Consider the following 286,571-nt stretch of genomic DNA (forward strand, 5'->3'; position numbering starts at 1 on the left):
GAGGTTGAGGTTGTATGTTGATATTCACTAAGTAGAAAAGCAAGTGGCAGGACATTGCTTGGATGGTGCTACTCAATGAAGGGTGTGCCCTCTGCCACCATGGGCATAGAGCCTGTTAGAAGTCCAGACTTTTCAGCCAGTTGCAGTGACTCATGCCTGTAATCCCAGCACTTTGGGAGGCCAAGGCAGAAGGATTGCTTGAGCCCAGGAGTTCAAGACCAGCCTGGGCAGCATGGTGAAACCTCTCTACAAAAAATTAGCCTGTAGTCCCAGCTACTAGGGATGCTGAGGCAGCAAGATCTCTTGAGCCTGGGAGGTGCAGGTTTCAGGGAGCCAAGATCACGCCACTGCACTCCAGCCCAGGTGACAGAGAGCGACACTGTCTCAAAAACACAAACAAAAAAGAAACTCGGAATCTTGGGCTAAAACTATGGGGTCAGAAACTCTAGGGCTGGGGCCCAGCAGTCTGTGGTTTTAACATGTTCTCTGTATGATTCTGATGCATACTCATGTTTGAGAAGTACTGATGAGGAGTATATCACAATATGTGTAAAAAATTGATAAAAACCAGTTAGCCCTTCTGCCTTAAAATTTCAGAGTCACCAGAAAGGGCTTTCCATGACCAGAGTGAGAAGGGATGGAAAAGTCCACTTTTCACTTTATATGTTTCTGAACTGTTCAGACTTTTTGCCACAAGAATATATTACTTTGGTTTTTATAAAAAGTAGTTAACTCTGGAGGCTGAGGCAGGAGAATCACTTGAACCTGGGTGGTGGAGGTTGCAGTGAGCCGGAATCAAGCCACTGCACTCCAGCCTGAGTGACAGAGTGAGACTCCGTCCGTCTCAAAAAAAAAAAAAAAAAAGCAGTTAACAATTTTAAAAAGCTACCCAAATGGAGAAAGAAAATGTGGTACATACATACAATGGAATATTATTAAGCCTTAAAAAGGAAGAAGATTGTGACATATGCTATAACAGGGATGAACTTTAAGGACATTGTGCTAAGTGAAATCACCAAATCACAAAAGGACAAATATTATATAATTCCACTTTAATGAGGTAATTAAGGTGGTTAGATTCATAGAGACAGAAAGTAGAATGGTGGTTGCCGGGGGCTGGAGAGATGGGGAGTTAGTGTTCAATGAGCAGACTTTCTGTTTTGCAAGATGAAAAGAATTCTGGAGATGGATGGTGGTGATGGTTGCACAACAGTATGAATGTACGTAATGTGAACATATGTAACATGAATGTATGAAATGTGAACGTATGTAATGTGAATGTATTTAAATGCCACTGAAATGGACACTTAAATATGGTTAAAATGGTAAATGTTATGTTCTGTGTATTTTATCACAATTTTTTTTTAAAGTTTAAAAAAGCTGCCTTTAGATGTGTAAAGCAGGGTTAGTGATTGCAGCTGGCAGGTTCTGTGAGCGCCTCCATCTAGATTATAGAGTATGTATTTGAGGGTTGGGCTTCTTGCGAACTCTCTGTTGCTGAGCCCAATTGCAGCAAGTCTTGGCGTCAGTCCGATAAGAGTGAGGCCACGTGTTCGCCCACACAATGGGAAGCCAACCTAAGAACTTGCTGCCTTGAGGGATGGGATAGGCTGACAATAGGGACAGACAGGAGAGTGGTTTCGTGACTTACTGGAAGACAGAGGCATGCTAGGTTACTGGGGAAGCTGGATCCTTGCCCCTTCCCTGCTGCCTCTGCTGAGACCCTTCCCTGGCCTGGGGAGGGGCTTGCTCTCCTAGAGGGTCAAAGCTCTGCAGGAAGTGTGGTGAGCCAGTGGCCCTGGGGAGATGGCTCCTGTGGGGACAGGAGGGAGAGAGGGCAGGATGAGTAGAGATTGTGGGGCAGGGCATGGGTTTCTTGGGAACCAGCCTGTGCTCAAGACATCTGACTGGAGCAAGGACTGTACTTGAAAAAGGGATCAGGCCAGGGTGGGGTGAGGATGAGGGGGCACTGGATGTGAGAGAACCTGCCCAAGCTGGGCCTGGCTCAGCCAACTCGCTGGGACCCAGAGGCAGGGGACAGCAGGTTGGCTTCCACTTGCCCTTCTGCCAGCTGGGGGAGAGGGCTCCTGCACCAGGCTCTGGGGATTTCTCCAGGCCCATTCTGGTCTGGATACACAGCTGCCCATGCCACCCTAGACCCTCCCTCCCCGGGCACCAAGAGTCTGGGTTCCAGGAACCAACTAGGGAGACCTGCGGCCAAGGAGGGGTCCAGAGGTGAGGAGGCCCTGCAGCTAAACTGGCTAGGCTGATGAGGCCACAGAACCCCACCCCAGGGCCAGCACAGGTCAGTACTTAGCATGCCCCCATTCAATCCTACCAAGCAAACCCCTTTCAGGAAGCTGGAGACCAGTCCCTGAGCTCAGGGAGCTCACAGTCTGGCCGAGAGAGGAGCTACCCTGACTCAGGCAGAGTGGGTATTGACCACAAGCCTGGCTGCATCACCCCTAAGGCATGATCTGTCCTGATTCTGTGACAGCCGCAGACTTCAGTCTGCCCATCTGTGTAATGGGGTTGATATCTTAGGGTGCCCTCAGCCATGGCAATGCCCAATTCTCATTGTTAGGTGAGAGGCACCGACTCTGATCCTGCCAGCCTGGAGAGGGGGTTGTCAATGGAAAAAGGAGAGCACAGAAGTCCAGCCCAAATCTCTGCCTGGTACTGTGTTTTATTTCCCTGAAGAAGGTACAGGAGGTCAAGAGGAGGCAGGGAGGAGTAGGGGATAGAGGGCTGGGAAAGCCCAGCTCCTCGTATTGAAAGGTGATTAGAGAGTGGAGAGGGATTCCCAGGCCTGTCCAGCTGTTTCCTGCTTCCTTCACTACCAAAATGTATACACTGTAATGTAGGGCTGTCCCCTCACAGGGACCCACTGGGGTAGGAGGCCTCTCTCTCTTCTAATCCAGGTGGCTAGAGCATAGGATAAGGGAAAACTAATGGTGTTGGGACCCACTTCCTGGGCTGATTTGGACTCATGGAAGCAGGAACCTGCCAAGCTTGGCTTCCTCAGGCCATGGGCATAGCTGCCCAGGCTTGTCTGCCCACTCCCCATGCTCAAATGGTCCTGAAGAGCCCCTAGCTGAGGGCAGCGGGCATGAGGTAATGCTACAAAATGCCTGCGCTCTCAGCTAGACACCCCCCACCAGGCCCAGGCAGGCCCTGCACACACATCCTGTGGGTCTTGCCTGCCCAGCTACCTATGGTGATTTAACGTGAGAGACTGGGGCTAGACTGGGAGAGACCACCCAGAGGGGTGAGTGGGTGAACTGGGAACAGGCTGCTCTCTGAGGAAGCCCCTGCCAGTGAGCATGATTGTTCTTCCTCAGGAGGGTGGCCTGTTGGGAAGTACATGCCCCACCCCACCCAGTCTGAAAACCCCCAAATGATGTTGGGGATGGTGGAAAAGTCACCTGTTTTAGATGCTAAAGGAGATCTAGTTCTGACCTAGTTTGATGGGTTGACACAGTGCCTGTCTTCATGGAATTCACAGTCTGAGGGAGACATAGCTGTGTCCTTAGGGAGCCCCAGTCTGAGGGAGACACAGCCCCGTCCTCAGGGAGCCCCAGTCTGAGGGGAGAAGCAGTCTGAGGGGAGGCACAGCTTCATCCTCAGGGAGCCCCAGTCTGAGGGGAGACGCAGCCCCATCATCAGGGAGCCCCAGTCTGAGGGAGACACAGCCCCGTTCTTAGGCAGCCCCAGTCTGAGGGGAGACACAGCCTCATCCTCAGGGAGCCCCAGTCTGAGGGAGACACAGCCCTGTTCTTAGGCAGCCCCAGTCTGAGGGGAGACACAGCCCCGTTCTTAGGCAGCCCCAGTCTGAGGGAGACACAGCCCCGTCCTCAGGGAGCCCCAGTCTGAGGGAGACGCAGCCCCGTCCTCAGGGAGCCCCAGTCTGAGGGAGACGCAGCCCCGTCCTCAGGGAGCCCCAGTCTGAGGGGAGACGCAGCCCCGTCCTCAGGGAGCCCCAGTCTGAGGGAGACGCAGCCCCGTCCTCAGGGAGCCCCAGTCTGAGGGAGACGCAGCCCCGTCCTCAGGGAGCCCCAGTCTGAGGGAGACGCAGCCCCGTCCTCAGGGAGCCCCAGTCTGAGGGGAGACAGCCCCATCCTTGGGGAGACCCAGTCTGGGGGAGACGCAGTCTGAGGGGAGACACAGCCCTGCCCTCGGGGAACTCCCACTTGAGGGGAAATGCCCTGTGCTCCCTGCTTCCTCCTGTGCGTGTTATTTTCCCTCCCAGCCCCATCCTCTGCTCTCCTGAAGTTTTCCTGCCCTAGGAAGGAATTGAGTGGGTGAATTGGAGTTCCCAGTTTGTTGTGGGCCTCCTCCCCGCTGACTCCCTGTCTGCTCACTGTCCCTGCATGGAGTCTGTGAACCGAGTATGAGGGTTCCAGGTGGGGAGACCGAGTCATAGTGACTCAGGGGTGGACTGGTCGCTCCGCTCCCATCACTCAGAGTGGCTGCGTGAAAGGGCAACATGAGGGCTGGGGGGAGGAAAAGAAGAGTCTCTTCTAGCTCCAAGCCCCAGCCATCCTCTTCCATGTGCTGGAGCCACGCATGCACGTGGGAGACACCGTGTACTGCATCTCAGTGGACATGTGAGGCTGGGGTGAATCAGGGATCAGGAGTTGGAGGTGAGGAAGGCAGATGCAGCTCAGCTGTTCAGAACAGTGAGCCCAGCCACCCTAGATGTGGTTGCACTTCTGTCTCCCCCACCCTCTGTCTTCTAGGCTCCCAGAAGCCCCTCTGTGGAAGCCCCCTGAGCCTGGGCTCGAACAAGGATTCTCCTTCCTTATTGTGAGGAGTTCTCAGGTGGGCATGGTGGGGAGTGGTGCCTGAGAGGGCCTGCACACATTCCCATGTGCACATGCATGCGTGCTTAACCTGAGTGCCCATGGGTGCAGACAGGGCTCCGTGAGGACAGAGGGCAGGAGCTAAGTCTCTCCCTTGATTTTAGTGGCTGCCTGATGTGGGGACTATGTTTCCCCCATCTTACAGGAGCTCCTTCAGAGCAGAGCTGTGACTCCCCCATCAGATTGGAAGGTCTGAAGGAAGCCAGGTAGGGTGTCAACACACAAATACGCAGCACTCACTCAGGCACCTGCTCCCTCAGACATAGACACCTCAAGCTGGGGTTCCCAGAGAACAGAGGCTGAGTCTCCAGTCACAGTTGTAATCCCCTTAAGGCAGAAGGTGATAAAACTTCCCTGTCAGATTGGGAGTTCCCTGAAGGCAGAGCTCCTTTCTCTCCTGAGAGAAAAGAATGTCTCCCCCGTCAGACTGGGAGCTCACTGAAGGCAGCAGCTATGTCTGCTACCCCATCAGCTCGGGGTCCCTCTGAAGCAGATGCTGAGCCTTGCCTCTCAGGCTGCTTCCTCTAGAGTCCCTGCAGCTCCCTTTCTTGTCCTGTTTGGCCACCTCCCTCCTGTGATCCGCCTGTGGTCACTTCATTGTCAGTGACTGGGAAGCAGCAGATTAGACACAGCCAGTGACTCAGCCCCCACGGCCTTTCTTCCCCTGCCTGGGCAGCCTCATCATGGTGGGGAAATCCCTCTGCTTCCTGCCTTCTCTGATGTCTATGTCCATTTCTCCTGTTCTCCCAGCCAGACCCCTTCCCTGCCCACACACACTGTAGTCCTAATCTGCTAGCAGAACTTACGAGGAAGTCTTCTGGGAGGGGTGTGTCCCAGATGTGGCTTCACTGTGTCTTTACCAGCCGGGGATGTAGATGTCCTTTTGACAAATGAGGAAACAGGCCCAGTGAGGCCTAGTGAGGTGTGTACCTAGCCTCACAGCTCTGGTAGCCAACTGAGACTGGGCCCAGGGTCCAAGCTCCTTGAATAAGGCCTGACTGTGCATGTGTGCGCATACCGGGGAGGCAGGGGCTCATCCGGCCCCATCCTCCCCTGGCCCCCCAGCGGGCACTCACAGTCTTCCTGGGGGGAAGACAGGGAGAACCCAATGCCTGTGGAAGGTTAAACAGCAATGCGTGGGCTGAGCAAGCGTGCCGGGGCTACCTGACTGGGCATGCTAGGGGCTTGCAGCAGAGCTCAAGTGCCAGGGAATGGAGCTACTCTGTAGGTTTGGACAGAGGAAGTGGAGGCTGGGATGGTGGGCTTCAGGCAGCCAGTCAGAAGACATTTTGACTATTCAGTCAAAGGAAGCTTTGAGCTCTGCTGGGTGAAGGGGAGGAGCATTTGTGCAGCAGCTTCCACCAGTGAGGCACATGTGGCTGTGCCTTCCTCACTATATCACTGCGCCCATTTCACAGGTAAGGAAACGTTGGCCTGGAGAGGGCTTTCACTGGCCCTAGAGCATGCAGTTCCAGACCTGAGCCCATGTCTGTCTGCTCCCAAAGCCATCATTTCTGTGGGGTAGAGGGCTGAGCACCAGCCAGTCCTGTCCCTGCTTTGTTGAGGAGTGGTTTAACTCTGGAGTCAGTCTGCTTGGGTTTGAGTGCTGACTCCTTCCCTACCAGCTGTACGGTTGTGGGTAAGTTACTCAACCTCTCTGTGCCTGTTTCCCCAGATAGTAGTAAGCATAGTATAACACTACTTCTTGTATAAGCTTGTTAAGAGGAACAGTTGGTATTTGTGAACTAGTGACCTAGAGCATTCAAATGAAGCTGTTGGCCTCTTTCTTTCTTCTCTTCCACCCAACCCCTCAGTCCAAGGGGAGAACAGTTGTTGAGAGTTGGGACTCGGCGAGATGAGGCTAAGAGCTCTCTGAGAACTAGAGACTCATCAAGGGGTACTCAGGGCCTGCTCAACCCTTCCTTGGGAGTGGGATGCAGGGAAACTGGAAGCCTAACTTCCCACTGGTCCCATTCCTCCTGGGCCCCTAGTCCCCTCCCCACTGTGGAGTGTGGGCATGTGGAACTCTGGCACGTACCCGGTGATAAGGGCCACCCAGCAGGCAGGACGTGGGCTACGTGAGGGACCAATGGAGGCGGCTGCTTTGGCCAGCAGCTGCCTGCCCAGCTCAAGGGGCCAAGGCCAGGAGGCTGGGCCGTGGGGTCCATTGTCTGCCTGCCGCCCCCCTCCTCTGGCGAGCACAAGCTCAGCAACAGCCGGCAGCGGGCCCTTGGCAGAAGCTAGGTCCTGTTCCCCCCACACAGGCACGCCCTGGCCTGCACGTCTTCTCCTGGGCCTCCAGCCATGATGGCGCTGCCCGCTGTACTGACCACTGCTACCACTAGCCTCTAGGGGGCACTGCTTGGGCACTTAGGAAGTCCTTGCATTGTGAGCCAGGGCCTGGGGCCCTCATCATGGGGTTGTCAGAAGCTCAGCCCATTGGGGTAGGGCAGACTGGGGAGAGGGCAGAGGCAAGGTGGGTCACCCGGGCAGAGGGTGGAGCAAGGTGACCCCCAGGATGTGGTCTTGGAGAGTTATAGAAATGTCCTTGTCAAGCTCCAGGTCTACAACAGGTGGGCAAGGGGGTAGGAAGCTAGTGTTGACCAGCAGTGTGACTTTGGGCCTCCTCCCGTCAGATCTCAGTTTCCTTCTCTGTATAACGCAGGGACTGGAGCGGACCCATCTCTAGGTTTAATGTTCTGTGATTTGTGGCACCCTTGCTCTTCCTGGCTGGGTTCAGCCCCAGTTGAAACCAGTGGGCAAGATGGGGCATGTCTTGATCTGTGTCTCCCTTTCCCACTTCTCCATCAGAGTGGTAGAAGGGCTGGGGTTTCTGCAGCCCAATACCCTTGGGAGTCATTGAGATGAGGCCTGACAGCTCACATCCCCCTCAGAGCCCCTAGTCCCAGGACTCCCAGGGGCAGAGCTGTGGCCTCTAATCAGCAGGTTAAAAATAACACCCATGGGCTCTTCTCTCTCCACAGGAATGGTGTTTGTGTTGGCATCTGTGGCCCCTCTTGGCCCTGCCAACTTGCACAGCATGTGACATTGTCAGGGGACCATAGGTGTGAAGAAGGAGTTAGCTGGAGGGGCTTGCACTGCTCTGCTCCAGGTGAAGGTGCAGAGCAGAGGTCAGGGACAGCTGGCAGGGCCACCTGTGGCCACAAGACTGCCCATGAGGCTGAGGGCACATGATGAGCAAGGTGAAATCCACTGGTAGAAATAAAATTTGTGCAGACTATAGGCTGGGCTATGTCTAGGTGCTAGGCCAGGGCCCTGCAGGGCAGAGCTGTGCAACCAAGTCATCCCCAGTCCTCAGACCCCAGAAGCAGAATCAGTGAGTCACAGGACTGTAGAATCAAGGCATTCTAGACTTGAAAAGAACTCAAGTGATACTGTCCAATCCCTGCCCAGACAGGAGAAAAATAGCAGCCCCACTAGAGAATATTTATGGAGCTCGTCCTGGGTGCCAGGCTCTAAGCTAGCATCCACTGAATTAATCTTCCCAGCAACCCTCTGCGCCCAGTTCTGTTTTTTTTTCCTCCAAGTAGAGGAAGAAACAAAGGACAGAGAAGTTAGGTAACTTGTCCAAAGTGCCTTCAAACTGATCTCTGTATGTTTCCCAAATCCCTCTCCATAATCATTACCTTGTCCGACTTAACACAGGTGGGAACAGAAGCCCAGAACTTGGAGGCTGTGCTAGGGTTTCAGGACAGGCCACTGAAGCTGTGTGCCCTGTTCAGTTCTGGACTCAATCCACAGCTCCTTGCACACAGATAACTCATGTCATGGGCAGTCAGAATTCTACCTTAGGTCATCCGGAATCATGTTGACTTTAATGTAAGATCATTTCTTCTCCTTCACTCCTCCAGAGAGAAATGACAGCTCATTGTTAACAGTAGTCACACTCATAATTTTTTGAGGGTATGAATCTGCCAACACACTCATCATTTAACCCCCAACTTTCTCTGGGGAACTTTAGGAAGAGCATCCCTGGGCATTAACTCATCTAACTGCGTATCATGGCATTGATGTCACCCCTGAGCCTTCTCTTGCCCAGGTAGAACAAGCCCAATTTTTTCCCCCTTACCCTTGGGCCTGTGTTTGCCCTCTCCATGGCCTCTGTGGCCCTGCCTGGCCTCTTGCCAGCTTCTTGTGACCAAATGTGGACCTGGCCTGGCCAAGGAGGAGAGCTTGGGGGTCAGGGCCTGACCTGACAGCTGTCCCTCCAGGGGTCCCAGGCAGTGGGACCAATATTTAAGCCTTGGCTGCCCCCACCCCGCCAGGTCTCCCTACTACCCCCATTCCATCTTATACCGTCAGGATCCTGATGTGCGTTTATGGTGTGGTGCTCCCAAGGCATTACCTGGTCCTTTAGGTCCCCAAAGCGCTGGAGATGTTGTTCTGGAGTGAGGAGTCCAGGTTTCTTTCCCTAACTCATGCCACAGACCAATCAAGTGGCAGCTCCTTGTTCCTCACACCCCAGGGCAGGATTTCAACAGCAGCAATAATAAGCACTGACTGCTTACTGAGCACTTGCCTTGTGCCGGACACTATGATGAGCACATTACAGTAGCCCTTTCGCCGAATACTCACAATAGCCAGGTGAGGTGGGGTCCACGGTTATCCTTACTTTATAGGAATCCCAGGCACAGAGGAGGGTTTTGTCTGGGCCGACAATGGATTTAATGCTACACTGATTTTCTGTTTAGTTTTGGTTTGGTTTTTGAATCACTTCACGCTTGCCCTGAGTGAGGCAATAAGGCCCATTCCCAAAGCACAGATGGGAAAACTGAGAATCAGACTTGGGCACTGAGTCAGGTAGGCTGTCCTGTTCTGCTATCCCCACACCCCTAGCCTGGTTCTCTGTCACCTGGAGTGTTTTTCCAGGGTATTTCCTCCTTCTAGGTATTTCTCCTCATCTCATGCATTTACCTGGGCTCTTCCTCCATTCCATCCATCCATCCATCCATCCATCCATCCATCCATCCATCCCTCCCTCCATCCATCCATCCATCCTTGAGCCAAGTCCTCTCAACAGCGTTCCTCCTGGCCTCACAGGGCAAGTAGGAGGAAGTTCTCCTGGATGGGGACATCATATCCCTGGTAACTGTTCTCTTCTAGACACCTCATCCATCCTACTCTGCCCAGCCACACATGAGTCGAGATTATTTCACCAGAGGAGAAGCTTGTATCAGTTAAATTTTGGTTTACACAAGAAAAATAGTGAATTTTTTGTTTGTGTAAAATATTTCCGGGATGTGGTCATGTGGTTAGAGACCCAAGCTCCTTCTATCTTTCTGATCTGCTAGGTGTGGTTTCCATTTCCAGGGTCACCTCTTTGCCCAAGATGGCTGCTGGAGCCCCAGCCAGCAGGAAGGAAGAAGAAAGCCTGAAGAAGGACATGCCCTTTCTCTTCAAGGAAACTTCGGAGAAGTCACACACTTATATTCCATTGGCCAGAATTCAGTCATCTAGCCACACCTAGCTGCAAGGGAAGCTGGGTAGTATAGTCTTTATTCCATGGGGGTCCGGCTAAAAGTTGGGGAATAAACAAAGAATGGATATTAGGAGACAGGATCTGCCACAAAGCTTCTTTGTTCCCTTTAGATTGTAATTGCCAGAGGGTAGGTAGGGCCTTCCCAACTCCCTGCCTCAAGCAATCCTGGTTCTCTCCCTTCTCCGAGGTCTCAGTTCTTCCCTGATACTTAGTAGTTACTGCCTGGAGCTGCTAAAGGCAGCAGCACAATGCCACATCCGGCTGCTGTTGGCTGTTGTCCAATATCCGCAGATCCAGGCCAGTGCACTCACTTATCTCATGACAGCTCAACAGGCAGCTAGTCTTAGTCCCATTTTATAGTTGAGAAACTGAGGCCTAAAGAGGTTAAGTAACCTGCCCAAGAGCATGCAGCTGGGCTCTGAGCCCGGTTCCTGTGTGTTTCTTTCTTTCTTGTTGAGCCTTTCCTGTAGGGGTGGATGTCCTGGGCCTTCTCAGGGTCTGACAAGAGAAACTGGAATGGTCTGAGCCCTAGGAGGGGCCTGTCTGGGAGGAGAGGGCAGGCAGGGGTGTGACCTCGGTCCTCAGGTGTCTCCTCAGCACTTACTCAGTGCCATGGTCAGCAAACGCGTCTGAACAGAGTCTACTGACGGGCTTGGGGATTTCTGCTGGCGCCAGCAACTGGCCACTGCAGCCACATCCTCAGACGCCACTTTCCCCAGAATAAGTGTCCTAGACCCAGCAGTGAGGAAGGACAGGGATAGGGCAGCTTTTGTCACTTCCCTTTCTTTCTTCCAGCCCACCCCAGGGAGGCGGGGGGGAAAGGGGACTTCTTACTCTGCTTTCAGCTGGGGGAGGCAGCAGCAGGGGACTCAGCACCTACCCGAGGTGGGCTGCTTGGTGGGGAAGGTGGGGAGAATGTGACCAGTGCTGAGGGGAAGAGGCCAGACACTGGGCTTCTCTGGAACATCAGGGCCATGTGGGCCATGCCCCTGCCTCCGGGCAGGACTGTCCGTGCTTGCTGCTGAACACGCATGTGAGGTCATTGCTCTGGTCTCAGGGGTTGGGGGAGGTGCTCTGAGCGTAAGCACGGTCACCGCCTCTACTTGTGGTTAGTAATGTTTCTGTAATATCTACTCCACGATCTCGGGCCAAGAGGAAAGGCTCAGGAGTTGTGAGTCACAGCTGGCTGTCGACAGTGGGGCAGGTCATGCGCAGCTTGAATGGGGGTGTGCTGGGGATGGCCCTGAGACCCAGACGTAACCTCTGTCCTCAGGAGTTCCTGCCAGAAACAGATGATGAACTGGAAGAACAGATGTGAGGCTGAAAGTCCCCAGTCCCTGTCCTCCTCCACCAGGAAGTCTTCCTTGATGAACTGCCTTGGGATTGCTCTGGGCTTGACCTTGAATTCCTAGCTGTGGCAAGATGGGCTTCTTTTTACTGTGCTATCCTGCCAAGTCTGAGCACTGAGCACCTACAGGTTGTGTGCTAGGGGCAAGGGCATGAATCGGAATGTGGTGCTTTCATTCAAAGCATTCCTTCATTCATCAGATATGCCAGGTGCTCAAGATACACGGGTGAAGCCATGGACTCAGCTGCTCTTGTAGAGCCTGGAAAAGGAGAGTCTGAAAGCAAATAGTCACACCAAAAAGAATTATAAACTGTAATGTGTGCTGAGAGGGAAAATTACATGGGGCTTTGGGAGAATATCCTAGGGACTTAGTTTAGATGGGGGTGTGGCCTGATATTTAAGCTGGGTTCCTGCCTTCCTCTCACAAAGTCCCAGCCTAGCTGGGGACACATACACACACACACACACACACACACACACACACACACACACACGGAAATGTCTGGGAAAAGATGATGTTTCACTGACAGTTTACTATATCTTCTTGGTCCGTCCTAATTCTCCTGAACTGGAAGCTCCCTGCATGCCTGGATCATATGACATGTTTGCATGACCAAGGTCCTGCCACCAGGCCTCTGGTACAGGTGGTGCCTAGGAAATGTGAGTTCTTTGCATGCCGTTAGGAATTATCTGTCCACCACCAAATTAGCTGCTCTAGGAGTGCCAGGGTGGGGGATTGGGGCTGTGTGGTCGTCCAGGAAGGCTCTGAGGATGAGGAGGGCAGTGACTTGAGTCTGAAAGGACTGAGATCAGGATGAAAGGGATGACAGGAGAGTGTTAGTCCTGTTTCGAGACAATGAGGAGAATGGGAGGTTGATGTTCTGGAAGGAAGTGGCTACGTCTCTGCCCTCAGACTGGCAGATCCCAGACAGCAGGAAGTGTCTTCTCCTTCAGACTGTGAGCTCCCTCAACTCTATGGGACCTGGCTTCTTGTAGACTGGGGTATTATTTGGGCGTGGGTGGACGTGGGAGTTGATAGTGGGTCTTTTATCCCACCCCCAGCAGCCCTTGGGCCTCTGGGGAGAAGTCTGTGGACTGGCCCAGAGCCAAGGAACTCCTCCCTCCCCCTCCTCCCTAACATCTCCAGGGAGCAGGGTCCAGAGCCTCAGAGCTTCCAGTCACCTGAATATGATTAGTGGGAGGCCTCTCCCTCTGGGATCGAGCCCTTGGTTGTGGCCTGAGGTCCCCAGCATGGCCCAGCCTGGAATTCATCTCCCAGCCCCAGTGCACTTCTCCCTTTTCTGCAGCTCTGGTTGGGCCCAGGCAAGGCAGGAACTAGGGATGGTCTGGGGGCTTCCTGGGGCTGTGCCACTCCTGTTAGGCAGTGATTCCCCTGAAAGCCCCTCCCGTGCCGCCTGTGAAGGCTCTGCAGGGAGACGGCTCACCAACACGGTGGCAGGCTGCCCACCAATGGGGGCTGTGCCAAGTGTGATGTGATGTGTGCCGATCCCTTTCCACTCCTCACTGAGGACCAAGCGTCTGCTGCCCCCGCAGCACAGAGCGCCTGGGGCGGCTGTCCAATCACATCCATGGGGGTTTGGGGGAGATGTAGGAGTGGACAGAGGGTCCTCCTTGTGCTGCAAGCAGCAAGGCCAGTCTGAAAGAACCTCCCCCACCCCCAGAACTGGTCTTCCGCCCCCAGTTGATGGAGCCCCTGGGTACTGTCCAGGGTATCAGTCCCTCTGCATTTCACTTGCACCCCTCAATGGATGGAGGAGGTAGGCCCCATTGACCCTCTTGCTCCTCTCACCCCCTGTGCTTTGGAAAACATACTGGAGATGTTTCCTTGCCCTCCTTTGTCCCACTCTGCCTGTTGGGGCCCAAGCACCAGGAGGATGCAGGGGGCACAGAAGTGGTGTTGCATCCATCCCCTCGGAGGTAAGCATGCAGATTGACTGGGTTCCATCTCCTTTATCCTTCTTCAGGGTCCAGTTGTCTGCAATAGGGGCTGTGTTAGGTCGAAGGAGGTCCAAGGCCAGAAGCAGCTATTTTATTCAGGGGTAGCCCCTTGGATCCCACCCAGAGACTCCACTTCTCTAGCTCTAGGGAGGGTCTTAGGACCCTGCATTGAAAAAAAGCCCCCCAGTGTTTGTGACATTAATGGCCTAGGAGCACACCCTGCTACTGAGGAAAGATCACAGATTCTGAGGGTTGGGAGTCTTGAGTTCCAACCCGAGCTTCTCTGTTTGCTCTCTGGGTGGCTTTGGACACTCATCTCAAGGCTTCAGCTTTCTTATCTATGTAATGGGAGAGTGATACCTACCTTGAAGACTAAATGGGGGAAGTGCAGATAAAACATCAGTATCAGGCCTGGCACACAGCAGGTGCCCAATAATTACTGTCCTCAGAATGCAGCTGGCTCGGCCGGGCGTCATGATCACACCTGTAATCCCAGCACTTTGGGAGGCCGAGGCAGGCAGATCACGAGGTCAGGAGATTGAGACCATCGTGGCTAACATGGTGAAACCCCATCTCTACTAAAAAATACAAAAAATTATCCAGGCATGGTGGTGGCGCCTGTAGTCCCAGCTACTCGGGAGGCTGAGGCAGGAGAATGGTGTGAACCCAGGAGGCAGAGCTTGCAGTGAGCCGAGATCCACTGCACTCCAGCCTGGGCAACAGAGTGAGACTCCATCTCAAAAAAAAAAAAAAAAAATGCATCTGGCTCATTCACTTTCTGGGCAGGGTTGGGTTGGACCCCTTGTCTCTCCCATCACTTGGGGATCCTGGTGGGGTGAAGGAGGTGTTTCAGAGGTTGGGAATGATGGTTACGCAAGGAGAAGCTTCCAAGAGACTCTGCTGTTGCTGGTGGTAGGGAGGGGTGAGCATCTCCCACATTTCACCAACACAGGGACTCTTGCCTTAAGAATAATAACCTAAATGGAACACAAAGAACTATGTGCCAGGTGCTGCTCTGAGTTCATTAACGACTGCAATTCTCTAGGGGAATTGTTATCCCATTTCACAGGTAGGGAAACTGAGGCACAGAGGGATTGAGGCAGTAGCCTAGCATCACATAGCTAGTGATTGGCAAAACCAGGGCTTGAACCCAGATAGCCTGGCTCTTAACCACTGCCTCTCTTTAGCATGGGGCCCCCTGGAGAGAGGGATGGCTGTGCCTTCCCTTCATGTCCCTCTGTGGGGTTCTGGGGCTGGGCTGTCTGAGTCAGGCTCTGGTACTCTGGCGGGAAGAGGCAGGCCCCAGATTTGCCTCTAGGGCATTCTTTGACTCCAGCAGCTCCTGCCCACTCTTCCCTGGGCTTCTCTGCCTTCTCCGCAGTTGCTGCCTTCACCCGGCCCCACACTCCCACCCCAGTCAATGTTCACTTTCTCCAGCTGTGAGCATCTGGACCCCCCAGGAGTTGTCACTGGGCTCTGCTTTGGGCTCAGAGCCCAGTGATCAGGGAGAGGTTGGACTCCAGCCTGATCCCCCTCCCAAGACCAGTGGCCTTGTTCACTACTCCCTCAGTCCTTGGGGCATGTGGGCACCAGGGCACCTGCCCCCTCAAGCTGCTGTTTATGACCTGATGTATCACTCATTGTCCCCACCCTCAGCCTTAATGAGGACCAGAGCCCGCTAAGACATCCCAATTAACCACACCATCTGTTTTCCTTTAGCAGAAACAGTGTGGCCAGTGAGCAAGAACCCAGAGTAGGGATGTTGTGGGGTGGGTTCAGGGCTTGTTTTCTTCCCTGAAAAATGACTTACCACCCACCCTGACCTCTGCAGTGCCCAGGAGATGGCTGCCTTCCCTCAAGGGGGAGCCTGGGAGCCCCTCAAAGGGTGCAATTTTCTGTCCCACCCAGCAGCTAGCTTCTGCAGCAGGCCAGATTTGGGTTCAGTGGTGACTCAGATGGGCTGCAGGGTGCCCCATTGCGTGCAGGCTTCCTGGAGATTTGGGAGGCCAAATGTCAGTGTCAACAAAGGTATCTGAGTACGGGAATAGGCAGGAGGCAAGGATGGGAAAAGGGAAGCCAGTGGTTAGTGAGGTCACTCCCAAACTTCTGAGTGTCCTCTCACTGATCCACAGGCTTATCAAGTGCTTACTGAGTGCCCAGCACTGATTGGGCACCAGAGACGAGTGAGCAAGACCACAGAGGGAGGGCCTGTGGGGAGCCTGAGAGGTCAGGAATGTTCCTGGAGGGGGTTGCACTTACTTTAGTTCAAGGAATCAGTCCCTATCAGCTCCAGCTCTTTCCTGAGGTCAGCTCCCAAGGTCAGAACCCCGGTGGGAGTGAGAGTTAATGTGAACCTGGAGCACAGGATAGGGGACTGTAAGAGCTGGAGAGGGCTTACACTGGGGAAAAGGAATCAGGAAGCTTTGGAAATAGTTGATAAAATGTGCCAGTGAACAAATGCTGAGTTGGGGAAATTGGTGGGTGGTGTCAGGAACCCTTGGGGTGGCATGAGGGCTCGGAGCTGTCTGGGGCGTGCATGGCTAGATGAACCCCCATCCGCAAGCAGGAAGCACCTTTGTTCATTTCTCCCTCAAATATGTAAGCGATCACACAGCATGCACATTGTCAATATCCGCTTCTGCACCCATGGCAGGGATCACTAGCCAATCCTAGCACTTTCTCCTTCCGAGTCCAGAAGTAGCCTCACACTTTTTCTCATGTACTGGTCCAGGTCGTCACTACTAACTGATCAGAGTTGAGAGATGAAATGAGAATCTATTTACCTTCCTTGGCTGGATTTCAGACATACATAAGATCTAAAGAAACTCCCAGAAGAGAACTCATTCAAAGGGAAGACAGAGTCAGGTGGACAGTCTTATGACAAGGGCCGTTTTAAGCCAGGCTGATGATTTGCTCTAGTCCAGCTCCCTGGTAGACTCATGTCTGGGTCTGAAAGAGAGTAGGTCACAGGAAGCCCACCATCCCAGGCTCCACTTCCTCTGTCCAAACCTACAGATCAGCTCCATTCCCTGGCACTTGAACTCTGCTGCAAGCCCCTAGCATGCCTGGCCAGGTAGCCCCGGCACGCTTGCTCAGCCCACACACTGCTGTTTAACCTTCCACAGGCATTGGGTTCTCCCTGTCTTCCCCCCAGGAAGACCGTGAGTGCCCGCTGTGGGGCCAGGGGAGGATGGGGCCGGATGAGCCCCTGCCTCCCCGGTATGCGCACACATGCACAGTCAGGTCTTATTCAAGGAGCTTGGACCCTGGGCCCAGTCTCAGTCTGCTACCAAGAGCTGTGTGGCAGTATATAGGACTAGGATATAAAGCATTGTGTGTCCATCAGGATTCTGTTGCAGAGAACAGAATCTGCTCTGACTGGTTTCAGTGAAAGGGATTTATCACAGAGTATGAAATGGCTACACAACTACTGGCAGGGCCGAAGACAGGCTTGAGGTGGAGCTTTCAGGAACAGCTCTCAAAGTCACACTGCAGAACTGGGCCACCAAGGGAGCTGCTGCCTCTTTGGCAACCATGAGGTCACCAGCCCCAGAACCACACTGCAGTGTGATCAGGAGGCTGCCACTGCTGCCAGCTCCACACTGCACCTGCTGGGGTCCAGGCTAGGAGACAGACACACTGTGTCTCTCCTCTTGACCCCCTCTGCCAGTACTGCAGTAAAACAACAACAACAACAACACCACCACCACACACCCCTTCTTATTCCCAGAAAGCAGCTGGCACTGCAGAAGCACAGCCTTCCAAATCTCATGCATGTGCATCTGATTGGCTAAACCCAAATTATATCCCGATCCTAACGGCAGGGAAGGAGACTGGGAAACGTAGTTTTTTGGCTTTTCCTGTCTCTGCAGGCCAGGAAGGCACACAGCAGCGGGTGGAATGATGTTGAAAGTCGGTCCCCCATACTGACAACACACTGCCTTTTAACCTTCTGAAAGATGCCGGGCACAGCAGCTGTGTTTTGGATGTTCTCAGAGAGGAACAGAAAGGGAGTAAGAGGCCTTCTCCGCTTTTTACCACACACCACTATACAGCTTTGAGGCACCTCGAAGGCTCAGGCACATCAGTGGTGCCATTTGTGTGTGGTCCTTGGGGAGTGTGATACCAGGTCATTGGAGCAGGTCACTGTACTAGGCAGAGAACCTCCTAGGCCTGTCCAGGAATAGTTGGTGGGACTTTGTCAGCAGCTGGGACCAGCAAATATTGGTTACTAGGGTCTGAGTGGTTTTATCTAACTCCTGGCTGGATCCATCTTTGGAAACGCTATCATGAGTGCGTCCTATGGGCCAGGCACTGCTCTGGGTGTTGGGGCACAGAAAAGGATGAAATAGAGGCCTGGCTGCTCTTTGTAGCTCCCTGTCTAACAAGGAAGAGGTGTGGGCCTCTGCAGCCAAGGGTGCGAAAAGGTGAACAGGGAACTTTCCAGGATGGAAGACATTTGAGCTGGGTCCCGAAAGGTCCGAGGCTGCTTAGAGGAGGTCTGTGTGAGAGACAAGGTGAAGATGAGAAATGCACCACAATCTCAGTGAGCCGGGCAAGGAGGGATCTAGGGGGTGGGGGTGGGGAAGGGACAGTGTTTGGGAAACCAAAGCTGGGATTTCTGAAGATCCAAGATTCAGTCTCCCCATCCAGACCGGGCTGGATGCTCCTGTTCTGGGCACCTACATCTGGCCGGTCATGCAGTTTGTCCCAGGCTCTCTGCAGGCCGTGGGATGGGGTTTGCTGCCTTGGCTCACACAGACTGCTGGGAATGACTCATGGCTGAGGAGGGGCTTGGGAGAGCCACGAACTGCTGCCCAGGCTGGAGGCTATGGGGAGGCCTCTCCCTAGGGCTGGTAGCAGCAAAAGAAACTAGCCCATGTGGGAAGGGCAGCCCATGTCACCCCGCCCTGGGCCTCCAGGCTACAGGGCCAGGTGGCCAGAGGGAGTCTCTGGCACCCCAGCCCCCACTGTCCCCTCCCATCCCAGGTCCCAACATCCCCTCCCACTCCAGGCCCCACTGTCTCCTCCTATCCCAGTCCCAGAATCCCCCTCCTACCCCAGTCCCAGCATCCCCCTCCTACCCCAGGCCCCACCATCTCCTCCTACCCCAGGTCCCAGGGTCCCCTCCTACCTCAGGCCCCTCCCTTGTACTCTGCTTCCTCCCTATGGCAGGGCTGCCCATTCCCTCCCTGCATCCCACTCCATCCTAATGCCAGCCCTCCTTGGCTCAGGCAACTGGGAATACCCGTGGTGGGTCATTACAGAACACCACTGCCTGAGGGTCAGAATGGAGGAGGCCTAGCTGTCAGCTGGAACCCATCAGAGGCCAATCTAAGCCCTGGCAGCAGTCAGGACAGGAAGGGCTGGCTGATGAGAAAGGTGTTCCTGAGAACTGCAGTTTCCAAGCCCTCTTTTAACCCTTCCCACTCTGACATGAGGGTGTGTCCTAACATTTTCCAGTGGTGACAGGTGGCTGCAGGTCTCTGGTTCATCAACCCAGGTTGGTGAGGTGAGGTTGATTTCATGGAGAAACCACGCCCCGACTCAGGGAGCCCCTAATCAGAGAGAGGAAAAACAGCTTCCTGTTTGCAGGAAGACCCTAGTCATAGGGAAGATGCAGCTCAGACCTAGGCTGAGGGGAGACACAGCCCTGACTCAGGGAGCCCCAGTCTGAGGGGAGACACAGCCCTGACTCAGGGAGCCCCAGTCTGAGGGGAGACACAGCCCTGACTCAGGGAGCCCCAGTCTGAGGGGAGACACAGCCCTGACTCAGGGAGCCCAGTCTGAGGGGAGACAGAGCCCTGACTCAGGGAACCCCAGTCTGAGGGGAGACAGAGCCCTGACTCAGGGAACCCCAGTCTGAGGGGAGACAGAGCCCTGACTTAGGGAACTGCAGTCTGAGGGGAGACACAGCCCTGACTCAGGGAGCCCAGTCTGAGGGGAGACAGAGCCCCATCCTCAGGGAACCCCAGTCTGAGGGGAGACAGAGCCCTGACTCAGGGAACCGCAGTCTGAGGGGAGACACAGCCCCATCCTCAGGGAGCCCCAGTTTGAGAGGAGACAGAGCCCTGACTCAGGGAACCCCAATCTGAGGGGAGACAGAGCCCTGACTCAGGGAACCCCAATCTGAGGGGAGACAGAGCCCTGACTCAGGGAACCCCAGTCTGAGGGAGACACAGCCCTGACTCAGGGAGCCCCAGTCTGAGAGGAGATACTGCCCCATCCTCAGGGAGCCCCAGTCTGAGGGAGACACAGCCCTGTCCTCAGGGAGCCCCAGTCTGAGGGAGACACAACCCCATCCTCAGGGAGCCCCAGTCTGAGGGAGATGCAGCCCCGTCCTCAGGGAGCCCCAGTCTGAGGGAGACACAGCCCTGTCCCCAGGGATCCCCCTCAGAGAGGGAGATACAGCCCTGCTTACAAGTAGCACAGGGTCAGAGATGTGGGAGGTTTTGTCTGATTATTAAACTGATAAATCAATATCATGGCATTACTTTTGAATTTCCATGTGCACTTGTGGGGAACCAGCAGCTCGAACACACATTCCTTGCTCTTAAGCTCCAGGAATCATGTGGCTGCAGATGGAGAGAGCTCTTCTTAGGGGATGGTTTTGTCCTGGTTGCCCTCTTGGGGTCAGCTGCCTGCTTTTCTGAGACCCCTCCCCACCTCACAAACCACTCAGCAAGTGGGTAATTTTCAACAGCTTGTTCTAACTCCTTCTTTGGTATCCCCATAACTTATATAACTCCCAGCTTTCAATTAACAATTAAACTTGGTGAGCAAGAACACAAAAGGAAACATGTCCATGTGCAACTGGCCCTTCTTCAACTGTGTGGTTTAGATGTCTCTGATTTATTTTCCACAATTAGTGGCTGGCCTTCTCCCAACCTCTCTCCCTGTTCTCTTTGAAGGAGCTGCTGCTGGCTGGGCACAGCAGCCTAGCAAAGCTGTCTGAGGGCACCCTTTTCTCTGGGACTAAGATTACCGAAGAGCTCAGGCCTCTTGGTTCCTGGGCTACACAGGGCTGATTATCAAGCTCTCCATGGGGGAGGAGGGGGCCCATGCCCACCTACAGGGTGAGGAGGAAAGGCCCAGAAATACTGGCACCTTTGCAAGCCTTTTCTGTGCTCTTCATCTTCAAGCAAGTCATTCTAACTCCAGTACCTCAACTTCCTCATCTGTTAAATGGGAGTGAACAATTCTCCCCTCAGAAAGGTGGTTCCTAGAGCCCCTTGCACTCAGACTTTGAGAGTTATTCCTGCTTCCCTCCCCACCCTGCTCAGCGCTTTCCTGACACCCTGTCATGACCACAGAGGGTGAGTTAATCACTGACCTTGTCCAGTAGCCAACTTGGTCACCAAGTGTGCTACCAGATAGCCTCATGCTGCTAGCCAAAGGGTTGCTGCCCCATCTCTTCCAGCCTTAGCCTGGCACTCTGATGCATGACGACATTTATGGATATGCAGGTGAGCAGAGCCATTTGGTCACATTTCCTGGGACCCCTCTGAGCCAACCACTGGGCCTTGCCCTTAAGAGACTCCCAGGACAGTGAGATGACTGCACAGGGGGCTTGAGAAATGAGTGCTGAAGCCAACGAATATTTACTGAGCACCTGCTCCAAGCCAGGCCCTGGGCTGGGCAGGGGACAGCAAAACGGAATAAACAGACATGGTGCAGTTTCTCATGATAGAGGCACATACGGGTTCCAAAGTCAGCTGATCAGGTTCAAGCCCTGGTCTGATGCTCCTTTGGGCAAGGTAGTTAGCCTTTCTACACCTTGATTTTTCTCTCTGGAAAATGGGGATGCTAATAGTACACAACCATGGGGTTGTAGTAAGGATTAAATGAGTCAGTGTTCCGAGTGCAGGGCGTGGTCACTGCAACTTTCATTTTGTGATCACCAACTCTGTGCCAGAAAGTGTCATGGCATTTGATGTAAACCACATCCCTTACGGAGCAGGAGAGAGCACTTCTGGCTGAGCTGAGAGAGAGGCTTCATGGAAGAGCTGGTACCACAGTTTGGTCTTGAAAGATGGAGTTCAATTCCACAGGTGGTAATGGGGGAGGGCGTTCCAGGAGGGGGAACAGCATGGACAAAGGCATCGAGGCAGGAATACAAAAAATGTGCTGGGGGAACTCCAAAAGGACCAGTGAGACTAAAAGGCAAGGGAGATAAAACGGGAAAGTAGGCTTAGGCCAGATGAACATCTAGACCACAGAATGTGGCCTTTATCCTGTAGGCAAAGGGGAGCCATGATGGTTGCTGAGCGAGGGGATCTTGAAGGGATATGAAACTGCTGTATTTAAATGAGGCAGCAGAGTTAGTTTCCTTAGATGATAATAACAACAAGAATGATAATCAGAAACATTTCATTTTGTAGATTCTAAAGTTCGCTGAGTGTTTTCATGGCCACAACCTCATCTGATCATTATGGCAACCCTGTGGGGTGGGTTGAGCAGGGATTATTGCACCCACTTTACAGAGAGGAGGATGGGGCATATTCGAGGCTACCCAGCAGGTTGATGGCAAAGTCAGAAGCTAACATGGGTCTCCTGGCCAGCATCAGCATGGATGGCCCACTGTGAGTGAGGGGCATGGGTCCCCATCTCACGGCTGCCCAGGGGAAATGGACCACCTTCTCAAGCCCCATCCTTAAGCTTGAAAATGTGTCTGTGTGTGGAGGGATGTCTGTGCAGGGAGCCTTCCAGTCATGCCAGCGCCAAATCTTCTGTACTTCTGGCCCATTGACAGGGGCCAGCATGCACTAGGCCAGCACACATCTAACCTCTGCTGATGGGTACCGAGAACATTGGTGATTTGAGCAGGGGGTTGGCTGAGCCACTGCCAAGAGGCTGGTGAACTGCTGCAGGGGTTTGGGGAAGACGTACACATAGCCCTATCCTTTTAGTGAGTCCTTCACCTCTGTAGAAGCCTCTCCCAGCTGAGCAGCAGCCAAGGCAGATGGAGGGAAGCCTCCCGTTCACCTTCTCTTCTGCTGGGACTGTTCCCTGACCCCCCTGGGTTCCTGCCCCAAGACTGGGAGTCTGGCTTCTGATGGCCCAATCTTAGCTCTTTCCTCTCCTTGGATTCTGCCTGCTGGCTGATACGCTTCCACACTGGGGCCTTCCTCCTCTGATGTTCATTTCCAGGTCCTGGTCCCCAGCAGGGCCTGGGGTGAGAAAGGAAACAGTAGAACCCCTGCTCCCCAAGCCTGCTCCACCCCCAGTTCTCAGCAGAGCCAGGCTGGCCTATCTTTCTAGAGGACCCAGCACAGGGCCTGCCTCAAAGTGCAGCCCAGGTAGCACCTGCTGGTTCTGTCTGCCAGGGCCCCGGCCTTCATGGGAGGCCAAGAGCCTTAGGGGAGCTGACAGTGAACCCAAAAAAGTACATTGCGTTATAAGCCAAAGAGTGGCCCCAGTGAAAGGCTTTGCAGGAGTTTGGAGCAGGTGAGGTTGTGGAAGCAGTCAGGGACTTCCTGGGGTGGTATCCTGGATTAGAGCTGAGCCTTCCTTGAAGGTGGTAGGGCTTGGTTAGGGGAGGGGGTCTATACAGGAGATTCTTTCCAGAGGGTGGGGAGCCAGCCTTACTGTGCCATGTGAAGCAGTAGGTTGAGGGGCATGAGCAGAGGGGTGCGGGCATGCTTGCCTCAGGCCAGCCCTGGAAGGTGTGCAAAATGGCCCTAGGTAGTGATGGGCTGTTGACTGATTGATCGATTCATTCATTCAAGTGTATCCAGCACCTCCTCTGTGCCAGGTGCTGTGCTTGGGGCTAGGAGCTTAATGATGAGTAAGACAGATGTATCCCTTCCCTCCTGAGCTCCTGGTTGAGATGGGAAGGGTGAAGAGCAAACAAACAGTTTCAACACACTGTGATCAGTGCCAGGACAGAAGAGATGCAATGTCCCCGAGAGCAGAGAGGAGGCTTCAGCTTGAGACCCGGGGGTGGATGTAGGAAGACTTTCCAGGAGAGGTGGAGCTGAGACCTTCAGGATGATGAGTGAGCTGGGAGTGGGGATGAGCATCCCAGAACTGGGAGGGGGGTGGCATTCCTTTCAATGGGTGAGGATCATGACATGGAGCAGCGGGGAAGAGGAGGCGAGGTGCAATGGCAGATCTTGCGTGTTGTGCTGCATTAAGGAATTATCCGGAGGGCACTGGGAAACCTTTGAAAGGTTTTAAGCAAGGGCTGGATGGGATCCGATTTGTGTTTTGGAAAAAATCTCTTTGGCTCAGGTAGAGAACAGGTTGGAGGGCACCTGAGCTGTCCAGGCTCAGTTCCAAGACAGGGAAGAGCCCCTCCCAGATGCAAGCCCTGTGAGGACAGCCTGGTGATCCTCTTGCTGTTACCCTACCAAGTCCTGTAAAGGGTGTTGCCCAAGTCCCCTTAAGGGAGGCCACCCGGGTCCGGATGATGGCTGGTCTTCTTGCCCATAGGGTCCCTTCCTTTGGCTGGGACATAGCCACTGTGAGGGTGGCTCAGCTCTCTGGCACCAACAGGGAGTAGTGGGGCTCCCCCTGCCAGGACTGCATGTTGAGGGGCGGGTGGAGAACATTTTGGAGAGGGCAGGAGGAGAAAGCCAGTTCTCAAAGAGGGAGATGGTTCAGATCAATCTACTAATGCCTGCCCCTCCTGCCCCCACCACATGCACACAGGCAATTCATTTGGCCTTTAAGACTAAAATGCCAGTAGTTCCCATTGCTTTGGGTGGGGGATGTGGGGAGGGAGACAGTCTGCCCTGCACTAAACTCAGCCCGTGGAGGAGGGCAGATGGGATACCTGGGATGTGGTAGAAATGAATGTCATGGGCTGGGCGTGGTGGCTCATACCTGTAATCCCAGCACTTTGGGAGGCCGAGGCAGGTGGATCACCTGAGGTCGGGAGTTCAAGACCAGCCTGGCCAACATGGCAAAACCATGTCTCTACAAAAATACAAAAATTAGCCGAGCATGATGGCAGGTCCCTGTAATCCCAGTTACTCAGGAGGCTGAGGTGGGAGAATCGCTTGAACCTGGGAGGCGGAGGTTGCAGTGAGCCGAGATCTCACCATTGCACTCCAGCCTAGGTGACAGAGCAAGACTCGATCTTAAAAAAAAAAGAAAAGAAAAAAATGAATGTCATAGTTGAAGGGACAGGTTGTGGGGGCTGGACTTCCAGGGCTTCCTGGCCTGGGAAGGAAGCAGGGGACATTGTGGAACCTGGAGTTTTGGGGTCAAATTCTGGCACCTGAGCTTCTCCAAAAGCCACCTGTGTGGGCTGGGGGTGAAATGCCAGGGTTATGGGGAAGGTTCCCCACTCCCTCCCTGCAAGAGGAGAGGAATGGGAGGGCAGGGGAGGGCTGTTTGGCCAGGACCCCAGTTCAGCCAGCTCTGGGAACCCTGCCCAAGGTGCCTGAGACCATGCTGGGCTGGAGGCTGGCCTGGCCAGAGGCGGGCCTGCGAGGGGGCAGGAGCAGTACCCACTTCATTCACAGTCCTGGCCCCTGCACAGTGGCCTGCAGCACCACCCCCTACTCTTGGGCTCCCTGCCCAGTCCTAGGCTTCTGCCTACCCCTTGGCAGCTACCAGCCATGCCATTCTCCCAGAAGGACTCTTTCCTAGGCTGGTCCTACCCCCTCTGAGGGATAAGTGTGTTTCTGAGAGTATGTGTGTCTGAGTGTGCCTCAGGATGTGAGTGTATATACATGTGTGGGTGTGTGAGGGGGTGAATGTATGTGTGTAGGAGTGTTGGAGTGTGTCTGCGTGTATGTGTGTGTGTCCATAAGTATCTAAGTGTCTCCATGTATGAGTGTGTAGATAAGTGCATGTGTGTGTGTCGAGGTGTGAGACTGTGTATATAAATGTATGAGTGGATATGGGTGTGTATGAGTGTGTGTGTGTGTGACAATATGTATATGAATGTGTGTGCATGAGACTGTATTTGAATGTGTGTGTGTAAGTGTGTGGGGGGTGTGAGATGTATGTGACCGTGTCTATGAATATGTATATGAATGTTTTTGTGTTTTGTGTGTGTGGGTGTATGAGAATGTGTATATGAACGTGTGAGTGTGTGGGTGTGTAAAATTGTATATGAATGTGTATGAATGTGTCTGTGAATGTAAGTGTGTATATATGAATGTAGGTTGGTGTATATGACTGTGGGTGTGTGAAGATGTATGTGAATGTGTGTGTGTATGAGTGGGTGTGTGGGAATGTGTATATGAATGTGTGTGAGTGTGTGTGTGAAGATGTATATGAATGTGAGTGTGTATGAGTGTATGTGTGAAGATGTATATGAATGTGAGTGTGTATGAGTGTGTGTGTGAAGATGTATATGAATGTGAGTGTGTGGGTGTGTGTGAAGATGTATATGGATGTGTGTGAGAGTGTGTCTGTGAAGATGTATATGAATGTGTGTTTGTATGTGCGTGGGTGTGTATGAAGATGTATATGGATGTGTGTGAATGTATATAAGTGTGGGTGTGTGTAAATGTGTATATGGATATGTTTGTGTGTGTGTATGTGTGTGGGTATGTGTGAAGGTATATATGGATGTGTGTGAATGTGTATATGAATATATGTGTGTGTGTATGTGAGCATGGGTGTGTGTGAAGATGAATATGACTGTTTGTGTGTAAGTGTGTATGAGGCGTGCCCACTCTGCTCCTCCCCTTTCCTCCCGCTCCCCAGCCATTCTGACTGCGCAGTGGGTGCTCTGACCTTTCATTTGGACCGAGGACCACATGACCGGCATTTCTCAGGACAGTCCTCATTCAAACAGTTCCCTCCCCCTTCCCCGACCAATGCCGTTTATTTTTCCAACCCACACAGCCTCATATTCAGGGTGGAAAATGCAGTCGCCCATCTCTGGGATCCTCCTCTTCCCTTTGAGCTCGGGAAGGGTTTTCTCCACCTGACCAGCCAGAGGGGGACTGGAGGCCTGGAGGGGCTGTTGCAGGTTCCAGGAGAAATGGAGCCTACTTCTGGGGCTCTAGTAGGGAGCTGGGAGCTTGGGGGGCGGGGTTGTGGGGACAGGCTTCTCTGTTCCCAGACCCAGGCCTGGCCTGGATTTTTCTGGAGGGGACAGTGGGAGGGAGCCCTGGCTCAGAGGGAGAACTGGGATTTGGTTATTAAACCAAGTTGCAAGTTCAGTCTGCTTTCCAGCCAACTTTTCTTCCTCCCTCACTTTCTCCTCCAGATAATAGAAATACCCTGGAGGGGTTCCTTTTCTCCCTGGCAAGCTGAGGGAGGCAGGGGGCGGGGGGCCCTGCCATTGGCCACGCCCTGGGCCTGGGCCAACTCCCCACCCTCACAACAAGGGGTGCAATTACATCAGCTGCTCTCTCAGGCTCTGGCCGTTGCTGGGGGAGGTCCTTGCCTTACTCCCTGAAAGAGTAAGCTCATACTGAAGGAGGGCTGTCACCCCGATGCTGGCCTCCTGACATTCGACTTTCTCTGAACCCTTCCAGGCTTTGAAATCATGGCAGCAGCAAGACTCAACTGGGGCAGCATGATGTCTGGGTTTGAATCCCGGTTTGGCCATTTTCCAGCTGTGTGATGTGGGGCAAGTCAGGTAGCCTCCCTGGGCCTCAGTTTCCCTATCTGCAACTGGGGATGACAATAGTGCTATCTTCCTAGGTTTGTTCTGGGGAATCACTGAATTAATATTTGTTAGGTATTTGTGCTTTACCTTGCACTATGTAAGTGTTGGTTAAATAAACACATCATTTCCCTAATGATGGCCAGCTAAGGAATAGGTGGATGGGGTGGGTCACTAACCCACTAACCCCTGGCTTCATGCCTCAGCACTTACTCATTCCCTGGCACTGAACTCTTATCATAGACTCAGGAAGTCTCTGACGTTTTGCTCACTTTCTCAGGGTTTAAATTCCACCCCTACTGTTTACCCTCTGCGGCACTTTGTCTCCTGAGGCAGGGATGTCACAGCAGAACACAGAGGTCAGCTCAGGAGAAAGTCTCCCATCCGGACTTGTCTCTCCTCCACTTCTGCCACAGCAGCCACCCCCAGGGTGGCCTGAAGGGGGAAGAGGTGCCCCAGGTGGCAGGTGTCTTCCCAGTGCCTTAGGTCTTCGCTGTTCTGGAGAGAGGAAGTGGCAGCTTTGCCTGCTGGGCTAGGGACTGAGGTTTTGGTTTGAGCACGGAAAAGATTCATTCACAGAAACTCACCTGCCTTCCTGAGGCAACAATCCTGATCCACTAACCAGCTGCTCTTGCTGGGCCTGGGGGAGTACAGGGGGCTTTGCTCACCTTGAAGGGCTGGTGGAAGGATTCCTTCCCAGCGTCTCCCTTTTCCCCAGGCTCGGATCCCACCAGGACTGCAACCCTTAGCCCTGTCTGGTCTCCCCTGCCGCCCTTGAGGCCACCCTGGAGACTCAGGCATCCATTCACCCCAGGTGGGTCCCACACCGCCTTAGCTGCTTCTTCCTGGCCCCATGGCCTTGTGGTTGCTCTCACTGTGGGTCTGGAAACTGAGGTAGCCTTGTCGCTGGGGCCTAGGGCCTGGATTCTCGACGCCCAGAATCCTCCAGCTCTATTCTGCTCTCAAATATGGAGCAAGCACCCACTCTGTGCTCTCCTGTGCCTGGCTCTGATGGAAAGGGCCAGTTGGCCCTGGTCACCAGGGAGCCTCTTGACCAGAGTGCAGTACTCAAAGAAAAGCCAAAGGGCCATGAGATGCCTTCCTCCCCTTCCCTCCCTTCCCCTGCCCTCCCCTCCTCTCTGCTCCCCTCTCCTCCCCTCCCTCCCAGAAATATTTATTGGGCCCTGCCTTTGTAGCAGGTGTGGACTGGGCCCTGACCATAGAAGAAGACTTCCTTGCCATGAAGTTCAGAGGGAACCTGGTTGCAGGCCCCAGGCAAGGCTTTCCTTTCTTTGAGTTCTACAGCTCTGCTCACTGAGAGGTTCCAAGCTAGAGGCTGAGTCTCCACCATCAGATGGTGGGCTCCCTGAGGGTAGGGCATGTGCTTTCTGCCGCTCACAGAATCTTCTGCATTCATTGATTCACTGGTTCATTCATTTACAGCACTCAGGGACGCCTCTGTGGGCCAGGCATTGTGCTGGGCCTGTGTGAGCTGATCTGTTTCAACAGGTGCCATCTAAACTGGTTTCTGATGGATGAGAAGAAGCTAGTTCCGGGAAGAGGGTTCCAGGCAGACAGAACAACTCATGCAAAGCCAGGAGCCTGAGAGCTATCGGGGTAGGCTGAGGCAGGAAGGGGCTTTGAAGATACAGTGACTCACAGGAAAGCAGGGGCCTGTCTGGGGAGCTGAGGAGAAAGAAGTCCTTGCGAATGGTTGAAGATTTTACTTCTGTGGCAGGAGAGAAAACCCAGGAGAGTGTCAAGTATCATTGCCCAAAGGAAGACAGGAATTCAGCATTCTGCGGAATCCCTGACTCATCGCTGGGGGTGGAGGGAGGTGGGAGAAGATTAGGCTGCCTGTGCTTCATTTCCAGCCTTCCAGGAGGATGTCAGCTCCCTCCTCGCAGATTCCTTCCTCCTCTGCCCTCTCAACCTCCCTGCCCTTGCAGGGAATGAATCCCAGGGCTCTAGCTGTCATCAAGTTCTCCCTGTTGTCTAATCCTAGTCTCTCCTGCTGCATTCTTGCGTGTCCTTGGAGATTAACCACAATTTGGGGCCTGCAGCCTCTTTTCCCAGAGGTCCTGGCAAAGGCACTCCCTAGCCTTTACCTGTACCCACTTCTGTCCTGGGCCATGGAGGCTGGGTCCAGGGCATGGGGGTGGTTCCCAGGAGACAGTTTGATCCTCAAGCCCGAGGCCAAGCCTCCATCTTGATATCCAGTATTGCTTGAGGTCTTAAATCCCACTGGAGAGGTGTAGAGAAGCCAGGAGAAGCCTAGGCTCTCTGTTCCTGTCTCTTTCTTACCATGACTCTTATTTATCTTTTCCCTGTCCCTCTCTCCATCTCTTTCTCTCTTCTACTCTCTCTCCACAGATCCCACCCCACCCCAACCCCCACCCCTGACATCTTTTTCTGGTTCGGTCTTCCCCTCCCCTCTTCTTGCTCTCCTTTTCTTTCTGTCCCTTGTCCTCCCTCCCTCTAGGACTCAGTCTCCATTCCCAGCCCTAGCCCTCTTTCTTTCCGATGGCCCCTGGCAGTGCTCGGGAATGAGAATGAGGAGGTGGACTTGTGGAGCTGCAGGTGGCCTGGCAAGTGGCATTGTGCAAGACAGCTCTCTTCCTTGTTAGGGTCGGAGGGGATTTGGAGGGCCGGCCCTAGTCAGCAGCCTGGCTTTCATTCCAGGCTTGTTGGAGGAATTCATAATAAGGGGCCTGGCACTGAAGCCCTGGGTGGCTTTAATTTTCTAGAAGAGAGGCAATACAGTTGCTTCCCTAAGGGGGAAACCCCATGTACCCAGCTGAGGGAAAGGTGAAGAGCATGGAGTAGTTAGGCTTTAAGCCTCCCCTGCAGAGCATCCACCTCCAGACTGTTGGTGGGACTGAAGGCGATATTTTGTCATGGAGAGGGGACTTGTTGAGAGGCAAGAAACAAAGGAGGAAGGAGACCAGACCCTTCTCTGGCCAGTTAGTATCTTTGGGTACCTGAGCTAGACTGGGTATGCCTGGCCGCTTTATGGGCATCTGAAGGAGTCAGGAGATGAAAACCTCCGAGTATGCCGAGGAAATGAGCTCCTAGAGAAGAGACTAGGACAATGGAAACAGTCAGTGGTCCTGGGGTGGCATGATAGGCCTGGAAAGCCGGGAGGAGTGTTTCCTCCAAAAAGCAGGCAATGCCTTTTGGGGAGACAATGAAGCTATGTTGGCTGTATTCTGGGGGCTCCTGGGAGTGAGTGGCAGAGATGCTGTCCCTGGAGGTCAATAGGCCTGGGGCTCAAGTAAAGTTTGCTTACACCAGGGATGGACAGATGTCAGAGGGCCCTGCAGTCTACACAGCTGTGTGGAGCACCATGCAGAAGCCAAGGGTCTGCTCCCCAGTCCTTGAAGCCTGGACCTGGGAACTCAGGACTTCCTCCCTCTTGAAGTGGTGGGTGAGCCCTGAATATCTTACCTGAATGTGACACAGGGCAGGGGGAGGGAACTGTGAGAAGAGGAGAGAGTTTAGGAACTTTCTTGGTGGCAGGCCCAAAGTGGGTGACCAAGGGTGCTGGGGGCTTGTAGGGCTGAGGGCAGAGCACCCCACTGCCCACCACCAGAGCCCCAGGAACCCCCGGGACAGTGTCCTGCTCTTCCTCTGAGGTCCTTTCCCTCACTGCCTCTGTCTCTCTGTGTCTGTTGTCCACTTCCCCTTTCTTTGTCCCTTTCTTCTTTCTTGTCCTGTTCTCTGGCCCTAACTCTCCCGTCAGGCCCTCCTGTCTTTCTTTGTGTCTGTTGCTCTCTGCCCCCGACATCATGGCTTCTTCATACTGTCTCGTACAAGGAGAACCCCCTCTCTCCATAAACCCACTGGACACTGCATGACCCCTGCCTGCCTCTGTGTGTGTGGCAGGGGGGTGCATGCACTGAGCACAGGGTGTGGCGGGGTGCGTGTGCCCCAGGCGGGAGTGAAGGGTGTGGATGAGTGTGGAGGAGCTACTGGTTGAGCCTAGGTGGGGTAGGCTGTGAAGGGTCTGGTTGAAGATGGAGGGAGGGCTGAGGTGAGGGCTTCTGTTGCCCTGGGTGGATCATAGGGTCAGGCTTTCTCAGCAGAGGCAGCCCTAGCTTTGCCCCTGGGATCCAGCTTATTCAAGGAAAATTTCAAGGGCCAGCCCCACCATGGCCAGCACACACAAAACACATTGTTCCACTCCCCAAGCCCTTGCCCCTGTCCCTGCCAGTTCCTGGAGGCAAACTGGCAGCCTCAATCCTGAGGCCAGGGCTGCTCACCTGGCTCGGTGGGAGTTCCTCGCCTGATGACTCGTCACCGTCTTGAGCAGGGCCAGGAGCATGCCAGGCTTGCTGACCCTCAGAAATGGCACCCAGTGGCCCTTTCTGCCAGCTGTCCCCTCTGCACACCTTTCCCCATTCCAGGAGCTGGCCCAGCTGTTCTGCCCTGCGTTCCCATCCCAGCTTTTTCTTTCTCATGAGTCTTTGCAGAGATCAGGTCTCCCATGTGGGAAGATTGCTCTCCCTTTACTCCATAGGTCAGTCATCAGTTCCTGTCTGCAACTCACCTCCTCTTGGAGGCCTTCTTTAGTTACCTGCTCTCCATCTCAGATAGCCCATTCCTCCTTACTCTGCCAGACTGCTGGACCCACAGCAGACACTCTACATGATATCCAAGTTTCCTGGCTGAGTGCCATCCCAGGGAGCCGCCTGGGGCAAGAGGGAGTACTGACCAACACCCCCTGGTGCTATTATCCCCATTGAACAGATGAGGAAACTGAGGCTTTGAGAGGTCAACTGATTTGCCTGAGGTCACACAGCAAAATCTCGAAGCTGACACTGTCGAAATGATGTGGGGATGGCAGGGGCTTCCAGGGCAGTGGGAAACAAACCACCCAAGGGGGTCAGTATGTCCCAGCTCCAGGGCATGTTAGGATGGGAAGTCCAGATGTTGCTACCAGAGTTTGGAATGGGGGCAGGAGGACAGATGAAATGACCTCTCGAGGGCTTGCCTGGGTTTAGCATACTCTCTGCCCTTTCTGTGAAGACCCCCTAGCACCACTTTCAGAGGGCTCCCCACTTTGCCTCCCCTGAGGGCAAACACTTAATAGCTCCCAGGCCCTGCCCAGTTCTCCCCAGACTTACCTCTTGTTCCCCTCCTCAGGATAGGCTCCATGATGCCTGGGGAAACCTGGTTCAGGGCAACTCCCTTCTTCCTGCTCCAGTGGACCCCTTACCCTGCTCCCCTCCTTGGATCACTTAGACTAGGATACACCCAGAATTTCTACCACGGCCCTCCTCTGACTTTGCAGTGTCAGAAGAACCTGGACTCAGACTTCCCACCCCTGGTGACCATCCATAGAGCCCATTCCTCCATCTCCCTCCTTTTCCCACCCTGTCTCTGCTCCTCTTTCTCTCTTGCCTTTGATGTACCTACTACGTGCAGAACTGTGCTTGTGTCAGACCCATGTCCTGAATCTATGCTAAGCAGGTCCATTGATGGCCACCCAAACAAGAACATGAAATAGGGTAAAGGGGTCCAGGCAGTGCATTGTGAGAGCTCCAGGGCAACAGCGAGTGCAGGCAAGTGCCATCTCAGAAGTTTTCCTGGAGAGATAGCATTGAACTGAGCCTTGGAGGATTCTGATAGGCAGGGAAGGGGGCATTTGTGGAAGGCAGGCCTGCAGGCTGCTCCCCAGTGTGGACAGGCCGGAGGAGTTTTCCCTCTTGGACTGTGAACTGCTGGGCAGGGCCTATATCCTCCAACACAGTGCTTTTCAAGCTACCTGAAAGAAAGACTAGTTTTTTTTTTTTTAAATCCCAATCTGTCAGCCAGGTGCAGTGGCTCACGCCTGTAATCCCAGCATTTTGGGAGGCTGAGTCAGGCAGATCACTTCAGGCCAGGAGTTCAAGACCAGCCTGGCCAATGTCGTGAAACCCCACCTTTACTGAAAAATACAAAAATTATCTGGATGTTATGGCACACACCTGTAATCCCAGCTATTCCGGACACTGAGACACGGGAATTGCTTGAACACAGGAGGCGGAGGTTGCAGTGAGCTGAGATTGTGCCACTGCACTCCAGACTGGGCGACAGAGTGAGACTCTGTCTCAAAGAAAATTCCAATTTGTCATAAACTGATAATATTGTATAATGCAAAGGAATGATTAGAAAAATAAAATAAGACAAAGTACAATTTTTTTTTCTTTTTTTTTTTTTAGGCAGAGTTTCGCTTTGTTGCCCAGGCTGTAGTGCAGTGGCACAATCTGCACTCACTGCAACCTCTGCCTCCTGAGTTCAAGCAATTCTTGTGCCTGAGCCTCCTAAGTAGCTGAGATTACAGGCACCTGAGACCATGCGTGGCTGATGTTTTGTATTTTAGTAGAGACAAGGTTTCACCATGTTGGCCAGACTGGTCTCTAACTCCTGAGCTCAGGCAATCTGCCCGCCTCAGCCTCCCAAAGTGCTAGGATTTCAGGCTTGAGCCACTGCGACCGGCCCAAACTCCAATTTTGTATTGTGGGATTCAAGAGAAAAAAATGCTATAAAGAGTCTGAATGCCTGTGCTTGGTCTCTGCACGGACCTTGTCCCTGGCTGGTCACAACCCTAACAGTAGGTTGTGACCAGCATTTGAAAAACATGAAGTAGAATAGAATAGAAAACAGAGTGCTTTGCGTGTTGTAGGGGGGAGTGTAGTTTTGCAAAACGTTCATTTCAAGTTTCTGCACACCCATGTGTGTTGGCACTGCGTTCGGGGTGAAATGCATTACCGTGGGTGATAGATGGGTGCCCTCCCATGGTGCTGTAGGGGCTGAATTTCCTCTCTGGCTCTGCTGTCCCCATCCCAGCTCCATTGCCCTCTATCTAGAGTCTGTTTCTTCATCTCCTCCTCTGCCCATCTCTGTCCCTCTCCTGGTTCCATAGCAATGGTCCTGCTCAGTAAACCTTGGCCCTTCCACTTTCCTGATTCTTTTTTCTAGGCAGTCTTCCTCCTCCCTTGCCTTTGACAGAAGCTCTCTTCCTCCTGGGTCCTATGTAATCAGGCCCCAACCACTATGCTTAGCCCAGGGCAGCTTGAGACACAGAAGAGGGGGTCCCTGCCCTTGAGAAGGGAGTGGCAGTGCTGGGGAGTCAGAGCTGTACTGGGGAGTCAGGGAATGGAATGTATAATGCAAGGAAATATGTGATAGGAACTGAACCAGGAGCCTGGCCAAAGGCCCCTCCTTCCAAGCAGGTGAGGAGAAGACCTGGTGCTCAATGGAGGTCCACAGTTGGCAGACCACATGACCCCATCCAGGGCTACCACTTGGCTGGTGCCTCCTCTTTTGGGGTTCTGCTGATACCCAGCTCACACTCTATGGACATACTAACATGTTTAATCAATTCCCTATAAATAAACCTCTGGGTTGCTTCCACTGTTTTTGGAATCATGAATAAACAATGCTGTAATGAACATCTCTGTATCTCTCCCTCACCACACCTGAGCTACTGATTCCCAGAGGTACCCTCACTCCAGCTCTTGTTTCTTACATCTTTATACACACACACAATCCAAATTCCTCCGGCTTGTCTCAGCACCCAGCTGGCCTGGTCTCGTGTCATGAGAATAAACACGAGCCGGAGGTTTGGAAATGTCATCTTCTTCCTCAGGCCATGCACCCTCCTTGCTCACAACTACTCATTTGGTTTCTTCATCCATACTTGCCAAATATCTAGCTGTATCATCAGGGCCCTTTGACTGCAAGTAATGGAAACCCTGATTCAAAATGGTTTTGACAATACAGGAAGTTTTCATTTCCTAAAAAAACGTCCCGATCCAGGAAGGGTGCCTGAGTGGACCGATCACATAACCAAGGATCCAGGTTCCGTCTGTTTTTCTGCCCTGCTATCCTCAGCGTGTTGATTTGCTCCTCAGGTGCTATAGCGCCCTTCATGGTTATAAGGTGGCTGCTGAAGGTCCAGACATCGCATCCGGACATAATATGCCTGGAGGCTGAAGAGGGGCCATATCTTTCTGAAGGTCTATTTTTGAAATAAGGAGAACTTTTCCCTGGAGTGCCCCTAGCAGTCTTACTCTTGAGTTCTCATCAGTCGACATTAGGCCACATACCCATTCCTTTAGAGAGAATGAGGCTTCGCTGACTGGTTGGTGAGGCACGGGGCCTTACTGTGAAGGAGGCGGAGAGGGTTGGGTTTTAAAGGAGGAAAGGGGTGTGGGGACAGAGGCTGAGTAGACAACCAACCGTGAGGACCAAAGTGTCCCCGGGGGAGAGGACTCTGCTTCTGTGTCGTTCAACCAGCTGGGCCTGTGATCCTACTCTGGAGATTTAGTTTGACTCCAATTCAGTTAGAAAATATTTGTTGAGAAGATGGAACTCCTGAGGGAGTTTATTGTAATGCGAGAGAGTGAGAGTGGGGCTAGGGTACAGGACTGGGAGAGAAGGCGGAAGCTGCGAAGCTGCAGACAGGAGGTCTGAGCGCTCCAGCCCTTCTCTCTGAGGGAAGGAGTTAGGAGGGACTCAGTGAGTCCCTTTTTGGGCTGGGTTGGACACAGGGGACTGATTGACTGAGGTAACCTTTAAGGTAAGAGGTCTGGGTGGGAGGGCACCTATCGCAAGCCAAGGTCCCCTAACTTTTCTCCTGACCCTCAGGTAGGTCTTGTCCTTGCCCCTGAGCCACAGAGGACAGGAAGAAGAGAAGGAGGGCTGTGAGTCAAGAGCCTACCTGGGGGGAAAGAAAAACACAGGAAGTGACTCAAGGCCTGTAGGGTGGCCAGGTGGCCAGCAATGCCCCAGGATGGACCCTGAGGGAGTTGCCTGAGGGAAAGGGTCCCCTCCCCAGAGGCTGCCGGTGCATGCCATCCTGGCTATTTCTGCCAACCATGTTTCCCACAAATCCTTCCCCTCCTCACCACAGCAGGCTGGCTGCCCACTCACCCACAAACCCCACGGCCAGCTGTTGCAATTCCCCTGGCTCTGGTCCACCCCCTGCATCCGGGAGGCTCAGCACCTCTGACCCCAGAGGGTGGGTCAACCCCTTCCCCTGCCTCTCTCCCTGGCCTTCACACCCTGAAGGAAGAGATTCCAGAGCCACTAGAGGGTGGGGGTCTTCTGAGCCAAGCAGTGGCCCCTGTGTGCATGCACAGCAAGGTGGAGGATCTGGGTCCAGGCAGAGTGACAGGATGTGAAGGTAGAGGGAGACCCACAAACCGCTGGATCCCTTCTGTGTGCACTGTCAGAGAGGCCTTTGTCCTGCCCACTGGAAGCCAGGACCCCAGTGAGTATTAAAGTGATATTTTGCCTTCTTTTACCACTGTTTTTATGTATTAAGCTTCCTTAGGGACCTCCAAAGAGAAGTGGATGGGCCAAGGCATGATTAAAACATACTGTTTAAAAAATATGTTACATGTAAGGTTAACAACTTGTTTTTTTCACTTATGTTAGACTTCCTTCCATAATAGTATATACATAAAGCTTCATTATTCTTTTTTATTTTTATTTATTTATTAAATAGAGACAGGGTCTTGTTATGTTGCCCAGGCTGATCTGAAACTCCTGGTCTCAAGTGATTGATCCAGCACCTTGGCCTCCCAAAGTGCTGGGATTTAAGACATGAGCCACCGTGCCCAGCCCCTTATTCTTTTCAATAGCAGCAGAGTAGTTCACTCTTTGGATGTGCTATTATTTACTTAACCACCTCCTTATAAATGAAGCTGTGATTTGTTTCCCTTTTTAAAAATTATAAACAATGCTGCCATGAACACCTTTGTGCATATATCTTTGGGTAGTTGCATAAATGCTTTTGGAGGATAATATCCTAAGTTAAACTGCTGGGTCAAAGAATATGAACATTTATTTATTTATTTATTTATTTATTTATTTATATTTTTTCTGAGATGTAGTCTTGCTCTGTCATCCAGGCTGGAGTGCAGTGGCGTGATCTCAGCTCACTGCAACCTCCGCCTCCTGAGTTCAAGCGATTCTCCTGCCTCAACATTCCGAGTAGCTGTGGTTACAGATGCCCGCCACCACGTCCAGTTAATTTTTGTATTTTTAGTAGAGATGGGTCTCACCATGTTAGCCAGGTTGGTCTCAAACTCCTGACCTCATGATCCGCCTGCCTCGGCCTCTCAAAGTGCTAGTATTACAGATGTGAGCCACTGTGCCTGGCCAGAACATTTAAAATTTAATAGATAATGCCAGGCCGGGCACGGTGGCTCACACCTATAATCCCAGCACTTTGGGAGGCCGAGGCGGGCAGATCACCTGAGGTCAGGAGTTCGAGACCAGCCTGGTCAACATGGTAAACCCCGTCTTTCCTAAAAATAAAAAATTAGCTGGGTGTGGTGGTGGGCGCCTGTAATCCCAGTTACTCTGGAGGCTGAGGCAGGAGAATTGCTTGAACCTGGGACACGGAGGTTGCAGTGAGCCGAGATTGTGCCACTGCACTCCAGCCTGGGTGACAAGAGCGAGACTCTGTCTCAAAAACTAAACTAAACTAAAATAAAATTTAATAGATAATGCCTAATTGCTGTAGATAACGTATTAATTTTCATTCCATCAGCATTGTATGAGATTGCCTGTGTTGCCACATCTTCCACAACACTGTGTAGTATTACCTTCTTCATCTTTGTCAATCTGATAAATGAAAAATTAGATCTTGTTTGAATTTGCATTTAAAATGATTAGTGAGATTGAACATTGTATATATTTTCATTAGCCAGTTGTGTTTTTTGTGAATGATCTGTTTCTTCTTTGCCTATATTTTGCCACTGGATTGTTTAATCTTTTTCTTATTGTTTTTAAAAATGTCTTCTTTTAAATTAGGAAAATTAGCACTTTGTCGTACATCTTGCAGGTACATTTCTCTTATTTTGTCCTTTGATTTTGTTTATGGAGCTTTTTCCTTTAATGTCTGTGTAGGTACATTTGTTAATCTTCTTTGTTATGACTTCTGTTTTGTTCTATGACTAGGAAAATCGCTATCCCAGGTTCACGAAAACATTTACACATATTTTCTTCTGGCACTTTTATGACTATTTTTAAAATGTTTTTCTTTCTTTAAATCTTTGATGCTGTTGGAGTTTATGTCCGTGTTAGGAGTGATGTAGCGAATCCAGATTTATTTATTTTTGATCCAAATATCTGACTAGTATCTCAATTTACTGAATTGAATTCTCATGTTTATTTGGGCCTATTTAACATTTTTTTATTCTTTACAATTGATCTGTATGCAGGCACCAGTCCCATGCTATTTTAATTATTGTAGCTGTATAATATTTTTGAAAAATGTTTTATAGTGCTACTCTTTCCTTGTTAGTTTACTTATTTTTCCCTCCAGGGATGTTCTATTCATTTATATTTATTTTTCCAGGGGAATTTGTATGTAATCATTTTGTCACATTATCCCCCCAAAACAGCTGATATTTTGTACAGAAGTATGCTGAATTTATAGTTTAATTATGGTGACATTGACATGCTTACAATACTACCGACTTTTTACCCAAGAAGAAGGTCTTTCTCCATAGATTCAAGTCTATGTGTAAGTCCCTCATTTGGCTTTTACAGCTATTTCCATGTATCTGCACATTTTTTTCCATATGTTTTATGTTAGGTTTTTGTTAACCTTATTAATAGGATGTTTTTCCATATTCTTTTATTAGTTATTTCTTGTATTTAGGAAATCTTGTTTTTAAACTAGCCACTTTGATAAATTCCTGACAATTACTAAAAGTTCTTTAGCTGATTCTCTTGGAATATCCAAGCATAGAATAATATCATCCAACGGTAATAACTACTTTCTTTTTTATAATACTTATATCTCTTATTTTATTTTTCATCTAACTGCATTGTTGAGTAATTGCAGAACAATGTTGAATACTAATGGTGATCGTTTATGGGGAGAGCTGATGTCAACTTTAATAGGACTACTTTTAGAGTCTCCCCATTAAACATGTTGGGAAAATTAATCTATTTTACATGTTAATATAGTAGGTTGTGTTGAGTTTCCCAGAATTTGGCTTTCTTGTACTTCTGGAAAGAATCATACTTAGTCTTGACACATTCTTTTGTCAACACAGTTTTCATCAATACTCCCTTCCTTAGCTCAGAACTTCCTCCGTCGCTCATCTTCCTCCCTGGAAGCAGAGGCACAAAGTCAGGGCTGGAGGTGTGCGGCGGGGGCATGGCCAAGCAAGAGCTGAGGCTCAGGACGTAACTGTCTGCCTCCTGTCTCAAAGGAACGAGGATCCACAAGAGCCTCCCCAAGGCTGACAGAGGATGTGGAGATGAGCAGGGGGATGAGAAGGCCTGGGGAAGGGAGGAAGGCTGGAGAGGACGGAAGAGCAGGGGGCAGGGGTCCTTGGAAGAAAACCAGGACTCTTCTGCTTGCCACCTGAGGAAACCCTGCACCTCTGTCACCCTCAGGACTATCTTGAGCCCTAGTCTTTTGAGAGAGGCATGATCCAGAACCTTGGGCCTCTCCCAGGCTAGTGGACTCAATGCAGGCACAGGTGGCTACTCCTACACTAGGGCAGGGGAGGCTAAAGGAGAGCCCTGAAGGTGGCAGGAGGTCAGGAAGACATCAGCCTGGCGTGGCTACTTCTTAACATTTGCAGCATGCAGCCTTCATGCAGCAGCTTCTGAAAGCAGTGACCACGCCCTCCACCCCAACCCCTCCAGCATCCCTAGGACTATTCTTTGGTCCTGAATATATGATGTCACCACACCCTCCCTCCATTTCCTGAAGCAGTTTTGAAGTCCTCTGGCCATGACCCTTTCTTAGGAACCTGGCTGACTTCATCATCACTCTTGGGTGAACACTGCTGTGCCCAGGGCTTGCTGGAGAGAGGAGAGGGTTAGAGGGAAGGAGGGGACTTTCCAGTGTGGACAGGGACTGAAGTGGCAGAGGGCACCCCTGTGGGTGATGTGCTGAGGTCAGGTAACCAGGAGACAAGAGGACCCTTTAGATGTCCTCCCTGAGCTGCCCTTCCTTTCCTTACAACTGTCAGCTCTAGGAGCACAGGAGAGGAAATTCCTTGACCTAGAACCTTAGCATCTTCCAGGCCTACAAACCTTTAATTAATGCAGTCATTTAAGAGGAAGGAAGGTGGTTTTTGTGGCTGTGTTTGTATTACTTGAGTGAGTATAGACACATTCTCCACTCTTTCATCAGGAGAGAAAATAGAGCATATAGACAGGTGTGGGGGTAAACTGAGTTTCAGGCAAAGTGAGAAGAGCATGGCCAGCCATTGACAGGAGGCCAGCATGAGTGAGTGGTGGACACTCTGCTCTGGAGGCAGGGGACTGAATGACCTCTGGATGCTGATGAAGCTGTGAGCATTAAAGGGTTCTTGAATCTTTTCCTGCTACTTTTGGTGAATTCCAGTGGGAAAACTGAAGCCAACCCTATTTCCCAGCCATGGGAGACTGGGAATATAGTGGGAAGGCTGGTCAGCAGGAAGGGTCTCCTGCCATCAGTCTGGGGCTAAGGACAGAAATCCAGCTTCTGGCAAAAGGCAAGAGCAAGGCGGGTCCCAGCTTTTGGGGAGCCAGGACCCTGGGCAGGCACTAAAGGCAGGGACTTGGATAGAAAGGGGCAAGATGGGCCCTGGAGGTTGGATGTGCACACACAATGAGGGCTAGGCCTTCAGAATGAGGTGGGGTGCGCGGCAGAATGAGGAACCCTTTGGGCATTTGAGGTACAACCCAGGAGGGCTTTCCCTGGAGTCATCTTGCAAAATCATGGTGGATTCTTGACTTGTGTGGCTTCCTGTGGAAAAGTAGGTGCCACTGGTGGATCCTGTTAAGTGCACTGGCATGAGTCTTACTCATTTCCAGTCTTCTCAATTTCTGCACCAGGCCCAGGCCTCCAGGGGAAGTTTCTAGTAAACGCGTCCCAGATGTGCTGTATGAGGCTAAGCCAAGAGGGCAAGATGACTACTTTTTGGAAAAACAATGCAATTTCCCTAAAAAATCCTCTTCTTTGGACAGATACCACCTGGTGTTAGCAGCTTTGGGACACCAACAGCCCCTCCCCTCCCTAGAATGAGGGATCCTCAGACTTGGAGGGATCCTCTCCAAACTGTGCTAGAAGCAAAGGAGAGATGTGGCAAAAGGGGAAGATGGGAGATACAGCAGAAGGCAAAGTTAGAGAGAATGTTCTCTGCTTTTAAGGGCTTATGCAGTTAGATGGGGTCCACCTGGATGACCCAGGAAAATATCCCGATTTTAAGGTCTTTAACCTTAATCACATCTGCAAAGTCCCTTTTGACAAGTAACATAATGTATTCACAAGTTCCAGGCATTAGGGTGTGGACGTCTTTGGGAGACATTATTTGGCCTACCACAGCATTTATGCATTTAGTCTTTTCTCCAGGCACATTATCTTTGTAAGGAAATATTTGTAAAGTGTGCAGTATTGTCTGTTGGCAACTTGATATAATTTCCCTCCCCTAACCTATGCTTCCCTGGCCAGGAGGGGCTGGAAGCCAGGGAGCTACAATCCTCAGAATCCTCGCCAGCCAATGAGAGGCAATTTCACAAGATTTGGCAGATGGAAAAGAAGCATAAATCATAATATTTTCCTGGTGGCAGCTGTGGGCAGCTGTGTGGGCTTCAGCAGATAGGAGATTTTTGAGAAGCCTCCAGGCATTTTCTTTGCTTTGGTGCTAGAGGCTCAGGTATCGTGTGGTTTCAGCAACTTCCTAACACTCTAAAAGCTAGCAAACAACCCAAGCCAGCCTTTCCACACCTTTGTATACACTCATTTCCAGGACTAAATCCCTTTCTGCTTGAAATGCCTAGAGTGGCTCCCATAGTCTTAACTGACTGACACAGGGACCTTGTTGACTATAATGATTTGTAACCAGCTTGCTTTCACTTAATAATAGATCATGAAGACAAACCTGCATGCAGGTCTTTCAGGAGTCTTAAAATTTTCCACAAAATGTGAGTTTTCAGGCCAGGCACGGTGGTTCATGCCTGTAATCCCAGCACTTTGGGAGGCTGAGGTGGGCGGATCACTAGGTCAAGAGATCGAGACCATCCTGGCCAACATGGTGAAACTCCGTCTCTACTAAAAATACAAAAATTAGCTGGGTGTGGTGGCACATGCTTGTAGTCCCAGCTACTTGGGAGGCTGAGGCAGGAGAATCGCTTGTACCCGGGAGGTGGAGGTTGCAGTGGGCTAAGATTGTGCCACTGCACTCCAGCCTGGTGACAGAGTGAGACTCAGTCTCAAAAAAAAAAAAAAAAAAAAAAAAAAGTAAGTTTTCATGGCTGTCAGCTATCCCATCACATGGATGTATCATAATTTATTTAGCCAAGACCCTATCGTTAGACATTCAGGTGGTTTTCTGTTTTTCACTTTTATAACCTACACTATCAAGAACATCCTTGGCCATGAATCTGTGCGCACAGTCAGGAGCATTTAATTACAAGATATTCTTGAAGCACATTTTTTAGTTAAAGGACATTAACTTTTTGAAACCTTTTATGGCTGTTTCTAGATAAGTCATCTGTGTTTTCTTCCCTTGGCCTCCAGGACACTGCCCTCTCCCGGTTCTCCTCCCACCTCTCTGGCTGTGCCTTCTTGGTCTCCTCAACCTCCGAACACTGGAAAGCCCTAGGGCTCAGTACTGGCACATCTTCTGTCTCTCCTCTGTGTTTACTCCCTTGGTAAACTAATTCACTGTCATTGCTTTAATACTATTTATATGCTCATGACCCTTTCATTTATATCTTAGGCCTGAGCCTTTCCCCTGAACTCCAGACTTGTGTATTCAAATTGTCTGCTTAACATCTCTCCCTGGAGGTCTAATGAGAAGATCAAAATCAGTATGTCCAAAACTGAGCATCTGATCTGCTCTTCCAAATCTTCATTCCCTATAGTCTTCCCTCTCACAGTTAACTCCCTCCTCCAGCTTGCTCAGACCCAAAAACCTTGGAGTCATCTTTGACTTCTCTCTCTCTTTTCCTTACTCCCTGTCCAATCAATGAGTAAATCCTATCAGCTCTATCTATCTTCAAAATACATCCATAATCTGGCTGAGTGTGGTGGCTCATGCCTGTAATCCCAGCACTTTGGGAGGCCAAGGTGGGTGGATCACTTGAGTTCAGGAGTTCAAGACCAGCCTGACCAACATAGAGAAACTTGTCTCTACTAAAAATACAAAAAATTAGCTGGGCCTGGTAGCACACACCTGTAATCTGAGCTACTTGGGAGGGAGACTGACACACGACCATCTTGAACCCAGGAGGCGGAGGTTGCAGTGAGCCAAGATTGCCCCACTGCACTCCAGCCTGGGTGACAGAGTGACACTCCATCTCAAAAACAAAAACAAAAACCATCCATAATCTGACCACCTCTCACCCACTCACCATGGCCACCTGGGCCAAACCACCTACCTCTCACAGCTGGATTATTGCATGGCCCCCAACTGGTCTTCCTGCCTGCCCCTTTGCTTCGCCAATTCTCAGCAGTGGCCAGACTGATCCTGTTAAAAGCAGATCAGATCATGTCACCCTTCTGCTCAGAACCCTCTGGTGGCTCCCATTTCCTCAAGCAAAAGCCAACATCCTTATAGTGGCCACAAAACCTTAACCAGCCCCTACCCTATTGCCCCCTGACTTCCTCTCCCCACTCTCGGCTCACTCAATCCACCAATCCACTCTAGTCCCTTGAGCCTTCTTGCTGTTTCTCAAACATCCCAAGCAAGTGCCCACATTGAACCATTGCATCAGCTGTTCCCGCTGCGTGGGACACCTTCCCCAGATGTCCATGTAATGGGTTCCCTTGCTTCCTACAAATGTCCTCTTTGTACAGAAGGGGCCTTTTCTGACCCCTTCATCTAAAATGGCAGCCCCTAGTCATCCTAACACTCTCCTTTTCTACTTTAGTTTTCTCCATAGCATATATCACCATCTATCAAGTATGTATTAACATAAACTCACTAATTTTCTAATTTTGTTTCCTCTCTATGTCTCTTTTCATTTAAAAGTAAGAGTAAGCTCTTTGAGGGACAAATGCTTTTTCTGTTTGGTTACTGATGTCTGCCCTAAGAGAGCACTGGAGCATAGCAGTTGAATGAGAAATATTTCTTAAACGAATACATGAATTTGTTATTTTTCTTCTAGTCTACAGTCCTAAGGCAACACAGAAGGCTCCAATGTAGACTATTTGTGAAGCATGTCACAGTTCACATATGTGTTACACTTAACTCTGCAAGATTCTGGCAGAGAGGAGGGTGCAGTGGCGATAAATGTTGCCTCCTATGTGAGGGATGTGGATGTGTTAACTAACCTGATGGCGGGAATCATGCCACAATATATACATATATCAAATCATCACACTGGACACTTTAAAAATATACAATTTTATCTGTCAATTATACCTCAGTAATGCTTGAAGGGGGTGGGGAAGAGCATTGTTTCACTGTTAACCCTTTTTGTGCCATAGTTTTTTGTTTGTAAAATGGGGGAAATAATAACAGTCATCTCATAGAGTTGTTAGAATTAAGTAAGATAATTCATGTAAATAATTCACATAGTGTCCAGCACATATCAATCACAAATAATTATAAGGTACTTTATTCCCATTTTATAGCAGAGGAATCTGAGGCTCAGAAAATTTAAGAATTTGCTACAGGTTGCACAGTGAGAGGTAGAGTGAGGTTAGAACCTCTGACTTCCAATTCATCATACTTTCTCCATTAAACTCAAGTTATAGAATAACCTAATTAAGGGTGTGGGACTCTTCCCCTAAAGCCCTAAGTCCAAAAAGAGCTGTGGAGCCTCTTGATTTCCTTCTTTTGTTTGAATCCTCCCCTAGACATTTCTGGCAAAGTCATCAGCTAACCTCTATTGGAATAATCTGTGCCTGGAGGACCCACTGCTTGCCGGGCTGCGTATCCACAATAAGGCATTTTGTCATGCTATAGGATCAAGGTGGCAGACGGTGTTAGGCGCCTGCTTTTCCTCCCCACCCTCCTTCCTAATACAATTCCAGTTCTCTTTAGGGCGGCAGCAGCAGTGTGCCCAGCAAAGGCTAGACTTTCCGGGCTCCTTTGCAACTAGGGTGGGCCTAGACATGGACCTGGCCATGTGTCTCTCCAGGCCTGAGGTCTGGTGGAGAGGGCCTGTGGGCAGCTCTAGGGAGGGTCTGCCCCCTGAGACATGGAGGTGGCAGGCCCAGGCTGTACTCCTGGGCTTCCCATCCCTGGTTGTGCCAAGGAGGGGTGTGGTGGTGCTGGGGGAGGGAAGGGAGTCCTGGTGAGTGGGGAGCATGTCCTTGCAGGATCAACTGTATTGTTCTCTTGCTTAAAGGGGGGGATTCTCAGCAGGCATCATGCTCTGCTCTTCTCTCTCCCCATTTTTCTTGCGTAGAATGTGGATGTGATGGCTGGAAGTCCAACAGCCATTCTCTGAGCATGAAGGAGGGAGCCACAAGTTCAGGCAGGAGGGGCAGAAAGCTAAAGGGAGCCCGGGCTGTGGATGGCAGCACACACGGCTGTAACATCAGCGGTAGCCTGCTGCCACCTTTGTGCATCTCACTGTGCAAGGAAAATAAGCCCTCCTCAGTGATGCCTCTGAAAAAACTAAATATCCAGCAGCAGAGGGAGGGCTAGATAAATTACAGCACCCCATGTGGTGTGATATGTGGCCTTGAAAAATCGTATTGTGCATGACTGTTTATGAAGGTGGGAAGTTATCACTGAAAAATACGAATTCTAAGGGTATCTTCAGCATAGTGTCAATGTCAAAAATATGTATATGTGCCCCGTGCTCCCCAACTCTAGCTTTCTCGGGGTATACTGTGCCCCAGCAGCTACTGCTCTTATTCCGGACTGCCACTGCTTCCCCCACTATACCTTGTGGCCTGAAGGGCAGAACTGCGTCTCGCCTTTCTGGAGCCTGGGGGCCTTGCCCAGGCCCCAGCACAGACCAGGCAGATAGTAAACATCTGTGGAATAATTGAATGAGGAATTGGCAACCAGAAACTCCATGCCACCCTTTGCTGCCTGCTCAAGGTTGGTGGCCTTGAGGGTCTGGGGTCCTCAGGTGCCTGTGTTTCCTGGTCCTGCTGACCTCTCTTGGCTGGTTCTCTGCCAGGCGCTATAACCGCACTCACATTGGTCTCCCAGGCCAGAGGTGGTGGTCTCCACCCCTGGCTGCTTGTGAGCTTGTCTGGGGGAGTTTGCAATAGTTACCAATGCCTGGGTCTCATCTCACACCAGTGGAATGAGAAGCTCTAGGAGTGGGCTGGCTGTGAAGCCCAGGGACCAGCTGCCTGCTGTCCCTACACAGCCCCTGTGACAGACAGTGAGGAATAGGGCTCAGTTATGATCCTGGAAGAGGAGCTCAGCTCTTGCAGGCCACTGCGTGGCTGTGAAGAGATCATCCCTGCACCATTTCACTGTACATAAGCAGGGTTCTGGCCGCCCCTCCAGGGAGCCCTCTAGGAGCTGCCATCCCACCTGAATGGATGACCATGTGGGAGTCCCATAGACCAGGCCCTCTCTAAGGCTTTACCTAGATTAACTCGTTTAGTTCCCACAGCAGGCTGTGACGTGGGTATCACTATCACTATTGCTCTCACCATCTGCATTTTACAGAGGGGCCAACTCAGACACAGAGAGGTTAACTAGCCTGCCCCAGGTCATACACCTGGCCAGGGACAGGGTGGGGTAACGTCCCAGGCAGCCTGGTGCCAGGGTCTGGGTTGATACGTCTCAGCACCTTCTGTGTGCTAGGGACCTTCCCACAAAGCAGCAGTTTCAGAAACTTGAAAGGGAGAAGATATGGGTGAGAATTCAAAAGAAACAGGAATATTGAGAACAGCATACTCTTCTGCACTCTTTTCCAGATCAATCTTGGCTGTGGGTGTCGCTTCTGCATTTGTTTCCTTCTGACCCTGTCCTTGTTCTCTCCTGCTTGTCCTTCTGAAACCCTTCCCCTTGTCCCCAAAGAACCCAAGCTCCCTTTAATGGAATGGTGCTGTAATTGCATTACCGCCAGGCCCGCTTGCTTGGCTGCCGGACGCAGGTGAGCATCCAGTGGGTGAGGCAATGGAGACAGATGGCGCCTGAAGGGAGATTCGATTACCTGCTTCTTTCCCAAAGCCAATCCTCCTGGTAACTGCGTTATGGCCTGTTATTGATAGACTTCCTCTCTGCTGCTGCTGGAGATTTGGTTTGTCTGTGACTTTTTACATCCGTAGGAACTCAAAGACAAATGAGGCACGGCCCAACTCGGAAGTCTAGGGAGGACAGAGGAAGGAGGCGGCAGGGATGAGTGCTGCAGGGACCAGGGGGAGGCAAGGGGTCAGCCAGGGCCACGTTAGAGCTTGGGGTGAGGAGCATTTGGTGAGACAGGCAGAGAGGATGGGGCTGGAGGCAGGCATGCTGGGGCCTTCAATGCCAGGCTGAGAAGGCTGGTTTGTGAGAATTGGGAGCTTAAGCTAGGCTCCTGAGCAAGGACAGTGACAGGCGAAAATGGCTTTGGGGAAGAGGAGCAAGCGGTTATGGCAAACACAGGGCAAGATAAGGACTGCTGGGGCCCCTGTCTGCCCCTGAGTACAGAGGATGAACCAGTGGCTTGGACTCACTGGGTTCAGACCAAGGAAAAAGGGAAGTGAGGCAGACACCCAGAGACACTGGGTTAGACCCTTGCCTATGCTAACTCTCACTCAGTCCTGGAAGCAGGCCTATAAGGCATCTTGGTGTAGCAACCTGGAAATGGCAGCCTGGTGAGGATGAGTCATCGCCGGCTCACACAGTGGAGCGGAGGTCCCACCCGGCCATCCTGATGCCAACGCACGTTCTCCCCAGTGAGCAGCTCGGCCTTCCAGGGCTCGAGAGGCCAGGGGTGATGTCCGGTGGGGCAAGAAATAGCCACACACTTTCCTAACCCCTCTTCCCTGCACTTAGAGCTCACAACAATGGCCATTGCAACTAGCCACTGCCTCCCGAACACATCAGCTAACACGTGTGCTCTATCTAAATGATCCTCACTTGACAAACAAGGGCATGGAGCTCAGAGAGGTCAATGGCCTGTCTGGACCACACAGCAGCTGCATGTGACGGGCTGAGCAGCGCTTCCACTGCAAGCCTGTCTGGTTCCCTTCGCCACACTGTGCCCATCCCCAGACTCTGGCTCCTGTATTCCCGGACTCCACTTTCTCTAATCCTGGGATTAGTGAGGAGGGGGAATTGGCAGCGTGGCTCAGAACAAGCTGCTCAGCATGGAAACTTTCTCTGAGCATCCCCAGGCCTGCCTCATCCCCACTTTGTCTCCCTCTTATATCCCAGACCTCTCTCTCTTCAGGCCTGAAGGGTCTGCCCCCTGAGACATGGAGGTGGCAGGCCCAGGCTGTACTCCTGGGCTTCCCATCCCTGGTTGTGCCAAGGAGGGGTGTGGTGGTGCTGGGGGCCCTCGTGAGTGGGGAGCATGTCCCTGCAGGAAGCCAGGAGTCTCGGAGGAGGACCAAGAATGGCTGGGTCTCAGCCCAGCCCCTAATCCCTCTGCACACACTCCCTTCCCTAAGGATTTTCCCTTGGAAAAATCTGTTTAATTTTCTCAGCTCAGAGACAATGAATGGAGGATTTGGGGTGGGGTGAGGATGGGTGATGGAGGAGGCCCATGGAGTTTGCCATGGGAAAAGATAAGCAAATGGCAAAACCGGTCTCTGACATGACCCCTCCTCAGAAAGAAGCTGGAAGCTCAAGCCTGACTATAGGACCAGCACAGCCCCTGGCCAGCCGCATGCTGCAGAGGCTCTGGCTGACTGTCTCTGCTCGCCTATTTTGTTGTTTGCATGTTCTCAGAATAGGAGACCCCTAAAGACAGAAACTGCATGTGTCCTGCACAGGAAATCTTGTGTTGGTGAGTGTAATTACTGTGGTGGGGTGGACAGTGACGGAGGTGGTCATAGTGGTGGAGGCCACAGTGGGCGTGATGACGGTGACAGTGTAGTGGTGACGGGGGTGGTCATGGTCACGGAAAATCCTGAAACCATGATGAGCACGGGGAGAGGGGGCAGAGGCTAAGAGATGGGCTTTGTAACTCGACAAACTTGGGTGTCCATCCCAGGCCTACCTCTAGCAGTCACCTGGGCAAGTCAGCCTCTCTGAGTCTCACTTTCCTCATCAGAAAAATGGGATTAACAGGAGCTATTGGTGGAGTGCAGGGCTCTGAACGTTGCTACCCAGGGTGGGCACTGAATCCCTCAGTTTTTTTCATTTCCTGGGGTTCTTTAGCCCCTCTGTCTGCCCAAGAGTCTTCCCTTCTGCCCACAAACTTCCTCCAGTTATTCCCACTAGCTCTTCCCTGAATCACCACCTCAATTCCTTCCTTCAGAGCCCCACACATTCTAAAAAAGAAGTCTACACACACTGCCTCTATTTCCTGACCTCCCACTTGTTCCTAGCCCCTCTCAGCAGCCTTCTGGTTCCAAACCCTATGGAAACTGCTCTCACCAAGTCAGCAGAGGCCTCCTCTTCTCAGCCTCAACTTCTTGGGGGAAATTGGTTCTAGGGCCAGCAAGACTTCGAAAGAGCCTCTTCCCAGCAGGTTCAACCTCCCATCATCTGGAAGTCTTTCTGCTCCCCTCAGGGAACTCCCACCAAGCCCTCTACCCTTGAAGGTTGGTGCTCTGAGGGCATCCTTCTCTCTCTGTGAACTCACCATCAGAGTGATTTAGCTCCCCTTGTTCCAATTCCAGTTGGCCACAAGCAGCTCCCAAGTCAATTTCTCTGGTTCACTGTCCATTAGCTGACCCAGCTAGAACCCCACCCCTGGCCCCTGACGCCTCTCCTGCTGGACTCTTCAGCAGGCTGGATGAAGGCCATCAGTGCTGAACTCACCGTACTCTTCCAAGATCTGCCTGCTCCTCCCCATCACCCCAGAGCAAGCCCTTGGCTCCTCTCCCCTTCCTAGAAACTCCCACCAGTGTTGTCAGTTCTCTTGGGTCATGGTTCTTTAAAAATGAGCACAGAATCTAATTTTATTTTCAAAACATGAAACCACTTCACATTTAACTTTGCTCTTATTAAGTCTATTATCCTGACTCATCCTCTTTGGTATTAAAGCCAATAAATCATATAAATCTTGAAACTTTTTAACTCCGAAAAATAAACTCTGTTATGACAATCCTTGACGTGTTAATCTGTGTTGTGTAAACTGTTAGCTTTAAAACACAAAACGTCTTTTTAGCATGGTTGTGTCTCAGAAATTTCCTGCACATCATTGTGCTTGCTTTTAGTAACAGCAGACTAGGTAATGGTGATCAATCTTCTTGCTGAGGGAAACTAGAAGAGCTATATATTAAAAAAAACCAAACTACCACTACCACCACAACACCAGACCGTTTGAAGTATCTGAGCACTAATAAGACAAACAAGATAGTAGATAATTATTGAGCTAGGATATGGAGAGGACTGAGACTAGGGAGGTGAGCTTGGCATTTTTTTTGTTTGTTTGTTTTTGTTTTTTTTTTGAGACAGGGTCTTATTCTGTTGCTCAGGCTGGAGTGCACTGATGTGATCACAGCTCATTGCAGTCTTAACCTCCTCGGCTCAAGCAATCCTTTTGCCTCAGCCTCCTGAGTAGGTGGGGTAACAGATGTGCACCACTACACCCAGTTAATTAAAAAAAATTTGTTTGTTTTTAGAGATAGGGTCTTGCTATGTTGTCCAGGCTGGTCTGGAACACCTGGATCAAGTGATCCTCCTGCCTCAGCCTCCCAAATTGCTGGGATTATAGACTTAAGTCACTGCACCTGGCTGAGCTTGGCTTTTAAATGCTTTTCCTCTGGGAATGGAGGGAGTGAGTGACTGAGAGCTTGAAAGGTTGATCAGAGCTTTTCAGGATCTGGGGCTATGAGACTGGGCCTACCAAGAGGAGCATTTAGTAAACCTCCTTGCTTTGGGTTGAGACCCCAAAGGGCTGTGCCTAAGGACTAAGGATAAACTGGAAGTAGACAGGTTCTTACAGCGACTGTAGCTCTGCTTTGACTCATCTCGATTCCTGAAATTGGATTAAGGTGACCCAGTGTTGCTAGTGCCCTCAGGGTCTTGCAAATCTTCTCTGGAAGAAGATGTCATCCTGGTGTCAGCTAATTTCTACAAACAACTTTGCACCTGCAAGGTCCAGGACACAAAAAAACAAAACAAAAACAACTCTCACATACACACACACAAAAACAAATAAAACACACACACACACACACCCCAAAACCAATACCAAAACCAAAAACCAAACACATGAGACTAGACAACATGAACAAACATAAAAGCATATACAACAGGGGCTCTAGATGTTGGAATTATCAGATGCAGATTTTATAATTAAAAAAACAGCAATGCTTATTATGTTCAAGGAGATGAAAAATACATGATGGAAATAGACATGATTTGAGAATTTTGGCAGGCAATTGAAACTTTGTTAAAAAAATAAAAATTCTAAAACTGAAAATTATAATACCTAAGACTAAGAATTCAATGGATAGGTTTAAAAGTATATGAGACATAGCTGAAGAAAGGATTACTGAATTAGAAGCTAGATTAGAAAAAATATCCAGGCCAGACATGGTAGCTCACGCCTGTAATCCCATCACTTTGGGAGGCCGAGGTGGGTGGATCACTTGAGATCAGGAGTTCAAGACCAACCTGGCCAACATGGTGAAACCCTGTCTCCGCTAAAAAAAAATACAAAAATTAGCTGGGCGTGGTGGTGCATTCCTGTGGTCCCAACTACTCAGGAGGCTGAGGCAGGAGAATTGCTTGAACCCAGGAGGCAGAGGTTGTAGTAAGCTGAGATCATGCCACTGCACTCCCGCCTGGGTGACTCCAGAGCCAGTCTCCTGAGCGAGACTCCATCTCAAAAAAAGAGAAAAAAAAAATATCCAGAATGAAGCATGGAAAGGTAAAAGAATGAAAAATATAGAAGACAGTCTAAAAGACATAGAGAAAGCAATTAGGATGTTGAAGAGAATAGGGCAAAAACAATCTATGAAGGGATAATGGCTGAGACCTTTCCAAAACTGATGAAAGATATCAGTCCATATACTCAGTTAAGCCCAAAGAACCTAAAGCAAGATAAATAAAAAGGAACCTGCACCTAAGCCTATCAGAGTTAAACTGAAGAGTGCAGCTTTACTATCAGAGTAAAACTAAAACCTGATCATTAACGATAAGGAGATCTTAATTTTTTTTAATTTTTATTTATTTATTTATTTTGAGACAGAGTCTCTGTCATCCAGAATGGAGTGCAGTGACACGATCTTGGCTCACTGCAACCTCCACCTCCTGGGTTCAAGCGATTCTACTGCTTCAGGCTCCCAAGTAGCTGGGACTACAGGCATGCACCACCACGCCCAGCTAATTTTTGTATTTTTAGTAGAGACGGGGTTTCACCATGTTGGCCAGGATGGTCTCAATCTCTTGACCTTGTGATCCACCTACCTCCCGGGTTCAAGCGATTCTCCTGCCTCAGCCTCCCAATCAGCCAGGATTACAGGTGCGTGCCACCATGCTCAGCTAATTTTTGTATTTTTAGTAGAGATGGGGTTTCATCATGTTGGCCAGGCTGGTCTCAAACTCCTGACCTCAAGTGATTCACCTGCCTCAGCCTTCCAAAGTGCTGGGATTACAGGTGTGAGCCACAGCACTCGCACTCAGCTAAGGAGATCTTTTAATAAACAGATTACCTTCAAAGGGGCAACAATTAGTCATGCAGCTAATTTCTTAATGGAAACAATGGAAGCCAGAATATGATGGAATTCTTTAGGGTCCCATATGAGATGGAAAAGAACAAAGTAAGTGTTTTTCTCAACATGGAACACTTCTGGCATATATGTGGCGATTTCTCCCTGCCAACAATCAGCTCTCTAGAGGACACCAATTGAGTGTCAACACTGACACTAACTGAATTCAATACTGACACTAACTGAAGTTAATGTAGATCACACAGGTCTAAGGACAGTCCCACAAGACTGCCTCCCACTTCAGATGACAATTACAAGTCCCCGGTTGCAATGTATATTTCTGACTAGCAGGCTATAAACTGGGGGTTTCCCTTCTCCTCAGGTTCAATTAAATTTCTTGAGAGGCTCACAGAACTCAAGGTAACACTTTACTTACTATTGCCAATTTATCACAAATAAAATTTTGAAAGATACAGATGAACAACCAGATGGGAGAGCTACGCAAAGCGAGGTATGAGGGAAGGGGTGTAGACTTCCATGTCCTCTCCAGGAACACCACCTTCTAGGAACCACCACGTGTTCAGCAATCTGGAGGCTCTCTGAATCCAGTTCCTTTGGGTTTTTATGATTGATCACAACATTGGCCATTGGTGATCAACTCAACCTGCAGCCTTTCTCTCCTCTCCAGAGGTTGGGGCGGGGGGTCTGAAAGTTACAACACTCTAATCACATGGTTGGTTCCCCTGGCAACCAGCCCCATCCTGAGGCTATCCAGGAGCCCCCAGTCACCAGACATCTCATTAGCTACAAAAGATACTTATCACTTAAGAGATTTCAAAGCTTTTAGGAGCTGTGTGCCAGGAAACTGGGATGAAGACCAAATATAGTCATGTGTCTGAGAAATGCATCATTAGGCAATTTCATTGTTGTGTGAACATCATAGAGTATACTTACACAAATATAGAGGGTATTGCCTACTCTTCTGGGCTATATGGTTCTAGGATACAAACCTTTATATCATGTTACTGTGCTGAATATTATAGGCAATCGTAACACAATGGTAATTATTTGCATATCTAAATATGGAAAAAGTACAGTAAAAATACAACATAAGAGATAAAAAAGGGTGCACCTGTAGAGGGCACTTACCATGAACGGAGCTTAAAGGACTGAAAGTTGCTCTGGGTAAGTCAGTGGGTGAATGGTGAGTAGGTGTGAAGGCCTAGGACATTACCGTATACTACTGTAGACTTCATGAACACTGTACGCTTGGGCTACACTAAAACTATTTTTAAAATTTTCTTTCTTCTGTAATAAATCAACCTTAGTTGACAGTAACTTTTTAACTTTATAAGCTATTTAATTTAAAAAGTTTTTGATTCTTTTGTATTAACATTTAGCTTAAAACAAAAACACATTTATAGCTGTGCAAAAATATTCTTTTAAAATACTTTCATTCTGTAACTTTTTTTCTATGAAAATTGTTTTTAACCTTTAAAAGTTTTTTGTTAAAAATGAAGACACAAGCACACACATTAGCTTAGGCCTATACAGGGTCGAGATCATTAACATCACTGTCTTCCACCTCCACACCTTGTCCCACTGGAAGTTTTTCAGGGTTAATAACACACGGAGCTGTCATCTCTTCTGATAACAATGCCTTCTTCTGGAATACCTCTGAAGGACCTGCCTGAGGTTGTTTTACAGTTAACCTTTTTTTTTTTTTTGTAAGAAAGAAGATTATACTCTAATGATTAAAAGTATAATATAGTAAATACATAAATCAGTATCATAGTCATTTATGAACGTTATCAAATATGTACTGTACATAATTTTAAGTGCTATACTTGTATGTGACTGGCAGCACAGTAGGTTTGTTTAAACCAGCATCACTACAAAGACATAAATAACATGCTGCACCATGACGTATGATGGCTGCACTGTCACTAGGCAATGGGAACTTTCAGCTCCATTATAATTTGATTAAACTTCTGTTAAGTATGTTGTATGTTATTGACCATAATGTTTTGTGGTGCATGACTGTATACATTTCTTATCGTAAATAAAAATGTTACAAGGGCTAAAACAAAATGGGCAGCCTACAATTTAATGCCCAGAAAAAAGTATTCAAGAAGGAAGGTGAAAGAAATATATTTTTAGAAAAATAAAACTGACAAGTAATTACCAGCAGATCTGCATTAATAGGACATTTTTTTGGGAGAAGAAAATAATTCTAAATAGAAGAATAGAGATGCGGGAAAGAATAAAGAGCAATGAAAATGGTATACATGTGGATAAATAGCAAATATATGCTACATATAAATAAAAATAATGATGATGTTTGGGAAGAGTTAAGGTTTTTAAGGTTCTTGCATTTATTTTGGGGAGAGCAAAAGAATCAATTAACATTAGGATTTGTTAAGAAGGCATGCTGTAATCTCTGGGTGGCTACTAAAAAATTATAAAAATGTGAATAATTTCCATATTTTAAAAGAGGGATAATTAGATAAAATAATTCCAACAGAAGGCAAAGAAAGGAGAGAAAAAGGAGCATAGGTAAGTAGGACACATAGAAAGCACTTAGTATCGGTTGAAGTCCAAATAAACAGTAATTTCATTATATATAAAATGACTATTTTTTTCCCATTAAAAGGCAAAGATTTTCAGACTTATTTTGGATAAGAACCCAAATCTGGCCAGGCACAGTGGCTCATGCCTATAATCTCAGCACTTTGGGAGGCCAAGGTGAGAGGATCACTTGAGCCCAGGAGCTAGAGACCAGCCTGGGCAACACAGAGAAAACTCATCTCTACAAAAAGTACAGAAATGATCTGGGCATGGTGACGCATACCTGTTGTGAGCAGTGAGCATGTAGTGAGCCGTGATCATGCCACTGCACTTCAGCCTGGGCAACAGAGTAAGACCCTGTCTCATAAAAAGAAAAAAGAATCCAAATCCAGCTACACGCTATACATAGATGTACCTGAAATATAGAGATAAAGAAAGATAAAAGTTAAAGATAAAACATGTAACACTAACAAAAACAAAAAGCTAGTGCAGCTATGTTAAAATCAGACTAAATCGATTTTAAAGCAAAGAGCATTGCTAGATATACAGACATTTCACAATGATATAAAGTTCAATTTTTCATGAAGATGTAATAATTCTACATTTGTATGCACCTGATAACTTGGCCTCAAAATATAGCTGGGCCTCTGTATCTGTGGGTTTCATATCTGTAGATTCAACCAACTGCAAATCAAAAATATTTGAGGAAAAAGCAATAAAAAATAACAATGCAAAATAAGAATAATACAAATAAACAATACAGCATAATAACTATTTATATGGCATTTACATTGTATTAGGTATTATAAGTATTCTAGAGACGATTTAAAGTATATAGGAGGATGTGCACAGGTTATATGCAAATACTACATTATTATATATAAGGAACTTTAGCATTCCGGGATTTTGGTATCTGCAGGGGTCCTGGAACCAACCCCAATACTCAATTTGACATGCAAAGTCCTCTATGATCTAGCCTCAGGTCACCTTTCTTTCATTCTCCATCTTCCACGGCTCTCCTTTCCAAAGCCTGTGCTCATTTCCCAGCCACCTTCACTCCTGGGCTCTAGTCCTTTCCCCACTATTGACCATTTTGTCTGTTGTGCCCTTTCCTACTTTCGGGAGTCACAGGTCCACAAGTCATCCTTCAAAGCTTAGCTCAAATGACACCTCTACAAAATCTTCCCAGTGACTCACATTAGTCTTCATCTGTCCCATCATGCCCCAAACTTAGTGACTGCTAGTGGATTTTGAGGCTAAATACCACTGAAATCGCCAAGAAACAGAACTCTTGGATCCTCCTTATTAGAATACTTATGATACAAATTTGCTGGGTAACCTTGGGCCAGTCCCTTATCCTCGCTGGTTCTTAGTTTCTACAACTGTACAATAAGTACTTTGGACTAGAACTGGTGTTTCTCCAAGGAGAATAGGGGTGCAATTCTTCACTATGCAAACTGCCTTGTCCATTGTGGGATCTAGCATGCCCGGCCTGGGGCACCCAATGCCAGAACATCTCTAATCACTGTTACAATGAAAAATATTCCAAAACATTTTCAAACACTCTAGACACCATCTCCACTAGACTGGGTGATTCCTTAGGATCTTCCAGGTGAGACACTCTTGGAATCCTCTGGTTGGTGTGTAGGGACCACTGGTGGCCCAGAAACATGCAGAGGCCTGGGCAGTGGACCAATGGTGGGGAATAAGCTGGAACGAAGCTGGAGATGATGCCCAGGCCATATCCTGGCTCCTGAGGGCAGAACTAGTGCTCAGATTCCCAGCCTTCAAAGGGGCATGAAATCCCAAATGGCTCAGGCCTTCTTTTTTTGAAATGGAGTCTCACTGTGTCACCCAGGCTGGAGTGCAGTGGCGTGATCTTGGCTCACTGCAACCTCCACCTCCTGGGTTCAAGCAATTCTCTTGCCTCAGCCACCTGAGTAGCTGGGACTACAGGTGCCACCACTACATCTGGCTAATTTTGTATTTTTTTAGTAGAGATGGGGTTTCACCATGTTGGCCAGGCTGGTCTTGAACTCCTGACCTCAGGTGATCCACCCGCCTTGGCGTCCAAAATGCTGGGATTACAGGAGTGAGCCACCACTTCCAGCCTGTCAGGCCTTCTTGTCTGGGGAGCTCCAGTCTGTCCTGAAGAACAGAATCCAGCCAGTAGGTGATGCCCCTGGTGAGGAATGGCTCACCCGTAGCAGGACTCTACAGGTGGGGCTGGCTGGGGCTAGGTGGGAGTCATGGACTCCCAGTGATATTAATGATCCAGTGGAGCTGGAATAGCAAGCAAGAAGAGTCAGTTGTCCTATGCAGGCTATCATAGGAGGTTGAGTGGGGTGGGTTGGGGGACAGTTGTGACTTGGGCAGATGGAGAGGGCTCAAGACTGACCACTAGGCATGCCAGCAGTGGTTACAGACAGCAGAATGGTTGTGTTGCCTTCCTGCTGGGGAGAATGCAAACACACCTGATTGTCCAGACTGGGTGGTGGAGCAGTAGGGGCAGAGAAAGTTCTCGTGTAAATGAGCGTGATGAAAGGCAGCAAAGAGCGATGAGGCAACTGCAGAGCCGCCTCTCCTCAGAGGTGGTTTGTGGTGGGGCTCTGGGGGAAACCAGAGTGTTGCCCAATGTTAAGAGCTCAGAGTGAGTTTTCAGGAAGTTCTGGGAATCGTTGCAGTTGTTGATTCACTGAGTCATCCATTCAACAAGGATCTCCGGGGTCGGAATGAGAACACCCCCAATCTTTTACATGTTCTGGGACCATAACTCATCTGGTGTGAGGTATCAGAGAGTTGGTGACTGGGAAAAGAGGAACTTGGAAGGGGAAGAATTCGTCAGTGTTTATCCAACTGGGCCCAGGGTAGGCAGCTCTAAATCAAGACAACTGGCCTGAAGCAGATGATGGGGGTCATGACAAAGAAAGACGGAGGAGGAAAGCTAGAAAGGATTATTTCAGGTACTGTCCCACCTGATCTAATGCCTGCAACCACCCAGTGAGCCCGAGGCTATGATTTCCCTTATTTTGCAGATTAACAAACAGAAGCCCAGTTCTTGAGTCCAGAAGGGCACTTCTTCAGGCTCACCGAGCTTGAATGGCCCTGAGAATCTCCAAACTGCCTTTGCCTAGATGTCTGCAAATCTGTGGGTCTCAGATGGTGACTGCCAAAGTGGAAGGCAGTTTTTGTGCCTACTGTGGGTCTTTCTGACAGCAACACCTGTCCCCACAGTAGCACTACATCAGTTTTCCAGAAGTCTGGTTATATGGCTGGTCTCCCAGAATCTGCTCGCCCACTGGCAAACACATAAAACTGAATTTTAAACTTTCCACATCAGGGACCAAGTCTTGGTGACTACACAAAGCACCCAAGAATGTCAGCTAATATGTTTTGAGTGTGCACTATGTGCTTAGCACTGCTTTTAGCGGTTCAGATATATGAACTCATTCATTCCTCACACCAACCTGGGAGGGACATGCCACTGTTAGCCTCATTTTACAGGTGGAGAAACAGAAGCCTGGAGATGCTGAGTAACTTGCCCACAGTCTCACAGCTGACAAGTGGCCAAGAAGGATTCAAACACATGTATGCTGGCTCCAGTGGCTCCAGAAGTCTGGTGAGGGGCTACCTGAAGCACATTGCCCCCTGGAGTTAAGGACAGCTGGATCTGGGCCCCCGAAGCCTGCAGTCCATTTCTGGCTGCACCACCAATTAGCTGTATGACCTGAAACACAACTCTTACTCCCTCTCTGAATCCCCATTTTCTCCCTGGTTGAATGAAAGGATTGAACTGGATGATCCCTAGCTCGGTTGGTTGCAGCTCTGACATTTCAAGAGGCTTCATCAGGCTAAAATAAGCACAAGAGCCACGCTGCGGTTGGGAAGGGCAGCCTGGGACGTGCGTGCGTGGAATCTGGGAGGCTCTCCGTGGTGAGGAGGTGTAGAGGGCTAATTGCGAGTGCATGAGCTCAGCTGGGGGCCACTTTCTCCACTCTGTGCCCACAGCTGGCTGTGAGTCACTGATGGGTCACCAGCCACAGTGGGGCTGCTGGAGACAGGGCAGACCCTGAACACGGACAGAAGACAAGTCTGACCCGGTGCTGGGCTTAGGGGGCTCAGGGGACTTGCATGCTTTTCCTAGTCCCTGTCTAGTGCTACTGCACCCTACTAGGAAGGCACTCCATCTCCATCTCCCTGAGCACAGCACCCCTTTTCATGGCAGCTCTGCCAGCCCTGGCACTCTGCCACTCACCTCACATACACTGAGTACCCATGCTGTGCCAGCACTGAGAGACCAAGGCAGGTAAGAGATGATCCCTGCTCTCAGGGAGCTTGCAGGCAAGGGGTCAGGGCCTGGCTATATGTCTCAGGCTTCTGAACCTGCCAGTGGGGGCTTGGAACTAGGGCACCTGCACACGTCCCAGAGCTGGAGCTGTTGAGGCACCTAACCCAGGCCTCTGCAGGATGGCCAGGTGCCAACCCCACTCCTAACCCTGAGGAGGAGGCTGCCAGACAGGCCATGACCTCAGGACAGACGTGTGCCAAAGGGTCACCCCTGGGAAAGTGGCCCAAAGAGGATTCTAGAAAGCGACCTCCTTGGGAAAGTTGGGAAGGTATGGGGAGGGGAGTCAGGGCTGAGCTTCTCTCAAGACACTTCTCCTTGCCCTGTTATGAGTGTCTTCCAGCATGACCTGTCTGGGATTGCTAGAGAGATTCAAAGTGTGCTTTCCTGCCTATGTGCGTGTGCTGCGTGCGTCTCACTGAGCTCTTTGAGGATAGGGCCCATGGCTCGTTGCCTACCTGGGGTCTGGCATAGCGCCAGTCTCACAGACTCACTTCTGAGACAAACGTCAGAGGTCTCCAGTCTTCTGTCCAGCATGTGAAATTCTCTGTAGCAGTCACTGGTAAATTTTCATTCATTAATTCATTCACTCACCATTCATTGGTTCCTTCATTGAAGCAATAGCACCTCTGCAAAGCGCTACTTTTGCTCCTGCTTAAACTCATTCCTGAGGAACTCGTAGTCTTCTGGGACCATCCAATCGACATTGTGACCATCTGACTTTCAAGACTTCTTACTGTTGATGATTTAAAAACTGACTCCCTAAGTTCACTTTCTGCTGGCATTTCTTCTGCTCCTGGAGAACCAGTTTAACCCTCCTTTGCGTGGCAGCCTTCAGAGCATTCAAGGCATGCTCAACTCTCTTCCTTTCTTCCCCGCTTCCCTTTTCCTTCTGCTCCCCTCCCTCCTCCCTCCCTTTCTTCCTCTCTCCTTCTCTCCCTCCTTCCCTCCTTTCCTCCCTCCTCCCTCCTTTCCTCCCTCCCTCCCTCTCTCTTTCTTTCCCTCTTTCCCTCCTTTCCTCCCTCCTCCCTCCTTTCCTCCCTCCCTTCCCCTCTCTCTCCTTCTCTCCCTCCTTCCCTCCTTTCCTCCCTCCTCCTACCTTTCCTCCCTCTCTTGTTCTCTCCCTCCTTCCTTCCTTTCTCCTTCCCTCCTCCCTTCCTCCCTCTTCCCTTCCTCCCTTCCTTTCCTCTCTCCCTTCCTCCCTCTCTCCTCTCCCTCTTTCCCTCCTTTCCTCCCTCCTCCCTCCCTTCCTCCCTCTCTCCTTCTCTCCCTCCTTCCCTCCTCCCTTCCTCCCTCTTCCCTTCGTCCCTTCCTTTCTTCCTCCCTTCCTCCCCTCCTCCCTCCCTTCCTTCCTTTTTTCTTCCTTCCCTCCTTCCTTTTTCTTTCCATGTATAGACAGTTATTGAGCTTCCAGAATGTGCCAGGCACCAGGAAAACAATGGTAAAAAGCACATACAGCCCTTGACCTCACGAAACTTACAGCCTAGTTAGGGAGGCTCCACAGATCAACCAAATGGGCAACTGCAAAGCTGCCTCTAGTAAGTGCAACCTCAAGACCAGGGAAAGGCATCATGTAGAGCATGTAAAAGTGGGATACCATCCACAGAAACTGGGATACCATCCACAGAAAGGACTTTCTTTCTTGGGGTTAAAACCCCCTGTGACATTTCCTCATATGATGGGGTTTCTGGACTCCTCCCTACCCTATCACCCTTTTTGTCACTGTCCCCTTGAGGGGGTTCCCGGATCTGGAACCACTGCTCCAGGAGGGCCTGGACAGCTTGGTACCCAGGGGGCACCCCCTCTCTGGTTGGACTCTGCCCTTCCATTAGTACAGCCCAAGTCTGCACGCTCATTGCTCCCTGAGGGGCAAGGCTCCTCCCAGAAATGCTCACACAAATTGTTCTTACGTGTGGCCTCCCCCAGACTGTGCTTGAGCTGTTGAGTGTCTGACATTGAGTTCGAGTCCTTGCGCTGGCCCTGTGAATGCTCATCTCTCTGATACGGCCTATTCCCCCCACCCAGCAGGTTCAGTTCCGAGTCTGGATTCTGCTGCTGGCTGTGAAGCCCAGGGATGCATTCCCTGCTAATGTGACCAGGAGAGTGTCTGCTTATCCTAGATTAGGTACCTACAGGCAGGTTCTCAGGGCATATGAGTGGTTGGGGGACTTATGGGCCTGAGCTATGGAGTGGCATCTGCCCTGGGGCTCCAGAAAGAGATGCACAGGGCCTGAGGCCTGAGCTAAGCAAGGTGCTGCTGTTCTGTGATCTCTGCCCCGGCTCCCATGCCCTTTCCCAGCCCATTATCAATACAGATGGGGGAGTGGGGCCAGATGCACGTGCATTTGTGTGTCTGTGTGGTGTGCATAGGCCTGTGTGTGCATGTGGGTGCAGTGTGTGAGCCTGTAGAAATTGCCTGATAGGCCTTGCTGTTGGCTGGCATCCACATTTTGCCACTGGTAACCCTGTCACTTGGAGGTAGGCAGGTCATCAGAGCTCTGGCTAGGGCTCCACTCACCTGCCCTGCCTAACAGCTACCCCAGGTGGCCCATCCGCCCTGCCTGCAGGGTCCAACTCACCACCCCAGCCTCCTCAGGAACCTGGCCAGGAGCCCCTCCTCAGTCCTTTACTTCTGCCCACCAGTCTGTCATTGCTGCTGGTGCCACACCCCCTCTCCCAGCCCCCAGCCCACTCCTTGCCTCAGCCCCCACAGGAAGCCTTTTAAAGAGACACCTGGCCCTGCTACTTCTCTGTTTATAACCCTTTCGTAGCTTGGTCTCCTATGAAGGAAGTCCAGACCTACCCTGCCCCTCGTGCCCAGCCCCAGCCAGCACCCCCAGCCTTAGCTTGCCCCACTCCTACTCCAGGCTGGGCCATCCTGCACGACTCTCACTTCCCTGCTGGAACTGCAGGGAACCGTGCTCCAGGCTCCAGGCCTTTGTGCAGGCTGCTCCTTCTGCCTAAAATCCTGGCCCCGCCAACTCACTTCAACTGTCACCCGCTCTTCATCCTTTCGGGCTCAGTTTAGACATTGGCTCCTCCAGGAAGCCCTCCCTGATGCTTCTCGCTCTCAGACTGTAGGCTCTAGGAGGGCAGGGTCCATATGGGATTTTTTACAGCGTTTTCAGAGGTGAATACTCAATAAATCTTATTAAACGCATGAAATAATCTCTATGGATTTCCCATTTGATATCTGTAGAATGAAAATAATGCGATTTGACACAGAGGGTTCTGAAGAGGGCGATGGGAAATGATGTCTATGAATTTTCCAATACGGTGCTAGACATATAATAGGTGCTCCAGAAGCATAGTTCTAATTTTCCTGCCCTTTAATGTTTACGGGTAAACACATCTTTTCTGTTTAAAAAACTAAAATTTCGGAGTCCTTTTGACCTCAAAGCACAACTGGCTTCTTGCTGTCCAGGTTTCCACTCAAATGTCACCGCCTCACACAGATATTTTTGGACCACCCCATATAAAACAGCGCCCCCACCCCACCCCATCACTCTCAACTCTAATACTTGCCACACCATGACCTGAGCTTTATGATTTTTTCACTTGTTGATCATCTGTCTTTCCTGCCTAGAATGTGAGCGCCATGAAGGCAGGGGACTTGGCTGACTTTTTCATTGCTGCAGCCTCAGTGCCCAGAGACGTGCCTGGCAACACAGTGGCTGCCTAGGGGTTTCCAGGGCCAAGGCTGTGGAGTCTCTAGGCACTCCCTGGGGACAAATGCCAGAGAGAGAGAGAGAGAGAGAGAGAGAGAGAGAGAGAGTTTGTGTGTGTGTCTCTGTTTGCGATGGAGGGCTAGAAGTCGGTGAGACATCTCTTCCCTTCCCTCATGGTGCATCTCAGGGAGGTGGGGACTTGGAGAAGACTCTCACAGCAGCTCCCCGCCATGTTCCCTAAGGGAAATCAGGAGCAATGGCCTCTCCAGGGCCATGCAGATGCAGGTTGCTTGGGGTGCAGGGGAAGGGGCAGCACCTCCTTTGTGGTGACCCTGGGCATTTGAAGCTGAACATGAGCCCCTTTAAGCACCCCTGGCTCACAGCATCAAGGAGAGGCTGGGGCACATCTGTGGTTTCTCCCTTGAAGGGATCTGCCCTGCTGCCCCAAGCTCGGAGCCCAGGCCTAGGCCTGCCTCTTATTGATGACTTGTTTTTTTCCCTGGGCTGTATCTGCTCCTCTCTTCACTCTTGCCTTCCTGTCACCAGTGTCTGATGGGTCCTGTCCTACCTGCGTTCCCTGTTGGTACCAAATTCTCACACTTGTGGATGGAGTGGTGCAGCTCCCTGAGTCTCCTCTACCTATGCTGCCCGCCTTGGGCTTCCTGGGATCAGCCCCCAGCGCTCAGCCACTGCAGGGTGCTGCTGGCCCTCCTGCCCTACCACTCTGACCCTCCTCCGAGGCATGTGAGAGGGATTCCAGAGATGAGATCCCAGAGCCTGCCACCCAACCTGCTGCCTCCTCCCCACCGAGGAAGGACACTCTGTCTCCATTTGGCCCCTGCCACCCCTCTAAGGCGGCTCAGCATCAGACAAGCCTATCTCACCTCTGGCTTGGATGGGTGGGGAGGACAAAAGGTAGTGAGGGTTTGCCCAGGCTGTGACTTTGGACCCAAGTGTGGAAGGGAACCCCTGCTGGCTCAAGCCCCAGCCCCGGGCCCAGGGGTCCGAAATCACGGCCTCCTCCTTACAGCTGTTTGCACCCCTGGTTCTAGAGCTCCCAGTCCGGTCAGGGTCCCAGAATGTTTGAGCAGGAAAGGATTTCAGAGTTCAGACGTTTGTGAAGTGGACTGTGCAGTGCCCGGGAGCTGATCTGTATGCACACGTATGTGTGCATTCGTGTGTCATGGACTAACCGCTGGGACATGAAGCCCACCCCTATTTTGACCAAAGAAACCCCAACTTTTTTCCTATGTTACCACAGAGAACAGAGGTGCCACATGAGTTACAATTTAAACAAGAGGATTCATTGTTTGAAAAAAAGATTTGAAAATCAGGAAAGCTAAACAAAAGTCATTTTTACATATGGAGAAACTGAGGCCCATATGTGTAAATGGCTTCTCAAGGTCACAGTGGTGTCAGTGGCAGAGTTGGTACTGCACCAGGCTGCCTGGATCATAGACTGATGTTTTTGCCAAGACCGGCCGAAATGTTCCTCTCAGGAGGTGGCAGGTGGGGGCGGAGTGCCAGGAAGGCACCGTCCAAAGAAGTGGGTTAAGGTCACAGCCTCCCGACTCCCAAGGGCCCCCTGAGAACAGTTGCACTGGAAAGGTCACTTGAATATGAACTAGAGGCTTGAGGTTTTGGAGTGGAAAGGGGCAGGGTAAGGAAGAATAGAGTAGGGGGAGGGCGGGGGACAGGGATTCATCCTATGGGTTCCTCACACCTCCACTGGGAGCAGCGCCCCCACCCCAAGCACCTGATTTCAAAGTCTCCCCTCCACTGAAGGGAGGGGCAGAGGGAGCTCATGACTGGCATGGAGGGGGCTGGCTGGCCCTGAGGGAGTGACTGCTGGGATGGGGAGGCTGTGAAGCAGGGGCCTGAACTTTCTGTCTCAGGGGTACCTGTGGACACTCCTGGCTGTCAGTGGCAGAAATGGCACAGTAGGGGGCTCTGTGGCACTCACTGTGTTTCCCCCAGTGCTCAGCTGGGTACCCGGGAAATGCTATTGAATACATGGATTGTGTCCCTCCTCCCCCAGCACCCCCACAATCACCAGCCTCCTCCCTCTCCCTCGCCCTGTCCTTCAGAGCCTACAAGGACTGAGTTATTCTTAGTAGGTTTCATTCATCAAAGCGTGACAAATGGTGTCCTGGGAGGAATGCCTGGGCGCCATGGGGAGCCGGAGGGTGGGGTGGGGTGCAAATATCCCATTTGAGGGGAGAGGCCATTGCCTTCAGGGAGCTCCAGATGGAGGGGGAGACACAGCTGTGTCCTCATGAGAATCTCAGTAGATGCAGAAGACACAAAGAACCTAGTCCCAGGGGAGACACAGTCCCTGTCCTTTGGAGGAGGCCCCAGTCTGAAGCGGGGAGACAGCCCTGCCCTCAGGGAGCCCCAGTCTGAGGGGAGATACAACCCTGACTCAGGGAGCCCTAGTCTGAGGGGGGAATGCAACCCTGTCCTCAGGGAGCCCCAGACTGCGAGGAGACACAGCCCCGTCCTCAGGGATCCCCAGTCTGAGGGAGACACAGACCCATCCTCAGGGAGCCCCAGTCTGAGGGAGACACAGCCATGACTCAGGGAGCCCCAGTCTGAGGGAGACACAGCCCTGTCTTCAGGGAGCCCCAGACTGAGGGAGACACAGCCTTGCCCTCGGAGTGCTCCCTGTGATGGAAGATAATCCTCCCACATTCCCCCCTTCTCAGCTCTTAGTGAAACCCCAGTCTGAAGGGAGAGATCCAGTTTCCTGTTCTCAACCAACCTCTAGTCTCATGGCAGAAAAATAGCTGCCATCCCTGCTGGAGAAGATAGGGTGCCACCCAAGTCACGTACTGAAACTCAAGATGACAAAAGGGAGTGCCGGAGGGGTATCCGGGAGCATGTGCAGCCACCTCGGCCACTGCATGTGGGAAACCTGACCATGACAGAGAATAGGGGGCTCCCAGACACACTTGACTGGGCACGCTTACCAAGAAACATGCAGACCACAAAGGGGCAGCAATCAGGGGGAATAAGATCCTGGCCCTGAGGAAAAGGATGAAGGCACAGGCCAGCGGGCTGGTCTAAATCAGAGGTCCACCTTCATTGGGAGGGCAGCCGGAGAACCCACATTGTCTGCAGCCTCTCACATTCAACCTAAAACCTATGTACTCATTGCAAGCCAAACAAAACCTCACTGAAGATAAAACGTGGCCCAAGGCCATGACTTCGCAACCCCCTGGACCTCAGGAAAGAATTCCTGATAGAGAAGAGCTCTGAGCCTGGTTTGGGGAAGGAGCTGATGGCCAAGCTACCCCTTTAATTCTGGCCTTCAGGCCTGGCTTCTATCTTCAGGGCCTCTCTCACCCTACCGGACATGGGAGGCCAGAGTCACCTCACTCCTCACCAGCTTCCCTACGACCAGCAGGCTACAGCTGGCCAGCGGGCGGGGCCTCCGTGTCTGTGGTGGGGATGTCACCTTTCTTGGCAGGAAGGTAATTTCCCTGACAGGGGAGGGAGCCCGTTGTGCTGCTCATAAAGCCACTGTTAAACGAGCGGGTCTGGGAGTTCTGGCTGGGCGGGCTTCCCTTCCCTTCTCCGTGCCCAAACGTGGGTACTGCTGCCCTGCGTGCCTTTGCCACTCCTCCCACTGAAGACTAATTTTCCAGTAGACCTCAGTGTTTCTGTCAACGAAATAGGTCCTTGGCCCCTCCCCACTCTCCCAGTCTCTTCCAGCAGAGATCTTCTAGGACTGTAGGTTTAGCGGAGGGGCCGGCTTCGGTCTCCCCAAGTTCTAACCCCCAGTGAGGCCTCACAGCTCTCTTGGGACTGAGGGGCAGTCCCGGAGGGCGGCAGGAGGCGGCAGCCAGTGGTCCTGGGGACCGCGAGGTGGGTCGGGGGTGGCGAAGGGAGGGTTCTGGGACCGGGGAGCGGCGGCCTAATTACGGCGCGTTGGCCCAGCGCCGCGGAGCGCCGCGGATGACAGCGGCGGTGGGTAATTAGAGCGCATTAGCCGTGCCCCTGCAATCCTGTAATTTTTCCTCGCGCTCGGGGTGTGTTGTAGGAGGCGAAGCGATGCCGGCTTGGCTGAGTCAGACTCTCGGAAGCCCAGGAGGGGACGCAGGGGGCGGCAGAGGCCGCGAAGAAGGGACTCCCGCCGGGGGAGGTGCAGACGCAGTCCTCTAGGAGTCACCTGTCCCGGGCTCTTCGGCGCGCGCGCCCCGTCGGCGGCGGGAAGGGGGCGTGACCTGCGTCTCCTCCCGCCGCCGCCGCGCGCTCTGCCAGCCCGCGAGTCCTCCGTATCCAGGCCAGCGTCTTCACCCAGCCACGTGCCCTGCCCCTGGTGCGCAGGTGGACTGGAAAAGTGGAAGGCAAACGCAGTGGCCAGGCGGAGACCTCCCAAATCCCACGTCTCCCCGAGAATCAGAGACGGGCTCAGACTAGGGCAGCCATAAGAAAAAACGTCAACTACATCTCGAGGGAGTGAGGTGGAGTGGGGCCGCTTGCTCTAGTCGAGCCCTGACATCGATTCTGCGGGGGCGGGGGGGAGTCGGCGCGGGGCTGGGGCTGGGAGGGGAGTTTATTTATTAGCCAGATTAGCCAGCATTAATGGGGGAGCGGTGGCGGCCGGCGGCAGCAGGGACATAGCTGGCATAGCTGGCATAGCGGCGGGGCCTCCCGCGGAGCGGGGCTCCGCGGCTTCAAAGGGGCTTAAAGAGGCCCTTGGTGGCACTGCCACGGCCCCGCGGGGGAGGGCGTGGGCGCGGGCGGCGGGGGAGAAGGCGGCCATTGTGCACCGAGGGATTAGGGCTCTGGCCTGGAAGGAATTTTAAACTGCCGCGAGCCGGAGCCCCAGGACTCTCCTCCTGCTCCACCCCTGCCCTCCGGAGCACGCCGAGGTGTTTACCTGCTTTCCCACGTCTGGGGTGGAGGGGGTGTCCTCTCTCCTCCCTCAAACTGGAGGCACCTAGGGTTACCAGGTTTGGCAAATAAAAACGCAGGAGGTCCAGTTAAACTGAATACTTTAAATAGCGTAAGTCTGTCCCAAATATTGTATGGGACAGACTTATGCTAAACTATTATTCGTTGTTTATCTGATATTCAATTTAATTGGATGTCTTGTATTTTGTTTTTCCTGGCAGCCCTTGAGGCACTGAAATGTCTAATCCATGTCTGGAAACAGATTGATGGTTCCCGAAAATCCAGTGGATCTCCCCCATTTGAGAGATCCCTAAAGGCAGGGGTCATGTCTCTCCCCTTACACTGGGAGTTTCCTGAAGCCAGATGCTGAATTTCACCCTGAAGAAGGCAGCTGAGAGCACTATATGTGGCCCCACCAGACTGGGAGCTTCCTGAGGACAGGGGCTAAATTTCACCCATGAGAGTAACACTTCAAGGTCAGTGTCTGTGACCTGTGACACTGGGGTTTCCTGAGGCATGGTCTGTGTGCTTCCTAGAGGGCAAGTCTGTGTCTCCTGCCTCACCCCTCACTCTCCCACCCCCACCCCCACCCCCACCCCAGGCTGCTGGAGGCTCCTCCTCCATTAGTGTTGCTTACTGCCCATAGGGGGTGCTAGGGGCCCAGCTGACTGGCCTACAGATGGATGGGACCTGTTTAGTGGGACTCAGGGCTTCAGTCCTTTGGGGTTGATGCACTTGGAAATAATGGAGGTGGGGTCCCCATCCTGTGAGGCTTGCTCAGACAGTTGAGGGCCAGGTCTGCCAGGGCCAGAGGCAGTGGCCAGCATGTGGGAGAAGCTCTGGGTGCTGGGTACCCTTGGTTTCTTCCGGGAAGGACAGTGTGGCCCTTGGTGCAGAACATCCGCCCACCTCCTCTCATAACCATTGAAACCAAGTCCCAGTCCTCCATCAGCCTCTCCAGACCCCACTGCCTAACCTTTGCTTGTGCTGTTCTTTCTGCCAGAAACACTCTCTCTTCCTGCTTTGAGGACAGCTGAAGTCTCGCCACTTCTTCTGGATGCTCTGACCATCAGTGAGGTGGGCTGCTTGTGCCTGGGGATCTTCTGGTGAAAAGAACCCTCGTCCACTCCCTCTTTCCTTAACAGCTTTGGCCACAGGGGCCAAAGAGGGGGCTAAGGTGGGGGAGGGGAGAGACAGGAACACTAGGGGAGCATAGACAGAAGGGGAGCAAGAATAGGAACCTCCTTCCCCCCAACCCATCCCCCTGAAGCCCCTTCCCAAGTCCCTTCATCCCCTCAGGGCCTCTGAACTCTTTCCCCTTGAAGCTGAGGGAAGCCCTGGAGAAGCGCTTTCCCACGGTCACAGCCTCAACAAACCCCTGCCCCCTTCTCCTTTGACTGCAGCCACCTCAGTCTCACCCTCCGCAGAATGCAGGCCCACTCCATCACTGAAGGGCCTCCTCCTTGGGCCAGGGCGCCTGCTTCTGCCAGTGGCATCATCACCCCACTCCTCAGCCGCCAGTCATCAGGTTGGCAATTAGCTACTTCCTCTCAGCTGCATGAGGCCACCAAACGTCACAGCCCCTCCCCTGGCCTGCCGCGGCGGGAGTGCTGGGTGCTGCCCCCTACCCTTTGTAGTCAGTGCCAAGTCCTGGCTCAGTCCCCTTTCCCTACAACCTACTGAGTGCTAGGGCAATGAGCCTCCCATCTGGAGAGCTGAAAGCCTCGCTGCTTTCTCCCCGCTTCAAACCTCCTCCCCCATGTCACCCTATCCCATTGGGTGAGGACACTCCTGCTGCCTGGGTGGGGTGATGCCTGCTCAAGGGCACTAGCAGCCTGGGTGGGGCTTGAGACTCAGGTGTCTCTGTTCCCAGTCAGAGGCGGTTTTCACCAGCCCCTTCCCTGGGGCCCAGGAGTCTGAACTGAAGTTGGTGGCAGTTATTTGGGAAGGGGAGAGAAATGGGGACTCATTCTACAGACCCCCAAACATGCAGGGGGCAGGCCCTTCATGAACACCCACATGGGCTCATTCGCCTGTGCCTAGGCACACACAGTCACAACCTAGGCAATGTATATTCCACCGCAGCGTGCCCATATGTGCCCCAGGTGGGCAAGTAAGCCCACTTGTCCAGACACCCCTCATGCCCACACAGCCCTCCTCCAGCTGCGTGCATGCAAGCCCACTGGCATACAGTACTCAAAAAGGCAGTGAGCGTGCTGCCACTCAAAAAACAAAATTGGGACCCCACAGAGGAATCTAGAAGCATGGGAGGGGAGGAGAGACCACCCCAACACTTGCTACCCCACAGACCAGGGAATCTTCCTGGGGAAGGATGGGAGGAAGACTGCACTTCAAGGATATGTGTGGGGTGCGCAGGTGGGCCGTGGTGGGAGCAGTTGTGTTTGAGTCTGGGTGGGGGCAGAGGATCTGGATTTCCAGAGAGAACTGAAAAATTCCAACATGTATAAACAAAGGCATGGAATCTTAGGCAGATCGCTTAACTCCCTGGGGCCTCAGTGACTGCATCTGTAAAATGGGAGTAATGAGAACACCATTTGAACTTGGTTGTCAAGTTTATTTTATTTTTATTTATTTATTTATTTTTAGAGACACGGTCTAATGTTGTCACCCTGGCTGGAGTGCAGTGGTGCAATCATGGCTCACTGCAGCCTCAACCTCCTGGGCTTAAGTGATCCTCTCACGTTAGCCTCATAAGTAGCTAGGACTACAGATGTGCCCCATCATGCCCAGCTAATTTTACAACTTTTGTAGAGATGGAGTCTTGCTGTGTTGCCCAGGCTGGTCTTGAATTCCTGGGCTCAAGCGATCTTCCTGTCTCAGCCTCCCAAAATACTGGGCTTATAGGCATGAGCCACCATACCTGGCCTGATTGTGAAATTTAAATGAGATAACCTGGCTCAGAGCAGGCCCTGAGCTGACATTACTATGGGGAGACCTTCCCAATATCCTCTCACTTGATGGTGGGCTTGCCTAAGAGAGCTGCCCTAGGGAGATAAGAAGCCCTTATTCTGGACCTTACCTGACTGACCATGTGCTCCCCCTGTTTTTCTTTGATTTCTGGGGTCCAGCCCCAGCCAAGGTGGAGGATACAGGTTGAGAGGCATGGCAGGGTATAGGGATGGGTGATTGGGTGCTCCTTTGGACTAGACTGGGGGTGGGGCTAGGGAAGGGCTGGCTACCTTCCCTGCCCCTACCTGGCTGGCACAATAGGTAAGTGAGTGCTGACTTTTATCCCTGGGAAAGGAGGAGTCAGGCAGTGTCTCTCTGTCCAGGCAAATGGGATGCAAGGGTCAGGAGCATGGGTGGAGGGGGCTTCTAGGAATAGTCCTGGAAGAAGACCTGGGAACAGGCACTACTGACAGGAGCTACTGCCTGGGCCTACCAGCCTCTACCCCAACTCAACAAATATCCTTGTCCTTCTTTCTCAGAGTCTGTAACCACCAGCTGCTCTTCCAGATTCATGAGGCAAGGCCTGCCTGCTCACCTGGCTGGCCCCAAGCACCTCTTCAACCTGCTGCCACCGTCCTGCCTCGCTGCCCTTCTCAGCTCATCCAGCAGGGTCTCCAAGTCATGGAAAAAGAAGCATGTATACACACGTGCTCATATACACATGCCCACAGCCGCATAAGCACACCCAGAAACACCATCGCAGACATGTTCTCACAAGCACATGCACACAACACACTCACTACCCCTCACTTGTATACACATGAATACACACACACTCATGTGCACTCACAGTCTTACACACACACACACACACACACACACACACAGAGTTATAATCACTGCTGTTGGATGAATTGTGCCCCCCACCCCCGTGCTAAAAAGATATGTTAGAGTCCTAACCCCCAGTACCTGGGGATGTGACCGTAGTTGGAAATAGAGTGTTTGTAGATGTAATCAAATTAAGATGAGCTCTTACTGGATTAGAGTGGGTCCTAAATCCAGTGACTGGTGTCCTTATAAGGAGAAAAAGATTTGAAAACAGAGACATGGAGACACAGAGCGGAAGGCCATGTGATGATGGAGTCAGAGATTGGAGTGATGCAGCTGCAAGCCAAGAAATACCAAGGTGCTGGAAGCCCCCAGAAATAAGGAGAGAGGCATGGAACAATCTCCATCAGAGCCTCCAGAAGAAACAGACTCTGCCAACACCTTGATTGCAGACTTTTGGCCCCCTTCACTGTGCGAGAATACATTTCTATTGTTTTAAACTACTGAGTCACCAAGTCTGTGGTACTGTGTTATGGCAGCCCCGGCAACAAATCCAATCACACACACACACACACACACAGACACACACAGACACACACACACACACACATGGCTGGCTCCAGGCTCAGTGATGAGCTCAGAGGAGTTCCCCTCGGGAGCTGCTCTTTCTCTGTCATCCTTCCTTTGTGGTTGGTCCAGTGGATCCACAAAAGCTCATGGCCCAGAGCAGAAGTTCAGTCATTTTTAATTCCTCTTCCCTGGAGTTCTTAACCACGTGTTGCCCTCAAAATCTGCTCTCAAGATTTGGGTTGTCATATTTAGGAGCACCAGAAAACGTACAGGAATACTGTGTCTGCTTGCATCATATTAGTTAAAAACTGGAGATAACCTAAATGTCCCAGAATAGGTACATAAACCATGGCATATCTGCTTAATGGAATACTACACAGCAATACAAAAGGAAAACCTGGTGTTACTTGAGCAACATGGATGAACTTCACAGACATAATACTGCACAGCACGAGGCAGACACAAAAGAGTGCATACACTGTGATTCCATTTACATGAGATTCACCAACAGGCAAAGCAGATCTGTGGGGACAGAAGTCAGAATAGTGGTGACCTCTGGAAGGTGGAATTGACTGGGAGGGGCTACAGGGAGCCTCCTGGGGTGCTGAAAACATTCTGCGCTTGTACTGGGTGGTGGTTATGTGGGCATTATATAAAATTCACCAAGCTGCACCCTTACGACTTGTACAATTTGATGCACAAATCTGACATCTCAGTAAGAAGTAAATTTTACAAAGTACCAAAGAAGTGAATGACCAGAAGCCACCAGACTGTTTTCTGGGGGCATTTATAGCTACAGTCTGGACCCTCTAGGCCACAGAAAGGCTTGGTCCCTGGGACAGCCATGTGTGGTGTCATCGTTCAGTGCATGTGGGAGGGAATTCCACTCTTCAGTTGTGACAGGGCTGGAGACACACACACACACACACATGCACACGTATACCTCTTGGCAGCTTCCCATCCTCATTCGCAGTTGCAGGTTTGAGCAGGTATGTCCCCCAGGTCCCCTGAAGCCAGTCTCTGAAGCTGTCGAGGGTCCCCCAGGTCGACAGACCAGTGGCCTGGGGCGGGTAGCTAGTGAGAGGGACCTTCCTCCCTCTTCGTCCATAGCTCTACAGTGAACTGGCCTGGGGGGGGGGTGGCTGCAGGGCTTGCCTTAACCCCTGCTGCACTGGTGTCCTCGGGCCTGGGGCCTCTTGTATGACTGACTTTCCATAATATTTGTTGACTCTAAATGTCCAGCCTGGGGCTGCCTGGGAAGGCCAGGATGTCAAGACAGCCAGACCATTAAGACATTAGTCTTTGGGAGAGGAATGGGAGGTGCACGAGATCCCACTGCATTTGGCTTCTCCAAAGAAAGCCTAAATGCGGTGATTTCTTCCACAAGAAAACTCCAAATGAAAAAGAACAGCTACATTTACTCAGGTTTTGTGATCTGACTGGCATGAACCAAACATCTTTGAGGTGTGTGGCAGTGTTGCCATTACACAGACAAGAAAACAGAGGCTCTGAGATATTGAGTAAAACCCCCAGGGTCACACAAGAAACTCAAGAGAGGACAAGTGGCATGATCATTCCTTCCAACTGGGGCTCCCTGAGGACGGGGCTGCGTCTCCCCTCAGACTGGGGCTCCCTGAGTCAGGGCTGTGTCTCCCCTCAGTCTGAGCCCTATCTAGGAGGGGCTTAGAGGAGGAGCTGGCCTTGAACCTGCCAGCATCCACACTGGTCTCCTGGAGGGTCTGGAAGGGGCTGCTGACTTGGCCACCCCTGCTCTTTCTCACCCTGGCTGTCGCCCCTGGTTCTAGCCCAGGGCTCTGCCTACAGGAATGCCATAGTGTGGGGCCATGATTCTGAGGGTCAAGAGGGAAGTGGGGGAGGGTATGCAACAAAGGAAGCTGTCCCTTGGTGGCTGTGCTGAGGTCAGTGGGAGGTCCCCACATCTTCCCTCCCTTCCTGACCGGGTCCACTGGGGGTCAGGACCACCCAGCCGATCCATGCCAGAGCCACACTGAGCAGAGGCCTGGCTGGACCCTGCCCTTCCCAGGAGGAGCAGCTGGGAGAAGGGCTCCATTTGTGGAGGGGGCAGGGTGGAGGGCGGCCTCCTGCAATGTCCAGGAGTAGGTGCTCCTTACTCTGCCCATGCCTCGCCAGCAAGAGTTGATCATGTGATGGGGGCCAGGTGACAGGTGTAATAGGATACGACATCCTCCTCGGCCTGCCCGGTGCCTATATTAAGTTCCGTGCCCTGGCATTCCCCTGCCCCTGCCCCCAGGACTTTCCCTCCTCCCTCAACGGATACCACACTGCAGATAAAGGAGCCATCCCTCCTTCCCAGCCCCACTGTCTGAGGAAAGGGGCAGGGGCCTAATGAGGTCAGAGCCCATGGGTGGGGGAGCAGATGCAGTAAATTTAGGCTTTGGGTGATAATGAGCTGCAGAGGTGAGTGCCTGGGAGGGCCTTGGCAACCCTCAGACTCAGTCCTCCTCCCACAACCACCCACACATCACCTAGGTGCTCACAAGGGCACACGAAGAATGTACTCACCAGCAGCAGAGACACAGGTTTACACTCTTTTAATTTTTATTTTTTAGAGACAGGGTCTCACTCTGTCACCCAGGCTGGAGTGCAGTGGCACAGTCTTAGCTCACTGTAGGCTTGACCTTCCCGACTCAAGCGATCCTCTGGCCTCAGACTCCTGAGTGGCTGAGAACACAGTCATGTGTCATCATGCCTGGCTAATTTAACAATTTTTTTTTTTTTTGGTAGAGAAAGGGGTCTTACTATGTTGCCCAGGCTGGTCTTGAACTCCTGAACTCAAGAGGTCATCCTGCCTTGCCCATCCAAATTGCTGGGATTACAGGTGTGAGCCACTGCACCTGGCATAGGTTTACATTCTTACAGGCCAATCCATATATACCCATACACCCAGGAGCCCCCAGCAGTCCATTATTACCATGATAACCTTATTCAGGAACTCATGTGTACACACCTCGCTATGCGTGCAGACATTCATGCATGCTTGCACACTCATGTGCTCACATGCATGCCACCCACTCCTGTTGGCATTTCTCCTAAGCCCCCGAGTCTATGGCAGAAGCATGTAGTCTGGGAGCTACAGGGCATTTGCACTGCATTAAAGGGCTCAGTCCCTGCCCCCTCAATGGAACTCACCACCCCAGGAGCCCCAGGAAGCCCTGCCTTTTCTCCAGGGTGAGGGCAAGGGGCAGAGACAGGGTTTATTAATAAACCTGTTCCTGACTGGAAAGGCCTATGTAGAAGCCCCAATCTCAAGCCAATCAGAGCAGAGCTTTCCAGGAATGTCACCCCGAGCAAGCCTTCCTCTGACTCCAGGATTATTTCTCACCCCTGACTTCATCCCCTTGGTGTGTGTGGCTCCTGCCAGGCTCCACTGGCTCTGCCCGGCAGGCCTGCTGTCACCTGGCAGCTGACATCTACCCTGGCCACTGCCCAGAGAAGGTCACACAGCACATGGGTGGTGGGGCCAGGATTAGAACTGCATTTGCTGTCACTCAGTCTTGCTCCACCCCACTCCTCCAAACAGAGCACAGCTGAGCCTGCTGTGTTGGGAGTGCAGCATGCCCTCTGCCTTAATACCCACCCATGGCATCATGACACTGCCCTCCCTCTGAGTGGGGAGGAAGCTGAGAGCCACTGGCCCTGAAGGCGGAGAGCCTGAGCCAGTCGGGTTTCTGGTACTTACTGGCCTTATGACCTTGCACAGGCAGGATCTGACTTGCTTGTGGTTCAGTGTCATCCTTTGTAAAATGAGGATACCACATGAAGGCAGCTGTGAGGATTAAGAATGTGTGAGGCTGGTGTCTGCTCTTAAGGATTGTACAGGATGGTAAAGTAAAAGGTGTCTATGTTCTTGCCTTTATTGCTAATTCCATTCTCACCTTCATCACCCACACCACCTAACACCTCCACTGTCACACCATCATCGCTACTTCCTCCAGCACTGACATAGCTACCATTGTCACCAGCACCACCAGACCACTCCCTCCCCTGTTGCTACTTCCATCACAACCACCGTGGTGCTATCACCCATCATCCAGTAACACTTATTCAACACCTACTATGTTCAGGTCATGTGGGTGACTCTTTGCGGGTAGTCCTGCTCCAGGTCCCCACACTGTTGGGCATGGTCTGTATCTCTCACATCCTTTAAGCCCTGCCACACATCCCATCTCCACCAGGAACCCTTCCCTAATCCACCCTGCACTACTCCAGTTACTCCCGGACACCGTGGCTCAGCTTCACCTGTACCCTCACTGGTTGCTGTGTGTGTGTGTGCCTCTGTGTACACCCATGCTACTTAAACTACTCTTCGAAGTCAGTCATCACCCAGATCTCCTACACACAGCACAGTGGCTCTGGGTTCCAATCCTGGCTCTGACATCTGACCTTGGACAAGTCACCATACCTCTTTGTGCCTCAGTCTTCTCAGCTGTAAACTGGACTGAATAATACCATGTCTTACAGAATTGTAGTGAGGATTCTCTGAGATACTGTATTTACTATAGAGCACTTAGACCAGAAGCATGCATACAGCAAGTGCTCAATAAACATTAGCTTCTGTTATTTTTATTATTATTATTATTAGTCCTTCCCACCATCCCCCACCCCCAACCAATGTCTGGCACAGGAGTTCACACTACCAATGAGAAAGAATTCACAGGAATGAAGGCACTCTGACATTCCAATAGAAATACCTTAGGAAAGAGTGGAGCTTTCAGAAAAGCGTCTTGTCCCCTTGTCTGCTCATCTGAGCTCCCTGGGTAAGAGGTGGTCTGTGGGTGGGAAGGACCATGCAGGGAATTCAGAGCCAGACAGAGCTGAGTTTGAATGGCGACTTCACCAGCTGAGTAACCGTGGGCAAGTCATTGAACCATTTTGAGCCTCAGTTTCTCATCTGTAAAGTGGATCTCTGTGCAGGGTCACTATGAGGCAGTCATCTCTGCCGGCTTCTCACGGATTCTGAATGCAAGCACCACAGATAGCTATGGTGGGACTCAGGACCGGCATACCCTTCGGGCCTCAACCTTCCCATGCACACAATGGACAATCCCAGCAGAATTTGCTTTTCAGAGCCAGTGGGGACGATGCTGAGAGATGAGAAGTGCTCAGAAAATGAAAACGCCCTGGAAAAGTTCCAGAGACAGCATGAATAATGATTAACCCAAGCCAGGCCCAGCTTGGCCCGACCTCAGAAAATCCACGAAAGCCTGAGCTGGGTTCCTGGGGCAGGGCTGAGGGCCAAGGGGAAGGACGGCCAGGGGGCCCCCCAACCACAGACTCAGGGAGGCCACTCTGTACTCAGACTCCCACGTGCATCACGGCATCTTCATTGGAACAGGGAGGGCAGCTGCGACGTGATAGGAGGGAGTGGCCTGTGAGGCCTACGAGCTTTCCTGGGGTTCTTAGTACATTGACATCCACACAGCTGCAGCCACCCAAAGATTCCCTCCACCCTCCTCCTATGGTGGCGCCCTGTCCATGAACCCCCAGGGAATAAACAGGGGTAAACAGGGGCAGCAGCCAGCCGACTGCTGTGTACTCCCGGCCCACACAATGTAAACTCTCAGGATGTATTTATGTTGTCTGGGCCTGGCCAGGGTCCTCTGCCCAGCTCAGAGGAGTCACGTGTGCAAGGCATCTGGATTCCTCTGTGTGGTGGGTGGGGGAGGGCAGGAAAGGCAGAGAGTTCATGGGGGACAGGGATCAGAGATAGCTGGAGCTGGCGGCCAAAGGAAGAAGGCAAGAGCTGTAGGAATGGCCAAAGGGAAAGAGGGAGTGAGCGCTACTGTGCAGTGCTCAGACTGTGTCCTGTTCCTAGAACTGCAGGCCCTTTAGGAGGAGTTGGGCAAGTGGCGGGCAGCTTTCAGTGGCCCTGGAGACTGGATTCACATTTCCACGCTGCCCTGATTAGGAAGCAAGGCTCATCTCTACTCTCCTACCTCCTCCAGCCTGGGCGGGACTGCCAACCTGGCCCTGGCCACCCCGACTGGGAGGGACAGGAGGAACATAACCGTGTGACGAGCATGCTGCTGGGATCCGAACACGTCTCAGGAATGACACCCAGGGAAAGCTATTTTAATCTGGAAAGTCGCCTGCTCCTCCTGTCCACCCAAAATAACTTGGCTCCTGCAGGAACCTGCAACATTGTGGCTGCCACCAGCCTAATGGAGTGCTCCAGCCCCTGCAGCCCCCGTGCCCTCACTGTGGCCAACCCCCTCCTCAGGATGGGCCTCTCCACTCAGATTTGGAGCTCTCTGATGCCAGGTCTGTGTCTTCTCCCTCAGACTGAGGGCTGCCTCAGGGCAGAGGCTGTGTCTCCCATGGATTAGGGGCTCCTGGGGTATAAAGGTTGCGTCTCCCCACTCAGACTGGGAGCTTCTCCGAACACGCAGGTCCCCGGAGTCAGCTTCCTTGGGGAATTTGGGGGTGGGGCAGTGCCAGGTGTCCTTTTCCCCACTCGCAAGCTGTGCTACAGAGGATGCCCTTGTGGATAAACTGGATCTCCCTCCCTCTGTGGCCACAAATGCTTCTGGCTGATGGGCTCATGTGGGGCCTAGGCTGAGCCTGGCACTGCCAGGCTGCCCTGCTGTTGACCACATGGCCCCCGATGGGAGGGTTCACATGTCCCAGCACCAGCCAGCCACCTGCTGCCTCCTGCCTCCCAAAATAAGAAAGGGCTGGCCTTCTCCCGTTACCGGCACACGCCCCACTGCCCTTGTCCTTGGGACAGGGCTTTCAGTTTTACCTGCTCTGCTTCTTTGTGTGGGTGTTGAGGGTGTAGCGCCCCAGCTCTGCCTATCCCTAAAGCTGGTGACTGGACAGGGCCAAACGGAGTTGCTCTGTTCCTAGGCTGGATGCAAAATGAGGAGGGGGCCCACTAACTTCAGTGTTCCTTCTAAGGAACCAGTGTCCACTGGTCCTGTGAAGAGAGGCCCTGCACCCCAAATCCTTCCCCGCTCCCAGCACCCAACACAACCTGTGGCATGGAGTAGGGACTGAGGGTGTGGCTGTTGACCCAAGTAATTAACTACTGCTTCCTGAGGACTGAGAAACTGAGGCTGAGAGTTTGAGAAGACACTCCTCCTAACACACACACACACAGACACACACACGTACACACACCTTTTCCATTCATTTTACAAATAATGATCCTTTTCTATTATTTTTATTTTTTTACTCTTTGTAGAAATGGAGTCTTGCTATGTTGCCTAGGCTGATCTCAAACTCCTGGCTTCAAGTGATCCTCCTGCCTTGGCCTCCTAAAGTGCTGGGATTACAGGCATGAGCTACTTTCCCAGGCTACAAAAACAGCCATTTTTAACTGAGCACTTACTATGTCTGAGGTACTGTACTAGTGCACCCCATCCATTACTATGTTTAAACATCACAACAGTGAAGAGAATGGGGCCCAGAGAGGTTAAGTGACTTGCCTAAGGTCACACAGCAAAGAAATAGAATTGGTATTCAGACCTAGGTTAGAATAGCATTTGTCTTTTTTTAAATGAGAAATTTTATGAGAAATTTTAAAAATTCAGACAAATGGAGAGAGCAGTACAATGAAACTACAAGTACTGATTACCAGGATAGCATAATGAACATTTTGTTTGCCAGATTTGCTTCATCTTTTCTGTGCTGAAATATTAAAAAGTAAATTATAGACATATAGCATGTCACCTTTACTCATTTAAGTATGCATCTCTAAAAAATAAACCAAATTTTCTGTATAAACCAGCATGCCATTCTCACACTGAACAAAACTATTTGTAATATCTAATAGTCAGCTCAGGTTCAATTCCCCCAATCGGTCCCCCAGATTTTTATCACTCTACCACACTACCATTGAGGAGTGGGCAGATGGTGTTTGGGGAGGTCTCTGCCAGTCTCTGTGCCTCAGTTTCTTGTGGGGACACAACTCTTCCCTCCTCCTCTTTTCCTTGCTGGGGTCAAGGTTACTAGACAGGAGAGTAACGGGGACCCGAGGGACCCTGTGGGGTACTAGAAGCTGTGGGGGAGGCTCAGGGGAGCCCCTTATCTCCTGGGGTGGGGACCATGGAGTAAGGTGGATGTCCTGATGGGCCAGAAAGGGGCCATGTCCTGGTGGAAGGAACCTCAGCAGGGCTCTCATGCCTGGCCTTCCTGTCAAGGTACCGCTGTCTCAACCCGGTGAGGCCTTGAGCCCGGGAGCCCTTACCTCACAGGAGACCCTCTCCAGCATGGGCCCACAGACCAAACAGCCCACCAGCCTGCCTCAGCCACAACAGGAGCTGAGGAAGGTCAGCTTATCAGGCCTCCCCTACTCCCTCACCCCACGGGCCTGCTCTTCAGCCATTATCAGTGTCTGGGGCAAGGGAAGGGGTTGACGGGACAGGGCAAGGCCATTCCCAGGGGTCACTCCTAAATGGAGAGAAATGCTATTTGGTAGGATGCTGGGAGAGTCTGGGGCCCCACAGGTGACAACAAAGGGTCGGCAGTGGCCAATTAGATCAGGGGTCTCTAGGCTCGCTTCCTGTCCCATGCCTGTTCTGTCCTCAGTTCACGGGGTGAGTGAAAGGACTCTGACCTAAGACAGGAGGTGGCTCAGGTGACCTCTTGGTCATCACTCCCTGAGTGGGGTTTGAGATGTTGAAGGTTAAGTCAGACCAGCCCTGAAGGGGCAGGACTGGGTCTCCCCTCAGTCTTGGGCCCCATGAGAACGGGGCTGTGTCTCCCTCAGACTGAGGCTCCCTGAGGATGGAGCTCTGTCTCCCATTGGACTGGGGATCTGTGAGGATGGGTCACATTCATCTTCCCTCATCATCATTACCCCTAGGGGCCCATTCTGCCCTGATGGGCTGAGTGGGGAGCCCCAGCTGAGGATCCCTAGTTCTTCATTGCTCCAGAACCCAGGGCAGGGCTGAGAAGAGAAAGAGTTGGCTCCACCTTATTGAGTGGGGAGAGGAAATGGGACAGTCCGGTGAGAGCCCACTGCTGGATGGGTTATAGAACCTGCCCCCTCTAAAGGATTTGGGCATGGAGGCAGAAGATGGAAAAGACAGCTTCCTCCTGGGCTCCCCTTCTTTCTCTAGAGCACCTCATCATCTACGCTTCTTGTAAGACGGTCCTAGACACTCCTAGGCTCAGGAGCTAGGAGGTGGCTCCCAGGGGGCCCTCAATGGGTTCTTGAGCAAGCTCCTTCCCCTGCCCCCTGGTGCCCAGCCTTGGACTTGCTGGGCAGAAGGGAAAGAGAGGGCTTAGCCCTGAGTGGGGGCTGAGGGGAGCAGGAAGGACATGCTCCAGGGAAAACATGGACCAAGGCTGCCAGATAAGCATGGGAGGCGGAGAGGTGGCAGGATCGGAAAAGGATCTTCAGGGGCTCCCCCAGGCCCAAAGCTCCAAAGTCACTGACCACTGCCCTAAACTGGATGCTAACAGGGTCTCCTTTGAGAAGTCTGCCTGATTGAGGAACTCACTCCCTTTCTTCTCCCAGGTGCCCTGTGTGTCTGTGCATCCCCTACCAGGCATCAGCCTCTCTCCCAAGAGCTCAAACACCATGCATAAGTCCTCTTGGTCCTCCCAAAGCACCTGTCAGTGGGTCTTGCACACAGCAGGCACTTAATAGAGACAGTTGACTGGAAGCTCCAAACAGAACCCTCTGATTGCAGCCCTAGTCTATCCTGAGCCAAGTGCTCAGGGAAATTACCCTTTATCAGCACGTCTCTCCTCAGGAGTACCCCCAACCTGCCCTATGCACTTCTGCTCAGCAGACCCTATCACCCTCTTCTCTTGGGTGGCCGTTCTGTGAGAGAGGAGTACAGCTGGAAAGCCTAGGGGCTGAGAGCAAACGGAGCCTCAGCCTCAGAAGGGAGACATGGCCCATCCTCAGGGCTCTCCAGTCTGAGGGAAGACGTGGCCCTGTCGTCAGGGAGCCCCAGTCTGAGGGGAGACGTAGCCCTGTCGTCAGGGAGCCCCAGTCTGAGGGGAGACGTAGCCCCGTCCTCAGGGAGCCCCAATCTGAGGGGAGACGCAGCCCCGTCCTCAGGGAGCCCCAGTCTGAGGGAGACACGGCCCTGTCCTCAGGGAGCCCCAGTCTGAGGGGGAGACACAGCCCCGTCCTCAGGGAGCCCCAGTCTGAGGGGGAGACACAGCCCCGTCTTCAGGGAGCCCCAGTCTGAGGGGGAGACACAGCCCCGTCTTCAGGGAGCCCCAGTCTGAGGGGGAGACACAGCCCCATCCTCAGGGAGCCCCAGTCTGAGGGGGAGACACAGCCCCGTCCTCAGGGAGCCCCAGTCTGAGGGGGAGACACAGCCCCGTCCTCAGGGAGCCCCAGTCTGAGGGGGAGACACAGCCCCGTCCTCAGGGAGCCCCAGTCTGAGGGGGAGACACAGCCCCGTCTTTAGGGAGCCCCAGTCTGAGGGGGAGACACAGCCCCATCCTCAGGGAGCCCCAGTCTGAGGGGGAGACACAGCCCTGTTCTCAGGGAGCCCCAGTCTGAGGGGGAGACACAGCCCCGTCTTCAGGGAGCCTCAGTCTGAGGGGGAGACACAGCCCTGTCCTCAGGGAGCCCCAGTCTGAGGGGAGACACAGCCCTGTCCTCAGGGAGCCCCAGTCTGAGGGGGAGACACAGCCCCGTCCTGAGCATGCTCACAGTCAGTAAGGGAGAGCTATCCCTCCGCCTGCACTCACTGTCAAAGCAACATGGAGAATGGTGAGAGGAGAAAGGTTAATGGCTGAGGGCTTCCACATCAGCCCTCTCTAAGTTCCTGACACATTTCTGCCCTGTCAGGGTCAGGGTGAGGTGAGTCCCTGCTCAGACTTGTATAGGCTTATTTTCACCACTCAGAGCTATTATCAGGAAAGCCTGGGGTTTCTTTCACCTCTTAGAAGATTTTTTGTGGACGAACTGAACCCCATGCCTGGCACAACTAGGTGTGTCACTGGCAGCCAATCGACTATTCCGTCTTCTTTCAGCTGAGCTTACCACAGCCATGTGCCTTGATGCATCCCTGTTTTATAGATGAGGAAACTGAGACTCAGAAACTCGAGTGGATGCCCAAATGCCACAGCTACAAAATGACAGAGGCTTATTTCCGCTTGACTTTAAATTGTGCTTTCTTTCAGGCCTGAGCTCAGGAGGGGATGGCCGCTCTGTTTTCATGGGGATGGAGCCCCATCTGGCCCCCCACGGCTTGGCTTATACAGGGCTCATGAGTGAAGGTCCAATGGGGAGTATGCGGATTTGCTGTGGCGCTTCTGTAGGTCTAAGTCTCAGGGTGTTTGGGGAAATGCCTTGTGGATACTTGGGGAGACCTCAGGGAGGAGTGTGGGGCAGGGTAGAGGTGAGGGAGAGAGGGAACTTTACTGGTCACCATTGTGCAGTGGGTGGGGACTCCTGGAGCAATGAAAGAAACTATCTCAGCAAATAACAACAGGCTTTGTGACCAGGCAGGCTCTGCAAATGCTGATAGGCCCTGCAAACACTGACAGACTCTGTACGTGTTGACAGGTCCCACAATGGCAATAGAGGTGAGGGGAAAACACTGGTGCAGAGGCGCTAAGGGAATTTTCCACTCACCTTCGAAGTCAGGGCAGGTGCTTGGTTCCCATCAGTGGCTCTGCCTTCGTGAGAGAGTCCCGGAGGCAGGCAGCCTAGCCCTCTTCCTTCCTCTTGCAGCTCTCTCCAGTGCCTTCTCTGTCTGGTGCCCTCCCCCTTAGCAGGCCACAGAGGTGTCAGGACAGAAGACTATGACAGGGGAGTCCACAGAGAATCCCATGGGGAGCAAGCATGGGGCAGGGGCAGGTGAGGACCCCCTAGGAGGTGGGAGTCTGGCCATCTGGGGAGTGGGGCAGTTCTGGTTGCAGGTGGCCATGAGGCAGGCTGGAAGCTCCGCCTACCCCAGCCCATGGGCCTTTCTGAGCTCCAGAAAGTCTCAGCGCTTGTTTCTCAGCCTTGGGAGTAGAGGAGGGAGTGGTGGGAGCAGCAAACTTTTCCGAATGGAAAATGATGAAATCTTCCTGGAAAGCTGACTTTCCCAAGCTCTGGTGGATACAGCTGACGAGGAGAAACCTGAGCCCTGTGGGCAGGCAGGGGGTCCAGTGGCAGGGGATCGGAGGCGCCTGTCTATGACACAGTCCTGGGAAGCCACCCCAGAGCCGTGGAGGGCGTGCTGCCCATGTCCAGCCCTGGTGGGGCGGGGAAGTGGGCAGTTACGCTTCAGCCGGTGGCCCCATACAGTCTACGCTAAGCTCTGTAGTGAGAATGGAAACAAAGTCAGTTTCTCTTCTGCCTCAGCTCCCATATCCCTCTGGGTGAAGGCAAAGTCCTAAGTATGGCCTGCAAGGCCCCAGTGATCCCACCCTACCACCACTCTAGCCTCGCTTACTCTGCTCCAGCCTCCTGTTCCTCAGAGGCACGGGGCACACTCCTGCCTCAGGGCCTTTGCACTACCTGTTCCCTCTGCCTGGATGCTTTTCATTCAGATAGCCATACGGTCACCCCTCACTTCCTTGAGGTCTTTGTTTGAATATCACCTTCTCAGTGAGGTCTTTCCTCACCACCCTATTGAATACTCTGCCTGCCTCCCCCATCCCACCCCAGGGCCCCTCTTCTGTATTACCCTGCTTAATTTTTCTCCAAATCCCTAATGTATTTGCAGTGGGTTGAATGGTGGTCCCTCAAAATGTCCATGTTCTAACCCCTAGAACCTGTGCATACGGCCATAGCGAGTTGAATAGCGTCTCCCTCCAAGCTTCACGTCCACCAGGAACCTCAGAATGTGACCTTATTTGGAAATAGTGTCTTTGCGGATATAATAAAGTATCTCAAGATGAGGCTCTCTTGATTTGGAGTGGGCCCTAAGTCCTTATGAGAAGAGGAAACACAGAGAGACAGAGGGAAGAAGCTCGCCTGAAGATGGAGGCAGAGATAGCAGTGAGGCTCAGACGTCTGCCCTCCAGAACTGTGAGAGAACACATTTCTGTTGGGTTGAAGCCACCAAGTGGGTGATTTGTTATGGCAGCCACAGGACTCTGTAATTTACTCATTTATTTTGTTTATTGTCTACAAACACACTCCCTCCCACCCTCTCAAGAATCTCAGCTCCAAGAGCATAGGGCTGTTTTTTTCTTTTGCTCACTTGATATATCCTCTGTGACGAGCACAGTGCCTGTTCTCTTATGGGTGCTGAATAAATATTTGTCAAGTGGCTGAGTGAATACATTAGATGAAAGCAGACAGGAGGGGTGGTCCTCAGGGGACCGACTTGGCTGTCCAACATCTGGTTCTGCTGAATGCAGCTCCGTGTGGTGGTAACTGGGCACCTGTGCAGGAGACCACCTGGAAGAGGAGAGGGAGACCTGGGGTCCCTTAGGACCAGCCTCCCCAGGACAGGTGGCCTCAGTTAATCTGTCACAGCCTTACCTGTGGATAGGTGAACACGGAGAGCTAAGTGGAGCCTGCCTTGTGTCCACATTCAGGCTCTGCTCAAGCCTTTGTGGGATGGGCCTCTGCATGGAAGGGGCACCCTCTCCCCACATCCCATAGCCAAAGCCCATCCCTAGATCAAATTCAGATGCTTCAACAGTTGGTATGAAGAGGGACCTAATTCCTCCCCACCTCCCTGTGCAGCTCCAATCCCAGCCGTTCCCACCCCCAGGCCAGGCCTCCAGGGTCAATGTGAGCAGAGGGACTCAGGAAGGTCATGGTTTGGGGGTTGAGGGCAGAGCGCCCCAGGGGCAGGAACGGGGACTTCATCCATCTTTAAGTTTCCAAGTCTCGGTCAGGCAATCTGGCTCTGTCCTGACTCTGCTGGTCCACAGTGGGTGAGAGATGTCCACAGAGTCTTTGCTACTCCTATTGCCAAGAGTTGGTTTGTATTTTCCCTCTCCTTGCATCTGGCTTGGCCTTATGACTTGCTTGGACTGAAAAAATGCAATGATGCTGTGCCAGTTCCAGGCTCCGCCCTAGAGAGGCCTGACTGCCTTCCCTCCCTGTCTCCTCTTCCCCCAAGTCAGGAACCATGCTGCAGAGAAGTCCAGGCTATTCTGCTGAAGAGAGAGACTCTGGAAGATCAGGCACTAAGAGGAGGTGCACGGAGGCCAGTTGACAGCATGAAGGCCTCAGAGTTGCCAGTGAGGCCACCTTGGACCTTCCAGCTGAATGCCACTGATTAAGTGGCCTAATCCCAGCTTAGATTTGCAGAACAGCCAGGACAACCACCAGAATTGTGAGAAATTAAACCATTATTGTTTTAAAGCACTACGTTTAGGAATGGTTTGTTTTGCAGCCATAGAAAACTTGGAGGGCTATGTCTCAGAGGCCTTGTGACGCCAACACTGTGGGATGTCTGAGAGCTTACCTAGAAGCTGGTTGTCCAGCAGGTGTGGAGCAACACACATCTCAGACACTGTAGGCACAAGGTCTTGAGCTGCAGAGATTCACTGATTCTAGAATTTTGACACCCAGGGAGACCATGCCCTGCCCCTTCTCAGCTGCTCTCCCCATCACCTCCCATCAGAAAGTTTTCCTCCAAACTTTCCAGCCTCCAACGAGCTTCCACTCTGGCTCAGGCATCTAGAGCCTGGGCAGAGGGTAGGGGCAGAAGCAGCAAGCTTTGTCTGGGGCAGCTGGCAGTCTCCTCTCTCTCCATGTGCCCCCCATCAAGGTCAGCTGGGTGAAGAGGCTGCTGGTGAAACATCCTGTTCCAGATGCTGCCCAGAGATGTCAGGAGATGTCATGACCATGCAGGGCAGCCAGGCCTGGGCTGCGGGAGCCATAACAAGGGCGGCAGATGCTCGTGTCCTGCTCTGGAATGGTCTGGTGTTCAGCCTTCTGCAGGGGACAGAGAAGGCTATGAGGTATCAATACTGGAGAGAATAATGCTGATTCAAGCTCCATTGCAGAGGACAATGGCCTTTCCCAAGTTTGCTGGTTTGGTGTTCCTGTGGCCTGGGCTATCTTGAAGGGCTGGGGAGGCTGGACAGCGTAGGCTTGAGCCTGACCTCTTGATACCATGTTCACCCTGCTGTTCTGGCAACTGGCCTGGGGGTTGTGCAGGGAAGGGCCTTCTCACTGTGACCCATGTCCTCAGGGCAGAGTCTGGGCTGTGAAAGACATGACCCTGGAGGTCCCTTTTCCAAATCTCAGTTGCAGGGTTTCCCAAGAACAACAATGCCCAGCCGGCCCACGGGTGGTTACACAAGCCCATGTGTGTGGGTTACCTTTGCCCTCTGGGGACTAAGTCTCCTTGGCTCCTTCTGGGGGCTTCTGGGCCTTGGGCCACTGCTGTGAATGTTGGCAACAGCTCTGACCTCCCTTGCAAGTGATCCTCCTGCCACTCCCTTCCCCACCCAGGAGCCCACCAGGGTCATCATGGCTGTGGGGAAGCCAGGTATGGGCAGCTATGCTCCCAAGAGGTGTCTTGCACATGTCTCTGTCTCCAGGGCAGGGGTGTCCTGGATGAAAATCTCCCTTCCCTAATGCAGAGGGGAGAGTGTTTCATAGGTCACCATCTGCCCCTCAGGGCAACCCGCTGGCTGGCCCCACCTGCCTGGAGCCAAATCCCCAAGTTCCAGCTCAATGAGGAATTCTCCACACAACCTAACCAACTCACTGTCCCCTCTCCCGTAAAGAAGACTAGAAACTTCTTCAGGTCTAGCTCTCCCAGCTCTGCTATCCTGGGGCTCTCTATAGGTACCTCCCTGCATCCTTCCTTCTTCCGCTCTCCCGTTGGGTAAGTTAAGGAACGTCTCTGAGCCCCATATCCTTGTCTATTAAATGGGATCATAAGACCCACCTTGGAGGGCAGAAGGTTGTGAGTTTTTTGGTTTTTTTTTTTTTTTTAATTTTTATTTTTAGAATCAGGGTCCTGCTCTGTAATGATGTCATCATAGATCATAGCTCACTGCAGCCTCAAACTCTTGGGCTCAAGTGATCCTCCTGCCTAAGCGAGTAGCTGAGACTATAGGTACGCACTACCATGCCTGGCTAATTTTAATTTTTTTTAGAGACAGGGTCTCACTATGTTGCCTAGGCTGGTCTCAAACTCCTGGCCTTAAGTAATCTTTCCATCTTGGCCTCCCAGATTGTGGGATTACAGGCGTGAACCACTCTCCCAGCCTTATAGTAAGGATTAAGTGAGGAGGTAGGAAGGAGGAATGGAGGGAGCATCTATCTAAGGGCCTGAGCAGAGGGAACTCACAACTGAGAAAGGACCATACCTGCTAAGGCCTCAAGTGGCAGGCTGCCCGGGTGTCCGTTCTGAGCCTGCATCCCCATTCTGTGCCCATGCTGTGTCTGTTCTGGGCCTTGCATGTCTGTCCTCAGCACCTAACCTGTGGGCCCATGAGAGGTGTGTGTTTGGCCTGCACGTGATGTGCAGTGGGGGGACACAGCATGAAGGCTGTGCCGACGACCCTGGGTAAACATCCTTCTTTACTGCAACATGAGCACAGATGGTTCTCCCTTGTACAGTGGACAATGGCTACCTTGTGTGAGTGAGAAGGAAAAGTGGGTACTTGTAATTGCTGATTTGGGCTGGGTCCCAAACAGGCTTGGAAAGGGCCAAGCAACAGGGGGCCTGGAAAGCCAGCGCCAATGTCTGGGGGTGGATGGGCATGCAGGAGGGGGCTGGGGTCCAGCCCAGGAAAAAGTAGAGATAAGACATTGAGCAGGGAGAAAGTGGAGGAGCCCACATGAGCTGCTTGAGAAATGAACTGAGGTTGGCTGGGCAGGAAAGAAATGTGTGTGGAGAGAGGGCTCAGCAGGGCTGGGAGCAGGGAGGCTCTTCAGGGAGAGGTCTGGCTGCAGTTTCAGGCTGAATGGCCTTTGCTTCCTTCTGGCTCCGGGCCCCCTGGCTAGGCAAGCACTTAAGGAGAGAAGGCAGACTGGCCCTCAAGCTGGACGAAGCAGAGCAGAGCCCTGAAACCTTGCTAGGTACTTGGAATTTGCCGACTCCCATGATGACGTCCCACCTCCGAGCTTTCTTTGACTCTAGGAAAATATTTTTTCATACTCTGAAAAGCTGGCCTTGTAACATGCTGCTGATGCTGCTTATGGCTTGGTGAAGGCACAAAGATAGGACCTTTACTGGACACTTTTGTCCAAATTTCTCTGTGCCTGTCGCTTACTCTGGCCTCTGCTTTAGAGGCCAGCTCCATGCAAGCTTCTTGGGCTCTGCAAAAGTGCAATTGAATGGCACTTTGCCTTGGCCTAGAACCTCCTACTTCCTGCCAGAAACTTCTCAGATGTCCTATGGGTGGACACCTGTGGAACTGCTTAGCGCTTAAGTATGTGCACCCCAGAAGTGACTCCCCTGGCATCACCTTTGTGCAATGGGAGATACAGAAGCCAAAGGATCCCTTTTTGCCCTTCTGGGTGGACAGTTTTGAAACACATTTCATAAGTCTCTTAAATAGATCTCTGTGGGGTCAGCACCCATCACCCACAGGGGTGGTCAACTAGATAACAGATCCTTGTATTGGTTGATACCCTGTTCACTTTCCCCACCATCATCTTTTGATCCTGTTCCTGGGATCACTTCCCAAATCAGCTTAGTTGCCCCTAAGACCAAAGCTCCCATATGTTCCACTTTTAGGGGAAACCAGGCTAAGACAGAGGCCTGTGTTCTGAAAGAGTCCAATTTTGGGGGGCCGGGGTGGGAGGTGAGCAGGAACCTGGGCTATGGAAGGAAGCCCTCTATCCTTCCAGGATTAAAGCACAGGTCTAGGCTGGCCCCCTTCCTGCACAAAAACCTAAACTAGTGATGACCTGATATTTGCCTCAACTGGCCTGCACAGACTCTACCAGATGTGAGCACTTCCCCAAATCTTGACGCCTGAGGGTGTACCTCGAGGCTGGTGCTCCAAATAATTAGCATATTTTACCCCGGGTAACTTGTGCAAGCCCATCCTTTCACTCATAGGACCCACCCAGCCTTGCTCATTCCCTGATGCATAACTTTGGGAGCAGAGACTGGCCTTCTCCATCCGATTCTTTCAGCAGGTAGTACAAGCTCAGAGACTGTTCTTCTCGGGGCTCATGCAGGAGCGAAGAGCCCATGCAGACACCCCCTGTGGACACCACCGCAGACAGAGCTTCTTAGACAGTCCTGCTTTCCTCTTCTGATGCTATCAGGAAACCAGGCTCAGTTAGCTTACAGCCAGGACCCAGGGACACAGAAGGGTGGGAAGCTAGATTGACCGGGGACCATAGCCTGAACGCACTACAGGGATAGCTGTGAATCTTTCTGACCTTTGGGGTATGAGGAAGTGCTGGTTCCCCCTGTCCTTCATACTGACTCTCAGGCTGGCACTCAGTCATCAGCACCTCCTCCTTCTCCAGAAGCATCAATTTCTTGCAAGCCCAGCTTCTGGCTGGAGCCTGAGAGGAAGCCTTGGCCTTCAGCCTCATCATCTCCATTCTGAGTTCTTCCTACTCTTCTGTGTAACTTGCTCTACACACTCCCCACACTAAGTGCCCCAACCCCTGTGCTTCTCAAGGCGTGTTGAGGGAATGAGGAAAGAGAAGATGAGGACGGAGGGAAGGCCTGCCTGGGAGGTATGTGTGTGGGGGAGATATGGGCTCTACCTTCGGTAAAGCCACAGAAACTCAGGTGGGAGGACCTCAGAGATGAACAGGCTGAGCCCTCCCTGCTGCTGTGAGGCTCACTCATGCCCTTCCCAAGGCATTGCATCCATTTGCAGAGGCCTGGAGCAAGGGAAGCCCTTGGAATCCACCCTGGGTCTGTCTCCCTGTGAGACCCTTCCAATTGTGCCTCTGGAGACAATGGCTGACCCCCAAGGGTTTGAAGAAAGTGTCTATGGTGTGATGCTTAATTTTACATGTCCATTTGACTGGATTAAGAAGTACCTAGAAATCTGGTGAGGCGTTATTCTTGGGTGTGTCTATGACGGTGTTTCCGGAGGATATTAGCATGTAAGTCTGAGTGGACTAGGCAGGGAAGATCAGCCCTCAATGTGGGCCCTCCCATTCAGCCTTGGGCAGGGTTCTCCCTGGCCACCCTCTTAGCTCCTTTCGCCCTCTCACACTTTCTAACCAGATGTCACTTTCTCCACCCTCCTGCACTTTCTAACCGGATCTAATCAGATGTCAGCCTCTTATCTCACTGAGTGTGCATCCCCCCCCTCCCCTCAGCTATGTGAGGAGACTTTGGCCTATGAGAGATCAGGGACTCAATCAGGGTCTCCCTTGAGGCCTGGCAGGGCAGGGACTAGCCTATGACTGCGTTTCACTTTCCACTCTGCTAACTTGTCACTACACTTGCTGTCATCGCATGCTCTGCTGTGGTTTAGGCTGGAGGGGTTTCCAGAAGAGCAGATTCCGAGTGCACAGTGAGATGAGATATCGTTGGGACCAAAGTCCTGCCCATAACCACGAGTGAGCCGTGCCTGTGGTCAGCACACTTCCTCAGAGCCAGCTCTTGATATTGAAACTTGAGTCCGGGAGGAGCGGCTTGCGTGCTCTCGATGCTCCCCTGGGGGATGGCTGGGGTTTGTGGTCCCAGATTTGGGTGTCTGGGGCAGACAACATTTGGATGGATCTGATGAAAGCAGCAGTTTGGGGGTGAGTGCAGTTAAGGGCAGGCTCCTAGCAAGAAGCTTTATTAATCTTTTGGATCTCCTTTGGCAAAGAAACAAAATCCTACCTCTTTAGTTTATTTAGGCAGAAATGGACTCTGAGAGGTAAATGACTGAACCAGGAGACTTACACAAGAATGTTCAGAGTAGCATTGTTCACTACAGCAGAAACCTGGAAACTGTCCAAATGCCCATGAGGAGCAGGGTGGATGGTTGAGCTGTGGGGATGTGGTCACATAGTGAAATGTTACACAGCAGTCAAAATGAATGACCTACTCTAACACGGAGCAATACAGGTGAAGGTTGGCAACAGAACATTGAGATGAAAAAGTCCCAAGAGATTACGTACTGCATGATACCCTTTTTAGAAAATTAAAAACCATTACAATTTAAAAAATAATTTTATGCCATTAAACTTCATAAAGCAAGGAAATAATGAACACAGGACTCATATGACAATTTCTGCAGTTGTGGGACAGGGGACAGGAAGTGGGGCAGTGGTTAGATGTGGGTTATTGTCAAGGACTAGTTATTCTGGGTGGTGGGTTTATGGGTACTTATTGCATTAGTAAAACCAACTAACAAACCAACATAAATAAAAGTGGGCTGTGCATGGACCATTAATAAAACTGTCATAGACCAAGGGTTCTGTAATCCTGACATCCAAACAAAGATAAAACAAAACAAAACAAAAGGCATAAACAAAAAGGCTCAAGCCTCCCAAGAGGAGAAGGCATTGGGAGACAGATGAGTAGTGGACAGCAATAGCTCAGCAGCCCAGGAGTTGTGTGAGTTCCAACTCTGGGTCCCTAGGAAAGGCTTCCATATTAATTTTCTATTGCTATGTAACAAATTACCATGAGTTTGTTCTCTGCTCACGGTCTCGCCAGGCTTGAGTCAAGGTGTTGGCTGGACTGTGATTTCATATGAGGCTTGAGGTTCTCTTCCAAGTTCCTTGTGGGACTGAGGGCCTCAACTAATACAGGACATTGCTGTACTCTATCATGTGACCCTCTCCATAACATGGCAGTTAGCTTCTTCAAGGCCAATAGAAGAGCAGCTCTGCTGCTTTGAATCCCTCTGACTTTTCCACCTGTGTCCTCTAGACTCTCATTTAAAAGGTCTGACCTGATGAGGTCAGACCCATCTGGGAAAATCTCCTTTGTGATAACCTTAGAGTCAACTGATTAGGGACCTTAATTACATCTGCAAAACTCCTCCACCTTTGCTCTATAATGTGAACGAATCACAGGAATGATATCTCATCATATTCATAGATCCTTTTTCCACACTCAAGGAAAAGGAATTTTATAGGGTGTGTACACCAGGAGGTGAGAACCTTGAGGAACATCTTAGAATAATGTTCACTATACCTCCTTTCCAAGCCTCAGTTTTCTCCTCCATGAAGTAAGAAGTATAATCTCTATCCTGTAGGGATTGTGGGTAGATTAAATGAAATGACAAATGCAAAAGTGCTGTTATTCACTCAGAGATATTTAGTGAGGACCAACTGCATGCCAGGCAGGCCCTCTGGGAGCTCAGGAAATGCAGTGGTATGTAATACAGACATGGTCCCTGCCTCATGGGGCTGGTAGTCTAGTGGAGGAGACAAGTGTGATGTGCAGGATCTGTATGCTGAAAACTACAAAATGCTGTTGCAATAAATAATGAAGACCTAAATAAATGGAAAGGTATACCATGTTTATGGACAGAAGATTCAACATAAAGATGTCAATTTCCCAAAGTAGACTATATATTTAACACAATACCAATCAAAATTCCAGCAGGATTTTTTTTTGGTTAGATATTAACAAGCAGATTCTAAAATTTTATGGAAGGACAGAGGAACTAGAATAGCTAAAACAATTTTAGGGAGAAAAAGAATAAAGTTTGAGGAGTCATACTACCCAATCTCCTTTCTTTTTATTCTTCTTTTTTTTGGAGGGGGATTGTTTTGTCTTTTGAGATGAGGTCTCTCTATGTTGCTCAGGCATGTCTCAAACTCCTACGCTCAAGCAATCCTCTTGCTTCAGCCTCCTGAGTAGCTGGGATTACAGATGCACACCACCATGCCCAGTTTATACTACCTAATTTTAAAACTTAGTTCAAAACTACAGTAGTCATCAAGAGAGTGTGAAATTTGCAAAAAGATGAATATACAGATCAGTAAAACAGAACAGAAGGTTCAGAAATTGATCTACACAAATATGAATAATATGTACAAAAGCAATTCAATGGAGAAAAAATAATCTTTTCAACAAATAAATGTGGAACAGTTAGTCATTCATAAACAAAGAAAAATCTTTGACCTAAATACAAAGATTAACCCCAAATGAATCATAGATCAAAATGTAAAATGTAAACTATAAAATTGTTAGAAGACAACATATATGAAAATCTTTATGACCTGGGGCTGGGTGAAGAACTCTAAAATGATACCAAGAGCATGATTCATCCATGAAGGAAATATTCATAAACCAAACTGCATCAAAATTAAAACCTTTTGCTCTGTCAAGGAAAGACACTGTCAAGAAAATGAAGAGACAAGGTACAGACTGGGAAAAAATATTTGCAAACCACATATCAAACCAGAATATACAAAGGACTCTCAAAACTCAACAGCAAGAAAACAAGCCACCTCATTAAAAAAAAAAAAATCGGTAAAGGACTTGTACAGACACTTCACTAAAGAGGATATAAAAATGACAAACGAACACATGAAAAGATATTCAACATTACTAACGCTCAGGGAAAGTGAATTGAATCCATGATGAGATACCTCTATATACCTGTTAGACTAGCACATTAAAAAATGTAAAACCAAGAGCTGACAAGAACACAGAGAAGCTGGAACTCTCAAACATTGCTGGTGGGAATGTAAAATGGTACAGACACTTTGTAAAATGGTTCGTCACTTCCTTGTAAAGTTAAATCTTTGAGTGTACACTTACCAGGTGACCCAGTAATCCCACTCCTGATGTATTTACCTTACAACAATGAAAACTTCTCTTCACGTGAAAGCCTGTACCTGAATATTCATAGCAACTTTATTTATAACAGCCTAAATCTGCAAACAGCTCAAATGTCCTTCAATGGGTTGACAATTAAATACCACTGAACAGTACAAAGGAACAATATTGATAAGTGCAACAATATTTGGATGAATCTCAAAAACTTTCATACTAAATGAGAGAAGCCAGTCAAGAGGTCACACACTGTAATTTCATTTACTTGACACTCTCAAAAAGACAAAACCATGGTGATGGAAAACATATTAGTATTTGCCAGGGTTACGGGTGGGGTGAGGGTATAACTATAAAACCACAGCATGAGTGCGTTTTTGGGGGTGATGGAATTTTCCTGCATCCTGATGGTGGTGGAGGATACACACATCTACACATGTTCAAATTCATAGACCTGTATACCAGAAGAAAAACAGTAAATTTTACTGTGTGATAATTTTAAAAACCCAATAGTGTGGACAAAAGTTCTAAGAGAGAGATGCTTGGCTCTTGGAGAACAGACTCATATTTCAGAGAGGTTATTCTTGCACTGTGAAAAAGTTAGCACCACGCATAGAACTTCATAAATGCTCAATAAATCACAGTTACAATAAAGAGGTTAATAGATTCTGAACTCAGTGAGTCTAGAAAATGATGTCGCCAAGAAATAAGGCACTAGATTCTGCTGGGAAGTGAATTCCTGAAGTCAAAGCAGTGTGCCAGAAGATGCTCAAAGCTAGCTGGGAGGTAGAAATGCCCCCAGAGGGAGAGATAGCACATGGCCCGCAGGCCTGGAGAGCTAATTCCAGATCTTCCTCCATTGTCAGACCTTGCTCAGAGCTGCCCAGGAGGCTGAGTCTTCACGGGTGAAGGAGGAAGTGGCAGGCTCTGAAGGAGCTCTGCTCCCTCCTGCTCACCTCCCAGGTGGCCCATAGCCATGACCTACTTTTCCTACCTGTTGGTGCCGGTGAGTTCCCCTGCCTACAGCTATTTTTATCCAGTGGGATTCCCAGCTATTTTTACCAGCCTGGCCTTGATCGTGGGGTTGGGGTTCTTGCCCTGTGGGAGACCCTGATGGACATTCCCTCCCCTACCTCCCATGAAGAACCAATTGGTCTTCCCACAGCTGCCCCAGCCAGAGGAGATACCCTCAGGGATCTCTCCTACTGCAAAACCTGCAAGGGCTCACCATTGTCTACAGAATAAAGCTTGAACTCTTTTACTTGCACATTCAGAGCTCTCCCTGACTTAGAGGCCAGCTTCCCTTCAGTGTCATGTCTCTCCACAGCTGATGCCGGAGGAGCCAGCCAGCCCAGGCTCCTTGCCAGATGCCGACAAGGCCTCTTGATTTCCTGCTTGTGTGCATGCTGTCGGGAATGTCCTTTCCCTTTCCACTTCCACTGGGCAAAACTGACTAATGCCACCCCTCCGCCCCAAGGAGCCCTCCCTGATTCCTGACCTGCTAGAGAACTATACTACCTAATTTTAAGACTAAGTATAAAACCACAGTAGTCCTGAGACCTTTCTGCTCCCTCTGCCTCAGAGGATGGCCAGCTATGGGTATGTTCTTGGCACCGGCTCTTGCCCATCTCTGGCCCTGCACCCTGCACAGGAAGTATATGAGTAGAATGCTGTGGCCTCTCCTACATCGTCCAGGCTGCTTTCTTTCCCCAAGGCAGGGTGGAGTTCTCTGCCATCTTCGGGCTGCCAGACTCTCCTCCGTGAATCAGCAAAACCCTTCCAGGGCCAGCAGTGGGCTCAGCACTTTTTTGAGTGCTTTGCGGAGGGTGTGAGGGAGGATGTCAGAGAAGCCACACTTGGCATAAGGGAACCTGGGCAGGCAGACCTGAAGTTTCAGGGACTACTCCTGTGGTAGGGGGTACCCAGGGACCCCAGAGGTGCTCTCCCACCTCCCCCCTAATCACTGCCTCATCTTCTCCTTCTTCCTGGAGAGCTGCGCCCCTTCCCCATGGCCTGCCTTCCATGCTGTCCTCACCTCACAGCCCAGCCTGGTTCCTGCCTCTGCTGTCCCTGCTAGAACCTCCTGGGCACCAAATCTGGAGGGTCCAGGTTGAGTTTCTATCTCCTGGGCCTGCTCAAAACCTCCCCATGCTGCCCTCCCACATTACTAGGATGCCCATCCTCTTGGGTCTCTCTTTTTGTTTTCTTGAAGGGCTCCCTACCCTCTGGGTCCCTGGGAGGTTGGGAGTCCTCAAGGTAAGAAGGGGGCTGCTTCTCTTCTCCCAGGACCCACTCAAGGTCTCAACCATCAACACTGGCCCTCAAATCCATTCCTCTACCTCAGGTTTTCCTTCCTGAACTCCAGATCCCTGAAGTTCTCACGGGCTCCTAAAAAGTAACATGATCTAAACCCAAGTCATCACTTTCCCTGGTGGTCCCTCCTCAGCTCCACCCCAGCCAACAGCACCCTGTGGATCCACATTGCAGTTTGGGGCCTTCTCTCTCTCTCTGCTGACTTAGCTTCTTACATATAGCAGGTCAGGCCTTCTTCTTCTCAATGACCGCCACCACTTCCTGCCCAGCTCCTGTCTCCTGCCTTTCCCATTCCCATTCATTCTCATTCAGCAGCCCCAGGGAGCTTTTCAAAGTACAAACCTGGGCCAGGTGTGGTGGCTCAGGCCTGTAATCCCAACTACTCTGGAGGCTGAGGGGGAGGACTGCTTGAGCCTGGGAGGTTGAGGCTGCAGTGAGCTATGGTCGCACCACTGCACTCTAACGTGGGCGACAGAGTGAGACCCTGTCTCAAAAGAAAAGAAAAGAATAAGAAAGTACAAGCCTGGCATGACCCTCCTGAAAATCTGTTGTTTGCAGAAGCAAGTCCACGTGTCTTTTGGAAGGAGGCCAGGTATGCGCAGTGCCGGTGAAGCCAGGCTGCTGGCTCTGTGACTTGGGCAAGTTCCTCTCCCCTCTTGAGTCTTCTTTTCCTTCTTTGTAAGGTCTGTCTACCTCCTGGGGCAGTCCTGAGAACCATATGAGATAACACGCATAATGGGTCTAGAACCGTGCTGGCCTGCAGGGGTGCTATAACACGGGTGTTAGTGTTACTAGCTGCTGCTTCTCCCAAGCTCCCTGTGACTTCAACTCTTGCCTTGTTCCCATACGATAATGCAGCCAAACCTTTGTGCCTCTGCACCTCTGACCTTACTCTTCTTTCTGCAGGATATACCCCCTACCACAGGCCTAGCTCACCTACAGCTTTTCCTACTTCAAGGCCCAGCATGAGTTTCAGCTCTCCGTAGCATCACTGACTCCCTGTGGTTCTAGCGTCTAGCACTCTACCAGGCCTCAGCCCCTGAGAGGCAGAGCAGGAAGCTGTCAGGACACGCCATCAGTTGCAGAGACCTCAGGCCTCAGGACAGGGTGTGACCTATAAGGGAGCTTCCAGCTTGAGACCCTGGTGTGGGAGCGCTGTCCATACATGTCTCCCCAGTGGACTCAGGTCACACAGTGTCCACGAAGGAGGGATGGGTCCCCTTCATGGGAGAAGTGCTCTCTCCCTGGTGTCAAGAGAAGTTGCCAGCGCCAATAGGCCAGGCCCTACAGGGAGCTCACTCAGACATCAGGGACCAGGCCAGGCCCCTTCATGGGGCTGTCCTGATCTTCCAAGACAGCTTCAGGGATGTCAGGAACAAGGAGGCAGCTGTGGGTGGAACACATACCTGCCGATGGACAAGGAAGCTCTCACATGGGAGTGTGGGAGAAAGGGAGAACTTTCCTGGAACTCTAGGCTGGAAGTAGCAGGAGGAGGGTAGCGGGAGGATGAGAGGGACAAATCTGAATGATCCTCAGTGATGACCTCGTCCTGCCTGGTGTTCCCAGGGTCTCTGGAGCTGCACTGTCCCATACAGCAGCCACTATCCCCATGTAGCTACTTAAATTAAAATGAAGTAAAAGTAAAATCCAGTTTCTTGGTCACATAAGTCATATGACAAATGCTCAAAAGCCACACGGGGCTCGTGGCTGCCACACTGCATAGCACAGATACAGAACGACTCCTCCATCACAGAGAGTTCTAGCTTGAGTGCTAGCATTGTTCTAGAACCTGGCTGCCCCGATTCAAACCATCACCCCGCTACTGCTAAGTTTGGGCAAATTACTGGACTTCTCTGTGCCTTGGTTTCCCCTTCTCTAAATGGGGATCATGACAGTTATTGAGAAGGTTAAATGAGTTAAATACATGTAAAGTACTTAAAACAGCATCTGGAACATGGAACAGGAATTGTGAATCTGCTGGTAAAGAAAGACACCGCTATGCCAAGGCATTAAAAAGATGTTACTGACTTTTTGGAAGGGCATATAAATTGATATATACAGGAAAAAGCCACCCACACAGCCAACCCTCAGTTGCCCATGTCACTGTGCCATCAGAAGCCTGTGCGTGCCTTGTTTGCTAGAATAGCATCATCACCTCCCTTCCACAGAAGAGGCAAAGGACCTGCTCAAGACCAGCAAGGTTTGAGAAGGGAACCAGCTCTCTGGCTCCAGGCCCAGAGCTTACCTCCACTGCCTTAGGTGAGGCCCATGATTCCCTATTTCCTTAAACGTGCCCCACAGGCACCCCTCCTTTGATGATGTATGTTACTGCCTTATCTCACCCACCATTAGGAAGTCCTTTCTCATGTCTGATCCCAGTCCCAGCACTTGTGGTGCAACCCCTATATCTAAGGCTGCCCCCATGGAGATAGTGCAGGGCCAGAGGCAGCAGTGGGTAGGGAGAGGGGAAAGGGCTTCTGTATGATCTAGTTCCAGAAACCACTGTCACCGAGGAAGTCAGTTCATCCTGATATTTAACCTCAGCCCCACCGTGGGTCAAGCCTGTTCTTGCCTATCCTTGGAGGACATGGGGCATTTACTGCAGGGCTTCCGTATCTGCCCTGCAGAGATAGGAATCAAGTCCTTGTACTTCCTGACTTGATTCTTGGCAGGGGGACTCCAGGGTTATATATAAGGTAGACTCGGTGCTAGCCCAAGCAAAAAGTCACATCTTAACCCTGACTATCCAGGAAAGGCTAGTACTCCAGCAAATCCTGTACGGGCTATGCTGCCCATTGTATAGATGGGAAAACTGAGTCCCTGGCAAAAGAGGAGCTTTCCCCCAAGCACACAGCCAGGAAGACTGTGTTCATTGCAGTCCTCTCCCCAGTCTATCCAGGTCGCAGGAAAGCACTGGCAGTTTGCAGGATCCCTGAGCCTGAGTCATAGGTACAGAAAAAGCAGCTGATTGACTGTCCTTTATAACTTCAAAGCAAGTAGCGTCATCCTTGTCTCCTTAAGATCCAACATGGGAGTTTAAGAGAGAAGTCAGAAAGAACCTGCTGACAGGAGGAAGTGAGGAGGACTGTGGAATTCACTTTTCTGAGGGCATTTTAAACAACAGATACACAAGCAAGTCTGCCTAGTCCAGCAGTTCAGGTTGTCTGCTGTATCAGAGGATGAAATTTCTTTAATTCAAACTGACATTTTCAAAAGGTTTGTGGGGGTGGGTGCTGTGGACTAGCCACCCTTGTACCATGCTTTGACTGGTCTGGCCTGAGAGAGAAGCAGTGGTGCCCGTCCCTACTCTTGCTCCCAGCCTTGTCTGCTCCCTGCCTCGCTCCCCTGCCCACCCTGGCTGCCTCCGGTCTCCCGTGATTGAAATCTCCCTGCTGGTCTCAGAGCTGACCTTCCCGCCTTTAATTCAATCAGGAATCACAAGCCCTTTTAATTTAGGAAATAAAAGGCTGGCTGCTGAGCGGGCTGCACCTGATTGACGGGGCTGCCAGCATGGTCAGGCTGGCCTGGGGAGGGGGCATAGACCCATGACCTCAGCTGGCCTCTCTGGGGTAGGAATGCTCCCCCGAGCCTGGGGAACAAAGGAGGACCACCCCCCTCCTGATTCCCAGCAAAGGAGGGGCCAAGGCCACATGGTAGGGGGCGGCTGCTGGCTGGTCCAGAGAAGCTGGGGAATGTCAAGCTCTCACTGCAGCCTGAGAGACTTGGGGTAGACATGAGGGAGGACTTTCCAACTGACTAATTCCTCTGTTCTTGTTATGTGATTCTGGGTTGATGCTCCAAAGTATTGCAACAACACATTTTTATTTTCCAAAAAAAGTAGAAGAGGTGCCAGAGGAATCAATGCTAGCTTTTCTGGACTTTGGTTTCTCATCCACATATAAAGGTAGACAGGGACCCAGCCACCGGGCTGTTGTCAAGAGCATTAAATGAGTTAATGAAAGCTCACTGGCACATAATAATCTCTCATTAAATTATAGCTAATAATAATCTTAATAATATTATTCCTACAGAGGCATACAGAGGTCTCCACTTCTACTTGGAAATGGAGGAGCCTTGGGGAGAGAGTCCGGGGTCCTGGGCCCTGTTGCTTGCTTTCTCTCATTGGAGACAGCCCAGGACAGGTTCATCGGCACCTAGGTTCCTTCCTGGGGGAGGCAGGCTGAGGCAGTGGAAAGCTGCCTGCTCAGGAATAGAATTCTGGTTCAGCATGTTTTGGCCTCACTTCTCTGAGCTGTAGTTTCTTCCTTCGGAAAACGGGCTAGTAGCACCCACTGGTAGAACTGCTTTGATGCTGTGTTAAGGTGCCCAGGCCAGAGCCTGCCAAGTATTAATAGGAGGTGCTCAATTGTGGTACCTCTCCCCCCCGACCCCCCAATCAAGTGCTCAGCACAGCCTACCCAAGTGGTTTTGGCCTCCATCCTGAACCTACCCTGGCCCTGTGGGAAACCCCATTTCCGTGATCTGAAGCTGAGCTCTAAGAGGCCACTGCCCTGTTCCTGTTCAACCATATTGCATAAATGTCCTATGGCCTGATTCCCGCAGGGTTCTGACTGTGCCTAGGGTCTGGCTCAGATGCTCCTTCCACTGTGGCTGGTTTTACTTATCACCTTAGGGCAGGCGGAGATGGCCAGCGGCTCCCCGCGTGTATACAGCCCAGTGCCTAGCATGAAGAGATGCTCAAGGAGGCCTCTCCCCAAACTCTGCCCCACCCTCCTGTCCTAGGCTTATTAGAAAAACATACACTATAACATCAGTCTTTGGTTTCTCAATAAGCAATGCTACACAGCTCCTGTATAAAATATGTTTGGAGATAAAGGTAATAGTCACAGTGGACACCCACTTGAGCTTCAGGCTTACTCCGTGCTAGACTTGGTGTTGCGTGCTTGAGACACACTGTCTCTCTCCTACTTCCCTATGAGGTAGAGATTGCACTGCATCTTTGAGGAGACTGACACTCAAAGAGATTGCATAACTTCTCCAAGCTGACCCAGCTACTAATCAGCAGTGCTGGGATCTGAATCCAAGCCCATTGTCAGCCCTCTGCAGACTTGGCTGGGCAGTTCATAGAAGATTCTCATGGCCGTTGTTGCATTTGATGGCGTAGCAACCTTGGGGTTTTGCCAAGCGTGTGATTGTCATTATTATGATCCCATCCTACAGGAGAGGAAATGGAGATTCCCAGGTCACACAGTAAGTAAAAACGGAACAGGGATTTGGACTTGGACTCCCACACTGTGCTCAGGCCTCCACTCTAAGCACAGCTCTCTCCTGATTTAAAAGCATTCCCTTACTCCTTAACATCAGTGTTCCAAAGGGATAGTTCATTCATCCATTTGGTAAATATTTATCAGGCACCTACTATATTTTAGGCCCTGTGTGGGAGATTAGTGCTGAACAAGCCAGAACCTGTTCCCTTCCTGAAGCTTTCCATCTCTGTGGGTGAGAAAAACTTGAAATAACTGCACACACAAAAATGATAAAAACTGTGATAAGTATTGTTCTCGGGGTGGGGTGGGTGGGTGATCAGAGAAGAACGCTGAAGTCTGAATGCAGATCAGCTCTGGGAAGTGGGTTTGCAGGCTGGGAAGAGCAGTCTAGGCAGAGGCTCTGAGACAGGAGTGAGCGTATGAATAAAGGTGGAGGCACTCAGAGGAAGAGCAGAAGGAAAGGGGCCAGAGCCTGCACAGCCTGGGGTGCTTACCCTCACCCTAAGAGGAGGGCCTAGGGTTGGTTTTTATTCCAGGATAGTAGAGAGGAGACTGGATGGGGCTGAGTGGATACAGGGACCTCAGCCGTCAGGAAGCAACCTTACTGGTCCAGGCACAGGGCTGCAGGGGGCTGGAGGGGAGGAAAAAGGAGATGGTACTGAGTAGTTCTACCCACACCCCCCATCCAGGGCCTCTCTAGCCCTTTCCCAGGTACTTGCTGCTGTGGTCAATGTTCAAGGTACCCTGACACCCAGGCAGTGGCTGGTTATTGTTTCACGACCAGCTCTCTGGGTGAAAAAAATTCTCATTAGCAGCATTTGCCAATTTCTGTGGTGTAAATACTCCCACCATGGCTGACTTCAGACTACCAACCTGAAGTCAATGGATGAGCAGTTGTGAAGAAAAGTTTACAACTGTCCAAGCTGCAGGAGATTGGCTCCAACACACTACTGCACTCAGGTCTCAGAAAGGCAGTAGTTCTGATGAAGTGCCATTTGTGTATGTCTCACCCTCTATGTAATTCCTGATTCCTGTGTATATGTTGGGGGTTGTGGGGAGTAGAGAGGGTGAGGGCTGGATGGGGAGGGGTGTGGGGGAGAGAGGTTGCTAAGGAATTAACAATAATGACCACTCCCTCTAGTCTTTCCCATGACTCCAAGAGATTAGTACTATTGTTATTCCCACTTCATAGATGAAGAAACTAAGACACACATTAAATAACTTGTCCAAGGTCTCACAGCAATAAGGGACAAAACTGGGAACTCAAACCACCTCATTCCTGGGGTGAAGACTTTGCCTTCCTGAATCTCTGCCCTGTCCTGCCTGTGAGCTGGCTAAGAGTGAGGGAGATGGGGGAGAGTTAGGAGGGAACAAGGAATGGAGGATGGGCTAGCTAGGAAGAAGGAGGAAGCTGTCAGCAGCAGGAGGTTGGGGGTGGGGTGTCATTTGAAATTATCTGGTTGGAACCCTAATGTGGGTGAGGTGGGAGGTTGGAGTGGCCTCTACAAGTCAGTTTGGGGTGAACGGGATTTTTAAAGGCGATTATGAACTTCCACTGAGAATGTGCCTGGGAGAGGGTGCAGCAAGTTGGGGTGGACAGGGGTCAGGCACCCGGAAGGCCCCCCACACACACACCAGCTACTGCCACAGGGAGGGGGCACCAGGCCAGAGTCCACGCGGCCTGCTGCCTCCAGATTTTTAAGGCAAGTGACTCAGCAGCCCCGACAGCTCAGCAAGGACATGGCAGCAGTCGGGTCAGCCCAAGCAGCCTGGAACAGCTCCAGTCAAACAGGGATTGCTGGCCCCTCTCCCGCCCCCCGCCTTCCCTGCTGTGCCCACCCCACACCCGGGGTCAATGACCTAGTGTTTGGCAACATCCTTCAGGGCCCAGGGCAGATTGGGCGAGGTAGGCGGGAGCGGGTGGATGTGGGGATGGGGCTTGGCCGGGGAGCCAGGATAGCCAGTGAGCCCCTGCCACCAAGTGATCTGTGGGAGTTGGGCTCAGCTCTCCTGCCACCTGAGTTCTCTGCTCTGCAAAGGCTGGTGGCTCACTGGCAGTTCCTCGCAGAGCACCGGGCTGCAACTCATACACTCCCACATCCACAGCCTGCTCCTCCATGCACTACCATTCCCTCTCAGCTCTCCTCTCTCCTTCCTCCCTGCTCGGCTCAGAATTGCCATTGTGCTTTTGACATTTCCTTCTCAAAGTTCTTTCCAACCCTGGGAAGCAAGTCCTGCTTGTGTTCTAATGACCTAGTGTCCTTCCTTTGGCCCTCAGTTTCCCCATCCTGCACAATGGAGAGAAGTTCTCATGAGACTCTGGGAACCCATGAAGCAGTCTGTGTATTGTGTATGTCTGGGGTCAGGGGAGAATCGTCCTTCAAACCTACTTGCTTGGTGCTAAGCACACAGTAGGTGCTTTATGGATTGGTTGGTGAGTCTGCCTTGCCTGGAAGTTGGGGATGAGGAAGCTTCTAAGGGGCAATGGGCTTGCACCCAGTGGTCATCCTAGGGATGGGATGGGAGTGGCCATGGTCTCTTTGTGCTTTCAAGGAACCCCTGGATATTCTGCTTAATTGTTATTATACTCATCATCCCATTTTACAAATGAGAGACCAACCTGGAAGAGGTTACATTGCTTCCCCGAAGTCCCTCAGCTAGTATGTGGCAGAGCCAAGATTTGAACTCAGGCAGCCTGGCTCCAGGGCCCACAAACGAAACCGTTGGACGACATGCCCTTCCTTGTAGTTGAAGTCAGTGATTTCCAAAGTGGGAAGAGTTTATATATATATAAACTTATATATCCTATATATATTATATATATATACGTTTATATATATACACATATATTTTTTGAGACAGAGTCTCACTCTGTCACTTAGATTGGAGTCCAGTGTCACGATCATGGCTCATAGCAGCCTTGACCTCTTGGGCTCAAGTGATCCTCTTGCTTCAGCATCCTGAGTAGCTGGAACTACAGGCAAGAGCCACCATGTCTGGCTAATTTTCTTGTTTTTTTGTAGAGACAGGGTCTCACTGTGTTGCCCAAGCTGGACTCCAACTCCCGGGGCTAAGCAATCCTTCTGCGTTGGCCTCCCAAAGTGCTGGGATTACAGGTGTCAGCCACCAGGCCTGGCAAGTTATATTTATCTCATCCTTTAACATTTCTACTTTCTTCATAAATATATATTTTTATATGTAGTGCAAGTATATAATTTTAAAAATAACTTTATTGAGTATGACTTGTATACTATAAAATCCACCCATTTTAAGTGCACAGTTCAATGATTTGTAGTACAACCATCATCATGATCCAGCAATTTTAGAACATTTCCATCACTCCAGAAGCAATTCCTTCTGACCCTTTGCAGTCATTCCTGGTTCTCACCCTGACCCCCAGGCCACCACCATGAATCTACTTTTCTGTCTCTGTAGATTTGCCTCTCCTGGAAATTTCATATAAATGGAATCATACAATATGTGGTCTTTTGTGTCTGGTGTCCTTGAACTTAACATAATGTTTTCAGGTTCATCCATGTTGTAATACGTATCAGTGTTTGGTTTTTCTTTATAGCTGAATAGTATTCTGTTGTGTGATACACCACATTTTCTCAATGCATTCACCAGTTGGTGGTCACTTAATTGGTTTCCACTTTTTGGCTGTTATGAATAATGCTCCCATGGATATTCATGGTTTTTGTGTGGACATACAATTTCATTTCTCTTGGGTATATACCTAGGAGTGTAATTGCTGCGTCATGTGGTAAATTTATGTTTAACTTTTAAGAAAATGGGTGCAGTGGCTCACACCTGTAATCCCAGCACTTTGGGATGCCGAGGTGGGTGGATCACCTGAGGTCAGGAGTTCAAGACCAGCCTGACCAACATGGTGAAACCCTGTCTCTACTGAAAATACAAAAAAATACAAAAAAAAAAAAAAAAAAAAATTAGCTAGGCATGGTGGCAGATGCCTGTAGTCCCAGCTACTCGGGAGGCTGAGGCAAGAGAAGCTTGAACCCAGAAGGTGGAGGTTGCAGTGAGCCAAGATCACTCCACTGCACTCCATCATGGGCAGCAAGAGTGAAACTCCATCTCAAAAACAAACAGACAGACAGACAAAAACTACCCGAGTATCTTCCAAAGTGGCTCCACCATTTTATGTGCCTACCAGCAGAGTATGAGGCGTCCTATTTCTCTGAATCATGATACTTGATGTAAAGTGGTGTCTCATTGTGGTTTTAATTTGCATTTCTCAGATGACTCATAATGTTAAGCATCTAAGTTGTTTAATTTGTTTGTATAAAGTTATTCATAGTATTCTTTATCATTCTTTTACTTTCTGTGAGGTTAGTAGTGATGTTCCCTCCTTCAGTTTTGATTTCAACAATTTATGTCTTTTTCTTTTTGTCTTGGTCAGTCTAGCTAAACGTTTGACAATTTTATTGACCTTTACATTTGATTTTCATTGATTCTTCTCTGTTGTTTTTATGTTTTCTATTTTATGAATTTCTGTTCTAATCTTTATTATTTCCTTACTTGGGATTGCTTTGGGTTTAGTTTGCTCTTCTTTTTCTGATTTCTTACAGTGGAAGTTTAGGTTATTGATTTGACATCTTTCCTTTTTTTTGCTAATGTAGGTTTTTAAAGGTGTAAGTTTACTACTAAGCTCCGATTTCGATTCCATACATTTTGATATGTTGTTTTTGTGTTCATTCAGTTCAAAATACTTTTCAATTTGCCTTGTGATTTCTTTTTTGACCCATTAATTATTTAGAAATGTTTTGTTTAATTTCCAAATATTTGTGGATTTTCTAAATTTTCTTCTGTTGTTTATTTCTAATGTATTCTTTGTGGTAATAAACATACTTTGTATGATTTTAATTTTTTTCAACTCATTGAATCTTGTTTTATGGCCCAGTATATGGTCTGTTCTGGTGAATTCTTTGCAAACTTGAAAAGAATGTATATTCCTGACATTTTGGGGAGAGTGTTCTCTAGATGGCAGATTAAGTTGGTGATGGTGTTGCTCAAGTCTTGTATATTCTTGCTGGCTTTCTGTCTAGTTGTTCTATACACTATTGTGAATGGAGTATTGAAATCTCCAACTATTATTGTTGAATTATCTTATTTCTTCCTTTGTTTCCATTAGTTTTGTTTCATGTATTTTGGGAGCTCTGTTTTAGGTGGATATGTGTTTAATTATTATGTCTTTCTGATGAAATGACTCTTTTATTATTATATAATGTTACTCTTTGTCTCTACTATCATTTTTTGGTCTTAAAGTCTGTTTTGTCAAATAATTATATTAGACAAATACAAATATAATTGATGTTGAAGTCTTTTTTGGCTTATAATTATATAGCCACTCTAGCTTTCTTTCTTTTTTTTTTTTTTTTTTTTTTGAGACGGAGTCTCGCTCTGTCACCCAGGCTGGAGTGCAGTGGCCGGATCTCAGCTCACTGCAAGCTCCGCCTCCCGGGTTCACGCCATTCTCCTGCCTCAGCCTCCCGAGTAGCTGGGACTACAGGCGCCTGCCACCTCGCCCGGCTAAGTTTTTGTATTTTTAGTAGAGACGGGGTTTCGTTGTGTTACCCAGGATGGTCTCGATCTCCTGACCTCGTGATCCGCCCGTCTCGGCCTCCCAAAGTGCTGGGATTACAGGCTTGAGCCACCGCGCCCGGCCGCCACTCTAGCTTTCTTATGGTTATTATCTGCATATGTTTTTATATGTTTATATGTGTAGGTTTATGTTTTCCCATTCTTTCACTTTTAATCTATGTATGTCTTTCGCTCCAAAGACAGCATGTAGATAGATTTTGTTTTTAAGTCCAATCTGATAATCTCTGACTTTTGATTGGAGTGTTTAAGTCATTCACATTTAGTATCATTATTGATATGGTTGGATTTGTCTCTGAAGTTTTGCTATTTTTTTTCCATGTTTCATGTCTTTCTTTTCTCAGCTTTCCTTTATTGCCTTCTTTTGTGTTAAATATGTTTCTAGTGTACCTTTTAAATCCTTTTTTGTTGTTTTATTATATATTTGAGTTATTTTCTTAGTTCTCATTCTAGGGGTTATAACATGTGTTATAATTTATTACAATCTATTTCAGATTAATACTAATGCAATTTCAGTAAATTATAGAAACTTTGCTCTAATATAAGTCCATTCCCTTCCCCATCCCCATCCTTTGTACTATTACTGTTGTGTGTATTACATCCATATACGTTACAAATTCAACAAGACAATGTTGGGTTTATTGCTTTGTGTCATTTTATGTCTCTTAAGGAATTTTTTTTTTTTTTTTTTTTTTTTTTTTTTTTTTTTTTTTTGAGGCGGAGTCTCGCTCTGTCGCCCAGGCTGGAGTGCAGTGGCGCGATCTCGGCTCACTGCAAGCTCCGCCTCCCGGGTTCCCGCCATTCTCCTGCCTCAGCCTCCCGAGTAGCTGGGACTACAGGCGCCGCCACCACGCCCGGCTAATTTTTTTGTATTTTTAGTGGAGACGGGGTTTCATTGTGTTAGCCAGGATGGTCTCGATCTCCTGACCTCGTGATCCGCCCGTCTCGGCCTCCCAAAGTGCTGGGATTACAGGCTTGAGCCACCGCGCCCGGCCTCTTAAGGAATTTTAGGGAAGAAAGGGGAAAAATATACTTATAGATTATTTTATATTAACCTACATATTTACCATTTTGGTGCTCTTCATTTTTTCCTCTGGATTTGAGTTATTTTCTGTTGTCTTTTCCTTGCTCCAATATAGTTCTACTCACATTTTTGTGCTATTATTATCATATATATTACATCTTCATATGTTCCAAGCCCAACAATATGCAGTTGACCCTTGAACAATGCAGAGACTCGGGCACTGATCTCCTTCACCGTTGAAAATTTGTGTATAACTTTTGACTCCCCCCCAAATTTAACCACTACTAGCCTACTATTGACCAGAAGCCTGATAACATAAACAGTATGTTAGCACATATTTTCATGTTATATGTAGTAGGTACTATATTCTTACAATAAAGTAAGCTAGAGGAAAGAAAATGTTATTATGAAAATCACAAGGAAAATATATTTACTATTCCTTAAGTGAAAGTGGATCATCATAAAGGTCTTCATCTTGATCGTCTCCACAATGAGTAGGCTGAGGAGGAGGAGGAAGATGAGGGGTTGGTCTTGCTGTCTTGGGAGTGGCAGAGATGGAAGAGGCGGAGGAGGTGAAAGGGGAAGCAGAAGAGGCAGGTATAGTTGGTATAATTTTATGGAAATGCATAATAATTTCTGCCTGACTTTTTGCTTTTTCATTTCTCTAAACAGGTTTCTGTATGGTACCAATCCTTCCACTATCTGCTTTAGTTTTGTGCTTATATCATAGAAGGATCTATGTCGTAAAAGAAGTCAAAGGCAGTCTTGGATAATAGAACTCATCTGCCAAATTGTCTAATGTCAATTAGTTTTCTGGCCCTGTTTCTTCTATGTCTTCTTCCTCATTGTCTTGCATGGGTTTGGAAGTGCTCATCTTCATCAGGTCGTCTTCTGTCAATTTCTCTGGTGTGGTGTCTATTCACTCTTGAATTTCTCCAAGATCCATATCTTGAAATCCTTCCCTCTCCTCTTTTTTTTTGCCATACTCAAAACCTCTCTCATGATTTCCGTGTTTGGCTCATTTGTACATCCTGTGAAGTCAGGCACAACATCCGGATGCAGTCTTCTCCAGCAGGAATTTATTGTTTAGGGCTTGATGGCTTTCACAGCTTTCTCTATAACAATGGCATCTTCACAGGTATAATTCTTCTAGGCTTTCATGATGTTCTGTCTATCAGGGTTCTCTTCCACAGCGTTGACAATCCTTTCCATAGAATACCATGTTTAATGAGCCTTAAAGGCCCTTATAACTCCCTGATTTAGAGGCTGAATTAGAGACATCATTTTGGGGGCAAATAGATCAATTTGACACCTTCAGTATTGAAGTCGTGGGGTTCTAGGTAGCTAGGGGTATTGTCCAATATCAAAAGAACTTTAAAAGGTAGTCCCTTACTGTCAAGATACTTCCTGACTTCAGGGACAAAGTATCATTGAACAAATCCAGAAAAAGTGTTCCTGTTGTTCAGGCTTTCTTCTTATTATTCTTTTTTAAAAATAAGGACAGCATCTTGCTCTGTTGCCCAGAGTAGAGTGTAGTGCAGTCATAGCTTATTGTAACTTTGAACTCCTGGGCTCAACCAATCTCCCACCTCAGCTTCCTAAGTAACCAGGATTACAGCCCACACCACCATGCCAGCTAATATTTTAAATCTTTCTTTCTTTCCTTCTTTCTTTTCTTTCTTTCTTTCTTTCTTTCTTTCTTTCTTTCTTTCTTTCTTTCTTTCTTTCTTCCTTCCTTCCTTCCTTCCTTCCTTCCTTCCTTCCTTCCTTTCTTTCCTCCCTCCCTCCCTCCCTCTCTCTCTCTCTCTCTCTCTCCCTTTCTTTCTTTCTTTCTTTCTTTCTTTCTTTCTTTCTTTCTTTCTTTCTTTCTTTCTTTCTTTCTTTCTTTCTTTCTTTCCTTTCTTTTTGTAAAGGCAGGGTCTCGCCACGTTGCCCAGGCTGATCTTGAATTCCTGGCCTCAAGGGATCCTGCCTTGGCCTCCCAAAGTGTTGGGATTAGAGGTGGGAACCCCTGCTGCTGGGCCAATTCAGGCCTTCTTGTTGTACAACCAAAAGACTGCAGCTGGTGTTTACCTTTTCCCTTTGAGGCTCAGGGGTTAGCAACTTTATGGATAAAGGCAGTCCTGATTATAAACCAAACTGCATTTGCACAAAACAGTAGCATTTGCCTATCTTTTCCTGCCATAAGTCCTGGTGCTCACTTCTGTTTCTTATTAATAACTGCTCTTTGTGGAGTTTATCCCATCCTCCTCAAGAATAGGTCACTTTTCTCTGCATTAAAAACCTGTTCAGGCAGATATCCTTTCTCCTCAATGATTTTCTTAATTCTGGGAACTTGTCTGCTGCCTCTTGGTTGGCAGAAGCTGCTTCTGTTATCTTAACATTTTTCAAGCCAAACCTCTTTTTAAAATTATTAAACCATCCTTTGCTGGCATTAAATTCTCCAGCTTTAGATTCTTTACCTTCCTTTTGCTTTAAGTTGTCATATAACTTCACTTCTTCTCGAATATTAGGTATACTTTTCTTATAGCAATCCTGCACTCACCATAAAAGCTGATAAAAAGATATTTTACAAGAAGTGCAAGGTTTTGTGCCTACTGGCGTAGCTGCAGTGATGGCTTCACAAATTTCCTTTCCTTTTTTTTTTTTACAGTGGTCCTTACAGTAGATTCATTTTTCTTGAAATGGTGGGTAACCACAGCTGCAGACCTCAGTCTACAGTACAGATCAAGCAATTCAACTTCTTCTTGTAATGTAATGACTTTCCTCTGCTTCTTGGGAGCACTTCCAGCATCACTAGTGGCATGGTGTTATTCAAGGTTTACACTATTGCACTAAATACAATGAAAGATACGTGAGAACCGCAAGAGATCACTCTTTACTGTGATATGCAATTTACTGGAGAGATGAACTGCTCATGCAGAGATCATTAGCATCATATGGTATTTTAAGCCATACAACACTTGAGTTCACCACAATAGCAACAAGAGGTAGCTACGAAATTATTATAGCGGTACAGTATATACTACAGCTAATTTTATGCAGTTATAATTTAATGCTGTATTTTTATGTTTACATTTCTCTCAACTATGAATAGTATCATTTATAATCTGTGTTTGTGTGTGTACATTTTGATAAATTATTAACTTTTTATATTAGATTTGTGTATATTTTATGGTAGTAAATGATAAAATGACTAGTATCTACACATTTTATGCATTAATGACATACCTACCTTTTTCTTATTTTTTTGATATTAACAGGCTACACAGTTTGTCTGCAGGTTTTTTCAAATTGTTACAAAATCTCCAAAACATTTACCAATATGTTTACTGAAAAAAATCAATGTATAAATGGACCTGTGCAGTTCTAACCTGTGTTGTTCAAGGGTCAACTGTAATTTTATAATTAGTATTTTATGCAATTGTCTTTTAGATAAATAAAAGAAAAATATATTTATAATGTCTTACATTTACCTATGTAATTACCTTTTTCTGTGTTCTTTACTTCTTCAAGTGGATTCATGTCACTGTCTGGTGTCATTTCCTTTCAGCCCGAAGGACTTCCTTTAGTACTTCTTGTAGGCATGCATGCCAACAACAAATTCTCACCCTTTGTTTACCTGGGAATGTCTTTATTTCAGTTTCATTTTAAAGGAATACTTGTGTTAGATATGACTACATGGTTGGCAGTTTTTGTCTTCTTTTCAGCACTTTGAATATGCCATCCCACCTCCTTCTGGCCTCCATTACTTCTGATCTGAAATCAGCTGTTAATTATATTGTAGTTCCCTTCTACGTAATGCATTCTTTTTCTCTTGCTGCTTTCAAGATTTTCCCTATCTCTGTCTTTCAACAGAGTTACTGTGGTGTTTGTCTATGGATCTTTTTGTATTTGTCCTATTTAGACTTTGTTTGCGTGTGTAGTGTCTTTCATCAAATTTGGAAGCTTTTTGGCCACTATTTCCTCACGTATTTTTTCTGCCCTTTTCTCTCCTTCCGAAACGCCCATGAGGTGTGTAGTGATATGTTTGATGATGCTCCACAGATCTCTGAGGCCCTGTTCATTTTTCCTTATTCTTTTTTACTTTCTGTTTTTCAGATTGGATAATCTCAATTGATCTATCTTTAGGTTTGCTGATTCTTTATTTTTCCAGTTCAAAATTGCTGTTAGACCCCTGCTGTAAATTTTTCATTGCAGTTATTATACTTTTCAATTCCAGGATTTCCAGTTCTTTTCAAAGATATATATAATTTCTACCTCTTTATTGATATTTTCTATTTGATGAATCATTTGATGGGAGTATTTCCTTAATTCTTTGTACATGGCTTCTGTCATTTTAACACATTTATAATAACTTCTTTGAAGTCTTTGTCAAATGCAACATCTGGACACCTCAAAGACAGTTTCTCTTGACTGCTTTTTCCCTCTGAATGGATTACACGTTCCTGTTTATTTGCATGTCTTACAGTTTCTTGCTGAAAACCAGACATTTTTGATAATGCACTAGCAGTTCTGAATGCTGATTCACTACCAGCACCACCACCACCACCCCCATTGTTGTTGCTGAGTTTTTTGTTGGTTGATTGGTTGTCTAGGAATTTGCCTGGGCTGATTCTATGGAATCTGTCTTCCTCACAGTGTGAGGCTGCTGATATAGCTCTGCTCAGTTTTGTTTTGCTTTTAATTTTTGTTTTAATTTTTCAGCCTGGCTTCCTAGGAATTGCCCCTGGGTCAGCATAACTTAGTGTGCAGCCAATGATTGGTCAGAGGTAGATTATGCTTAAATACCTTGATCTCATAAGGCTTCTACCCTCTGCCAATGAATCTGTGTGTGGGTTGGGGAACACATTCAAACTTCAGGGGGTTCACAGGTCTCCCCTGAATTTAACTCTCCATATGCTCAGCCAGGGATGAGTAGATAGCCAAGCCCTTTCAGTCTTCCCCAGTGAGCACACAACCTTCCACACTGTCAGGAGTATGTGGGAGCTCATCAAGGCTCACTATGGCTTTCTTGCTCCTGGATGTCCCTGTTGAATGTCTTGCTGCTCTGATGATTTTTGCTTGCCCCAACTAGTATTACACTTCAGCCTACCTGCAATGTTGGCCTTAACATACATAATTTTAAAATAAAGAAATACACCTATACTGAGATGCACAATGATATATTTACTGACAAAAGTGCACAAGGGAACAAATTTGGCAACTGTGGGTCTAGTTTTTGGTGTCTCTGACTGGTCTTACCCAAGCTGGAAGCTATAATAGAATGCTGAGCTCTGGACCTGGCACTCTTGGGTGGGGTCTGGGGGGGCACTTAGACAGGCTTTTGCAGAGGCCATCTCGGGGACAAATGGTGGTCATCCAAGGTAGTTGAACTTGCTTCCCTGGGACAGCCAGCACTGCCCATCCGGGCAGGGACTCTGGCCCTAGGGATGCAGGCCTGGCAGTTCCATCAGCAGGCTTGGGGTGGGAAGCCAGTTGCCCTCTACACTGGCTTCAAGACCAGAAGCCTGCCAGACACTCGGAAGGAAGGTCTCGCAGAGCCGAGAGAATGATCAATTTCCTCAGGGCAGGGCTGCCGGGGAGGGGGTGGGGAGGGTCACCCAGTAAGAAGCTGGCTCCTGACTCAGAAGCCCAGGCTGGAGAGGGCTGGGGCCTGTGCTCTCCTCTACCCCCTGAGCACTTACTTAGAAGACAAGGAGTCAGAGAGCAGCCCCCTCCCCTCGGGTACTGCCCCTGTCCTTGGAGCGGGCACATAGAGAGGCCTGTGAGCTGAAGGTCAGTGTGCTCAGCAGGCACTGTGGGGATGGGGAGGGTGGAGGGCAGAGGGGAGAGCTGGGCTGACAGTCACGTACGCTGATGTCACTGGTCACTCCGCCTCCCTAAGGTATTGTTTTCCTCATGGCCAAGCCTGCAGCTGAGTTCAGGGGGGCAGTCACGTCCCATCCCTGGCACAGCTCTTTAGGCCACTCACTGCACTGCCTCCAGGGCTGCTGAGGTCAGGGTGGCACTTAGCAGCACTACCCAGTGTCAGCTCTGCTCTGACAGCAGGGAGGAGGAGTCTAGGGAGTGGGGAGAGTGGCGGAGACAGGTGTCTGGGGGTTGGGAGTGGCCACACTGCTGAGAAAGTGTCCCAGGATGCCTTGGGGGCTGGCCCAGCCTAGGGGGCTAAGCTGGGCTCCTATCACAGGTGAGCAGGGGGACAAACCAGGAGCTCCCAGGAGAAAGAGCGCTTGCCCTCAGGGAGTTTCCAGTATGATGGGAGAGTCAGCCCCTGCTTATAGGGAGCTCCCTGCCCCATGAGGAGACCCAGCCCCTGTCTGCAGATGCAGCGGTTGTGTCTGGGCCGAGGGTGGTAGTGGCTGTGGTCAAAGCACCTTCTTATTCTCTTCCCCATGTAAGATTCTTAGGTCACCCAGATTAGGTCCTCTGGAAGATCCTGTCCCTTGACACGTTGAGGACCTGGCAGGTGCCCTGCATGTGACTGACCACATGCAATGTGGAGGGGCTGCCAGAGCCCAAGTGCAGACAGACGGAGGCGTCCCTGTGTCTGAGCTCGTCCTTGGGGCTGGGTCCAGCAGAGGGAGCTGCCAGCCAGCAGGAGCTGAGTCAAGCTGTCCCTGACCCCTGAGATGGCCTTGAGAGAAACTCCCACCGCTCACCCAGGGTAGGGGATTCACCCCATGACAGGAGCTGAAGGGCCTAGATTCTCCCCATGGTTGGAGCTGAAGTGCCTAACAGCATATATGGGAGCCGAGGCTGCTTCAGCCCACCCCACCAACCCATGCTGTCCCCATGGAGACCGCTCTGCAGAATCATAAGTTCTTAATTCTTCCAGCTGAGCCTATGGAGTCCTTCTCACCATCCCCAGGGTAGGCAGTAATGCAAAGAATCAGACCTAGGTGTGAGTTCTCCTCCCTTCCTTACTAGCTCTGTGACTCTAGGCAAGTTAAGTAACCTCTCTGGGTCTTGATTTCTTCATCTACTGCTTCGTAGGCTGCTGTAAAGGGGAAGCACATGAAATGTGCCTGGCACATAGTAGGTGCCCAGTTAGGGTAACTTCCCTTTCCTAACAGACACATCAAGCTGAAGCCAGAATGAGGTGGCACTAAGGGAACAAGGGGCATGACCCTTGGCTCTTCCCTCAGCACCCTGCCTTGCAACCCTTCCGCTCATGTGCCCCTGGCTGTAGGTCAGGTCATGCCCCAGCAAGACTTCCTGGCCACTTGCCACCCCCATGGAGACCATGCTGAAGTCTCCTTGGGATTTGTAGATTCTGAGTATTGCCTCCCTTTCCTATTCGGCATATTTATTGAAAACTTTCTATGTGCCAGACCCTGTTCTAGGCACTAGAACAGCAGTGAGCAAAATTGACAAAGGTCCCTAACTTCATGGAGCTAGCATTCAAGTGGAGGGTGACAAACATTAGACACAATTTTAGAGGGTGGTAAGTGCACTGGAGAAAGATAAAGGGACAGGGGACAGGAGTGAGGGGTGTAGGGTGTGATGCAGTTTTAAATAGGGAGGTCAAGGTAGGCCACACTGAGAGGGTAACATTTGAATGAAGACTTGAAACAGGGAGCCATGTGCACGACTGGAGTAGAGTGTGCCCTGTAGAGGGAGCAGCATGCGCAAAGGCCCTGGGGTGGAAGCAGAGCTATTTATTTGAGGAACAGCAAGCAGACCAGTGTGGAATGAATGAGAGGGAGAGTAGTGGGAGGTCAGATTAGAGAGGTGGGACAGACTAGATTTTGTAGGGGCTGGTGGTAGGCCATTGTCAGAACTTTGACAATGTCCACAAATGTGGACACAGAGAAGGCAGAGGAAACTTCCATTTTCCTGATGGATAATGGGACAGGATGGAAATGCCACCTGTTTAATAAAGATGAGCCCAGAACTCCCAAGATTGGCACTGGAAGTCCCTTCCTGACTTACAGGGGCAGCTTGGTCCATGGATCTGCCCCGTGGGGATCTCTCACCAGATTCTGGTGCCATCTCACAGCGGTCTTATGGGGAGAGGTGCGGGCCTGTTCAAGGGAGTGTCCACCGCAGCCTGAGGGCAGGCATGTGTCTTGTTGATCCTACGTCTTACAGGCACTGAAAGAAGGAAGGAGTGAATGAATGAATGAATGATGGACACAGGTGCTGTCCTTTAATTCTCTTTAGCACCAGGGACCAGGCTGGAGTATTTAAAAAGCCAAAGGCAATAAACTCTGAGAGACAAGGCCTTTGAGGTGGTGTGGCTGACAATGCATTGCCTAAGCCTGCTCTTTTCCCACTTGGAGGCCCCCTACAGGGTGCCTCTGCTGGCTTCTGGGTGGCCAAAGCCCCATGACTCTCACTCCTGCAACACACACTCATCTCAGACACCCAGAACCTTCAGAGGCTGAGCTGGGAGCCAGGATTCCCACCTCCTGAAATCCAGCATCTTGTCTGAGGCCTTCTCTTTCTTCCCTGAGCCCCATCAGAAGGGGCTGCCTCTTCGTGGGGAGTTCCCCCATATCCCCACCCCACACACAGTCTGGCCTTGTGGCCCTCACCCAAATGACCCTAATCTCAGTTGGCATCAGACAAGAGCTGCTTCAGGCAGGGGTAGGGAGTGGCCTAGACTAGAGGAATATTACTAATGATGCCACCACAGTAGCGGCAACTCACACTCACAAATATTGCCCTTGTGCCAGACTGTCCTAACCACGCCATCTGCATGGTCTCATTTAGCCCTTAGAGGCTTCCATGAGCTGCTTGAGGGAATGGGGGCCCCAAGAGATCAAGGGACTTCTCTCTGAGGGGCCCTTCCAGGTGCTCTCCCCTAGGTGGGGGTGGTAGCTCTGTCAGGGCTCTGGTCCAGAACTGACTCTTCCAGCCGCTGCTTGGCCTCCCTGGAGCAGCCAAGCAGACGGGTTCATCCCAGGGCACCCCTATCTCCTGTGAGACCCGAGCTGAGTATGTCAAACTCCAGCCCCATCCTTCAGAGCAGGACCCTGAGCAGCCCCCTCCTGTCCCTGGCTGCACTACAAGGACAGCAGAGTTGGCTGTCAGGGCTCGGGCCGCCCCCAGGGTGTGCTGCTGCTCCTCTGGACTGCCGAAGCCGCCTGCCTGCTCACCCTTCACCTCTGGGCCAGCTGGGCCCGCCAGAGAGAGGTGCTATAAGCAGGAATAGGCCCAGCTCCCCTCTCAGGCTGAGAATGTGTCTCCTGCCTGCAGAGAACAGATGTGGGGACCCACATGTACAGAGGAAGACTTCGAGACTTCCAAAGCCCATGTCTGCCCTGGGAGAGGTTGCTGGAGAGCTGGTACTGCTTGCTATGAACCCGGACCATTCCAGGCCTCACTTGCCCTTCCCGGGCTAGCAGAGTGGCTGCCCTGCCTGCCCAGCTCATGGCAGGTAAGACAGCATGTTGCAGGAAAACTGAAAAGTGCTCTGCAAACAGGGCCTTCTCCCAATTCACCTGCTGCATTCTCCTCTCCCTTTGCATCTGCATGCCCATGCCACCCCTTGCCTTCAAGGGCCTGTGTTGGAACCCAACAGCAGGATGATGCCCACTTTCTTCTTCTGAACGTGGAATGCCAGGAACCGTACCTCTCACATGGCCACAACTCGCCTTCCTCTCGACTTCTAATCATTCATGCACGGGTTGGACTCCTAAACATGGAGACAAGCCTGGGTGGGCAAGACTGATGAGCTGAGTCCACTCAGCAACAGGGCTTGATATAGATCCCTGTTCTTCCTACTGCCTCTTCTTTCTAGAAAACAGTGAGATAGACATAGGTGAGGAGTAGGGGAGTGAGACCGGGGCAGAGAGCTTGGGGAACAGAAAGAACCTGGGCTGGGAGAACACAGACCTGGGGTTGTGCCCTGGCTCTCCCTAACGTCTCCTACTCCCGTGCCCCTCCCGTTTAAACATTCAAGAAAAGAAATGGTGCCTCTAGGGGCTCAGGCTGAGTCTACCCATCAGACAAAGGCTCCACTCATCTCAGAACCCAGAGCTGGCAGGATGGGAGCCAGAGACCTGATGGAGGTCATGAAACTGGCAGAGGGAAAACTCACAGAAGTGGCCCGCCCTGCAGCCTGGGCTCGTGCAGCTGCCTGACTCACAGCCCCTCCTGGCAAAGCCTTCATGAAGCCTTCGTGCATCTTCTCCAGAGCTAGGTCGGAGGCTGCTTTGCATTCCCAGAGCCTAGTGGAGGGTCTGGCCCAGAACATGCCCATAATAATTGACTGTTGAATAAACGAGGCCGAGTTGAATGGGGTCCTTGCCCACATCCACATTGGCTGGCAATGACAGTAGCCTTATCATTGAGAAGGCTCAGCAGTGAGCACAAGGAGGTGGGCCTGAGGATGATGGGCATCCTGGACTCCAGGAAAGTGGTGTGCTGGGAAGCAGTTCCATGGGAAAGAAAGGATCCCATGGCTTTACACTTTGGAAGGCTTGGAGAACCCGGAGAGACACCAGGCTTTGAAATGGAGCCCTTCCTGGCCCATCTTGGCCAAGTAGAAGGCGGTGAGTGCAGGGCGCTAAAAAGCCCTCCATTTTGAAAGTCCGTGTTCAAAATCTGGCAAAATGGACTTTAGGCCAAATACCAGTGCATGGCTCATCCTGGAGGAAGGAGCTGAGATCTCAGGGATGAAGACCTCAAATTGCATTCTTTCTTTGAGCTCTGTTGGAGCAAAAAATAGCCCCAACTTCTCCCCCACAGTGGGGACAAGCCAACAGCAGAGAAGAGTGAATCCAATAGGTGAGTACCAGAAAAGACAAGAGATGTTAGGATTGAGCAAGCCCCCCTCGTGGGGCGTAAGTCTGGGGCTGGAGGGACTTTCATTTCCAGTGCTGAAAGACCTCCTGCTCATAAGCACAGAAACCTCAGCTACAGACGGAGGGCAGAAAGCCAAAGCTGGGCTGAGCATGTTATAATGTATAAAAGCGTGAAGACTCTATTTAGGAAATGACAGACTTCTGAGCTTGAAGTCAATCCCCTGTGAATACTTGAGAGTTGATTATTATGTGAATTCATAGATAAAGAAGACAGATGGACAGACAGATAAATAGTAGAACTCTGCTGCTTACATGTAATTTCATATATACTTAAAACATGGAGAGATGGGTTTTGTTACCATAGTTGGCAAGTGAGGAACCTGAGGCTTTTGGAGGTTAAGTAATTTGCCCCAAACCACATCGCTAGAACTGCGCAGAACAGGCCCCCAGCTCTGTTGACCACAAAGGCCAGGGATTTCCTCTCCAGACCCTGCAGCTGGTTCTACTGGAAGCAAACAATGCCATGCTAACCAGCCTCAGCTCTTCTCACTGGGATGCTGGACTGCTGGAGGTGAGAATGTTGGGTTTTGGCCAAGAGGGTAATACAGGCCTGTTAGGATATTCTAGTGAGGCCAGCTCCCATGATAACAGCAGGGACTCAACCATGGTGACAAATGATGAATGGACACCTGGAATTCTCTAGGGCTTGTTTCAAGGCCCTTGTCCTTGGCCTCATCTCCGGCCTCATCCCCCTCAACATTTTTATCAATTGCTTGAACGGAGGCCTGAGAAGCTCCCTTCCCTCTGTTTGCAGATGACCCACAGCTGAGAGGAACAGGCTGGACAGCACTATGAGGATTCAAAATTAGCCTGACAGTGCCTGGAACAATGGATAAAACCAATAAGAGAGATCAACAGTAGGCATAAGTGACAAGTCCAGCTCTAAGGAGAGAAAAAATCAAGTCAAAAGGCACATGGGGATTGATCCTACAGAAATGCTGATTTATGTGCGAAAGCAGTCCTGGCAACATTGCCTTAAATGCTGCAAAGGTCTAGAAACAATCAAAATGTCCACCAGTAGGGGACTTGTTGAATACTTTAGGTAGATCCACACAATGGAAGGCTGTAGAGCTGATACAGAGAATGAGCCAAGGAATTATGTACTGATGAGGAAAATTCCCCAAGATACCTGGTTAAGTGAAAAAGCAAGGTGCCTGACAGTGCACACTGATAGTGTAGACTATGTAGCTCTTTGTATGATTAGGAATGTTTGTCTCTGTTTGTATATGTACAGATCATCTCCAGACAGACACACAAGAAAAGTGTATCTGAAAAGTGGCTGACTGGGGTCTTGCTTTGTATTGTATGTATATCTTTTGTGTATTTTTTTTGTGCCATATATATATATTTGTGTGTGTGTGTGTGTGTGTGTGTGTAAATGGATAAAGCAGGCCTCGTAGCAATTCTAGTGAAAAAGACCTGGAAGTTTGGCCGATCATAAACTCACTGAGAGCTAATTTAAAAAAAACCCAAAACAACAACAACAACAACAAACCACCAAACTGACTGTAATGTGAGGTTATACCCACGGGAACACTGGCAGGAGGAGGTGTATGTTCTGCTCTACTCTGAGCTGGTCAGGCTGTATTCGGAGTGTGGGGTCTCTCGGAGGGGCCATGTTTGAGGAGAAACATTGGCAATTAGAACAGACCTGGGGGACAGCTTGGCTGGGGTGGAAGCAGGGTAGAGGAGAGAACCTTGGTGGGCTTGGCGATTCTGGAGGAACGGAGAGCCATTGAGTTTGGACAAGATGCCTGTGCCTGTGGGATGGGAGAGGAATATGCCAACTCTCTCTGGTTACTAAAGGACTGGCATGCGGAAGCAGGAGGAAGCTGATTATTTTATTTGCTCCAAAGAACAGAACTTGGATCAATGGTTTGGAAGGTACAGAGGGGTAAATCTTTGCCTTAGGAAGTCCTATCAATAATTAGAACAGCCCACTAGTATAGGAATGGGCTGTCCATCACCAGATGTTTTCAGGTAGCCACCGTGGTCATCTATCTAGGATGTTGGAGTGAGCATTGGCAATCACTGGGACCCACATTCTTGGGCTCACTACAGGCTTATTGAAACTGAATCTCTGTAGTCAAAGTCTAGAAATCTACTTTACTTATTTATTTTTACCTCAGATATAGATAATTGATTCGATTATACTCATTGATTCCCAGCATCCTATCAGTAGTCTACTCAAAGCCCCTTTTATCTGTTACTTTTCATTGTATTTTTTCTCCTTCAGCTACATTTCCACTCTCATCCTTCCTGCCTTCCAACCAGACCTAGACCTTCATTCTGTGTGTTAGATATAGGTCTTGAAATATGCATCTTCTTTGTATGCCGGGTGGTGGTGTTTTCTGCATGTTTTATAATTTATATAAATGGTACTATGCTGTAATTCTCCTTCTGTTTCTCACTTTTTTCATTCAACACTGCTATTAAGATCTATGTCTGTACATCTGGCCTGTTTCTAACTGGCACTTGGAAAGAAGCCACCCACCTTGCTTATCTCCTCCTCCAGGGATGAACATTTATGTTGCCTCCAACTTCCTAGTACCCCAAATTTTGCTGCCACAAGCATCGTGTACAAGTCCTCTTTCATTCCTGCATGATCATTTTCCCCTGCTATAGACCCATTCGTGAGATTCTGGGATGCAGGCCATACACATATTTAGTTTCACTAAATACAGACAGATTGCTCTCAGAATGGCTGTACTAGTTTATCCTCTCGCCTACAGGAGACAAGAGTCCCATCTCCCTATACTGAGCGTGATCCACCTTTCTAATTTGTGCCATTCACTTAGGCATGAAGCTATATTATTGTTTGAAGCATGCATCTCTCTGACGACTGTTGAATTAGCATATCTCTTCATCAGCCACTGCACTTCCTCTTTTATGATGTGCCTATTCATATTTTTTGCCCATTTTTTTTTCTATTGAGTTTCCTGTCTTTTTCTTGATGATTAACAGGAGTTCCTTGACTATTCTCTCTCTCTCTCTGTCTGTCTCTCTCTCTCTCTCTGTCTCTCTCTCTCTTTCTGGCTCCAGCGCTCAACCTTGAGCTTCACTATTTTAGATATTAATTGCTGTCAGGTTTTTAAGTGGCAAGTATCTTCTCCCAGTTGGAGAATCTCCCATCTTAGCAGGTGTCCTAAGGATCAGCCAGGTTTGGGAAGCCCAAGTACAGATATATGCCACCTGAAATAATTTCTAATTCTGTCACTTCATGCTTTCTTGGGCTTTCTGAGGAGATTCCTTGCCACTTCTGTGGGGAAAACAGACCTCGGCCGGGGGGGGGTTGGGGTGGTGAGGGTAGGTGAGGGTTGGGAGGTCATTGTGAATGTGGATGTGGAGCTGGGGTGCCACCTGCATTTTGACCACCTCTAGCAGCAAAGCATTGTGTTGTTTATGTAACCTGTTTGTTTATGTAACCTGGCTCAGCCAGACTTGTGAGATCTTCCTGGGGCAGAAGGGTGATAGGCAGTTCATTGGGATAGAGTATAGAACATCTCATTGTTCAGAAGATCATCAATCTACTGGAATTTTCTTAACTATAGAAGCTTAGTTCTTTTACCTCTGTGGAAGGTTTAAAATTTGGCTCCAAATTTTTCAGTATTCCTACTGAGAGGTAGCAGGGTCTCTTATCCCTCCCTTTGAATTTTTTCCCCTTGAAGCTTTAGTCACTTCCTGTGCCCAACAGAACTCAGAAGAAATTATGTTGTGTGATTTCTGAGGCTAGGTCAGAAAAAGTCATTCATCTTCTGCCTGGCTCTTTTGGGATACTCACTCTGGGAGAAGCCAGCTGCCATGTAAGGCATCCAACTACCCTGAGGTTGCTATGCGAAAGAGGTCATGTATAGGTGCTCTGGTTAACAACACTAGCTGAGCTCATAACCAACAACTGGCACCAACTGCCAGACACATAAGGAAGCTCTCTTGGATATCTAGCCCTGGCTGACATCTGACAGCAACTGCATGAGAGACTCTGAGTGAGAACTGCCCAGTCAAGTCCTTCCTCAATTTCTGACCCACCAAATTATGAGAAAACAAAATTGTTGTTTACACCATTAAGTTCTGGGGAGTAATTTGTTATGCAGCAACAGTAACCACAACAATCTCCTTGACCATTGTAAGCACAGTTTCTTTAAATCTTTGCTGATTACTCTAATACGTGTGGCCTCTATGGGTCTCTTTCTATTGTCTATTATTTCTGATGTTTTTAATAGTATGTTATCTGACTTCTTATGTGTATGGTTATTTTTGATTATGTGTTGGACATTGTATTTATACCATCATTTGTAAAAATAAATTGAAGCCTAGAATGAGGTTATCTTCATTCAGAGAGGATTCACATTTGTGTCAGCCAGGTGCCTAGGACAGTAATAATACAGGATCTCCTACTTCAGTTTTAAGGATTGAGTGAGTGGTTCACCCATAACTCCTAGGGTGTAGCCCTTTTGGGGTCCCTGCTTAAAGAGAGGAAGTTCATTAAGTTCCACCTCTTGGCAAGCTGGGAACTTCAATCCATGTCTTCTTAGTCCCACAATGCTGTCAAAAGAGTTGTTCAGCTTCTTGGACTCCCAACTGACCCCCCCTAAAAGAGCACACACCCTCAGGAGGGAAATGGCCTTAAATGCCACTCATACCTGTCTAGGTCTTAGTCATGGCCTAGCAATTAGTTCTCTGATGCCTTCAAGTGGACTTTTAGAATATTTTGTTCAGCTGTTCTAGTTGTCCTCAGTGGGAGCATTGGTCTAAATCACTTAGTCTGCCATTATTAACTCTTAATGTGCTTAATTCTTTAAATGACAAAAACATACAGAAACACAAAATCATGTTCTTTGAAAGTCCTATTAAAAATATATCATATACTTTCAAATCTTCTTAAACAGAAATTGCTCATAATTCAATTTTCCATTGAAGACTCAGGGCTCCATTATGAATATGCCCTTCTGGAAGTGAAACAGTGATTCCCCTAAGAACTGGGGTATGTCATCTGCTTTGCTTCTACCCCGAATAACTTGAGATTGCTTTAATTTTTTAGTTCTCGGATCTACTTTTTATCATTGTGTCTTTGCCACCTGTTTGCTGTCAGCCTTGTTGCTGTCAATATGAATAACCTTAATAGCCTTTTATTCTTGTAGTATGTATGCAAATTATATAACCAAGCCTGCTAGAATACTGTATAAGGTTGAAGTAGATAGGCTCTGATTTAGGTAGGGGAAAAATTGATGAGTGAAGCTCTAACATTTAATTGTCAGACACTTGTCAAACAATTGTCAGGTGTACCCTTAGTCTGCTCAATAGCCTTTTGATCTCAGCTCTGAGTCCAGATGGTAGAGGTTGTCAAGTATGTGGGCTCTTGATAAGTAAAGTGTTGCCGTACTCGTTCTGATTTATGTACCTCCACTGACAGTGGGGAGCTTGAGGCCACAAGCATTGCCCTAAAGTAGCCCAAGGGCTTTGGCCAGACCTAGGCTGCCCTCTCTTTGTTTCCTAGGCCCCACCCTGTCTCCTGGCCAAGCAGACTCAAGAAATCCTGGCACAGAATGATATTCCCTGCTGCCCTGCGGAGATGACCACTTCATGGAGAGCAGAGAGAGGAAGGAGGAGAAAAATGAAAAGAAAGGTCCTCTTTCAGGCTTAAGATGATGTGGAGTGGCTGCCCCATGGCCTGCCAAAAGCTGACTCACCAGGCTGGGATGAGGCACTACAGGTGCACTCAGGCCATCAGACAATAGGCGCCTGTTGCAAACAGCCCCACACCCCAGACAGACCACCGTGGTGAGGCGGAGGCAGCCCCAGAGGGAGCATGAGGGCTGGAAGAGTGGGCAGTTGAGTGTCTGGTCTGGAAGCTGTCACTCTCCAGCCTTCCCAGGGCCTGGCTCTGAGTACTCACAACTATGAAGACCTTGTGATTTCATGACCAAGTAGCAGGAGCACTGAACCACTGTCTGGAGACCTGGAGCAGCCTCTAATGTGGGCCTCTTTCCTCATCTCTCAGCTAGAAAGTACCAGTTCTAACTGCTGCTAGTATACACTCTGTGATGCTGGGGAAGGCACACACCTTTTCCAAACCTCACTTTACTCCTTGCTGGGTGAATCCTGCACCTGTAGTATCTCTTTAAATCTTTACTGTACTTTGAAGTAAGTGCCATTATTAGTCCCATTTTACAGATGAGGAAACTGAGGCACAGATGATCCAACACGCATAACTGAGAGCTAGATTTCAAAGCTAGGGCTGTGTGAGTCTAGAGCTCATGCAGCTACTCAAGTAGACTAGGACCCAGCAGCCTGCATATTGGCACACACAAGGCCTGCTCTGGGAGTCTGACAGAGGCAATAAGGGTGGGCTGGTCAAGAAGTTTCCTGGAGGGAGTAGGGTTGCACAGCTCCTGGCATGGGCATGGGCAGTGTAGGAGGTGAGGGCTGGTGGGGTTGGGGTGAGTCGGGATTCCTAGTTGGCTCCTGCATGCAGCAGATTGGGGGTAGGGCTGGATGGGCTGGGTGTGGGGCAGGCTGATCACTCTTCTGCCCATTGCTAGTTGCATGTACTTGGGCAGGTTCCAGAGATATTATAGGCTTCAGTGTTCTCATCTGTAAAGTAGGAATAATAATACTGACCTCACAAGACTGTAAATATAATAACATTTAATTCGTAAAGTGATTTGACCTTCTCTTCTCTGGGCTGAGGCTTCACTTTTCTCATCTTTCCTAAGGCCTCTGTGGCCTGGTGCTTATGTCTCTGACGTCCTCTGTGGCCCAAACCATCCCTCCTCATCAGAGTCAACTCCCTGAGTGGGCCAAGCTCTTTCTCACCTGTGTCCCCCTCTTGCCTCCTCTTCCCTGTGGGACCTAATACAGCCTGTGCTCTCTGACTCCTCTGCCAGTGGGACCCCTGCCCAGGACCCTCCGGAAGCTCTTTCTCTGCCTTCACCCCACTGGTGGGAGATGAGGTGTAAATGGTGTATGGAGACCTGTGTTTGAGGCCTGGCTCGATCTCACTTACTGGATGGGTCAGCCACCAGCCCTCACTGAAGTTTCCTGTCTGTAAAACATTCCTGTTTGGGGGCCCACTCTCATAGGGGGCTCCAGGGTGAGCTGAAATGGTTTGAGTCCATGGCCACATTTCCTGGGGAAGGGGGATGGATGAGACTAGGCAGATGAGGATGGAGGGAGAGCCTCCCTGCCTCTCTCCTCTTGCTGCCATCTACCTTCCTCCCTCCTCCGGTCCAGAGCTCCCAGGGTTCTTTGTCTGCAGAAAGAAAACATCTGCCCTCCTGTGTCAGAGGACAGGGCCTCGATAAGGAATGAGGTGAGCAAATCCAGCCTGCATGTTAATCCTTCCTGGCTCTGAACTGGCAAGACTTGGGGCCGGCCAGGCGAGGGAGATGGGCAGGGTGAGGGCCCAGCCCCAGGACTAGTCATGTCTAGATCTCCAGCTATCAAGGTGGCAGATGATTAGCCAATTAGCCCGGAGAAAACCAGGTCTGGCTCCTAGGGGGTCTGTGCAGCATCTCCCAGGAGAGCAGGGGCTTCTGGGACTCCTGATTGACGTGAATAAGAGCAGCTGTGGGGCTCCTCTAACAAGAGGAGGGGAACTTCCAGTCTGCCATTTACAAGAGAGGAGACAGCAGAGCTGGGGCCCTGCACTCAGTACCCCAGCCTGGCCTCCAGGATGTAAGTCCTATAATGACAGAGAAGCTTGGCACAGACACTGCTCGGTAATGGCCAGCTGCTGTCATTATTATTGCTGTTATTGTTTCTACCATGCACTGAGTATCTATGTTGTGACATTATCTCCATGAAGTCCTATTATTAACCTCATTTTAAGAATGGGAAAAAATTGAGCAGAGATTAAAACCCAGGTCTCCAAAATCAGATCTCCTTAAAACATTGTACTTTGCTATGCTTGTGCCACTCTGAGTCACCTGCAACCCTTGTTTAAAATGCAGATTTTCTAACTCGCCCCAGGCCAGTTCAGTCGGGCTTTCTAGCAGGGAGGGTGAAGGGCAATCCCAGGCACCTTCGTTCTTTATATCCCCAACTACCACCACCACCATCACAGTTGACTTTGATGCAGGAGATCTATGAATGTGACTCCGAAATGGGTAGAAGCTGTGAAGACAGCACCACTCCCTTTGCCTCCTTCACTCCAGTGCACCCTCTAAGCTGCATGGGTCAGGGAGTCTGACTCCTCTGTGGAGAGGAGTGGGGTGCAGTTCCTCTCAACACTTGGCTCTTTCATCCACTGAGGGAAACTTGGTGGCTCTGGCCTCCCTCCAGAGGCACAGCGGTGGCAGGGTCGAATGGGCAGCATTACCAGCTGAGGGGCTCACCTGCATCATCTTGGGGTCAGCTTGGCAGCTCTGGCCTCATGAATCCCTTCCTGCATCCATGACAGGAAAGGCCCAGAGAAGCCCTTGGCTGGTGCCAGGTCATCCGGATCCCAGGAGAAGGGCCCTCAGGCCAATGGGTTCCCAAACTAGGGCCACTAGTGCCCACAAGCAGCTCAGCTGGGTCTGTTTCTGGGCCTTGAGGAAACCAAGGCTTGGGGCCGGCCAGAAGCTTTGTGATTTTGGAAGGAAAAGGAGGCCAAGTCCTCAAGTTCCTGGGCCTCCACATTCACAAACCTACGCAGGCATATGCACACACACACACACACACACGGGGGCGAGGGTGAATGGGCAGGCACATGTTCATGCATAATGCATATAAGCACTTACATGCACACACACTCCAGGGGCAGGGCTGCAAGACTTAGAGGGAGCCCTGGGCTCAGGGGTGGCCTGTTAGATCTTGGCAACCAGAGAGACAGGCGATCTTGGTCTGAGAAGGTCTCACCCTAGCTGGTCCCACCTTTTCCCAGCTCTGCCTCTTCCTCTTCAGGCTGTTTGGCCCCAGGACAGGGGAGGCCATCAGCTTTGGCATCGGCTCCGGAAGTTTCTCTCTTTCCTACTTGCTACAGAAGGGCTTCGAGGCCAATAGGGGAGGCTCATGAGGTGTGAGGAGCCTCCATGGTGAAGCTCCCTCCATCCTCTGTCCCCATAAGACCCTGAATCGTGGTCCCTACACAATGAAGACCAGACCTGGTGCCCGAGGAGCACTCATCTCACCAGTGCTGGTTCCTGCTGAGTGGAGTCAGAAAGGCACAGGTCAGACCTGTCAGCCTCAGACATAAACGTCAGGCCTGAACTACCTCCCGAGAGGTGCCTCCCTCCCTGGTTAACTTCAGGGCTGGCCCTCACATCTGTGGTTATTATTCAGGCTTGGAGAGGGGATAGATGCTGTGGTCCTGGTACTGTGGGCCAGGAGATGAGGGCATCAGGGGCCTAAGGCCTGGGACACTGGCCTGGTCATCTGGCCCTGCCTCTGCAGTGACCTGAGCTGACCTGGGAACATGTCATTCCACCCCAGATTCCCCTTCCCCACTTGGATTTTAGGACATATGGGCTACAACCAACTTTGGGAGCTCTCGGAAGGCTGGGGCCATGCTATGCCTGACATTGTGCACCCAGGGCCAGCACGGTGCCAGGGACACTATATGTGCTCAACATACACTGAGTGTGCAAATGCACCACATTTGTCCCTAATTCCTTTCTTTCTGTATATTCAGCTTCTTCCTGCTTCCTACATCTCAAATCTTGGACATCTCCCAGCACTTCTGAGCGCTGCCCAGGACCCCTAGGGAGGGGCATAACTTGATCTTTCAAGGCCCATCAGGGTCAAATCCCCAAACAATCCCTGAGATAAGGGATGTTTCTTACTAGCCTCTCTGGGCCTTGAGGAAACTGAGGCTTGAGACTGACCAGCAGGATACTTGCTTGACTGAAGAAAAATTGCCTCAGAGGAGGCTGGGGAGGCCTTGGGGGTTGGCAGCTCTCTCCTGTTCATGGTCATTACAGGCAAACCCTTACTCCAGCCTCCCCTAACGCTGGCCCCTCTGCCAACCCTCCGTGCCCACTTCCCTCCAGGTCTGGGAGCTGCCAGCTCCAGGAGTCGGGTGCTGGACTCACTCAGTGCCTGGTGCTGAGGAGGTTTCCGGCCCTGCCTGCCAGAGACTGACAGTCTGGCCTGGGAGATGCCCAGTCTCCACAGAGAGAGGGGCCACAGGCATCAGGCCATGCTCAAGAGTGCTGGGACAGGCAGGCTGGGAATCCAAGTCACTTCTCTCCAAGATGGCCAGCTCCGCCCGGACAGGGAGCTGGTGTGCAACAAGACTGTTCAGGGCCCTCTGGTGGGGTAAGGGGCAGGGGGTGGGCCTGAGGGTGTGTAGAGAAACACCCCAGTCGCTAGGCTGTGAGGTAAGCAGCACTGGGTTTAAGAGTTCAGCCCCTGGCCCAGACCGTCTGGGTTTGTATTCAGGTCTGACCCTCAGAAGTTATGAACAGCTCCATGCCCAGGTGCCAGTCTCTGCAAGGTGGGAAGGTAACAGCCCTACCTGCTAGAGCTGTTTGGAGAATGAAATAAGTTACTCCACGTGAAACACTTAGAATGGTGCCTGGCACATCGTAACCCCTGCAGTCAGTGTTAGATATTATTGTTAGACCAGGGTAAGCTGAACGCCCGAAAAGGGGCTTAATTGACTGTTGACATCTGGCTTCCTCCACTGGACACTGAGGTCCCTAGGCCCTTTATCTCTTATGCCTGGCATGTCTCAGGGACATGAAAATGTGTTGAAAAGATGGACTCATGAACAAGTGAGTCAGGGGAGCAGGGCATCAAGAGAAGCTCTGGGAAGAGGTGGCCCCAGGGGAGGCCCCCACACAGGAGGAGAAGTGGTGGGAGCTGAGGTGAAGGCTGGGAGGCCTCTGGCTGGGCCCATGTCCACCAGGGCTTCAGGCAGGCTCCTGAGGAGAGGGGTCATGGGGAGAGGAAGGCTGGAAGCTGACCGAGCTGGCCAGAGCCTACCACACAAGCTGGACAGCCGCGTCCCCTGCTCTGGGCCATGAGGGTCTGGGGCCAGGTAAGAGCTGCCGCTGAGGAGAGGATGGACGGGAAAGGGCCTGGAGAGGCCCCCAGGGCTGTCAGTGTGAACCTTCCTCCTCCTGCGCCCAGGCCGGTTATGGAGCCTGGCATTCTGTTGTCGCTGAGAGAAAAACCAGCCTCGCTCCACAGACACGGCAACCAGTGGAGAAACAAGTGTTGGAGATAAGAGGATTTAAAACAAATAAACTCCCCTGCAGGAGATTTAAAAGAAAAACAGATTGTGAGCTTTCTCCCTCACCGTTCTTTCTCTCTTTCCCTTTCTCTTCTTTCTTTTGCTTCCTCCAACCCTCACTCACTCTCTTCCTTCCTTCCATCCTTCTTTATATTGCTTTCTTCCTCCTTCTTTCCTTTCCTTTTTCTTCCCATCTTTATGAACAACCAAACCTTCAGATTTTAAAAAAGCTACAGCAGCAAAACAAAACACGATAAAACAACAAAACATAACCACACACATGCAAACAAACAAAAAACCACCTATTATCAAAGTATCATCCTAGGCTGACCACTGAGGGTCTATAGAATGTTTTATTGACCCAAAGATCCTCAAGGGTCAGCCTGTCAATTTCTCTTCTTTAAAGTGCCCTGTCCTCAAGGAGCCCCAGCCTGAGGGGAGACACAGCCCCGTCCTCAAGGAGCCCCAGCCTGAGGGGAGACACAGCCCCGTCCTCAAGGAGCCCCAGCCTGAGGGGAGACACAGCCCTGTCCTCAGGGAGCCCCAGTCTGCAGGGAGACACAGTCCTCAGGGAGCCCCAGCCTGAGTGGAGGACACATCACTGACTAAGAGAGCTGCAGTGTCAGGGAGTGGGTAAATAAATGTACCACAGATATTAGCCTATTTCTTCACTTTGATAGCAGAGGTATAGGAGTGTGGGGGGCGGAGGACGGGGGTGCAAAATCTGTGTTACAGAGGGGTGAGTGAGAACATGTGGGTAAAGCTGGCATCCCAGAGCCTTCCGAGTTCCCAGGAACACTCTACCCCATTCTCTGTGCTCAGCCCAACTCTGACCAATAGGAGGGTCACTGGAATCCAGTGTTCCCTTAGGGCAAGGGAGAGTCAGAGCTGAGAAGCAGGCGGCTGGGAGAGGCCCGCTGAGTGGCTCTCTGGAGTCTGTCAGGTGAGTGACCACAGGAGATAAGCTGTCTATGATAAGGGGCATTCAGGCCACCTCATTTAAGCTTGTCGGTGACAAGCTGAGCCTCGCACGGTCCAGAGCATGTGTGTGGTGAGGAGGTGGGGGAGTGGGCACAGTTCAGGAGCCGTCTCCAGAGGTCAGCACTAATGGGACAAGAAGTCTTAAGATGCAGCCCCCAGCTCCTGTTTGTCCCCGTTCAGGTGGAGACATTTCCATTCCCAGACATGGGAGCTTCTCCCAGGAAACCTCATGAAGACAGAGATGGTGGGGACTGAATGGGGGTGGGGGTGTCTCGATTTCCAGCAGCTTCTTGGCTCCTCTGCTGTCACATAATCAGTGAGTGATGACTGGCAGCAGGCACTTCTCTGGGTGCCCATTGACGTTCCCATGACCTACAGGCAAGTGAGAGGGTTCCAGAGAAGGAGGAGTGGGAGCCTCAGGGTGGCAGAGTGGCTGTGACCTTCCCACAAGGATCTCCTCCGAGGACCAGATGATGAACTTAGATTGTCTGCAGGCATTTGCAAACACCAACACTGGGAACATCCTCATGGTATAGAAAGGGAAACTGAGGCACAAGGCAGTGAAGGGACTTGCCTGGGGTCACACAACATTGAGAGTTCCCAATTCTCTTCTCTACTCCAGGCTGTACAAGACCTGCAAAAGTCAAACTTCCACTCTGCCTACATACTTGTATGTGTGCGTGGGTGCTTGTGGGCCCAGCAGCTGCAACTAGGCCCTGGAAGGACTCCCAAGCCCAGCCCTGTCCAGGCACCCAACCCTCTGGTCAGGCGATGTGACCCACATGGAATGGCCCCCAGACTTCCAGGCGACACTCACTCATCACCCCGTTAGCTGTTTTCCTACTGAGAGTCCACAGGCAGTTCTCCTTCTGGCCTGGCACTCCCCTAGGCCCTGCAACAGCATCCAAGACATGGCTCAAGCTTCAGGGACTATCGAGCTCATAGCAATTTTAGCCACAGCACAATCTGGTTGAGCAGGCAGATTAGCTCTCATGAAAGCCACGTTCAGCCTTTATCAGGCAATGCCACAGGGAAACACTGGGATTTTCTGCAGCTGGGCATGGTCCCTGCCCTGTCTTCCCTTCCAGAAGTGGGAGCAGAAGGCATGGGGACAGCCAGCTATAGAGAGAGAAAGCAAATATGGAAGTCACAACGCCTGAGATGAATTTGTGTAGGAACACACTTTATGCAAATAGGCACACACATCTACCCCAGGGTCGGGAGGACATGTGCAAATCAAAGCTCCAGAAAGTCCTGACAATGAGGCTCCCTGTTCTAATGAGTGGGACACTGGGATCCCTCAAGTTTGTCTGTGGACTGGACTTGGTCTTCCTACTATATCTGAGACACAGCCCTCCCGTTCCAGCTCCTCCCTTGCCCTTGTGGACCTCCTTCTGCCTGCCTTGTGTGCTCTGGCCCTGGCAAGCTTCCCAAAGGGCCTGGTTTTCCTCTACTTGCCCCAGGCTGCACCCCAAACACTCTCCAGTTCCTAATCACTGCCCCCTTCAAATGGGAAGGCTGCCTGTCCCCCATAACTGCAGTCTCTACCTCAAGCTTGGCCTTTGTCTCCACAAAAGGGGCCAAACTGTGGTCTGCCCATCAGAAACACTGCCTCCCCATGGGCCGTCATGCTGTTTCCAGCAATGCCCAGCACATAGAAGATGCTCAGTAACAGATGAATGGTGGAATCAACAAATGAATAAATGAAAATTCAAAGGCACGATCATTTCTCTCTGGGGACTCTCAGTGCTCCCCTTCTGCTTCTTGCTCACCATTTTTCACAGCTGTCTGTGCATTGGAGCTGGAGTATTTGTACTCTTTCTTCATGTCCTCAACCAGCCTGAGTGCACCACAGGCAGGAGTGTGCCCTGTTCATCTCCCTGGTCCTGACACCTTTCATGGAGGGCTCTCAAATGTTGGTTGCCTCAATGAACACAGAAGCATGTGGTTTACAGATGTCTGTTTACTTCTCTGTTCCCCTCAGTGGACCAAGAGTACCTAGAGATGAGGACAGGTTCACTCCTCTCTAGAGCTCAGGATACAGTAGTCACTCAATACGTGGGGCTTGGCTCCCTGGGCAAATAAAGGATGGAGTGAAGGATGAACAAGTGAAAGAGTGAGTGAATAAATACATGGCTGAGTCCTGTCTGGGATCAAAGGAGACCGCTGGCTGCCTTACAGCATCACTGTCCGCAGCCCATGTTGCCCAACGCATGTGTTGTGCTCAGATCTGAGCTCCTCTCCAAATTTCTGCCCTGGTGGCTGCTCCAGCCTCTAGGCCTTTGCTCCCACCACACTCCTCCTCACTCCCACACCCTCCCACATCCGTGACTCCCCTTGGTTCTTCCAGTGGCCTTGACCCCACCTGCCCAGCGGTCTGACTCAGAGCCCCACAGCCTCAGGGTGGGTTTTTTCCTGCTTTTCTTTGAGAATAGGGGTCAAGTATAACTCAGGAGCCAGCCACACCTTCTGGGCTTGAGATCCTTCTGCCACCTGCCTGAGGGCAAGAGACTGAATTTTCTCCAGTCTCAGTTTCCAAATCTGTAAAACGGGGATAATACCGACGATTAAGAGAATTAGATGGGGTTCCCAAATTGACCATGGGATGGAGTGGCTGCTTGGTCAGTACTTGGTGCATGGGGTTTTCTTCACCTTCTTGTCCCTGCCACTGCCCCTGCAGGCCTCATGCGGCTTCTGTCTGTGGGGCCCAGGAGAGCCACCTTGCTTTCTAGAACAGGAGTAGAAGAGACTCGCTCCTCTGGGAAGTGAGGTTCCTGGAGCTGGGTTGGCAGGAGGGCCCAGCCTGTGAGCCAGAAGGACCATTAAGCTGGAAAAGAGGAGATCCTGAGAGAGGATCAGAACTGGAATACATGCATGAAGCATTCTTAAGGAACAACTAGAACTGAAATGAGAGAGCTTGAGGTTAGACAAGAGACAGGACTTCCCCATTCTGGAGGCTCAGGAAGAAGCACAGTGGCTGAGGCAAAGCCAAGGCACTCCTGCCTGAAGTTGAAGGGAGCTTTGAAAAAAAAAAAAAATCATCATTTGAATTTATCTCCAGCTTCCAAGGTTTCAGAGTGTTTGCCTGATCCTCATTTTATTTCATCCTTATAACAAGCCCTTAATGTGTGGCAACAGTGTAGCTTATCAAGCAGAGAGATAAGCATTGTGACTGCCCTCCGACGTGGGGAGGGAAAAAGGTTCTGAGGCCTAAGGTTGCCCAGCAGAGGCACAGGGACCTGGGCTAGAGCTCTCTCATGAAGTTCTCAGGTTATCGGCTTTCCCTCACCCTCTCCGAGGCTTAGCAAGTCTGCATATTTTTTGACGCTGAGGTTTGATGCTAATTTCTTTACTTGGCTAAGAAAAACACGAGAAATGAAGAGTAGGAGAGGTTGTCCCATACTATGGAGTGCAGTGACACCCAAGTGTGTGCCTTCACCTCTGGTACTAGACTAGGGCCAGCTCAGAGGTGAACAGAGAGCATTCTCTCCTAGGCAGGGAAAGGAAGACTCAGGAGAGCCAGAGGGGGCTGGGTCTCAGATGGAGCCTGGGCTTCCATCAAAGGCAGACGCCTCTTTGACCCCATCTGGGCAGCAGCCCTTTTGTCCGTGTGGCCAGACACCCCCCTCTCCATTCTTACTCCAGCCCCGGCCCATCTCTGCCTTGCCCCAAGCCTGCAAACAATGCGTTGTTGACAATCGTGGGGGCTAAACAGTCGATAACACGGTCCCCACCACACCAGACATCCTAACAGCGGGCAGGGCTGTGCGCTGTGACGGGAAGGTGCTTTGAATACATCATTCTGTCAACTGAGTTTATTATTCTTTTGCTCAAGATAAACTGCAGCCGCCAACGAGGGGCTGTATAAATTCCAGGCTCAGAAGTCGAGCAGGCCCCACTCCTTGTTAAACACTCACTCACACACACGCACATTCACATAAATCCTGCTGAGAAAATACCACCCCGCCGCGGCCCCACAGGTCTCTTGGGGGCTCAGTAGCCTCTATCTCATGGGGTGGTCCTGGGAGCAGCTGCAGACATCAGGGGACCCAAGGCTTGGGCCTGCCCTTGGGCCACTTCCCTGGCTAAGGTTGAGCTGACTCCCCCTGGGGGCCGGAGAAGGTCTCCCCACAGAAGCCAGCTGTCTTTGGGGTCAAACCAGCGTCTTGACTCCCGAACTTCTGTCTGTCCAAGGCTACAGCCCTGCTGTGGGTGGCCAGGGCACCCACATGCCTGTTCTGCGGAGGAGATAGGCTTCAGACCCAAGGGTGGCCAGGCACAGAAAGCGAACCCCAGTGAAGGCTTCAGAAACAATCAGCATCCATCCTGGGGGAAAGGGGACTCCATGAACCACCACTGCCCACCCCCACACAGAGGAAACGCCGAGGAATCCACGTCACCTCCACATGCCGGCAGAAAGGGGCATCTCCGTGCCCAGAGCACACACCCAGCCCATTCTCCTCAGGGCCCAAGCTATTCACAGCTGGGGGGGAGGGGTCCTGTGGGCTTCATTTCCATCTTGCCCTGTCTCACTTGGGGACTTAGAATTAAAACAAAAACAAGGCCGGGCGCGGTGGCTCAAGCCTGTAATCCCAGCACTTTGGGAGGCCGAGGCGGGCGGATCACAAGGTCAGGAGATCGAGACCACAGTGAAACCCCGTCTCTACTAAAAATACAAAAAACTAGCCGGGCGCGGTGGCGGGCGCCTGTAGTCCCAGCTACTCAGGAGGCTGAGGCAGGAGAATGGCGGGAACCCGGGAGGCGGAGCTTGCAGTGAGCCGAGATCGCGCCACTGCACTCCAGCCTGGGCAACAGCGTGAGACTCCGTCTCAAAAAAAAAAAAAAAATAAATAAAAATAAAACAAAAACAAAACTGAAAAATGCCATTTAGAATTAAAACAAAAACAAAACTGAAAAACGCCATGCTGGGTGCAGGGACTGTAATAGGAAGCAGCAGAGTGCAGTGGAAGGAGCATGAGCTTTGGCCCTAGACCTGGATTTCACTCCCCAACTATCAGTTTCCTCCCCCATAAAATGGGGAGTACAATTTCTACTGTGCGGTACTGTCACGAGCCTGGAGTCAAAGCGAGGCTGTTTTCCCGTTCGCAATGCCCCTTTCCTATTCACAGCCAGGCCAGGAAGTTCAGCATTACTATCCCCATCTTATGGAGGAGGAGACTAAAACCCCAAGCAGAGTCCAGAGCATCTCAGGTTGTAAGCTCGTTTCAGTTCTAACTCCAAAGCATGATTATCACAATAATTTAGCACCTGCTGTATGCAGGGGAACGCACTGGATGTTGAGGGAACATATAGGAGTTTGACTTGGCCCTGAGGATACCCCCCACCTCCCACCCTAGAGTATGGGCTCTGTCAGGGCAGGGGGCTGTCTTCTCCAGGGCATGTCTCCCCTTGCTTAAATAAGACCTCAGCACTAGCAGGCGAAGCCCTGGATTTGGGATTCAAGGACTGGTCTCACCACAGTTTTAGCTACATTATCCCAGGCAGGCTGCTTGATCTCTCTGAACCTCATTTTTCTCCTCTCCCATAGGGTGGAGTCTCTGGGAGGATGGCTGCGGAAGGACTGCCAATTCCAAGGGCCTGCTCAGGCAGAGGGATTCTTACTATTCCAAATCAAGGAAAGGGTAAAACCAAGATGTCAAAAGCCCTGCTGGTGTGGAAACAAATTTCTGCCTCCACCAGCTGGATGGCTGCTACCCACTGTACAGGTTCCTAACACTGGAACAGAGATCATCCCAAGTGCTTGGGACTCACCACGTCCTCCTCCCCAGCCAGGACAGCAGGTGGAAGACACTGTGGAGCTGAAAGAGGCTCACTGTGTGCTCAGCCCTAACCCCCTGCCTCACTGGCACCAGGCACTCAGGACTCCTCAGAACTCAGAGCCAGGGTTTGGGGCAGGCCCCCCTCCACAGTGCTCCTTAAATAGGATTTACAGGACTTGCACCAGGAGCTTGGGGCCATTCCAGGGGACATTGCTTTGGGGGAAGAAAGGACCCAATATGGGTACCTAGCACTTGAAGCGTGTCGTCAGAGACTGGAGCTCCAGGGAACTGGAAAATTATGCTTCAGAGGTTCCCAAGGGAATGACGGCCTGAATCCCACCCCTCCCCACAAATAAAGCTCCTTGGACCTGTTTCGTATTTTGGGCTCCACTTAGGACCTAACTGAATGAAAGATTCTACTGCTAAAAAGCTAGTGAGAAGTTCACTGATGGAGTTCAAGCCTCTTATTTCACACACGAAGAGACTGGGCTTCGGAGAGAACTGGCGAATTCAGTGGCTCAGAGATCAGAGCAGAACTAGAGTTAGGCTCCTGGACAAGCGCTTGCTCCTCCAGCCTCGCCTGTCCGCAGTCATTCCCCAGTGGGTCACCAAAACTGGTGTCATAAAGATTCTGTCAAAATCACCGAGGCAGCTTATCAGAATTTGAAACCTGGTTATCTGGATTCTTTGTAAGTTCCTTGGGTGATTCTAATCCATACCTGAGACTGGGAACCCATGCTCTGGGCCAAGAAGGGTGCTCCCAAATCAGTAATATAGAGCCACAGGCCTGGAGTGTGACCTTCGGTGGATTACTTTTCTCTGTATCTCAATTTCCTCATTAGCTAGAGAATAACAAGAGTGCCTGGTACCCGGCATTGTTGTAATGTCAAAAGAGTTGGCCTATGACTGACACAGGCCTCATCTTCTACACTGTGCCACACTGCTCTTTCCTCACTGTGCTCCAGCCACATCAGCTCCCTGTCTGTCCTTGAACTCAGCAAGCACGTTTCTGTCCCAAGGCCTTCACAATTACTATTCCCTCTGCCTGTCATTTTGTCCTCCAAATAGTCTCATGCTAGTCTCCAAATGTCCCACCCATAGCTCCTTCAGGGGCCTGTCCAAATGTCACTGAATCAGAGGCTTTCCGCTATCCACGCTTTCTCCTCATTTACTTTTTACCACCTCACCTATTTTCTTTTCTTCTCTCTCTCTCTTTTTTTTTTTTTTTCTTTGTTGAGACCGGGCCTCCCTCTGTCGCCCAGGCTGAAGTAACATGGCTCACTCCTCCCTCAACCTCCTGAGCTTAAGCAATCCTTCCACCTCAGCCTCCTGAGTAGCTGAGATGACAGGTGTGTGCCACCATGCCCAGCTAATTTCTTGATTTTTTGTAGGGATGGGGTTTCCCTATGTTGCCCAGGCTGGCATTGAACTCCTAGGCTCAAGCCATCCTCTCACCTCGGCCTGCCTATTTTCTGTGTACTCACTTCTTGGTTTATTGTCTGTGTCTCCCACTAAAACGGGAGCTCCCTGAGCACAGGGACTTTGCCTTGCTTACTGCCATATCCTCAGCACCTAGAAGAGTGCCTGGCACTCAGCAAATATTATTGATTGAATGAATGAAAAGAAAGTACTTAAGTTGTGCCAGGTACAAAGTAGGCATCTACTATATGCAGTTCAGTTACTATTTTCATTCACATTTTTCACCTAGATTGGGATGTGGTAAAGGCCAAATATGGGGCACGTCTCTACCCCTAAGGGTGGAAGAAAAAGGAAAGGTGCATCTCACAGGCTAAAGTAGGCCCACATGAGATGTGCGTGACCTCAGGTAGCTATGACCATATCCCTGAGTCCCGGTTTCCTGTTCCATCAAATGGGACACCCATGCTTGTTCTGTGTTTCGCCATTGCTGAGAAGGGTATTCAGGCAGCCATGTCTCTGCTGTTATTTTGGCTCTTAGCTCAGAAGCAGATGGGACCCAAGGACAGATACCTGAGTGAGGTCACAACTGAGGGATCTAATGTCACCCTGACACGAGAGCAGAGTGGTCACCTCCTTAGTGATACAGACACAAGGACAGCCCCCTCACCAACAGGGCACATGCTGAGAGCTGCTGACAGGTAAAAAGATGCCTCACATGGCTCCCTCCCTGCCACCACCTCCTCACACTCAGCTTCTGTTGACTGTACTGAGGCAACTGGGAGATCGCTGTCGGTAAGGTACAGGCCCTGCTGGGCTAAAACACACAAGGCCGCCCCCAGTGCCACCGTCAGCCCAGCTCTGGCGGTCTGCCCAGCCTGGAGGTAAACTTGCACTGGGGGTTGGCTTCTGGAATATTCTCCCCTCCCCACCCAAGGGCCAGGGACTTCCAGGGAGCCTATAAGTGCCTTCGGGGTGGTATACAAAGCTGACAGGTCTGGTCCTTCCCTTCCTGGCCTGCTCATCCCTGCCCCCTCCCCTCACTACATGGATTCAGATGACACGAATGAATAAGTGAATGAATGAAAGAGTAACTTTTCCAGACTTGACCCCAAGCACCAGGCCTCAGCTACATCTGCCTCTTGCTTGTTGTGGGCAAAGGCAGCAGTTCAACATAGAAGATGTTTGTGAGGGTTTGATTATAGGATGCTCAGTTCCTCCCCAGGGAGCCCATGGACTCTGGGGGACATGGCACAGAAGGAGTTGCTAGGCTAGAGTCTGCTCATGTTGGAAGGCACAGAAGAGCCACCTGGAGAAGGGGTTCTGGGAGGAGGGGATACTCATACTAAAGTGAGGCTCCTAGGCTGAATCTTTTAGTTTTTTTTTTTTTTTTTTTTTTGAGACAGAGTTTCGCTCTCATTGCCCAGGCTGGAGTGCAATGGCGCAATCTCGGCTCACTGCAACCTCCACCTCCCGAGTTCAAGCGATTCTCCTGTCTCAGCCTTCCGAGTAGCTGGGATTACAGGTGCCCACCACCACACCTGGCTAATTTTTGTATTTTTAGTAGAGACGGAGTTTCACCATGTTGGTCAGGCTGGTGTCAAACTCCTGATCTCAAGTGATCCACCCACCTCGGCCTCCCAAAGTGCTGGGATTACAGGTGTGAGCCACCGTGCCCAACCTCTAAGGCTGAATCTAAGTTGGCCAGGTGAACAAAGGGAAGGGCAATCCGGGCAATGGGAACAGCTTGCCCAAAGGTGTGGAAGTATGAAATAGCCTGGGGTTTGCTGGGAAGGACCAATGATTCAGGGTAGCTTGGGCTGCACGTAGTAGGAAGTGGCTGGAGAAAAAAGCAGGGCCCAGGCTTGGGGAGCCTGTGGAACCTGTTAGGCCCTGGGACATTGGGACGGGGTGCCTTTGATGGGGTTCAAGCAGGGGAAGAGTGTGATCAGCCACAATTTTTAGCAAGGTCCTGTGGCTGCAAAGGAGCAAAGAGATCTGAGGGGCCAGGACTGGAGGTCTCTACAGTAGTCCAAGGGAGTGATGCTGGGGTCTGAGCGAAGGCAGTGCTGGTTGGGATTCCCTCCCGATCTCCTCTCCTTGCTTGTTGAGAATACCTACTTCTCTCTGTCGGTTTGGTCCAGTCCCTCAGTCAACAGAATGTAGGTGTGAGGAGGTGCTGATGGGGATGAAACTGAGGCCCAGAGAGAAGATACGGGAGCCCCAGAGCGGTTGAGGGCCACAGTTCAGAAGGCAGCTGCAATATCTCTCCGCTGGAGCCAGGTCTTATCCAAAGAAACTTTCGTACAAGGCAATGGCCTCAATTCTGTGCTTTTCCTTTCAAGAGAGAACTGAGTTCATTGAACTTACGGGCAAATCTATATCCTTGTCCTTCCTTTGCGGAGATAATAAAGTTAATGGGATTATTTCCTGTGTACAAGAATAGGGCTGCTAAGGAAACATTGTCGAGTAAATGCTGTTTGCAAAGGCTAAACTGAAAGGCCAAATCTTCCACGGGGAGGAAGTAAAGGGTGTGTCTGCACAGGCTCACGGGGAGCAGTGCCACCGGCGACTTGATTTGCCTGAGCCTGACTTCCCCTCTGCCTCACTGGGCTCTGATTCATGCAGACGGCCAGATGGCAGGGTTGCCAGGCCCATTTACCTGGTCTCCAAGGTAGCAGGTGAGTTGGCTAGTTGGTTAGTTTTTGGAAAAACAGAGTTTACCTTAGACTGAGAGAAGGCCCCAGCTGAACTTTAAAGATTGGATAACTTTTCTCCTTGAATATGGAGAAACTGAGGATGCAGAGGGGGAGCTGGTCTCAGGTCACGTGGCCAGTTGTGGCAAGGCCTGGTGGGGAAGTAGAGACACAGAGATGGAAAATAACTTGCCTGGGTCATAGAGCCAGCAGCTGGGTTGTAGTGGGGAAGCTGAGGCCCAGAGAGAAGGAATGGCTTGCCAGGCTCCTACAGCCTCCCAGTGTCAAAGTTTGGGATGGAACCAGGTCTTCAACTCCCAGGAGAGAGCGTGCTCTGTCATCAGCCTGAGCTGCCATCCTCCCCTACCACAGAGACAGCTAAGGGAATCACTCAGGTGCATTCCTGTTTGCGGAGTCTCAGTCATCCCTGACTGGCTCGCCACACCTCAAGCCCAGCAGCCCCTTTAGATCTTATCAGCACAGCCCCCACGATGGCTCCTCACGTAGACCATCCTCAAACAGCATCCGTGTGCACAGGTGCACCAGGTGGGTGGAGCTGAGGGACATTCCAGCAGAGGGTAGACAATGGCTGGGTTAAGAGGGCTATCTTCTTTTCACACCTCCTGATTTCCTTGAGTTTGTAAATCATTATCCCAGGCTACACAAAGCAGGTATTGAGTAGGCCTTGTTGCTGTCCCTAGACACAGTAGACAGAGGCTACTCGGCTCCGAGTGGCGGGTGGCAGCTCCCGGGCCCTCTGTCCCCCTTCCCGGCACTGGGATTGGGTTACCCCATCTAATCCCTGCTCCTCCATCCACTCTCTTTGTGGCCATTGTAATTTATAATCGAGGGGCATGATGCAACCTGCTAATTACATTGCTTGATTTTGAACACATCCCGGCTTCTCTGACTCAGGCGGCAGAGGGAGGAGGGAGCAGCAGGCACTGCTTTGTGGCTTATCAGGCTTGGGTTATTCCGCTCACACCCGCTCACGCCTCCCCCCATCCCTCAGCCTTTGTTAACCAGGGCTTGCATCACCTCCTGCTTTCCATTTCCCCAGAATTTTTTTAACGGCTTTTTTTTTTTTTTATGAGCCGCTCTGTCTTGTTAGCTAATGAATGATTGTGGAGCAGTGATGGGGATCGCTTTGTGCCTCTATTAAATGTTACATGATTGCAATTATGAGTTAACAAGGGACAGCTAATAAAAAAAAATAATCTATTTTGAGGCCTGAGGCAGACATGAGACTCGTTGCCTGGTTCCCAGGCTGAATAAATCAGAGCCCCAAGGACCACAGGCTGGACAAGGAATCGAACAAGGAAAGGATAGACGTTTGCAGGCCCCCGGGAAGTACGGCAGGCTGGAGGGCAACAGGTCCATCCCCAGGCCTCTTTTGAAGCCTTCCCACCTACGTGGAGTGTTTTAGGCTCCCAGAGGCAGGTGTCTGGACTATTGCAGTTGCTTCTTATCAGCCCTTCCTGTGTCCACCATTGTCCTGCAACCCCTTCTCCACATCACAGCTGAGTGATCTTTTAAAGATAGAGCTGGTCAGCCCGGGCGCGGTGGCTCGTGCCTGTAACCCCAGCACTTTGGGAGGCCAAGGAGGGAGATCACCTGAGGTCGGGAGTTGGAGACCGGCCTTACCAACATGGAGAAACCCTATCTCTACTAAAATTACAAAATGAGCCGGGCGTGGTGGCGCATGCCTGTAGTCCCAGCTACTCGGGAAGCTGAGGCAGGAGAATCACTTGAACCCGGGAGGTGGAGGTTGTGGTGAGCCGAGATTGCGCCACTGCACTCCGGCCTGGGCAACAGAGTGAGACTTCATCTCAAAAAAAAAAAAAGATAGAGCTGGTCATGCTGCTACCCTGCTCAAACTCCCTCAGTGGCAGCCCAAGACCTCCCTTCAGCACTGGCTCCTCATTTCAACTTTCTGCTTTCAATTAGCCTATTCCCACATCCTGACTGTCCTCACCAAAACTTGTTCAGAATAGGGTGAGGCCCTGGAAAACAAGTGACACCAAGAATAGGCAGATGAGGGCCTGAGCAGTGGGATGGGTGATGAACTGAGCACGGAGGGCCTGCAGCTGCTGTCCCTTTCCTCGGACTTACTCAGCAATGCCCAGGACCATCACACACAGACATGGAGTGGCGCGGGCCTCTTCGTCACTGATCCAAGGAGGCAGACAGGCACCTGGCCTGGGATCTTCCCTTGAGGGTTGCTGTCATGTGTCCCAAGGCTTTGCAGATGCTGGGTATACAGGCCAGGCGCAGTGGCCCACGTCTGTAATCCCAGCACTTTGGGAGGCTGAAGCAGGCAGATCTCTTGAGCCCAGTTCAAGACCAGCCTGGGCCGCATGGCAAAACCTCATCTCCACAAAAATAAGCCAGGCATGGTGGTGTGAGCCTGTAGTCCCAGCTACTTGAGAGGCTGAGGTGGGAGGATCACTTGAGCCTGGGAGGCAGAGGTTGCAGTAAGCCAAGATGGTGCCACTGTACTCTAGCCTGGGTGACAGAGCAAGACTCTGTATCAATAAACAAACAAATAAATACATACACAATAATAAGAAGAGGCACCCATGATGTCCAAACAGGGGTGCCACAACCCATCAAGAAGACCCCAACTCATGCCCTGAGGACTGAGCCTAGACCTGTGAACACAGCTCACAGTGCTAACCACAATCCCGGGACATGGCAGAATTTGTGTGTGGGGTGTCCGGTGGGCAGAGAAACAAGACTCCTGGGCCCTGGTGTAGGCAAGTCACATCCCCTACCTGGGCCTCGGTTTCTCTATTTGGGCATGCACTCCATTCTAGTTAAGCTTCTTACACTTCTGCTTACAGCCACCCCCACTGATCCCCTGCCTCCCCGAGACTGTGAGCTCCTTCACAAAAGCTATCTTTTCTGGCTCGGCTTCTAGTAGGCACTCAGTAAATGGTGAATTAACGAGCAGCTAAAACTAAATGCTCTCCAGGCACCCACTCTGTGCCAGGCTTGTTACCAGGTGTTTCCTATATGTTACCAGGAATCCTCCCACCAACACTGCGGGGAGGACTTCTGAATCCCCATGTTACAGCTGAAGCAACTGAGGTTCAGAGAGCTTAGCACTGACGTGCCTTAGAATGGGGCTGGGATGAGGAGTCTGTATGTGGGCTGTAAGCCAGAAGCTGAGTATAAGCTGAAGTCCTCCTTCCTGGGCTTCTCATGCCCTGGCAACAGCAGGCAAGTGACCATGGGGTGGGAGCCAGCAAGGCCGACCACAGGCTGGGCGACAGAAGGAACACAGACTGAAGACACCACCGAAGTGCATCTTCAAACACTGCGGCTGCACTGTGGGCGCTGGGAAACCACAGCCGCCCACATCTCAGCAGTCTGGGCCAGCCCAGGGCAGGAGGCCGAGCTGGCAGTGGCAGGGCCGCGGAGGGGCATGCAGGCAGCAGGAAGTGGGGTGGGGGCAGGGCTGTGCCAATCACCCACAGAAAGCCTCAGCCAATGGCAGAACCAGCTGCATAATTTGTGGGGCCCTTGTTCGAAAGCTGTTAAGAATTTCAAGACGGCAACAGCAGAGTGTTAAGCCAAGCACAGGGTCTTTCTAAGGGGTGGGCCGTTCCGGTTTTATGTCCATGAAGCCACTCCTGGCCAGGGTCATTTGCGCAGCTCCCAGTTTAAGGGTTTGCAGCATGGCACTTGGGTAGTAGAAGCCGCCATACAAAAGGTCTGGCCCCCTCCCTGCCTGGGCAAGGCCCATGTAACCCATTGTGTGGAGTATGGCAGGGCTGGCAGAGGGGCTGGGCAGCAAGAAGGCTTATGCTGTGCCCCTCTGTGCAGGAGTGTGGACAAGCCAGGCCTGGGCACTGCTATGTCAGCAGGTGCTGGGTATACAGGGGGTGCTTAATAAATACACAATGATCCAAAGGGATGGCAGGCATTCGGGGTTGCGCCTGCCCGGTGACTCACACTCCCCTGGCTGCCCAGGGACACTATGTGGTTGCTTCCATGGTGAGTATGTTGGGGAAGGGACCTGAGCCCTCCCAAAGGCATCCAGAGTCTGTGGCTGGGCCACCCCCAGACCTCAAACCTGCAAGAGAGCCCAGGTCTGCAGGTACCCAGAACTAGGCAGGGAGCTGGGCTTCCAGAGGCGGGTACACCATCGGCAGAGAGGAACTTGGAGCCTGCATCCCCAGGCCAACTTTTGGCAGTGGGGATGACTGTGCTCACTGACTCATGGCCCTCTCTGCCCTGCACATGGCCCTCTTAAGGGGCTGGGTCGAGCCTCCATTTGAGTCTTTCACCATAGTACCCAGCATAAGGCCCTGCATACAGTAGGCACTCAGGAGATACTGGTTGAGTGAACACTTGCTATCATGAGAGAACATCCACTCTGCCTTGCTTGTCCTAGGACTGACCCCGAGTTTGGGGGCCAGGGAAAGGAAGTGCAGTATGCTCTTGGTTAGCAAGGTAGCAGGATATGCTCCATCCACATAAGGGTTTGGGTGTGTGCAGTGTGAGAAGTTTGTGTGTCTCAGTGTGGGAAGGTGCCTGGGGAGTGCACAAGTATAGGGTGGCCTCATGGATAGGCATACATGCATATGTATCCATGTGCTCAGGTATGTGTGTAGGCACTTAGGACGTGCACATGTGTGGGTGGGGCAGGTACAGGGGATGTATTCACTCATGCATATTTGTGTGAGAGGTGCCCATTCCCACCTGGTATGTGCCATGTGCCTGCATGCATAGGTGCACATGTATATGGGAATGTGCCACAGATGCTGCCCTGCTCCCTCCATGGGCCAACTCTGCACAGGCAGCGCTCATGGCCTGGCCAGGGAGAGAGGAAAGTCGTGATGCTGGGAGTGCAGGCTGCCTTGTTAAGTCTGGACCTGTGCCTCACTCATCAGGGGTGTTCTTAGATGACTTAAACAGACTCACCATGCCTCAGTTTTGTTGTCTGTAAAAGGGGCTCACGACAGCGCTCCTTTTATAAGGCATAAAAAACAGTGCCTGGTACCTAGTAAGAACTCCAAAAGGTTGTTTGTTATTTTCTCTTGGCTGGGGGCTGCTGCTGCAACAGACGCCAGGACGAGAACTGGAAGCAGAGCTGGAGCCTATATCCATCCATCACCATAAACATGATAGACAAGTTCCAAACACCGATTGCCCTAACCAGAGAGGCAAGAAGGGGTGGGGTGGGGACACTGTGGCCCCAGTAGTTCCCCTCAGACTCCTCAGAGGGCACTGAGGAGCCTGCTGAGGAATTCCCGGATTTGGAACATACCTGTGGTGGGGCATGACAAGCTGGGGGCATAAAGTCTCTCATGCCAGGCAGCTCTTTAAAAACAGTCCTCTTGGGACAGCGAAGCTGGGCCCCAGAGGCCACCCACTCACTGCAGGGACTGGCGGCCGCGCATGGCAAGGTAAATCACCCAAGACTGCCCTCTGGAATGTGATCACTGTGAAAGGTAACACGCATGTTACTGCTACATAAACACAGTTAAACTGTTTACGATGGCCACGGCCTGGTGGCCCCAGGAAGACCCTGCCATGTGGGAGTGGGTGGACCTGCCCCAGCTCTGCTGTCTGCAAAGGTTAGGAGATCGATTTATTTTGGCAAGAGCCCGATCCTTGGCACCCTCCCACTGCCACCCAACCCAGGGTCCAAGTATTGGCCCAGGGGAAGCATCTTCTTACAGGCCACAAAAACGCATTTTGAACTCATGGTAAGGAGAAGACCAACAAAATCCCCTCTTTGTTTTATGTTGGCACTTGTTCTTTGGCACAGTTTGCAAAGGACCCTTTTTTAAGTAAGCAGGAGTTTCTGTCACTACATCCCAAGGGTGCACTGAGGAAGATCTCCGTGTGGGATCCTGAGGGGAAAACTGAGGAGGAAGACCCAACCCTACCCCCAGGACCCCCCGGTCCATGGGGAGAACCAGCCTCTGCCCTCGGGAGCCTAAGGTCTGAAGACGGAGACCCACTCTTGCCCAGTCCAAGAGTGGAGGCCAGTCTCTGAGCCCCAGGAACCCCTCCCTGTTTCCAAGGGTGAACTGGACCCACTGAAGGCTCAGGGCCTCAGGTAACCTCTGGGAACAGGTTGCACTAGAGGGCAAAGACCCTAAGGGAGGCTGTGGCTGGCCAGGCCTCCCAAAACGCTGAGCACCCACCTGGCCTCATTTCGGGGCAGGGCCCTTCTCTGCCCTGGTACACGTCCCAGCTTTGGTCAATTTTCTTTCCCCAGAAGTCCCATCACCTGCTGTTTATTTTTTTAAAGGTACCAGGGTCACCAAAGAACTCACTGAGGCTAATAAATCCTAGAGGGATTTACTCTCAGGACATGGAAGCCCTGCCACCTCTGTGCCTTCTCTCTGGTCCTTCCAGGCTTCCTTTCTGTCCCGCTCCCCAGGCTGCCTCCCCTCCAGCCTCCACATGTTGCTCAGCCCAGCGTCCTGTGTTTGCTCTTACAGTTCCCACACCTGGAGTAGCCCCTTGCCTTTTCCTGCCCATTCACACACTGAGCACCTGCAGGATGGGCCTTCCTGTGCCACTCAGTCAGCCACACCTCCTCTGTCCCGTCGCCTTCACAGCCCAACTCAGGTCATCCTGACTGATCTGTTCAGATCTTCAGCTAATAGTCACCATCATTAATTGAAGGCTTCACCACACCTGACCCTAGGCTTCTTCGCTCACATACGTTCTCTCCAATTCCCCACCACCACCACCCAGTAAGGGGGAATTTTGGCCCTGTTACAGCAAAGAGGAAACCAAGGCTGAGAGAGGTTGGGTTACTTCCTGGGGCCACTCAGCTGTGAGTGGGACAGGGATTCTGGCATCCAGGTTCTGTCCCCCGCACCACCTTGCGCACTTGACTGCATCCCCAGGAACAAGGAGGAACACATCCTCTATTAGGTAAGATCAGAAAGGGGTCTGGTGGATTTTTTTTCAATAAAGAATATTGGAAATTAGGCACACATGTGAGGTTATCATTCAGAGAGGTCGCCTGAGAAGGGAGGAGCTGCTAATCAATCTGCTTTGTTCAGTGAATTTTTTTTTTTTTTTTTGAGACAGCGTCTCGCTCTGTCACCCAGCTGGAGTGCAGTGGCGCGATCTCAGCTCACTGCAATCACTGCCTCCTGGGTTCAAGTGATTCTTCCCTCTCAGCCTCCTGAGTAACTGGGATTATAGGCATGTGCCACCACACCCAGCTAATTTTTGTAGTTTTAGTAGAGACGAGGTGTCACCATGTTGGTCAGGCTGGTCTCGAACTCCTGACCTCATGATCTGCCCGTCTCAGCCCTCCCAAAGTGCTAGGATTACAGGTGTGAGCCACTGCACCCGACCTTGTTTTTGTTTTATAATTTACTTATTTATATCAACAGCTGAAAAATGGAAAAGGCCAAAAAGCAAATCTTTGTCCCTGCCCTTTCCCAGTCCCACCATTCCCTCCCTCTCAGCAGCTTCTGCTGTGGTGGATCCACCCTGAACTATCCCGTCTCCCCTGAACTCTCCTGTTTCCAGAAACATTCATTTGTCAGAGCATTCTTGCCTGCTCTTCTGGAATTTTAGTTACAATCACTTTTAAAATCAGTCAAATTCATACCTCATCACATCAGAATAAAACTTTTTTTTACCCAATTTCATTCATCACATTATTTATTCAACTTGATTTCAAATGCTGCTTTTTAAAACATGGGAAAAAACTATTGACTAGAGTACAGTGCTTATGCACAGTTCTTTTTGCCTTTAGTCTTACAAGACTCTTCTCATTTCCAAAACTACTTACATTAGCTTCTTTTCCCCCTTGTCCCTTCAGTGAGGCTGTTTTATACTTTTGTAATACGCTTAGATTAGATTCTTTTGTCACATTCTGCATTCCCTCTTGCAATCTCCCAACACCCTAGATGACTTTTTAAAATTTGCATACACTAAGGGACCTTTACCCTGTAGCACTGGGGGGTTTTGACAGTTGTGGCATTATACATTCGCCATTGCAATATCACACTGAATAGTTTCACCACCCAAAGAAATTCTTTTGCACGTCACTTATTCAACCTTCCTCCTACACTGAATCCTTAGCAATCACTGATCTTTTTACCATCTCCATAGTTTTACCTTTTCCAGAATGTGATATAAACGAAATGATATGGCATGTAACTTTTTCAGGCTGGCTTCTTCCACCTAGCAATACGCATTTCAGATTCACTCATGTCTTTATGTGGCTTGATAGCACATTCTTTTTTATTGCTGAGTAGTATTACATTATGTGGATGTACTACAGTTTGTTTATCTATTCACCTATTAAAGCACATCTTGGTTACTTTTGGCAATTACATCTTTGGCCATTCTTTTTTTTTTTTTTTTTTTTTTGGTGAGACAAGGTCTTGCTCTGTTGCCCAGGCTGGAGTGTAGTGGTATGAACACAGCTCGCTGCAGCCTTGACCTCTTGTGCTCAAGCAATCATCCCACTTCAGCCTCTCAAGTAGCTGGGACCACAGGCACATGCCACCCTGCCTGGTTGATTTTCTTTTTTTAACCTTTTGTAGAGACTGAGTCTCGCCGTGTTGCCCAGGCTGGTCTCAAACTGCCGGACTCAAGTGATCCTCCTACCTTGGCCTCCCAAAGTGCTGGGATCACAGACGTGAGCCACCATGCCCAGCACATCTTTAGTAACTGAATAAACTGTTGTTGTAAATATGCACAGGCTGGTTTTAGTGAGGACATGAGTTTTAAAATCAATTGAGTAAATAGGAGCACAATTGTTAGATCCTATGGGAAGACTATATTTAGTTTTCTGAGAAACTGTCAAACTGTCTTCCAAAGTGGCTATATTGTTTTGCAATGAATGAGAGTTCATTCCCAAGAGTTCTATTGCTCTGCATCCTCACCAGCAATTGATATTGTCAGTTTTTTGGATTTTAATTATTCTAATAGTCTTTTTACAGGAGAAGGAAATGGAATTTTGAGAGGGGAAGTGGTAGAGTGGCAGAGACATTTAGTGCTCACCAAATACCCACATGTGCCCCACACTCAGGCCCCTCGCCATGAGGTAGGACCTAGGACCAGTCGTGGTCAATAGGCTGTGAGTGAAAATGCTATCTGGCACTTCTGGGCCAAAGCGTTTAAGAGCCACTGCAAAGCCCTTCTGCTAACCAGAAAGCCATATGTTGAAATTTGATACATCCAACATCCAGGGTCCCTAAGCAACTATATGGAACAGAGCCCCTGCCAGTCTGCTTCAGCCAAATAGCGTGAGCAAGAAAAAACCTCCGTGGTGTTAGCCCACTGAGATTTCCGGGATACTTAGTCACTGCAGCACAGCATGGCCTATCCTGACTCACACAGCCAGCCACCAGGTCATGCCTTTGGCATTATGCTGACATCATCAGAGCCCCCGAACCTGGCGGTGGACTGGCCCAGAAAAAAACCTGCTTAAAGGAGGGAGATAGTTTAATGAACTAATGTTTACCAAGACCTACCACGTGCCTGGCCCCGCTCAGGCTCTGTACCTACACTGTCTGGTACTCCTCAGGCCTGTCTGGAGGAGACCTGCTCCTGCCGAACAGCCTGCTCTAACCTCTCCCCAGGCCTTATCTCCCCAGAGGCCATGTGAGATTGACATACCATTGGGCTAACTTTCCCCCAAATAATGCAATCCTTACAGGATACTAAAGGCAGATCTCCCCACCCAAGCCCAGCCCTCAAAAATTCCTGTATGTCCCCATGTTGCCCAAAAGGTTTTACCCAATTAAGAGGAAGCAAGTCTCAGAAGTTCTGTTCTATCTTCTGCTGCATCTTTTCTTCAGACCCAGGCTTTGCTTTCTGCTACCCCCATCCTTGTTAGATTCCCGGTTGTCCAGAAGACACATCCCCGTAGCATTTAATAGGATTCTTCTTGGCCGGAGGCCCGACCCTCCACTACGCTGAGCCTCAGAGAGCAGGCCACAGGCTGTGCTGCAACATCCACACTCTCCCTGTTTCCCAATCACAGTGCGGGGGGCTGCCCTCAGGGCAGGGAGCCAGCCTTTCTCCCATGAAGTGAAGTGATGTGATGTTCACAGGGCTCAACATCAAGACCTTGACCTCATTAGCACAATGTTCTGGTCAGCGGGCTTGGGGAAATGTGATGATGTTAATTATGTGCTGATTTATTTAATCCCTGGTCTTGTGAAATGCAGTGCACTTGCCTTCCCCTCCTTCCCCCAGGGACTATAAACTCCTGGGGACCAGGCAGGGGGTGGGGCAGGAGGGCGAGGGCCCAGTGGACTGGACTCTGAGGCCGTGCAAACCTGGATTCACTTCCTAGCTACTGTGACCCTGGGTTACCTTCCTGAACCCAGGATTGGCTAAGGATTATGGGCTTGGCACTGTGCCTAGCACGGAGGAAGCTCTTGGTAAATTGTAGCCATTGTTATCATTACTGTTAATTATTATTTTAGTCTACTAACTGAAGGATGATTTTCCATTGCCCCATCTCTATTCTTGAGAGGCAGTAGGCCGTAGACCAGTGTTGTCTAATAGAACATTCTGCAATGATGGAGACATTTACTGTCTGTATTGTCCAGTGTGACAGCCTGTAGTCACATGTGGCTACTGAGCACTTGGAAAGGTGGCTAGTGCAATGAGGAACTGAACTGTAACTGCATTGAACTTTAATGAACTCAAAGTTAAATAGTCACTTGCTTTTAGTGGCCACTGTATTGAACGGCTCAGGTGAAGAAGGTAAGAGTACAGGCTCTGGGATAGATCCTGCTCCTGCTACTTCCTTGCTGTAAGACCTTGGGCCTGTTAATGGCTGCTCTGAGCCACAGCTTCCTCACCTGTAAAATGCAGATATGATAGCACCGGTTTCCCCAGGTGATTTCGAGGATTAAACATGTTAATGGATATAAAGTGCCTGTTTTGGAAGTGCTCAAGGAACCTTAGCTATTATGATTACTCTCTTTGACACTAATGCTGGCCTGGAATCCATGGGCATGACTGTGTCTGCATTCTGACAACAGCATCTTGAGGGCAGGGCCTCTCTTGGCTCCTACTCTGAATCTCTCTTGTGCCCAGCCCAGGGAGGAGAAAACCCATGTCCATTGGACAGGGAGTGCAGGAGACTCAGAAAGCTTCGAGGATACAGATAGGAGATGCCCCATTTGATAGCTCAGCCAAGGCTGCCCCCCTCCCCACTGCGGTGGTGGGACTGATGGCCTTCTCCAGAAGAGGAGGGTCGTGAGGGGCAGGAAAAGGCAACCTGAGAGAGGGGCTTTGATGGGCTCAGGGTCAAGAGGCTTTCTCTGTTCCAACCTCCTGAGTCAGGGAGCTGTAGGAGCCAAACTGTGTCCCTTCAACCCCCTCTCCAAACACTGGGGTTTGATTGATCCACCTGCCAAACTCAGCCACAAAGCCAGAGGTCAGAAGGCTCTACCAGAAAACAGCAGGCTTCTAAGAAATGGAAGCTCTGGGTTCAACACCGGGGCCCTGGAGCCGGGTCTTTGGAATTCCCCTTTCCTCTTCACCCAGATGAGGAACTGAACTCCTTGATTTCAGGGAATGGATGCAAGCTTGTGTCCTTTCCACTCAGCTTCTTCCACAACTAAAGGCCTGAGGGCAACAAGGGTGTGAGGGCCATGTGGGGATTTCCAAACCCTGGGACTTCTTGGTGTCCCAAGAGGCATGACCTCAACTTGTCCCAAAGAACAAAACAGCATCAGAAGCCAAGGACCCTCTGAGGGTCTCCAAAGTCCCCACCTTCCTTCTGGCTCTCCCCTCACCTGTTCTGGACTCAGTAGGAAATGGTAGGGTCTGAAGGCAAGGCCAGTCTCCTCTGTGAGGTGGCCCAAGAGAACACCTGTCTCTCCCAGCAAAACGTTAGAGCTCCCTCCTTCCCAAGTGAGACTCCTGCTTCTGCAGCCAGGAGCAACCCACCCTCCAGAGCCACAGAGTAATGCCATAGTCCCATGGGACCCAGAAACAGGGCGTGGGGCAGGGTGGGGGAACCATCTTTGCTCCATCTTCCCTGATATCAGGGTAAAAGACAGCAGGAGGCGTGAGCTTAAATACCAGGAGGGCGTCCTGATGGTGGGACATATGAAACGGTGGGTTGTAGGAGCCAGTTATATTCGACTTTCTGGTCAGGCTGATGGCCAGGGATCTGGGAGAGGGGGAAGTGTGGGATTTAAAAGACACAGAATACATGGCTGATATGATCTCTCAGTTGGACTTGGAGTCAGACAGATTTAGGTTTAATCCCAGCCAGGCCGCTGACTGGCTGGGTGACCTTGGGTTAATTATTTAATGATACTTCTATTCAGCTTCCTCATCTGTAAAATGAGGGTGAAGAGATTCACCACCAAGGTTTGGAGGAGTGGGGGAGGCAAATGGCCCTAGCCCAGTGCCTGGCGTATCCTGGAGAATGGAGAGGTGGCTGAGGGATTTAGGGTGCAGAGGAAAGGGAAGACCTGCAGGAAGGTGGGCTGAGAGTGGGGAGCTAAGTCCCCTAGTGGGAAAGACTGATTCCCACATCAGGAGATGGTCTGTGGCCCTGCTCCAGACCAAGAAGTGGGCCCCCCTCCACATGCACAGGCTGAGTCTCCCGCTCGCCTGCCCTGCTCCTGCACCCCACTTTAGGGCAATCCTGGGGGCACTGCCAGAGAACTGGGAGGCCTCCCTGGAGATCTAGGCTCTTCTGGCAGATGCCCATCCCCCTTTGGCCAGGGGCCTCTCATTTGCCAATCCCAGGAAGCCCCTTGCTTGGAGGGAACTGATTTCCCTTAGACAGCCTTGCCCCTCCTGCTGCAAGACTCTCAGGGAGCCCTAAGAAAGACCCTGGGCTGTGGGCAGCCACCGAGCCTGCTTCACATCCAGCTCTGGTGAGTGTCGGGAAGCCACTGGTGATCTGGTGGTGTCAGCTGGTAGGCACGTTTGCTCAGAGACCCACTTACTACTAGACTCAAGCGTAACTTCAAAGCCCATCTGGACCTCGTGGGGTGCAGGAAGGAAGCTGGCTTTGCTCGACTGGCACCATGGCATCAGCTGGCCCTGAGTTAAGTGGCCTTCGAGGACCTCCCTCCCCTGTCCACCCCCATGATGAGTGAGAAGGACTCTGCCCACTGGGCTGTAAAGAGCCTCACAAAGTCAGCTCAGGCAAGTCTCCCTACTTGCTGAAGAGGAAAACGGAGAGATGGGGAGGGCTTGGGATTTCAGAGCTTATGGACCCAGTGGGTGTTTCAATTCAATTCCAGGCCTCTTGGATGCAAAGCGGCAAAGCTCTTTTTATGAGTTGAGACACAGCCCCTACCCTCTTAGCCTGGGGATTTTGTGGGAGCAGGGCTGTGTTCCCTCATCAGATTGGCCCTGGGGGGGTGCAGGTAGGGCTAGAGGGTGCCTCAGTTAGCTGTGACTTACTCCCACAATCAGAGTAAGACTGCAGTGTCTCCAGAAGGAAGAAATCTCTAACTCGTGATGCACAGGATCTGAGAGTGATTCATTACCAATGAGGACAATATGGGGGGAGGAGGGGGCATGTTTAACTTTCCTGAGAAGCTGTGGACCCCTGAGGAGATCTCTTAGTTTTCCTCCCTATTTTCTTCATCTCCTCACCTCTGCCAGTCCTAACAGAGAGAGGAGAGCCAGGGATGGGGTGGCATCAGAGTAGGGCTGGGGGTGTAGCTGAGGCGTGGGGAGCCGGCCTGCTCCAGGGACTCCCTCCTGTTCTTTCAATCCCCTGTTCTGTGTCCCTAAGCTGGCCCCTTTGGCCTCTCTGCAGCCCTGTCTTGCCCAGTGAGACACCAGCTGGGTACCTCCCTCCCTCCAGCTGCCCACTGCCAGGCACAGAGGATAAAAATACCCAGTGGAAAAACACGTGGCTCCAGGTCAAACATTAACCTGCAGGGCCTGGCATGCCAGCCACGGTGTCCCTTCCCAGGCCACCTGGCCACCAACTTGTGGCTGGTAGCAGTGTCCTCTCCCTCTGACCACCACTGAAATTCTCAGACACTTACCCACAAACTTCTTGCAGGAATTCTTCAGAAAGCAAAGCAGCACCCACCTGAGGACCCCAGCCCCAGGGGCACAGGCCAGCCAGCCCTTTCAGACTGCTGGCTGCAGGGACGCTCCTCTCTCCTGCTCAGCCTGGGGTCTTCCCTGAAGCTCTCTGGGGTTCCAGCTCACCCCAGCTCCCAGCTGAAAACAGCCGCTCTGACCCTCTTGGGGAGGAACCCAGCTCAGAGATCCTTAGTTCCTCAGGTTTCCCTTCTACTGCAAAGCTGAGCTCACTTACAGCCAGAAGGAAGGAAGACAGAGGGAAGGGAGTGGGGAGAGAAGCGGGTCTGGCCAATGCTGGCATCCACCCCTTAGCACTCTGGGAGGCCACCTGGAGGAGGTACTGGGGAGAGGTGGGCTGGTGAGAAGTTCCAGCCCTGTCCCTAACTTGCCCAGCTCTGTTGTTTTCTGGGCTGTGAGGCCAGACAGGTGGATGTCCCTCCCGTGGGCCTGGATGGCTCTATGCACACACCTCAGGCCCACCAGGTACTACCAGGCAGGGCCTCCTAGAAGCCACCCCCACAGCTGCCTGAGGCACAGGTTTGGGAGAGTCTGACCCTTGGCCCCAACTCATCACACACTTCTGGGGTCCAATGCCCAGTGGTTCTAGGAAATGCCTACACTGCAGCTTTGAGCCTGGGCCAAATGCCCCATTTTCTGTCAAGGAAGCTTGACTGTGCACGGTGAAGAGAGTACAGTCCATCTGGCCACAGCATGCTGCCCATCTTTGTGGCCGCCTGAGGGTCGATGGGCCCTGCATGGAGCATGGAGCCTAGGAGGGGTTTGGGGGGCCCTGGGGTGTCTCTGGGGTCAGGAAGCCCTTTGATATCTATGGCAGCATCACAGGGGCATGGCAGAGAGTATGTAAATATTAACTTTGAAGGGGAAGCAGAGGGTTTGAGCAGAGGTCAGCAAGGGCCTCGCCAAGAGGTAGTCCTGCCCTGGGTCAAGAGTCCAGCACTGGACAGAGAGTTGAGAGGCCTGGAGCCTGACCTCTGAGAAACAGTGAGTTTCCCCCAGGCACAAGAATTCTCACCCGGGACTGCTCCCCAGGTTCCTTGAGACATTTCCCATCAGGGCGGTGGTCACCATGTCAGGATAGGGCTCTGGGGACAGCTCCCGAAGGTCTGGCCCTGATGCTGAGCCAATCGGGTCACGCAAGAAGTGCCATGGGCCTTGGAAGCCTTTGGTTTGGAGCCAAGTTCTGCCACTTAAGAAGCCACAGGGTCTTGCATGAGTTACTAAGCCTCTCGGAACCTCAGTTAGCTCATCTATAAAATGGGGACAAGGGTGTCCAGCTCTCAAGGTGTTCCAAAGAATACCTTGTTAAGTTAGCTGATCTTTATGTCGTGCCTGGAGCACAGAAGTTATTATATAGGTGCTTGCTCTGGCTGGTTTTTCCTCTCCATTCTGGGCCTCAGTTTTCTCATCTGTAAAATGGGAATAAGCAGGCCCAGCTCACAGGACTAAATGAACCGATCTTTACATTGTTACTACACATGGACCTTGGTCTGTAACTATTAGCATGGTTGTCATCTGCTCCCCTCAGTTCCCTCACCTGGATTTGGTCATCTCTGAGGACCTCAGCTGGAGGTCAGGGCCCTCAGCACCTGCTCCCCCAACACAAGCACACACCCTGCTCTTCCCCCTCCCTGCCTAGGCCGGAACTGCATCGTATCTCCCTCATTATCATCCTGACATTTGTTTCGACTGTGAAGCAATTACCTGTTGAATTGAACAAAGGTTGAGGAGGGAGGCAGATCATAGGACGGCCAGAAGTTGGGCTTTGGAGAGAGCCACAGGCAGAGGTGTTAGTCCATGCGCTGACCTCAGATCCCAGAAACAAAGCTGACAATGCAGGGAGGTGGGTGTGAGGTGGGGGGTCAAGATTCAATTCCCCTAGCTGAGGAGCCAGAGCTGGGGGAGGGGGGATGTTTGCATCTGGATGCCATCTGGACGAGGGCAAACACCGAGGGGCCACTCAAGGAAATGCCTGAGCGGCAAATCAAATCCTGCAAAGAAATCACCAAGCCCTTGAAACGAAAGTCTGAAGGAGAGGAATGTGTCTGGGGAGTGTTGGGGGTGGTAGGGAGACCAAGCTGGGAGGAAGGCCAAGGAGGGAAAAGAAGGGACAATCCAGGGGGCCTCTGCAGGGGGCTCCCGAAACTAGTGGTCCCTCACCCCCAGCAGACGACGAAGCTAAGAACCTCTGGGCTGGAAGTGATGCAGGCAGGGTCCTCAGACGTGAAGAGGGTCTGCATTACCTCTGAATTCTGGGGCTGGCTCCTTGTATCCTCCACCACTCGTCAGACCCCATCCTCTAGAGCACCGCCGTTCTTTAGATCAATGGCTGTGCACATTGATGTAGCTCCTACTATGTGCCCAGCCCCAGGCTGAGACTCCCAGACACAGAGGTGTGGAGCAGCATGTTGTGGAGGCTTCGAAATCCCTTCTCTCCTTAAACTGGTGTTTACAAACATTCACTTGCTTGGTCAAGCCATTTTCTCATCTCTTAAAGGGCATAATCTGGCAGCTTTTGGGGCCTCCCTGGGAGTGTGGCCAGTGGTTAACCCTGGGTGGGACTCTAGAGAAAGGGAGGGGCTTGGGGGTCTCTCAAGCCTCCATGGGCTGGGGACTACTTACTTGAATTTTTAGGCAACCTCCCTTGGCTCACCCTGCTGATGTAATGAGGACAGGCTGACCTGGCCCTGTACCAGCCCTGTTCAAGGAAGGCACTTTATGATGCAACCCCAAGGAAAGAGTAAAGAAACACACTCACCGCAAGTCACCAGACACATACAGGACCTGGAGAGGCCAATGGCCTTCTTCCATCATCCCCATATAAACCAGGCCAGGCAGGCATACGTGATTGCGTGCACACACATGCAGATATGGGCATGTTTCTTCGTGCACATAATGTGGATGTGTTTGTGCAAGTTTTTGCATCTGTGGATGTACGCATGTGCTTGCATATGTTTGCACTGTAGGTTTTTGTATATTTGTGCATTCATTTGTATGTTTTGTGCAAATGTGTTTGCATGCTTTCACTTGTGAAAAATAGGTGCATGTGCTTTGTGCAACTGTGTTTGTGTATGTTATGCAAATATGATGTGTATATTTATGTGTATATATGTATATATTTACATATTTGTGTATGTTTTCATCTGTACAGTATGGGTATATGCTGTGTATGTCTATCCTTGTGTGAGTATATAGTACACATGTGTTTGTGTTTGTAATAAGGTGTTTGTATAATGTGATTCTGTGTTAATATATGTTTGTGGGTTTAATATGTCTGTGTATAACTGGTATGTGTGTATGTTATGTGAGTATGTATGTGTTCCTGCGTATGTGAATATGAAATGCAATTGTGTCTATATGTATGTGTATATAATGTGTCCATGTGAAAATGCATGCACATAATTAGCATATGTAAATAATGCATATATATGTTTGTGTATTTGTGTATGTAATGTGCATGGTGTGTATATGCCTGTGCCTATAGGAAGAAGTTCAATGCATTAGGAACATCCCTGGACTTGCAGGTAACGGAGGGAATTCAAACCCCAGTTCCCCAGTCATGAGGCCTTACGGCACTGATTTGGCCTTCCTGAGCCTCTGTAGGCCCAGCTGTACCTGAACCAGCAGTGCTCCCTGTCCTGCCTCCTACCCACAAGGCCCGGGGTGGAGAGCATGAGGACAAGTAGACAGTCCAGGGCAGGCACATCTTGGCAAGCACAAGATGGCCTGCTGGATCCAGTCCTGCTTCCAGGGCTGCAGAGGAGCAGGACACAGGGCTAGCTTACAGCCTAGGCACAGAGACAAGACTGAACCCAGGAAACAGTGAGAGGGTGAGAAGGGGCCCAGAGGAGACTGATATGAAGATGTGCTCCCAGAGGCCATATGAGGCCAGGTAGACACAAGCCCTACAGTGGGAAGAGCCTGGGTTCAAATCTCAGCTCTGCCAAATACTTGCTCAGGGATTGTGAACAAGTCACTTAACCTCTCTGTGCCTCAGTTTATTCATCTATAAAGTGGGATCATAATAGTGTGCACCTCAGAGGGTTATCATAAGGACTAAAATGTGTTACTACCATGAAAGGACTTTTAGAATAGTGCCTGGCACCCAGGAAGTGCTCAATAGGTATTAGCCATTATTATCAGAAGTGAGAAACCACTGAATTCGCTCAAAGTGCATGACAATTAAATGAACAATAAAAAAGACCATCAGCAACGTCAGGGAGGAAAACAAGTTGTTCAAAGGAAAAACACAACAATCATAGATTACTAAATGGCTCAACCCTGGGTGTCAATGTTTTTACAAGGTCACGTTCCATCCCCATCTAACCAATACGACATAGGTGTTGTGGGTGGGGGCTGGGGTACATATAAGTTGTGGGCAGGGGCAGCATGGGATAGAGCCATTCCAGAAGAATCTGTCAGTGAAAGAGAATGTGGTCCCTCTGCTCAGTGAGGATGCTTTGTTTGTAAGAAACTTCATAGATCTATGTGACTCTTTATGTGTATAAACAACTACAATAAAGGCTGAAAAAAACAAAACTAAATCCATTCATCTCTTTTGAGATGGAGTTTCACTCTGTCACCCAGGCTGGGGTGCCGTGCTTGATGTCGGCTCACTGCAACCTCCGCCTCCCAGGTTCAAGTGATTCTCCTGCCTCAGCCTCCTGAGTAGTTGGGATTACAGGTGCGCACAACCACACCTGGTTAATTTTGTATTTTTAGTAGAGATGGGGTTTCACCATGTTGGCCAGGCTGGTCTCAAACTCCTGACCTCAGGTGATTCGCTCGCCTCGGCCTCCCAAAGTGCTGGGATTACAGGTTTGAGCCACCGCACCCAGCCCTAAATCCATTTAAATACATCAAGTAGAAAACCGTGCCTTGTGGTCAAAGTGTAGTTGAGCTTTAAGTATTGAATGGGGCGATGCCAGGTATCTGTCTCAGCAGCAGGTGAGACCACACCAGCCCAGGGCCTCCCGGAATGAGGGTGCCTGGGGAGTGGTACTTCTCCCCACCCCGCCCCGCCAGGAAAGACTTTAAGCCAGAGTAAGGGAGTGTCCCCGTCACTCAGCTCTGGTTTTTCAAAGAAGATGGACTAGGGTTGCTAGTACTTTAACCGCCCTGACCACCTCTCCCCTCACTCTCCACTGGCTACACTGTCATCAATTTAAATGAATAAGACATAATATAATAATATTAACAAAAATATATATGCAGTTTGAGATGTACTGTTAGAGCCTTTTAAATGTTTTAGCTCATTTAATCCTCACACCAATCTTTACAACAGTCTGTTCTGATTTCCATATTAAAGATGGGGAAATGAGGCTCAGAGAGGTTAAGTAACACTCCCAAGGCCACACAGCAGAGCCAGGGCTGGGACTCAGGCAGTCTGACTCTACACCACTGACAATTAACCACTAATTATTAAAGAAGGTCCAAAGAAGCAGCTCAGAGAGGGGGTATAAGGAAGAAAGGGTAGAGGGGCAGCACCTTGGAAGCAGCTAGCAGCCAGGCCACACTAGATGACCTTGACGGACATGGCCAGGGAGAGGCTGTGTTCCCACAGGAGGCAGGGATTATCAGGTCAGGCATCCCTGCCAGGGCCCTAGCAACCGAGTCTTGTTTGGGCAGCCTGTGCAGAGCCAGGTGGTTGGCAGAGCAAGGCAGGGCCAGAGCCTAGAGACCTTCAGATTCTGAGCTGCTAACTTCAGCCCCCAAATCAGTCCAGAAACCCAGGCCTGCTCGCCACTACCCAGTCAGGCCCTCGGCCATGCCCTCTGTGTACCTGCCTGTCTGCACTTCCCTCGGTCACTCAGCCACTCCACAAATGCTCACTGAGGGCTCAAGGTGTGGAAAGTGGGTTCTAAATCCAGAAAGCCAGAGTTTGAATCCTGTCACCTCCTAGTTGTGTGACTTTGTATGAGTTAGCCAACTGCTGTCTGCCTCAGTTTCCTCTTTGCAAATGATCATAATAGCATGGCTCCCACAGAGTTGTGAGAATTAAGTGAGTTAATACTGCCAACATGCTTAGCATAGTGCCTGGCCCATCACATGTGCCCAGTTAATCTAGCTACTGTTATGTCCCTCTGTTAATATCTTTGCAGATACTAAGAATAGCAGTGTTGCACTTGAGTTTCACAGACCTAATCTCTAGTAATGGTAGTAAGAGGAGTAAGAGCTTGTCTCTCAGCCCTTATGGGATTTTCAGTCTATTAAGGGGAAGTTGGACAGATAAATACCAACTAAACTAAGGCACAGCTGAGTTAATTGTGCCTGACAGTGTGGCACCTAACCCTGGTCCGTGGAAAACTAGCCCATTCGTAATGAGCTGGGGAGAGCCAGAGGGAGTGCTCTCCCTTCTCCGGCTTCCATCAGGGAGAGCAAAGCATGACGCCCCTAAAGAAGGAGTGGGGTGTCAGAAGGGGGCTCTGAGGGAGGCCATGGGGGGAGGCACCGAGAGTCAGGGGTGGCAGCTCCTGCACAGCTGGCAAGCCCTGCTGGAACCGAGGCCTGCAGACACACCACGCATGCTGTTCTTCCGCCTGCCCTCTATCACTCAGGCTGAGTCCAGACATTCTCAAATCCACCTGCAGCGAGAACCCTTGCCACCATCTGGCCAAGGAGACTTTCTAGCCTTTAAGGTGATGTTCTCTCCTGGCGTGCCTTCTGATTGCGATTGGCTTCCTTCCTATGGTCCCACTTCTCGGCAGGGAGGGGGCATGCTGACAGTATTGATGGGCACAGGCCTGGCCTGGCTGGCAGGCTGGCCGCTCCTTCATAATGAATACCTAGGCAGTCTAGGGTCTTCCTCAGGCCACGATCCCTCTGGCAGTGTGAAGAAGGAGGGCCTGCCCACCCCGCCCCCGTCCCCCCTACACACACTGCGTGATGCGCCAGTAGATCCTCACCAGCAGCCTGAGGCAAGAAGGTGTGGCTCACACGCTGCCCGCCAGTCTTCCTTCTGCCCCACCCCCATGCTGTGATCCATTCTATGAAGATTTATTGAGCATCTGTTTTGCACCAGACACCATCCTTGACCATCCTGTGAGGTAAGAGTCACCCCCATCTTATAGATGAGGAAACTGAGGCTTTGAGAGGTTAGAAAGATTAGAGCTAGAAAGATGCAGAGTAGGGGCCGGGCGCAGTGGCTCACACCTGTAATCCCAGCACTTTGGGAGGCCGAGGCGGGCAGATCACCTGAGGTCAGGAGTTCAAGACCAGCCTGGCCAACATGGTGAAACCCCAACTCTACTGAAAATACAAAAATTAGCCAGGCAGGGTGGCACACACCTGTAATCCCAGCTGCTCAGGAGGCTGAGGCAGGAGAATTGCTTGAACCCAGGAGGTGGAGGTTGCAGTGAGCCGAGATAGCACCACTGCACTCCAGCCTGTGCAACAAAGTGAGACTCAGTCTCAAAGGGGGAAAAAAAAGAAAAAAAAAAAAAAAAAAAAGATGCATAGTAATGATTGGAAGCCAACTTGTCTAACTCCAGAACCTAAAACATTGATTGTGACCCCTTGTTAGTCTTCCCACTGAGATTCTAATGACAGTCATGATCATCATGAACATTCATTGTGTACATCCTAAGTGCCAGGCATTACTCAAAGAGCTTCACATGTCTCAACTCCTTCCATCCTCACACCACAGAGATTAAAAAATTGCCCTAGGTCAGTCAGCTAAGTGTGGCAAGCTGGGCTTTTAACCCAGGGAGTCTGGCTCCAGAATTTCTCATGCACACCATCACTCTACTGACTCCCTGATAGACACTAGAAACACAGAGAAATGCTGTGGAGACATATTATGATGTAAAAAAAGCCAAGGAGCAGAACAGTGTGGTTAGGAGGTCACCGTTGATATGAGAGAACAATAATCACATAGACCTGGCTGACCTCGGGGGCTGAGGGTTCTGGGGCTTGAGGGCGGGGGCTGAGGAGTGGCAGGTCCAGGCACGTGGTGGCAAGGCCTGAGCATGGGGAGGGCCTGTAAGCTGTAGCAGGTCCACAGGACACAGAGTCTGAGTCCTTCATAGTGCTGGCTCATTGGCAGGTGTGGGTCTCAAGAAATCTGGCTGGGAAGAGTTCCTGGAGAAACATTGAAGAGAGGGCCCCATAGCCACCTAAGGCAGCCTTCACTCCCTCTCAGAGCTGGCAGCACAGAGCTCTGGACGAGCCAGGGGATAGGGGCAGAGGGGAAATGACAGGTGAGATGAGACTGGGTCCTGGCCACTAGCGGCAGGGGACAGAGGGCACCAGTGCCCACCTAGAATGTCTATTGGGTCCCAAAACCCAACTCTGGCAACTCTGATTTATAAGGGGATCTGGCAGTGAAGTCCTGGAGCTATATTCTTGTTTGATTTTGAAATTATTTTCATATAATTTTGAAAAGATGAAAAGAGAGAAAGAAAGAGAGAGAAGGAAGGAACGAAGAGAAAGAAGGAAGGAAGATGGGAAGGAAGGAGAAGAAGAAGAAGAAAGAAAAAGAAAGAAAGAGAAAGAGAAAGAAAGAAAGAAAGAAAGAAAGAAAGAAAGAAAGGGAAAGAGAGAGAGGGAGGGAGGGAGGGACGGAAGGAGGGAAGAAGGGAGGGAGGAAGGAAAGAAGGAAGGAAGGAAGGAAGGAAGGAAGGAAGGAAGGAAGGAAGGAAGGAAGGAAGGAAGGAAGGAAGGAAGGAACCAAATAAGTACTGGAGAATATAGTAAAAAGCAAATCTCCCTCCCACTCCTGTGTCCCCTCCCGTAGACCACCCCTGGGGCCAGAGGTGGCCAGTGACTCACCTTCTTCCTGGAGATGTTCTAGGCATAGACAAACACCATATTGTTGCGCAGAGAGCTGCCTTATTCTTTCTCTGGCTTTGTTGTAAAGAAGACGTATTTTTAAAAAGCTTCTCAGAAAATTTAAATAAACAGCTAATTTGGGGAAAAACTGGCTGAGCAAACTTCTTTGGAGCTGACAGCTCTATCTAGATTCAAATTTTTACTGACATTTATGAATTTAGTGACCTTGGACAAGATCCATGACCTCTTCAACCTCCAAGGCTTAGTTTTCCTATCCTTAGAGGGAGGATAACCATGGTAGAGTTTTAATGATGATTAGAAATAATTTATGGTCAGTGCCTGGTGCATACTAGGAGATAATAATAATGGGGGAGTCTGTGATACATTTACATGCTATGCAGTGATATAAGAATAATCACAAAGAAAGTTTCAGCAAACACAAAGGGTTCCAAGGTGGGCCATGCTGCAAGATGAATCCTTTCAGCTGGGGTGGAGGAAGAATCTGTAGAAGAACAAGACAGAAGGAGCTGTCCTTCTGGCCATCTCCAAAGTCTGTAAGTGACACTAGAGGATACTCTGTTAGGGATTCTGCACAAGAGATGTGATGGGCCAGATGAGATGCCTTCCAGGCACTTCCCAGCTTTGGGAAATTGTGCATGGCCATACACTCAGAATGCTGAGAGGTAACTTTCCGGGTAGAACTGACAAGCCTGAGGTGCACCTGTTTGTAGGATAATCCACTGTTGGTCTGGATGGCAGATGTCACTAAGTCAAGGGCTGGCACGGCCAGCGTTGCCAGGAAACTGCAGCCCTGGGCTGACTGGGACCACTGCCGTGAGTGCTTCAATCAAGCCCAGTGCTCTGCTGTCCTTTGGCCTGGTGGCTCCTGACTGATAGGGACTTGGGCTTCCTGTGCATGCTGTCTGGTCTTGGGCACACAGGAGCTAAAGAACTCTTTGTAGGATTACCTTTTGAATCACAAAACTAGTTAAAAAATAATTCCATGAAATTCAGGAAAAGAGTCAGGGGAGGGATTGAGTCAGAAGTGAGTTCAAATCCCAGCTCTGCAATTTCCTAGACGTACAACTTCAGGGGCACTATGTAATTTTCCCTCCTTAGAGCCTTAGTTTCTTTTTTTCTTTCTCTTTTGAGACAGGATCTTGCTCTGTCATCCAGGCTGGAATGCAGTGGCACTATCAGAGCTCAGTGCAGCCTTGACCTCCTGGGTTCAAGTGATTCTCCCACCTCAGCCTCCCAAGTGGCTGGGTCTACAGGCATGCGGCACTGTGCCCAGCTAATTTTTTTATTTTTATTTTTTGTAGAGACAAGGTCTCACTATGTTGCCCATACTGGTCTCAAACTTCTGTGCTCAAACCATCCCCCTGCCTCGGCCTCCCAAAGTGCTAGGATTACAGGTGTGAGCCACCGCACCTGACACATTCATTTCCTTGTTTGTGAAACAGGGCCTTCTTTCAAGAATTAAGTCATATAATGTCTGTGAAGAAGCTAGTATAGGGCGTGCTACACAATAATAATAATCTAAATTTGTCATTTTTTTCCCTTCGAAAGAGACAGCTGTTGGGATTCAACTGATTATATTTGCAAATGAATGTTATATGCACTGCTTTTGAGTAGTCACTGAAGTAGAAAAGCTTTATCAAGGAGATTTTTTAGTAGGAAGCGAGTTCTGAATTGGGGTTGAAAAGGACTCTAATTAATTCAGCAATTTTTTTACTGAACACCTGGCCACGCACGATCTTAGGCTCTGGAAATGAAGCAGTGTACAAAGCGGACCAGAATTCCTGCCCTCATCGAGCGTACTTTCAGTGAACTGTCTTTAACCAAAGCTGCCAGTTTGGGAGGGGGACTTATCCAGACTCGAACAGGCCCCTTTCCTACTCCTTCTCTGTTGATAGGATCAGACCAGGCTGCTTCCCCACCCCAGGAAAGAATAGCCTGGCTAGTACCATAGGTCACACTTCCCTGATCCTAGGGCACCCAGTCTGGGTCTGACCTGCAAGACTCACGTGGAGTGAGGGGCTGGCAAGGGGCTCCAGGTGCTGCAGAACACTCATCCCATTCTGGTATCTGTCCAGGCCCAGAAGGTCTCCCTCCAGATGCTAGCCAGGGGCCCTTGGCCTTCCCTGGGTAAATAATGAGGTATGTGGAAAGGGTGGACCCTATTTCCCACAGTTCTGGCCTGTTTGGTAGCCCGGTCTCCTGAGTCCATAAGCTGTGTCTATGTTACAGCCCAATAGGTTCTTCTTGCCCACTGCCCTGAAAATACCAATGCACTGAGAACAGCAGGTGCTGCAGCAAAGAAGAATCAGACGATCCCATAGCCAGCCAAGCAGGATGGAAGAAATTTCTCAAATCCACTTCCCTGAGATTCAGAGGGTAGGGTTTTTAAGGGTACTTTGGTGGGCAGGGGGCTGGGAAACTGAAAAAATTCATTGGCTGGGTATGAAATCACGGGGGTATCTAAACTGTCTTTGCACAGCTCAATCAGTTCCTGGAAGGAAGTCTCAGGACCAGGTGACTTTTCTCAGTCTGTCAAAATGCTGCATCTGAAAACTATAACAAAGACCCCGTGGCTTCTGGCTGATAGGGACTGGGACTCCCTGCCTGGCCTTGGGCATACACAGGAGCTAAACAGCTCTATGGAATTACCTTTCAGTTTCTTTATTCTTTAGGTTTCACAATAGCGATGTTATAAATCTTGAAACCTCTAGTTATGTGACTCTGGGGCAGTCAACAACTTATGGAAAAACAAGCTAAGTGATGGTTCAAGCCCCTACCATAATTCTAACTACTTGACCTTTCGTTAGCCTTTACAAATGTGTTTTCAATTTTTGAACAGGTAGGGAGGGGATCAGTTCAAGGAAAGGACTATTATGGCCTCCACACAAGAATGGGCTAAAGCTGGTAGAAAACCTGGTAGAAACAAGATGGAGTCGGTTACATCAGATTTCCCTTACTAAAATTTTTGCCAAAACGGTTTCATCTATTCCTCTCTCAGACTGGGGCTCCCTCAGGGCAGGGCTGTGTCTCCTCCCTCAGACGGTCTCCCCTTCCTCTCAGCTCCTCTTGCACGCCCTGGCCTCTGGGCAGAAGGGACGTTCTTACCACTTTCTGGAGTAATGGCCAGCCAATTAAGGTCTGAGCTGGCTGGAACCCAGCTCTCCTGATGCTTGGCCAGGAGTCTGTCCCCTGCCCGGAACATCCTTAAACTCCTAATTATTGCCCTTGATCTATGAGCTCCATGGTCAGCTCTGCCCCCTGTTTGTTCACAAAAGTTTCGGGAGGCCCGGCCACCAAGCCACTGCCTCCCCACCTGAGGAACAGGGCAGTCTGAGGGCTGATACTCCGTATCTCGCCCCTCCCTGGGAGCTATTAGGCAAGTGAGGCGTTTCCTTTTCTGAAGCCCTCGCTGTTTAGCTACAGGATTAGTTCTAGTCCATTTCCTCACCAAGTTTGCTGGCCAAACACTGAGACCAGAAAAGCACATCTCCCTTGCATAATAAATGTTTAATAATGACAGTTGGGTTTGGACAGAAAATGCCCTGGCTGGCAGGCCCGAAGCAACATCAGCTCCAGAGAGCGTTTAAAGTTCAGCTCCATTGCCCCCATCTACCTACACCACCTGCCTCCAGGCACTGGAACATGCAGGCAGCCTTCCTACCTGCCTCCTTCCCACCTACCCACCCTGTGACGGCAGAGCCAGCGGGAGTTACCCCTTCCCCACCTGCCCCAGGGTCTCCTGGGTTTCTATGTGTGGCCTGCTTCCTTCCTCAACATCGGAGCTCCCCCAGGGCAGGGCTGTGTGTCCCCCCTCAGACTGGGGCTCTCCGAGGACGGGGCTGTGTCTCCCCCAACACCCACTCCAGCCTGGGATCTCCCTTCTTCAGGCCTCCCTGCTCAGCCCAGCACAGAACTGGTTCCATCAGAGGTTGTGGTATGCCCAGGCTCCAGGCTCATTTGCAAACAAAGACCAGATCTGTGTCGGTGCTGGCAGATGTTAAAGATAACCCCTCTCAGCCCTTTAGGAATTAGTCTAAAATACATGATTGTATTTCAGGAGCCTTAAGGGTGTTTCTGAAACCTTGGGGCCCAAGACAGTTATAACATATGTCCATTTTAGACTTTGGAAAATAGGGCGCTATAATTGGAAAAGCTAGTGCAGTGCTAAGTACAGGGAGCCGGTCTCTTTACATCTCAAATACCAGGTATTTAGGTGGCTTTCTTGGAACCTGGCATTAGGGACACGTGTGAACGGGCCAGGCTCATTTCTGAGGAGTGAGTGGGAGTGGCCAGTGAGGGTGCCCAGGCGGGGTGGGCAGCACCATCTCTGAGCTCTGAGGCTAATGTTCCTGCTCCTGGGACACAGACCCCAGACTCGCCCCCTTTGCCCTTTTCTCTTCTAATCTGGGCTTTCTCTGGTCCCCAGGAGCACTTGGTAGACTCAAGGTTGGAAATTGTGCCCTAGAACGTGCCAGACCTTGGCTTTCTCCAAGGGTGGAAAATGGGAGCCCTGCTATTTGCCATCGTGTGGTTGCTATGCCCTTGGGTACTGGCGCCAGACTGTCTGGGTTCCAATCTTACCATCCTCATTCAGGCAAGTTACCTAACCTTTCTGGGCCTCTATTTCTTCATCCATAAAATGGGATGAAAGTTATAATACCAGGCCGGGCGCGGTGGCTCAAGCCTGTAATCCCAGCACTTTGGGAGGCCGAGGCGGGTGGATCACGAGGTCAGGAGATCGAGACCATCCTGGCTAACACGGTGAAACCCCGTCTCTACTAAAAATACAAAAAAAAACTAGCTGGGCGTGGTGGCGGGCGCCTGTAGTCCCAGCTACTCGGAGGCTGAGGCAGGAGAATGGCGTGAACCCGGGAGGCGGAGCTTGCAGTGAGCCGAGATCGCGCCACTGCACTCCAGCCTGGGCGACACAGCGAGACTCTGTCTCAAAAAAAAAAAAAAAAAAAAAAAAAGAAAGTTATAATACCTACGTGCCAGGGTTGTTGAGATGATTAATGCAATAATTTACATGAAGTATTTTGCACAGTGAGTGGCACAGAGTAAGAACTCAGTAAATGCTCACTACTATATTTTAAAGGAGTTAAAAAGATTTACAAAGCCATCTTTCATTAAACCTAGGACTATCTACTGGCCTTACCCTCCCTGGAGAGCCCCTGCTCCCCTCTCACCTTGATCTCCTGCTGTAAACCAGATGAGTTACTTTTCACTCACCATTCAATCATTCATTCATTCATTCATTCCCCCAACATGTATTGCACACTTATTCATGTGGGCACTGGGGATCCCTCATTGACACAGTCAGATCTTGCCTCCAAACACTGCCTTCAGCCCTTCTCTAAGGGACACAGGACCTCAGCAGCCTTATTATAAGAGAGCAGGTGTGGCCTACAGAATCCGCAGCCATTCCTGGAGCTGAAAGTCAGAGCATTAAGCCAAGCTACCAGCACCTGACAAGGGCTGAGAGAGGAAGAACATGTTTTGGAGGGAAAGGTGGCCAATCCATAAGTATTTCCAGAGCATCAGTAATTACCCATGTGTTCTAGTTTCAAGGCACAAGTAAGACATGTTTACTATTTTGGTGTGAAAAAGGCACAATGGACTTGAGTTTTTTAGACAGTGCAAAGGGCCCTGAACCATCCACATGTGTTCCAGTTATCTAGCGCACAACAATTATTGATTTGATCATAATCCTGTAGTTTGGACAGGGTGTGACAAGAACAGCTTGTCTGTTTCCCAAGGCCTCAGATGGGAAGATCCTCTTCTAAATTGGCTTCATTCACGTGCTGGCTATTGGCTGGAGCTGAAGGCAGGGCCTCAGTTCTCCTCCACATGGCCTCTCCGTGTGCCTAGGTTGGGATTCTCAAGACTGACACTTGAGTTTAGAGAAGGAACATCCCAAGAGTCAGTATTCCATGTGGTAAAGCCCCGCTGTGCAAGTGCTTACCAAATCCCTGCTGGCATCATGCTTGCTCATGTCCCATTGGGCCAAGCAAGTCACGTGGCCAAGTCCAGAGTTACTAAGGGAGGGAGGTACACAAGGGTGTGAATATTGGGAGAGATGATCTATTGGGAACCACCAAAGTCTACCAAAATAGGGGTTGTCCCCAGCCCCCCCACCAGTAACCAGACATATCCATATAGGTCCAGGTGTGGCCATTCCATTGAGAGACATACAGTGATGGGTATGTAGATTCAAGATGCTGGGACAAATCAACCCTAAAATACAGAAGTTTAAACAGGATAGAAGTCACTCTCTCTCACACATAAAGATTCAAGTAGGTTGTCCAGGGATGATATGGTGACTTAATGGTGTCGAGGATCCAGGTTCCTTCACTCTTGTTGCCCTGCCTTCCTCAATGTGTGGTTTTCATCATGTGGTCCAAAATGACTGCTACAGCTCCTGGCATCACATTTGCATTCCAGCCAGAGGGAAGAGGAAAGGATGAAAGGGAATGCTTCCTCCTTGCCATCCCATTGGCCAGGATCTAGTCACAAGCTAGATCTAAATGCAAGGAAAGCAGGAAAATATAGTCCTTAGTGGAGAGCTTTGTGCCCAACTAAAACTTTCATTAATATATTAATAGAGGAGGAGAAGAAAAGATACAAAGTAACAAATGATGGTCTCAGTCACAGGAAACAAATGTCCAACCCCGGGATATTTTGTCTGCTAATCTTGAGAGTTAGGAGGGACCATATTTCTCACATCAGCAGTAGAGATTTTTATAGCAGTGTGAAACTGTGGCTCATGATATGAGAAGATGGGGCCCTGATGAGTGATAGTCGGCCTGTGCTTTGCACAATCAGGAGCTAGGGAGCCAGCTTCCTTCCTAGGGAGCCCGCAGAGAGGAGCACCGTTTCCTATCTCTTCTATCAGCCTCCTTGGCATCTCCCATGGGCAGCTCCTGAGTATCTCTAGGGCCTGGCAGAGAAGGGTCCCCTCAGAAGCCACCCACAGTTCCAAAGAAGAGTCCATGAACTGACCACCATGATCCAAAACACTAGCATTTGCTGGCTCCCAGGGGCTGTGATGGAGCTGTGGATTTCAGAGGCCAAGGTCATGGATGGGATCCCACGAGTAAACCTGAATCCCTGGCTTCAGAGAGCACCGCTCACTACCCCTCTCTCCCCAGCCCCCACAGCTGGCCCCTGAGCGGGTAGCTCAGTGCAAAGCCATCTGGCTGCTGAATGAAGGCTGACCTCGTAGTTGCCTGCCATCCCTGCCCATAGGAGCTTCTGCTGCCTCAGTTCTGGCTGTTCTAAACACCTGTCTCTCCCTGGGCCCAGAGCCTTCACTGCCTCTGTCAGCTGCATAAGACTTTGTAGATGTCACCTCCTGGGCTTTACATTCCTTCATGGAAGGCTCCAAACTTCAGTGCTAAAGTAGTGGGCACTTTGTTACCTATGGGTTCTAGGGATAGAAGATGGGAGAGGATCTTTAGCCTTCTACAAGTAAGGGGATGACGCGTTTTCACAAAGAGAGATGTAGGCATGTAAGTTTTGTTTCTGGGGACTTGGGAGCAAAGGTGTGCACACAGTCAGCCCAGAATTGGGACAACAAAAAAGCCTCAGACCAACAAAGACATGGGATGCAGCTCAAGAATGAGTCCCACAATATGAGCAGCAAATCAGGGTCCCTGAAAACTCCTCTAGGTTGATTCATTCATTCAGAAGGGGCCAGGCAGGAGAGGGCAAACTCAGAGATTTTCTGGCTGGAGAAGTCCCTGCTAACGATTGTCTAGTCCAAGCAACACGCCAGGTTGTGAGGGAGAAGCAGGCTCTTGGAAACACTGATTAGGAAGCCTGTCAAAGCCTGCTAGGCCTTAGGGACAAAGAAAAAGCCATTTAGTGAGACATCGTCCTCACTCCGCCTGCAACCCCTCTCGGCACACTGTTGTTCTGTCTGGCATTAATATCTGTGAGATATACAGCATGACCGAGATAGGAAAAGAGGCAGACAATGCACACGTGAAGAAAGGAACACAGAAACTTGTTCAGCCTCACAAATAATCAAAGAAAAGACAAATGCAAATAAGCTGCACTCGATCTTAGCCAGAAGACTGAGACACAATGAAATGCAAAGAAGTTAGATTTATACCAGTTACATTACTTTTTAATATTTTCCGGCAAAGTCCAATGCTGGCACATCAAAACAGTTTCTCCACCGGCCCTCTTGGCCCGGCATCCTCCTCTGGGGTTTTTTGCCCGACCTCCCCCCCATCACAGCTGATTGGGCCTGGACTTCTAGTGTTCCAAGACATAGGCGGGGCTGAGCCAATCAGATTCTCCCTCTTCAAAATTTGAACTCAGAGATCCAGAAATGATGGGCTGGCCTGTTGGGGGTGGATGTGGCACCTCTGTATTCCCGGGGAGACTGGTGTGGGTCGTGAGCACATGTTTAAAGAGAGACAGGTCAGTCACATGGGACTTGTTCCCACCAGTTACTGACTGTGCATCTTTAAACAAGTGACTTAGTTTTTCCGTGTTTCAGTTTCTTCATCAGTAAAATGGGGATAGTTATAATTCCTACCCCAGAGGCTAGTTGTGAAAATTAAGATAATCAATGTGAGCAATTGGCATGGTGCCTAGGACACAGCAAACCCTCAGAAAATGTGAGTAGTTATATGCTCCGAACTGATAGCTCTGCTAGGTCAAAAATAAATAAAGATAGAGAAAGATAGATGGAGCAGAGAAAGCAGAGAAGCTGAAACAAAGCAGGCCCATGGGAGCTGGAGGCAGCTGTTTGAGCTCTGGTTGGCTCTCAGCTCTGATTTCCCTGAAGTCTGAGTGTACTTGGCTCCCGGTGTGGATGTATCCTCACATTAAACCCTCCTTCATTTACTTTTGGAGAGCAACTTGGCAAACCACATTAAACAGCATAAAAACAGCCTCACCCGCCGACCTGGGCACTTATCTTACAGAAATAATTAATAAGAAGGGAAAAGCCACATGCACAAAGATGTCCATGACAGCCTTATTTATAATAATGACAAACTGGAAATCATCAAAAGCCCAACAATCAGGGAATAGAAAAGTCTTGGATGGAATACTATGCAGCCATTAAGAATGACAAACATGAAGACCACATAGCAACATAAAAATGTTTATAAAATAAGTTTAGAAGAACAGAACACAAAATTGTGACAGATTTAGATTACGTTTGGGGAAAAAAAAAAAAAAAAACAGTGTGTGTTGGCGGGGGCCGGGGGCTGGCTAGGATTGCTGAAAATGACTACAATAAGCTTCTTCTTGAGCGGTCTTCCCTACCAGGCTCTCTAGAGGAAGGGGATCCCCTTCCCAGGCACCCCACTCCCAGAAAGGAGAAGGATAAATGCTCTTCAGACTCCCTGTCCCCACAACCCCCTCCTTGACAGCCCCAACTCACCCTCTCTAGGGAGAGGATGCTCAGGCTCGGGCTGCTGGTATTTTTAGCCAGACCTCTTGCAATCCAGTGTTCTTGGGTAAAAATAGCTGGGGTGGAGGGCACAGCACTAACTTTGCTGCTTTCTGCCCCCGCCCCCTGGACCCAGGCGCCTCCTGGTCTTGGAGCCACAGCTTTCCGCTATTTGACTCTGGCTCTATCCCATCTCAAAGGCCTCGGTGGCCAGGAAGGAATGTTCTGGTCTGGTACATCTTGGAGCCTTGGAGCTCATGGGGAAAAGCGTTCCATTTTATAGATAAGGAAACTGAGACTCTGGCAGAAGAAACACATTAAGAAGTAGGTGGCCAAAGTAGGCTCCTCCTCACCCACACTCGTCCTTCCAGCCCCACTCTGTCCTGGCCTGACCCCTCTCCTTCCTGTCACTCACAGGAGGGAAGAAGATCCAGGCGGTAGCTTTAGGACATCAGCAGGGGGCAGGATGGGGAGCACTGGGCTGGAGATGTGCTTTCAACTCTTGGCCCTATCGTTTGTCAGCTGTGGGGTTTGGGGCAGGTCACTTTCCACCCTGAGCTGCAATTTCTACTTCTGTAAAGTGAAGGAGCTGGACAAGACCAGCTCCGATGACTTTTTGAATCAATGAGCTATATCCTCCATCCCAGGCTGGAGGCCAGGCTTGCCAGCTTTTCTCACCTTTACCATATCAGTCCCACCATCCTCCCGGGAACCTGCCAGAAGCTGTGAATTCTGCTACCCAAGTACGTGATCCACCTCAAAGATTATCTGTGGCTGACACTGCCTCTCAGGCAGGCTTCCCTCAGTTCCAGCCATGCATTTGAGCCCCCTCCATCTGTTGGGGTACAACCTTAAGGCATGCACATTAGGGAGGTAACTCTGCAGGCAAAAATAAATCCTATAAGTGTAGTTTAAGGCAAAATACGTAAGACTTGAAGCCCATTGCCTGCTAGAAGCCTGGTGCTCCCTGACACTCCTACAGAGCATAAAGAGTTGTCCTGACAAGAAAGAACCTGAATGTACTCACTACTCCAGAGACTATCCCAATTTTATGTGCCTTCCCTGTGGCCCAATTCTGTTCCCCTCCTGGACGTAGTGTATACACCTGCCCATAGCATATATGGATGTCATGTATGGCCTTGGACCAGTTATTTCAGTTCACAGGCCTCATCTCCTGACTCAGTTGGAAGCCCCTGTCTCCTCCCCAGCTCACGACCCATATAGGAGGGCAAAAAGTTAATCTCAGGTGAGAAATCACAATTCCTGGAACCTAGGGAGAAGCTGAGCCTATGAGACTGGATTGGCAAACAAGCCACTTCCCCCTGGGCCCAGCATTCTGGTTCTTCTGGGACATGTATGTGAATGTGTGTGTCTGGAGCCCACGTGTGCCACAGAAGAGTCCCACGACTCCTCTGTGTCCTCCGTGTGGGGGCCCAAACCCTCGGAGGTCTGTGATGATAGTAAGGACAGCCCCTGACCTCTTTCCCGTATTTCAAATATTTACCTGGAAACCCTACCTTTTCTTTCGTTCAGTCGCAGCCTCTAACTCAAATGTCAAACATCTGGCCTTAGCTGGCATTTTCTCAGTGCAATAACACTGGAAACACTGATTATCTCAGGAACAGTCATCCCTCATTAATAAAATGGAGAAATAGATCAGTGCTTAATAAACGTGGTGTATTTGATAGACAAAACACAGAACTCAGGCAGGGACACTAATCCTGGAAGTCTTGGGGCTGAGTTGGGTGGAAGCTCCAGATCAAGGACTCTGGAGGATTCTGACTCAGAACTCAGAGTCTTGGAAGCTGAGTTGCCTGAACAGAGGTCTGCACCTTGCTGTCAGTCTTGAGACCACATGAGACACTTTGTTGTCTAAAACAAAGGTGAAGCTGGGCCTGGGTGGCCTATGGGGAGCTCCCATGGAACCAGCCTGTTGTCCTTGCCTTTTGCTGCTCCCCATTTCTGGAAGCCAAAGGCAGAGCCATGCACTCAGCCGGGTATGAAAATCAGGGAGAGAAATAGATAGCAATGTCCTCTTCCAGCCCCTCTCTCTGCCTCACGTCACTTGTGAGCAGGACCAATGGCCTGTCCCCTGGGCAGGGCCATGAAGGTACATCTGGAATTCCTATAGCATGAGCTCTAACTCAGCAAATTGACTGGGAGCCCCCACACCCATCCCAGCATAGCCCATCTGAACCTTCTCTGAGAGCAAGCTGTCCCCCAGATATGCGTCTACCACGTGGAGGCTGGGACGGTAGTCCAGCCACTGTGGTTTGGAAGAAAGAGTCTAGAATCTTAGGCTTTAATCTGGACCTTGTCTCTAATAACCTCTGTTGCCATTATGCTCTGCCTCAATTTCCCCATCTGTAAAATGAAAATGACAGACAGACTCCTGGGCTTCTTACCAGTCTCACTTGCTAACTGACCTTGGACAAGTTACTTGACCTCTTAGAAACTGAAGTTCCTTTGACTATAAAATGGGGATGTGAAGCTATGCCCTGCCTTCCTCACCGGGCAGGGCGTGGAACAAATGCTGTGGTGTCTGCTAAAATGGTTTGAAATCAGAGGCTCCTCATGACTACAGGAGAGTACTATTATGCTCAAGGACATCTGGTTCACCCCACCTGGGCCAGGCCCTGGGCCAGAAAACAAAGATGTGACCCTTCCCTTAGCCACCTTCTGGTCTGCTGGGGACATGGAAATGACCAGCACCCCATTCCAACAAGGCGGGAGAACTGAACCCATAGGAGCCGAAAAGATTCAGTAGTGGGAGAGAACCCTGACTACTCTAGGAGGAAGTTTCCTGGAGGGGTGAATCACCACAAGGAAATGAGGCTTTTTTTTTCTTTTCTTTTTTGAGACGGAGTTTCACAATTGTTGCCCAGGCTGGAGTGCAATGGCACTATCTCGGCTCACTGCAACCTCCGCCTCCCAGGTTCAAGTGATTCTCCTGCCTCAGCCTCCTGAGTAGCTAAAATTACAGGCTCCTGCCACCACGCCCGGCTAATTTTTTTGTATTTTTAGTAGAGACAGGGTTTCACTATGTTGGCCAGGCTGGTCTTGAACTCTGAACCTCGTGATCTGCCCGCCTCAGCCTCCCAAAGTGTTGGGATTACAGCCGTAAGCCACCACGCCTAGCCCAGAAGGCTTTTTAAAGTAAGCCCCATGGGGTCACTTAGAGAGGGCACGAGCTGCTCCTGACCCACACCAAACCCTCCAAGTCTCTCTACAGGGCTTTCTCATTAGAACACATCCTCTCATTTGATATTGAAGATAGCCCAGTTAGTCAGTTAGTCGGCAGAGGAGTCCCCCAGCCAAGAAGGTGCAGCAGTGGGTTCCAGACATGGGCTTTTCCCTGAAATACAGGCTTAAGAGGCCAGGCACAGCCCCTCTCAGCACCCCCTCCGCCATGCCTGCTACCCTCCCCGTTTCCATCCTCACCCCTCCCCTGCTCCTCTACCTGAAGGAAACACAAATGCAGATGGCTCTTTTGATGTCTCTGGGGATCAAAGGTTTGGCTTTGGAAGAAAGATGTGCTGCTTGAAAGCCACCCAGAGCCTGGCCTGCACAAAAGCCCTTTCCTGTGAGCCCCTCCCGCCCGGCCCTGGGCACCCGGGTGCACCTGACCAGCCTCCTACTACCGCCCCCCAACTCCCCCCACGATGTGCACACAGCACACAGCAGGGCCCGTGCTCACGCTCACCTGAAGCACGTTCTTCCTCGCTTTTGTTGGATAATTTGTCTGTGAAACATGTCTCCGCTGGGTCAGGCACTGCTATGTCTCAGAATAATGAGAGACGGAGAAAGACGAAGAAAGAGAGAAAATGACAGAGGCAGCGCATGAGATGGAGAAACGCTCGAAGAAAGAGAAACAGGTGGACAGAGGGAGAGAGGATGAACAGACAGGGGACACTCACAGGCGCACAGAGGAGACGCAGGAGAAAAACCCAGCCATGAGAGGAGCAGAGAGAAGCAGAGAAGGGAACAGGCAAAGACAAGACGGTGAAGAGGAGATGGATGAGGCATCAAAGGGATGGAGTTCTTAAAAGACAGGCCAGAAATGAAGAGGGAAGAATGAGATAGAAAAAGAGGGAACAGATGTAGAGACTAGAAAGGAAGGCTTCCTGAGCTGGGTGCACACAGGGAAGCCGGGCCTCTTGTCGGGGGTGGGCAGGGGGCAGTTCCCGCCATGGCTCTGGGTACCCCTACCCTGCCACTGACAGAGTCCCGGGGGTGGGACCCAGACTCCTCATAGCCCACTCTCTCATTGCTAGCTCCCCCCACCACCTTGAGGTTCTTTCCTCCCGCTCTGAGGCCCCACGCCTCCCAACCCAGATTACACTGCCAGGCGACCTCCAGACAAGGTGGCTGGACGGGGAGCGCCTGGAGTTAGCAGACCTGGAGGAGGGAAGGATCCATGGCAGCTTGGTCAGGAACCCCTGTGTCCCTCTCCACCGAGGAGTGAAGTCTGTGCCCTTCCACTCGCTTAGCCCTGAAAACCTTCTGGGCTGGAAACCAGGGGGTTGAGGGCAGGGCAGGAAGACCGGTTCCTTCCATGCAAGCTCTCTAAGGCACCTTACTGCTACTGTGTCCTGAGACGTCACAACCAATTTCTTCCACCGACCCCCACCTACCTCTTGCCTGGCCCTTCACTGTCTCTAGGGTGGAAAGACCTAGACTTCCTGAAGCCAGGGCCCCTGTGTCCTCTGTTCCCACCCTCTCGCCGACTGGCTAGGTGGCCTTTAGCCCATCACTTCTTCCCTCTGAGCCTCGTTTTCCTTATCTGTGAAATGGGAAATAAGCACAGTGCCTGCCCCAGAGGCTGGTGTGAGGATTCGATAAGATTAAGGTGACCATGTGCCTAACACAGCACCTAGTATGGGCAAAGGAGCAGCTGAGGACGTCCCCATCCCAGCCATGGCCATAGCCATAGCAGTGGTAATGCCAGTGGCTGGCATGGGATGAGAATTCTGGCCCTGCCCAACTCACAGGGACAGTATGAGGCTTATAAAAGCTAAAGGATGGTAATCCCAGCACTTTGGGAGGCTGAGGCGGGTGGATCGCCTGAGGTCAGGAGTTCAAGACCAGCCTGGCCAACATGATGAAACCCCGTCTCTACTAAAAACACAAAAATTAGCTGGGCATGGTGGTGGGCACCTGTAATCCCAGCTACTCAGGAGGCTGAGGCAGGAGAATCGCTTGAACCCAAAGGGCAGAGGTTGCAGCGAGCCTCCCAAGATCATGCCGCTGCACCCAGCCTGGGCGACAGAGCTAGACTCCGTCTCAAAAAACAAAACAAAACAAACAAACAAACAAAAACAGCAAAGCTAAAGGATGGGGGAGGCATCTCCGCCAGCAACGCTAAGGCTCAATGCAGACTCCTCCAGTCAGGCCCAGCCTGGGCCCCAGCCATCAGGGCGGCTTCTCCACCAGGCTCAGCCCCAGCCCATGATACTCCCAGGAGCCCACAAAATATTCTGAGTTGTTTTAAAATCAGAGGGAAGAAATGATCTTCTAAGTCAAAAGAAATGTTTTCATATGTAATGTGAATATATTTACCTTTATCCCAACACAACTGTAAAATGTAATTTTTTACTTTTTTAATGGAAAAAGGGGTCCATGACGACAAAAAATGCTTATGGCACACCAAGTCCTAATGTGGTCCTGTCAGCCACTTCTGCTTGCCAGGGAGGAGCAGGACAAAATGCACTCTTGGTGGCTTTAATAGACATAGCCCTGACCAGGGTGTAAAGCCATCCTGGGATGTGGGGCAGGGCATGGCAGGAAGCAGAGACGGGGTGATGGCAGCAGAGACACAAACAACAAGAGATTTTGAGGCCCTGCCCTTAGCTAGGCCTGAGGCCAAAGGGCACATAGTGCCATACCTTACAGATCCCTAATTTGAGAGAGAAGCATATTCTCTCCTTCGGGGAGCCCCTAATCTGAGGTGGGAGATGCAGCCTGTCCTGAGGGAACCCCAGTCTGAGAGGGGAACACAGCCCCGCTTTCAGGGACTCCCAGTCTGAAAGACAGACAGACATAGCCCTGCTTCTGTGAGCCCACATCTCAAAGAAAAGACAAAATGTAAAACTAAAACATAGCAAGCAACTGGTGGTGGGAGGGTGGAAGCCATCACCGCTGTAGTGTAAGTAGCTGTATGGCCAACAAGGAGACCTAGACAGAGTTTCTTCACCGCTGGCGGTGAGAGGGAGGCATCTCAGCAGAGACGGAGCCCTCTGGCCACGGGCAGAGAGAGACGTGGGGACAAGCAGCAGGCAGGGACATGCGGCAGAAGGAGATCCTTGCTCTGCCATTAGGGCGAGGGTTTGAATGAAGAAGGGGGGATGGTGAGTCTGGGCATGGCGGGGTCTCGATGCCCATCCCTGCCCCTGGATGCCATGCCCACACCTGTGAACTCCAAAGACCATCTGTCCCTGGGGCTTCTCTGTCAGAGCAGCACAGGGACACAGGAGTCACTCCCAGTGCGGTCAGGTAACCGCACGCCTCAGGTGCCCCCCAGCCAGGCACCCTGCAGAATGAAATTACCGTATTGGAAATAGCAAAGTAAACACCAATAGGTAAAGTGCAAATTAAAGCCGTTCCTCCCAGATACCTTATTTTTAGACCTAAGCTCAGCAGCCGCGCCCTCCTGGGCAAAAGCCACAGGAGCAGAGCAGGGCACCTGCCCTGTGCCCGCCTGTGCCAAGAACACTGGGCATCTTTCTGGCAGGAGTAGGGGCAAGGACCCGCCTGCAGCCTGGCCACCCCCAGCACCTGGCCTCTCTGTAGGGCAAGGTGGGGACCCTCCATGTGACCCAGGCTTCAACTGCACAAGAGCCTTGGGGCCAGTGAAGGTTTGACTTAGTATGAGGGAAGATGTCTATAAGGAGTGGGAACAGTGGGAGGGGACCATGTAGAGCTAGAAATCGGTACAAGGGACACAGGGTCCATGCAACTGGTGTTGGGATTGAGATACTGCAACGGGGCCGGGCACGGTGGCTGATGCCTGTAATCCCAGCACTGTGGGAGGCGGAAGCGGGCAGATCTCTTGAGGTCAGGAGTTGGAGATACTACAGTGATAACAAGAGCTTACCATTGTCTGGCAACTCCTCTTCCACGTGCTCCCAGGCTTAGCTTACTTCAACTTCACAAGGGGCCCTTGAATCATCTCCATTTTACAGATAGGGACACTGGTACAGAGTAGTTTTGAAACTACACTGCTACTGAGTATCCTGTCAGGGATTTGAACCCCACAGGCTGTCCTCTTCACCATCACACTCTGTTGCCCCTCCAGAGGCTTCTCCTGGCAGTGTAGAAGTCTGACTGAGTGCCCCCGTGCCTGCCTGTCTGGCACTTTCTTGTCTCCAGTGGTTTCCCACCCACACACGGGGGAAGCCAGCCTTCACGTAGGGAAGGACCAAGCATCAGGCCGATGGACCAGGGAGAGAACCCCCTCAGGGGAGGGGGTCCACGCTCCACAGGCTCACAGCCTTCCCCAGGCCTGACCACCACCCCCCCCAGCCCAGGCTGCACAGCCCACATCTGCAGGCTGAGGCCATGGGACAGAGCGCACCTCTGATCCGCCCCGGCTGGGGCGGATCCTGACCTTGGCCTCATTGGCATGGTGCTCTAACCACGGAGCACAAGGCCACGGATGGTTAGCCACAGGTTTATTAGCAGAGGGAAGATGCCGGGCCAGGGCCAGGAAACCACACTTTGCCCAATTTGCTCATCCCACCAGACCTGGGAAGGCTGTCACCATCTTGGTGGCGAGGAGCCAGGAACAGAAGCTGTGGGCTTGGCAAGAGGGCAGATGGGAAGGAGAAATGGCCACATCTTGTAAGGAAGAAAAAAGCCTCTCCAAAGCCTCATGCTCTCAGCCAATCTGTGGCATGTCCGAGAGAAGTTTCCAGTTGGAAGCCAAGGGACACCAATGGCCTTACCCTCCACAAATATCCCCTGCCACAGGGCAAACACCACACACTAAAAATAGCCTCTGTCCTGAATGGGTTGACTGGAAGTGCTGGCCAGAGGGCAGGCAGGCCCAGGGTCTGGGTTCAGCCTGGCTCCAGCTGGACAAACACCTGTGAGGTCCTCACCTCCATTGCTGGGATGGCCAGGGGTGTCCCTTACCTATTTGGTGAGGGGGGTGGGAGAGGACTCAAGCAGCTAATGATCAGAGGGCCTGAGTTCTACCATTACCAGCTGTGCAACCTCAGAGAGGCCACTTACTCCCATTAGGGCTCAGTTTCTCCACCTGCACAGTGGGGACAGCAGTCCTGCCTGGTCAGAGAACAGGAACCGTGTAAAGAATGCCACAGTTGCCACCTTGCATCAGAGCCTGCAGGGAGAAGACTGTCCTGCAGAGTCCGTGTGTTTTCTATGGCTCAGCTTGGGGCTAAGCGCTCACCTGTATCTATTCTTTTAACCTCATGATGACCCTATGAGGGAGGTACTAGTACTAGCTCTGTCTTAAGTTGAGGAAACTGAGGCACAAAGAGGTTTGGGTACCTGCTCAAGGTCACACGTAATGAGCAACTGGAGTGGAACTCAAACCCAGGCAGTCTGGCTCCACGGTTTTAACCACACGAGACGCCACATGACAAATGTGTCATCGTAAGAGTGAAAATGGAAAGGCGTGGCCTGTGTCACCCCTGCTGCCCCCAGGAACCCAACCATCCATGAAGACACTCTGTTAGAAGCCAGAGTGCAAGATGAAGAGGCAGGCAACCCCTCCTGTCCCCCCATCTCTGCTCCTCCCTGGGGAGGCCAGGCAGAGCTGGGAAAGCCACTGCTGAACCGGCGGGATAACCAACGTGTGAAACGTGCCCGGGTCACAGCACCCACATGGGGTGGGGGTAGCGGGCTGCCAGCCATGTGGTCCCCAGCCCACACACTGTCTGGCCGCCCAGGGGGTGGGATGGGGGGCCCATAAATAGCAGGTCTCTCACCGGTGTTGGGAATAGAAACCCAATCCAAACAGTGTGGTGAGTTGGGGCTTTCCAGACTGGCCACAACCCCCAGGGGCCTGGAGGCAACTCGAGGGCCCCCTTCTCCTCCCGTGTCTCCTAAAGGATCAGGCCATCTTCAGGAGAAAGCCCAGCTGGCCCCAAGCCCCAATCCCCAAACCAATCCCCAATCCCAGAATCCTTCCTAGCTCAGGAAGGAATGCTGAGGCGGGTGACAGGAATACAACAGGTGATATTTATTGAGCACGTATTAGGTGCCTGGCACGGTTATAAGTGCTTTACATGAATCCTCCCAGTTAAATTCACCACAGTTCTATGAAATGGGCCTACAATTCTGCCCATTTTACAGAGAAGGAAATCGGGGCACAGAGGGGCAAAGTCACATGACTGAGGTCACACAGTTAGACAGTGGTAGAGGTAGGATTTGAACCCAGGCCCTGGCTGCTGAGTGTGCCTCCCTCTCCTGGGACTGGGGGACACAGGTCAGTCTCACTAGGTCCTGCCCTTGAGGTCATCTTGGTGTGGGGGAGCCCCAACATCCAAGGAAAATACAATAGCAGCTCAAAGTGCATATGCTGAAGGCCCACCAGATGGGGCTGGGGCTCTGAAAATTCTTGGGCAAGGCTGCCACGTGGAACTTGGATCTTATCACCTCACAGGAGAGTCCAGAGGAGCAAGGGGTCCCAGGAGGCCCCCTCAAGACTCACCTGCTATATGGCCAGCTCAGACCCTCCAAAGTGAGACCTCTGTTCTGGGCCCCTTCGGTTCTGCAATAAGGAGTGAAGCGAGTGGGGGCAGGAGTCCCAAGCGCTGTCAAGGAGGATGCACAGAATCCAAGGGAAATGAGACCTGCATGTCCCACCTGCTGCCACCCACTCAGGGGCCCTTCTAGGATTTGGGCCAGAGAGGAAGTTCATGGTCAACTATTGATGCCTTTTTGAGATATGACCAGGCTCAGATGATACCTCCTGCTGTGCAGACCCCACCAGACTTGTGACTTTGTGTGTTTACCTGTTCCTGGTAGCTGCCCCTCCCTCAGAGTCCTCCTCAGGACACTCATGAGCGCTGATTTGCTGGCCTGGTAAAAGCCTTCATTTCTCTTCTCCTTCCAGGATGCGCTGCCAGTGGCCAACAAAGACGTGGAGAAACCTGGACAACTGTCTAATGTCTCTGGGTTCTTGGAACGAGGAAGCCTATATATACATGAGATGGGGGCAGGTGACAGCGTGTGGTTCTGAGAGCACAAGTACAGGTGGTCCATCGCAACCCTGGGGAGACATGGGTTGGATGGGGAAAAACAGACCCCTGCCACAGCCCCCAGGCATTTCCAGAGGAGGGGCCCTGGGCAGGCACCAGGCATGGCAGGGAAGAAGGGAGGTCAGCATCTGGGGCAGGCAGGGCAGGGAGGCTTTCTCAGAACTGGGTTTGAGGAAAGAGATGCGGCCTGGCAGGTCTCCCTCAAACCAAACGCCCAACTCACGCTCCCGCCACCCCGAGGCTGGCTCTCGACTCTGTTGGCCCCAGAAATTGTCTCTCTTCTGCAAGAGGCAATTTAGGGAAGAGAGGAAATTTCTCCCTTTCCCAATCCCACATTCTCAGAAGGAGGATGAGCGAGGGGAAGGGAGGCAGAGGCCCTGCCTCAGACTCCAAGTGCCTCTGGCTTTAGTTGTCTGTTGTAAGGCCTCTCGGGCCAGGTTGGACTGGTGGTGACATGGAGAGCTGGAAATTGCATCCCTCTTCCTGTTCTCTGTGTGCCTGGCACATAGTAGATGCTCATTAAGTATGATCTGAGTGAACAAGTGTTCACAGGATCCAGTAGGCTGTTTGGGGAAACAGCCAGAATCTGCCAGGTTCCTTTGGACTTGAAACTCAGGCCAAGAGAAAAAGGAAGTTGCTTCCCCCAGGCTTCAAAGTCAAGAAGAGGGAAGTGAGAGTGAGCCAGCCAAGGATGAAGCCCCCCAAAGAAAGAGGCTGCACAGAGAGCCCGAGGCGGCCTTCTCATGGCCTGGCTGAGCTGAACTGGGGCACATGAGGGAGGTGCCTGGGGCCAAACTCTCCTGAAGGTGGCTGTGCTTCTCAGTTCCCTCAGGCTGTGAGAAAAAGCAAGTGTGCACAGAGCCGCAGATCCCAGGGCTCTGCAGGGCCTTGCCAGTCACCCTCCCCCAGCCCCAGGATGCCTGCTGATTGGCGCTTTGGAGCTCAAGTCTTGGCACTGCTCAATCATTCAGCGCATATTTATTGAGCAACCTGTCACACTGATCTGGGACCTGATCTAGCAATGCACAAGAGGCAAAGTAGCTGCCCTGGTGGGACTTACATTTTAATGAAGTAATATAAGCACGTGTGCACGTGCACGTGCGCGCGCACACACACACACACACACACAAATGCTACACAGAGTGAAGAGAACAGAGAGTGAAGAACCAGCTGAGTGGCTCAGGAGGTGACACTGGGCCAGAGACCTGAAGCAAGTAAGGCCAGAGTCACCCAGGCATCTGGGGAAGAGCCTTCCAGGCAGACAGCAGCCAACGCAAGGGCCTGGAGGCAGGAGCAAGTGTGGGATTTTTTTTTATATATATATACTTTAAGTTCTAGGGTGCATGTGCACAACGTACAGGTTTGTTACATATGTATACATGTGCCATGTTGATGTGCTGCACCCATTAACTTGTCATATACATTAGGTATTTCTCCTAATGCTATCCCTCCCCCCTCCCCGCAGCCCACGACAGGCCCCTGTGTATGATGTTCCCCTTCCTGTGTCCAAGTGTTCTTATTGTTCAATTCCCACCTATGAGAACATGGGGCGTTTGGTTTTCTGTCCTTGTGATAGTTTGCTCAGAATGATGGTTTCCAGCTTCATCCATGTCCCTACAAAGGACGTGAACTCATCCTCTTTTTTTTTTTTTTTTTGAGATGGAGTCTTGCTCTGTTGCCCAGGCTGGAGTGCAGTGGCGCGATCTTGGCTCACTGCAAGCTCTGCCTCCCAGGTTCATGCCATTCTCCTGCCTCAGCCTCCTGAGTAGCTGGGACTACGGGTGACCGCCATTACGCCTGGCTAATTTTTTTGTATTTTTAGTACGGACGGAGTTTCACTGTGTTAGCCAGGATGGTCTCGATCTCCTGACCTCATGATCTGCCCATTTCGGCCTCCCAAAGTGCTGGGATTACAGGCATGAGCCACCACGCCCAGCCAACTCATCCTTTTTTATGGCTATATAGTATTTCATGGTGTATATGTGCCACATTTTCTTAATCCAGTCTATCATGGATAGACATTTGAATTGGTTCCACATCTTTGCTATTGTGAATAGTGCCGCAATAAACATATGTGTGCATGTGTCTATAGTAGCATGATTTATAATCCTTTGGGTATATACCCAGTAATGGGATGGCTGGGTCAAATGGTATTTCTAGTTCTAGATCCTTGAGGAATTGCCACACTGTCTTCCACAATGGTTGAACTAGTTTACACTCTCACCAACACTGTAAAAGTGTTCCTGTTTCTCCACACCACAATGAGATACCATCTCACGCCAGTTAGAGTGGCGATCACTAAAAAGTCAGGAAACAATAGGTGCTGGAGAGGATGTGGAGAAAGAGTGCGGGATGTTTTACAGACAGCAGAGAGGCAGCCTTGGAGCCGGAGTGGGGCTAAGTGAGGAGAGGGTGGCAAAAGACAAGATCAGGGCTTGGGAAACCAGATTGGGCAAAGGTGTGGGGGCCTGTGAGAGGCCTTGGGCTTTTACCCGGAGTATAAAAGGCATCTGGGGAAGGTGGCTGTGCTTCTCAGTTCCCTCAGCAGCCACTACAGAGCTTGGAAGGAGGGCAGACCATGTCCCACCAGGCTCATTCTACTGTGCTAGGAGTAGACTGAGGAGGCAAAGATGGAGCAGGAAAACCAGACGGGAACTGTGGGACTTAGGGCCTGAAACTTGGGCTCTCTGAGCTTGAGTCCTCACATGTGAAAAGAAGACCCCTAAGTAGCGGCCTCACAGACTTGTTGAGAGTGTTCAATAAGATGGTTCCTATTAAGAGGCCACATGGAGATGACTCAATGCATGGTAGGGGATAACATGTTATTTTTGTTATCCTTAGCATAGGGTCCCCTCCAGAATCACCTCCAATGGGTGACCTTTCTGCCCCTGCTTGAATTCCCTGGGTCATGGGAAGCTCTCCAGGGAGGTCTATGCTTTTTGCCGAAGCCAATTGTGTGGGGCCTGCAATTTTCTCCAATATTTTCTCTTATGCCCAGGCAGGAAGTCCTCAAGGGGAACACTAAGGGGCCATAACTAGGGTTTGCTACTTACTCAGGCAGCTGCCGCCAGGCCGTGGGTCTCTACTTATGGCCCTGGTCAGAGGCTGACACTGGATGATGGTGACCCAGGGCTCACCTAGAGCAGTACTTCCTCTGCACAGCAGGGTGGATGGCAGAGCCACTCAGGGGGGCAGGGAAGAGATGGCAGGTGTGGGGTATCTAGAAGGGGTGGGCTGGGGGGTATGTGGGTGTCACATTGTCACAGCTTCTCTTTCCTGATGCTAGCGTCCTTGGGAAGATCCAGGGAAGTCTGTGCTGGCTGGAACTGCCACTTATTTACCTCTGTGCTTCAGACAGCCTGAGAAAACTGGCTCTTCTCACTGGTCCCTTAAATCATAGATGGAGTCACTGTCTGTCTTAGTCAGTTTGTGCTGCTATAACGGATTCCAGAGACTGGGTAATCTATAAAGAAGAATGATTTATTAGCTCATGGTTCTGGAGGCTGGGAAGTCCAAGAGTATGGCACTGGCATCTGGTGAGGGCCTTCTTACTGCATCATCCCATGGCAAAAGGAAGAAAGGCAAGACAGGGCAAAAGCAAGAGAAAGCAAGAGGGAGCTGAACTTGCTTTTATAACAAGCCCACTCCCACAATAAGGGACTCACTCCCACAGTAACAACATTAACCCTTTCATGAGGTGGAGCCCTCATGACCTAAGCACCTCCCATTAGCCCCCACCTCCCAGCACTGTTGCATTAGGGATTAAGTTTCCCACACATGAACTTTGGGGGGACACGTTCAAGCCATAGTACTGTCCTGTGCAAATATACAAGGCTTTGTGCCTGACTGGGCCTTCCAGACCCCCAGAGTGATCCTGGCCGTGGATCAGGAGAAGCCTGTGGCTAGAGGAGGAAAACCTATGACTACCAAGCACCTGCCATGTACCAGGCATGGGGCAGGGGCTTTGCTCATTCATTCCTCTCAGTAGCTTTCTATGGGGGATACTGTTGGTGCTGCCCCCAGATCTCTCTATCATCCTGGGTACCCTCTCTCACCTTCTGTGGCTTCTCCTTCTGTTCATTCTTCCTTGAGTAATTGCCCCCAGGCTATAGGAGCTGCTTTGCCTGCAGATCTGGAAGTACTTGGAAGTTATATCCTCCAAAGTGACCCTTAGCCAATGACTGGAATGCAGGAGAGCGAGGTCTCAGCTCCCTTGCTTGGGATGGAGACATCCCTGAGATATAACTAATACTCTGGAGTCCTCCCACAGAACCAGGCTGGAGCTATCAACTTCACTTGAAATCAGATCCTTTTTGTCCTTTTCCTTTCCCATCTTGCTTCCCCCAATCCCTCTCCAGTTTCCCTGGGAAACTCATAAATCACTTAGCTATGAGTCCTCATCTCAGGGTCTGCCTCTGGAGAACTCAACATAAGGCACCTTCTGAGGTGATAGTACTAGGAGCAGTGGTAGCAGTAGTAATAATAATAATAGTGAGTATTTATTGGGTACCTACTATGTGCAAAATAATGTCAAGTGTTTTACAGTGTTAACTTACTTAATCCTCACAACAACCCAATGAAGTAGTTACTCCCTTTATCCCCACTTCATGGATGAAGAAACTGAGGTACAGGGAGGATGAGTCAGTTGCCATAGAGATACTATTGTTATCCTCATACAGATAAGAGGCAGAGTCAGGATTCTCACCTGGTATCCCCTCTGAAAAGGCAAGAGTAACACACATACACATACACACGTATACACGCATACATGTATACATACATGTGTATACACACATGTGTACACACACATACACATTCTGATGATGTGGCTTGCAGGGTTCGTGGGCTAAGCCACAGAAGACACTGTGCCTGGCATCAGGTAGGCATTTGGAGAGTGTCCCATGAAATGGCCTGGCTGCAGACTCAAGGCAGGCCACCTCACCAACCCATGGTTTGTTTGTCCTTATGGGTTCATCAAGTTAAGGTCAATCTCAGGGATGTTTCTTGTCCAGTCTCAACTATCTCACTCTCTCAAATTCAAGGGTACTGGGCACAGGGTGGCCCAGTAGGGCGGCCCTTGGGTTTCTAGGTCCTTGGCCATTACTTGGCACATCCCGCACTCATAAAAAGTCTGCTGAATAAATACATGAATTAGTTCAGGCCTAAAGGTGGGGCTACAAACTAATCTGGCTCCACCAAACCAGATTTTTTGGTGGAGAAAGCCAAATATGCACATCCATATGAATATCACATTGAATCAACAAAAAATACCATTCCCAGTAACTTTTGAACAAACAAAACCATAATCAAACCCAGAACCATGATTGAGCACTAGGCTCCCACCCAGGCCACTCACTTTGCCAGATGCCACAGGGACCTCCAGACATACAGGATAGAAACCCTGACCTCTAGCAATGTAGTCTACCTGCGCCAGGGTCTGGAGGAGGACAGAGGAGCATCCTGGCCATTGGGACCCCAGGAGAAGGAGTATCCAATGAAGGCAGGCTACATTTTAAGTTCTCAACTGAACAGCCAAGTGCCCTGTGTGAGCCAGCTCTGCTCCACTCCTGACCCCCTTCTGCCTCTCCCTGGCCGCTGCCCCAGCTCAGCTGGTCACTCTGGGCCACAGAGGCTCCCAAGGAGATCTTCTGTCACTTCAGACACCCTCGTCCTGAGGCCTTTCAATGCCAGAATCAGGAAGGAGGCAGGCCCAGCCAAGCCCACCCGGCAGAGCCAGTGGCAGCGCGTCAGGATCCCCGCAGCTGCCTCCTGTCGTCTCCCAAAGGGCCTTCCCCTGTGCATGCTGGCCGCCCTCCTTGTCTGGTGGAGGATGTCAATGTCCCCTTTGTCACAAGCCCCTTTCAGAAGGGAAGCTATTCAGCCAGAGCAGCAAACTTTGGGACGATTCATTACCAGACCAGGCAGCAGCCGGCTGGCTGACTCCCTCCCCTCCCTTGCCCCATCCTCCCCTGGGGCTGGGGTGTGTGTAGGGGTGGCAAGTGAGGAGCCAGCCTGGGTGGGAGCCAGGAGCTGCATCCCAAAAGGAGCCAAGGAGTTCCACTCCTCCTCTCAGAGCTTCCTACAGGGATGAGAAACAAGCAGGGCAGGACTGACGGGGCTTCACAGCTTCTAGTGGTGTTCCTGCCACGCAATGTCCCCTGGGAAGTGTGCCAGCCAAGGCTATGGGCAGAGATGCTGGGTGAGGCCTGCTGTGCGGAGATGGGCAGATCATTTCCTCAGAGCTGCAGATGCCTGGAAGGGTCTTGCTCCCCATCACTCTGATCCTGGCTGCCAGAGCAGCTGGTGGAGACCAGCAGCCCTGGGCCCAGCACAGTGCCAGGCACACAATGGACCATCTACAGATGCCGCTGAAAAACAGGCCAGATGGCCTCTCCCCACTTAGGACACCAGCCCCCAGGAGAGTAACTGGGGCCAGGGCCTCCAGGACTGGAGGAATCTGTGCTCCCACTCCCAGCCTGAAGCAGCCCCTTGCACCCTTCCTAGCATGGCCCTCACTGAGCCCCTGCACCCCACTGGCCCCAGCCTGTACTTCTCTCTCTCTTTCTCCTTCTCCTCACTCTTTGCTCCTCATTTCTCCCTCTTATTCCCTATTTCTTCTACCTCTTCTCCCTTCTATTCAGTCAACACACATTTTCTGTACTGTACACTGTGCTGGGCCCTGGGAGCACAGACGCAATTAGACACAGCCTCTGCCCCCAGGCAGGTGAGTGGCAGGCAGTCACCGCAGGCCGAAGAGTCCCAGTGGAGGTATGTGCCAGGAGTCCAGAGTCCCCGTCCTGTCGGGAGGGAAGAAGGCTCCCTGGAGGAGGGGCTGTTGAGATGAGGTTTGAAAAATGTGTTGGGGGTTGCCAAATGAGAAGCGGAGGGTGGTCCGTGACATTGTCACTAGAGAGAGCAGCATGTGCAAAGGCCCAAGACAAGTCAGAGCAGGACACAAGGCAGGGTCGGGGGGAGGGAGGCTCCAGCCTGGGGTCCAGTATGGCTGAAGTGGGGTTACACTGGGGTCCTCTTCACCTCCACTCACTCTCCACCCTGCACCATGACCCACTTTTCTCTCCCTTTCCCCTGAATTGCAGCAGAATAGCCACTGGTCAGGCACTGACAAGACGGGATAGGGGTGGCTGGAGAAGGTGCCTGGCTCCACCCCCTGCAGGGGGTGCTGCAAGTTCCTCTGCCCAGCATCTTCCCGTCTCCAGCAGCATCTGGTGGGAACAGCCCAGGCCCCTACGTCTGTGGTTCTGGCAGGACTGCCAACTGCTGTGTCCCAGCTCCTGGCCATGGGGGTAGGCCTGGGATCGGAGATGGCCAATCACAGCCTCCAGTCCCCTTGGCCAGAAAGATGGCCCCAGGACGGGCTCATGATCCCAGACCTGCTGATCACAGTCCTTCTCTGGGTTTTATATATGACCACTAGGGAAGAGAGTGGCTCTGTGAACATCAGTAAAGGACAGTAACAGGGTTATAGTGAAAATAAGTGGGAAACGACACATGTGAGGTAAAGTGTTTCATTCAACACCTCCTCCCAAGAGTAAGTGCTCAATTAATGTTACCTTTTGTTTCTATTTTCTTTCCTTTCCTGACCACAAAGAAAAGTGCTGCAGAAGTGGTTACATACCCTCAGGCACACCCCGCACACCCCAGAGAGCCCAGGCTGGTCCAGGCCCCTTCTGGTCCATGGGGGACACAAAGCCTGAAAAGGGGCGGTGACTTGTTCCCTAAGTCTCCTGACTCCTGGACTGGTACTCACAGTGATAGGTGCTGCACAGTGGTAGGCGGTTTTCCACACCCTGGGACTTTTTCCGGTGCCAACTTCAATGCGGAGGACCCTTGAGCCCTCAGCCAACTGAGGCTTTGTCATGGCCAAGCTAGGACAGCTTGGCCTGAAAACCACAGTAAAGCCTCAGCTCCCAGCCACTCCACCTGCATGGACAGCGGCTGAGCAAGGACCCCCTCAGCGCCTCCACCGCTCAGCCCTCCTCCGCAGGCCTCTCCCCACCCATTTCCCCTCGCCCGGCTTCTCAGATTTCTCCTGTGTTCCTGTTCTGCCGCAGCTGGGCACAGGAGCCACCACGGGCTGCCACGGGCCACACCGGGCCTCTGGGGTCACTCTGCCCAAACCACCGCATGTTTCAGAGTAACCTCTGCTGTTCCCGTGGGAGTGGGACAACCAGGAAAAGGCCTCAAAAACCAACCTGGAAGGTTTTTCAAACAAAAGAGTGTGATTTCCTTCAGGGGAGGGAAGGAAAAAGGAAAAAAAATATATCCCCCACAGCCCTCCTTGGCTCCAACGGCCTCAGTCGCTGTCTTGGGTGCATTTAGTGGTTTGGCAACTGTGGGCGTATTTTAAAATCTGCTGTCCAGGCAGAGAGACAAAGGAGGCTGGGATGGGGCCAGGGGAGACCTCAGAGGACAGGGGTATTCATCTTGTTAAAAATAACCCACCCCGGTGCTATTTCTATTGAGCTTGGCAAACAGAGCTGTGTGATTTTCCCTTTTTTCGGCCATGCTTCGCTTGAACCATCTGATAAAAATAGTCGATAACAAGCTCAAAAAAAAAAAAACCTGGGCTATTTTTACATGTAAGCCCCACTTGGAGTGAGCCCGGAGTGGGGTGGCCAGGGAACAGGGAGGTGGCCAAGAAGTGGGGAAGCCTGGGGTAGTTGGGTGGGGGCAGGCCTGGGACAACAGAGGACCAGGGAAGGGAGGAGACCAGGAAAGGGAGGTGATGCTTTTGCCTGTGTCCACAGCTCAGGGTCAACAAACAGGAGCCAGTCTCTCCTGACCCACCATGGACCTCGCGGTTTCCCAGGCCCTGCTGGCCCCTGCCCCGACCTTCGGTGCTGTTCCCACCACCCTCCCCAGCGCCTGCTCACCCGGAGGCTCTGCGGGAGGCTGGGCCTCATAGGAAGCAAGCACTGGGCATACTTCAGGGCTGGGTTAGCAGTGCCAGACGCTACAGACAGGGAGAAGAGTCTTCAGGGGAATACCTGGGGCCCCAGGCATGCAGGGGGGGCAGGTACTGGAAAGATGGGGGTATCGGCTGCCCCAGCCAGACAACTGGCCATCCAGGTGGCATCAGCCAGTACATGGTTTCCTGCAGCTGGATCATAACTCTGAGTGTGGTGGGCACACACTCAGCCCGTGAAGGAGCCCCGCTTCGCTGTGTGGGTGAGCAGTGGCTGTGCACACACCTGTCCAGTAGTGTACTCCCTGAGGGCAGCAGCCTTGGGGAACTCATGGCTGGTTCCCACCATGTCTGTTATTGATCCATGACAGAATCACTGCTTAGGGCAGGGAGACCCTACTGAATGAATACATAGCTGCATGGGGGGCAGAGGTGGGAGCCACAGGCAGGGGCTGCTCATACCAGGAGAGGTGCCTGGGCAGAGGGGGCGGCTGGCCCTCAGGAGTGGGGCCGGGAGACCAAAATCAGGGGCAGCCTCCATGGCCAGAAGGCACAGGCCTCCTTCCCTTTGAGCTAGAGATCAGGCCGGCACCCAGCTCACACACCAACCTCTGCTGGAGCTCTGTGAGGTCTGGCCGTGGCCTGCAGGACTAGTGGATGAAATTTTCACAACTTAGGCCCTTGGGCTCATGAGTCTGGCGATTTCTTATAGGCAGAAATTGAGCTTTCCCCATCAGACTCCCTAAGGGCAAGGTAGGTCTCCCCACAGTCACCCCCTTCCCCAGGCCCACAGGTACAGCCTGCCTGGAAGTGGAAGCCCAGCACAGACACCCTGGGGACATCTGGGACTCACGTCACTGCCCCGTCTCTGCTTGTGCCACCACGTGACCTCGCCCTGCTCAAGGCAGATTCCGCGGTAGGGAACTTAGAAGGGCATGTTCTCATTCCCCACAGAAACCTTGACAGGTTGGTAGGGCAACCCATTAACAGGAAAAAGATGGTGAAACTGACCCAGGGATGGAAGCCACAGAGCATGCCAGAGGCACCTCCCCCAGGTTGGCCACGGGCTCCCTGCAGCCTAGCCAGCCTAGAGACATGCCCAGCTCCTCTCTAACTCCTGTGGCCCTAAGCTGGTCACAGCCCTCAGGCCTCTCCTAGGCAACCAAGCAGACATAAATGCACTAAGGAGCAAGCTCCCCAAGGCCACCAAGTGGTGTCTGAAGCATTTGGAGCGCTTGCTTGTCAGAGCACTGGACAGGGAGTCAAGAGTCCTAGGCAGGCTTTGCAGCAACTCATTGTGCGACCGACTGGTGGAAAGTCATTTTCTCTCTCTCTCTCTCTGGCCTCACTTTCCCTAACAAATGCTCTTTGTGGGAGAAACGTTTTTAACCCCAGGCCCTGGCTCACAACAGGCCTCAGTATTTCAACTAAATAGATGGAAGAGTGAGACAATGCAGGGATGCAGCAGGGCTGGACCAAGCCCCTTCTGGGCCTATCACTTAAAGCTTCTAGGTTGATGTCCCCCAGGGAAGGCACATGTTCCCAGTCGCCCCAGAACCATCCCTTGTCTCTAGAATAGCCATGGCCTGTCCACAACCAGGAGGGCCAGTTCTGCAGGCACTGCAGCCACCAGCACCTGCCTGAGACTAGGGTTTCTTTCTCAGCGCTCCACCCTCTCTGAGGCTTGTTTCCTGTCATTACCTCTGCCAGTCATTCCTGAGGGTCACATGCTTGCCAGGGAGCACAGTGGGCTATGGGCCTCCCTGCTGTCCCCTCCTTCTTCATTGTTCCTGGGCACTGTTGACTTTACAGGAGCAGCTGGAAACCCATGATGAGGGGGGCTGGTGCTGGGCCCAGGACTGGTGGGGCCGGTTTCTCAGATGAAACTTCAATGCAGGTAAAAGGCAAACAAATAAACAGAAGGCCAAAGGGCACCTCTCCCCAGGGGCATGGGCATGGAATGTGGGCAGTGGGGACAGCGCCCAACTGAGCCCCAAGACATCAGGGGGCTTAAACACATTTTAAACCTCTAGTCCCCCTGAACCAGCTTAGATCTCCTCAGTTTTTGTGGGTTCAGTTTATTCCACTTTGAATATGTGGTCCCAGTACAATAGGTTCCTGTGGGTCAGAAATTACTGAGAGCTGTCATTGAGTGAGCATCAAGTGTGCCAGGCACTGTGCTTATGACTCAGGTAAGCATGGTAAAAATACCACCAGGTAAGGATTATTACCAACCTTGTTTTCCAGATGAAAAAACGGAGGCTCAGAGAAGTTAAGTAACTCGCCCAAGGCACACAGCTAGAGAGTGGCAGGGTGGGAGCTGAAGACTTTCCATCCAGTCCTTCTCTCATGACCCCTGCTACAACCCTATCCAAACCTCCACCATCTCTCACCTGGGCTGCTACAGGGTGTCCTTGCTGGCCTCCTGTGTTCACCCTCGCCTTGTTCCCTACAGTGAATTCACACAGCAACCAGAGAGAGCCTGTTAAAGTGTAGGTCAGGCCGGGCGCGGTGGCTCACGCTTGTAATCCCAGCACTTTGGGAGGCCGAGATGGGCGGATCATGAGGTCAGGAGATCGAGACCATCCTGGCTAACACGGTGAAACCCCGTCTCTACTAAAAATACAAAAAAACTAGCCAGGCGTAGTGGCGGGCGCCTGTAGTCCAGGTACTCGGGAGGCTGAGGCAGGAGAATGGCGTGAACCCGGGAGGCGGAGCTTGCAGTGAGCCGAGATTGCGCCACTGCACTCCAGCCTGAGCGACTGAGCAAGACTCTGTCGCTAAAAAGAAGAAGAAAAAAAAAAGTGTAGGTCAGATCAGGACCTTTCCTCCGCTCACTTTATTCGTGGATGTACTATGACCACACAATACGCTCCCCTGTTACCTCCCTGACCTCAGCTCCTCCACTGGCCCCTTCATTCTGCTCCAAGCATACTGGTTTCGCTCCTTGTTCCTTCAACACAAGCATAGACCTACCTGCCTCAGAGGCTTTGTGTTTACTGCTCCTGCCGCCTGAAAACTCTTCCCCATACATCCACTCTGTCGGCTCTATCAGGGCTCTGCTCAAATGTCACCTTTTCAGAAAGGCCTTCCCTGCCCTTCCTGGGTAAAGCAGCCTGCTATCTCCTGTCTACGCTCCACCCCCTTCCCCTGCTTTATATTTCTTCAGAGCAAATATGGCCACTGACTAGTGTATTTGAATGTTACCTGATCTACCAGAATGCAATCTCCACGAAGGTAAGGTTTTACATCTGTTTTATTCATTGCTATAACCCCAGACCCTAAAGTGGTGCCTGGTACATAGTAGGCACTCAGTTATTAGTTGTTGATCAAATGAATTAAAGAATGAACGACACTAGAGTTGCAGCTCTTATGCACTCTGCTCTTTCCAGCCTCTGTGCTCTCTGTCCCCAAATTTTCCTCGTGGATGCAGACAAATCTGCCTCCTTCTGCAGATTAGGGACCCCTCAGGGTGAGGGCTGACTTTAGCTCCTGTTTATTCCACTACCCACCCTGTCCCTACCCAGAATCTCTTTCCCTAGCAGCTCCAAGCATTGCCCTAAGCACATAGAGGGCGATCGAGAAAAGTCTATGGAAGCAGAAGGCTTTCCATTCCTGACTTATTTCCCCACTGTGAGTCTGCCAGCCACTGAGGAGGTGAATTGATCCTAGAACTGCTGGGTGATCATCTAGTGATGACTGGATAAGCCCCAACTCTGTGCCAGGCACTGCACTGGGCACTGGCAGACCCTGGTAGGCAATGAGTGCTTGATAAAGTTGTGCGCCTTATCCAAGTGAATGAGGTCCACTGACCCAAGATGGACTGTTAGATACCTAGACCCCTGGCTGGCCCTCCACTGGGTGGTCCACCCTGCCAGCTCTCCCACATGGCAGCACAGGCCTCTACTTCCATTCTCTGCCCTGGCCTGCCATGGCACGCTGAGTCTGCTCCCTCCCCAGCTCCTCTCGGCGGGTGGGGCTGTTCTCTGCTAAGATTCTATCCCAGCCTGGGTCCTGAGAGAAGCACATGGACCCTCCGAACCTTCGTTTCCTGCTCTGTAAAATGGGAGCCCAGGATAAGTCTTGTTTCCCTTTAAACAAACTTAGATTTCTACAAAGACGCCCTCAGAGAACTCTCTCTCCCCACTTTACAAAGGGATTTGCCACAGATCTTTTTAAATAGCCAGTAATCTGACCTCATGACTTAGAATATAGGATGCAATTTACAAAATAAATTTCTGATAGAGAGCCGGTTCCCAGATCTGGGTATTTGCCGCACCGCTCCTGCTCTCCTGGGCAAGTCTCTGCGAAACTGTGGGGAGAGGACTGGTATTCTAACACAAGAGCATTGGCAGGTTCTTTATGATAAATTAAAGTAACCTGGTCCCTCTCAGGTCACCTGCCTGTGCCCTGGAGGCAGATATGAGACCCTGGTACAGGAGTGACCCTTAGTAATGCCATGAGAGGCACATAGGGCAACTGGCTCAAGGGCTTTTATAGACCTCACTCCAATGCCAGGACCATGGAACTGACATGCTCATTTATAAATGGACAAAACTGAAACCTGGAGAGGCTGGTTTACAAATGGCAGAACCGAAACCCAAACCTAGCTCTCCTGGCTCCTGGCTGATGCTCCCACCACTCCTTAAAGTTGGTCCTCTGGAGACGTCCTTCGGCCTTGCCTCTATACTTTAAGTTGGACTCGTATTTTCAGGAGAGGCTGTAGATTTTCTCTAGGACTTCCATTTTTTTCTCCTAGATCCTGTGTTCCAACAGAAGCGATCTACAAGAAAATGAGTAGGAGTCAGAAGTTCAGATTTTAGTGAGAAAAACAGAGCCACTCTGGAAAAGCAATATAGTAGGGTAATGGTTCAGACCAAGGACTCTGGGAGCCAGGCCACATGAGTTTAGATCCCAGCTCTCCTACCTGTCAGCTCTGTGACAGTTTCAGTTCTCTGTGCCTCTGTTTTCTCTTCTGTAAAATGGAGTAATGCTAGCACCAGTCTCCTAGGATTATGAGATAACCTTTGAGTTGACAAATGCAAGATGTCTAGATCAGTACAGGGCAGAGAGAGAGTGCTAGACAAGCACTGACATTATTGATAAGTAGAACTGCCAGCACCATGTCTGGACCCTGGTGATATGGACACAGAACTTTTATAATTTAAAAAAGAGAGAAATGATTGCAAATTCCTACTCATCCTTCAGAACCCATTCAAATCTAACCCTCTCCTTGCTGGTAGTGTTTATTCTCTTTCTTTAGGGCTCTCATAGGAGTTTGCATCCCTCAAGTATGCAATGCAGGGAAGGAAAAGTGAATTCACATTTATAAACACCTATATATACCAGGCACTGCTAGATAAACTTTCTAGAGTTTATCTCATTCATTCTCCACAATAACACTGGGAGGTGATATCATTATCACCTTTTTAAAGGTAAAGAAACTGGAGTTCAGAGAGGTAAGAGACTTAGAAAGAGACTAAGCCAGAAACTAAACCCACTTAGCATTTCTCATCCCATGTTTAGTTCCTGGTTTCATGTTTGCCTCCCCCGCTAGGCTGACAGCATCCCAGAATTTTTACCGGGGTTGGTAACAGGCAAGTTTCTGGGAAAGGGGGTGTATCTTGTTCATTACTCATCAAGATTTTTGCTCCAAAAAGATTAAGAACTCCCATCTCCCACTTCTTTAGATTCCCAGATTCCAGCAGAAGGTCAAGTATCTATCAGGTACTCAGATGAGTGGAAGAAGGAAGGAAGGAAGGAAGGAAGGAAGGAAGGAAGGAAGGAAGGAAGGAAGGAAGGAAGGAAGGAAGGAAGGGAGTGGGGAGGCGGGCAGGCAGGCAGGCACAAGGTGAGCACCAAGGGAAGGAGGGAGGGAAGGATTGAATCAACAAGTGAATCTGAGGGAAATGGGAACCTCATCTTGATTCTTTCTATTATTCTGAGAGAAAACCAACAGCTGGGGAAGTCGACCCTGCAGGGGGACTTCGTGGAGGGTAAGAGTGAGCCCTGAGTTTTATTTGCCCTCCTCCACTGGGGAGCAAGCCCTGTTCACGCTGCTCGCCCACTAATACAGCCTCATCCTCTGGGGCCCACTCCTCCATGCCTGGCTCCTCTCAGAGGAGGCCCCTCTCTGCATCACTGGAGCAGGGCTAAGCACCCCCTCTTCCATGGCTGCCTTGCCCTTCAGGCCTGGGAGGGCTGGGGGAGGGGCTGGAGAGGAGGTCAAGAGGATCTGTTGGAGCCTTTCTGGCCTCGGACATCCTCTGAGGGCCAGTGGGCGCCAGACACACAGTAGGAGCTTTGCAGATGACTGAAGAATGACAGGAGCTCAGCCCAGTGTTCAGCCCCAGCGGGGCCTGAGAGACCCCAAGCAAGCGACCACAGGAGGAGCTCCTTCCCTGTACCCCACCGCAGGGAGCCAGCTGGGGAACACAAACCTGGTTTTCCGGTTTTCCCCAGAGCCAGCTGCTCTGTACCTGAGAAGTCAGTGCGTCCCAGATCCCAGTCAGCATGGGCTTTTCTCCTAGGCCCTGAGCCTACATCCAGAAACATTCTTCTGAGGTTTATCTGCCCCCACAACCCACTCAGTACTGGAAGCTCTGACTTCCTCATCAAGGATCCCAAGGGGAAAATGACCAGTGGGGTAGGGGGCAGAGGCCAGAGCCTTGATCACTCTGCCTGCTGCTGGCATCCTGTGGGGGCCTAGCTGGCTAGGGTCACCTCCCTCTTCCCCACACAGAGCTGGCAGGACAGCCGGTTTATCCTTCTTCAGCCACAGCCTGCAGAAAGCACGTTCCCCTCGGAGCCCCGGGCCACTAGCCAGTCCACTGGGGACATCCCTCAGAGAAGGGAGGGGAGGGAGAGACAGGGCGGACACCCAGGCTGGCACACTGTGGCCAGCCACCCGGCTCCACTGACTGGCGGTTTTTGTGTCTGGCTCCCTGAGGCCCAGATGGTCTCAACACGTCCCTGGGGGGTAAGCAAACTCCTGCCCAAACTTGAACTCACAGCTCCAACCCCCAGAGGCTCTGAGCCAAGGCCCCAAAGGAGGGAGGTAAGAGAGAAGAGGCTTCTGGAGCCTACGCAGAGCTCCTGGGTGTGGCTCACAGGCTCTGTGGTGTGAAGCTGGAGTAGCCAGGAACGCAGAGCAGGGTAGATGGATGTGTAGAACTCCTGGAGGAGGTGGGACAGAAATGGGTCTGGACAGAAGGAGAAGAAAGGCTGAAGGAAGAGAGCAGGAAAGACTCCACATAGAGGAACGACTTTTCCTAGCCTGGAGGCTGACAAGATGACTTCCACCTCTCCTCCACTTATTTCCTGACCCTTTCATACCTCCATCTGCTTACTTGCCTCTGGGCCTTTGTTCATGCCATTTCCCCCACCAGAAGTGTTCTTCCCCACTCATCTATCCTTCAAGGTGGCCTCCCGAGTTAGCCCCCCTGTAACATATTCCCGGGCTCTTCCTAGCTAGAAGCACCATCTCCTGAACTCTCAGAGGACATGGTTTATATGCTCCACTTTTTTCGGTCGGCTTTGCCTCCCTCATACTCACTTACTCACACCAGCAATCAACACGCATGATTTAAATGGCCCCTGTATCAGGTGCTAGGGGAATCCTCAGCAGAGTGAGACATGGTTTCTGCTTCCAAGTTGATATCCAATAACCCTTCTACAGTGGCATGGTACTAGAATTCAATTCAAGAAACATTTAAATGAACACCTACTGTGTGCTGGGCACTCTCCTAGACCCTCAGAATAAGAAACCAGAACATGAGGAGCGCTAAGTGCTGGCTGGAGATGGGCCTAGGAGGCTTTGAAAGCTCAGACTCAGGGCCTGGGGACAGAAGCAATACCTCAGCTAAGAGTCCCAAGCGAGAGCAGGCCTCAGCCAAGACAAGAAGTTAGGAGAAGGCTTTCCAGGCCCAGGAAACAGCATTGTAAAGGTGCAGACTTGGCAGATTGGAGTAGTGCAGGCTCAGGGGCATGTTTAGCTGGAGACATAGAGGGTACATGGGGCATGGTTGCTGGGGAGAAGGGCTGAGGCCAGAGTGCCAAGGTAGTCACTCTCAGAGCTGGGGCTTCTGCTGGCATTCTCCCCAACTTCATTTTCTACCTTTCTATGTTCTGGGGGGCTGGCCCCCATGGACTGTCTCACCCTGGCACTCCTGCCCTCTGGCTTCTGGTTGAATTCAGTCAATGGGAAGCACCAGCAGATAATCTGAAGCTGGAAGGAGAGAGAGGCACCTCCAGCAACCTTGCTAGACCACAGTGTAGTGGGTACGTCCCTCTCTCTATGGCTGCACAGCTCCTAGCAGGTGACCCCTCTCCTGCAGCAACAGCCTTCACCAGGCTCCAGTAGCAGTTGCTCCCGGGCCCTTCAGGCCCAGAGGTGTCTCCGGCCATTGCTCTTGCCCAGACTTCTCCATCCCATGCTGATTCCCTTGATCCCGCTCACACTCCTGTAAATAACCCTGCATTCAACTCTGTGGTGGCTGTCGGCTAACAGGGCTCTGGAATCATGGCTGGGCTGACTTCATGGAGGAGCAGGTCTCATTGGGAGAAAAGGAGGGAGGGGTCTTGGAGACAGGTGAGGGCTTCAGACAGGGGATGCAGGGTGTGCTTGAGGCAAAGGTGGTGGCAGGAGCCAGAGCGGTGGATGAGATCCTGGTGTCTCTTTTTCCCAGAGTAGATAAAAGAGAAGGTCAAAAAAATAGAGGAAAACAAGAAAGCACCAGGTGTCCTGGGAGCCCAGGATCTAGCTAGTATGTAAAGAAGTCAGGCCAATATGCAGGGCAAACAGCCCACCATGCCCCAGGGTGAATATATCCCACCGTGCCCTGGGACCAACATCCCACTATGGCATCCCATTATGTGACATGCCCTGGGGCAAACACCCTGCTATCCCCTGGAGTGGAACACCCCAGAGCAAACATGCTCCAGGGTGAATGCCCCACTATGCCCTGAGGCAAACTATGCTCCGGCCCTGAGGCAAACATCCCACCATGCCCTGGGGCTGGCCAGTCCACCGGGAGAGGCTTGTTTCTTTGGAGTAGAGAATTAAAGAGATATTTTTGGGCCAGATGCTCACACCTGCTGTAACCCCAGCACTTTGGGAGGCTGAGGTGGCCAGATCATTTGAGCTCAAGAGTTTGAGATCAGCCTGGCCAACATGGTGAAACCCCACCTCTACTAAAAATACCAAAAAAAAAAAAAAAAAAAATTAGCTGGACCTAGTGGCAGGCGCCTGTAGTCCAGGCTACTTGGGAGGCTGGGGCAGGAGAATTGCTTGAACCAGGGACAGAGGTTGCAGTGAGCCGAGATTGTGCCACTACACTCCAGCCTGAGCAACAGAGTGAGACTCCGTCTCAAAAAAAATAAAAAATTAAATTAAGAGACTTTTGGGGGAAATAGGAAAACAGTTATTGAATTACTACTTTATTTAATCCTCATATCAAATGCCTCAGAGAGACAAAGTAACCTGGCCTATGTAGCTGGTAACTGACGAGGCTGGGATTTGAACCAGGGCGGTCTGCCTATGTAGCTATGCAGGTTCTTAAATGCTGTGTCGGCTGCCCTTTGGGCAGTCCTGGGTCTTCTCTGTAGCAGCTGGAAGGTGCTCTTGCCTCACTTGCTCTCTTTCCATACTGCAGGAGCTCACTTCCTTACTTTCCAGGGCAACCCTCTTATTGTTGCAAAGCTTGGGGTTCAAGGTAGCCTTGTCTAAGTTGTTCTTCCCCATTCATATTCATCCTGCCCATTGGGGTGGCCCCCACACAACCCCATTCTGTGCTCCTCAGGACAGCCTTTCCTGGGCTGGAAGACTGCCCCTGCCGCTCCCACCTCCTCTCATCCTCAAACTTGGGCTGGGGTTTCAGGGTTCCTCTCTGTCCTTATCCCGCAACCCTCAGGTTCTGAAACACTGACACATACATCCTCGTGGGAATTTAGAAACAGGCCCTACTTCAAATAAATTCAATATGTGAAAACTGAGATCAACATGACGGCTTCCCCTCTTCTCCCCTTTCCAAAGTTTCCCACTGTGGCCCAGGGCCTGGCTGTATCATGGAGCCTAAGGTCCCTTCCAGCCCTGAGACTCTGTGGTTCCAGCAATTCCTCTGCAAGGCCCTAAACACACCCCAAGGGCATGAGGTCTCCTCTTGAAAGAGGTGCCAGGCCTCCTTCCTTCCTAGCTTCATGGACTCAACCCCCGCCCCTCCCCTGTTCCTGCATGGCAGGCAGCGTACTCAGCCCCACTGGGCCAGAGGCACTCTGCACACATGCAGACATCCCCTGCATCCCACAGCTGCAGCCCTAATCCTAGACTTGTTTAAAACTGAATTACGAGCCTGTCGTGTGGTAGCTGAGAAGCGGAGGTGGAAAAGGATTTACTGGCCACATTAAATCATGTGCTTATTGTTAAGTGAGCTGGGCAAAGGAGGCGCTTAGAAGTTCTACATCCCTCCCCCTCCTCCTGACGTCCCACCAAAGTGCCTCCCACCCACCCACAAAGACCACCACTGGGGTCCTATCCGTTTATTTCAGAGGCTCACACTGGTTCCCCTGGCCCCACATCCCTTGCAGTGGTGGACAGAGGTTATTTTGTCCCCATTGTACAGATAAGTAGACCCAAAGTCTCAGAGAGGTGAGGCAATTTGCCTTCAATCACACAGCGAGGATGAAATGGAAAGAAGAGGCTTCTCGGCCTAGTGCCCCTGCAGCCCTGATTTTCCAAGCACAATTGCACATGTAAGCACTCCAGCACTTTTTTAGAAAGAACTCTTGAGCTTTAGGTATAAAGTTCACGTGACCCACAGCAGGCAGAGTTCAGCTCTCCCTGTGAAGGTCTCGGGCTATTCTGGTGAGACTCTTGAGAAAGCACAGAGGCCTGGCTTGGGGGTTAGGGAGAACCTCCAGGGCCCTGTGCCCCCTCCCACACCCACTCCACACCAGTGCTGGTCAAATGCTGGAGGACAGGTTCACAGCCCAGTGTGAAATTCTCTTATAGGAAGCAATCAGGCAGCTCCTGTCCTTATCTCCATTCACGCTCAGCCAATGCCCACCCCTTCCCATCTCCACACCCACAGGCTGGCTCCCCATGGCAGGCCACTGTTTGCTCCCACACTCTGCTCTCCCTCCTCACATTCCTGGCTGGTCCCCTCCCAACCCACTGTCTCTAGGCATCCCCCACTCATTCACCCCTGCAAGGTGCCCCTGGCCAGACCCTGCCCTGAAGCTGGGACACTGTGAGATCCCCACCAGACCACCTTCCTGAGGGAACAGCTGAGTCCAGGGGGCTTGACCAGGGTACCCAGGCAGCCGGCAGGCAGCTCTTTGTATTGGCAGCATTGGTAGGACCCACTACCCCTGAAAAGAATTCTGAGGCATCTTTGACTCTGTTTAGTGGGCATTTTTACGGCCTTTACAGCTGGAAAAGGGGCACAGCTAGTGAAGTGTGGCCCCTCGGCATTAGCAGCCCTTCTGCCCACCAGGAACACACTGTGATCTAGACTGAACCCCACAGCCCCATCCAAGTCCCCACAGGGACGCAGTTCCATCTGAATTACCATTACCATACTGCAGGCACTTAAAGGTGTTTCACAGTCATAGTCTCAGAATGCCTGTAACATTCCAGTTTGAACAGGCTGGGGGGGTTATTACTCACCCATTTTACAGGGCAAGAGACTGAGGCCCACAGAGCAGACGTGAGGTCAGCTGGAGGCAGTGACCCAGCAAGGGCAGGGACCCAGAAGTCCTCATCCCCGTCTGGGTTTTCTCTGCCTAGGCAGAAAGGAGAAGTCTGCCCAGGTTCTGCAGAGCCTGACAGATCGTGACCCCACCGACCTCATCAGGGGTCATTCTGTTCAGCCAGAAAAAGACTCCTTGCCACAGTTCCCCTTCCCCAACCTCACCTAGCAGGACTGAGCTGCAGAGTTGAGAGGAAAGCAAATAGCCCCTGAAGGGTGGGCTTTCAAGCTACCCGCTTACAGGTGGGGCTGAGGACCTGTAGATTTAGGTCTGCCGGCTTTCTCCGGAGTCGGCTCCTCAAGGACATTAGGGAAGGGCTTCAGTTCCCCACCAGCTGTTAAGAGCTCCTAGCCAGGGGAAGTGAGTCTCTCCCCGGAAAACAATGCCTTTGACTGAGGAAGCCAGATTCCCAGGGAGGGAGGGAGAGAGGGAGGGAGGGAGGGGAGTGTTCCGGGTCTCCTGGCTTCTGGGGGTGGGGAGGGGTGAAAGGTGAGGCTGCAGGGGAGGGCTGTTGACCCCAGGCCCCAAAGTGCAGCTCAGCACCCCTCCTAAGAGGATTCTCACTGCCGCTCAAGCTAGGATAGGGCTGGGGAAGGTGGAGCAGTGGACAGAGTTGGGCCAAGAATCCAGGTGTTTCCAAAAGAGGTGGTCAATAAGGAGGAAATGGCCAGAAGGGAGGGAGGGAGAAGGGAGGTAGTAAACAGTCTGGCAGGAAACCAGGAGGAAAGGGACAGGTAAATTGAATATGATGTCTGAGAGGGGTATTGGGCCAGGCGTTTTACATGTCTAATTGTAACAACAGCCTTGAAGGAAGGTAGGAGCATCCCATTCTGTGGATTAGACTACTAAGACTTAGCAAGATTAATGTGACTTTCCCTCAAGGTCATACAAAATGAATGACCCTTACGTCGCAAAACTCAGGCTTAGGCTCTGTAACACCAAGCCTGGGACTCTTTCTTCCCTACCAGACGCCCAGTTCTTGAGAGCTGTATCCATTGATTCCCCCACCATATCTAGGATCAAGCTCAGGATTTCATAATATAGTAATAGGTGTTCAATAAATATTGTCGCCCTGATGACTTTCAGGGCTACAGTTTCCCTTGTTTTGAAAACAGCTAACAAATCCTAAGGCAGACCTGCCTGGAGACAGCGTCTCTACCTGGGCTCTGTGGAGGCCCCATTCCAGCCCTTTTATCCTTAATCTGCCTCCCAACCCCACAGTCATCCTGTACCATCTGGGCTCAAAAATGTTTCAATGTCTCCACCCATGAAATAACATGGGGACAGAGTGGCCACCTAGGTTTCTCCCAGAGCTCCTGATCTGTGGCTGAGGACCACAGCCTCCACCTTCCACCCTATCACTCAGATCAATGAGTCCCTGGCATCTGAGATGCCAGGCATCTCAGATCAGAATATTCCCCAGAAGCACAGAAAGTCTAATTCATTTCATGTTTCGGGAGGAAGGTCCATAAAGAAATGAAAACTTGTGGTGATTCACAGAGAAGTGGCTGAAAAGATTCAAGCCTCAACCTTGGTCCTCCCTAATCACATGACCACAAGCGAACTTCTCCTCTGTCGGCCTCAGTTTTTGCATCAGTGCAATAGGAATGGTATCTGCCCTGCTAACCGCACAGGACTGCTGTGTGTTCAGATGAATCAGGTATGTGAAAGACACTTCTGCAAGTGGGGAAGAGGTGTGCAAAGGCAATTTGCTTTTATGGAGCTTATATTACTGTCATTTCCCATTGTTATTTTAATGCCCGAAAGGTTTGGGAGGCATTTCTCTAACTGAGGTGCTCGTGGTAAGCCCACACTCACTCGCTCCTGCTTGGAAAACGTTTTACATAGACTGAGGAGACCTGAGGTAGTTGCTGAGCTGCTTAGAACAGTATCTCTAGGTCACAGCCATCCTATTACTGGGCTTATACCCAAAGGATTATAAATCATGCTGTTGTAAAGACACACGCACACATATGTTTATTGTAGCACTATTCGCAATAGCGGAGACTGGGAACCAACCCAAATGTCCATCAATGATAGACTGGATTAAGAAAATGTGGCACATATACACCATGGAATACTATGCAGCCATAGAAAAGGATGAATTCATGTCTTTTGTAGGGACATGGACGAAGCTGGAAACCATCTTTCTGAGCAAACTATCACAAGGACAGAAAACCAAACACTGCATGTTCTCACTCATAGGTGGGAATTGAACAATGAGATCACTTGGACATAGGGTGGGGAGCATCACCCACCAGGGCCTGTCGTGGGGTCGGGGGAGGGGGAGGGATAGCATTAGGAGATATACCTAATGTAAATGACAAGTTAATGGGTGCAGCACATCAACATGACACATGTATACATATGTAACAAACCTGCACGTTGTGCACATGTACCCTAGAACTTAAAGTATAATAATAAAAATAAAAAATAAAATAAAATAAAAAAGGAACAGTGTCTCCAGGTTAATAAATATTGACTAAGAGAATGAATCAAGAAAAGAAGGGATGACCTTTGTGTACTGTGCTAGATATTGAGGTGGTAGCGTGGGATCAGGACTCCTTTTATGGCCGCTGGGTCAGCAAATGAAAGCTCCTGAAACATAGATGTCAAATTTGACTCTGATATAAGGTTCTTGCCAAGGATTGTGGGGAGAAAAGGGCCACAGAGACACAACCCTTTAGGAATTTTGAACCATTTCAGGAAACAATTCAGATATCTCCAGGCAAAAAGGATGAGGGAAGAGATGACACTGAAATTTGGGTCATTCACCACCTGCCCTCATCATTTTCTCCTGTCCCCCTTTTCCCCTCCCCTGTCCTATCCCTGCTCCCTGCCCCCAACACCCTCTGGTACAGCCAGAACCTGGCCTTGGGTTGGGGACACTGGGGAAAGGCGTGGGAAAAACAATCAAACCTTGGTCAGCCGGATAATTAGCTGTTCCTCTGTGACCATGGCCTCCCTGTCCTCTCCGTTTCGCCGCCACCCTCTACCCCCGCCCCTGCAGGACAAGTGTTTCCAAATACCCAGGCAACATCACCTCATTAATGTTAATGGGAAGTCCGGACATGAGCTTGAACGGTCATAAATTGCCCTATGTGAGAAAGGGTGAGAGTGTTTGTGTGTATTGCCTATGTGTGCACATGCTTCTGCAAGTGTGCACCACCTGTGTGTTGCATATACGAACTTGTGTGTACAACACAAATGAGAAAGTGTACATAATGCATGTGAGCTGTGTGTACATATTACTGTGTGTGTACACATGGACTCGAGTGTGCTGCAGGTGTGTGTGCTAGTGTGCAAGTATGTCTACTGTATGCATTCTGCATCTGTGTGGAGTGTGCATGCATAGGTGTGCATGAGTGCATACTGCCTTGTGTGCATGTGTTATTGCATATGTGCTTGCATATGCATACATATGCATACATATGTACATGTGTGAACTGAATATGTATACTGCATGTAGATGAATGTACATATGTGTGCACCCATAATAGCTCTGCAGTCATTTTTGCCTTGATCATAAGTGTATGTGTATTATGTACGGTATGCACTGTATGATATTTAGGAACCCAGGTGTACATGCCTGGGAGTACACACATGATATACACATATACCTACTATCAGCGCACCCTGTTGATATTGGTGCATTTCTGTGGGATTGTGTACCAGGCGGCAGCGGAGCATCAGTGGTAAATATACTAAATGGTGTAGTAACAAGGAGCTTAGACTCTGTAGCAAGACTGCATGAGTTCAGATCCCACTTCTGTCCCTTACTTGCTGTGCACATGACCTTGGGCAAGATATGTGACTTCTCTGGGCCTTGGCGTCTTCATCTCTGAACAGAGATTATAATTTTTACGTTCCACATGGTTGTTGTGAGGCTACACAGCAATTCATATGAAGGGTTTAAAATAATACCTGGCACATATCAAGCACCCAATAAATGTTGGTTATTATGATGTCATCATTAATAGCTCTGTGTACACATGGAAATATGTGCTTGTCTGGGGCATGTGCTATGTAAATCTGGGTGTCCGGTATGTGCACATGGCCCATGTTTATATCTAAGCCAGTGTGTGAATAGAGCTGTGAGTCTGGGGGCATGGGTAATATCCATACCTACAGGTGTCCTGGCACTCTGACAGTGGCGGACAGCATGGCAGCTGCAGCCTTGCCTCACTCCCATCCCCTGGAGCTCAGTTAAGAGGGCTGCTCTGAGGCGGAAGGCTGGCTGTAGCCACACCTGCCCATGCCACGGCTCATGTGGTCCACAGTACATAATACACACACATTGGTCTGACCAGCACCACCCACTGCCCCTTGTGAGGAGCAAGCTGGTAACTGGAGAGCCCCACTTCCTACTCCCTCTCCCTACAAATCCGGTCAGTCTCCAAGTTCTGTCAGCTCCGACCCTGAATCTCTCAATTTGTCCATCCCCTCTCTGTCTCCTCTCATGACCGCAATAGCCTCTTGTCCCTCCTAATCCACTCTCCATGCTGCAGCGAAAGTGATCTCTTAGAAATGCAAATCTCATCACCCCGTTCACTCGCCCGCCTAAACCCCTTTAATAGTTAGCTTTGCATTACTCTTGGAATAAGGTCTAAAATCTCTTCTACAGCATATGAGGGCTGGCCTGCCCACCCCAGCCATAGCTCCCACCCTCTCAGCCACTCCCAGCTTCTGCTCCCCCTCTCCCCACTCCCACTTTGGTCTTTGGTTCCCTCTGCCTGGAATGCTCTTCACCACCTTCATGTCAAATCTCTTTGGGACATCTTTACTTACAGACTGCCCCCCAATTTATATTTTCATGTTGCCCTGTAATAATTCTCACCTCTGCCATCAACACACAGGCAGTTCAATAACTGCTGCCATGTCATCCTCCTCTCCCCTAGGCACGATGAGCGCTGAAGGTGTCGGGCCACCCCTGTGTTTCTGGGCCCAGGTCCTATGTTGGCCAGACACATGCGATGCACCAGCAGTTGTGCTGAGGCTGGTGATTTGAGGCCCCGGCTGTCAAGAAGCTTGCAGTCTCTCAGAAGAGAAAGACAGACACAAAGCATACTGTTACCTTGGTCAATGCACCGACAGAGTGAGGAGGGGCCTGAGGGAGGATTCCAGGGGCCTTGCCAGAGGGGACCTTGAGAAATGAAGCGTAAGCCCGGAAAGGGAATTCCAGACATGGGAAGAGCAGGAGCAAAGGTTCAAAGGGAGGAGATTGTAGTGCGCGTGCAGCTTGCTGTTGCTGCGGCAAAAACTATAACATGGGAAGCACTAAGAGAAGGAACCGGGAAGGTCCGTGGGGACTAGACTGTGGGAACTTGAAGAATTTCTCCTTTGTTTGGACTGATCACACATCCATCAACTTAACATTTCAAAGTCCCAGCTGTGATAGGGTCACTCCTGTCCATCAGGCTTCATGTGACTGAGAGGAGGCTTCCCTGATGCCTGATGGAACCAGTTCAAGGACTCCTTGGGATGGCCACTGAGTCCATGGCCCCAGATCCCTACTTTATTAGCAGGAAGGAGAGGCCCAGAGAGGAGCAGTGGTTTCTCTCAAACTCACAGCTCAGCCAGCTGTGGGGTCGAGAGGCTGGCCTCGGCTCTGAGTCCAAATTGGGCCACCCAGCCTGCTCGGAGCCTGTGCCCAGAGGTCAGGGGTCAGAGGTCAGGCAGCTCCTTCCCCAGGAAGGCTCCAGTTGCCTCTGGGTGGAAGGGACGGCCCCTCACACAGGCCCCAGGCAGGAACTCAGGCAGGGCAGCAGATTAGCTCTCTGAGGAGGCCCAGGCAGAGACTAAAGGGGGTGGGGGGCCTCTGCTCGACGGCCAGGAGCTTTAATTCCCCGCTTTCAGTTGCTATTGCTAATTCAGGTCCCAAGGGGCTTGCTGAGTTTGTCCTGGACTCAGCCACTTAATCTTCTAATACCTCCCAGTAAAGCCCCTTTGTTCTCCCTCTTGCATAAGGTGGTAGGAACTGTGCAGCCTCCTCCCCTCTGCACCTCCCTCATCACTCAGCCTGGAGCCCCTGCTGGTGGCGGCGGCTGCACCTCCAATCCCTCCCGGGCCCCCAAGAACTTTCCAGCAGGGGATGTTTAAGGCAGTTAGCCGCTCTAAAGACACACTTCTGAGTCTGTCTTGCCCCTATCTTTTAGAGGCCTGGCATCGTACCACAGTGACTGGGCCAGAGGGATCCCTAAACTGTGGTTTTACCCATCTTGGCAATAGGAAGGGCTTGGCTGGCTCAGGGAACCTTCCAATGGTGAGGCACGTGCCCTCTGAACGCCCAGGAGCGATCTGGCAGGGGGTCTCCCTCTCGTCCTTCCCCAGCCCTAGGGTAATAAGGGCCGGCTTCACGGACTGCGGCTTGGGCTCAGGTTGAGAAGAGCCCCACACTTGGTTTAATGTTCTACTGTCACCATCTTGAAATTATTTGTTTTTGAACAAATGGTCTAGTGTTTTCATTTTGCAGTAGGCACCACGAGTTTTCCAGCTGGTCCTGCCTAGAGTTTTGTGGGAAGCCAGCCTGGGGACCTGAGGAAAGCTGGGTTCCGGTCCCATCTCAGCCCTGGCTGGATGAATGAACTTTGGCAAGCCCTTGTCTTCCCTCTGGAACTCAGTTTCCCCAAGTTACATCAGTTTAGCTAACATTGACAGAATACTAAATATGCTGTCTAAAACTGCCCCAAAAGCCAAGCTCAGCAGGGGCCTAAGTAAGCTGGGGATTATTGAAAGATAAGTGATGGGGAGGGGACAAAAAAAGAGAAGGGGGCCTTCAGTGTTTGCCCCTCTGGACTTTTGCAGGAGTCTGGTGGAAGGAGTTTGGGGAAAGCAGAGGCAAGATGCCTGTCCTGGGCCTCGTCATCCCTTCCCTGGGAGCTTGGAAGGCCAGACAGCGAGAGCAGATGGCTGAATTGGCCATGAGCATAGAGGGAGGGCAGCTTGATCCAGATCCCCATTACCCTTATTCAAGGCACCCCCTCGTGGGCCAAGCCCCCCGGGGCAGGACAGCCCTTTGCTAACATCCTTGCCTCTATTAGGTATTGGGGTAGGGCTCTGCTTGTGGGAACATCAAGGGGTCAATGGCTCATGTGGGCCAGGGCAGACCGGCTCTACCTTCCCAGGTTCTGGAAAGACCCAGAGCCTTCCCAGGGCATGATCACTCCCACCGACGGTTCCCCCAGACCCAGAGGGGTATGGTTCCATGTCCATCTGCCATTCTCCCAACCCCTGATCTCTACCCCCTTCTCACTAAGTACTAAATTAGCCCAAAAGCCAGGAAAGAGGCCCTGGAGGAAATGGCTCCTCCCTGGGAACTGCAGGCTGCCCTCACCAGAGCCCTTTGAGTTCGGGCCTGGCTTATGCTTGCTGAAACATGGCTTCTACTGGTCCCCGAGGCATCAGCTGGCTTTCCTCCCTGCTGCAAAGGAGGGAGCTGCACAGCATGGGAGCTTCCGGGGGGCCAGGATGCATTTGCTCTCACCTCCACTTCCCCTTCAGTAGTTAGGACAGGGCTCTCTACACCGTTGGGATGGACAGAGGTCCCAATGGTTCTTGGGCTTATTATCACCACTACCCATGGGCCAGCTGTATCCCAGCTTCCCAGGAAAAAGAGGGCTGCCTGTAAGCTCTACTAAGGACTAGGTCCCTACTTACCTGGTTCACCATCAAATCCCAGGTCCTAGCACAGTGCCTGGTTTACAGTAGGTGCCCTATAAGATTTATTAAACAAATGAATGAACTGAGTTTATTCTTCAATTTCATTGAATGAATAAATGAAGTAGCAACTGGAAGCTTCCAAGTCAGAGCCAAAAAGATCTTCCTCACTTTTACACGGGTCATGTTTAACCAAACATAGTTGTTCTCTTGCCTGTGGTTTGCTCTCTGATGTTGGAGCTAATACTGAATGAATGAAGAGGGGTTGGCATGCCCCTTGTCCCAAGGCTAGGGAAAGGATGCACAACCTCTCCAGGGCCTCCAGGTGACAGCAACTCACACTCCCAGAACACCAAGATAGAAGGCACCCTGGACAACCATAACCAAACTTCTCAGGCTCAGCTGAGGTGACTAAGGCCCAAAGAAGGGAAGGGACCTGCCCTAAGTTCCACAGTGAGTTGGTAGGGGAAGTAGTTGGTACCAATTCAGAAGTTGGTAAGGGAACTAGAACTCAGGATTCCTGACTCTCTGCCCGGAGCTCTTTCCATCCTGTCAAGCACACACATGAGTCTAGGTTCCCTCCTGGTCAGGCAGGCCTTTTCTAGGACCTGGGCCCTGGCTGTCCCAAGCAGTGACAGCCTGGCCACCTGCTGGCCAGAATGCTTGCAACTGCCAGGGAAGAGGTAAGTTTGCCGTTTGTTTGGACTCAGGTGGCTGTGCACAACTGTGAGGTCTGCAGGAAGCTGGGCAGGCCCCTCTCATCTCCATCCCTGCTCTGGGGGCAGAGGGCTGGCTGGCTGCAGGGCACACAGGACCAAGGCACCAGGTTGGCAGGAGAAACTCAGGGCCTGACAGTTTATAGTGGGGATAGCTCCCCAGGCTCTGTCATCAGACCTCAAACAAGGTAGGATGTCATCGACAGCTGCCCAGGCAGCAATGGGAATGGTGCTAAGGCCCTGGGCATGGATACCAGGCTCTGACCCCCCAGTTACGTCCTTGGAATGAGCTCCGGCTTCTACCCTCTCCTGGACCACGCAATCTGACAGTTTCTAATATAGGCTCTCTCATTCTTGCCACAACTCGGTCATAAATATTAGATTGCTCCCATTCTACAGATAGGACAACTGAGGCCTAAGTAGTTTCAGTGCCTTGCCAGAACTCCAACAGCAAGAAATCCAAGTCCAGGTCTGTCTTGGAGGCCTTCTCCCTTCCCAAAATTTTACAACTTTACATTCGAGTGACTTGTGACACTGTCCAGTTCTTCTGGCAACCCGCCTTCCCAGAGCTCCCTGTTAAGAAAAAGTGCATGGAACCCACTGCCACGGGAAAGATGCATCAGACACTGATGTTACTGGACAGCGTCAGGCTGACAGATCTGACCAGGTCATTCCCTTCCAGCAGAAATCTGCTATGGCTCCCCATTACCCACAGGATAAGGCCCCAGCTCCCCACCACCCTGCTGCGATGTCACCCCTGCCGGCCTCTCCAGCCTGAGCCCACACTTTTCCTGCTTTGAACCTCAGGATCTAGCCCCTAGCAGGTGGTTTCTAAAGCAGCCCTCACCATGCGGTTTCTAGCCTCCAGGCTTAAGTGCAGGCTGTATTCTCTTCCCGGACATCCCCAGCCCACTCCCCCCTTCTCTAATTTAAAACTAATTTAAAACTCAGATAAAGTATGACCACTCTCATGAAGACTTCCCTGCCTTCTCTAGACCCGCTAAGACTGAAGCAGATCCCCCTCCTATCCCCTATAATCCCTTGGCCTACTTGTACCATACTAGAGAAAAATGATCTGCTTCTGTGCCGCCCACTTGTCTACACTGTGAGCCATCCTTCCACCTCTGGGTCCCAGTGCCTAGCGCTGTACGGGGTGCCCAGTGGGTGTTCAGTGAACATTTGTTGAATGAATGAATGAATGAATGAAATGAAGAGATGCCCTGGGGAGGTAGCCTCTGTAGGCATGGGAGTGTCCAGAGGAGCTGTGGATGTCCCCTACCAGCTGGAGGAGCCCAGGGAATCCCTACCTCTCTGTCAACTCTGGGCTGAAACCAACAAGGTAGAATTGAACTGGGATAAAGATCAAAACTTCCTGGCTGTATCCACTTCCTGTGGGGTCTGTGACCAGGTGCCTCACAGCCCCGCTTAAAGACATGGAGGGTCACCTCCAGCCCTCTGTGCCTGAGGATGTGGAATCTCAGGACCAGCCAGAAAGGGTATTGCCTCCAGGAGCTCCTGGGACATAGTCCAGTCCTGTCTCCACCTCTGAGCAGCACAATACCTCAAGCTCCTGCCCCATAAGGAGCAGAGAGACCCAGAAATCTGTTCACTTTGAGAGGGAAGAATGGAAACATTCAATAAGGAAAGATTTCTGGGACCTTCCAGAAGCATGACACATGGTGGTCAACCCCAGAGGGGAGAGTCATCCTTTACGACCTCCCTGCCTTCAGTGAGGTCCTCAAGATGACTGAGCGCTTCAGCACCAGGACTCTTAACCAAGGAGCAGGTAGGAGAGAGAAATGTGCTGTCTGCAAAAGTGTAATCAATATGGTAATATCCGGGAAATGAAAACACTCACACGCCCTGCATATACACCAACTGCAGACAAAGTTCTTAGCTGGTGAAACTATGCAGAGAGAGTGGGACAAAGCACAAGGCCGTGGTTTAAACGAAGCTGACTGCATTGCTTGAGCAGTGCTTTTCAGGATGACTGTTTATAGACAATTGGTGAGTTATTAATACTAATGGCTGTCGTGCGTTGTTCCTTCCTTACCACCAGACGAAGACAGCATTTTTAGATGCATTCTTTTCCTTTGCCCCGTTTAATGTATTAATTATGCTTTGCGGCCAGGTGCGGTGCCTCATGCCTGTAATCCCAACATTTTGGGAGGCTGAGGCGGGTGGATCACGAGGTCAAAAGATCGAGACTAACCTGGCTAACATGATGAGACCCCGTTCTAAAAAAAAAAAAATTAGCCAGGCATGGCAGCGCCTGCCTATAATCCCAGCTCCTCGAGAGGCTGAGGCAGGAGAATCGCTTGAACCCAGGAAGTGGAGGTAGCAGTGAGCCGAGATCGTGCCACTGCACACCAGCCTGGCGACAGAGCAAGATTCCATCTCAAAAAAAAAAAAAGTATGTTTTGCTTTACACCTCTACTCTCAGAGCTAATCTTTTGTGTGCTTGCCGGAATTCTAGCTTGCCAATCATGTGAAAAGGCTTTGCGGTGGCTAGACAGGTACGTTCCATACAATTTTTGCAACAAGACAACAAAGTTTTCTTCAAAAATGAGGCAGAAGTTCACTGTTGCTTCCTCACAAGGTCTTCTTGGGTCTTCTCTGAAAACACCCATGCATACCCTCTGTTCCAAATGCCCTGGAAGATGCCCACTGGCTTGCTGAACTCACCAGACAGCATTATGGGTGTTTCCTGCAATCCTTTTTAACTTGATGGGCCTTTTGAGGACAGGTCCCAAGAGCATGGCCCTAAACTACCACAGCAGAATCACCAGGAAACTTTATGAAAAGTACAGATTCCTGGGCAGCTCCTATCGCCTTTCTGCTCCAGAATACCCAAGAGGGGGGCCCAGGAGTCAGCCTTTTTCACAAGCTTCCCAGCTGATTCTTCTGTGCACTCAACTTTGAGAACCTCTGGCCTAAAGCACGGCAGGTATTCGGGAAATATTTGCAGAATGAACTGTTGGTGAATGAGTTTCGAGAGGTGCAGTGTAAACAGAAGCGCCATCTGTGGTGGAGTTGCTCAGGATTCTTCCCGTCCATAGAACTGGGCAATGCTGCCTCCGAGCCACTCACTGGACCTTGCCTAGGCACCGTGCTTTGTGGGGCTCAGGCTGCTGTTTCTTGTGCCTCATCAAGTCGAAGCTAAGGCTGGGAGTGTTGAAGTGCCCTACTTTGCCCCAGGTAACTCCTGCAGGTGGGTATGCAGAGTAGGGTGGCCAAGGGATCATCAAACTCTTTCCCCTTCAAACTGCAAACAGTATTCTCTGCCTTCTATGCCCAGTTGGGCCAGGGTAACCTTCTGTGGCCTAGTCATAGGTTCAGTTTCAGTGCAAAACACACGCCTACCCCTCAATGCTCATTGATCCCTAATTCTGGGTATAGACTATTCCATTTCTGGGTACAGTCTGATCCTTAATCCTGGATACAAACTGGCTCTTAATCCTAGGTGTAGACTGATCCCTAATCCTAGGTACAGTCCTGGATTAGGAATCCATATTCTTGGTCCTGGGTACAGATTGGTCCCTAAGCTTGGATACAGACTGACCTCCTACTTAACCGTAGTCCTGGGTACAGACTGACTGTTAGTCCTACCTAGTCAAAGTCTAATCCCTTTAACCCAGAAAACAGGCTGACACAAAACCCTGGTCAGAGCCTGACCCTAAACCCAGATCTCAGACCCTTAATTCTAGCCACAGACTGGCCCAACCCTGTAGAGCTTGTCTATGACCCTGACCACAGACTGACCCAAATGAGGCTGGTCTAGGAGTGTATGCGGGAATTAGAAATAGATGTCCTGCCAATGGAGGCCAGAGAGCTATGTCCGCAAAAGGACAGGGTGTGACCAGCCAGAGTTGCCAGAGTTTTGGCAACTTGTGTCTTCCATAACAAAGCTGGGGCATTGATGGAAATTGAGGGTGCTAGAACCTTGTGACTGTGACCAGGCACCAGTCCTCTGCCTCCTTCTGTGCCTGCATGGCTGCCCCTACCCTGGGGCTCCTGCCTAGCCTCCACCTCACCTGCTGGCTCACTGAGACAGAGCCAAACACGAAAGGGAAGGTGATGGCCTGACCATAGGGCCCACGAAAATGCAGGTATCATTAACAGCCAGTGGCCTGTCCACTCTCAACCCCCTACCGCCCACCCCTTCCTGGAATAGACCCCAGGCCACATGCAGAGGGGGCAAGCCCAAGGTATGATACCAGCAGGGCCAAGTGGACTGTCCAGATGGGTAACGGGGGCCTGGCTTCCTCTGGCCTCCACATAGGGGCCCCAGGTGTTCACATGGATGGAAATGGGAGGGCCAAGTCTCTTCATAGGCTGCTGTCTGGTCCACAAGACTCAACTGGCCCTCTGAAGGCTATCCCGCTTTCCAACCAGGATTGAAGGATTTCCAACCAGGATTGATTGGATCTAAAGGAATGGGGATGGAGACTGCATCTTGTCGTTCCACTTCCACCCCATTCTGGACGTGGGAAGCATTTGTGGGCTTCCACTCTATGGGAGACTCATAGCCTCAATCCTTAAGGAATTTTCAATCTGAAAGGAAAACACAAACCCTGACCTCAGGGAGCTCCCAGTTTGACAGTGGAGACAGAGAGGCCCCGCATCAAGTAGAAAAACAACCCTCACTCTGAGGGACACAGGAATGAAGATATGTATCCTTGGTGCTACAGGCAAGTAGGTAGGAAAGACTGAATGGAGCAGACAGAGAAGTCTAATCCAGGTGTCCTCCTTGGAGGAGATGATACTCATGTCTGGAGAAAGACTTAGCCCACATACATACGCGTTCACTGGCCCTGCGACCACCCCAGCCCCAGGAATGCTCAGGGCCCAGACCATTTCCCTTTCTCTGCCCAGTGCCCGGTAGTCCTGAGGCCTGTACTCCTTCCCCCTGGGGAGTTGAGGATGGGTGGGGGACGGAACGGGCCTCCCAGGCATTCCTCCCGCATTCCTGGGGCCATGCCCTCCTTCCTCCCGGCCTCGGCCTGGCCATAAACTATTTCAGGCTTGCAAAATCTGGTCTGCTGCTCTCTTGCTCACAGCCCCCAGCAAGGCGTAGGCCTGGGTCCCGGCCAGAAAACCCGTAGCACCCACAGAATCCAGAGGGTTCTGGTCAACTAGGACAGAGGAAACTGGGTAACCTCTTGGGCAAATGAACATACAGTGGCTGGGGAGCAGAGAGGATGAGGACTGGCCCCTCCACAGGGCAGCAGCCACAGGGCCCCACTTCCCAGAGAATGTACCCTGGGAAAAGGGAGAAAGGGCTCGGAAGACAGGCTGGCTTGTGTTTGGGGGTCCAGTTGAGGGCGTTCAGACAGATTTGGGGGTCCAGCTGAGGGCGTTCAGACAGATTCCCTCATATGAGACTCACCTCCCTCCTGACACCAGGCCCCCATGCCCATGCCCACTTTACAGATGAGAAAATTAAGCCTTCGACCAAAGCTCTTCTTGAGGCTTATGTAATGCCTCGCCACTCTGCCCATATGAAGTGCAGGGACTGGAGTCTGGCCTTTTGCCCTTCTTCACCAGTCCCCACTCTGCAGCCTATCCCAAATGTCAATAAATGTCAGTGTTCTTTCTCTGTCATGCCCCCCCGCCCCACACAGCTGCCCTAGACACCCAGTGCCCAGAGCCTCCACAGTACCCATTCACCGTCTCCGCCCAGGATTCCCCTCCAAGTCCCCACACCCTGCCTCCCAAATGAGCTTCTACCTTCCTCCCCACCGCCACCTCCCTGGTCACAAGCTACTGTGTTCACACCCCGAGTCTCCTCAGTGCCATGGGGGCTTCCCTGATTCTGCTCTGGGAGTTCCTTGGAGAGGACTCTTAATTCTCATCCCTAGCTTCTCCTCCCCCGGGGTGAGCTTCCAGAGTCAGCGCCAGTGGGACCTGGGTGAGGGGGATCCCTCCCACCCGCAGGCAACTGGGTCCCAGAAGAAAGGGCCTGAAGCCACCTGAGCCAGGAGCCAGGGGCCAAGTCTGACGCTTTTCTGTGTCACCAGGGTCTGGAAGAGGGCACACCAGAGAGGTGACCAGCCAATGAATGAATGAATCCCGCCATTCTGTATTTTAGATGCTGACAATATGACAGTGAATACAATGTGAAAAAACAAGCACACTTCCCGCCCCCATGGAGTTTTATTCTAGTCCGGCAGAAGGAGAAGGAAATGTAAACATACAAGGTCAGGTACTGCTGTGAAGCAAAATAAAGCTGCGGGTGCTATGCGAAGGATAGACTCTGTGTGTGTGTATGTGTGTGTGTGTATTGTGCATATTAAGTAAAAGAATGAATCTGGACGATCCTGGGCCAGGTCAGACCCTAGCATTGCCATTGACTGTAAAATCTCAAGCAAGTCATGCCTCCCCTCTGGGCCTCACTTTCCTCATCTGTAAAGTGAGACCATGGACTGATAGACCATTGTGATCTGGCCTCAGCCTTGACCTTCCAGGATCCAACACATTTTGCCTCTGTGAATTTAATGGGGGGAATTATAGGCAGCTTAGAAGCGGTTCTGAAGAAGGAGAACCTTTCTGCTCCAGCAATTCCCTGAGGTTCCAATTTTTCTGTTGATGGCACATAATGTGCATAGATTTGCATACTAGGCCCCCAAACTCCCAGGAAAGGCACGTCTCAAAAATGTCAACAATTAGCACAAATGACTTGACTTATATTCAGACCTCTTCCCAGAGCAAGGGGAGGAAGGTGAGGTAACCTCCAGCCACAAAGAAAGCAGAATTCTTTGCCCCGAAGAGGCAGAGACAGAAACCCTGCTTCCTCTCGTCTCCTCGGTGCCTTCCAGCCCGTTCCCTCATCTCTGCTCAGACACCCCTGGCTAGGCTGCCCAAGAAATGCCCAGGGGGACCTCCTAAAGACCTACTCCTGAGTCACTTGATGACTTTGCCTAAGCCCCTAACAGGAGCTGCCTAACCCTGCCCTGCGCTATTGGTGTCCAGAGCAGCAGCTTTCAGGGTTTGCAGCAGCCTAGGGGATCCAGAGCACCCCCAACTCCAGTCCCGCCACCTCAGCCCATGCAAGGCCAATCCTAGAGGCTCCAACCTCTAATATCTCCCAAGATCAGTAAACATTGCAGCTTCCCCTCACAATGGCTGCCTGGTCAGGATTTGCAAATCACACACTCACATACACACTAACACATACACACACGGAGGGGCTTGTGCATGCTTTCACACACACAGCATACTCACTCATGCACACACAAACACATACTGAGGTGCACTGAAGGCTCCCACCCAGGACAAATGATCTGTGGGGAAAAGAAAATTAATGATAGGGTGCTTTACTTATGCCCATCTCATCTAATCGTCTCCACACCCTAGGAGCAACTTTTTGGCACTCCCATTTTGCAGAAGAGGAAACAGGCTGCCTGGGTCTGCTGATTCCTGCCCTTGTGAGCTCACTGCCCCATACTCCCATGCTTGTTCACAAATGGAGGTGCTGTTACAGAAGAAGTTCTGAGCCTGATTCTGCTGCTGCCTCTCCAGCTAACCTTAGGTACAACTCTCCTCCTCCCAAGGCCTCAGTTTCCTCATCCAGGTAATGGGAATCCTAATGCCTTTCTTTTCTCTGCATAGGCTTAAACCAGATGGCCCACGACAAGCCCTTCCAATTCCCATGTCCCAGAGCTGCCAAATTTGAGCCCCAGTCACCCACCATGAACCGCCACCTATTCCAGGAACCTGGCCAGGAAGCCCAGGATAGGCTTCTTACCTTGTCTTCCCATTGGGATGGGTCTCAGAGGAGGCCAAGCTGGGCAGAACTCTCTCTCCCATTGGCCCTCAGGTGCCACCCCCATTAGTGCTGACTTACAGCTTTGCACTGCTGCTGACATCAGCACCCATCTGTCTGTTGTGGTAAGAGAGGCCTCCTAGGGAAACAAGTGTGCTAAATCTCAGCCAGGAAGGACCTCCCAGCTGGGCTGTTGGGGCAAGTTTGGTAAATACCCTCAACAGGCACCTTTGGAAGAAGGAGCGGGTGATCAGAAATCTATGCCTCCCCCAAGCAATCCTCTCACCTCCCTAGCCACCCCCAACCATGATCAAATTCCCATCCCTGGCTTTGGACTTTCCAGCTGGTTCCCTGAGCTACTCAGCCCGTCATCCCAATAACCAGCTTCCTACAACATCCATCTCCTGTACCACCATCCCCCCAACCACTGCTGTCACCATCCTCTATCTGTCATCTCAAATCATCAAAACCCCATCTGCCACCACCTTCCTCCTCCTTCTTCATTCTCATCCCTACCACCAGCAGCACTCATCCATTCCAACTCAAAAGGTCACTATCTAATCCATGATCTATCTCACTTCCTGCCTAAATTCTTTATGGAGCAATAAACTTTCGCTGGAATGATACCCAGACCACAAATCTGGGACCCAGTGACAGTTCCAGGAGGCCATGGTGCACCGTCTGTGGCTCAGTTGGTTTCCATTGGGGTCTATTCATATGGCATCTGCAAACACTCAAATGATGCAGATACTTCCCTTACTTAATACCCATCTGGCCCAGGGTGGGCTGAGGGTGGCCCAGCTGGATGCAGCACTATCCCTAATCTCTCTGAGCAAGCAGCAAGCAGCATACCTGGCTTGTTTAAACACACACTTTGCCAGATGCTGAAGAACAATTAAAAGTGATCACAGTAGATCCACTACCCTGATCAATCTTGCCTGTCTTAAGCTCAGATAAGTCTGTATAGGAATCTGTTTCCAAATCTGTCATTTCTGATGGTACATATGCTGGACTTTTCCTTACAGGGCCAGCTAAAGTCAATGGAGTTCACACCCCAAGCAAGAGAAGAGCTTGCCCTAGCCTTCATCCAGCCTCATGTGTTGCAATTTGGCTAGAAATTGTTCAGGAGAATCTTAATTAGCATTCACCTGTGGTGTTGTGAAAAAAGAAAAAAAAAAAAAAAAAACACCTCACTTCAGGTTCCAAAGTCTGAGTTGGAGTAAAAAGACTGTTGGAATCCAGGATCCAACATACAACTGCTAAGCCTGTTTCTTCATCTGTAAAATGAGAATGACAATGTCTACCTCAAAGGATTGGTTTGAGGGTAGAGCATGTTAAAGAACTCTTAAGGATCTTTTGTCAGACCCAGCTTGACCACAAGATTGAGCTGAATCTGAATAAACATTCTAGAACACTGCCAGAAAAGCTACATTTACTATCTTATCTGACCTATGTAATTTGCAGAGTTCTTTTTACATGGGTTACTTCCAAAATCAAAATTAACGTTATCACTGATGCTCAGTTAAAACAGCATAGTAACTTCTGATTATTTCTCTCATGAAACTACCTATTTAGTTTTATACAGTCATGTACCACATAGCGATGTATGAACTGCACATACAACGGTGGTTCTGTAAGATGATAATAGAGCTGAAAATTTGCTAGCGCCTAGTGACATTGTAGTGCAATGCATTACTCACATGTTTGCAGTGATGCTGGTATAAAGAAACCTACTACATTACCAGTCACATAAAAGTATAGCATATACAATGATGTACAGTACATAATACTTGATAATGATCGTAAACCACTATGATATTGGTTTATGTATTTACTATACTTTTTATTGTTATTTTAGAGTATACTCCTTATCCTTTTATGTTAACTGTAAAACAGCCTCAGACAGGCCCGTCAGAAGGTATCCGGAAGAAGGCCTTGTCATCACAGCAGATGACAGTTCCATACCTGTTGCTGCCCCTGAAGACCTTCCAGTGCAGAAGATGTGGAGGTGGAAGGCAGTGGATGTTAATGATCCTGACCTCAAATAGACCTAGGCTACTTACCTTATGTGTTTGTGTCTTCATTTTTCACAAAAAAATTTAAAAATTTAAAAACAGAAAACAGCTTAAAGAATAAGGATGTAAAAAAATATATTTTTGTACAGCTATACAGTGCATTTGTGCTTTAAGCTGTGTTTACAAAAGAGGCAAAAAGCTTTTAAGATTTTTTAAGTTTACAGGGTAAGAAAAGCTATATTAAGCTATGATTAATTTATTACCGAAAAAAGAAATGTGTAAAATAAATGTAGTGTAGCCTAACTGCACAGTGTTTATAGGGTCTACAGTAGTGCACAGCAAAGTCCCAGACCTACACACACACTCACTCACTCACTCACTGACTCACCCAAAGCAAATTCCAGTCCTGCAAGCTCCATTCATGGTAAGTGCCCTCTATAGGTGTACCACTTTTTTTTTTTTTTTTTTTTTCCTCAGCCTCCCATGTAGCTGGGACTACAGGCACCCGCCACATCGCCCGGCTAATTTTTTGTGTATTTAGTAGAGACGGGGTTTCACCATGTTAGCCAGGATGGTCTCGATCTCCTGACCTCGTGATCCACCTGCCTCAGCCTCCCAAAGTGCTGGGATTACAGGCGTGAGCCACCGTGCCCGGCCAGGTGTACCATTTTTTTTTTATCATTTATACCATATTTTTACTGTACCTTTTCTATATTTATATATGTTTTGTATGTTAGACATACAAATACTTACCACTGTGTTACAATTGCCTCCAGTATTCACTAGACTAACACACTGTACAGGTTCATAGCCTAGGTGTATAGCAGGCTAGACCATCTAGGTTTGTGTAAGTGTACTCTATGATGTTTCACATGATGAAATTGCCCAACAACGCATTTCTCAGGATTTGTCCCTGTCGTTAGGTGATGCATGACTGTACTCTGACATCCTCTCCAGCTTTTGTGTGTTTTTATTTTTATGATGGGCTGGAGACAGGACATTGTATCTGCTTTTCCCTACGTAAGTCTTGCCATGCCCTTTGGCCAAAGGCAATTCAAATATGGACTTCCTACTGTCACCATCAAGGTCACTACGATCTAAGTGTTTTTTGGGGCTTGTGCAGAGAAGGAAGCAGATGAGCCCCCGCCTTCTCTGTTCCCCATGATGTAGGAGAGAAGACACAGGCTGAGCCCCAGGAGGAGAGATCAAAGCTTTAGATCTGAAAGGGTGGTTCCAGCCCAGCAGCATGAACGTGGCCTGGGAACATGTTAGACATGCAGGTTCTCAGGCCCCACCCCACACCTGCTGGATCGAATACTCTGATTTCTGCACTTGAGCATACATCACTCAAGTTTAAGAACCACTGCATTAGAGAACAGAACCCCTCAACCATAGCTTGCATAACTTCACTGTTCCAGTGAAGCCGTGAAGACACATCCAGGTCTCAGGAAGTCATTTTAGCCTGGAAAGGAAAAGAAGGAGGCATCATTGGCGTGGGCCTGGGAGCCCCTATGCTCAGCACTCCTGGAAGTGCGCAGACAGGGAGGTCTGGGGTCTGGAAAAAGAGCAGGAATCTTGGGAATTATAAGGCTGAGAAGGAAGTGAGGAGGGCGCAATGTGCCTGGCTGCTGCTCAGGCCTCCTCACTGGCAGGGGGTCCCAGCAACCTTGTTCCCTAGGCCCATGCTGAACTTGCTAGTGATGCTGGCATTCCTAGCTGTGGTTCGGCACCAAGGTCCAGTGACCTCCCAGACCCAGCCCCGGGCTATTTCCCTAATAGAGACCTAACCAGAGGGCCTGAGTTTGGGGTGCTGAGGCATTGACTGTGTAAGGGCCCTGACCCACTACCCCATCCACTGTTCTCCCTGCCCCCTCCACATGTGTCTGGGGCTTTCCCAGGAGTTGGAGCCACACTGAAGGGACATAGAAGCCACAATTCTTGCCTTCAGAGAGCCCTGCAAGCTGCTGGGAAGATGAGTACTGAAGACCACCAGTTCCCAAGTCCTAAACCATGTGCCAGACATCGTGCTGAGCTCTTTGTGAACATTATAGGATTAAATGAGACAGTCACCCTTGAAACAGATACAAACCCAGAGCAGAGAACGGTCAGCACAGGAGATCTAATTGGCAGGTGTACCATGGGCACCTGAGAGCTGGGTAGTCAAGAAGTTTCCCAAACGGAAGGAGGCCCACTGCTAACTTGGAGACAGAGAATGTGGAGGCAACAAGTTCATATCTGTCTCTATTTCTGTCTCTTCCTCTCTCTGTCTCTACCTCTCTGTCTCTTTCTTTCTATCCTTCTTTCTTCCCTTACAATAGACCACTCCATAAATGAGCAACCTCTCCTATGCCAGACTATGATCCTGTCATTAAACCCCTATTGAGACCAGGCACTATGGCTCATGGCTGTAATCCCAGCACTTTGGGAGGCCGAGGCGGAAGGATCACCAGAGGTCAGGAGTTCGAGATCAGCCTGGCCAACATGATGAAACCCTGTCTCTATTAAAAATACCAAAAAAAAAAAAAAAAAAAAAAATTAGCTGGGCATGGTGGCAGATGTCTGTAATCCCAGCTACTCAAGAAGCTAAAGCACAAGAATCGCTTGAACCTGGGAGACAGAGGTTGCAGTGAGCTGAGATCGCGCCACTGCCCCCCAGCCTGGATGACAAGAGTGAAACATCACCTAAAAAAAAAAACCAGGAGAATGGGCAAACAAACTACTCTATATCCATACATTGGAATACTGGCCATCAGTAAAGAGAAACAACCTACTGATACATGCTACAACATAGATAAATCTCAAAAGCACCATTCTAATGAAAGAAGCCAAACAGAAGAGACTATACATTGTATACTTCCATTTATAAAGACTTTCTGGAAAAGGCAAAATTACATAGAAAAAAAGCAGATAGACTAGTAGCTGCCTGAGACTGGGAGCCATGGTAGGGATTGACTACAAATGGTATGAGGAGAACGTGCTTAGGGTAACAGAAGTGTTCTAAAACTAGATTATGCTGATGGTTGCACAACTGTATAAATTCACTTAAATCGTGAAATGTATGCCTAAAATGAGGATATGTTCTGGTATGTCAATTTTACCTTCATAAAGAGGCACTGACAATGAAAAAAAGAAGATGGCTGATGGAAGGATAGATAGCTAGACTTGTGAAAAAGTGATTATAACAAGATGTGGATGATGTGATTATATTATAGGATTGGGGTTGATATGGGTGATCACTGTACAATTTTTTCAACTTTTCTGTAAAAGTTTTCATGCTAAAATGTTGAGGAGATTTTAGGAAGCTCGAAGCAGGAAAGGGATCGAGGGATCTATGGTTTAGAAAGGTAATTTTGGCCACCGGGATATTAAAGTGAAATCACTGACAATGGTGTTGGTGAGGATGTGAAGAAGCTGGGACTGTCATATGCTGCTGCTACAACCACTTTGGAAAACTGGCAGTGTCTACCCTATGACACAGTAATTTCACTCCTAGGTATTTAGTAGAAATGTGTACACTTGCACACCACAAGGCAAAGATAAGAATGTTACAGCAGCATTATCCATCATAGCCCTAAGCAAGGAACAACCCAAAGATTATTAGTAGAATGGATTAAAAATTGCATAGTCATACAACGGGACACTATACCACAATGAGAATAAATGAACCACACACATGACATGGGTGAATTTCAAAATGGTGAGCCAGAGAAACCAGAAACAATCAAGTTCATCCAGTGCGATTCCATTTATATAATGTTCCAAAGTCAGGCCACACTAACTGTCAGGAATAGAAGGCAGAAGAATGCCTGCCTTTGATGGGAGTGACAACTGGGCGGGGACACCAGGCAAGGGTTACGGGAAGCTGGCAATGCTCTATTTCTTGATCTAGATGATGTGTTGCAGGTAAAAGATCACTGCACTATGTATTTATGATTTGTGCACTTTTCTGAGTGTGTTTTTTTATTAGAGGAAAAAAAATGTTTACTAAACAATTGGGGAAAAAAGAAACCTGGCCGGGCACAGTGACTCATGCCTATAATCCCAGTATTTTGGGAGGCCAAGGAAGGAGGATCACTTGAGCTCAGGTGTTCAAGACCAGCCTAAGCAACATAGGGAGACCCCATCTCTACCAAAAAAAAAAAAAAAATTTAACTAGCTGGGTGTGGCCGCACATCCCTGTAGTCCCCGTTTTTGGGGGCTGAGGTGGGGGGATTGTTTGAGCCCGGGAGGTTGAGGCTGCAGTGAGCCATGATCATGCCACTGCACACCAGCCTGGGCAACAGAGTGAGACCCTGTCTCAAAAAAGAGAAAAGAAAAGAAACCTATTTGACCTTCACTCAAGGACACCCTCACCTTAAACCTGACCTCTGAGGGGCTTCTGGAGATGCAGCAAGTTTGCTTCCGCCCCTCTGAGCAGCCTGGGACAGTCTTCGGCTACACATCCAGCACAGGCAAAGTCCTTGGCATTTGTCAGATCTGCAAGGTCAGAGGAGAGGAAAGAGGCACTGGAGGCTTTGATGCAGGATAGCCCAGGGAGCCCGCAAAAGTCCTAGAAAGTTTGGCAGCCACCCTAAATCAGAATGAATCACAAAGGATCATTCCAGCCCGGTCCTGCATGAGATCGGCGGGGGGAGCAAGCTGCGGGTGAACAGAAGTTAAGAATTGGTGAGACATCAGGCCTGCTCTCCTGCTCAAAGCTTTCACCTTCAAACAGTCCTCTCTGCCTTGTTATAGTTGTCTAAAAAGGCTTTAATAAAAATCCACTAAAATTAACTCAGTAGGAACTCTTTTTGTAAAAAGAATACTCCTCCTTTTGATATATTTTGTGTTCGTGAGGTTTCCATTTTCAGATGACAGGGCCTCTCAATACAGAGACTACCTTCTTTTTTTTTTTTTTTTTTTTTTTTTTTTTAATAATCAACTCCAATTTTCCACGAAGGGAAGGCAGGGAGGTTGGTTTATAGGTTATCCATAGCAGGAAGTCTAATTCCAGGTAGAGCAGTCAGGCTTTCCATGATTACAGCTAATTGAGTACTGGCATTGTCTGTGTGCCTTTGTAGGAGTGAGAAAATGTTAAAAATGTGATTAGAAATTGCAAACCCCTGGCTCAGGACTGAAATGGTGAAAAACAAGCACAACCTAAAGCATTATCAGATTTAACCAACAGTTTTAATATGCTAACAGGCCCCAGAAGAGACTGCCACCAACAACGTATAAATTTGTGAGCACCGTAATATTGAATCAATATATTGTATCTTTTGTTTCTTTTTCTTTTCTTTTTTTTCTGGCGGGGAGGGTAGCGGGGGTGGGGATAGAGCTTCGCTCTTATTGCCCAGGCTGGAGTACAATGGCACGATCTCGGCTCACCGCAACCTCCACCTCCCAGGTTCAAACAATTCTCCTGCCTCCACTTCCCGAGTAGCTGGAATTACAGGCGCCTGCCCCCAAGCCTGGCTAATTTTTGTATTTTTAGTAGAGATGGGGTTTTTCCATGTTGGCCAGGGTGGTCTCAAACTCCCAACCTCAGGTGATCCACCTGCCTTGGCCTCCCAAAGTGCTGGGATTACAAGCGTGAGCCACCGAGCCCTGCCTGAATCAACATATTGAATGAATATGCAGCTGACCTTAGCAGAGACTTTCAGGAGACTTTTGCTGGCTGTAGACCAGTCTAGACCACATGGTGGGCTGGCTTCTCCCAACAAACACCTTGACAAACTCAGGTGGGTACGGGGGAGAGGGGCTTGAAGGCCAAGTGATCCCCCAAGAAACTCAATAACAGACTTCTCTGCCCAAGTAAATTTGAGAAATGCTATGTTCAAATGAAACACACACTGTGTTGGTGAGGCTGAGGAAATAGGCTCAAACTCAGCTGGTGGCCGAGCGACCAGGACCACCCCTAAGGGGGGACCACCTGATGATATCTTTCAAAATTAAAAACGCGCATGGCCTTTGACCCAGCAATTCTACTCCCTGGAATTTTTCCTGTTGATACACTCCCACAAGGAGCAAATGACGTGTGGGGAAGGTTATTTGTTTGCAGCATTGTTTATAATAATAAAAGCCTGGAAACAGCCCAGCTCTCTCAAAAAGGGTCTGGCAAAATAACCTCAGGAGGAGCAGCGAACATCTATTGAGTGCTTACTGCACACCAGGCACCGTCCTAAGCCATTTACAAGCTTTATCTTATTGAATCTCCACAAAATGCTTCGAGGTAGATGATGCTGTTATCTTTGGATCACAAATGAGGAAACTGAGTCACTCAGACATTGAGTAACTGGCTCAACATTAAACAACTGGCTTGAACGAGAGCATTCTGCCACCAAAGACTATGCTTTTAACCACCTTATTATACAATCTCTTCCAAATAAACATTTGAAACATCTGTTTGGTGGAATAAACTGGAGTCATGAAAAAGAATGAGGCAGCTGTCTGTGTGCTCACACCAAATGGTCTCCAGATTATTGTTCAGTGAGAGACAAAGGTTGCGGAACGGTGTGGAGAAAAGTCATCATTCATGTGGGAGGAAAACAGTTTATAAATATATATTTTTTAGACTATCTTTAGAAGGATCCACAGGAAACTGTTAACTCAGGGGCCTCCAAGAAAGGGACTGAATAATTGGCTAGAAGAAAGGATAGACAAGAGGCTTACACTTGTCTGAATTTGTTTTTAACTTATTTATTTTACTTTTTTATTTTTTTAAACATGCAGACAAGTTGCAAAAATAAGAACTGCTGATGTCCTTCACCTACATTCACTAATTCTTATTGTGCTTGCATTTTTCACTGTGTCCATATAATATCTCTTATTTAATTCATTTATTTATTTTTTGGAAATAGGGTCTCACTCTGTCACCCAGGCTGGAGTGCAATGGTGCGATCTCGGCTCACAGCAACCTCCGCCTCCCAGGTTCAAGCTATTCTCATGCCTCAGCCTCCCCAGTAGCTGGGATTACAGGCCCATGCCACCACTCCTGGATAATTTTTGTATTTTTAGTAGAGATCGGGTTTCATCATGTGGGCCAGGCTGGTCTCAAACTCCTGACCTCAAGCAATCTGCCTGCTTCAGCCTCCCAAAGTGCTAGGATTACAGGTGTGAGCCTCTGCGCTCAAACTAAAATTAATTATTTAAAAATAAGACAACATTAAACAAGTATTTTCTACTTCAGAAATTCTGGGAGATTGTAAGATGTTAGCTGTTCAAATCTCTCAGAAGCAAGCCAGTTGCATAGCATTTTCATGAAGTCTATCTTCAAATTCACCCACTTCTGGAACAGATGCTTCCGAACTCAGAAGGACGTGCCTGAGCCAAGGGTCTTAGAAAAAGGGCCCCAGGAAGCTTCCAGAACGGTAAGTAAGGCCAGAGGCAGCTGTGCCTCACTCAGGGGTGGGGTAGGGCAGAGAGAGGGCTGAGGTGGCCCATAGGGCTCCTGCCTCCCAAGTGGGTTCTCTCTCCACCCAGCTGCGGGTGAGGAGCACAGCAGAGAGGAAAGAAAGAGAGGCATGCCAAGTGTCCAAACAATGCCTCCCAGTCCTGTTGAGTCTCTTTTATTACCTACTCAGGCCCTGGTGCCATGGGGCTTAGTGTCTGAGATGGACGGAGGTCTCTCACCCTGTGAACCAGGCGCTGGGGAAAAGCCCAGGTACACACATGGAGGACAGGGGCAGGTCCCCTGCCATCATTAAAGGCATTGCCTCTCCTGAGCACGAGCAGCTACTCAATCCCAGTGCCAGTCACTTGCCCCCTTCCCAGTACAGCCCCTGGGGCCCTGCTGTCCTAAAATCATCTGCTCTGGCTTTTCTGGTGCTTTGCAGGGGTCGTCAGGTCTGTTCCACTCATGTGTTATTCCTTCCTGCTCCCGCCTTCATCAGGGATATCTGTGAGGGCTGGGGAACTTCGGATTGGGGTTTCCTGAGGGCAGGGCTATGTCTCCCCCTCAGACTTGGGCTCCTCAAGTCAGGAACCTTAGAGAACAAGAGATTGGGCCCTGTCCCTTCCTCCCACCCTCCCTTTTGGTTCCAAGGCCAAGCGTTTGTGCAGGCTGTCATTTCACACACCCCAAGTCTGGGCACATGTACCGCCCGAAGCCCCTTCCCTCCCTGAAGGGAAGGCTGAAGGCCAGCCGCGGACACCAGTGGACCCATGGCGGGATCATTGCATAACAGCAGCCTGGCCACAGGATGATTCAGCACTGAGGCCTGCACAGCACTTGGACTTCTGTGGAGGGCTCAGGACAGGGCTCCTCAGAATCAAGGGACAGGAGACCCAAGGATCCCACCTCACCTGGGGACGCTATGTTGCAGCCCTGGCGTATTTGGGCCTCTTTTGGCTGCCCTGGGCCTGGCCTCTCTGTCTGGACCTGAGCGCAGGTACCTGGCCTGGGTTCCAGCCTGGACAGGGCCAAGAGAGTCACCCTGCCCTGAAGAGCCCACTGTCAGGACTTAGACTACCCTCAAGCAGGGTTGTGGCCCAGCAGGAAAGGGACCTGGGGCCAGGGAAGGGACCCCAGGGGCAGCCTGGGGCTAGGGGGGGTCAACTTGGCAGTTCTTTTTCAGACCACTAGATGTCACTTCCATTTCAAAGGAACCCACTGGTTGGAATTTTCCCCAGTCAGGTCCCCATAGCCTTCAAGTCTTAAAGACACACAGACCACAAAAGAAAACTTCATTTTCTCCGGAGGACCAAGACACTGGAAACCTGGCCAGAGCTGCCTTCAACCCTCAGCTGAAGCTTCCAGGGGCTCCATAACATCCCATCCCAACCCTGGAAAGAGTCAGAGGTGGTAGAACTCCATCTCCCCATCCCCCGCCTGTCCTACAGGTTAGTATGGGGATGGTATTTTCTGACACGAACAAAAAAATGAAAGACGTCATGAAATGAATGTGAGTGCCTTGGAGGGGGACAATGTTTGAAACAGGGGACATATATGCCAAAGATCCTCTTCAGGGCCAAGAGATTCCAGGTTCATCAAGGTCATGTTGTCCACTCCCAGGCTTCAGACTATCCTCAGAAAGTTCAGGTAAGGTGGCACTGAAGGAAAGTTCCAGGGACCCTGCTTTCTCCACTCCAGTCCCCAATATTCAGTCATCATCTCTTGGCTGGCTGGGGCTGGTTATTATAAATTACAACCTCTGTGAGGTAAGTATAAAGATAACCCCATTTGACAAATGAAGACACAGAGGTACGGAGAGGGTTAAGTGAGAAAGTTCTCCCCAGGCCTCTTGCTGCTGTCTCATCTCAGCTTCCCACAGAAATGGAGCACGGATTCAGCTGGTTGGTTTATCTACAGCTCAGGTTGCTGCTTAAAGACTCATTCTCTTTAGTTCATTTGTACTGGCTTTTACCCAATGGTTTTCAAACTTGGCTGCCCATTAGAATCACCTGGGGAACTTTCAAAAATTCTGATGCATGACTGGGCGCAGTGGTTCACACCTGTAATCCCAGCACTTCGGGAGGCCAAGGTGGGAAGATGGCTTGACCTCAGGAGTTTAAACCCAGCCTAGGCAATAGAGTGAGGCCTTGTCTCTATTAAAAATTTAAAAATTAGCCGGGTATAGTGGTGCGTGCCCATAGTCCCAGCTACTTGGGAGGCTGAGGAAAGAGGACTGAGCCCGAGAGGTCGAGGCTGTAGTGAGCCATGATCGTGCCACTGCACTCCAGCCTGGTGGACAGACTGAGACCTTGTCTAAAAAATATCTGATGCCCTGGTCACCCCCATACCAATTAATTCAGAATGCAGGAGGGTTGGAGTAAGAGTTAGGCATCAGTATGCTCCTGTAAATGTCCAAGTAATTTCAATGAGTGGCCAAATCTGTGGACCATTATTTAACCACTCCCCCACCCTACCCTCAGCCAACACTGAGGGTTTACCCACAGGCCTGGCAGGGTGAGATTGGAAAGGCTGTGTTGCTATTAATGATTATTTAATCACACTATAATAGGATACTCAGAAACAAATGCCTCACACACTGTAAGGCAGGAGGGCATGCATCGTTACTTTCCTGCAGAGGGAAGACTGACGTTCAGAGAAGTGAAGCAACTCACCCAGCGTCATCCAGCCAATAAGTGAGTAGAACAAGGTCTAACACCCAAGTCTTTTTAGTTCTCAAACAAAGGCTCCTGCCTCTTCATTATGCCTCCAAGATAAGGTGAGCTGCTTCCAGAGCGGTTAGCATCATATATAGAAAGCTGTTCCTGGTCAGTATCTGACCTCTAGCCCCAACCACTTACCGACGGCCAGTCATAACCACAGCTGACCCTTTAACTTGACCACAAGCTTGCTTTACCCTGGCTACCACTTGACCCCTAACCCTGGCCACTGCTGATTCCTAATTGAGACCACAATCTGTCCCTAATGCCACCCATGTTCAGCACTGAGCAGAACATGGAGGGCTCAGGCTACCCAGTCACCAAACCAGGGAATACCTCTGTGTCATGTCATAATTACTAGTGATAATAAGCACATGGGGCCTGTGTGCCAGACAGGGTTTTGTTTGTTTGTTTGTTTTGAGACAGAGTCTTGCTCTGTCTCCCAGGCTAGAGTGCAGTGGCGCGATCTCACTGCAAGCTCCACCTCCCGGGTTCACGCCATTCTCCTGCCTCAGCCTCACCGAATAGCTGGGACTACAGGCGCCTGCCACCACACCTGGCTAATTTTTGTTTGTATTTTCAGTAGAGATGGGGTTTCACCGTGGTCTCCGTCTCCTGACCTTGTGATCCGCCTACCTTGGCCTTCCAAAGTGGTGGGATTACAAGCGTGAGCCACCGCGCCCGGCCCAGACAGGGTTTCAATATGTCTCTATGAACTATCAGGTCAGGTCTAAAGGCTTCCCCAAAGTTTCCTTTTCTTGTACGTGAGGCTTGCCCTTTCCTGCTCCAATCTCTGTCTCTTACACACACACACACACACCTCCTTGCTCCTGCAGTTCCCCAGGCATGGAATGTCCTTCCTCCTCCCCACACCGACTCTCCAGGATCCCCCAAGGAAGCCTACAGGGCCCCCAGGGTCCCACATAGCCCAGGCTTATGGACCCCTTCAGTAGGTGTCACCAGGCCTAAGACAGCAAAGAGTCACTCAGCCCAGCATCTTCTCTCCTTTCTCACAAGGTTAGGAAGGTCAGGGTCGCCCAGCGGCGGTGACAGATGTCAGGGGACACTCACCCGCACAGGCACTCACATACGCACACATGCTCGCCGAGTGTGTTTATAGAGTTCTGGGCAACTGTAAACTTGGCTCGCTCCGGCTGCCCCCAGGAGAGGGAAAACCATAAACACCTCCTGCTCCCACCAGTTTCCCTCGACAAGGCGAGTCACCTCCCAGGACCTGGACACCCACCATTATAGGGAACTGGCTGCACTCATCGACTTTCTACTCAGTGAGCAGTGCCCAGCCTCACATCCCCAACACAGGGGAAGCGCTCCAGGCCCCTGCCATGGCCCTCCTGAGTCTTTGCACCCCTGGGAATGCCTCACCCTCCTCTTCCCTCGCCACCCTCAAAGGCCCACTCTCAGTCTCACCTCTAAGACACTCCCACTGATCTCCTTACTACACACTGTGTACTTTCTGGAAGGGGCTTTAAGACAAAAAAGCCTTTGGGATGACACCTAATATTCACTCTTAGAAATCCATTCCTCTGGGTCAAGCAATGCTCTTTCCTCTGGAAGAGTTGTCTCACTGGGTCTCTGGGTCTCTATGTGACTGCGCCGCAGCAGAGGCAGCTGGTACACAGGTGGGCACCACCTGGAGCATGAATTCTGGCTCTAAGTGTGGCACCACCTGCTTGGGAGGTGCACTCTCTGAATGCAGAGTGAGGAATGGACTGCAAATCTCTAGGGTCCCTCCAGATCTAGTAACCAATGGTTTCTCCTTCCAAGCAAGGATTGTTATTGGGAAGTCACACAATTGATCTTGCTACTTCGAAATGTTGCCATAACTTTAAAGGAGAAGTCCTACTGAGGCGGGCCTAAAGCGTAATAAAATTAGGTTAGCTGTAGGGAGGAACTGCCAAGACTGTGCATTACAACAAGGCATAGAGGATTGTAAAGCAAAACCAAAGAATCTCTCTTCTGGAAATCTTTTAAAATGCAAGAAAGATATTCCTCAAAGGCCAAGTCTGACTTTGCTTGATATTTGGGGCCTTTTATTATTATTGAAAGGGGAGACAGTGTGACCTTTCCTCAAGCAAGGAAAGGGTTGGGAGGGCCTTGATGGAGTTCCCAGTGCCAAATGATAGAGAGCTGAATGGACCCAGGGCCTCACCCCTACCTCCTCCATTGTCCCCTGTTCCCCTTAATGAAGGCTGAGACCAGAACAACCAATGAGGCTTGGAAAATCCGCCTGTTGTGTGAGGGGATTTTCCATAAATCTCCCTCATTCAGGCAGCGACAGCCCCGTGCCCTGTGGAGGGAGGGCTGCCTGGCTCCTGGGGACCCTCGTTAAGAACAGGTGCTTTCTGGCCAGATCCCTCTTCCTCTGGGCCCCTCAGCCACCTGGGGGCTTTTGTGGGGATGTAGTGAGGAAGCCCACCCAACCTTCCAGGAGCCATCTCCAAGGAAAATAACCTTGGGCTCCTTCAAGCCTGCAAGGGTGAGAAAATGGGCTCTGACCCACCAATGGGATTGTAGTTTAGAGGGTTGTTTTGCATAAATCTGTTCACCACCCGTTTAAGGCCTCCCTTGTGAAACATTATAGACCTTGCCACGGAGTATGGGAGCCACTAGTCACATGTGGCCATTTAAATCTAAATTATCAGCCTTAACAATGCTGTGAAACCCTGCCTCTACAAAAATTTTTCTTAAATTAGCCAGGCGTGGTGGCATGTGCCTGTAGTTTCACCTACTCTGGAGGCTAAGGTGGGGGAATGGCTTAAGCCTGGAAGGTCGAGGCTGCAGTGAGCTGAGACTGCACCACTGCACTCCAGCCTGGGCCACAGAGTGAGACCCTGTCTCGTTCATAAATAATCTAAATTAACTAAAATTAGATTTTAAAACTACAGTAAATCAGATGCATAGTTTAAGTGCTCGATACCCACATGTGGCTAGTGGCTACTGTTTTCCACAGTGCAGCTCGAGAACATTTCCACCATCACAGAATGTTCTAGTGGACAGCACTGCTTAGAGCTGACACTAAACAGAGCAGCCTTCCATAAGAGCAGAAATGCAAGCACTGACAACAGGAATAGAAGAAATCTTGTGCTGACAATGGAGAAGGCTCCAGGCACTCAGGGAGCCCCAGTCTGAGGGGAAGGCACAACCCTGCCCTCAGGGAGCGCCTGGCCCAAAAAGGGTTAAATAATTCCTTAGTCGGATCTTGTTTTCCTGAGCAGGTGAGGGGAAAGGGCCCAGCTGTCACTTAGCAGGCTCATTAGTGATGTCTGCTGGGGCCTTGCCCTCCCCAGGGGTAATTATTAACAGGCCTCAGGTGTGAGAGAGCGTGCAGCCCAGGCCCCACCCTCCCATTCAGCTGACTTGGCCAGCTGGGCATCCTTGGTTAGGGCGGGAGGACCCCAGAACCAAGAATCCCAAATACAGAGACAGCCCTGGGGCTGCCTGAATAATGATACCACCAAGACCTGGCTCTGTGGCCCCTGTTCCCCAGTGCTCCCACCCTGAGTGAAGCCCTGTTCTGTGATAAGATGGACTGCCAACCAGGGGCACAGCACTGACCAGGAAGGCTGCCCACCACTTCCCAATTAAACTGTTCAAAACTGGGGGGCCGCCCCTGCAGCCTCACTGGGGGAGGTCTAATCTCGCCAAACCTGGGCCAGGGCCCCTTGCCTTGTCAGCAGGAATTTTCCACATATGCTGAGATTTCTGTTTGCCTTCTCCATTAGCTCAACAAGCATGGATGGAAAGATGACTAAGATAATTAGTGACTGACAGTAGCTCTGACCGTGGGGCCAGGCCAGGAGTGAGTGGCAGGGGCTGGAGTGTGGCTGGAGAAGCTGTGAGTTAGCCAGAAAGTGTGAGCGCAGGGCCTACACCAGGCCTGGAGACCTCAGACCAGACAGGAGGGAGCCCAGAGCAGACCCATCAGAGTCAGAGGCAAGGGACAGAGAGCAAGTGATGGCTCCTGCCTCATAACCATGGAAATGGCTCCAAACAGATGCCACCTCTACCAAAGAAGACTCAAGCCCCTGGGTGGGTCAGTGGGCCTGAGAAGGGAGAAAGAAGCCTATTCCACAGCTGCAGCCCACACCTGGCCCTCAAATGGCCTGTCTTCAGGTGACACAACAAGCAAGCAGGGATGCCACTAGAGAGAGAGTCCAACCTAAACCTCTTGCCAGTAGGGATGGGGTAGGGGAGCTGGGTTTAGAAGCTTCTTCCTGAAGCATATCCCAAGCTTACCTCAGCCATGACCCACTTCAGTAGGCTCCCAATTCTTTTAATTGTATACCTCTATCCACAGAAAATCTGTGACATACACCTCTACATGTATATAAGATATATAATATGTGCTACCATACTAACAAATTATGTACATTATAAAGGACAAAAGAAAGAATAAAAGTGAGGTTCCAATGCCTTCCCAAATGTGGATACAGTTTGGAGACTGTTGATTTACTTAGAGTATGGGTGACACATTTCTAACTAAGCTCAGTAAATGAGCAAATCTTCCTGTGTTTGCAAATTTAACATCAGCCAGTCCTCCCTGGTTAACAGTTCAGATTAGTCGCTATCTCAAAATTATTTTGCACTTGAGCTGACCCTTATGCTGGGATGGAGATGGTAGCAGAGCTGGCCATGTCAGCTGACAGCAGGCTCAGAGCACCCCTCCCACCCCACATGGTGACTTTGCCCATGCTGTTCCCTCTAAGTAGAATGTCCTGCTGCCATTTTTTGCAGTGGCAATGATTTGCCTTCAAAACTTCGCTCTTCTCCAGGGTTTCTTCCCTGAATTCCAGGCTGCTCAAGCATCCCACCCCTAAACTCCCACAGCCCACTATGAAGACAGTACTGACTTTAAACAAAATGAGAGACAGTGGATCCTCAAATAATGTCATTTCATTCAACATTGTTTTTAAGTGAGAAAAAAAATTCATTTTATTATATGTAATTTCACTTAAAGTTGCAATTTCCAAGAACCTATTGATGATGTTAAGTGAGGATGTACTGTACCTCTATTCTGGAATGTACTGTGCTGCCCTGGAACAATGTGTGTAACCCTCTACCTCCCTGACTTGATTGTAGAACTCCTGAAAGACAAGGGATTGCTTTATTCACCTTTGTATCCTCAGCTATCAGCATATGCAGACACGGATATATCACCCATATCTGCTCAGCACCCACCATTCTGACACTTTGAGCCCATTTGGGTTCCCATACGGGGCAGGTCAGAAGTGCCAGGAAGTTGACACCCACTTCCCTAGGATCTCTCAACCAATGGCTACATGATTGTGTGGCTAATACCCCAGCTCCCTTGCCCCCTGGGTGGGTAACTTTGAGATGAGTTACCCAAAGGTCCCCAGTTGCCTACAGCAGTCACCTACTCAGTAGCGTGCATTTATTTTATTGGCTTCTTTCCCTTTCCTGCCTCACTTCTCCACTCCTTTACTGGTGTTTTATGGAAACCTTCCAAATAAACTATTAATGCTCAAGTCCTTATTTCAGAGGAAACCAGCCCAAGACACTGACATGTAATAGGTGATCAATAAATTCTAATTAATGAGAATCTATTGAGCAACTTCTATCCTTGTCATTGAGGGTCGCAGGAGAAAGCTCACTAGGATGGAACAGCCACAGAAGCTTTTTGAGGAGTTGGATTGAGCTGGGGCATTCAGGATGGGCAGGGCTGGAGCAGGCAGACAGGAACGGAGATGGAGTTCCCAGCAGAATGAAGGGCATGAGCAAAGGTGGGGAGGCTGGAATGAAACCTACCTATCTGGAGGGCAATGAGGAAGCACTGAGTGACACATCTTATCCCTGCCCCTAAGGGTTTTCCCTTTTCCATGCCTAGTTCCCCAGGTTCCTCTTTCCCTGAGCCGTGGCAGTTGGACTTGGGGCTTGGCATCTTGGGGGAAGGGCTTCTCAGAAATTCCGTGCCCTGCCAAAGAAGCAAGCCCCTGTCCCCGCCCTTCAGAGCAATCCTCATTATCTTTCTCAAGACTGGCAAAGAGATTAGGCTGACTTCTGGGAAGGCAAATGCCTCCACCTGCCCCTTCTCCTAATGTCTGGAAAATGGAATCAGAAGAAAAGAGCCAGAGATTGACTCGGTTCCTCTGCTGATTAACACATGAAATTAAAAGCAGGCAGGAGACACATCTGGGCATGCTGAGAGGGGGCCCTGTGTATCCCCTCAACCACCCTGGCCTCTGGGGGTCCTGCCTGAGCCGGCAGCCATCCAGGCTGTGGGGACAGCAGCTGCAGCAACACCCATCCTGGGTATCCACACTTAGAGAGGCATGTGGGCTTGTTTTGGGGCTGCAGACCAAGCCCCCACCCCTTAGTGCTCAGCTGGAAGAGGCCTGCTGGCAGAGAACCCAGCAAGGGCAGGCCTAGGAGTCTGATACCACCTGCCTAGCCTGGCTCTGCCATCTGCTCACTGGGGGACCTCAGGTGAGTCCTTCACTTTACCTGCAACCCAGTTTCCCCAACTGTGCCATGAAAGAGCTGGATACTAAGACTTCTTCAACTCTGATGTTTTATGTTCTGAGCTGAGAAGCTGCTTTTTTGCCCATTTGTTCAGCCCAGAGATTCTGGGATGCTGACCTTGAGCCTCAAACTAAGCTGCTCTGGGATCCCAAGCTGGGTCTGGGGTGCTGTTGACCTCAGACTGGAAGCTGACCCTAAATGTCAGATTCCTCAGTACACACACACACACACACACACACACAGCTTGTATATTACCATGCCTGTAACAAATGGTAAAGACTGACAATTTGCAAGGAAGGAGACCCAGCATTTAAACACACAGGCAGATTCCCAGGGGAGAGGATCCCACAGGAAGCATCCCTGGCCTTAGCAATGCCAGGCTGAGGGCTTAGGGTCAGGTGGCCTCTGGCCTCTCCTTAGAGGAATGAGTGTCAGGAAAGAGACTGGGGGTTGCATGGAGCAAGAATGGGTTTACATAGAACAAATCATGTGAAATTAACCTTCTTTTCTCCTCCAGCGGGGTCTCTGGTCTCTGAGGGACACCATGGAAATTGTGATTCCAGTGAGACCAAAAGGGACGTAAGCACCTATTCATTCACTGGCGTTTCCCATCTTGTGATTCTTCCAATCCATAGGGTACCAACCTGGAAGAATGGAATGATCTCTGGTGGAGGAAGTTAGGTCTCAGGGAAAACCTCCCCAATGACTTGAGACCCCAGGGACCTGGCAACATCCCGACAGGTTGCCCTAAGCTGATGTGCAGACCCCATCCCACCTATCCACAAGCAAGAAGAAGCCGAGTGGCTTTTCCAGGTACCTTTAAATTTGGAGATGACTTGGGTGATTCCAATCTCTCTCTGGCCAGTTGTCCACTGGTTAAATGAGGTCAAGTGCATAGGGCCTTCCTCAACAGCTTGGCCTTAGAAAATCCTTTGTTCCCCAATATAACACTGCATTCCCCACATCCCAACCAGAAGCCTTGTACATAAAAGTATGTCCAAATTAGAACTATATTAAGATACAATGTTTCACCTATCAGATTGGCAAAAATCCAAAAACAAATTGGTAGCACATTTTGTGGGCCAGGCTGTGGGGAAATAATCACCCTCATGCATTGTTGGTGGAAGTTTAATTGTTACAATCTCGGTGGAGAACAATTTGGCAAAAGGAACAATCCCAGGTCTGGGAATCGATGCTATCGATATACCTAGTACGTGCGAAATGACGCATGTACAAGATTATTGACTGCAGCATTGTTTGTAAAAGCTAAAGATGGAAATGACCTAACTCAAAGAAAGCCTGGTTTAATACCTGACAGATCAGCCATACGATGGAATACTATGCAGCTGTAAAAAAAAGAAAATCAGGATATTCTTTTTGTACCATTAGTGAACATCCTTCAAAGACGTGGAATTAAGAGAGTTACGGAGCCACGTGCAAAGTACACTATCTTCTATAGAGAAAAGAGAGACATAAAAATATATATTATTTTCTTCTTATAAAAGTGGAAGTTTTAAAAATTACGCCTTCCCTCACAGAGGCAGAGTAAAAGACTCAAGAACCCTGGAAGGAATTTGCCCTGCTCACTTCTCCGGGTTTGAATGGGGTGCAACTGAGTTAATGGATGCAAATCAAGAGCTCTAGACACTGTCAGGGCCAAGGGGAAGGCGGAGCCTGACCCTCTCTGGAATTAATGCTGTCCCGAGGCCTCCACCCTCATTGGCTAGGGTTTTCTCAGTTGCAAGCTAACCTCAGGAAATGAGTTTAAGCATACTCCCCCATGAGCTCATTAGGGCTAGTGGTCTTGGCCAATGAGAAAAAGGCAGGGGTGGGACTTAATATGTAAATGAAGCATTGAGTCCGGTGAAAGCAAATTCCTCTTAGGTCCCCCTTCAAAGAAAAACAAAAAAGCCTGCACACTGTTCACACTGCAAGTGATGATTTGGTTTCAGCAAGAGACATCACACTAAAGTGTGTACCCTCCATTCGAAATCAGTTTGTTGTTTTCTTTATAATTAAACTGCAAATTGATCCTCCTTTTTGAGTTGTATATAAGCTGAACACGAAAAGTGTTTTGTATCTTGGTTGCGTGTTTGCACAGATCTAAGTGAACATCATATTAAGATGACACTGGGGTCCCCTTAGGATTCTTTTCTTTTAAGTGAGGTCCTAGACGTTATTCATGGCTGAAATAAATCTATTTGATTACAAGTTTCTAGAAAGCCTAGGAAGACTCTTTTTTCTTTTTGAATCCTCTTGGGAATACAGTAGGTGCCTAGGAAATGTTTGCTGAAATAATTATCTAATTTAACAAGGAGTCTAGGAGGGAAGCTGGTGAGGTCCTGCCCCTGCCCCATTGGCTGCGGCTGGCAAGGAGGCAGGGGCTTCATCATGGGGTGGCAGATGGGGCAGTGCTCAGCTCACAGGCTGGGCCTGCATCTCCCAGGCACCTGGCTGAGTACACACCCTCTTCCCTCTAGGGGCCTCTGGTTTCCTGCCTGGGAATGGGGGTGGGAGCAGTGGCTGACCAAGGCAGACCACTGCCGTTGTCGGGCGTGGTCTCCCGAGTTGATGGGAGCACGTTCCTGAGATAGGGGTGCGATGGCCGGAATGTAAGGAGCCAGAGGCAGTGATAGACTGTGCCATTCCAAGAGCTGAGCAAATATTGACCCTCAGCAAGACAGCCTCTTGAACACCCTCCACAGGATGCCTCTCGCTGTTCCCCTATCTCCAGCCAGCCTCATGGTAGGGTGCCTCCAGCTGGATGGAGGTGGGGTAGGGGCTGCTGATGCTTCCTCTTAGGCCCAAGACCAAAACCCAGGCCCAGAGACCCCGGGCTGGGGACACCAGGGTGGCCTTGCTGCTCCTGCAGGAGGGTTTTAGGTGCTTCCAGGCCTGGGTCTCACTGTTCTCTGGGCTCTCCAGCCTGGATGTGGGTGGCACCTGGAATAGGATGTGGACCTCCCTAGAGCCAGGCTGTCCTTAAAATGCCCCAAAGAGGCCCTTGTCTCAGTTCATTCATTAAAAAAGAAACCCGCTACGAGCCATTAACGACTGCATAGCAATCAACTGCCCTCTTAATTACCAAAAATAATAATGACAAGTAACATTTATTAAGGGATTTCTGGGATAGGCACAGTGGCTCACACCTGTAATCCCAGCACTTTGGGAAGCTGAGACCAGAAGATCACTTGAGGCCAGGAGTTCAAGACTAGGCTGGGCAACATAGCAAGACTTCATCTCTACTAAAAATTTTTAAAATTCACTGGGTGTGGTGGTGTGTATCTGTAGTCCCAGTTACTCAGGAGTCTAAGGCAGGAAGATCGCTTGAGCCCAGGAGATCAAAGCTGCAGTGAGCTATGATCGCACCACTGTATTCCAGCCTAGGCAACAGAGCGAGACCCTGTCTCTAAAACAAAACAAAACAAAAAAATTTCTGTGGGCTGAGCACTGTACTAAATGCGTTTCACGTATTCGTTCATTTAATCCTCACAACCACCTTAAGAAATAGGTATCATTTTTATCCCCATTTTATAGATGTGGAAATTGAGGCACAGGGAGAGCAAGAAATGCCAAACAGAAAAGTATTTCAAATCTATTGTGTCATTCAGTCTGTAATGTAGAAATGTGGAGATGGGAGGTCCTTTGAGAAGGCTGGGTGTTGGCTTCCCTTTACAGATGGAGACTGAGATCTCTGTGGTGGAATGACTTTTGCAAGATCACTCTGGGCTATAGAGCAAGGGTGCCGAGTCAAAGGTGCTGCTGACTGGCCCACATTCCTAAGGAGCTGACCAGCTGACCACTGACCCTCGGGGTTGCCTGAGGTCCTGTCTTGCAAGAATCCTAAATGCTTTGTTTTCTTTTCCTGCAAGCCTGCTACTCTGGGCAAACACCTCAGCCCCTCCTCCACCCCACTGGATATCTGTCTCCTTTGCCACCTCACTCACTCTGACCTTGGCATTTTCCCACATCACCCCAGCAAATTGCTTTCTAGGTCCCATCATTGGGCCTTCTCCTGTGGTTTCTCCAGTATGTTTTGGAAAAACCTCTGTGGGTCTCAGTTACCCCACTTGGCCAATGACGGCATTGGACTGGACGACCCAAGATCCCTCCCTCTCTAGCTCTGAGGTGCTGGGAATCACAGATTCTAGTCTGCACTCTGTAGAGCGTGGCTGCTCTCTCCATCTGGTCCTTGCTCAGACCTTGCAGGTAGCTGGGGTCTCCCTCTCATCTTCACAGCCAGGTTGGAAGGAAGTCAAGAATGGAGACAAGAAGACTGATGGGTGGGTGAGCTCAGAGGGGGAATATGTAAAAAGGGGTTCATTTCATTGTCACCTGTCTCCCAACCAGATTCCATCATTCCATCCCTACGCATTACTCCAGCCTCTCAGGCCTGGTCTAGACCCCTAGAACCCCTCCTCTGCCAGTGGGGGAAGAAAGGGGAATGTAAGTTGGGGAAGTGGCAGGTACAGCCCTTCCCTGGGAGGGGGTGGTACCTGCAGGCCACTAGCTGCCCCTCAAGGGTGCTGAGGAGCTTGGCTGGAGCTAGGGCTCGGCCCTCCATCTCGGCTGGAGGCAGCACCCTCTGCTCAGAAGAAAACACAGCAAGTGTGCCCAGCCTACCCTGCCCTGGCATGCCCTTGCCTTCCCAGGTCAATGACTTTGTGAACTCCAAGAAGGATTGAAGGCCTCACACCCATCCTCCTGACTGTCTCCAGATAGTCTCACTGGATGTGATCCCTGAGCGGGGAGAAGTCCCTGGGCTCTCCCTGCAGTCTCACTGCCTACACGCTGCATGGGTAAAGGGCAGGACAGTCCCCCAGAGCTCCACACCACCTGGCACACTGGCCCCTCCTCAGCCCAGCCCAGCTCAGCCCTCAGAGTGGCAGATGTAGGGCATGTGTCCTGGGGGGCTATCGAGGAAGCCAGCATGGGCCTCCCCCAGCCCCTCAGGACATGCATTCCCTGGCTTTGGAAGAGGCTGAAGGCAAGGAAGGACACATAAAGCCCTTCCAGGGACCGAGGACAAACACTCCAAACACTCCAGGGAAACAAGTGTTGACACACGGAATAGGCTGGGAACTTAGGAGGTTTCCTGCGACGAGAAGGGGAGCCAGGCCCAGAGAGAAAGTGGATCCTTCAGAACACAGAGGAATTCCCTCCACTAATTTTACCTGACCCAGAGAAGTTGGGCTTGGGAACTCCCTCAGGGCAAAGCTATGCGTCTCCCCTCAGACTAAGGTTCCCCGAGGACAGGGCGGACAGGGCTGCATCTCCCCTCAGAACGGGACTCCCTGAGGAAGGCTGCATCTCACCTCAGACTGGGACCCCCTGAGAATGGGGCTGTGTCTCCCCTCAGACTGGGGCTCCCTGAGGACGGAGCTTCATCTTCCCACCCAAGTTGGGGGCTGAGTAATAGAAGGAGATGCTTTTCCTCATCATACTGGAAACTGGGAGCCAAAGATAGAAGTTGAAGAAGACCAATTCCATGCCATGACCGGAACTCACTTTTTGGACATTTAAGTGGATTATCTTTATTGAAAATAAAATAAAACCCATACGTACATTCTGGATATCACATGAATTTCAATTAGGTGTTCAAGCTCATTTACTCTGAAAACTTCTTCCTCTACCGGGAAAAAATAAACAGTTAAAATTTCATCTCACTTGTTTTTCAAATTAGGTAATATATCCTCACAGTTCAAATATCAAAGTAATTATCCTTGAGAATTCTCACTCCCAATACCCACCCCCACCTTCCCATTCCCTCCACCACATGTAATCACTTATATTAGTTTCTTACGTATTTTTTCGATGTTTGTTTATGCAAATACAAATAAACACTAGTGTTTTCCCCTCTTGGAGAGAACTTTCTGATAGCTAACTAGATGGCATCCAGTCAAAATCCCAGCTTTGTCCCCAGGCTGTGATGCTGACTCCTTTGGCTCTCACGTCCCTCTCCTGGGCTGGGGTGACAGCCACAGCCCTGCTTGCTGGGAGAAGGAGGAAGTGTATGTGACAACCCAGCATCTGCAAGCGCTCAGTACGTGCTTATTGGTTTGGGTTTCTTTTTTAAAGAAATCATCTGAACCCAATCTGTTTCCTGTCCCCTTAAGTTTGGCTGAGCTGGCTTGTTGGCAAGTGGATTTGGAGAGAAGAGCTCTTTAAGTGAAGAGGGTGGGTTGTGAGTGGGAGACTGTAAGAAGTGGGGTGAGGCCATTGCAAATGTGGAGGCAAGTGGCACTCCTGAGGTCTGCGGGTTCTGAGAATCTCCCAGCAAGGAATCCTGGTCCTAGGAACAAAAGTCATGCCCATGTTTCCCTGGCAGCTCAAACCCTGCAGCCTCAGAGGCCAGGTTTAAAGCCCTATCTAAGGTACACAGCATTATCTCCATTCCTCCCCGTGGGGGAGCCCAGGCCTCCTGGAGGGCCTGGCTCCCACTGCTTCGTTAATATTTACCATAATTGGAAAACAGCGGGCACACACAGGCATGGGCTGCCTTCCCACACAGAAATGTACACTCAGCAAATCACCCCTGTGGGTCCCCAGGAGCCCCTTCCACAGCTGGGCGGGCACCAGTGGAACAGACTAGACTGGTGACATCAAGTCCCTGCACACCCACTGGCAGCCCTGGCTCCTTCATGCACAGGGAAGACCAGTGAGACAGGTGACTGACTAAGACCCCACCATCCATACATGTGGCTGTTGAGCATTTGAAACATGGCTGACCCAAATCAAGACACGCTCTGGTGTGGAATACATACCACATTGTGAAGAGTTTGCATGAAAAATAATGTAAATTATCTCAACAAGTTTTCATATATTGATAGCAAGTTCACCTGTGCATTTTACTTTTTGATGAGGCTTCTAGAAAATGTTCGAATAGAGATATGGCTCACAGTATAGTTCTGGGAGACAGCACTGACCCAGAGTGCTACAGGAAGTGTAGTTTGGAGGCTGCCCTTTCCCTTCTGCCTGACCCAGGATATGGTCACTACACCGGTTCCAGCCCCAGAGCCTGTCCTGTTCTCTGAGAACAGGAGGCAGGCCTCCCTTCCCTCCCAATTTTCCCTGAGTGCCCAGGTGTTTGGGAGCAGGGAGAAGTGGCGATGTGGGGAGCCAGCCAGTCATGCTGTCTGCCAAGTCAGTGACCAGGTAGCCCAGGGAAGACCAAGCCCCAGCCCGGTGGCCACCATTATAAGCCTCCTCTGTGCTGATTAATGATCAAATTAGAAGTTGCTCATTTCCTTCAGGTGGACTTTAGAAGAGACATTGTTTCCTCAAGACTTAAGATTCAGGCATTCAACAGGTGTAGATTAGAACACACCTGGGTTGGAAATGCCTTGGAATACTCACAGATTACAAATTTTCAATAGAATTCACAAATAAATGTAGGAAAATAAATGTAGGCATAGCACAATGTCTGTATTCTTCCGTCTTCCACTCACTCAGCCTTGTTCTTTGTTTTTGTAGAGACGGGAGTCTCATTATGTTGTCCAGACTAGTGTCAAATTCTTTGCCTCAAGCGATCCTCCCCCCTTGGCCTCCCAAAGTGCTAAGATTGCAGGCATGAACCACCGCACCTGGCCAGCATTCCACCATTTTTAGACACACAACCCACCTAAGTCCCTTCCTCCTAGAAGAGCTCTTCTTGCAATAGAAGTTCCCCCAAGTCGATTATTTTCCAAGCTCAACATTCTAGTTCTTTACCCATTTCTCACGAAGCCTCCTTTACAATTATTTAACTCCCTGTGTGCTCTTTGAACAGACTCCACTGTTTCTCCCACCTTACTGTCCCCTAGCTGAACCCAGTTCCCCTCATGTGGACTTGCTGCTGCTGAGCCCAGGAGGGCCAACCGCCTCTCTCATTCTGGATACGATATGTCCATTAACCCACCCTATAATTGCCTTGTCTTCAGATTACTACACATCATTGCTGACACACAGGGAGTTGTCAACAAGTCTCTAAGTCTTTTGCACTCGGTACCTTTACCCTCTCTCATTACATAGTTGGCATTTGGGACCTGGAAATGTCACCTGGTATCACTGTGTCTTGTATCCTTCCTTGTATCATGGCTGCCTGTCTTTGTTCTTCTGGGTCCTGATTCTCTCACTGATGGTTCACTTTTCCTCCCAGGGGGAACAGCATCACACCTAGGCCCTCAACAGAATCACTAGCTAGTGGTGGGTCAAGTGCTCACCCCCACCACTCTTGGAAAGTGCTCTGGTCAGGGTACCAGTCCTACGATCAATCCTCAATCCTCATCCCACTTGGCCTCTTGGTACCTTTTGTCACATTTGCCCACCCCCTCTTATGGAAAGGTGTTTTTCTCACTGATTTTCAAGTCATCACACTCTCTGGTTTTCCTCCTTCCTCCCTGGATGCTCCTCCTTAGCCTCCCCTGCTGGCTCTTTCCAGCTTCCCAACTCTTCAACACTGGGATGCCCCGTGGCTTGTCTTTGGACCTTGGTCTTCCTTATTTTCACTTACTCTCTTTTCACACCATCAGCAAAAATATAGGGGAAAAGACCTTCTCAGACATTCAAAAATGGCCACAACTTCTATGAAATCTGGAAATTTGGTAATACTTATAAATATTAAATGCACATATATTCTTTGGCTCAACAATTTCACCTCTGAGTATTTATTCTATAGAAACACAAACATAGCACATGTATAAACCACATGGGAAGTGACATGTACACATATATACCTGTTGACAACTCCCTGTGTGTCGGCAATGATGCGTTATTCACAGTGGAAATCTTGATAAGGACAAGGACTGGAGACTTTCAGAGGCTGGTTGAATCCATGATGAGGCATCTGTACCACGGTGCTCCAACAGCATGAAAAGAATGAGGCAGCTTCACATGCACTGCTATGTAAAAATCTTCAAGACACATTGTTAGAGGAAAGGAAAGTTAGAGTTTTTAAATGGCAAGGAAAATATGCTACAGTTTGTCTTTTTTAAAGGATAGGTGGGTAGGTAGGTAGATTAGATAGAGACAGATAGACAGATGATAAATAGATGAAAAATATTACAGAGATGATAGATAATAGGTAGATGAAAAGATAGATGAAAAAGATTAGATGATAAGTAGATAATAGATGAAAAAATAGATGATAGATGATAGATAGGTAGATAGACAGATATTCATATAGAGGAACAGTTTGGCTAAGAGCGAAGGGTGAGAGGAAGACTTTTCATAGTATACCTTTTGTGCCTTTTGAATTGGATTCAATGGGCATTTCCTATCTGTTTCTCAACACTCTTTGTTTTTCAGTTGGCCTCACACAACTAGTTGTAGGGAGCCCATGCTGGCTCCTGGTGACCCCTTTCCTTTTCTGCTGTCTTTTTTTTTTTTTTTTTTTTTTTTTTTTTTACATTTACTGATGTACCATAAAAAATATTACAAAGGATGCAATGAAGAGGTGCATAGGGTGAGGTATGGGGGGAGGGGCACAGAGCTTTCATGCCCTCCCTGGGCTCGCCACACTCCAAGAACCTCGTGTTCAGCTATCTAGAAGTTCTCCAAATGCTCTCCTTTTGGGGCTTTATGGAGGCTTCATTCCATAGGCGTGATTGATAACTCCATAGAAATATGATTGGACAAAAAGAGTATGATCTCACACTGACATACAGAGTGAGAACCCAGCAAGGCCTGTCTGTTTGGATTCTTCCTGGCCTCTCTGTGCAACATTTCTTCCCCCAGAGTATGGGGCAGGACCCTCTCTGGAGTCAGGGTCTTTTGACCCACAATCATATTATAGTCTTGACTTGGGCAGGTAAAAGGAGGACAGGAGAAGTTTAGAGAGCAAGATTCTGTAAGCACCCCAACATTATGACAACCATGTGTCAAAGGCTATGTTTGTATCAAGACTGTATCAGCAGCTATAGGAATTATGAGCCAGGAACCATGGACAAAAACCTACACACACACACACACACACACACACACACACAATCGTAATATCACAGGCCATTCCCTTGTTTTCAAACATGGATCCTTCACATCAAAAGAATGTACTACTCAGAACATACTGCCACATCTACTCAGTTCCGGGAATTATTTTTCATTTAAAAAAAGAGACATACTGGCCCATTGCGAGAATCCCATTCAGTCATTAGCAATTAGTCCAGTCCATCACTATACGGTACGAGTATGTCTCCCAGGGGAAACCACTCAGGCTTGTAGGCTTCCTTTCAATCTTGTCAGGTTCCAAAAGCATGAGTGGTCTCAGCAAACATAGTTTTCACCTTTTGGGCATCTGTTATAATTGAGCTAAGCAATAATGTGGTCACTTGCTCTGAGCCTCTTTGAAGGTGTTAACGTGATGTTGAACTTCCCTCCATTTATAACCCATTTATTCATTCCTTTACCCTCAGCTACTGTTTCTCCTTCTCTCCATTAATATCCAAACTTTTTCACCTTTGGAAGGGACATTAGAATCCCCACTGTGCTAGTCTAGTTTGCAGGCAGCAATACAAGCTTAGCAAGTACCTCCTCCTCAGTTCACTCCCATTCAGATAGGGTAAAGTTACACACGTGCAGAACTAGTGAGCTGTTTTTACTGCCAGGCAATACAGCTGTATTCACTCTTAGCCCCACTTTTGCTAGATGGGGTAAAGGCACAACCGTCCCCCATCAGGCCCTTAAGAATTCTGACATAAGGTTTAAAAGCACAGTGACAGTTTCTTGCTTAGAAATCATCCCTGCTTCCAGCACTTGTAGTTGCAGCCCTGGAACCACTGCATCAGGTAAGGGAAAAAAATTTTTTTGAGGTGATTTGGGGAAGAAAAAATATATATAGTCATTATACCAGTGTACTCCTCCCTTGGCAAGAATTGCATCATCATACCAGCACCCTCCCTACCCCATCTTCCCCAGATCAACCAGAAAAACAGAGAAAACCCCAGTGGGGATGCTCCTTCAGTCCCACTCACATTGAGGTGAGCACGTGCTTGTGAAGGCATGTAAACCAGCCCTGCGTGCTTTCATCTCGACTTTGTCTTAGAAAACCAATTTTTATTTTTATTTCATTTATTTATTTTTGAGACAAAGTCTCATTCTGTCACCCAGGCTGGAGCGCAGTGGTGCAATCTCGGCCCACTGCAACCATCACCTCATGGGTTCAAGCATTCTCCTGCCTCCTGCCTCCTGCCTCAGCCCCTGGAGTAGCTGGGATTATAGGTGTGTGCCACTACACACGGTTAATTTTTTTATTTTTTGTATTTTTGTATTTTTAGTAGAGACGGTGTTTCACCATATTGGCCAGGCTGGTCTTGAACTCCTGACCTAAGTGATCCACCCACATCAGCCCCCGCAAAGTGCTGGAATTACAGGTGTGAGCCACTGCGCCCGGCCAGCAATTAATGTTTTAATTGCCCGTTCCACTTCTCTTTCAAACTCTTACTCTGAGGAGGATAGCTATCTGCTCATTGCTGGATATTATGGGCTGTACACTGTGTTCCTTGGTCTGAAAAAAGGATGGTTGGTCACCCAAATCCATGCAATATTTTCTGTTCTGTTGTTTTTTTGTTTTTGTTTTTGTTTTTATGGCACTCTAAAAATTTTCATCTTCCACCAGGTAAGCAAAGCCCACTCCAGAGCCAGTGTCTATTTCTGTCAAGACCCACTTGTAGCCCCTCAGGGTACCACTCACTTGCCAGCTTTCTTTAGGGCCTTCCCCCCAGGGAAACAGCCACATAGCCATTGGCAGTCTCTGGCTCCCTTGCTGACAAACAGAACAGTCTTATTAGTAGTTTGTGCCTGAGACGGTGCAAGAGGAACATGTCTAGATCCAGCCCTTCTCTGCATCCCCATCTCTGCTCATTTCAGGGACCCAGGTGAACACCTCAAAGAAATACAGAGATATCTGCTTGTCAATTCCAGTCACCTTGCAGACATGGAGAGGGGCTTTCTTAGTGGGTGTTGACATGTTCTAGTTTAAGGCACCCCTCATACTTCCACAGGGCCATGCCCCATAAGGGCATTTCTTCAATAGGCCAGGTTTCTATTGCCCTTCTGCCTAACCATCTGGCCAGGCCATTGGCCAATGCCCATGAGTCAGTAAAAACCCAAACACAGGGGCTTCTGGCATCGTTCAATTCTTCCATCGCTGTTAGGAAAGCAGCATGTGATTCAGCCCACCAATTTACCTTCCTGGATCATAGTAGCAGCCTTCCAAACAGGAGGTTGTCCATTTACCTTGAAACTGCCATCCACAAACCAAGCAGTTGTTTGCTAGTCAGTTGAGAGCACTGTAGAATCCAGTAGCTCCTCACACAGTTCCACAGTCAGTCCTAGGGGTAATGAGGCTCCCTGCTCATATCTCCTCCTTACATTCCTCAGGTTGCATGATTCTGTGTAAGCCATTTCCATTTTATTATGGAAACCTCCTGGGCACTGCTGTCCTCATTAGTGTTTTTCTGACATCACCCGGGACAGCGTGGGTATTTCAGGTGTCAAGATCATTTTATGTCCTTCATACATGGGGTACCAAGGATACAACGAACAGATGCGTAAGACAAGGTGTGGAGGAAGGAAGTGGAGCTTCCATGCCCTCCCTGGGCGCACCACCCTCCAGGAACCGCCATGTTTCCAGCTATCCGGAAGCTTCCCACTTCCTTTTCTAATGCTCACTAACCATTCCTTCCATAATCCACAAGGATCCTAGCCCAGGACTCTTTTTAAAACTCAGAGCCACATTTTCCCTTCTCCAGGCCCCCGTGCTCTTGACTTTCTCAGGTGGGACAAAGTGGCCCCAACAGTCTCATTGACAAGCTTCCTTTGTGCCAAAAATGTTGTTTTATGGGGAGAGGCCCTTCAAGCACCCCAGCAGCAGTGGAGAGGGAAGGGCCCATCCCACCTCCAGGGCTCCCTGGGCCTCTGTTTCATCTACTGCTGCCCTCTGGGTCTGCAGGCCGCTCTCCTGCAGAGGGGGCAGCAAGGAGCCCTGCTCTTCGTACACTCCCCACCTGTGCTGTGCCATCAGGCCCAACTGCAGCCTCTGGCTCCCTTGATCTTGACTGGCTATGATCATAGCTAAACAAGCCTGGGTTGCCCCTAGCATCTTTCACAAACCTCTACCTATTGTTATCTGCCAGAAACCCTCTTTACAGGCCCATAGTCCTGTCTCACATCTGTCCTTCCCTTCTCTGTTCAAGCCTGCTTAACACAGCAATTTGGCAAAGAGTTCTCCTGCTACACACTGATTTCTGTAGTCACCTCCCCTCTTCCTTCAATGCTGGGACACAGACTACCCTGTGTGGGATTGCACAGTGTCATGTACATTTTTGAGAGCTTCCCAGCCCGCTTGAGACATCTATCCCGCCCAGAGATTCGTGCCATGGAACACTGCCTATCTTTTTGCTGAAATATTGGCAGTCTGACTTTGGAAAGTCTGTTCCAGGCCCTCCACCGCTCTCATCTGGATGGCTGCAAGAACCTCCCTGCTGCACTCTGAGCTTCTCACAGCCTCTCCCACCCACCCAATCTCTGTACCAGCATTAAGTAATCTTTCTAAATTATACAGCCAGTCCTGCCCCTGCGCTGGGGGAAGCCAGGATAAATTGGTTAAACAAGGTTGACAGCATGACTTTCAAAACCCACCATGGCCTGGTTTCTTCCCTCTCTACCTGCACCTCCTCTCTCTCTCTCTCTCTCTCTCTCTCTCTCTCTCTCTCTCTCTCTCTCTCTCTCTCTCTCCCCCCCCCACCATCCCTTAACTAAATGTCTAATTGTGCTCACTTTCCTGGACGTACTATGTTATTTCATATGTCTGTCTCTGCTTCTGCTCCTGCTGTAAATCTCCCTACGATGACGTTCCAACTGTTCTTGATACAGCTGCTTTAAAACTCACTCAGGAGCCACCTTTTCCAGGAACACTTCCCTCAGCCCCCAAGTTAAGCCAACTCTGCTCCTCTGGTTTCTCTTTGCATCCTGAGCCTATCCTAGCTCTTGTCACACAAGGCAGGCACTGCTTATCCTACATAACAGTCATTCTGTTCCACCCTTTCTTCATGCCACCAGAACCTCACCTTTTCAGGTGACAATGTATCTAGGCCCAGGGGATGAGTCAAGCTTCATCTAAGACATCACCAGCATCCTGTTCCTATTTGCTAGTCCCTCAGTTTCCCAGCCTCCCTGAAGCATTTCCTCTCAGTTGTGCCCAATGATGTATGAGAGGTCATTTTCAGAGAGGGTTTCTGGGAAACACATTTCTTCCCTGATAAAAATAGAGTGCCTTTCTCTCCTTGGCTTTTTTCTTTTCTGCCCTGAATATAATCACAGGAGTCACCATAGCAGCCATCTTGTGACCAGGAGGCAACAAGTATGGAGACAAAAATTAACACGGTAAGGATGGCAGAGCAGAGGATAGAAAAAGGCTGAGTTTCGATAGCATCGTTGATGTCATCCTTTCACCAAAGCTGGAACCCTCTGCCTCCAGATTTCCAGAGATGTGAAATTGATCAATGTCTTTATTGCTCAAGCCACTGTCTGTTGGGTGTTCTGTTGCTTGATACCAAATATATTCCCAACTAATGTGGCCTGTCATAAAAACTATCTTGGTGTCTGTCTCCACGACTAGACTCCTTGAAGGCGGGAATTGTGTCTTATTTTTCTTAGTATTCCCAGAGCCTAACACAATGACTCAATAAATTATGGTTCAAGGGAATTAAACTGACAACTTTCCTTCCCTGACAATTACAAATAACAGAACAGGTTCACTTTAAATTTTTTAAATTTTTTTTTTTTAGAGACAGGGTCTCACTATGTTGCGCAGGCTGGACTTGAATTCCTGGGCTTAAGTGGTTCTCCCGCCTCAGCCTCTTGAGTAGCTGGGACTTCAGGTGCACTCCATCAAGACCAGCTGGTTGCCTTTAGCCCAGGTTTGCCCTGTCACTGCCACTCTGCCAACCAATCCCTCCTTCTTCCATTCACTTCCCGCACCCTCTGAAAGATTAAATGGTCCCCAGAGCCAGTTGAGAACAAGCCGGATGCTCTGCCCTGGCAAGTCCTCACAGGTGAGGTCCCCACCCGCTGTGTTGCCTTGGGCCAAGTGGGCATCGAGAAGGCGCCATCCACATCCTCCCGCTGCCTCCACGGGGCTGGAAGACAGGACACACCCTGTTAGCTCTGATATCTGGATCCAGATTTCTACTGTTCCAGAGAACCTCACCTTCACTCTCTTTAGGAATAGAACTTCCTTGAAGCCAAAATGTTGGCTTTCAGAACAGGCCCCAGGCCTAGGCAAGTACAGACACCTGATTAACAAAGAGGCCATCTGGGTCAGCCCCTCCCACCCCAACTGCCCTACCTACTGCCTTTTCTGAGCTTGGCTTGGGAAAATCTTAAGTTCCAGAATGAACCACCACCCTGTGCCCTAGGTCTGCTCATTAAATATAGATCTAATTATTTAAGGTACAAAATATACTTTTAAACCTAATCAGTGTTGAGCACTTGAAGACTGATAGAATTTCATATTGATTACTGGGGGCTCCAAATATGTATACTAAATACTGAATGCAGAACTCAGCTTCTCATAAAACTTCACAGGAAGTATCACCCAAGGATAGCTCTTCCCCTCGCCCACATTGACATTTGGTAACCGGCCTTGCCTAGGGACTCACCCATCACCTCTAGGTCCCCCTGTGAAGCCTTCAGACAGAGGCCCACCTCGTGGAGGGCTCCAGCCGGGGGCTCTCCAATGTGCCTGCCCATTTCTGCTCCCACCAGCCAAGTCAAGCATGTCCCAAAAGCCATTATTTCTGTCCCCAAACCTGTTTGCCAGTTGTGCTTGTTATTGTAAGTATACAGTTTAATAAAATATGACACAAAACAATGAAATATGATGTGAAAAGAAAGGGTTTTCTTCTTTTCTTAAAAATCCAGGTTGAATACTTTGGAAGAATTTGGTAACAGGAAGCAGCTGAAAAAAAATGCCATTGAGCGAGGCATAGAAGAGACAGACCATAAAGAATGGTGCTGGCGGGTAGGGTGGAGGGCCTATTCTGGAAGGAATCTACCCTTGATTGGTTCTTAAGAGCCAGGAAGTTCTCACTCCACTTGAAATAAACCAAAACCAGAACCCAAAGAAATGAGTATCGTGGGTTAGTTTATGCCAAAAGACCATTCAGGGCACAGGAGGGCCTGTGCCCAGGAGAAGGCTTCATTCATACATCAAAATGCTGGCACGTGTTAGCACATCCATAGGTCTCCAATTACAATGAAATCTTTACATTGTATAGGTTTTCTTTCTTTATGATCGTTTGTCAAACCAACCAACTACAAGCCTTGATGGTATTGGATAGGAGGGCCTCACTGTACCAATTGTAAGTCCTGCAGCAAAGGCTTTATCACCGAGCCCCTGTTTCCTCGTGGATTTTCATCTGCCCCACCTCAGAGGACCGTGAAGATTACTGGGAGAGCGAAGCAGCCAATAAAGTGCCTGTCGTTAGTAAGTATCAATTCTCCATTCCCATAAATGGTCTCACCATCCAGCCAATTAAGCAAGTCAGAAATCTCAGAATCATCCCCAGCTGTTCCCTCTCCTTCCCTTCCCAACTCCTCGTACACCTCGCCTAGCACCAAAATCCTGCCAAGTCTCCTGCTGAAAAACTCCTGATTGTCCTTGGAGCTCCAGCCTCATAGCAGCTGCCCTGGACCAAGCCATCACCCTCTCTCGCCTGGGGTCCCTACCTGGCCCTGCTGCTATCACTCTCACCCCCGCCCCAGAATCCAGTCTCCTCCTGCAGCAAGAGGGATGTTTTAAAACAAGACTCTAATCATGTCACTTCTTTGCTTAAAAGTCTTTGGCAACTTTCAAAACTCCTTCAAATGACTGAGAAAGCCCTACATACACACACACACACACACACACACACACACACACACACAGCTGCACCCACCACCTGTCAGCTCCTCAGAATGCACTCTGCTCCTTTGCACCTCAGGACCTTTGTACACACTGTCCCTGCAGCTTAGCACAGTCCTCACCTCTTCCTTCCTGGCTGGTTAATGCCTACTCATCCCGCAGGCCTCTACTTAAATGCCATTTTCTCAGAAATAATTTCCCTTTCACTTATACAAAAAAATATTTACTCAGCACCTTCTAATGCCAGGCATTATTCTAGGTCGTATCTTGGGAATACAACAATGAGCAAGACAGACAAAATCCCTGCCCTTGCCAGGTGCGGAGGCTCACACCTCTTCGTTAACAGAGTACTAAAGCCAATGGCTCAGCACTTTGGGAGGCTGAAGTGGGGGGATCGCTTAAGGCGAGGAGTTCAAGGCCAGCCTGGGCAATATAGCAAGACCTCATCTCTACAAAAAATATCAAAAAATTAGCCAGGCACAGTGGCGTGTGCCTGTAGTCCCAGCCTTCGGAGGCTGAGACAGGAGGGTCCACTGACCCCAGGAGGCTGCAGTGAGCTATAATCATACCTCTGCACTCCAGCCTGGGAAACAGAGCAACACTCTGTCTCTTAAATAAATAAATAAATCCCTGCCCTCACAAAGATTATATTCTAGTGGGGAAGAAAGAGAATGAATAATTAAATAAATATTTTCAGATAAATAAATAATTAAATACATATTTTCAGATGGTGATAATAAAGGCATCTATCTGATCACAATATGATTAATTTTATTTTTAGAAGAAATAAATTATTACAAAAAATAATTCATATTTTTAGTTGCTTAAGGAAATCAGGTTTGAACAATATATAAAAGGCATTAGGCCGGGCGCGGTGGCCCAAGCCTGTAATCCCAGCACTTTGGGAGGCCGAGACGGGCGGATCACAAGGTCAGGAGATGGAGACCATCCTGGCTAACATGGTGAAACCCCGTCTCTACTAAAAATACAAAAAAAAAACTAGCCGGGCGCGGTGGCGGGCGCCTGTAGTCCCAGCTACTCGGGAGGCTGAGGCAGGAGAATGGCGTAAACCCGGGAGGCGGAGCTTGCAGTGAGCTGAGACCTGGCCACTGCACTCCAGCCTGGGCGACAGAGCGAGACTCCGTCTCAAAAAAAAAAAAAAAAAAAAAAAAAAAATATATATATATATATATAAATATATATATATAAAAGGCATTTATTTATACCAGTGACTGTTGAAATTTAGTTCTAGAATGTTGTTTCTGTTCGTACAATTTTTAAAATGTGACTGTGGCATGTTCCTTCAATCAAAAAATAAAACAGAATAAAGTGGTGCCACTCATGGATATACACACACGAATACACAGACCTTTGAGTCACTTTTGAGGTCACACACTTTTGAGGTCAAAAGTGACGTGTAGAGACATCACAGTCTCACATGTGTATACACGAAAGCACACCAGACACAAAACATGTCTCACTCACACACACACACACACACACACACACACACTTATTTGGAAACACACAGAGACAAGAGGCCAGGATGTTAGCACCACTACCCCCAACCTCCCTGGCACCTCCTACATCCCCACCTGCCAAGCTTGACCCTGCTTGCTTGAGGCACAATTGCTGAAGGTGGCATGTCTCCCTCTTCCAAGGACATCTTCAGGCTCTAAATTCTGCCCCTACTCCCAACAATTACCCAGCAACCTGAGCCCTGGCAGAGGCCAAGCTTAAATTAAAATGAAAGACAGATAAAGGTACATTGAAATCTTGTGGTCATTCTCTACTCTGACCTCTACTAACCCTCAACCCCCAAGCCCAGTATCACACTCAATACCTGTCCCATCACCACCATAGACCAACCCCACACACCCCACACTCACCCGATGCACACACTCCCACTGGCCCTCCATGGCATGTCACTACCTCTGCCCACAGACCCAGATCCCGCCGATCTAAGACATGTATTCTCACTGGAAATTCACAGACACACGTAACCCCCATCATCACATCCCCACATCCCCACACTCACACCCACAAATCACACAGTCTTACGCAAGCCTGTCCCACAGTACATGCAGATGCAGATCAGCCATTAGACTTCTCAGAAGACGGGAACATATGGGGTGTGAGCCCCACACCCACACCCACACATACCCAAGGTCCATGCACTGCCCTCTCTCCTCACCACTACCTGAAAGGTGTGACTCACTGCACTTACACCCAGAGCCAGCCATGCAGGACAAAGTGGTACCTCTCCACCCCGGCCCCCAGCCAGCCTCCAAGCCTCCCCATCACCCACTGCCACCTGACACCACCAGCCACACTGCCTGAGAGCATCCAAGAAAAGGCCAAAGTCTTCAGAACAAGGTCCCTCCTGAGTGGGAGGGGGGTAAGTCACAGGACCTGAGGTGATGTCAGAGCATAAGGACATCAGAAACCTAGTAAAGGCTGAGCCCTGGGCAGAGGGCACAGCTGACTTCCTGGGCCTGTGTAGACCTGGCACCCCTGGGGCACAGCTGGCCATGGCAGCACTCCACTTTAAATAAACCAAGGTCATCATGTACCCATTCTCTGCATGGGGCTGGGGCCTCCTTATCTCTCCCACCCACCCACCCCCAGCTTAAACCATCTGCCATCACACGTAGGTCAAATTTGCCCATTCACCAAACACACAGGGAGACAGATGTAGAGGCAGTGTAGACATGAGTCACTTCAGAACCCCAGATGAAGGAGCCACATGCACAGCATCATGTGTGCCACCACACTCAACAATTTTTTTTCTTTTTTCTTTTCTTTTTCTTTCTTCTTCTTCTTCTTTTTTTTTTTTTTTTTTTTTTTTTGTAGATAGGGGTTTCTCACTATGTTGCCCAGGCGAAAAATGAAGGAATTCTGACACAGGCTACAATATAAATGAACCTCAAGGACATCATGCTAACTGAAATAAGCCAGTCACATAAAGACAAATATGGTATGATCCCACTTATTTGAGATACACGGGGTAGTCACATTCATAGTAACTGACCAGGGAATGGAGGACAGTGGGGCCGCCACAGGAGTCTGCCCCATTGCTACCGGATGCAGGGAAGGATCAGGGATGTCTCCTGCTCTTGCTTCAAGGCTTGGCTCCAGGGTGCCTCTGAGAGTAACAACGATGCCAAGGAACCAGCCAAAATAGTCACATCAGAGAGACTCTGAGGGAAGACAAGGTCAGCACTCTATAGAAGGCCTCATGGTCTTCTCTCTGATCCCCTGATACCAAGAGTAAACCAGACAGCCAGCAAGGTGTAAGGAGAACAGACACAGAATGTCCTGGGCCCCTCTCGGGGAACAGAACAGTCATGAGAATCCATGATTCTGTGACTTGTGGCAGGGGACACAGAGGACAAAGAAAGGGGAGAGCAACAGCCCTCCTCCAGCCCTTCCTCTTGACCTGCCATCTCCACCTGAGTCCACACCTGGAGAGGTGACTGTTCACATGGACAAAGTGTGGCCAGATCCGAGGTTACAAACCTGCTGCCACAGCTCACCCAGTCCTTGCCCCAACCAAGCCCCAGGATCCCCTCATGAAGGGCTGAGAACCAGCAGTTTCCCTTCCTCAGGGCCCCTGCAGGGCAGGGGGAGATGAAGACCCAGTGTGCAGCAGGATGCCGGAGAACAGGACTCATAGAGGCTCAGAGCTGCAACAGAAGAAACTGAGGGTGGCATAAGGAAGGACTGCCTGCACAACAAAAGACAATCTAATTCGATTAACAAATACTGGCTGAGTGCCAGCTCTGGATCAGGCACTGTGTTTAGGTGCTGGGCCATAAGAGATGTAGAAAATGTATTCTATGCCCCCAAAGAGCTGAGACTATAATATCATAATGACAGCCAGCACCAGCACAGCATTTTAGGATGTGCTAAGCTCTGTCCTCAGTGCTTTTCATGTCATTTGATCCTTTCAACCAATCTTCTAAACTAGATAACATTATTATTCCCATTTCAAAGATGGCAAAGACATGGAGGCATACAAGAGTTGAGTAACCTGCCAAGGCTGCACAGCCATGAGCCAGGTTTGGAATCTGGCACTCTGGCTCCAGGGCCCTCGCTCCAGCCATGCTGCTCTCCATCCGCCTTCTGTATGGCAGTGGCAGGTCATCACACGCTCATTCTCTGCATGGGGCTGGGACCTCCTTATCTCTCCCACCTGCCCGCCCCCAGCTTAAATCATCTGTCATCACACATAGGTCAAATTCACCCCTTCACCGAACACTTGCTGAGCACCCACTACATGCCCAGCCCTATGCTGGTGTTGGCCTTTAAAGAGCTCTTTGCCTGGTGGGTGACGTCATCTAGATAAACCCAGGGAGACAGATGTAGAAGCAGTGTAGGCATGAGTCACTTCGGAACCCCAGATGAAGGAGCCACATGCACAGGATCAAGAACTAGGGCCATTCACGAAAAGTATAAACTTGTGTGCATCAAAAGACTACCAACAGAGTAAAAAAGTGGTCCACAATATGGGAGAAAATATTTGCAAATCATATATCTGATAAAGGATTGATATCCAGAATATATAGGGAACTCCTGAAACCCAACAACAGCAACAAAAAATTCAAAAATGGGCAAAAAGACTTGAGTAGACATTTCTCCAAAGATGATATACAAATGGCCGATAAGCACATTGAAAGATACTCAGCATCACTAATTATTAGGGAAATGCAAATCAAAACCACAATAAGATATCACTTCACACCCATCAAGATGGCTACTATGCAGAAAGCAGAGAATATGGAGAAAATGGAACGCTCTGCACTGTTAGTGGGAATGTAAAATGGCACAGCCACTGTGGAAAATATGTATGATGGTTCCTCAAAAAATTAAAAATAGAATTACCATAGGATCCAGAAATTCCACTTCTGGGTGTAAACCCAAAAGAATTGAAAGCCGGGTCTCAAAGAGATACTTGTATACCCATGTTCGTAGCAGCATTATTCACAATAACCCGAAGCTGGAATCAACCCAAGGGTCCATCAATAGATAAAAGGACAAGCAAGACTATTTAACATTTCAAATATTTAAAATGAAGAAATTCCTTTTTTTTTTTTTGAGATAGGATCTTGTTCTGTTGCCCAGACTGGCGTGCCATGGCATGACCGTGGCTCATGACAGCCTCAACTTCCTGGGCCCAAACTATCCTCCTACCTCAGCCTCCTGAACAGCTGAGATCACAGGCACGCCACCGCACTCAGCAATGTTTTTTTCTTTTTTCTTTTCTTTTTCTCTCTTTTTCTTTTTTTTTTTTTTTTTTTTTTTTGTAGATAGGGGTTCTCATTATGTTGCCCAGGTGAACAGTGAAGGAATTCTGACACAGGCTACAGCATAAATGAACCTTGAGGACATCATGCTAAGTGAAATAAGCCAGTCACACAAAGACAAATACTGTGTGATTCCACTTATTTGAGATACATGAGGTAGTCAAATTCACAGAAACTGAAAGAAAAATGGTGGTTGCCAGGGGCTGGAGGGAGGGGATTGGGGAGTTAGTGTTTAATGCAGAGCTTCAGTTTTGCAAGATGAAGAGTTCTAGAGATGCATGGTAGTGATGGTTACACAGTGACGTGAATGTACTTAATACCACTGAACTGTACATTTAAAAACAACTAAGAGGGTACATTTTGTTATGTGTATTTTACCTCAATAAAACACATTTTTAAAAAATAGAAGAAGTAGCTAGGGGCAAAGTGTAACTCCAAAGCCAGCCAGCCTCAGAGGAGAAAGTCTCCTTGGTGCAGACAGAGCAGAGACAGCAAAGAAAGCAGCACCGGGGAGAGCCGAGCGTGTGATGGCAGAGCTGGCCGCGGCCGCCAATCCTGGCCATGTTCTAGATGTGTCACTTCCCTGCTCTAGGGTTCAGTTTCCTCGCCTGTCTAGTGGGATCAGTGAAACCTGCTCTGCCAAACCCATATGCAAAGCTTGGAAAATGATAAGCCACAAGTATGTGACGTTATGACACAGATAATAACTGTTAAAAAGCCATGGTCAGGAATCTGATGGAAGTCTTTAGATTTGAACACTTGTTGTTTTTTTTTTTTTTTTTTTTTTTTGGAGACGGAGTCTCGCTCTGTCGCCCAGGCTGGAGTGCAGTGGCCGGATCTCAGCTCACTGCAAGCTCCGCCTCCCGGGTCTACGCCATTCTCCTGCCTCAGCCTCCCTAGTAGCTGGGACTACAGGCACCCGCCACCTCGCCCGGCTAGTGTTTTGTATTTTTTAGTAGAGACGGGGTTTCACTGTGTTAGCCAGGATGGTCTCGATCTCCTGACCTCGTGATCCGCCCGTCTCGGCCTCCCAAAGTGCTGGGATTACAGGCTTGAGCCACCGCGCCCGGCCTAGATTTGAACACTTGAAACAAGACACGTTCAAACTGTCATGAAAACGTCTGTGAATCAGAAGGAGGAAAGGAGCACGAGCTTGCAATAAAGTCTTCCCAGAAGGAGAAACAGCCCTTTCTGCAGCGTGCTTTCCGAGAGGATAATCTTGTCCATCTCTGTGCCTCCTCTGGGCCAGTCAGAGGCGCTGCCCTGCCCCTAGGGAGCCACCAGGCTGCACAGAGGCAGAAGCAGCCTGCAGACACAGAGCCCAAGGCAGTGGCAGATGAATCCAGCCTGGCTGAGCTCAGGGCCACTAGATTCCCACTGGGGGAGGAAGCAGAGGGTAACATGGGCTGGATGTGGTAAGCCCCAAAAGCTTTCTGGAGGGCTGGCTGAGCCACTGTGGTGGGGAAACAGCAGGCACACAGTGCATCACCCATGGTGGCAAAAAGCGCGGACTTTGACGCGATACAGACCAGGGTCAAGTCTGCTCTGCCTCTTGCTCTGTCTGATCTTGAGCAGTGATGTGAGCTGAGCTTCCCTTCTCCTCTGGTAAAATGGGGGTGTGATATGTACCCTTCTCACGTGGCACTTGTAAGGATTACAAGTGAATCTATGTGCTATGCCCAGGACCCAACAAAGGGCAGCCTTTGTTATCATTATTAGTCCCTATTACTAATATAAGTGCTTTCCAAGGCTGGGAGGTGGGACAGAGATGGAGCACGGGAGAAACACTGCGACTGTGGTCAGGTTGAGTCAGGGTGACAGTGGGGCTCCTTCCAGGTCTGATGGGACATGAGTGTGTACGGGGGAAGGAGATAGTAAGGGTCCCAGGGTCCTGCCCTAGCCAAGGCCTGACCCTCTGAGGTCCAAGACATACCCTCACCTCCCATTCGGCTAGGAGAGTCCCCCACCTCCTACTGTGGGAATCCTAAGCCTGGCATGTATTTTCTTCTCCCAAATTTCTGTCCTGTCAGAGCTGGGGGGAAGCACCCTAGATAGACCTTGCCCTCCCTTTGGGGTTTACAGGTTGGTTCCCTGTGCTGTTAGCCATTAAAGACACAGATCCCTCCTCATGACCCAAGGCTAACCAGGAGAGCTCCAGGAGGCAGCCCCTATGAGGATGTGTTTAAAGGAAGCCCCAGCCTCCTTTCAGGCAGGCCACCCCTCTTTCACCACCTCCTACCCATCTGCCCAACCATCTTCACACACAAGGACACCTGGGTCTACTGGTGACCCAATAGGTAATCATTAACCCTGGGAGGAGGCACTGGCCCTTTAAGGCTGCCCTGGGAAGAGATGACAAAATCACACCACTGGACTTTGTGCCCTGAGGCTGTTAGGGAAAACAAGGCCCGGGAGTGGAGAGCTTCAGCTGGGAATCCCAGACAGAGAGCCACTTCTGTCGGCCTTCCTCCCTCTGTCTCCTCTCTGATAGGCTTGCCCTACATGTGAATAACGGTAACTCCGCTATGCATGCAGGTCTGGAGGAGTGGTACCCTCTCTGGTGGGCATCCTCTCTCCCTGGATCATTAGGCTTTGTTCATAGCCCACCTCCTTCTAACAAGGTTCTCAATCTGGGCCATCCTTTCAATATCCATTGTGTGAAAAGGAGGACCATGGTAAGGACCACCCCAGCAATGCCCAGCACCCAGCCCAGAGCCCACGGTGCTGACCCAGAGAAGGCACTGGCCTCTTAAAGGCAACTGCGTGGTGGCATCCACGGAGAGAGCACAGGGTTGGGAGTCAGGACTGTTAGGTTCTGGACCCCACTCCGCCCTGGGTCACTGCAGGGCCTCTGGAGTGTCTCAGCCAATCTCTGACCCCAGTGTCTACATGCAGGCAACAGGCCCTCTCACTGCCAGCTGGTCCTGTGGCTTTGCAGCCCTCGGTAGCAGTGATGGAACAGGGGGTGCTGATGTAGGGGATGGCCACCACTGTCCCTCCTCCTTGTGAACCAGGACCACAAACAGGTCACAGGCACATCTTGATCTAACAAAGATGAGCAAAGCTCTCTTAAACAGCTTACACCAAATAAGTGATTAAGAATTTTTCAAGGGCCTCAAGTGCCAGCCCCTCTGGGAAGCCTTCTCTGACTGTCCCAACCTTTGGTTCCAGTGCTGAGGAACTGCTCTGGTAAATATCTTATCTCCTTGATTGGTTTGTGACCTCTTTGAGGCAGAAGAACTGTGTCACCTTCAACACAGAGAGCCAGAGCAAGCACGGTCCCAATATTTTCTGAGTGAATAGATGCATGGACATGAATGGTGTTTAAATATCAGTTCTGTACACAGAAGGAAGCCCCAGGTCTGAGAGAAGATGTGCAGGTTTGGCCAAGGATGGGCCAAGTTCTTTCACAGCTGGGTAACCTCAAGAAATAATCTGACCTCCCTGGCACTCCTTTGGCCCAGATCCCATAAGCTAGTCAGTTAGTGGCCATCGATTAGGAGTCTGCTGCTGTCTGCAGTGCCCTGGAGAGGTTGTCAGAGGGCCACATTGCTCAGCTGCTTTTGGTTCCTTATGAAAAACTCTGAGAAAAACAGCAGGAAGAAATCAGGACAGAATAGGCAGACCAAAGACGGGAATAAGATGCAAAGAATAGGCTGGAAGTAACCCCAGGAGACCTCCTAGGGGAGGTGAGTTCTGAAATAGAGACCCAGGACATTCATCCCACTCATTCATTCATTCATTCATTCATTCATTCATTCATCCATCCATGGAAGCAGCAGACATTATTAGAAGCCAGGCCCTGAGAATACGATGGTAAATGAATCCAGCCCTTCCCTCAAGTTGCTGAGAGTCTCACTGGGCAGCCAGCATCTAGACTCAGGTGACCACACAGTCTGAGATGTGACCTAATAGATATAGACCACATGCCAGAAAATAGAGTGGGAAGCCTCTCAGGAGGGTTTATCTTGAAGGAACCCCCACCAAAATCTGCTCAGCTGATCTGAGCTTTTATGGGAGCAGGAGATGCAGGTAACGAGAGAAGGGGCGGAAGAACCTTTGTAAAGCAACAGTTACCTGGCAGGTAAACAAGGTTAATGGAGACCTGTTGTTTTTCCAGGTTCTTGGTGACCTCACCTTTGACCAACAATTTCCTGGCACTAGCTCAGGCTGCCAACGGGAGAAGAGGGGGAGGAAGAAGAGGGTAAACAGCAGGTGAGGCCAAAGGTGGCCCTAGAAGGCAAGGGACACATACCAAAATGTCTCCCCAGCCTGAGACCTGCAGCAGAGCCCAAAGTCCAATAGGGAACCTACACCCGCATTCCAGTCATCAAAAACACCATAAATACTGGATTACCCACCAGAAAGGATGCTTCCCGCTGCCTAGGAATGCCTCCCTTTCCCCAGGCTGAGGCCCATTCCCCGGCTCCCCAAGTGCCCCCTTGTCCAGGAGGCTTTCTAGAAGGGCTGGAAGGAGCTGAGGATTTCCACCTGGGCATGGCCTCTTCCTCCTACCACTTCTTCCTCTTCTCCAGTATCATTAACAATCAACCGTTAGGGGAAACTCCCTCTCTTCACTTCATTCCCCTCAGCCCAGACTGGCCAGCGGGAGAGCCCCAGAGCCACGTGGTGCTGCGATCCTGCTGGGCACTCGAAGACGAAGCCCTGAAATTTCTCAGCCAGCAGCCGGGTTCCTGGCTCACTCTGCCACTCACAGGCTGCATGACCTGGGTGAGTCACCAAACCTCAGTGTTGTCACCTGAAAAACAGGGATGCGGATGAGGAACACTTTCACATGGCTTTGAAAGGAGCAAAGGAGATAATGTACAAAGTAAAATGAGGCATTATTATTCTAAATGCTGGATGTTACCAGAGATCACCCAAACTTCTAATTTTACTGATGAGGAAACTAAGGTCCAGAAAAGACATTTTAAAATGAGAGGATTTGGGTCCTCTCTCCTCTTCCTTCTCCTCCTCTTAGGACTTATCTTCTTAGTTTAGCCTGGCCTCCTAAATGCAGGTTTCTAAACTTTGTAGGGCACAGACTCCTTGCAGAATCTGATAAAAGATAAGGACTTTCTCTCCCCAAAAGGCATTCATTCATATACCCCCAAGACTGTGAAGGTAAGTTCAGGGGGCTCGTGTGTTCCAGGCTGGGGTTCTGCTCTATGGCAGAGCAGAAAAAGAGAGGCTGTCCGTTCTCCGGTCGAGCCTCCCACAGCCACAGCCGCAGGGAAGCAGGAAATAACAAGGGGCCAAGCCTGACCTTCAGGGATCAAACTTCACCCTGAGAGTCCCCCAAAGCCCAGTCCTCAAGACCCTGGGAAGAAAGTCCCATTTAATCCCCCTCCAAACTCCTCACTACCCTCTCCCTTACCCCCACCCATCTTCTCTCAATCCACCTAACACCCCCACCCACCCACAGCTCTTCTTTTGAACTGGTTAATTCTGTTCTGGTCTTTGAAAGTCAAACAGAATCTTAGAGACCATCTGTACAAACCTCTTTATCTTTACAGATGAGAACTATAAACAACAAAAGGCATACTGACTTGCTTGAAGCCACCCAGATAATCAGGACAGGAGCCAGGCTACATTCACCAACTCAGTCCCACGGGTGTGCGCTGAGGACCTACTGTGCATCCTGGGCCCAGCTGGGAGGGGTGGGGCTGCCAAGATTGAGGAGCTGTAACCAGATTGGCCAAGCAAGTCTAAAATCCTTGGAATGAGAGTGCAAACAGGGTTACCAAGCTCCTGATTGTGTAAGAGAGGTTGCAAAATCTCTAGAAGTTCAGCAAGGGCAGGGTTAGAGCATTCATTCATTCATTCATTCATTCATTCATTCACTTATTCATTCATTTAACAAATATTTATTGAACCCTAAGCACTGGTCATGGGGCCAACAGTCTCGACAATCACCCAGGCAAGGTTCCTGCTCTCCCAAAATCCTAGAGAGAGAAAGTCAATCTGTAAACAAATAAATACATTTTAGCTAGAGATAAATACCATGAAGAAAATTAAAAGAGTGGAATGCAAGCAACTTGGGGATGCCATTTATGTTGCGGGGGAGAAGGGGAGAGGTGCTCAAGGAAAGCCTCTCGGAGGAGGTGACATATGAACGGAATCCTGAAAGGTGAGGGGGAGGCATCCATGCAAAGATGTGGAGGCAGCATGTTCCTGAAGGAGGGAACAGCAAGTACAAAGTCCCTAAGCGGACATGACACTGATATGTTCAAGGAAGGAGAGATTATTGTGTGCAGACGGTGAGAGGGGCCTGTGAGGAGGCTGAAGAGAATGTCAGGAGGCAGACAAGGCCTGGCCTTGTGGACAGGCGATGAGGGCAGGCTTTATTTTGTGTGCAGGGAGGGTTTACGCAGAGAGGTAGCATGATCCTTCGTGTGGCATCAGAGTGGTTTCTGGCTGCTGGGAGGAAAAACAGTTGGAGAAGCTGGAGAGGAATGGAGAAGCTGTGGAGCTGAGGCCAGATGGTAGAAAGAGGGGAACAAGGACAGAAGTGTTTTTGAAGCAGAACAGGCCCCGGGATTGCTGATGGCTTTGATCACCCAAAGGGGTGGTCAGATTATGAATGCCAGGCTTTGGGCTTGAGCAACTGTGGGAATGGCGGTATCATTCACAGGTATAGGAGAGTAACAGGTTTATGAGGAGAATGAAATCTTGCAATTTGTGTATCAGGGAAAAAAGCTCAGTATCCTTTGCTGACAAAACCTGTTCTGTCTGAATGTACTATAAAGACCGTGTGTCCATATAACAACAAAAGATACAGCCATTTAAAGAACTCAAAGGTGTCTGTGACAGAGGATGGGGCAGCCAGGCTCTGAAAATAGCCAACATGGCCAAAAATGTATCAATCACAAGTAAAATTTCAAAACTGCTTTCCTTCTGGGCTTTCCACACCGTGTGGCTGACAGCCAGGGCTCTCCCTCCAGCCAAAGGCGGGGCCATGTGGTCAGGGACCAGGGCTGGCAGGGGCACCTCACGCCCTGTGTTTGAGCTTCTTTCACTCTTGTGCTCCCTCTCATCTGATTTTCATGTTGTGCGAACCGTGGTCACTGGATTTGGGCATGGTTCTTTTTGTAAGTCAAGAGGTTTTTTTTTTTTTTTTTTTTTTTTTTTTTTCCTTTTGTAATCATCTTCTTTGAGAATGAAGGCGTTTCTTTTTATTGGAAAAAAGTACCAGCTGGAATCATACACTGAATCACATTCCCGGCACCACATTCTGAGGGGAACTTGGGCATTAGATCCTGCCATGGCACCCCTGCTGGGCGCCCTCAATCAGAGGACGACACTGACCATCTGCCCTATGCCTGTCAATGCAAACCCCAGAGGAAGACACAGCAAATTCCTTCCTCTAGGGATTCTGGTTGGGAAAATCTAGCCTCTTCCTCCAACTCTGTATCCTGCGTGGTCCTACTGGACCCCAAACCCAAGGCTTCTGACCTTGATGAGCCCCCGTCTCAGCCCTAGCCTCAGTCAGCCCTGCCTCTTTCCTGGGCCTTCCCTGACCTCTGCTGCATCCTCCTTCTTTCTTTCCTCCATCCTTCTTTACCTCTGACTGGAGATGTCCTGAACTTTTTCCCTCCTGTGCTGGTCTAGCCCCAGGCCACCTCCTCCTGGAAGCCCCCAGTGATTAAGCCTGATGCCATCATCAACCTGGCAGCAGTTTCCAGTGCTCTCTCCTTCTATATACTGGTGTGTGATGGTCCTGGGTTGTGTGTGTGTGTGTGTGTGTGTGTGTGTGTGTGTGTGTGTGTGTGTATGTGTAACAGATCTGAAGGAGCATCTCTTCTGTTCAGATAGGAGGGTCTTAGGGGCCTCATGATGACCAGTGGACACCTTTCTGTTCTCTTCCTCGAGAATCGTCTCGTTATGGGCCTGTTACCAGTGACTGCCCTGTCTTCCCACTCTCCCTGGCCTCTGTTTCAGGTCCCTCCCATCCAGCCAACACATATTTACTGAGTACCTACTCCGCACCAGACACGTGCTGAGGGCACAAGTATGAACAAGATAGGCAGTTCCCAGCTCTCACGGAACTGCTATTCTGAGTGTGGCATCCACAGGGAGGTCGATGGGTGAGTGGGGAGCGTGTACACAGAAGGAGAGAGAGAGAAGATCATCACCCATAGTGACAGGTGCCATTTGCTCCACAAGTTGAGTACCTGTGGTGTGTCAGGTGCTATTCCAGGGACTTAAGACACATCAATGAATAAAACAAAGACACCTACTCTTGTAAAACTTAAATTCAGGGTGGGGGGAGACAGAAAGTACACAATGCACATAATAAATACATGCATTTTATACTGTGAAAACATTAGAGTGGTAAGTGTTTAGAAAAAAAGATAAAAGAGTATAGAGTAAGAGGGCTGGCAAGTGTAGGAAGAATATTGCCATTTTAAATAGGATGCCCAGGGCAGGCCTCATTGAGAAGGTGATGTTTGAGCAAAGACGTGAAGAAGGCAGGAGAGTGAGTCCTGCAGATATCTGGAGAAAGAACATTCCAGGCAGAGGGGGAAAGCTGTGCAAAGGCCCTGGAGCAGGAGCATGCCACATGTGTTTGAAGAACACCCTTGCTGTTCTTGGAAAGGAATCATGTAGGACCTTGAAGTCCATCGTAAGGACTTTGGTCTTTAGTCTGAGGAAAACCAGGAGCCACTGCGGGGATTTGAGCCAAAAAGTGACATGAGCTGACTCAGCCCTTCTTCATTAAATGCAGCAACTGATAGAAAGTGACTGAGGCAGGGAGGAGGCCGCTACTTTAGGTAACGAGGTCAGGGCGGTCTTTCTGAGGAGGAGCATCTAAGCTGGGAGGTTAGAGGCAGAGAATGGTCCCACTCACTCTTCTTTCCCCTCCTCTTCCTCAAACTGTCAACCAGGGAAAAGCCTTCTGATGTCTACCACACCTCAAGCATCTCCTTTCCCTCATCCTTTCATCCTCTCTCTCTTCCTCTCTCACCATCTCCATTTTCTCCCTCCCCTCTTCTTTAGTCTTTTGCCGCACCCCTCAGAGATGAGGCCTCTGCCTTCCTGGGGTTCTTAGAAAACAGTTGTGAAAAGCAGAAGGAAATGCTGCAGTAGGCCCTTGGCAGGAAGGAGGGCAGCAGATTACAGTGTCTGGTCCCAGAGGCTCACCCTGTAATCATCACTGTGTTTCAGGTGACCGGGGACCCTGAGGCATGCCCCACCAGGCCACGACTTTCTATCCTCAGCCAACCCTCCCCAGTCCCCCACCTCAAACATAGGTGAGAGAGGAGGCAGCTTCAAGGCCTTGCCCTCAGCCCAGCCTTCAAGGCCTGATGAGGAGCCAGCTAGAGGGGACCCCTGAGCCTTCAAGCACAACCCCCACGGGGTACAGAGGATGAAACTGAGGCCCCAAGAGGAAACAATGCAACTCCACGTCGCAGGTTGAGATTTGAACCCAAGACACTGTCTGCACCCCAGACTACCTCATCTTCTGGCCTAGGCCTTGGGGTCAAGCAGCAGGTCAAGGATTTGGCTCCCTTGCCTCAGACAAAGAAGAGGGCCTGTCTGTGGTCAGATACTGCATTACCAAGGCAGGGCAGGGGTGCTTTGCTGCTAGATGCTGGCATCCAAAGGGCCAGGGAGAACTCATCCCCAGTGGAGAGTGACCCTAACCCCACGTCTCCAGGAGAATGGGGATGGCTCAGGACAGCCCTGTCCCGCTGAAGTAACAGCTCAACCAGCCAGTGGAGCAAAGCTCCAGGGGACAGGTAAGCCCACAGGCCATCTTTTCAGCTCCATCCCAGGGGCCCAGGCCCTGAGCCTGTGAATAGAATCCCTCCTGTCCTCTAGGAAGAGAGATTTCAGTGTCAGCCTCCTGGGTCACCTGTCTATCCAGTCCAGAAATAGACCTGGCCCTCCTTGGCTGTCACGTGCCATGCGTGGCTGTGGCCTCCAGCACCTGAGTCATCCATGACTCATCGCCCTCTGTTCTTGGTCTCAAGAGGGTTGGGCCAGGAGGACTCATAAGACCAGTCTGATGTCCCTGCTACAGGCCTATCCCTCCCTGCTCCACCCCACACTGCGACACAGGAAAATAGCCAGACGCCTTGCAGCAGACACCCATATGAACACCCATCTGCTCACAGGGGACCCAGACACCTAACCGCACTCACCCCTGCACACACACACACACACACACACACACACACACACACTCCTTCACAGCGCCCCTCTGCTCACATGTGTGCTGGGTGGCCCCATGTCCCCCAGAGTCTCTCCATAAGCCCAAAGCACTGCTCTGAGATTTAGGCTCTGCTATTAACTCCCTGGGTGACCTCACGCAAGATTCCTCCCCTTCCCCTTTGGGGCCTCAGTTTCCTCCTCTGATCTTGGACTCACATGTCTCCAAGATCCTTTCTAGACCTTAATCTAAGGTGGGGCATGGTGATTACGGACTACAGTGAATTAATGAAAGGAAAGAGCTAGGAGGGTGACAGTGGGCACGGTGGAGGGGGAAGGAGGACACCTGCCCGGGACCCTTCAGATCACACCACACCTCTGGCTACAGTCGAGCATGACAAAGAATGGCAATGCCCTGAAAGACTCCTCCTCGGCAGGGCGCGGTGGCTCACGCCTGTAATCCCAGCACTTTGGAAGGCCGAGATGGGCCGATCACGAGGTCAGGAGATCGAGACCATCCTGGCTAACATGGTGAAATCCTGTCTCTACTAAAAAAAAAAAAAAAAAAAATACAAAAAAAACTAGCCCGGCGAGGTGGTGGGCGCCTGTAGTCCCAGCTACTCGGGAGGCTGAGGCAGGAGAATGGCGTAAACCCGGGAGGCGGAACTTGCAGTGAGCTGAGATCCGGCCACTGCACTCCAGCCTGGGCGACAGAGCGAGACTCCGTCTCAAAAAAAAAAAAAAAAGACTCCTACTCAAACAGCCAACTCTGGGCATCACTATGTCTCCCTCAGACTGGGGCTCCCTGAGGACGGGGCTGTGTCTCCTCTCAAACTGGGGTTCCCTGAGGACAGGGCTGCATCTCCCTCAGACTGGGGCTCCCTGAGGACGGGGCTGCGTCTCCCCAGACTGGGGCTCCCTGAGAATGAGGCTGCGTCTCCCTCAGACTGGGGCTCCCTGAGGATGGGGCTGTTCTCTTCCTGACTCTCTGACAGGTCAAGAGCTTTCAGTCTCACCTTTTTTTCCAACTCTTCCTCTCTTGACTGAGCATGATGCAACTCCAGGCCAGTTCTTCTCAGCCTGGTTTCTTCTCTGTGAATTGGACCCAGGATGACAGCACCCACACAGAGGGGGCCATGTACTGATGAAACCATCTAAGTAGCCATCACCACCAGGTCTCTCCCATATTCCACCTGTATTATCCTCAAATCCTCCCGGGTAATGTGGGTCACACCTGGATATGGTTCCTTAGAGGAAAGACAGGGCAGTGTGGTCCAGAAATCAGAGATTTGGCAGGAGCCACAAAGCTGAGGGTCATCAGCCACTCACACTCTATTTGTCCTTGTTCACCCACCCGGACAGCAGACACCTCCTCCACCCCTAGGAAGGGGTTAAGGAGTATCCCTCCCAGGGTACAGGGCATTGGGAAAGCTAGGAGGGAGCCATGTTCCTCCACTTGGCCCAAGATTCAGTTTCCCAATCCAGTATTATTACCGTGAGGCAGAACCAGGCCGGAGGCAGCTGGGCAGACTGGACACCACCAGGCTGTGGATCCCAGAATCTTCTTCTCTTGTTGGAGTGGCCCAGGGGACCAGACTAGCTCCTGAGGGCTCTCAGCTGGGAGGGCCCCGGGCTCTGGGTAGAGAGGGGCATGAGCTCAGCAGAGGCAAGGCAGGAAGACTACTCAAGAGAGCAAAGAAGAACCCCAGACAGGAGGTTGTAAGTGGGCCTGTCATCTCCGTGACGTGGAGAAATAGCAGAGACCACGTCCAGGTCTCCAGTTGCCACTGTCACCCTTCTGTCACAGCTTCCAGTACCGACTTCCTTACTTTTCTGTTTTACCACAACCCCCTGAAAAATACTTCCTACCTCATGACCCAGAACACATGTACGCACACACACACACTCCACACAAGTTTCAAGAAACAATACTTACCTTTACTCCATGCAAGACTAAATATTTTGTACCCTATTCTCCTTCCTATGTAAGAAAAAGAATCATGCTGGTTGCATGCTGTTAAATCGACTTCATAACCCACATAGATCACAACGTACAGTTTGGAAACCCTACTCCAAGGTCAGCAAGCTAGATATAGTGCCATTGTACAGGTAGAGATACTGAGGCCCAGAGAAGAACCAAGAGCTACCTGAGGTCACAGGGCTGGTTGGTGACAGAGGCCCGGCCAGAGCTCTGGGGTTTTGGCTCCCAGAGAATTTTTCCACTGGAAGTTTCCAGAGCCTGAGGGACTCTGAGATAGCTGCCTGCAGAATGAGGACTAGGGAAGAGAATTCCCACCGACAGGTCATCAGGAAGGGGGAGACGGATGTTTACTAAGGCTCTCTTAGAGCTTCTGCAGGCCACAGCAGTGAAGGCTATGCTGAGCCTATGGAAAAGGTCAGCCTTGAGGGTCAGCGCCAGGTCCTCCTGAGCACAACGAAAAGGAGAAAGGGGAGTGGGCTGACTGCAAGGTCACACGGACTCAATCCAAAGGAGGCTCCCAGTCTGATGGGGGAGACACTGACTGTGCCCTCAGAGAGCTCCTAATTTGTTTCAGATCTCTGCTGCAGGCAGAAAGTGAAGACAAATCCAGAACGAGGGCCCACACACAATGTCTTCACTGGACACCTCAGCAGCAAAGCAGTGAGAAGGCTGGGGAGGAAGAAGAAGAGCAGCAAAGCACCTGAGAACTCTCGAGAGGGAGGTCCAGCCACTCCCTCCATGCAGGGTTGCCAGACACAGTACGGGATGCCCAGTTAAATCTGAATTCCACACAAACAATGAAAATTTTACGGGGCACCTCATGTTTTTATTTGCTGCGTCTGACAACGTACTTCCAGGATCTTCTCTCCTCAGACCTAGAAGGCCAGCTGACCATAGAGGCCTGAGGCCCATGCAGGACTAACAGACAGCAGGAGAAACTGAGGAAGTGCTTCATGTCCAGGTATCTGGTATTGACCCAGCGGGGGTGAGACAGAGATGAGGGGCTCGGGGACCCCCATGCCCCAGTAGGTAGTCCTCAGACCACAGATACCTCCTTCCCACTTTCAGAGAGGGAGAGAGGATGGTCTGGGGTGCAAGAGATAGCCTTTGGAGTGGACATGTGATGGTGGGCAAGGGAACAAATGGCTTCCTTTGCCCCCTCCCAGCAGAAACCCAGGCCATTCGAGATAAGCCAGACTCCGGGGACACTTCCTGTGAGGCAAACGCCAACGGCTGGCACACCACTGGCATCTGGGGGGCGGGCTAGGAGAGGGGCAGTTTCTCCGAAGTCATGGGGCCTGGGGGAGGGTTTTACCAGCATCGAACTGAGCCCTTCCCCTCACCCCTGTGTCTCTTCTGCCCTCTTTCCCCACTGTGTGCCCTCCCACTCACCACCAGCACCACTATTTGAGTTTTTAATGTGGCTGCCAGACACTTAGGTAGTACCAAGGGAGTGGTTGAGGTCACCACAGTCACAATGAAAGGGGATGAGCCCCACTGACCTCAACAAGAAGGCATTCCCTGGGCTCCCATAATCTTTGCCGGCAAAATGTCCCCTTTCCCAGTCCCCAGAATGGGGGATAAGTGATAGGACTTGGGGAGGGGGGCGCAGAGCAATGCCAGGGATGCAGCCAGGAGCTGAACCTGGGGCCACATCCTGGGAGGGGACTAATTGTAGGCCTGGGACTCTGTGCCCAGGGCTTAGGGCAGCATACCTTGCCTGCACCTCACTACAAGAAGGAAAGGAAAAGTTGTTTCCATTTTTCCTTGTGGGTTTCTGCACTGGCTGTTGCCACACCAAGAGAATGAACCATCCCAAAAAAGACTCGGTATTTTAGATGGTTCATCTAAAGGGATCCGTAGATCCCTTTCTCCCCAAGGGAGAAGGCCCAAGGTCATACCCTCACCTTCAGGGAGCACACGGGCTAATCAGAGAGAATTTGCCCCTGCTCTTGGGGACCCTGACAGAGTGAGGTGACTAATGTTCATTTATTCATTCATTCTACAAGTACCATATTTATTGAGCGCCTTAAGAGGGGACTGGGGGTGGGTTTTACCAGCATCGAGCTGAACTCTTCCCCTCAGCCCCAGGTCTCTTCTTCCCTCCTTCCCTTTTAAGTGGCAATCACTGTGTGTTCATTGTCTAATATAATCCACATCAACACCTGGGAGGTAGGTGTTGCCATGCCCATTTTACAGAGAAAGACAATGAGGCCCAGACAGATCCAGCAACTTGCCCAAGGTCACAGAGCTAGAAAACTCTACTGATGTCAAAAGCAGAGCTCAGCTCTGTCCGATTTCAAATCCTCTCTTCCCACATCCTTGTGCCAAATCACGACAATAGCTAACCTTTATTGGGCCCTATTGCGTGCCAGTCATCCTCCTATGACCATCCGCGTTTCCCCGAGCACCAGCACTCTCAGCTCTAGTATGGGGACACTACTGCCTACGTCTGGTGTGGGGAGGATGACATGATCATGTGTACACAAAACACTGTGAAATAGATATCATGGTGCCTCTTTCACAGATGACAACTGAGATGCAGAAAGGTAATTGTCCTAAACATAACTGAGAAGCTGTCAGAGCTGGGGCTGTGTTTGGGGTTTGGGTTTTGGACCTCAGGGTTCAGAAGTTGCAGCTGGGATTTGAACCCAGGCAGTCAGGCTGGGCCAGGCCAGAAGTGACCCAGTGTTATCAATTCTGGGCTGCCACATAGAGGACTATTAATAGCCACGAGGTGTTTATTGCTGAACAGTCAGCAGTTCCCAAAGGGCAGCTCCAGGTCATGAGACTGCAGCCAGGTCAGCCCCCAACCCCCAGCCCCATGGGGGTTCGTCCCGAGATGCTGGCTCCCCCAGCTGGGCCTCACCCAGCCCCTGGGAACCCTTACCCAACCAGGCGGCCACCCCGTGACTGGGGATGGTGACCCCTGTCACACTTGTGTGTGTGCGAGCCCTTGTGGATATGCCTATGCGGAAGATCTATAGCAGGAGTCTCACTCCAGGAGTGAGGATGCCTCGGGAGGGCATTTGCTGGGGCCAGGCCTTCCCCACCACTCCCAGCCTCAGGGGCCCAGCAAGCCCTGCCATCTTCTCTCTTTCTCAAGCTGGCCAGGAGAGCAGCTGGGAGGGAGCCCCGGGGAGTGAAGTAGGGAATACCTGGGGTGGGGGTGGAGATGCCTTTGGGAGCCAAAAGCAAGTAGATAAGAAAACACCCTCCCTGAATATTTCCCCAGAAGACATCCTCCTGTGGCATCCCTGGGAGATGGCAGCTCCCAGCTCTCCAAAGTCCCAGGGAAGGGCTTCTCCCCTGCCTGGGTCCCAGAGGCCCCTCTCTACCTATACCACTAACCATTTCACCTAAAGATCCTAGAACAGACAGGTTTTCACCTTGAGGGAGCTTCTGAAGACAGCCCTGGGGACATCCATCCCCTGCAGCCTGGCCCAGGCAGCCCTGCCCGGCCTCAGCATTTCTTGCCCAGAGGACAGCTGTGTATATAAGGGTGGACATCCGGCCTCCTCCATCAGACTGGAGGTTCCCAGTGTGTTTGGGGGACCTAAGAGAAGATTGGCCATGCATTCTGCTCCTGTTCATTTGTTCATTAATTCCACAAATACTCGTCCAAGCCCACCTTGTACCTGGTCCTGGACTCAAAGCCACAGGGCATCATCCCTACCAGGAGGGGCTCTCCACACCCTCTTTTCCCTTCAGTCCAATCCCTTTCTCTCACTGCTGGGCCCCAGGGCTGAACCTGCTCTGGCATGCCTCACTCCTCAGCAGGAGAATAAGGATGCCTGCTTGCAAAGATGATTATAAAATCCAGCCAGACCATTTCAGATTTTTTTAAAAAGTGGGAAAAAAGCCCCACAAATGACCAAAATGTACTAAAGGGGGCGGTCAGAGAGGAAAAAGCTTTAGTGTGGAGACTAGAATAACAACACGATGACAATGACTTTTTTTTAGGACATCCTATGTACCTGTCACTTCATGAGGTACTTTTACATGTCAATGTCACTTCAGGCCCTTAAACTCCACCATGTAGGTATTATTGTGTCCATTTTAGACATGAGAAAGTTGAGGTGCAGGGAAATAATTTCTCCAGTGGCAGACCCAGGAGGGTGGCCCAGATTAGGCTCTGCAGAGGCATCCAAAGAGAGGTCCCGATGGGCCGGGCCTCAGAGGACATCACCCCACCTCCTCAGAGGCTTCCAGCCCCAGGACAACTGGATGAGCTACAGACAGGGAGTAGGGGAACAGTCTTCCCGCAGGAAGTCTGAGGAGCTAATGATGAACAGGGTTCTCAGCAGAGGAGACACGAGAAGCCCAGGAAAGGGACATGTACTGGCATCTGCTCCACTTGGAGTCAGACCCAGGGACCATCAGGGGATGTGTGGAGAAAATCGGGGCCCAGGCTGGTGAGCCACACATGCCTGATGACAAACATGAGAGAAGCTCTGTGAGCATTGTGAATGAGCATCGAGATTGGAGGTAAGGATGGGGTACCAGCATGCGGTGACTTCAAACAGTGCAACAGCCAAACGGAGGCAGGGTAGTGCCTTCCCGAAACTAGTATCCAAAGAAATGTCTGATGGCAGAAGCTCTGTCTCCTCCCTCAGATTAGATACTCTGTAAGGACTGGGAGCATCCCGAGGGCCAGGGCCATGTCAATCCTCCTTGAGACTGGGAGCTCCCTGGGAGCAGTACTTGCACTTCCCTCGTAGAGAGATTAACTCCCCAAAGGCAAAGGCAGCCTTTGAAAATCTTTGTCAGATCCCGGCCCCCTCTTGCCCTGGGAGACTCAGGCCCAGCCTCGCTCCATAGGCACCTGTTCCTAGTGAGCCCTTTCCTCTAACTCACTGCTCCCTGGGTTCTAGCTCTTCCCCTTCCATGTCACCCCTCTGTCCCCTTCTCAGCAGATGCTCAGTCAAGCCCTGTCTTTGCTTTGCATTTTCCTTTTCTAGGCAGATTATAAATATTTACTGATTCCTTCCCTGCCCTCCCCTAGTCCCATGTCCTAATGGACAATGTCCTGTGGATATAGCTGAATTATCTCTCTCCCAGCAACTCTGAAGCTAACCTGGTGGAGCCTTCCAAGGGTCATCCCATCCATCCCCATCTCTAGGCTGGCTCGTGCTAAACCCCCCGCCAGTAAATGAGAGGCCATCCATACACCAGGGTATAGTACATATACTTGGTATTCCATAAATGCTGGAGGATGGGAGGAAGAAGGCAAGAAAAGGATTCCACAGTCTTTTCCTCCAAATCCCTCAGGCTGTGCTCTCTGGCAGTTCTTCTCATCCTCTCTCCTCTATCCCTCATGCTGTAGGTGAGGCCCACTTTCTTTTGGTGAGACTCCAGTAGAACCAAGTCACTCTCCTCACTTTAGAAATTAGGACAATACTTTGTGCTGCCTGGGAGAGCCCTTACCCTGAGTCTTCCCACAAAACTTACCACCACGGCAGATGCCTGATCTCTGATTCCCTTATAAACACTCTCTTCTTTCCTTGAACATCCCTCCATCCACTAAGATCTTCATGAATACCAGTTAAACCTTATGGATGGGAAGGGACAAACACCCTAATCCCAAGGAAATGACTGTTTTGTTGGACGGCTCAGTTATTATTGAGGAGTAACAACAACCCCAAAGCTTAGTAGCTTTAAACAACACAGTGTATACATTTGCTTACAACTCACTAAAGTGGAGAAGGGATGGCTTCTCTGTACTTTATGTGTTGTTGGCTAGAGTGGCTCACCTGGCGCTAGGGAATCCAAAGTGATTTCACTTACACATCTGGTGCCTCAGCTTCAGGTGGTTGGAACAGCTGGGAGTTGGCTGAGCCTCTCTCTCTCCATCTCTGTTTCTCTCTTCCTCTATCTCTCTGTCTCTCTTCCCCTATCTCTCTCTGTCTCTCCACAGTCTCGCTCTCCAGTAGAGTAGTTGGACAGTTATAGCCTGGCAGCTGCCTTACAAGAGGACAAAAATTGATACTACAATGCCGCTTAAGGCCTAGGCCTGAAAGTCCCAGAATATCTCTCTTGTGTTGCATTTTTATTCAAAGCAAGTCATAAAGCCGGCCCAGATTCAGAAAGAGGAAAAATAGACTCTACTTCTTGGGGGGCAAAGCATGTGGGCACAGGGATGGAAAGAACTGTTGACAGCCATGTTTGCACACTGGCCACCACATGATCCTAACACATGAAATTGATCCAGAATCACCAAGTTTTGCATGGATCCACCCTTCGGCCTTGCAGGTCTCGTGGGAGGCAGGAGAGTGGGCCAGCAGGCTCTCTATAGGCCTCTCAGGGCTGGGAGTAGGATGGGCAGCTCCTTGGAGAAGGGAGAGTCTCAGGCTAGGCAGAGGAGAAGGAGCACTGGGTAGCTCCAGACCAAACAGTGGCTAGGCCAGGGGGTGTGAGTCCCACAGAGAGGAGATGATCTGGGAAGGCAGGGGAGGCCCTGGGACTTGCTTAGGTCTGGAGAGATCCTTGGGAAAGGCTCCAGGGGGGTATCTGAGCGAGTCTTATACAATTGGGGGAGGTGGCATTTTCATGTTCTCCTTCTTTTCTCCATGGTCTGTTTCAAGGCTGTTTCTCTCATCTAAGGCCGTGTGTTGCAATCTCTTGCGTGCTTAGGTTTCCGATCTTCCACTGACGAGCCCCAGCCCCTAGAGACATCTCTTACTTGCCTTGCCTTGCCTTACCACACTTGGGGAAGTCTGGATTTCAGCCCTGGGTTTGGCCACCACTACATCCTCCCCCTGTCCCACTTTTCTTCTTGCCTGTTTGTGTTCAGTCTAGACGATTCATTTTTATTTGTTGATGTCCTGCCCTAGCCTGGGGCAGCTGTGGTGTGGTGAAAAGAGCACTAGATTTGGAGTCAGAAAAGCTGGTTTAAATTCTGGCTTGGCCATTTACTGACTGTGTATAAATTTGGGCAAGTTATTTACCTTCTCTGAGCCTCCTGCTTCTCATCTGCCAAGCAATAATAAGGAGCCCCATCTCCAGGGTGGCTAAGAGGAGACGGTGCTAGCACTGACAAAGAGACCTCTGCTCTAATCCCTACCAGCTGACTTTGAGTTCACTTCTAGAAAATCCCTGCTCAAGTCCCCACCTGTCCAGCTAACCCTCCACCAACCACTCCTGGCATCTCTATAGAAATCCTGTACTCACCTCCATAGTCTTGGGATGAAACCCTCAGGTCCAGGCCTCAGTTTAAACAACGTCAGTCATTTAACAAATGTTTATTGAGCACGTACTGTGTTCCAGGCACTGTTCCAGAAGCTGGAGATACAGTGAACAAAACAGACAAAAATCTCTTCCTTCATGGAGCTTGCATTCTGGCTGGGGGAGACAAACAAAAGGGGGAGTATGTTTTAAAGCTATACTGTCTGAAATGGTAGCCACTAGCCATGTGTATATTAAGCACTCAAAACGTGGCTACGACTAATTGAGACATGCAATAAGTATAAAATACGCACCAGATTCAAAGATTTATTTTTTCTTTACACCCGATTTCTGCCCTTGGACAGATGCAAAGACTTAGTACCAAAAGAGTATAGAATTTCTCATTAATAGGCTAAGTGCAGTGGCTCATGCCTGTAATCCGAGGCAGGTGGATCATCTGAGGTCAGGAGTTCAAGACCAGCCTGACCAGTATGGTGAAACCCCCATCTCTATTAAAAATACAAAAATTAGCCAGGTGTGGTGGTGTGCGCCCATAGTCCCAGCTACTCGGGAGGTTGAGACAGGAGAATCACTTGAACCCAGGAGGCAGAGGTTGCAGTGAGCTGAGATCGCACCACTGCATTCCAGCCTGGACGACAGAGTGAGACTCCATCTCAAAAAAAAAAAAAAATCTCATTAATAATGTTTACATTGATTAGATGCTGAAATGATATTCTAGATATGTTGGAGTTAAACTATTAAAATTAATTTTACCTTTTCACAGTTTTCAAACTCTGGCGCCTAGAAAATTTTAAACTCCGTAAGTGACTCACACTATATTTCTGTTGGTAGCATTGTTCTAGAGTCTGTTAGGCGGCTACATGCGCTATGGGGAAAAAGAAGGGATGGTGAAAAGGAGGTACCCAAGTGCAGAGTGGGAAGGGGGGGTCAATCGTAAATGCAGTGGTCAGGGTAAGTCTCACTGAGAAGGTAACAAGACTTGAAAGTGAGGGATCCAACAACATGGGCCATGTGTAAGAAAGTGCTCCAGGAAGCAAGGACAGCCAGTGCAAAGGCCCTGTGGCAGGAGCATGCCCACTGCATCTGAGGAACGGAGAAACCAGCATGGCTGGAGCCACGTGGCCAAGGCAGGGCCCGAAGTCATTGAGTAGTCAGGGAGTCAGCCCAAATGGTGCAGGCCTTTTAAGGCCATTTGGGTTTTTCTCTGAGTAAAACTATCTCTGGAGGGTTTTGAGTCAAAAGGTGACAAAACTTAACTCACATTTTAACAGGCTCTCTCCAGCAGTTGTGTGAGATTCAGCTAAAGGAAGGCCAGGGGAGAATCCAGGAGACCACTTTAAAGGCTCTGGCAAAAATCTAGATGGGATGGAAAAAGCCCCTACCTGCCGGGCGCAGTGGCTCACGTCTGTAATGCCAGCACTTTGGGAGGCCGAGGCGGGCGGATCACCTGAGGTCAGGGGTTCGAGGCCAGCCTAGCCTACAATGGTGAAACCCTATCTCTACAAAAACACAAAAATTAGTCGAGTATGATGGCGCGTGCCTGTAATCCCAGCTACTTGGGAGGCTGAGGTGGGAGAATCCCTTGAACCCGGGAGACGGAGGTTGCAGGGAGTCGAGATCATGCCATTGCACTCCAGCCTGGGCGACAGAGCAAGACTCCATCTCAAAAAAAAAAAAAAAAAAGCACCTACCTCCCAGGGCTGCTGTACATATTCAGTGTAGGGGCCGGCACGTGGTCAGTGATTGGGAAAGGAGCACTTACTAGACCAAAAGCTGCCTGAGGCTGAGACCTTGCAATGGCCCGCACTGCCAGTCACCAAAGGTGCTTCCCCACCCTCAGTGCAATTCCTCCTGGACGACTACAACAGCCTCTACCAGCCTCTCTGCCCCCCATACTGTTGCCAGGCACCTATGGAAAAGTGTATCTGACTGGGCCGCTCAGTGTTTAAAGCCCCTCAGCTGCTGCTCATCCCTGACAGGCCCTAGGCAGTTGGCATGCTGCTGCAGGCTCCCCTGGAGCTAACCCCTGCCCATGTCTCCAGCCTCCACCCTGCCCACCCACTCCCTGCCCAAGTGCCACCTTCATGCCTTGCTTACACTATCCCTTCTGCTTGGGATGTCCTCAACCCTTTCACCCCCCCCCCCCCGTTCTCCGTCTTCAAACCATTCTTTAAGTGGCAGCCTAGAGATAACGTTGTAAGACACCACCCCCCAGCCACCACCCCCAATACAACTTCCACCCCCAAGCTAGATCAGACGCCCCCAGCACATTTTATGTATTTTTCTGCTCATGGATTTATAGTTTTGTGTCTCCCCACCCACTCACCCTCACCAGATCCTTGAGGGGTGGAATTGTGTCTTATTCATAGCACACAATGACTGGCTCAATATTTATTCAAGCCGTATTTATGATTTGCAAGAATAAATGAGAGGCTAGAGGAAGTGAATTTGGAAGCACTGCTCTTCAATGCCAAAGACCTGGACAGGTGCCACTTTACCCAGAAGCAGGACATGAGAGAAGAGCTTATGGCAAGCTGGAGCAGGGAGTCCCATCAGTGATGACCAGACCTATGGGTCCATCTTCCAGAGGCTCAAGGAACTCCAGGGTGTAACTATGCAAAATTAAGTTACACCCTGGGGTCACAGCCCTCCAGCAGCATCCCCTTCCCACTCCCAGCCTGTTGCAGCCAACAAGACCCCCACAGACAAAAACAGCTTTCTCCTGTCTCCTGGGCAGCAAGCTTGGAGACATGGCCAGTTCTTTCCCTGGCTAAGGGACAGAGGCCTGGATTATCTAATTCCTGAAGGCAGCACTACCAATTGCAAGGGCCCTTGGCTCCTGTCTTATAAGCTGTTTCTCCCTCTCCACCCATTCCCAGAGCTTACCACCTTCTATATCAAGACAGGATGGATGGGTTCCCCCAGGACCAGCTCAGCCAAAATGGAAGGACTTCACCCCCAGCACAAGGTGGGTCACCCCATATCCTACACATTAGACATACCTTTCCCAGACCCAAGACAAATGCCATGTTCCCCAAAGGAAGAGGGAAAGGGGGCGGGAGGAAGTCTAGAGCCAGGATTCAATGGAGAAGGAGAAACCAAGAGGAGCTTTGAGATCAGAATTAAATTCTTTAATACAAAATCCTTTTTTTTTTAAGATATATCTGTATTTCTTTGTTGTTGTTTAAAAATAAATATGTACTACGGAATATCTCAAAAAACTGCACTAGAGACAAAGACGTGATGTTAATATCTTTTCCCCACAATTATTACGGATAAACAGTAGCACCAATAAATAAATGATAACAAATATTAAAATTAAAAAAGGAGAGAGATTTAGTATGTAGAATTCTCTATTTTTTCTTGTTTTGTTTTTACATATAAAAAACAGAATAGCAATGTCTATTTTATCAGAATCACATATATACATAAACATATATATATATATACACACAAATACAAGTTGCCAAATATATATATAGTATGTAGATGTATATTGAAACCTTATTTCAAAGGAATGTGTGCTGGGGAGCCAGGGGAACGGGGAGGGCAGAGCTAAGTGTTAGCAAAATTAAATATCTGTTCAAGATAAGCTAGTGACTGTCACCGATCAGGGAGAGAGAGACTGGAAACATGAATTTTATATACAAAAACCGGTACAAATAAGAGAGCGAGAGAGAGCAAAAGATACATCTCATAAATAGTTGAAATTAAATATTAACCAAGAATACTGAAAAAAACCCTACTCTTTAATTAAATTAACTGTTTTAATTTCTAATTAAAAAGGGATATTAAATAAGTACCGTATATAAAACACTTTCTCTTTTCTCTGCCTCCACAGTGGGCACGTGGATCCTGCCCTGTCTCTCTGTGCCTCGGGAAGGGAAGGGAAGGACCAGGGGATGGAGGAAGGTCAACCACTCACACACACACAACCAGGTCTCCTGGGGGGACAGAACTAGTGGTTTCAATGGTGTGAGGACATCAGGTCCTTTTAGGCTACACCCCAGGAAGGGGAGCAGGAAGAGGACGAGGGTGAATCCCAGGAAGGGGAGCTGTCATGAGCTGCTTCTTCCAACAATGTGTCTCTTCTCTTCGCCGGGCCATCTGCCAGTGGCCTCCTGGGCAACTCAGAAGCAGGTGAGAGTAAGTGAAGGCCGCCCAGGCTCCTGAATCTTCCAGGCGCTGCCCCTGGGGGCAAGATGCGCATGCAGCATGTGGAGGGAATCCCCAAAGCACAGCAATGTCCTGAAGCTCCCCAAACTCCTAGTCAGAGCCAGTGTCCTCGTCCCTGTACCTGTCATCTGTCTTTCTGTCCATCTGACCCGGGGTAGAGGCTCGGTGCCAGGGCTGGGTTTGTCGGTGTTCCCAAAAGTGGGTCATATTTGCCCCCATACCCTGGCCTTGCACGTTCCTGGGCAGGGGAGGGGACCCTGGCCCCACCAAGTGGGACAAAAAAAAAGATCATGCCAGAGTCTCTCATCTCCTCCTCTTCCCTGTCAGGATCTGAGTGGGAACATTCCCCCTCCCAACTCAAGTCCACAGCAGTCAAATACATCCAGTGAAGACACCAATAACATTAGCACTGTTAATTTAAAAAAAGAATATATATATTTTATATATATAAAATATAGATATTTATTTTTATATATATAATATATATATATATATAAATGTATGTATGTGGGTGGGTGTGTCTACAGGAATCCCAGAAATAAAACTCTCTAATCTTCCGGGCTCGGTGATTTAGCAGCAAGAAAAATAAAATGGCGAATCCAATTCCAAGAGGGACCATGCTGGGTCACCCGCCCGGGAATGCTTCTGCCGGAGTCTCGCCCTCCGGACCCAAAGTGCTCTGCGCAGAGTC

General features: G+C 50.3%; 2 protein-coding genes and 4 long non-coding RNA genes across 14 annotated transcripts in view; 3 read left to right on the plus strand and 3 right to left on the minus strand.

The window, feature by feature from the left end:
- Positions 1-10,435, plus strand: part of LOC107129476 (uncharacterized) — a 14,158-nt gene extending 3,723 nt beyond the window's left edge. For both annotated transcript variants that reach the window (XR_006697568.2, XR_001490064.3), the window contains exon 2: positions 10,194-10,435. This is a non-coding gene — a long non-coding RNA (uncharacterized lncRNA). The remainder of the gene's footprint in view (positions 1-10,193) is intronic.
- Positions 10,436-67,296: 56,861 nt separating this feature from the next.
- On the minus strand, positions 67,297-69,943 carry LOC102139629 (uncharacterized protein LINC03040). Its single transcript, XM_045390971.3, is given in 5 exon segments — positions 67,297-67,713; positions 67,716-67,844; positions 68,396-68,455; positions 69,386-69,581; positions 69,828-69,943. Coding segments are annotated over 5 exon segments (753 nt in total). The 5' UTR covers positions 69,909-69,943; the 3' UTR covers positions 67,297-67,426.
- LOC102139113 (uncharacterized) lies at positions 67,721-72,662 on the plus strand. Of its 2 annotated transcripts, XR_012434471.1 has the most exons (5): positions 67,721-67,976; positions 68,631-68,885; positions 69,413-69,486; positions 69,813-69,937; positions 71,859-72,662. It is a non-coding gene; the product is annotated as an uncharacterized lncRNA (long non-coding RNA). The 2 variants fall into 2 exon arrangements; XR_276508.5 differs by lacking the exon at positions 69,813-69,937.
- A 13,105-nt stretch (positions 72,663-85,767) lies between these two features.
- On the minus strand, positions 85,768-196,780 carry LOC102139991 (uncharacterized). Of its 3 annotated transcripts, none has more exons than XR_012434472.1 (4): positions 196,685-196,780; positions 119,053-119,216; positions 117,452-117,569; positions 85,768-87,562 (listed from the first exon to the last, which is right to left on the minus strand). It is a non-coding gene; the product is annotated as an uncharacterized lncRNA (long non-coding RNA). The 3 variants fall into 3 exon arrangements; XR_010586399.2 differs by lacking the exon at positions 196,685-196,780 and adding an exon at positions 152,050-152,159; XR_010586400.2 differs by lacking the exons at positions 85,768-87,562; positions 196,685-196,780 and adding exons at positions 95,540-95,745; positions 152,050-152,159.
- Positions 196,781-217,780: 21,000 nt separating this feature from the next.
- On the plus strand, positions 217,781-225,467 carry LOC123572834 (uncharacterized). The gene is made up of 4 exons (XR_006697383.2): positions 217,781-217,937; positions 219,920-220,028; positions 221,185-221,359; positions 224,513-225,467. It is a non-coding gene; the product is annotated as an uncharacterized lncRNA (long non-coding RNA).
- A 59,346-nt stretch (positions 225,468-284,813) lies between these two features.
- The window catches only part of VEGFA (vascular endothelial growth factor A), a 16,991-nt gene continuing 15,233 nt past the window's right edge, over positions 284,814-286,571 (minus strand). For all 5 annotated transcript variants that reach the window (XM_005552892.4, XM_005552889.4, XM_005552888.4 and 2 more), the window contains one exon: positions 284,814-286,571. This exon is cut by the window's right edge and continues 185 nt beyond it. The gene's annotated coding sequence lies outside the window, so the exon portion shown is untranslated.

Source organism: Macaca fascicularis, chromosome 4 (genome assembly GCF_037993035.2).
Source record: "Macaca fascicularis isolate 582-1 chromosome 4, T2T-MFA8v1.1".
NCBI classification, from domain to species: Eukaryota; Metazoa; Chordata; class Mammalia; order Primates; family Cercopithecidae; genus Macaca; species Macaca fascicularis.